The sequence below is a fragment of the Thermobia domestica genome, chromosome 3 (assembly GCF_964235325.1).
Source record: "Thermobia domestica chromosome 3, izTheDome1.hap1.1, whole genome shotgun sequence".
Lineage (NCBI taxonomy): Eukaryota > Metazoa > Arthropoda > Insecta > Zygentoma > Lepismatidae > Thermobia > Thermobia domestica.
Genome location: NC_137456.1, coordinates 186,643,000 through 186,931,357, shown reverse-complemented (window position 1 = coordinate 186,931,357; position 288,358 = coordinate 186,643,000). Strand labels below are relative to the sequence as shown.

General features: G+C 36.7%; 1 protein-coding gene across 2 annotated transcripts; it reads left to right on the top strand.

Moving 5' to 3' along the window:
* Positions 1–92,701: 92,701 nt before the first annotated feature.
* On the top strand, positions 92,702–219,165 carry mRpL23 (mitochondrial ribosomal protein L23). Of its 2 annotated transcripts, none has more exons than XM_081752060.1 (4): positions 92,702–92,858; positions 118,075–118,280; positions 185,692–185,765; positions 217,711–219,165. In XM_081752060.1, the coding sequence occupies exons 1-4, from the start codon at positions 92,845–92,847 to the stop codon at positions 217,870–217,872; spliced, it is 456 nt and encodes a 151-aa protein (XP_081608186.1). In that variant the 5' UTR covers positions 92,702–92,844; the 3' UTR covers positions 217,873–219,165. The 2 variants fall into 2 exon arrangements, with proteins under 2 accessions (XP_081608186.1, XP_081608187.1); XM_081752061.1 differs by lacking the exon at positions 92,702–92,858 and adding an exon at positions 92,859–92,964.
* The last annotated feature ends 69,193 nt before the right edge of the window (positions 219,166–288,358 follow it).

Sequence of the window (288,358 nt, the reverse complement as noted above, 5' to 3'; positions counted from 1 at the left end):
TAATACAGGAATTGGTGGAATGAAGAGTAGGAAGAATCGGGAGTACCCTGAGAAAACCCACGGATACGATCTCATCCACCTCAATGTTAATTGGTCCACCAGAGGAAGCGCTATACCAGTGAGCCACCGCGCGCAATTATTAAAGCCAGTCAATAATAATAGAGGAATTTGTGGAATGAAAAGTGGGAAGAAGTGGGAGTACCCTGAGAAAAACCACGGATATGATATTGTCCACTACAAATTTCCTTGGGTGGTGATCAAAACAATAAGGACCCCACGCAAAAGAGGAAGCGCTCTACCACTGAGCTGCCGTGTCGAATGATTAAAGCAAGTCATTGATAATAGAAGAATTGATGGAGTGAAAAGTGGCAAGAAGCGGGAGTACCCTGAGAGAAGCTACGGATACGATCTTGTCCACCGCAAACTTAATTGGCCGGGGATCGAAACAATAAGGACCCCACGCGCCAAAGTAAGCGGTCTACCATTAGCCACCGCGCTCAACAAGAACAAGAAAATTGGAAGTTACTAGGAAACATTTTAAGAAGCAATATCTTTCAATGGTAAAGACCACTGCCCGACGATCGTCTTTTAATAACTCCATGAGGAGAAAGCATTGATAAGTCTCTCTCCTATATTGTCTTTTTCAAACCACATACTTTATCCGGATACTATCCTTTATTCGTCATCCGGATGTAATCAGTTATCCGAATGTTCTATTATCCAGATATTATCCGTTATCTTAATTTTATAAATTATCCGGATAAATCCATTATCCGAAAATTACACAGGCCTACAGAAAAAAAAAATTTCTTGGTGCCTAAAATTTTAGAGCTGATTTTAACTATGTGTGGGGCGCTGAATCCAATAATGTAAGCAGTTTTTTTCTATCAGCTCTACTTTGGTAGATACAGGCTACTGTACCAGTAGTGCTATTTACGTTACAATGTATGTGGAAGAAATATTACAATCCAAAATAAATATGTAAATTATAAATGATGTAACCACTATTTCTGCATGCTTCTTGCAATAGTATACAAAATAAGCAAAAGAAATACAAATATTCTCGTAATAACAAGTTTGAATATGATCTTAAAAACTCTGCAACTCAAATAATTCCTACTGTGCTCTATAGAGATTTCTATTTGGAAGAACGGCGCTCTTTTCTCATTAGTGCTGCTATCTGTCGGTACTAAACGGAAACTAGTCATATAGTAGTTCCAGGAACGTCCACTAGATTGCATTGGTATTCTACTTGGCTAGTGGATCGTAGTTGTTGTCTTGCAGGTGGAGTGACATGTTGGAACATGTGAGTTTTGTTCTGAAATCATAACTTGTATCGCGTATACTAAGGCTTTATATTTAACATCCGTGTTAGTGGCCTGAACATAAAATGAGTTCAAGTCGAAGAAGTTGTGTTAACCATCCTGATGTGTTTTGCTACATATGTGGTGAGTACACATTTAAAGACAATAGAAAACATATCAGTGACTTTGTAAAAAAAGCATATCATGCATATTTTGGTGTACGCCTAGGGGACCAAGATAAAACGTGGGCTCCACATATTGTGTGTAAAATGTGTACTGAACACTTGCGACAGTGGACAACTGGAAAAAGAAAAAGTCTTAAGTTTGGTGTTCCAATGGTTTGGAGGGAACCCACAAACCATGTTGATGACTGTTATTTCTGCCTGGTAAATGTTACGGGTATGAATAGAAATAACCGGAACAAGTGGACATATCCTGATCTGCCTTCAGCAAGACGTCCAGTTGTTCATTCCGATGAAATACCAATCCCAACGTTTCACCACTTGCCAGAGCTTTGTGAGACTGAAAACGAACGTAGTGAACATTCTTGTGACATGGATGATGGAAGTGACAGTGATTATGAGGGAATGTCAACAATTCCTCAACAGTTTAATCAAGATGAGCTAAATGATCTAGTTAGGGACCTTAATCTTTCAAAAGAATCGTCTGAATTACTTGCTTCCAGATTGAAGGAGAAAAACGTACTAGAACAAGGAACTAAAATCACATTCTACCGAACAAGGGAAAAGGAGTTTTTACCATTTTTCACTGAAGACACAAATCTCGTATTCTGTCACGATGTTAGAGGTCTCCTAGAACACATGGATCTTCCAGAATACAATCCAGATGATTGGCGCCTGTTTATTGATAGCTCCAAGCGAAGTTTAAAATGCGTCCTTCTACACAATGGCAATAAATATGGCTCAATTCCAATCGCTCATTCAACACGACTGAAAGAAGAATATGAAGCAATTGCTTTGGTTATGGAAAAAATTAAATATCAGGACCATCAGTGGGTGATTTGTGTGGATTTAAAGATGGTGAACTTTCTTCTTGGACAGCAAAGTGGCTACACAAAATATCCTTGTTTTCTATGTTTGTGGGATAGCAGAGACAAAGCAAACCATTGGTCAAAAAAGAGTGGCCGCAGAGAGACGACATGGTTGTTGGTAAGAAAAATATTATTAACATGCCTATTGTTGAGTGTGACAAAATCATTTTGCCACCTCTACATCTCAAGCTCGGTTTGATGAAGCAGTTTGTAAAGGCGCTAAATAAGGACGGGCCGTGCTTTGCTTACATGGGAAACAAGCTACCTCAGATCAGCACAGAAAAATTAAAAGCTGGAATATTTGATGGTCCCCAAATAAGACAACTCATGAAAGATCCGGCTTTCGTGGAGTCCATGAATGAGACTGAACGTAGAGCTTGGACCTCATTTGTAGAAGTTATCAAGAATTTCCTTGTCAATAATAAAGCTGATAACTATGTTGAGCTAGTGAACCAGATGCTTAATGCATTCCAAAAACTTGGATGTAATATGAGTATCAAAATTCATTACCTGCACAGCCATTTGGACCGTTTCCCAGACAACGTAGGCAGTCTGAGTGAAGAACAAGGTGAAAGATTTCACCAAGATATTAAAACAATGGAGGACCGCTACCAAGGAAGATGGGATGCCCATATGATGGCAGATTACTGCTGGAACCTAAAAAGAGACTGTGCAAAGAAACATTCAAGGATGTCACGAAAACGAAGCTTCCGAAGTGTTGAATAGATCGTTTTGAACAAATTATTTGATTTTTTTATTCATAAAAACTATTATAAAATGTAGTTACAGAGTTATTATGTACTTGATGTTTGTGTTTATATGGTTTTCATTATTTTCAAAGTGTTCCAAATAACAGATTTAAATGTCATAGTTTTCTTTTCACTTACAGTAAAACAGCACCTATGCAATTTTCAACGTTGTAGCAGGTCAGTCTTGCAATTCCTATATCTCAAAAACTAAAGCTGTTAGGGGAAAACTAACGCCATATTTGGATTCAGCGTCCCAATTCTACTTCAAATCAGCTAAGAAACACCCGGCACCAAAACCACTGTAAGCCAGTGTTATCCGACATCCGGATAACATCCGTTATCCGGATCTTATCCGTCATCCGTTATCCATCATGCGGATAGTATCCGTTACCTCTATATTATCCGTCATTCGCTATCCGGATATTATCAGTCATCCATTATCCTCATATTATCCGTATAACGGATAATGTCAGGATAATGAATGACTGATAATATCCGTTATCCGTCATCCGTTTTGTTGTCCGTCAACCGGATATTGCAAATCCGGATAAGTTTCTATCCGATATCAGTATAAAAATTATCCAGATGTTACAATCCTTAATCACCATCGCAGGAGCTAAATATCTTCAAAGTCTGCTACACAAGAGCGGGGGCGGATCCAGTGGGCGATCATGGCGATAGCCTCCCAGAAAGGGAATATTTGTGTTTTTATATAGAAATAAAACCCATTCCAGAGTTTGGAGCTCTTAAAAGTAGCTCTAAATAGGAGTATTACCAACCACCGAGCCCCCAGAAGTCCATCGTAGATCCACCTCTGGACAAGAGAATGGGAAACACTTATTATTCACATTCAGTTTGCGCATCTCAACAAATAAACAATATTTTCTTTCACTTCTGCATTCTACTACTGCATTCTAGTGAACTGTAATGCCTTTTATGTTTAAAAATAATTATTCATTTTTTAATAATTGTCAATGTTTATAAGTTCAGTAATTCACCATGAATAGAGTCAACTAGAAGTGTTTTTGTAACGAAGAAATAACAACATGAACTGTGAAATATCTTCTTACAAACTGTCGAGAGCTGAGAGTCGACAAACTTTGCTCTTTCGTTTACCGATTACCTCGAAACCGCGGTAGCCAGAATTAGCCCAGGATAGGGGACTTATATTAAGAAAATGAAAATCTTAGGAAAATGCAGAAGTCTTTTAGTCTGAGAGAAAAAAGGAATGAAATCTTTAATTTCTAGTTCTGTTAGTCTTGTAGCTCTTAGTCCGTACCAAAGTACTGATAGAAATATGGCCAATGAATTATGACTATTTTGTAGAATATTCCACTTTAATATTACAGGAAATTCATCTTCCGGCTTGCTTGGTTGTGAAAAGTTATAGAGTGTATTGGTATTGGTATACTATGTAAAGTATGTGTACTGTCGCTGATTTGTGATAACAATCAGAAACAGAAGTAAAAGGTAAATTGCAGTAATAGTTTTCTGTTAATTTTTATATTCAAGGGGAGACGGAAAACCTACTTTTATCTTAACATTTGTTTTTCTTAAAATTTCTATTCGGGTTCACACTCTTCCCCCTCAACATTGAATAGGGAAATGGGGAACTTATTTAGAATTTGATTGTTGATTCCAGTATATTTCAAGCATCACTTCTCGGACCTGGGCCTGTGATATGTCGATAAATCGCTATCGTCGATATATATATATATATATATATATATATATATATATATATATATATATATATATATATATATATATATATATATATATATATATATTATCATATATCAACATTCGATATCGCGAATATATGGACATGAATATATCATTCGAAATTTTCGATATCGATATTCGGGGGGCGGCGAGGTATAAGGGGCCCCTAAGACTGGCGATGGATGAAGAAATTAAACTTACTTATTACAATATTGTTTTCTAATCATAATATCTTTATTACCACAAATTGCAATGTAAATACATCCACTTGCAAATTTGCAATATTATATGGTATAATTTCTTAGGCGCCAGAACTTTTCTGTTCCCTGAAAAAAGAAACAAAAAATCACGTGCAAAAGCAAGTGCTTCGAACTTTGAACTAGAATTTACCAAAAAAAACTTTTTTTTATTTCTCTCTCTTGGAGATTGATTGATTGATTTTGAGTTTTACGTCCCGTTCAGCAGCGAGGCTATATGAGACGGGGACCTACTGATTAAGGTGGAATCCGAACCACATGAACTCCCTCCGGGAATCGAACCCGGGTCTCGTTACAAATCGGAGGATAATAATGGGAAAACATACTTTATATTTTGTTTTCAGCTATGGATTTTAGATTTGCAATTGATATATTGTTCCGTCTTAGCCGAATTTGAAACAAAAGAAGTTTCCAATGAGTTATTCAAAGAAATGTTTTCCGCCTCCAAATGAAAATAGGAAGACACTTAGAGAAACTTATTATCGGGTTTTAAAACACAAACATATGATTGATAGAGTATCGACCTAAACCACTCGACCATTTTGCATGCTTTTCGAGGCTTTCTTTTAACCTTTGTGAAAGCAGTTTACTGTTCCATACTCGCTTTTGTTTATTGCGATACGACTATGAGTTCTCAGTGAATATTTAGACGTCACAGCTCTTGCAATGTATAAAAGTGTTTGTAGAATAAATCACATTCAATTTTACGTCCTAATAACATATGTAAAGCAGGTTGAATTCATGAAATGATTGAGGTTGGAGTGAACGTAAATGTTTTCACACTTACAAGGAAGGGTCACGCAGTGGCTCCGCTGAGATCGGAACGAGACCATTGTGTTTGCATTTTATATGTTATAACTAGATGGATCCCAAAGTTATACGTGCCACCGGGCGGAATATCGTGAGTTACAACATATTTTGTAATGTAAGAACTACAAAAAATTACCATGCAGAATAGTTTGAACCGTCATTTGTTCGGAAATGGTTGAGTAAGTGAAAAACTCTGCCAACACTTATCCCACCATTTTCAACGAGAAACTTTTTGTGGTAAGAAAAAAATGCCCCAGGGTCCCCCGCGGGGTCCCAGATGGGGTCCAACTCAAAATTTTCAAATGGCAAGGGGGGTTAAGTGGCATATTATTTGAAATCTGTTGTAAAATGAAAGAAAATGCAGCAAGTCTCGACTCTCTACAACAACCGTGTGCAAAAGGGCGACGGGTCAAAGTGTAAACAAAATCTTAATTGGAAAGTCCATGACTACCCCTATAAATCGGAAACGGTAAAACAAATGTGGAAACAGGAAAGAAAGCGTGGCATTATTTTCAAAGCACAACGTGAAAATGTCTTGTTCCAGGGTCCCCACATGGTCCCAGGTGGAGTCCAACTAAAAAGTTTCAAATGGCAAGAGAGGTAGGACATCGTTTGAAAGCTCTTGTTAAGTGAAAGAAGATGGAGCACGTCTCGACTTTCTCCGACAATCCTGTCAAAAATTGCGGCGGGTAAAAATATAAGCAAAAGCTTAATTGAAAATCTATGGCCACCTTGAATCCAAGAGACAGCTTAAAACCTATATCGAAAGGATAGGCATACCAAACTGCTGAAGCTAGGAAAACCAAATTTGGCATGAATGTTGATCAGTGGATGACGAAAAGATGCGAAATGTTCAAAAAACGAAACGTCTTGAGTTCAAAATGCCATAGTATGTATCGAACGCATGTCCAGCTCAAACCACTGGTGTTGGAGGTAATCCAATATGGCTGCCAGCGTGAAAAATGAGTTTGTATATAAATATGTTATTTCTTGGAATACCGTAATTAAACCAACAAAGTTTGGCGCAACTCGAAATCTGAAATGACTTACACATGGTTTGGTACTACTCGCCAATCTTGCAAATGATTTTTTTTTTTTTTTTTTTTGTATATTTGGTATTGCTTGGAGTATTGTGATCAAACCAACGAATGACATACAAATGTAACCGCCACGAATGCGCAGTTACGAATTACAATAGAGCCACCCACCTACTGGTGCAGCAAGTCCTTTATGCATGAACTACGTATGACAAAATTAGAGGAAGTCAGAGTTGTGTGTTCATCGCATATTCGTTATATTAAAGTAAATGATGGCGAGGGAACCAAACAAAACATATATGTGTTGTTACCGAATGAAATTATAGTTGAGGTGAATCGAAATTCAATTGTTCTTTAATCTTCCTATTGTTTCTAAATATATAATAGAGAAAAATAGAGATTTAAATTTGTACTGTTATGAACGACATAAGTTTTAACCGGCCATCTTGGATTCGAGGTGGCCATAGTTTATCAAATAAGCTTTTGATTACTTTTTGACCCGCCGCAATTTTGGACAGAGTTGTCGTAGAGAGTAGAGACTTGCTCCATCTACTTTCATTTAAGAAGATCTTGCAAACGATGAGCTACTTAACCCCTCTTGCCATTTGAAACTTTTTAGTTGGACCCCACCTGGGACCATGTGGGGACCCTGGGACAAGACGTTTTACCTTAAATTGTTGTACTTTGAAAATAATGCCAGACTTCCTTTCCTATTTTCACATTTTTCACCGTTTCCGATTTATAGGGGTGACCATTGACTTTTCAATTAAGTTTCTGTTTACATTTTGACCCTCCGCCATTTTGCACAGGGTTGTTGTAGAGAGTCGAGACTTGCTGCATCTTCTTTCATTTTGCAACAGCTTTCAAACGATGTGCTACTTAATCCCTCTTGTCATTTGAAAATTTTGAGTTGGACCCCATGTGGGACCCTGCGAGGATCCTGGGCAAACTTTTTTATCCGAAAAAGTGTGTTCTTGAAAATGACGGGATACATATTATCCGAGTTTTCCATTTACCCAACCGTTTCCGAACAAATGATTCGGTCAAAATATTCTGCCAGCTTTGTAGTTCTTACATTACAAAATATATTGTAACTCACGATATTCCGCTCGGTGGCACGTATAACTTTGGGATCTATCTAGTTATAATATATCAAATGAAAACACATTTGTCTCGTTCGGATCTCAGCGGAGCCACTGCGTGACCCTTCCTTGTTAGGAGTCTGGATATGTAAACCCGCTTAACGTAGGGATTTATTTCTGTGAAATTTGGGACATGGCGAATAAATACGAGTGAGCTTGGAAATGTGAAAGTTCATCTGAATTTGTTTTACAATCACTTCAAAATACAACTTTATATATACTTTTAAAAAGCCATCCCTATTTTGAAAAAAAAAAATTACTGTACTTAGGCTCGAACCGCCGCCCTCCGGTTCTAGAACTTTAACAGCGCTATTAAGCACGCTTGACCACAGAGGCAACTCACGAAAATGCGTTGTGATATAGCTAATAGAATCGCTCCAAGCGCAGGTTTACACTTGGAATTTTAAATAGCCAGTTTCTGTCTTTTTCAGTAATTCCAACTGAAGATATTGACTGATTTCCCATATTGGAACTTTGCGTGAAGTGTGAATTGTATGCTCATTTCAAAAATGCACTATTTTCTGTTCTTTCAATTTTACGTATTTGCGAGTGTTCCTAAGACCTGTTGTGTGCAGCGATTTTCACACAGTTAAGCGTTTTACTAACCCCCGGAGGCATAATATGTTAAACGTAGGCAGCATTCTGTTGTTATCATAGTAGTCACTTGTAAAGGCACACCTAGTATTAGTTTTTCATTTTTGTTCTTGTGTTGACCTTGAAGGACCAACAAATGCCTTTCGTGAAGCTACAAGTTTTCTTTAACTTTATACTTTATAGCAAGAATATTAACTGCTATATAAAACACAATTATATACTGTGGCGTGGGAGACCCTGGTTTGATTCCAACGGGAGCTCATGTGTTTCGGATTACATGTTAATCAGTAGGTCCCGTCTCATATAGCCTCGCTGCTGAAAAGGGCGCTAAACTCTAAATCAACTCAACTTAATAATTATCTATACATTGAATTTAATAATAAGGAGGGAGACCTTGAAGGAGGGAGGCCGAATAAAAAGGGAGACCTTAAAACTTAAAACGTAGGGTCAGCGTGAGTCAGAGAGGTCACGGGGGGTGGTGTGTCACAGTTAGTCACGTCCTGTTGACCCACGATCCACTGACCTACTCACAAATCTTGACCCAATTGACTCACTCCATCTCTGGACTGTACACACAGATAAAGCAGACATATATGTAATCTGACCTTACTTGGCCTTCACTAATTTAAGATAATCTACAAAAAATGAAAGAAAGCAATTTCAAACGCAAAAATATAGAAATGTATTTTCAACGGAACAAAAAAAAAAAAAAAAAAACGTAACAGCCAAGATTTGAACCCGAATTTCTGCACTCAGCAAGCAGACGTCTTACCGACTTACCCACGGCATATCTTCCGACTTCTGGTTTTGAAACTTTATTTACACTGCGTGTGTTACCTAACAACGTTACGAGATGTCCTTACTGTCGTGTTAACATGCGTTCCGTAAATTTACGAAGTCGCTCTTTTAATCCAAAATCAATTCGACACACACACAAATACACACACACACACACACACACACACACACACATATATATATATATATATATATATATATATAGATAGATAGATAGATAGATAGATACATATATAGATATGTTGGTGCACCAGTGAGCACCCAAGAGTACAGATTAATTCATTCTTGATTTTAAATTTACAGAACAAATGTTTTTTATGAAAGCAAGGGGACGGCTACCCATAGATGGAAAATTGGAAGTTACTTGGAAATATTTTAGAAGCAATATCTTTCAATGGTAAAGACCACTGCCCGATGATCCTGTTTTAATAACTCCATGAGCAGAAAGGACTGATATGTCCCTCTCCTATATGGTATTTTTCAAACCATATACTTTATCGGGAATATTATCCTTTATTCTTCAATTCATGAATTGTTTGAGGTTGAAGTGAGCGTAAATGTTTTCATACTTAGGAGTCTGGATATGCAAACCTGCTTACCGTGGGGATTTACTTCTGTGAAATTTGGTCCATGAAGTTATACAAAAATCGGTAAAATAAGGAACGTTAACATTCTTACAATGAGAACAGATTTCAATTCCCGGTGGGAGTTAGCGTACGCACGACTTTATCGTGGGAGACCCGGGTTCGATTCCTGGTGGGAGCTCATGTGTTTCGTATTCCATGTTAATCAGTAGGTCCACGTCTCCTATAGCCATGCTGCTGACCGGGCAGTTAAACTCAAAATCACAATCACCACCACACGGCGGGAGTTTACATGGTTCGGGTTTTACGTTAATCAATATGTCCACGTCATATATGGTCTTGCTGTTGAAAGAGACGTTAAACTCCAAATCAACTCAACTCATTAAGATAAGAGTTCTGAGTTTAATACCAACTTGAAACCATACGTTCAAAACAAAAATTGAAATAAAATGAAATCTTTATGTTTAACGTCCCATGGTTATGCCGGTTAGGCTAAAGGAGACGGTGATAATGAGAAAGGAGTGAAATGGTGGAATGAAGAAAGTGGGAGGAAACGGGAGAACCCCGAGAAAACCCACCAGCACGGCGTTTGTCCACCACAAAGTCCAAACGGCGCGAGCTGGGATCGAATTAGGGACCCGAAGCACCGGAGGTGAACGCTCTACCACTGAGCCACCGCACCCCCCAAAATGAAAATTATTCATGCTTCTGATACCTATATAAAAATGGAGAGAGAGAGAGAGAGAATAAATATGGTTGTATTTTTCATAGGGCCAAAGTGGCTTAGTGGTAGAGCGTTCACCTCTGGTGCATGGGGTCCTTGGTTCGATCCCAGCTTGCACAAAGTCAGATTTGTGGTGAAGAAACACCGTGTGCGTTCGTTTCTTCAGGATTCTCCTGTTTCCTCCTACCTACATCGTTGCACAATTTTCGTTCACTTCTCATCATCACCGTCTCCTTTACCTAGCCGACATAAGCATGGGACGTCAAACTTAATTTAATTTCATTTCATTGAAAAAATTACTATAATTCATAATCTGCATCTTTATAAAGCAACTTTAACAATCATATGGATGTATAATGCTTAAATTGAATTAAATCGCAATTGCAGTAATCTGCAATATTTTAGGTTTCTCATTTATTTACATCAAATGTTTAGTTATTTGATAATTTATAGCAAGAATATTAACTGCTATATAAGACACTATTATATACCTGTGGCGTGGAAGACCCTGGTTTGATTCCCAACGGGAGCTCACGTTTTTCGGTTTCTATGTTAATCAGTAGGTCCCGTCTCATATAGCCTCGCTGCTGAAAAGGGCGCTAAACTCAAAATCAACTCAACTCAATAATTATCTATACATTGAATTTAATAATAAGGAGGGAGGCCGAATAAAGAGGGAGACTTTAAAATTTAAAACGTAGGGTCAGTGTGAGTCAGAGAGGTCACGGGGGGTGGTGTGTCACAGTTAGTCACGTCCTGTTGACCCACGATCCACTGACCTACTCACAAATCTTGACCCAATTGACTCACTCCATCTCTGGACTGTACACACAGATAAAGCAGACATATATGTAATCTGACCTTACTTGGCCTTCACTAATTTAAGATAATCTACAAAAAATGAAAGAAAGCAATTTCAAACGCAAAAATATAGAAATGTATTTTCAACGGAACAAAAAAAAAAAAAAAAAAACGTAACAGCCAAGATTTGAACCCGAATTTCTGCACTCAGCAAGCAGACGTCTTACCGACTTACCCACGGCATATCTTCCGACTTCTGGTTTTGAAACTTTATTTACACTGCGTGTGTTACCTAACAACGTTACTAGATGTCCTTACTGTCGTGTTAACACGCGTTCCGTAAATTTACGAAGTCGCTCTTTTAATCCAAAATCAATTCGACACACACACACACACACACACACACACACACATACACATACACACACACACACACATATATATATATATATATATATATATATATATATATATATATATATAGATAGATAGATAGATAGATAGATAGATAGATAGATAGATATGTTGGTGCACCAGTAAGCTCCCAAGAGTACAGATTAATTTATTCTTGATTTTAATCTACAGAACAAATGTTTTTTATGAAAGCAAGGGGACTGCTACCCATAGATGGCTAAGTGAGGTAAATAAAATTTAAACTTCAAATGGAACTGGGGTGATTCACCGACAATGGCTGATTTAACACGTTTGATAACAGCGCGGGTAAGAGCTGGTTTATAGATAGAGCCTGTGTAGGTAAGTGGATACCGCGTGAGACTGTTATTCTAAGGGTGTGGGGTTCGAGTCTCGGCCTAGACTGAGTTAATTTTTTTTCAACGCTATAAATGATGTTCGCGTTTGATACTGAAAGAGATTTATCCTATGAAGGGAGAAAACCCACGATGGGGTCAGGGGGAAAGACGGACACTGTTTATCCTTAAGTGTTAAAAAATAATTTATTCCCATGTCTTTTGCTCTTTCCTTTCCCTCTTTCCTTCTTTTCTCATTTTGTTTAGCTTTCCATACTTTTTCGGTCTCTGCATGATGCGTATTATTCTTTTCGTTTCCTTTGCATTAATTCCTATCTCTTTGATCTTAAAGTGAATGGATTTTCTGCAGATTTATCTCGTGGTTGTTTCTCTAAGTGATGCTCTCAGATAGTAATACTTTTTCCTCCAAATGGAGGAATATCCTGGCATGTTATGTTTTCGGGCACGTATTTGCTGTCATGTTGGTTGTCCAACTATCAGACATCGAGTGAAACTATTCTCCTACTGGAAAAAGCTATCATTTCTTATGTATCCAACCTCCAGTTTCTACTGTCGCTGACTGTACAAGACTGACAAGTAATCGCAATTTTACAAGATTAACAAGTAATCGCAATTTTTTAATTTATTAGTTCTTGGGGAGAGGAAGATGGAAGCGAACCCTCGTAAGGACCTCTGCAAGAAAACATGAATACTATCCGCCACTGTTTGTTACATTACACAAAATAGTTATATATATACAGGGGCGGATCCAGGATATGATCAAGGGAGGGGCTAAACCATATTTTTCCGTTTTATCCTGTGTAAAGCAGGATTGAAGTCCATTTTATCCAGTTTATACCCGAGCGTCAAGGGGGGGGGGCTATAGCCCCTATAGCCTTCCTTAGATCCTCCACTGTATATATATATATATATATATATATATATATATATATATATATATATATATATATATATATATATATATATATATATATATATATATAATATTGAGTTTTAGTCAGGGTTTTCATTCTGCAGGAGAGGGGAGGATAGTAATACCTGGCGAACATTTTCTATTCTCAGAGTGTTGCAAATGATAGCATTTCCTTCATTATAGCTTGGCCAAGCTAGTTGCATTATATATAAGGATTAAGTTAGCCTAAAAAGCTTAAATTTTTATGGCAGTTTTACTCTGTAGCCATGTTTCTCATTTTCGGTCTACGGGACTCTGTGTCCGGAAATTTTCGATGACTTCCAAGTCGGAAAATAAGTGTATCAAAGGCATATATATTATATGTATGGTTATATGAGGCATGGATCTACAGTTTAAAGTGGAATACCGGTAACAACTTCATGAGCTTCCACCGTAAATCGAACCAGAGTCTCCCGCGATCAAGGTGTATGTGTTAACCATACAGCCACGAGGAAATTCACATAAGCACACACACATATATATTGTTGAGTTGATTTTGACTTTACCGTCTCTTTCAGCAGCGAGGATATATGAAGTGTAGACCTACTGATTAACGTGGAATCCGAACTACATGAGCTCGCGCCGGGAATTGAACCCGAGTCTTCCACGACAAAGAGGCGTACACTAGCCACGGAGTTCACACACACACACACAGAATCAGAGTCCTCACACACCAAGGGTGAAAGCTGTGCCACTGAGTCACAGCAGCCACGAGGCTAGGTCGAGTCCACTTTACTTCATAGTTTCTTAGTACATAAATGTTACGATTATGAAATAGATTTTCCTTAATGAGCTGCATATAAACAAAAGCTTTCGAAATGTATTAAACAATTAGCTCGATTTGAGTGTGAACTTAAAGTTATATCAGAGTGTAAATACGGATACGCACCAAAGCTCGAAAACTTAATACACTATTTCTCCTATATAGTCAGCATGTACCAAGCAATCGTTCAGCTTTCATTTGAGTGGATGGAAATCGAAGGCTCCTGAACAACTATGTTACTAATGTGCGGAATGTATTTATCTTACAGTGAACTGCTTCGATGCCAAGTGGCCTAACTCCAAAATTGAAATTTTCCAGGAGTGAAAGTTAAAGTTCAATATCTCATGAACAATTCATATTTCTTTTATGTTGGGAACCAAAACCATAACTACTGTATGTAGTTCATTGTTTTATAATTTAGTGTTTACAAAAATCCTTTAAAAAAATACCTATTCACAGAAGTGAAAGGTACTTATCTGTACTAGTTCTTGGCATCCAAGCAGTCCATTTACTGTAATACTAGCTTAATATACCCATTCTTAGCATGGGGGCTGTATTTGGAAGTCAACACCTGTGGAAGTATCACCATTCATTTCAGCGACCGCGAAAACTATGGATTTGACACTAGTATCAATCAATATGGGCTATTTATACATGTCTCGGTATTCCTCACCCGCTGACACCCGGCCCGCGTACAGTGGTAGCTGAATTTGCAAGTCATCGCTGATGGAAGTGTCACCATTGATCTCAGCGACCGTGAAAACTATGGATTTGACACTAATGTCGATCAATTTGGATTACTTTTACTACATGTCTCGGTAAACGCGCCCCTGAGACCCCCCTGGTTACAATTTTGACAAAAACGCTTTGCCTTAGACTGGGACCTGGACCAAGGTATCCGTGACCAAAATTTGGTAACTCTCGGTCAACTTGTCTGGTCCTCAGGTCGGTCCCAGTAAACGTCCCCTCCGAGACCCCCCTGGTTCGAAATTTAAAAATAAACGCTTCGTCTTGATCTGGGGCCTGGACCAAGGTACCCGTGACCAAATTTTGGGAACTCTCGGTCCACTCGTCTGGTCCCCAGGTCGCACACAAACAGACAGAAAACTCACAAACAAACTCTTTATTTTATTTATATTAGATAAGATATACTATGTAAAATAGTCTCGTATCACAATATGTGATGTACAACAAATGTTTCATTATATATTATCCGTAGCTCTTGATATGCTGCAACATATTAAAGCCTCAAAATAGTTGGGCAAGCGAATAATCCAGAAGTTACGTAACCCTATTGCGTTCATGGGAACAAAAACAATAATTATAACTATGCTAAATTACTATAGACTATCAACTGCTCATTCAGAGAATTTATGAAGTCCACTTTATCGCAATAGTTTTATACAAACTAGATTTAAACTACGGATAATAGTTTTATACAAACTAGATAATCAATTATTATTATTATCATTATATTTGCAGTACAACCAAATACAACAGCATTAACTATTAGTTCTAATTAACTGAATTGAGCTGAAAATTAAATCTTGATCTTTAAAGATTAATTATTAATTTTATGCGTTCTGTACCTTTCTGAAGGAATAAAAGCTGGAATTGGTTTCAAGGCTGTTTCTGAGTGAATACTTTCTTCAAAATAATATTAAAAATTATAGAAAAATTTTCGAGACATTCAAGTCGAGTCGAGATTTTTAAGAGCCGTCTCGACTCGACTCGTGTCTCGACTCGAAAATTCGAGTCGAGAAATACGTTTGTCTCGACTCGACTCGAATTTTACAAAGTGTGTCTCGACTCGAATCTCGACTCGAATTCGAGTCGAGTCGAGTCGAGATTCGAGACATGTCTCGACTCGAGCGCATCCCTAGTGTGAAGTGAATTATGATACCACCACGCCTCCGAAACGGAAGTTCGTATTTAATTTAACTCTAGAGAAAGAATATACTTTCATAAAAATAATAATAATAATAAAATAATAATAATAATAATAATAATAATAATAATAATAATAATAATAATAATAATAATAATAATAATAATAATAATAATAATAATCGGGTCACAAAATATAATCTGAGAATCAGGTTTACGCCCCCCCCCCTCGTCTCCAAACCCGGATTCATATGTGTCCCGTTTTTGCAAATTAAAATTCTGGTCACTTTTAGGCTATCTCATCTTCCAGAAAGCGAACCGCACCTCCAAACGATACCTCTGGATCCGCTAGTGCTTCTGTATGGCACAGTTCTATACAATATACATACTGTTATCGTTGGAAAAGAACCCGTCAAGGCACCCTTGAAAAACAACATCAAAGATAGACGGTTTTATTTATTTTTCTGTATGGCTTAGTTCTATAAAATGAATACATGCTGTTACTGTGGGTGAAGAACCCGTGAAGGGTGCAGTGCGTCCCGCGCATAGAGCACCCTGCGAAACACCACGTTAGAGGGAAGTGGTTTTAATTGTCCTTCTGTATATCAGTTCTATATAGTAAATTCATATAGTCATTGGCGCAAATCCCGAGAGGATGAGGGGGACATGTCCCCAACCTTGGAACTACGAGGGACTGTCCCCTCAATAATTCGATTTGAAATGTGTTTTTGGGGGAGAAATGTGATGATTTGTGTCCGACTGCCACAAAGGAAAGTGAGATGAAATTGATGTCTCTTGGCTTGTTTCATTTTAAAAAAAAGAATCGTATTCTTTCATATTTCAAACTGAACTTCGTATCCTGCCGTATTTACGTCACACCAATCTGTATTAATTCAGCTCCCGTTACTTGGACACAAATTGCAATAAGTGTCAGAAAAGGATATGTACCTCTCCTCATGCTGGAAAATTGTATCAGTTGTAGATAGGGCATAAATCCCGAGGAAATGGGGAGCCTGCCCCCCAATTTCAATACATTAAATTCGTCTTTAATTATTGTTAGTCTATTTATTTAATTCCTGTAACGATTCCTATAATGCTATTGAGATCATCATCATTTTTCTCAAATAATAGTATTCTTGCGTCATACATAATTTATTTTCTTTCTTCATAGTTTTGGGAAAGTCATTATTTAAGTTATTATAAAATAAGTGTCCTAAAATTTAATGCGGTCTAAGTAGAAGCATACCAATTACAAATATGCATGTATTCAGATTTCAGAATAAGTTCATGGCACTGATTTGTAATACTGATATTTACCACTATTTCATCTACATCGCCTGATATATAATATACAACATGTTCACCTCAGAAAGCAGATTCATCTGAGTCTCATCTGCCCCTTCGCCACCAAAAAAAGCTTTAAATCTGCCCGTCTCCCAATATTGAAGACAACTGTGCTCCCCCAGTTTCTTTGGGAGCCACCCTTGCACCGCCACTGCACTTTATCCGATTGTACACTAATGGAATCTATGACTAAAAATAATGGACATTCACTTTTGCCCAATTTCAATCCGACATTTTGTTCTGGAGTATGTCTGTTTTTGCATTTTTCCGAAAATTTTCGGATGGTCATCGCTCCGAGGCATTTCTACACCCAGGTTGGTCTATAATTTTCTTTTTATCTTGGAGACAGGAATTAAATCTTCCAAAAGACACAGACAGACCGACACACACACACACACACATATATATATATATATATATATATATATATATATATATATATATATATATATATAACGCAATCACGTTTGTATGAGCGCCCTCTTGGTAGACTTGTCCACCGCCCTCATTAGTAAGCCAGCACGGGCCTGGATCTTTGTGGATGTTTGTGATACTGTAGCATCCTTAGTTTGTAACAAAATTTCAGCCTTTTTTTATATTATTCTAAAAGTTACAAGAGTGTAAAGATAAATAGTCCACTAAGTGTGTTCGTGTCACGTTATTTTTTTATTTTTACTCTAAGAGTGTCAAACACGAGTGTCCTCTAAATAAATCTTATCTACCTCACTCGGGGAGGGGGCTAGAAGATTCAAATAACACCAATGTACAATCACTTACCTCTGTTTCTTTTGTGGCTCCATCTCTGGATCACCCTCGGCCTCAATAATCTCTTCCAGTGACTGCTATCTTGATGTTTCCTGTATAACACCAACGTGTCGTGATCTTAAATGGTACCACAAGCCAGTCGTTGAATTTCGATTGTGGATAATACTTCGACAGTAATTGCATTTTGAAGAAACACCATCATTTTCACGAGTGAAATGTTCCCATATATTCGACTTTCCCATTGTAAATACTTCCCGAAAATATCTCTTCTTGCAGTTATCTTATATAGTTCGAAACAAACTCTGCGTTGGTAACTGATATAATGAACTCAGTAGGGTATTCCTCATAACGAACTAATGCTTCTCCCACTAGGCCAATAAACATACCAGAAGTGTTGATATCGTAGGACACGTGTCCTTTCTCTAAACAACAATCTTTTATTGTTACCAAAATATTCAGTCACAGCGAATACGAAACCACGTACCGTATCAACAAAGGCGAGTACGAGATAGCTAGCTAAAAGCAGTCTCAAATAGCTATTACGATTAGAACACGCCGCATCAGCGAAATAAGATACTATTCAATTTCATAAAGCTTATCTGTATGTAATGATGCGTTTCTTTTCTTTTGTTTATAACTTCAATCAAACCAGGCAGGGAAGGAAATGTTGCTCTTTCGCAACTTCAAATTTCTCATCAGTTTCGTTTCGTCCCTTCGTGTTCCATCTCCTTCTGTTTCGATTTTTTTCGTTTTTCGTTTTTCGAAAAATTTTTCGTTTTTCGTTTTTCGAAAAATTTTTCGTTTTTCGTTTTCCGAAAAATTTTTCGTTTTTCGTTTTTCGAAAAAATTTTCGTTTTTCGTTTTTCGAAAAATTTTTCGTTTTTCGTTTTTCGTTTTCGAAAAATCCATTTTTCGAGAAAGTATTTTTCGAAAAAATGTGGCCATCCCTAGTCTGGAGTGAGGACTCGACTCTCCACGCATCGATGCTGTCTGTATACGTATACGAAAAAAATCGAGCTTGAATGAAAAATTGAGGGATCAGACCATTTTTTTTTCGCTAGTTGTAATTTTAAAGGCACGGAGTGTAGGGAAGAGCGGGGCAAGTTGTGACAATTTTTACTTACAACCTTGTAACTTCTTAACAAAATTTATTTCTAAAATAGTAACACTCGCTTACGAAACCTTAGACCTTCCGGTTTAGCCAAACATAAAAATCTCAGGATTGACATAATCGTTTTACAGTAAATTATTTTCATACACAACCATATCATTTGGCACAACTTGCCCCCTCTATGGGGCAAGTAGTGACACACACGGGGCAGGTAGTGACAACATTTATTAAACATTGGCATTAGTACATACCACTGTAATATACTATTTACTGAAAGAAAACAGTTTTTTCCACATAACAATGTAAACCAATGAATACTTTCCAAAGAACACCGAATAAAGTGGATCTTCCAGTGTAAACTGACTATTCTTCAAAGGTTGAATATTGATTTTTAAAAGAAAAAGTAAATCCAACCATAATTTAGTGAAAAAGTTAAAATGCAGACTTTTTAAGGATTGTGTGAATAACATAAGCTCTAAAAATAATAACTCAAGGACATTTAGTACGAAATCTTATCTTTAAAAACAATTCCGTATATACAGACTGATTTTGGGCAAACTGTCAATTTAAACATCAGACTGACAATTGAAGCAAACATGATAAGGATCATTATTTATGCAGTTCACATGAACCCGCTTTTTACAATCCAAGCATTGAAGCCAATCATTTCCATGTGCTGATTTGCTGAAGGGTTTAAAACGCACTAAGTAAAAACAATCATCTTCAGAAGACTCGGAGTAATCTAATACAGGATTTCTTCTGCGTTGTTCTTTTCCAATGCCCGTAGTTTCAAATAGCCTTTTAAACGCCTGCTTTTAATTCTTTTTCTTTATTTAATTGCTCTTGTCTAAACTTCTTAGTTCACGAGGACCAATCTCATAAAATATCTTGGAGGCTGACAGTGCATAACTGCACAACTCTCTTTCTTCGGATTCTGAGAAAATAATACATATCACATAGTGACAGCATCGTTTCGATTCTTCTTCTTCTTCATATATCTAAGCAAGGACATTCTAGTCACATGGAAGATTTCTTGTGCTTTACGTAATGGGGCGTTTACACTTAGTCGATTTGCGTTCGATTCAGTTGAATTCACGTCACTTTCAACTTAATCGACCGTGTAAACGGGACTTCAACTTAATCGCTTGTTGATCGAAGGCGACTAATCGACTGGCAACTGAATTAAAAGACGTTCTATTTTCTGTGGTTGAAATAATTGAACACATCCATCAATCTGATTCGGCCTAGTTGCTTCGATTTAGTGGCAAATGCAGCGAGTCGATTTAGTCCTGCGACTAAATCGACTAAGTGTAAACGCCCCATAAGCGGCTTGCACCTGATTAAATTTCCTTCGCAGTTTTTTCATAGTCCTCTACAGTTGATTTAGCTCTCTCTGTTTTCCGTTTATAATTGCAAACCATTTCTGAAAATGAAACAAAAATCGAACATAAGGTCACAGGTGGGGTAAGTTGTGACAATGTCACAACATGCCCCATGTCACGTGTCACAACTAGCCCCACTCTCCCTTTCTTTGTTTCATAGTGTGATGAACTAAAACAATAAGGTGACTAGTAATCGCCTGACTTGATCTCAATTTTCCGCCCCTGAAGCATGGCGCCCGCCGCCGCCGCCAAAATTTTGCGCTCCGGGCGCCCGGCGTCCATTTTGGAGTCATGTGGTGTGACGTTATAGGGTCACGTAATGTTAAGCCACGCCTCTTTGGGTCAGGTGATGTTAGGCCACGCCTTTTTGGGTTACGTGGTGTTAGGCCACGCCTTTTTGGGTTACATGGTGTTAGGCCACGCCTTTATGGGGTAGTTTTACCGAGGGGGTTGATTTTGTTCCCTTTTACGGCATAAAAGTTTGGAGATTGTTACCTTTTGATGGAATACAGGTGTAGGTATAGTTTACCATGCAGTATACAATTTCAACTTTTGCGGCCCCGGTGCCCCTAGGCCACATCCCGTCCGCCTTTATGGGGTAGTCCCACCAAAGGGATTTATTTTGTTCCCTATAAGACATAAAATTAGGAGATTGTTACCTTATGATGGAGTACAGATGTATGTACAGCTTATTTTGTTACCTTATTTTAACTTTTGCGCCCCTGGAGTATGACGCTTGCTGAAATTTTGCGCCCCCGGTCCCTCTAGTTTACATAGTTTTACGCTCCGTCTTTATGAGGTTGTTCCACTAAAGGGGTTTATTTTGCTCCCTGTCATGGGTATAAATTTGAAGAATGTCTCACCTTATAGGGTGTATTTTTGTTCCCTTTGATACGTCCCTGCGCACACCTTAGCATCGCCTTTAGGATCACGTCATGGGGTCACGTGCTGTTAGGCCATGCTCTGTCTTTATATGGTAGACCTACCGAAGGGATCGATTTTATTCTCTTTTATGGGTATAAAATTTTGGAGATTGTTATCTTCATTTCTTAGCTTATAGGGTGTATGTATAGTCCGTTTCCTTCGATGAGTATCAATGATTGAGCGTTATTATGTTATGTGATTATTTGGAGGTGTACTTAAGATTATTTCCTTATATTTGATATGTACTTCGTGATCCATTTCATTCCACCTCAGGGATGAACATGGATACCTTACATATGTTGATTATTATGTTAAAGACATTGCAATCGTCCGAGTTCGATCCTTGGTGCTAGTTTCAGGAAATGCTGAGTTTAATGTCCCTCTCGAGGCTAAGCAATACGATGATGAGAAATGGTGAAATGAGAAAACATCATACACTTACTTGGTTGTGGATTGGAGCAGAGACCTCACACATCAGAGACAAGCGCTGAGCCACCCTGCCCCATTGAGAACTTTTAATTTTCTGTGCGGTCAGTTTTGCGTATGAAAAGATGAGTAGATTTAAACATATTATGTTACATTACACATTTCGGTGCGAGCAGTTTTCACACTAGGTTATGTTTCATATAGAAAAGGAGGTCTGTGTTATCATCTTTTTTACTTCGTGTACGACTTTGACCTTGAAGGAAACCTTGCTGCCTTAGTGCTAAGTATTGGCATTAAAACGTATAAACATAACTTTATTGTTTAGTTGCCTGTATTTAGGGATGAATCAGACGTTTAGGATTGTTGGTTCGAATCTAGTTTTGTTCGCTGTAACTCAGTGCCTTAGCGATACTACAATAATAGTTGTGTGATTTTTCAGGGTTGCCAACACTATCAGAATTAGGGATAGTATCGAGACGAGACGAGACGAGACTTTATACAGTCTCGGTCTCGTCTCGATTGGTAAGTAGCGGTCTCGGTCTCGATCTCGTCTCGAGTCAAAAATCGCCGTCTCGGTCTCGGTCTCGTCTCGGTCAACAGATGCCTGTCTCGATCTCGGTCTCGGTCTCGAAGGCCAAGTCTCGGTTTCGTCTCGAAAGTCTCGAAATATATAGTGTGAAATTAAAATTGTTAAAGTATTATTATCGTACAGTCTGTCGTTTCCGTTTCTTATTTTTTGCCGTGTACGACTTTGACCTTGAAAGAAACCTTGCTGCCTTAGTGCTAAGTATTGGCATTAAAACGTATAAACATAACTTTATTGTTTAGTTGCCTGTATTTAGGGATGAATCAGACGTTTAGGATTGTTGGTTCGAATCTAGTTTTGTTCGCTGTAACTCAGTGCCTTAGCGATACTACAATAATAGTTGTGTGATTTTTCAGGGTTGCCAACACTATCAGAATTAGGGATAGAATCGAGACGAGACGAGACGAGACTTTATACAGTCTCGGTCTCGTCTCGGTTAGTAAGTAGCGGTCTCGGTCTCGATCTCGTCTCGAGTTAAAAATCGCCGTCTCGGTCTCGGTCTCGTCTCGGTCAACAGATGCCTGTCTCTATCTCGGTCTCGGTCTCTAAGGCCAAGTCTCGGTCTCGCCTCGGGTCTCGTCTCGAAAGTCTCGAAATATATAGTGTGAAATTAAAATTGTTAGAGTATTATTATCGTACAGTCTGTCGTTTCCGCTTCTTATTTTTTGCCTTCATTCTTGACTTTGAATTATGCTATGATGTACCTCTTCGTAGCTAATTTGCTAGCGCTAATGCTTTCCATGTGTGTGTTCCAGGTTCAATCATCAGTGGGTATAATATACCCGGGATAAAACTCTAATAGTAACTCATATTTCACTTTCAACAATAGACTTTGTCTCTAATAGCATCAGTACTGCCTATACAATTAAACGATATTAAATTAACCCCAGAAAATTGATCCTTCCTCTGAATCAGAATTGTTCGATACCTCCTAACGGATAACGCAACACATAGCAGCACGAATGTATTTAATCGTACCGAAATTGAAATTTTACAATTTCTTATTTATTATCCAATACATTCTGCAAACAGAATATAATGTTATTTTAAAAACAGAATATAATATTCATTATCTTAACAAATAGAGTAAATTATTACTACAATATATTTTGTTTCAAATTGACCAAATGCTTTATTACCGTTTCACATCTCACTGTTTAATTGACACTTTAAAACAGGAACTTCCTTAACCTTGTGGTGGGAGCTAAGGCACTCATCTTTGCTATCTGTGGTCTCGGGTTGGATCACCAAACAAGTTAGATTCAAAGTCCGATGTTTCGTATAGTTCGCGTCTTACTTTTAAGTACATTTTGTTTCTTATACAAGTTCATAAAGTCGTAATGTATTACATAAGCATATATCCAGTGCCGTAACATAGATTAAGCTTATTCCTGAGCTCTCAGCGGTGCATGTGATCTTTGTTCGAGAAAACTATTCGTGCGTTCATTCTATTGAAATTTTATATTGATTGAAAATTACTTGCGAAACGTAAACATACATATTATATAAGTATATAGGCAATTCGAGCTATATGTATACATTTTCTCTGTCCTGGCAATACGAGTTTCTTAACTTTCTAGTATTCTTTTCTATTAATTTTCGTAGTTTTACTGCAATATGAAGTCAAAAATATTTTTTCGCTGTACGAATTTCGTTAAATTTTGGATCCGTTTTTACCCTACCTTACCCAGTAAAAGTTATATATATATATATATATATATATATATATATATATATATATATTGTGGCGGGACGGCGGTATCCGTTTGCCTAGACCGGCACCCACACAAGAGAGTTTTGTAATTTACCAAAATACTTCTAATTAGTCAACCAAAGTTTCTGCAAAACACCAACTATAACTCGAGCGACAAAGTTATACTGGAAACAGGAACTCAGCTAACAAAACAGTCTGAAGAATCTTAGTATTACACGGTAGCATTGGCCTGGGCCAAGACTTAACTTCTAGTGGAAACAATGGAATCGTTATCCTGATTAAGGTTTGATAACCAAACAATCCTTTGGGACATCTCTTGAAACAAAACTCGACAAATATGATCCTTGCAGTAAGCCTGCAGTTTATTGGCTCTAAGCAAATTACAAGAACCAGAGCCGGGGCGATAGTGTAAGTACTGTGTATATTTATAAAAGAGTTTAACTTACGTGGCGGTGTTCCAAAAGATAGTTCTCGAAAAATAAACTCACTAAATAATTTCACTGATTAAAAAAGAGCTTAACTGTTGCACAAATAAAACAAAACTGCACTAGACTAGGAAGGCACGAATCAGTCCTAGTGGGTAGATAGGTAAGAGGTATACTATTTGATCTACCGGTCTGCAGAACAGACATCAAATAGGGTAGGCTACCAGAGGTTAGGAACAGGTTACCGTTTGATCTACCGGTCTGCGAACAGACATCAAACAGGGTAGGTGTAAAGGTTACCGTTTTATCTACCGGTCTGCTAAGCAGACATCAAACAAAGTTGGTTACCAGAAGGAATTAAGGTTACCGTTTGATCTACCGGTCTGCGAACAGACATCAAACAAGGAAAGTGTAAGGGTTTACCGTTTGATCTACCGGTCTGCGAACAGACATCAAACAGGGTGTAACTATTTGATTACCCGTGTGTTTAGCCAGCTAAGCAATAAACTTAGAGTCTGTCAAAACACACATCAAATAGGGGTGCGACAGAACTTTAGCCGTCAACTTCCTAAGCTTGCCAGCAGTTTCTGGAGCGAGTCCGGGCTGAAGCGAAACTTGCGGAAGTAGATTGCCAAGTTCGGAAGGAGGTAACTTTAGCCGTCAGTTTCCTAAGCAGACCAGCAATTATGGGAAAACCCTGGCTGAACCGTCTTGCTTTCAGAAACAGATTGCCAAGTTACCGTGAGGATTAGGTAGGGTAGTACTTTGACCGTCAGTTTCCTAAGCCGACCAGCAATTATGGGAGAACCCTGGCTGAGCCATCGAGCTTTCAGAAACAGATTTCCAAGTACTGGGTAAACCAAGAGAGTGAGGTAGGTAACCAAGAGAGTGAGTAGGCAGGCCTCCGTGGAGGCAGAGAGGTTGGAAGGCAGAGGGTTGGACAACTAGAGACTTCTTCGTGATAAGTTCCTGAACTGAGACGTACCTAACGAATTGCGTACTCCTCGTAGGCCGCACGTCTCTGAGGGGTTCAGGAGAGGGACGTTGTCCGATGAGAGAGCCCAAAACACGCGTTTTTAAGGGCCTCGATCGGGGGTGCAACCGGCACCAATTTACGGTCTGTGTGCAAAATAGTAACGTATGCAAACGTTGCACCAAGACCGTAAGGTCAGAGGTTGAGCATGCGTGGAGATCTAAAAAGTACCTAGGGCGGAGCCCGAGGGGGACCAGTATCCTGAAAAGAAAGATTATTGGCTTTGCACACGGTTTCGGGTGCATAGGAGCTCGGAAGAGTTCCACTCTGAGGGGCGGAGATACTAGCTATTGGAACAAGCCATGCCATTAACATCTAGATTGGCTAGAACAAGGTGCCTTGGGCGGAGCCAGGCAAAAGATAAGATTTTGTGTGTGCGCATGCGTGTGCGTGTGATGTGTAGTCCTTGGGTTTAGGTGTGTGAGCCCCTTTCTCTGTAAGAATGATTTTACATCTCAATTTACAGAGAATTGTACAAACAGTATCTTAAACTATAAAACAGATACTAAACATAAAAGATTTCAAGTAATAAACTTGAAAGGTTTTATACATAATGAACTCAAGACCCTTCGACAGTTTATCTACTTGTTTTCTACCAAAGACATACATATATATTTAATGTTTCGAAGAACGAAAAAGAATCTTCGTTTGGAAACAGAAAATGACATTTAAAAGATACACAAAACTATATGGGTTTTCTTAACAGTATTCTACCACTAATAATAATAATAATCTAACTTGTTAAAAGACTACATAAATATAAAAAGAGAACCAGGCTTCTGTATAGAACCAAAAGGGGAGAATGTTTATCTTAACTGCTCTTGACCTACAGGTCAGAAAGGGGGAACTCAAGTGCGAGACTTGAAGGCAGACAGAATGTCTGGCTTCCAGCTAGGAAAAATAACATCGAAACTTCCCAACAGAATTCGGAGTTTAAAAGAAGTGAATGAGACGCGAATTCTGTTGCAATAAAATGCAAAGAAAAGAAAAAAGAAAAAAATGGGGGGCAGATATTGAATGATATTTGCGGATGCTACAGTCCTTCCTGCTAGGGAAAGAATAATTTTTAACTGTAAGGCAAAAATTTTTCGTACTGGCTCAATCAAAATTTGAAAAAAAAATCCCAAAATTAAATTTTAACGATATTTCATAGACCTGGTAACTCTCTGATTGAGATGATGTGAATCATCATCTTGTGATTCCTCGTTAAAAGTTATTTCACCTGAAGCAGCTCGATAAGTAGCATTAAGAGCTGGACTATTTGATTGTACACCTGCAACAATTGTTGGCTTAATACATATGGTTCTGATACAGTCTGAATTACACCATTTATTCCTATGTCTACAACAATTAAACTTAAAGCAACAATACACACAAAGAACTATCAGAATAGTAAACATGATTATATAAGTCAAAATAGAATAAGAAAATACATGATTACTTTGTCTTATCTGCCATTCTTGTTCATTAATTAATTTTTCAACATCCTCAACACGATGGCTGGTATATTGTAAATCTGTAACTTTGTGTATGATATGATTTAACGGCAAAGTAAATTCCATATTCTTAATATTGATCTTTGAGTTTGAGAATATACAACAATCAATGCTATCATTTAGTAGTGGAAGCAAATCTTTACTTGTACTGTTACTTACATATATTTCCTGAGAACTGATTAAGGAATTTGGACCATAAGCTTTACAGTTTTTATCTAAAGTTAATTTTCCAGTTTTATGAATCAAAACAGTTTTCGACACATCATTTCCACTAACTATTGTTAATTTTTCTGGGAATGGCGAAGCAAATAGCCATTCATTATTATCTAATAAAATCCATAAAATATTTCTTAATTCTACTATACGTTTGTTACAATCTGCTGGAATTGATTTAACAAAATCAATAAGTTTTACTTCACAGTCTTCATTACTATGTGTAGGTTTTAGCGGAAATGTTTGTTTGCAAACCCTTGAAAATGAAGTTAATTCCTTACAAGTATTAAACATATGTTCATCAATCTTACCATAATATTGCTTTGATACTTCAATAATCAAATACGGATTTTGAGGCTGTATAAAGAAATACTTATTGTCTTTAAGCACAGTTGGAAATGGAATTAATTTATACATATTAAATCTTAAACCATCAGTCAAAGGTAAACTAATAGCATAACCAAGAATTTTCTGATTGATAAAAACATCTAGATCCACAATTTTTAATAATGCATAACCTATTGAAGAGCCAGGTGGAATGGGTAATGAAATGCCTTGTGGAATCACAGAGGCACTTAATTTAAAATATTCTAATATCTCTTTAGGAGTAATTACATGAGGAGATAAAATACCAGATTGAGCATTTAGAATGGACTGTAACAAAATTTCAAATGCGACATCTAATTCTTCTAACATAAGTGGAATAAAATGCAGATAATTATCCCATTCGACCTTCACTTCAAGTTCGTTTATCGAATGCATAAATGTTTGACTACGAGTATTAATTTCTCCTTTAACATCTTCCATACCTTTTTGTAAAATTTGTTCATTATGTTCAATAGACAACACAGTATTATTAATAGTTTTCAAAGTGGCTTTCACAATAGTCATTGATTCTTTAGTTAATTTCAAAAAGTTTGACTGTTCATTTTCTAATTTACTAATTTGTTCTGTATAGTAAGTAGCATCTTGAGAATCTAAAGTACAAAACAAAATTTTCGATATTTCACCAACAAAATTAAATATTCCTCTTTTGGTTTTCACCTTGGTTTTGACAATTTGATTTATGACTGAATTAGTTTGCTCAACCTTGTGTAGTTTTCGGATAAATACGTCTAATCGAGGTTCTCGACGAGAACGATCGGAATAGATAACTCTTGATTTGTATAGTTCGTTTGCTGTTCCCAAGTAGGTGGAGACACGGTGAAGAGTTTGTTCATAATCGGACAGATTAACAAAGGTCACAAGCTTCCATTGTCTGTTATATAAAACTGCTTCTCCTAAGAAGTCATAATATATACCGACAGTGTTTGTTATTGTCTGAATTTGAGAGCTAGTGACATTTGCTGTCCGGATAATCGGAAGAATTATCGCCAAGCAAGCAAGCAACGAGAGAGGATGTCTCATGATGGCTGCGAACAAAAACGGAAACTACATTACCTACTAATAAAGTCTACTAATATTATCTACTAATAATATAACTTTAACCTATTAGCATGAACTACAAATGTTTTTCTTCGATTAGCAATAGTACAATTAACACCTTTAACTTTAACTACTTTGTATGGACCGATCCACTGTGAACCCAATTTCTTGGATGGTCCTCTTCTGACAGATTCATCTTTAAGTAACCCTTGATCTCCTACTTTAAACAATTGTTCTTTATGAGAGGCGGTCTTATCATATTGTTCTTTGTTTTTAACCTTAGCTTGTTTCAGTTTTGATCTAGCTAACTAGTAACTGTTCTGAAACTTCTGCTTTAGGGTTTTGATGTAATCATCATACGCGTAATTAATGTCGGTAGTTTGTTTCTGTAATATACCAGGGATGTTAGCCATCCGGCCAAACATCAACTCGTGTGGAGTATAGTTAGTTACTGAATGTGGAGTTGTATTGTAAGCAAAAGCAGCGTATGGCAACCAGACGTCCCAGTCCAGTTGGTTTTCAGACACATAATGCCTCAGATACTCAGCAAGAGATCTATGAACTCTTTCAACGAAGTTAGTTTGAGGGTGGAATGCCCTAGTATGTAGTTTCTTAATCTGGAACATGCGACACATTTTCTTAAAGGTATCGCTCATAAAATTAGTACCTTGATCGGTTAAAATGGTTTGAGGTATACCGAAAACACAAACAAATTTCGTCACAAATGCTTCAGCTACGGTTTCTGCATCTTGTTGCTGTAGGGGAATGGTCACTAAATATTTCGATAATTCATCTTGGCATGTTAAAATGTATTTGTTTCCGAGAGAACTCTCAGGAAACGGTTCTACAAGATCTAAGGCGCATTTCTCAAATACTACATCAGGACTGGTGGTCAAAACCATGGGAAGTTGGACATTAGGTTGGGTGAGTTTGTTCTTTTGACACGACTCACATTTCTTTATGTATTCTGCGACATCGGTGTTTAGTCTTTTCCAAGATTTCGGATCGATATTGTTCAATTCTAAGTACGCTTTGATTTTAGCTATAGTTCGATGAATACCTTGGTGTCTACCGGCAGGAAGGTTGTGAAACTCTTTGAGAATCCTACTCTTTGTTTCTTCGTCAAGGGTAGAAGGTTGACCTTCTGGATCGGGGTCTAAATATGCAATGCGACTCAATGCATCAGCATTGGTATTACGGACAACTGCTTTATAAACAATCTTATAATTATATTTTTCTAGCTTAATTCTCCATCTTAAAAGTCTACTACTAGGATCTTTTACACTAAACACCCAAAGCAAAGGTTTATGATCAGTCACAAAGGTTGTTTCCTTTCCAAAGATGTATGGGCGGAATAGTTTGGCAGCCCAAACTATCGCAAGTAATTCACGTTCGGTTGTGGAGTAATTTCTTTCAGCATTATTAAGTGTACGACTAGCGTAAGCGATTGGTTTGTCTTGGCCAATTTGGCCCTGAGACAAGATAGCTCCAATTGCGACTTCTGAGGCGTCACAGGTAATAATAAAGGGACGGCGCATGTCAGGATATTCAAGGAGAGGTGGTGATGTCAATTTTTCCTTCAAAGCTTGGAACGCTAGTTCTTGTTTAGTTTCCCACTTGAATGGAACATCTTTCTTTAACAAAAGAGTGAGAGGTTTGGCTATATTGCTATAGCCTTCAATAAATCTACGGTAATAAGAACTTAATCCTAAAAATCCACGCAATTGTTTGACATTTTTCTAATGCGGAAAATGTAACACTTTCTCAATTAAGCGAGGGTCTGGCTTCAGACCTTGATCTGTTATTTGATGTCCTAAATATGTCACTTCCTTTCTAAGAAATTCACACTTATCAGGCTGAAGTTTGAGGTTGTAGGTTCGAAACCTATCAAATACAAGTTTCAATCTTGACATATGTTCCTTTAAGTCTCTACTATAGATACAACAATCGTCTAAATACGAAAAACACTTTAATCCTTGCAATCCGGATAGAACAATATTCATCATTCTCTGAAATGTTGCGGGGGCACCGCATAATCCAAAGCTCATGCGATTATACTCGTAATGACCATATGGTGTACTGAAGGCGGTCTTACTACGGTCTTCAGGTTTAATTCTAATCTGTTGGTACAAACTGGCTAAATCCAAGGTCGTAAAGTACTTCGACTGCCCTAACTGATCTAGTATTTTTGTAATATTCGGTAAAGGAAAGCTATCTCCAATAGTAATCTGATTAAGCCTACGAAAATCTAAACATATACGAATCTTAGGTTTGCCTGATGCATCCATCTTTTTCGGCACTATTAATATCGGAAAATTCCAAGGACTCTTGCTTGGGGAAATTATACCTTCATCTAACATCTTATCGATTTGATTTTTTACTTCTGCCTTATGTACCTCGGGAATACGGTACGGTTTCTGAGTCACGACTGTACCTCGTTTGTCGGGATGAATGGGGATGCTATGTTCAATCACATCAGTATAGGAGAGTTTGTCTCCCTCTAAATAAAATAAATCATGATATTCTTCACAATGCGACAGTTTTAACGCTTTCTCTTCTGGATTCAAATGGTCTAATCGCAAGTTCTGCCTAAGTAATTCTAAACGCGATTTTAACCCTTTAGTTTGACTTGCATTGTCAGATTTGCTCAATGCATAAACACTATGAGATTTTGTCATATCAAAAAGTGGTTCAAAATCTAAAGAGATTGGAGGAATTTGTACGTCTACCTCATTTTCAGTCAAATTCAAAATGCTAGTAACACATTTGTTATCGGATGCTTTAACTATAGCGTCTGGCAGGAATACACCGTCTGCCAAAGTACGTTTGGACAAAAATCCTATCCCATTATTTTCAGTCTTAACTTCAATTAGCTTTTCAGTACATGCTGGGATCTTTACTTTAGTTCCTACATCAATTTTCAATTCAGCTTGTCCGTCATACGAAATTACACAATGATGTTCAAGAAGAAAATCTCTGCCTATTATACCGGCTACATTAGGAGGTAATAAATCACTACGCATTACATGAAAAGTATGAGTCACTCTATTCTTGCCTATTTCTAATCTAAGATCTAATGTACCTAAAGTATGGGCATGAAAATTATTGAATCCATGCACTGGAGTGGAGTCACACCTATGTATCTTTCTCAACATTGACTCACGTAAATGGCTATACTTAATAAGCGATAGATCTGAGCCTGAATATAATAACATCTCGTAATTCTTATTTAAATCCATCATTCGCACTTTAATTTTATTCTTTTCATCGATTATACTCTTAGTGGAACATTCGCATAATTGGGCGTAACGTCCAATTGTATCAGACTTAACAGAATTTTGATCAGGTTTCTGAGGAGGGGACACCTTCGTACAATTATTACTCGTTTGTTCAGTGGAGCAAAGGAAAATCTTCTTAACATTATCATTCTGATTTTTATTACTATCAACACGTTTCTCTAATTTAACTTTTGAGGAGTTGTGTTTCGATAAACAACATAAAGACTTATTCTTACTACAAGATTTTGGCTTGGTGCTGTGGTCAGCACGGCATTTCTCTTTCAATTCACAATCATGCGTGTCAACGACGGGATGACAACGCGGTGAGACATTATTCGGTTTTGGTCGCGGAGAAAGTTTGCGCGGTCTACGGCGCTGGGGACACACATACACTGGGCGACGCGGCGAAGGACTATGCGCTGGGTGTTGCTGAGTGCGAGGCGGAGAATGAGCACACGATGTGCGATGACACTGAGAACGGCGCGGAGAAGGATCTCGCGCTGGACGATGACACTGAGGATGGCGCGGAGAAGGATCTCGCGCTGGGCGACGCTGAATGCGACGCGGGGTACTGCTTCGCGTTTTGCGGCAACGAGAACTACGCGGAGAAGAACTGCGCGTTTGGCGGTGATGACAACAACGCGGAGAACTATTGTTCTTTCGGGTACAAACATGATGCGTTTCTTAGCACAAGTATGGGTACGCTTTTTACGACAATGATAGGAGTGTGTACAACGTAAAGCACAACAAGAATTGGTATCCTCAATTTTGTCACTATTTTCACTACAATGTTTATCATGTGGTTCTTCATGCGAGTCTACTGAATGATCGCAATCTTCTAAACAATGAACCTTTTTCTTAAAATTTCTCCTATCCTTACGGGAATGAGAAGAGTTATGAGAATCTCTAGATTTCCTTTCAGAATACTTTTTCTGGGAAAATTTCCTATTTCCTTTCTTCTCTGACTTATGGTTATGATTTGAAGAATTTGCCCTATCTTCATTCTTAGAATCTAATGGCTTTCGTCTCTGAGACAATATGTGCGATTCTTCAACTAGAGCGAAATCTACTAATTGAGCGAAACTATCATCTTCTGTACTTTTACCACGAATTACTGTTTGAATGCGGGGATCGCTAATTCCCTGGACAAAAGGTGCTTTTGTCAAATGATCAATAAGTGAATGAGCACCAGCTCTTTCAGTTTCACTACACATTTTCGAAGCACCAGCTTTCAGATCAGCTCGAATCGTATCTAACTTGCTAGATCATGAGCTAATACCCTCATTTTTGCCTTGCCTGGCAGAAAACAATAAACAAGCATAATAATCAATAGATCTATGTGTAGCATAATTCTCTTCTAAAATTGTCTTAACTGCTTCCCAAGTATCTACGTTCAATCTAACTAAAATACGATTTCTAGGTTCTCCTAAAATCTTCGACTTAATAAACTTCAATAATACAGGCTTATCACGGGGGTTAACTAACCGTTGAGCAATTTCAAAACTATCAATAAATTGCCTCAACTTAGAACGATCTCCTGTAAATGGTTCTGCAATAACTTGAATTGCCTGAGAAACTTTAAATATATTCTGGCTGTACGTTACTTCCGTCAGCTTCTGCCATGATTAAAAATTCAAATTACGTTTCTACGTGTAAACAACAAATTAAATAAATGAATGAACGTCTTAGATTTGCGAAAACTCGAAGGTTTGAGCAATAATGCTTTCTGAGAGGAATTTCTCACCTAACCTAACTAAATCTAAATTCACGATGAGTTTATTCACCTGTGAGTTTAATCACGAGGGATTTATTCACCTATTCGGGCTTTAAAATGCCTAATTTCAACACTAAAATGCACTGCACTTATTTAAACACTAATGAACTGAAATCACTAATGTGCGTTTGGCGTCACGATACAGTGAGCAGGATGTTTTGCTGATTGATGGCCAGTCAAACAACAAAAGCGTCCTTTTCCCTTTTTCGCTTCCGCCAAGGAGGATGGAATGAAAGTTAAACAGATGGAAAAATTTTCAGCACACAATAAATATCACACATGCAAAATGCACATGCACAAAACACAGTTCACTTAAATAACTTAAACTGGTATCAAAGTTTACGATGTCACGATTATTCCTGATATCCTAAGGCTGTGCAAAAAGTTCACGATATCCAAGGTTGTTCAAGATATGTGGCGGGCCGGCGGTATGCGTTTGCGTAGACCGGCACCCACACAAGAGAGTTTTGTAATTTACCAAAATACTTCTAATTAGTCAACCAAAGTTTCTGCAAAACACCAACTATAACTCGAGCGGCAAAGTTATACTGGAAACAAGAACTCAGCTAACAAAACAGTCTGAAGAATCTTAGTATTACACGGTAGCATTGGCCTGGGCCAGGAAACAGGAACTCAGCTAACAAAACAGTCTGAAGAATCTTAGTATTACACGGTAGCATTGGCCTGGGCCAAGACTTAACTTCTAGTGGAAACAATGGAATCGTTATCCTGATTAAGGTTTGATAACCAAACAATCCTTTGGGACATCTCTTGAAACAAAACTCGACAAATATGATCCTTGCAGTAAGCCTGCAGTTTATTGGCTCTAAGCAAATTACAAGAACCAGAGCCAGGACGATAGTGTAAGTACTGTGTATATTTATGAAAGAGTTTAACTTACGTGGCGGTGTTCCAAAAGATAGTTCTCAAAAAATAAACTTACTAAATAACTTCACTGATTAAAAAAAGAGCTTAACTGTTGCACAAATAAAACAAAACTGCACTTGACTGGGAGGGCACGAATCAGTCCTAGTGGGTAGGTAGGTAAGAGTTATACTATTTGATCTACCGGTCTGCGAACAGACATCAAACAGGGTAGGTGTAAAGGTTACCGTTTGATCTACCGGTCTGCTAAGCAGACATCAAACAAAGTTGGTTACCAGAAGGAATTAAGGTTACCGTTTGATCTACCGGTCTGCGAACAGACATCAAACAAGGAAGGTGTAAGGGATTACCGTTTGATCTACCGGTCTGCGAACAGACATCAAACAGGGTGTAACTATTTGATTACCCGTGTGTTTAGCCAGCTAAGCAATAAACTTAGAGTCTGTCAAAACACACATCAAATAGGGGTGCGACAGAACTTTAGCCGTCAACTTCCTAAGCTTGCCAGCAGTTTCTGGAGCGAGTCCGGGCTGAAGCGAAACTTGCGGAAGTAGATTGCCAAGTTCGGAAGGAGGTAACTTTAGCCGTCAGTTTCCTAAGCAGACCAGCAATTATGGGAAAACCCTGGCTGAACCGTCTTGCTTTCAGAAACAGATTGCCAAGTTACCGTGAGGATTAGGTAGGGTAGTACTTTGACCGTCAGTTTCCTAAGCCGACCAGCAATTATGGGAGAACCCTGGCTGAGCCATCGAGCTTTCAGAAACAGATTTCCAAGTACTGGGTAAACCAAGAGAGTGAGGTAGGTAACCAAGAGAGTGAGTAGGCAGGCCTCCGTGGAGGCAGAGAGGTTGGAAGGCAGAGGGTTGGACAACTAGAGACTTCTTCGTGATAAGTTCCTGAACTGAGACGTACCTAACGAATTGCGTACTCCTCGTAGGCCGCACGTCTCTGAGGGGTTCAGGAGAGGGACGTTGTCCGATGAGAGAGCCCAAAACACGCGTTTTTAAGGGCCTCGATCGGGGGTGCAACCGGCACCAATTTACGGTCTGTGTGCAAAATAGTAACGTATGCAAACGTTGCACCAAGACCGTAAGGTCAGAGGTTGAGCATGCGTGGAGATCTAAAAAGTACCTAGGGCGGAGCCCGAGGGGGACCAGTATCCTGAAAAGAAAGATTATTGGCTTTGCACACGGTTTCGGGTGCATAGGAGCTCGGAAGAGTTCCACTCTGAGGGGCGGAGATACTAGCTATTGGAACAAGCCATGCCATTAACATCTAGATTGGCTAGAACAAGGTGCCTTGGGCGGAGCCAGGCAAAAGATAAGATTTTGTGTGTGCGCATGCGTGTGCGTGTGATGTGTAGTCCTTGGGTTTAGGTGTGTGAGCCCCTTTCTCTGTAAGAATGATTTTACATCTCAATTTACAGAGAATTGTACAAACAGTATCTTAAACTATAAAACAGATACTAAACATAAAAGATTTCAAGTAATAAACTTGAAAGGTTTTATACATAATGAACTCAAGACCCTTCGACAGTTTATCTACTTGTTTTCTACCAAAGACATACATATATATTTAATGTTTCGAAGAACGAAAAAGAATCTTCGTTTGGAAACAGAAAATGACATTTAAAAGATACACAAAACTATATGGGTTTTCTTAACAGTATTCTACCACTAATAATAATAATAATCTAACTTGTTAAAAGACTACATAAATATAAAAAGAGAACCAGGCTTCTGTATAGAACCAAAAGGGGAGAATGTTTATCTTAACTGCTCTTGACCTACAGGTCAGAAAGGGGGAACTCAAGTGCGAGACTTGAAGGCAGACAGGATGTCTGGCTTCCAGCTAGGAAAAATAACATCGAAACTTCCCAACAGAATTCGGAGTTTAAAAGAAGTGAATGAGACGCGAATTCTGTTGCAATAAAATGCAAAGAAAAGAAAAAAGAAAAAAATGGGGGTCAGATATTGAATGATATTTGCGGACGCTACAATATATATATATATATATATATATATATATATATATATATATATATATATATATATATATATATATATATATACAGTAAAACCTGTCAACTTGGCCACCTCTCTAAGTTGGCCACCTGCTTATCTTGGCCTGGTTCGTCTTGAACCTGCATTTTCCCATAAGGCATTCGTTACTTATTACTCTGTAAGTTGGCCACCTGTCTATCTTGGAAGTTGGCCACTCTAAAGCAATGTTAACCTATGTTGATATGATAAATTTACCTTTGTATCTTGGCCACTCAAAATACCGTTTTGTTATTTTCTTAACTCTTTCGTATTTCCATATGAGAGGCAGATGTTCTGTATTTGTGACTGGAGACAAAGAAGTATAAACTTCCACTATTTGTTCTTGGAGGTCAATGGCCAGAACGCTACCCTCATAATGGGGTGGTGAATGAAGATGTGAATAGGAAAAAGCACGTACAGGTATTCAGTAAATGGTTGTACGTATTCCGGAAAATTCTCAAGGTTAAAGCTAATCATCTCAATTGTCAACTCTTGGCACCTGACGGCTTTTCGGAAGGTAGCGGAAGTTTTGAGACATGAATTCCCCTAATTTTCTGAAAACATATTTTGCTCCGAGGGAAACACTTGTAGCTCATTAACAAGAAATAGTTAACTACAAAATTAGAATGTGCATATGTGCCAAAAAGAATAAAAGAAATACGTCTAGAATGAACCACCATGAATGCAATTGTCATTAATAAGTGATTCGCTATTTTTCGAAAGGTATCTACAGAAAATATTTGACACTGTTTAATCAGTTCAGATGAAAGTTTCTTACTCTGCAGACAGCAAAAGAGCTACTTCCGATTTCTGTGTGTGTGTATTCAGTGATCTGTGTGTTCAGTGGAAGGAGATGTGTTGAGTTCATGAATTCATAATGGATTTAAAACGTAGAAAGTTGAATGAATTAAATTGTGTGTATTAAATATACTGTATTATTTTTTTCTAGTAATGTATATTGTTATGATTATTCTATACACATTATTTAAAAGTAGCTGACGTGCCATTGCTTATTAAAATTTTACAATCAAGTAATACTAGAAATCCTATTTTAAAAATACACCGATCACACTTATTTTCTGTAAGTTGGCCACCTGTCTAAGTTGGCCACTTTTCAATGGAACCGATGATGGCCAACATAGACAGGTTTCACTGTATATATATATATATATATATATATATATATATATATATATATATATATATATATATATATATATATATATATATACATGCATTAACTTTAGAGCTAGATTATGCTAAGTCACTTTTTGGTCGAAATTGATTAACAATACTTTTTAATAGACTATATTCTTTCTAGTGGTGTAATAATATGTCTAAAAGCATCCCATTACTTAAGAAACCGGTTTTTCGCTTCTCCTGTAAAATTACAAAATTATAACTTGGTTTAGTTTATCTCTGAGGTCCAGATATAGTAAAATCATAACCATAATCATAATCAACCACTATCAATCCACTGCTGGATGAAGGTCTTTCCAAGTCTTCTCTACAACTATTTATCTTGAGCAATTCTTTCTCAGGTTACTTCCCAGTTGTTCTTGATTTCGTCAAACCTTCTTGTACAAGAACGTTTTCTAGGCTGTTTTTTTTATCTCGTGGTATCCTGTCTAGAATTGTTTTTGTTCATCGATCATAATTTCTTGCAATATGTCCAGCAATATGTACCAGTCATTAGTGGCCAAATAATTCATTTCTACTGCATATATTTGTCCTACAAATAGTTCAAATCCGGTACTTTTGGAACACAGACACGCTAGTTTTTGATCTTCGAATCTGACAGCACTGACTCAATGATTTAAATCAACACGATGTGAGGGCTCCATTTGGTCTAGTGGCTAGCACGCTTGACTTCGGTTTGCTTGGTCCCGAATTCGATTTCCGGTAGGAATACAGTTGAACGATCGAAGTAGTTCGGATTCCATTACAATCATTAGCTCCACGTCTCCTTTAGACGCTCTAGCATAATCGTGGGACATTAAACTAAAACAAACCATACCAAAAATCAACACAATGTGTACTACTAACTGTAAGTCCTTCAATAACTGCATACAGCTATCGTATGGGTCGAGTTTGAGGTGGTGGGTGGTCAAACTAAAACAAGTGAAATGTAACTAGGGTGTAATTAGCCTTGGTTTTGTGTACATCACGATTAAGGCTTAGGGGAACACTAAGGTTACTGAAAAGTTATCAATTACATTTAATTTCAGTTACAATTTGCATTTACATGTATTGCTGGAACCAAAACTTTGACATTAACATTAACATTATACAGACTACAAAAAACATCGTCTTTTGTAAACATTCTTGCACCATAAAACAAATTAGCACCATAATTTGTAGTTTAGCTACGTTATTTGCACTATATTTATAATAATATTTAGCAATTTATTTAAGTTGGCAACATTACTTAAAATAATGGTTCTGCGACGTGCCTGAAGTTGGCCCCCCACCTCTCCCAAATTACATCAAACATTGCACATCGTTAGTGCATCGTTAGTGCACGTTAGTGCACTCAGAACTAACGTTAGTGCTATCAGCGTTTACGAGATATTGAAGATTTTTGGTGGGGGGGCCAACTTCATATGAAGTTAGCCCCCCCACCCATCTTTATGCAGACAGGTTTTCACAAAACTTAGCACATCGTTAGTGCATCGTTAGTGCACTTAAACACACTAAGCACCACTGTTAGTGCTAAGATATTTTGGGATTTATTCAAGATTTTTGGTGGGGGGGCCAACTTCAGAAATATCAAAATCTATACAAATAGAGGTAGAAACATAGAGTTAACGGCAATCGTTAGTGCATCGTTAGTGCACCTAAACGCACTAAGCACTAACGTTAGTGCTACAATATTTTTGGATTTATTCAAGATTTTTGGTGGGGGGGCCAACTTCAGAAATATCAAATTCTATTCAAATAGAGGTAGAAACATAGAGTTAACGGCAATCGTTAGTGCATCGTTAGTGCACCTAAACGCACTAAGCACTAACGTTAGTGCTACAATATTTTGGGATTTATTCAAGATTTTTGGTGGGGGGGCCAACTTCAGAAATATCAATTTCTATACAAATAGAGGTAGAAACATAGCGTTAACGGCAATCGTTAGTGCATCGTTAGTGCACCTAAACGCACTAAGCACTAACGTTAGTGCTACAATATTTTGGGATTTATTCAAGATTTTTGGTGGGGGGGCCAACTTCAGAAATATCAAATTCTATACAAATAGAGGTAGAAACATGGGGTTAACGGCAATCGTTAGTGCATTGTTAGTGCACCTAAACGCACTAAGCACTAACGTTAGTGCTACAATATTTTGGGATTTATTCAAGATTTTTGGTGGGGGGCCAACTTCAGAAATATCAAATTCTATACAAATAGAGATAGCAACAGGATTAACGGTAATCGTTAGTGCATCGTTAGTGCACTTAAACGCAGTAAGCACTAATGTCAGTTCTACTGTATTTTGGGATTTATTCAAGATTTTTGGTTAGATGTGAACGTTAGAAATATAAATTTGCGTACAAATTGATGTAGAAACATGGGGTTAACAGCAATCGTTAGTGCTTCGTTTGTGCACTTAAATGCAGTAAACACTAACGTTAGCATTACCATATTCTGGGATTTATTCAAGATTTTTGTTGGGCGGGCCAACTTCAGAAATATCAAAGTCCATACAAACCTTTAGTGGTTTCTAGAAGCACTAACGATCCACTAACAAATGGCATCAATTTTTTGTTAGTGCTTGAAGTTGGGGCAAGTTCCCGTGCCCTCCGAAGATATTGTACTTGTAGCACCTACACTATTGAAGTACTAACGTTAGGGGTTGGTGCACTAAGAACCACTAACAATTGCACTAAAAGATATCATCAGTGCTTTTGACTTTGGCGGAAATTTGATGCAATTAAAAATTCCCAATAAATTTCTTATGGGAGTTTCGTGACATGTAATTGTCCATAGCTACCCTAATATTGAAGTACTAACGAAACTGTTAGTATTTTCTAGAAGCACTAACGATTGCACTAGAAGAGATCATTAGTGCTCTTGAATTTGACGGAAATTTGATGCAATGTAAAATTTCCCATAAATTTATTATGTGAGTTTCGTAACATGTAATTAGCCATAACTAAATAGTGAAGTATTAACTAAACTGTTAGTGTTTTCTAGAAGCACTAACAATCCACTAACGAATGGCACTAAGTTTTTAGTTAGTGCTTGAAGTGGGGGCGCTAAGTTCACTCTGGCCTCAAAAGGTATTTTAATTGTAGCACCTATATTAATGAAGCACTAACCTTAGGTGTAGATGCACTAAGAAGCACTAACAATGCACTAACGATTGCTCTAGAAGAGATAATTAGTGATTTTGAATTTGGCGGAAATACGATTCAATAAATAATTTGCCATAAATTTCTTGTGAGTTTCGTGATATATAATTGGCCATAACTACACTAATAGTGATGCACTAATGAAATTGTTAGTGTTTTATAGAAGCACTAACGAATGGCACTATTTTTTCCGTTAGTGCTTAAAGTGTGGGTGCGAAATTCACGCTGACTTCCCCAAAGGTTTTTTTTTTACTTGTAACACCTACACTAATGAAGCACTAACGTTAGGTGTTTGTGCTCTAAGAAGCTCTTACAATGCACTAACAATTGCACTAACAGAGGTAATTAGTGCTTTTGAATGCGATGGGAATTTGATACAATGAATAATTCCCCATGTGTTTCTTATGGGAGTTTTCTGACTTATAATTGGCCATATCCTCACTAATGGTGAAACACTAACGAAACTACTTGTATCTTCTAAAGGTACTAACAATGCACTAACGAATAAAACTATTTTTTTCGTTAGTGCTTGTAGTGGGGGCTAACTTCACGCTAATTTCGAAAGTTTTTTTACTTGTAACATTAGGGCTTCCTAGTGCACCAACACCTAAGTTGAATGCTTCATTAGTGTAGGTGCTACAAGTAAAAAAACCTTTGCGGGCAAGTGTGAACTTGGTTCCCACTTCAAGCACTAACGAAAAATAAGTCCATTCGTTAATGCATCGTTAGCGCTTCTGCAAAACACCCATAGTTCCGTTAATGCTTAACTATTGATGTAGATATGCCACAAAAATCCCATAAGAAATTCATGGGGAATTTTTCATTGCGTCAAATTTCCGCCAAAATCAAAAGCACTAATGAACTCTTCTACTGAAATCGTTAGTGCTTCATACCGCACTAACACCTATCGTTAGTTCTTCATTAATGTAGGTCCTACAAGTAAAAAAAAAAACCCTTTGGTAGCCTTCATGAACTTGGCGCCTCCACTTCAACCAATAACGAAAAATTAAAGCCGTTCTTTAGTGCATCGTTCGTGGTTCTAAAAAATACTTTCAGTTTCGTTAGTGCTTCACTATTAGTATAGTTATGACCAGTTACATCTCAGGAAACTCACATAAGAAATTTAAGGGGAGTTTTTCACTGTGTGAAATTTCTGCCAAATTTAAAAGCACTAATGATCACTTCTAGTACAATCCTCAGTGCATCGTTAGTGCTTCTTCGTGCACCAACCCCTAACATTAGTGCTTAATTAGTGTAGATGCTACTAGTAAAATATCTTTGGTGGTCAGCGTGAATTTGCGCCCACTTCAAGCACTAACAAAGTAATTGGTGCATTCGTTAGTGCTTCCTGAAAATACTGACACTTTGTATGGAACTTGATATTTCTGAAGTTGACCCCCACCAACAATTTTGAATAAATCCCAAAATGTGGCAGCACTAACGTTAGTGCTTAGTGCATTTAAGTGCACAAATCACACTCTAACGATTGCCGTTAACCCCATGTTTCTACCTCTATTTGAATAAAATTTGATATTTCTGAAGTTGCTCCCCCCAAGATCTTGAATAAATCCCAAAATATGGTAGCACCAACGTTAGTGCTTAGTGCGTTAAGTGCACTAAACATGCACTAACGATTGCCGTTAACTCTATGTTTCTACCACTATTTGTATAGAATATGATATTTCTGAACTTGGTCCCCCCACCAAAAATCTTGAATAAATCCCAAAATATGGTAATGCTAACGTTAGTGTTTACTGCATTTAAGTGCACAATCGAAGCACTAACGATTGCTGTTAACCCCATATTTCTACATCAATTTGTACGGAATTTTATATTTCTAACGTTGACACCTAACCAAAAATCTTGAATAAATCCCAAAATACAGTAGAACTGACATTAGTGCTTACTGCGTTTAAGTGCACTAACGATGCACTAACGATTACCGTTAATCCTGTTGCTATCTCTATTTGTATAGAATTTGATATTTCTAAAGTTGGCCCCCCACCAAAAATCTTGAATAAATCCCAAAATATTGTAGCACTAACGTTAGTGCTTAGTGCGTTTAGGTGCACTAACGATGCACTAACGATTGCCGTTAACTCTATGTTTCTACCTCTATTTGTATAGAATTTGATATTTCTGAAGTTGGCCCCCCACCAAAAATCTTAAATAAATCCCAAAATATTGTAGCACTAACGTTAGTGCTTAGTGCGTTTAGGTGCACTAACGATGCACTAACGATTGCCGTTAACCCCATGTTTCTACCTCTATTTGTATAGAATTTGATATTTCTGAAGTTGGCCCCCCCACCAAAAATCTTGAATAAATCCCAAAATATTGTAGCACTAACGTTAGTGCTTAGTGCGTTTAGGTGCACTAACGATGCACTAACGATTGCCGTTAACTCTATGTTTCTACCTCTATTTGTATAGAAATTGATATTTCTGAAGTTGGCCCCCCCACCAAAAATCTTGAATAAATCCCAAAATATTGTAGCACTAACGTTTGTGCTTAGTGCGTTTAGGTGCACTAACGATGCACTAACGATTGCCGTTAACTCTATGTTTCTATCTCTATTTGTATAGAATTTGATATTTCTGAAGTTGGCCCCCCCACCAAAAATCTTGAATAAATCCCAAAATATCTTAGCACTAACAGTGGTGCTTAGTGTGTTTAAGTGCACTAACGATGCACTAACGATGTGCTAAGTTTTGTGAAAACCTGTCTGCATAAAGATGGGTGGGGGGGCTAACTTCATATGAAGTTGGCCCCCCCACCAAAAATCTTCAATATCTCGTAAACGCTGATAGCACTAACGTTAGTTCTGAGTGCACTAACGTGCACTAACGATGCACTAACGTTGTGCAATGTTTGATGTAATTTGGGAGAGGTGGAGGGGGGGCAACTTCAGGCACGTGGTACTGCGACTTGTAATTAAAACCACCAAAAACTATTGTTGTAATGTTATAGAAGCAAACTAAAGCAATAATCATTACAAAAATTTAACACAAATACGTTATTTTAAGGAGTACAACAATCACTATTCACGTATTTGGTATCTCTGAAACGGTATGAAATAACAATTGTTGTAAATAACATTATGATCACTTAAGTCTTTTGGAAGTATCTACATGATGAGACGTGATATGTCAGCACGTTTTTGAAATGAAGTCTTTAGAAAAAGTTAAATTTTTCATTTCTTGTAACTTTGGTCCCTCATTCATTCGAAATACATTATACCATGATCATAGTATTTGACGCTAAGATACAAATGATGCGCATTGCACCGTCTATGCCATTTGAGTTATTAGAAATCTCCAAAATGTTGATACTGTATTGTTCTTTATTAGACTGAATAATGTATGTGATATTGTGGTTTTATTTAATATCTAAATTAGCAATAGGTAATAACTTACATCGTGCAATTTGAGAAAATACAACTTTATTTTTCGTTGACAACACTGTTTATTTATCTAGTGGTATTGCAGAGTATTTAGAAGAATTTTCCCTTCAATATTTCACACAACATGGTACAAATTTTCGGCATTTGAATTATATATATATATATATATATATATATATATATATATATATATATATATATATATATATATATATATATATATATATACTGAATAAAATTAACTTCAATCCTGCTTTCCAGTGGATAAAGAGGGAAAGTATGGTTTAGCCCCGCCCTTGATCATATCCTGGATCCGCGCATATATATATATATATATATATATATATATATATATATATATATATATATATATGAGAGAGAGAGAGAGAGAGAGAGAGAGAAGATCATATACAACAGCAGTGGATCTTCTTTCGGGAGAAGCTTGAGGAACGGGTAAGAAACATTTGTGTTGTGATTGCAATGCGAAAGAATAATCACAAATTTATTTCGGAAGGGGCTTGAGCCCGACACCTACCCCCTAAATACGCCACTGTACTCCAGTCAACCGTTCCCATATTATATCACACAGCAACGAAACAAATTTTGAGTAAGGCAAAATAGCTGTCAATATTCGAGACGAGACCGAGACTTTCGAGACTGACCAAGGTATCGTCTCGGTCTCGTCTCGATTTTTAGAGGTCTGTCTCGGTCTTGGTCTCGTCTCGGTATGTAAAAGTCTGTCTCGGTCTCGGTCTCGTCTCGGTAAATAAAATCCGTCTCGGTCTCGTCTCGAATTATCGAGACGAGACCAAGACGATACCGAGACTAGTCTCGGTCTCGGTACCATCCCTAATCAGAATGAATCGATTCATCTAGTCGAAGCAGTTTCGTGACGAAAACTGATTTTTGTTTCGTCCACAATTTTTTCTGACAGACAAAATTTTCTGAAACAGTTTGTTTTGTACACAATTTTTTCTGAAACAGAATTTTGTTTCGTACACAAAAAAAAATTCTGAAACAGAATTTTGTTTTGTACACAAAAATTTTTCTGAAATAATTTTTTCGCACACAAATTTTGTTTCTGAAACAGAATTTTATTTTGTACACAAACTTGTTATTTTCTACGTGAAAAAAGTTCTGAAACAAAAAATTTAGTAACGAAAATTAGTTTTTTCGCAAAACATTGATTTCATAAATTTTATTTTACCGGTAAACTGATTCAGAAAAAGAAATTGAAATCGCGGTGGAGAAAAAGAATTTGATTTTAGGATGTGAAATAAAATACAGAGTTACTTTTTTCTTCATGTCTGTGTGCATTTATTTTTCTTCAAGAAAAGACGTGTCCGTGACGGGTACAAATTCTGTAAAGAGAAAATAAAACATATTAATATACATGGTAATATTTATTTGTTTCCTGTGAAAGAAGAAAAACAGATTATTAACATCTAACAAGAACATAAACTAACTGCTTTTCAGAGAGAGTGAGGTGAGAAAAAGAAAAGCAAATGTGACGTACCTGAATTCCTTTTTTTCCCACTGGCTTCTGTAGGGTGATGTCAAATGAAATTTTCTCCGCTGTAGCATCAGAAGGAACTCGTGCATCGCTGAAGCATGTCTCGTGTTACGGTTGGTTCCTTGCCCGTTTTTGGGAGGTAATGTTGGTGGGATTAGGGAAAAATATGGCTGTTATTCTGTTTTTGCTTTTTTATACCCATAGGGCAATGCTTCGTATGTATCTGGTATTAATCGGCGTTATTTATAATTGAAACTGTACTTCTTTCCTTCAGGTTTGTGACAAGATGATGATCGTGAGTTCTGTAAATTTTGTGTGGCATGCTAATGGAGATTTTTTCACTGGATTGATTAATGATCATTTGCTCCAGGTTATTGAAATTTAACTTTTGACTTGCAGTATAATTGAGCGTCTCCACAAATTTTGCATACATAACTGGTTGATTTCGTGTCGGGGTCCTAGATTTTTAAAGCATACTGTTTTGGGCCACCAGACACGAATTTTTTAATGTATGCTTTTGGTCTAATTGATTCCAGTTCATTTGACATTGAACCAAGAAATATTTCTGGTTCTATTGTGGGCTCTGATGGTCGCTGCGTGAATATCACGGAATCTGTATCGAAATATAGTACTCTTTCTTGCAGCAATTCTAAATATTTGTAGAGTTCCAGACGAGCTTGACACGTCGTAAATGCTCCAAGGACAACATTAGCATTGTGATTTTGTACTGGAACATCATCTTTATTCTGCCAATAAAGATATAAGAACGAATCATTAGCAGGTAAAATTTGGTTGAATTGTATATCTGGAATAGTTAATTTCTGATACAGTTCTTTGGGGTCGTTAATGATGGTCATTTCGCTGAAATTGTTTCTTATAGCGAGTCGTCCCCAGAAGGCATTCAAAGTGTTGCAAGACTACGAAGTGCTGAATTTGTCATTATATTTGCTGCATCCGAAGTTATGCCTTCACGTTGTTGTACTATTTGAATATACTGCTGCTTTTCTTCTTCGGTGACACAATTAGCCGACCATCCAAAAGCTTCCAGCTTGGATTTCAAAAATGTGTTGATGTATTCGCTGAATAATCCACCAGTCTTGGTTTCAGGATCATATACGGTGATACCGTAATCCCAAATTTCGTAAATTTCAATTACTTGATACCCAAGTTCAATGGTTTTTTGAATTTCATAGGACACCCACGTTCCTGTTAGACTTCGTTCACTGTCGGAATGTGTACATTCAGAATCTTGTTTTAATGCTGTGGCATAAGAAGCACAAAGTGGAAACAACAACTTCTTATTTGAGCGAAATGGCAGTACTGTATGAAAGACATTTCTGCTAGGCAAAATCTTTAACTTGATTAAACCGTTGACATCTTGAATGGCGGGCATTTCAGGATCTCCCTGTAGGTAATTCGTGGGTGTTCTATTGGATACCGTCCACATTTATTGACATAAGGGTACAATGAAACAATATCTAAAAATTGAATTTCTTCGCCTTCATTTTCATTTGCGACGTGATACAATTTAATGGCATTAACACGGCCACCATAGAAGCTGTCTCTTGGATTTAACGGTGTCTTATTAGTATAAGGATGTGTGCTTAAAGAAGAGGCCAATGCTGGTTTTGATTTTAACATTTGACGAAATTCACATTCCCACATTTCATGTACTTTATATCTTTGGATCGTAATAATTTCATTTTACGCTGTGTTCTCTCGTAGCAATAGTTCATAGTTTCTTCAGAGTTCTCATAAACGGGCTGATCACGGCCTGTAGGGACACAGAGAGGACAGACATGGAACCTACAACCTTGAAATTCATACACGTGTTCCTTTTCAATGTCAGGATGTTTGTAGTAACCGTCCAGATGAAAACCAGCAACAAAAACTTCTTTTCCTCTTGCTGCATGTAGAATTGGATGTCCCTCTTTTTCTTCCATGTAGGCAAGCCACTGCTAAGCAATCCGTCACTGATTATTCCTGTGACGGTATTCTCGTGCAGGGAGAATGCTAATAATCAGGGCCTGGATCTTGTTGACAAGTCAACTTTTTTCTGTTACGCATAGGACAAGGCAAGTTCAAATAAAAACGTTATCCATCAACTCTAGGTTCTAAAAATATAGTTTTTTAAGCCACAAACGCCCAAGACCAGTTTTATTCGTTAGCAACTGCCTGAACAATACCGTGTTACATCGAAAACCTGAGAAGAAAACTGAACGAAATTCCTACAACAAGAGAACGGGTAGTGTGCCTGAAGTGGAACAAAGGGGGTTTGGCTAACTGAATGATATAGCCCATGTAACGTAGTGAAAAATAAAGTGGGTCACTGGTGGCACAAGGAGCGTTTGTGGGTTAAGGTCAACTTTTGGTCACTTTTTGCCGTTTTGAAATTTCAGGTCATTTTTTAATATTTTAAGGTAACTTTTAGGTCACTTGTGGTCTTTTTATTATTTTTTCTACATAAGGAAATCTTTAAATGAACACGGTTTACGGATGTGGAAAAGACGAAGTTGAATAATATCTTTTCTTACTTCCTGACTATTGGAGTGGAAAAACTGCATTCTTAACAAGCTAATGAAAACTAAACTGTAGCTGGTTAACGAAAGGTGGAGGTTGGTATGTGGCCAAACAGATAGTTTTGGGTTATTGACCACAAATAATGTGATCACGTGATTAACTAAAATGGATTAGAAGGCGTACAAGGGTTTTAAACAGGTTTTTATCTATTATTTTCATGTAGTCTACACTTGCTAGCTTTTATTGTTTAAGACTGCTTCCTAGTTTCAACTCGGAAGTGAATTGACGCTTTCAATATTTACAATTCCGTACAATGGACGATCAATAGAAATAAATGATCAATGGACTGCAACTAGCTGAAACAAAACTTTTTGAATATGGGTGAGAAATGTTAATTAAAACTTCAATGGATATTAAAAAGTGTCAATGTTTAACGAAATAAAAGTTTGAGAAAACGTAAGTTTTAAGGTCAATTTTTGTGATTTTTGGGGTCATTTTACAGGAATTTTAGTGTCATTTTATAGGTCACTCTTTAAAAAATTTTAGGTCAACAAGATCCGGCCCATGCTAATAATATTGGGTTTTAAAAAATTTCGTCGAAATACTAAATTGCACGCACTCGCCAAAGTGATAGCCTCCAGAAAAGAATTGACGTGGGTTTCTTGTTCAAAAGTGGTCATGCAAGATATACAAGCCATTCGAAGTACGTTGACGTCCTGGACACAATATTTCACCAATTCTTCTTGGAAAATAAACGTATCGTTCTGGTGTTCGTTGTACCATGTCACGAATTTCTCTCGTTCATCCACTTTCATTTCATCTGCACCATAATAATGGATGTCTGGTAATTTTCCCACACACGATTGATTTGCAGCAGTATTAAAAAGTGTGGAAAATATCCTTTGGTCGCTGGTAAATGAAATGCTTTGGATAATTTACTTAAAGCCATTGGCATGAAATTTAAGGAGTCAATAAACGATAAGTGATTGACTTTCATGCTTAAAATTTTGCTCCGTTGAAGATCAAAGTAGGTTTCAATGCATGTTCTTCCACTAAGGATTTAGGAATAAAATGACCATCAGACCCCTTAGAGTTATGTGCCAAAGATAAAATAAGTTTGATGTTGGGTCTTAGTTGACGTAAATACGCAAGAAAGGCACTGATCGGATCATCTTGAAAAATATGTTCCTCATGTCCACAATGTTCACACGGATGATGTATATCTTCATCTTGAACACAGTTATATCATACTTCTTGGGCCACCAGTAAATTGGACTTATGAATGAACGTGTTTTCATCAAAGAAAGTATCCTGTGTGGCTTCGATATCAAAAAACAATCTTAGCCTTCTTGGCATGTAACACTGATGGAACTCCAGGCTTTAATTGAGTTGTGTCAGGCTTCATGTAGCATTGGTGGGTAGACATAACGTGTTTACGACACACATTACAAAAATAATCTGTACATGGTGTTCTCTTTCCCCTGTATGAACAAACGAATAAATGCGTAGATTTGAAACACTGTTTTAACATCTTGCATATTGGCTGGCCCTTATGATATGGTACAGTCAGATGATTTGTATAGCATGTTTCACCATAAAATTCACGATTGCATTCTGGACACTGTTTCTTCGTATTGGTCTTACTGCACGGCGGTTTCTGCAAACATTTCTCGCACATGGCCGAACAGTTCTTGACGTGTGCAATACGATGATCATATTTTTGTGGCATGCAGCACAGTAATAGTTGGTAGAAAAAACAGACGTTAATGACGTGATGATGTCATAATGAGAATTGATGCACATTAAATTGATTAAAATTTTGTCTTCGCCACCAGGCCTTCATACAGAATATCTTCTCCGGAAAAGCTGGTGTATACGGTAAGTTTATAATTTGTCAAGTAGCGTTGCAATTGTCGCAATTCTTCCACGGATCCCCCATGATCTAAATTCACTGAGGATCTGGACAAAAGTTCAAGTACGTCTGGGATGACAACACACTTGCGCTGGTTCTGATATTGTCTGTACAGTTTCTTATGTGTACCTTTATATTTCTTTAGGCCAATAGCAATCATAATCGCATACGCTAAACATTTCTTGGCGGTGTTTTTCACTCGTAGAATGCCTTTCTTGAACTTTAATAATTCGTCGTTTGAGAAAAGACCTTGACGCACTAATCCAAAACCACGGGGCACATCCACATGATGAAAATGTACAATGAACGGTTCGTTTATGAGAAAACTATCGTTACTTTGAAGGATGCGATAGAAGGAAGCCCATAAAGTTTCCAGTGTCAAATTACTTGCACGCCGAAAAGATAATTAAAACGGCTTGTTCCTATCATGAGATAAAATCATAATCCAACCATCGATGATTCATCGACATTTTCCAATAAGTAATCCAACATATGTTGAAAGGAGGTCTGAACCCACTCAACAATATTGGTGTCACTGGTCGGAGTATTGATTTTAATTTCGAGCATTCGTCCTTCGAGATTAAAACGCCGATAATGTCTATTGATTTCTCGCAAGACAGTAAACCCAGAGGTAGCCATATTCAAACAGGAAAAGGTAAGGTAAAACAAAAAGGAATAGGCAAAGAAAACAAATATCTAAAACAAGAGAGAAAAAAGCCGAATTAAAGTTGAATTAACAAATCAAAGATCGCTAACACCTTTAACGGTATCAAAATGACTACACGAACAATCCTGAAAGAATTATCATATCTCAAATAGTTCTACTGTTAAAAATTTTTATTGTCGTCATACTGGAAATCAAGCCCAGGACCAACATCAACATGTAACTGACCTAAGTTTCTCTAGTGATAAAAAGAATAAATGAAATTGTTTTTCTAACTGTGCTGAGAGAATTATTTTAGTAAGCATTCTCCCCTTACACTGAACTTTGAAACGTATAACGAACATGAAACGGAAACAAAATCTAATGCGCTTGCTTTTTCGATCTAAGCGGTTAAACAAGGAAGACTCGAATTCGATTCTCGGCGGGAGATCAGATCCCACATTAAACTGAAAGTCTACGTCTCACTCTTAAAAGGCACGTTGTATCACGTCGTAACAATACACATTTTCCTTGTTTTTGAATTTTTATTTAGGTCAGAAATGTGTTCAACTATAAAGTGACATCACTACCATCCAATCAAAAACAAGGAAATTAATAAATGACATCACGGAGAACCAATGAAAACACAGCTTTCATCATGTATCATGAGCCGAAACGTGATGTAAGAAACAATCTGATTGGTTGTGACATTATTCACGTTTTTCTCCTTACACATCAATAGTTACGACATATTTTAATTAATCATCTAGTATCGCGATTCTGGTCATGACATCATACCGTTGACAAAAAATATGCTTTCGTTAGTTTCTTACGACATTCAAATTAACACATCTAAAATGTGATTCATTTTCCTTAAACTTGATTGAAAAATGTAACACTCATCGATAAGTTACGAAACTGTCTTTGACAAAAATGTCAAGTTGAGGTTTAAAAGTCCGTCGTTGCACTAACAGCTGAGAAAACAATGCTGATGGAGTACTCTTCGTAAAAGCAGATTCTGCAATTTCACAATAACAAACTTCTATGCGTAACAACGAGCAGAAATGTGTAATGTAACATAATCTGTTTAAATCTGCTCGTCTTTTTTTCATACGCAAAACTGATCGCACAGAAAATTAAAAGTTCTCAATGGGGCACGGTGGCTCAGCGCTTGTCTCTGATGTGTGAGGTCTCTGCTTCAATCCACAACCATGTAAGTGTATGATGTTTTCTCATTTCACTATTTCTCATCATCGTAATGCTTAGCCTCGAGAGGGACATTAAACTCAGCATTTCCTGAAACTAGCACCAAGGATCGAACTCGGACGATTGCAATGTCTTTAACATAATAATCAACATATGTAAGGTATCCATGTTCATCCCTGAGGTGGAACGAAATAGATCACGAAGTACATATCAAATATAATGAAATAATCTAAAGTACACCTCCAAATAATGATATAACGTAATAAGGCTCCAAAACCAATCATTGGTACTCATCAAAGGAAACGGACTATACACACACCCTATAAGCTAAGAATGAAGATAACAATCTCCAAAATTTTATACGAATAAAAGAATAAAATCGACCCCTTCGGTAGGTCTACCCCATAAAGACAGAGCATGACCTAACACCACGTGACCCCATGATTTGATCCTAAAGGCGATGCTAAGGTGTGCGCAGGAGCGTATCAAAGGGAACAAAAATAAGGTAGGCTATATATATATATATATATATATATATATATATATATATTTATTTATTTATATATACCCTATAAGGTAAGAAAGGGAATAACATTCTTCAAATTTATACCCATGAAAGGGAGAATAATAAACCCCTTTAGTGGGAATATCTCATAAAGACGGAGCGTAAAACTATGTAAACTAGAGGGACCGGGGGCGCAAAATTTCAGCGGGCGTCACACTCCAGAGGCGCCAAAGTTAAAATCAGGTAACACAAAATAAGCTATACATACACCTGTACTCAATTATAGGGTAACAATATCCTAATTTTATGCCTTATAGGGAACAAAATAAATCGCTTTGGTGGGAATACCCCATAAAGGCGGACGGGGTGTGGCCTAGGGGCGCCGGGGGCGCAAAAGTTGATACCGCAAGGTAAACTATACCTACGCCTGTATTCCATCAAAAGGTAACAATCTCCAAAATTTTATGTCGTAAAAGGGAACAAAATCAACCCCCTCGGTAAAACTACCCCATAAAGGGGTGGCCTAACACCACGTAACACAAAAAGGCGTGGCCTGATATCACGTGACCCTATAACGTCACACCACGTGACCCCAAAATGGACACCGGGCGCCCGGGGCGCAAAATTTGGCGGCGGTGGCGGGCGCCATGTTCCAAGGTGCGGAAAATTGAGATCAAGTCAGGCGAGTACTACTACGTATTGCTTTCAACATATCATACGAACTAATGTAGGAAACACTATCGTCTCAAGATATAATAACAATTTTTACTTATCTCATCATAAGCTTGAACTGACATTGTTCCAAACGATTCCCTAAATTTTACTTTTGTGCACTAAAAACACTAAATTTGCTGTAGTATAAACGCGCGACGATGTGTTGATTCCAACTTTACATCGATTACTCTGCACCAAACCCTGCAACTTGCAGTGTCACTCATCGTTGATACCTCACAGAAGAGAATATATCTGCTTTGTCACTACTTGCCCCTGTCACTACTAGCCCTGCCCTCCCCGAAAGCATATAAGTAAATTATGGACGTCATGAATGCATATTGGTATTTTGTGAGCCCGGTATCCTGCTATGATAATATTGTATATCCACTGCAGTGGCGTAAATTGGAACTTTTCCTGCGGCGCAAGCATTAATACTTGCACTCTCCCCCGCCCAAGAAAATTTAAAGTTGGTCCCCTAGAAAAATATAAAATTTGAGCCTACCTAGATTTTAAAAACAATAAACATTGTAATTAGTTATAAGTGCCCAAGTTAGTGTTTTACTGAAGTAGATCCAATATTACATTTATGCTTTACTTAGAAACGTATGTTGGGGCAGCAGCAGCACCCTAAATTATTTTAGTTCTTTTGGAAATAGCATGATAGGGGCATTCTATCTGTCACTAGTTAATTTGACGAAACAATATTTGACACAAATATATATTATTTCTGGGGAACTCTAATGGTAACCACTTTACTGAAATTGACCCAAAACATGTTTTTTTTTGCCTTTTTTCTTCGTTTCGAAAGATTTTTTTTTTACTTGGATGTGGTAAATGTATTCCATGCTTTATTTGCACACTCATGTTCGTGTCCTATCATATGGGGTAAGTAAGTTTGATATTGAAGTGAACCCCTCGAACGAAAGGAAGATTAAATAGGGTCAGTTAAGAGACACTCCCCACAAGTTATGACACCGTTCCACTGTATAATTTTTAATGCAAATCTCAAAACACATTATTTTCTTGTTTAGGGCTTGAATGATCGTGGACAGAGAAGTAAAGTAAGAAATATAAGAAAAATAGCTATTTCTAATCTTGAGACACTATCCCCGAAGAAGAGGAGACTTGAGAAGACAACAAATACAGAAACTTTAGTTGACGTAGAGAAAGATCTAGAAATTCAGCGTTTAAAATACAAAATTGAAATGCTACAGATGGAAAACGCAGCTAAAGAAGATGCTCTGAAGAAATGTGACATTGTGTTAAAGCAGGTCAGAGCCACAACAAATAGAATTCGTTTAAAGCATAGGACTATACCATCATGTTCCAAGAGCAAAGGCGCCGATTCTGGGGGGGCAGGGGCCCGGACTCCCCAAAGCTCATGTGGGCCCCCTCATTCTATTTGGGAATATTTAATATTTGGCATAATTTGAATGCAATTTGTCTTAAAATCCTCATATACTGTATATGCCGTCTGCATATGAATGGGGCCCCCCAAATTTACAAAGAAATCGGCGCCCTTGTCCAAGAGCATAGTTGTTAGGGAAGTTGAGAAGATTCTGTCGAAATATTTTATTCCTGGGCAGATAAAATATTTAGTAAGAGGGAAGAAGAGCATACGATGGAGCGCAGAAGATATTGCTACAGTTTTGACTTTAAGAGCTCTGTCTCAAAAAGCTTACGCTCACCTCCGGAGAAAGGAAACTCGTCTTCCATGTCGTGCTACTTCAGAAGTGGGTCAAAAGTTTTAAATGCAGTCCAGGTATTCTTGAGGAAGTTTTATGTTTATTAAAGGCCAAGGCGGTTACGTTCTCTTCCCTAAATAAATTAACAGTTTTGTCATTTGATGAAATGCATTTATATGAACGAATTTGCTATGATTCCACCGGCGATATAATTCTTGGTCCTTATAGTAATACACAAGGAGTTATGATCCATGGTTTATGGGACGCAGGCAAGGTTGGACGACGACAAGCCTGGACAACGACAAGCTTGGACACTTCTCAATTTATCCTCTTGCGCCAGACTCGAACGAATTCCTGAGGTGTCCAAGCTTGTCGTGGTCGATCCCGACAAGCCTGGAAACATCTCATTTTGGGTCGTTGACGACAAGGTTGGACGACGACAAGCCTGGACACATTCCTGGGGTGCCCAAGCTTGTCGTGGTCGATTTCGACAAGCCTGGACACATCTCATTTTGGGTCGTTGATGACAAGGTTGGACGACGACAAGCCTGGACACATTCCTGAGGTGTCCAGGCTTGTCGGGATCGATTTTGGATGCTGACGACAAGGTTGGCCAACGACAAGCCTGGACACATTCCAATGGGCCGATTTGGTGCATTCAAAGCACGTAGCAATAAGTTTGTTTAGCGCTGAAAGAGCAGCATTGCGTGAATTTTCACCAGAAAAGTTTCGTTCCGTTCCCAGGTTCGGGAGATGATAAATACCCCGGAAAGTAGCACCGCAGGCTCCATAAAGTTGCTTTGTTCTTTTTTACCAAAAATATTTCAATCCAAATATAAATTTTGTGAAAATGAATATATTTGTGGGTGTGTATGAAAAGGTACAAGTTCTCGGGTATTGAGCTATTGGTGTTTTCTTAATGTTTGTTAAAAGTAATAACCATATAAAATGCGGTTTGAATACAATTTCATCATTAAAAATTACTTTCATAAAGTTTAAAAAAAGGTATACACTTTTTATATACAGGGTTTTTATGTACATTTAATTTGATAAATCAAAATATCTTTGGAACGAAGAACAATTTTCAAATTCGGTTTACGCAAGAAGATAGATAGTGTAGGGGGCACCGTGAGACGCTATAGAGTAGTATCTGTGGATCTAGTCTTCTTCTTCTTCCCGAGTATTATCGATATGCAAAATACTGATTCCCCATTTCATCCACGGTAGTTCGCAGTGGAACAACATAAACAGTCTCTTTAATGTATCCTATCCCATACAAAGTGAGAACAGGTGATCCATTATTAGAGATCCTCATGCCAGAAATTCTAGAAAATTTCTATGCAGATTTTTCGAATATCACTTTGATACGAACATCACCCTTACTGGAAATATTATACTGATATTTCCAATAAGTATATTATAATGTATACACGGTGTCCGGTGAGGAAATGCAAAGATTTTGGGATATGATGGGGAGGGGGGATCGGGAAGGTCATGCTAAGGACAAATGCTTATGTAAACATAGGGTCTATTCCCCTTCGTTTCGGAGATAGGGGTGAGGGTAACGTTTTTCGTGGTGCACTTGCCAATTTTCGTTTGAAACATTATAGCCCACCCTGTAGTTGGTCTTACGTTACATGTAGTTTATCCCAGTATTTTCCTATTTTTTAAAGGTTAATAGCCTTAACGCCCGACTTCATACGGGGAGATCTGGTTTCTTAAAAATATATTGGAATACTATTACCTATTTCTACTACATTATACTACTACTACTACTACTACTACTACCTATTACTACTATTACTACTACAACTACAACTACCTACTACTACTACCACTACTACTACAACTATCTACTACTACTACTGCTACCACTACTACCTACTACTACAACTACCTACTACTACTACAACTAATACTACCACTACTACTACTGAAACTACCTACTGCTACTAACACTACAATTACCTAGTACTACTACAACTACCTACTGCTACTACTACTACTACTACTACTACTACTATTACTACTACACCTACTACTACTACTACTACTACTACACCTACCTGCAACTACTACTACTACTACTACTACACCTACCTGCAACTACTACTACTACTACCTACTACTACTACTACTTACTACTCCAACAACAACAACAACAACAGCAACTACTACTACCTGTTTTGAGTGTTAACATGATCTAAGTGACCTCAAAATCTATATAAACGACACTAATATTGGTCATTTTCGACAGATTTTACATTTCAGCCCCTCCACCTCCGCCTTTGGACGCGCTAGGGGTGTTCCACTCCAACATTATTATCCGCCAGACTATAAGGTATATATGTGCCAAGTTTCGTTCAAATCGGTTTAGTCGTTCTTAAGATATTTCATTAACAGCATTTATGCCATTATTTATATTTCAACCCCTCCACCTCCGCCCCTGGACGCGCGAGGGGTGTTCTACTCCAATATTATTATCTGTCAGGCTATAAGCTATGCGTGTACCAAGTTTCGTTCAAATCGGTGCAGTCGTTCTTAAGATATTTTATTAACAGCATTTATGCCATTATTTATATATATTTCACCCCCTCCATCTCCGCCCTTGGACGCACTAGGGGTGTTCTACTCCAACATTATTATTCGCCAGACTATAAGCTATATGTGAGCCAAGTTTCGTTTAAATCGGTAGAACCGTTCTTAAGATAATTCATTAAAACCATTTATGCCATTATATCGCCATTTAAAAAGCATTGGGTAGTGTTCCTCCCCCTCCCCCTCTGCATCGGGGTGAGTTTGGGATGGCTAACTCCGACAGTGTTAGTTGTCTAGTAGCAAGAAATATTTGTGCCAAGTTTGGTCAAAATCGGTTCAACCGTCTAGGAGAGATGTGGAACATACATACATACAATCATTTTTATACATATATAAGGGTAACCGATACTTGGTTAATAAGCCATTTTTCTACAAAACTGGAAATACAATACTATTCCCAAACATACGAAAGCTCTACATTTCCACGTATGAACACAAGTTACAATAAAAATTGTGACAATAATAACAGTAACAATTAAAATAAGAGAAGAAATTATAATAATAATTATTAAACAAGCAAAATTGTTTGTTTCCAGTGGAAGTCATTATTTAACAAATAAACCGCTTAGTAAGAAGTGTCTGTGGCATCTAAAGAAGATAACAACTTGACATCTGTGTATATCCCCAAATCAGAAACAGTTTCTCTACTGACAGAGTTTCTACTCAAGAACAGTGAAAAATTGTATTACAAAAGAGAATTTTAAAAAATTCCTCCGTTACTTCCCTATTGTATGCAGTATTGATACAAATTGCAGACCTCCTAAAAGCCTGTTTCATTAGCTTTAAAACAAGCTATAATATGTAATGTAAGACCAACTACAGGGTGTGCTATAATGTTTGAAACAAGAATGGGCAAGTGCAAGATGCAAAAAGTTATCTTCACCTCTATCTCCGAAACCCTATATGTTCACATAAACATTTTTGCTTAGAATGACCTACCCTATCACCTCCCAAAGCCTTGGATCCAAAGGATATGGTGGCCGAAAGCATTTGTCATAAAAATACAGAGCCTAGATGCTGAGGCTAGAGACACCAAATATGGTATAAATAATTACCAGAATGAGGAGGTTAGAAACGGAAAATACATTTGGGAAAAGTCTCCATCCTGAATCCAATATGACTCCTAAAATATAAACACAATATATGCACAGCCCGAACTACTGAACCTAAAAGTACGAAATTTGGTATAAAACCCTTTCATCAAACGTGCATTAAAAGAATAATAAAAATGTTCAAGAAGTCGCCATCTTGAATCCAACATGGTGGACGAGAATATATTTCACAGTCACTGGGGATAGAAACATCAAATATGATACAAATATTGATTATCAATATGTGATCACGTAATGAAGTATGAAAAAATCGTCATCTTGAGTCCAATATGGCCTCCTAAAATAAAAAACAAAGCTATATGTACAGTCAAAGTGCTGAAGTTATATGTACCAAATTTGGTAGAAATATATTTGAGAATGAGCAAGTCAAGGAAACAACGCCAAATTTTGAATAAGTTGCCATTGTGGATCTTATTTGGCAGCCTAAATAAAATAAGGAGTGGATATGCACAAAGCAAATGGCTGAAGCTATACAAACACAGAGTTTGGTATAAATGTGCATTATGATAAATTGGTAAATCCATTAGGTAAATTGAATAATACCAAGAATGTAATGGAGGGAATACGAGGGTATTCGGCGTATACTCACCTTACCTGCCCATTCTCATGAACATTTCTACCAAATTTAGTACCTTCGATTTTTATTTTAGGAGACCATTTTGGATTCAAGACAACGACTTTTTCACACTTTATTTATCATTTCGTGATCACATCTTGATAATCAATATGTGTATTTCATTTGGCATTTCTATCCCCAGCGATTGTGAAATACATTTTCATCCACCATATTGGATTCAAGATGGCGACTTCATGAACTTTTAAAGAAGTTATTTTCGTAATACACGTTTGGTGAAAGGTTTTTATATCAAATTTCGTATTTCTAATTCTCATTCTCATTCCCATTCATCATAATCAACATTTGTCTTTGGTGTTTCTAGCTTTAGCCACTTCACCTAGAAATATAGATGAAGGTTCTGAGGTCCAGGGACTTTACCATCCTTTAAAAATAGGACAAATTGCAAGAAAGGTTATTTTTGCGGGAATATGGAAGATTCGGTGTAGGGAAGTTCGGTGCAGGCCCTGGACATAAGATGAACGCTTCCAGACCCTGGACCTGTTGTATCAGCAATCCATCATTCCTAGCAATTCTTGTGCAGTTTAGGACATTTTACAATGATATAATGCATTGAGGAAAAATAGTTTATATATATATATATATATATATATATATATATATATATATATATATATATATATATATATATATATATATATATATATATATATAATTTCATCATCATTTTCAACCGATGTCGATCCACTGCTGGATGAAGGTCTCTCCAACTCTTCTCCATAACCATCTATCTTCTGCTTTTCTTTTCCATGCTATTCCACAGTGCTTTTTCATTTCGTCACTCGATCTTGTATTAGGACGCTTTCTTGGGCGTTTCCTGTCTCTAGGTATCCAGTCGAGAACTGCCTTTGTCCATCTGTCATAAGTTCTTCTTACGATATGTCCCGCCCACTGCCACTTCAGTCCCTTTATTTTTGCAATAATATCCGTCACTCCTGTCATCTTCCTGATCCACATATTTCTTTTCCTATCTCTTCGGGTTATTCCGAGCATACATCTCTCCATGCTCCTTTGTGTAGTCTGCAGACTGTGAATGTCTGTTTTTGTTAGTGTCCATGTCATAGCTCCGTATGTCAAAACAGGAAGAATACATTCATTGAAAACTTTCCGTTTCAGTCACATCGGCAGATCACTGGCGTGACAGACCTTGCGGCCCTGAGCCTGCCCCAATAGCATGTGCAATTATTCCCACCTGAGTGATGGCCGTGGGGTCAGCACTGCGCAAATTTGAACCAAATTATTTGAACCACAAATAAACACAACTATTTCTATTGTGCTCTTTAGGTAAGTACAAGTATGATAATTCCATTAAAAATAAAAATTGAAAGATTTATTTGAATAAAATAGAAATATATGTATTTAAAACCGGCAACCGAACGTCATCATAGCTTAACAGCATGCCAAAAGTACCAACATGTGTGTCGAATTGATCATTATGAAAACGAAGTATTACAACTACGAATTAGATACCATAAATCAATAATGTAATTCTTTCTTCATATTACAATCCTACTACTCAATATATCAATACAAAATACATAATTAATGTTCCAGTCGTTATCAGTTGTTGCAGCTAGAGCATTTACCAGCCAATCAAATGATTCGTTACAATTTGCCTTCGAAATAACTATAAACTGAAATAGTGTGACGTCACATCCTTTCCGCTGCCATGGTGATCACCATTTTATTTTCTAAACAACAAGTAGCCTGAATACCTAAAGTATCTAAATGCGAAGCGAAAACAGTGATAAAATATTTCGGAATTGCAAACACTAGAGTGAATGAAATATTTGTTTCTTTTTAAATATTTCTAATCAATGAAACTAAAAAACAGGAATATAGAAAAAGAGAAAACAAATCATTAATATAGGGTGAGTTCGCCAATAGTCGACCGCTGAAAAAAAAATCTTACTTCTATAAAGCGTGATGATTTCATAGTATTTGACAAAAGTGAATTATTTGCTTTATTTGGGTTCTTTTGTATCATGCCGTGTGTTAATTGCTCACTTTTAAAATTTTGCAGTGATATAAAAATACATTTTACGAAAACTCATCAAAGTTCCCACTTGTCGACCGTCATCGCTCAGTAGTCGACCGCATTCATGCTATTAGTCGACCGCGCGCAATTTCTATCGTTTCTATCACGTAGAAGTAATTGATTGCCTTAGGTGATATTTCGAAATTGTATTATTGGCGAGATTTGAACTTGACAAAACGATTGTATAGATTTTATTTAATTTTCATTAAGGTTTTCTCCTTAGTGATTATAAATGAAAGAATCACGCTATTAGGATTTGATACATAGCTATTTTATTTGGAATAATGGATTTGAATATTAAATAGATCTTCCACGTGAAACAAGACTTCTCTCCTGTGTTATATGCACACGTTATCTTATCACTTATATTACGGTTTTACAAATCCGAAACAAAGTACGAGTCTCTAATAATTTAGAAAATCCTAAGTGTTCACTTTTCCCTTGTGTGAATCATGTTTCTCTCCGGTGTTAGGTTTCTCTCCTGTGTCACTTGAGCACATCGAGTTATCTTCTAATATGTGATAAGGCTTCTCTCCTGTGTTACTTGAGCACAATGAGTTATCTTCTCATAATGTTAAGGTTTCTCTCCTCTGTTATTTGAGCACTTCGAGTTATCTTCTCATATATGATAAGGTTTCTCTCCTGCGTTACTTCAGCAGATCGAATTACTTTCTCATATATGATACGGTTTCTCTCCTTTGTTACTTGAGCATATCGAGTTATCTTCTCATATATGATAAGATTTCTTTCCTGTGCTCCTTGAGCACATCGAGTTATCTTCTCATGTATGATAAGGTTTATTTCCTGTGTTACTTGAGCACAATGAGTTATCTCCTCATATATGATACGGTTTCTCTCCTTTGTTACTTGAGCACATCGAGTTATCTTCTCATATATGTTAAGATTTCTCTCCTTTGTTACTTCAGCATTCGAGTTATCGTCTCACATATGATAAGGTTTCTCTCCCGTGTTAGGTTTCTCTTTTGAGTTACTTGAGCACATTGAGCTATCTTTTCATGTAATAACAGTATGTTCCTGATTGTTTATTCAAATCATTTATATGGTACAATCTGCGCACAGGAACTGCTTATCTGAAAGTTCTTCCCATGTATACCCAGATAATTCGGTACACCGAAGATGGAACCATTTATCACATTGATCGCAACCCACTGGTTTATCCTCACTTTCCAAAGCAAAATCGTTTATTACTACTACACATCCTGCGCATATAGCTCCATCGCCGTAATCAATTACATCTTCTTTATTGTGATGTTCTTCTACAACATCAGTGGTCGTCTTCTTCCAGTTTGGAGAACCTTTCTTTGGATTTTCCAGTTTGTTGCTCTTTTTTGCTGTTCTTTCATCCCTTTTGCGTTTCTTTTCCTCCTCTAGTTTCTTCTGTTCTTCTTGCTTTGCAGTCAGTGCGCGGCGATATTCTTTTGAGCTAATTGCAAACGGTATCTTCTCTACCTTCTTCTTAGGCTTTTTGACTGGACTCTTAGGCCAGAACAGATGCTTTTTAAAACTTGGCGTTATATATATATTGGTCTGATAGTTTTAGAGGTTGTTGCGATATTCTTCTGACTTGATTCATTTGGTTCAGCAACAGCATCGCTTTAAACGTCCCTTGTTTCTTGCTGTGCTTCTGGTACAGAAACCAGAGCTTCAGTAGCAGGTTCTTTGATTGAATAAGTATCTTGCTGAATATCTTTCATAGATTCAGTTTCATTCAATGTAGTTGATGTGTTTCCTTTCTTCTCAATTGATGGCATAAATTCTGGAATAGACACTTCCTTTCTCATAATAATGAAAGGCCTCTTTGATTCTGTTGTTGGAGCAGACATAACTGATTCTTTATTTGGCACAATACTGATTTGATCTTTCTCTTGTGCTGCAATGGCGTCGAATTCCTCAGGTATCGTTGATAGAATAGATGTTATATTCACTCTGTTATATCCTTTCCAACAGGGAGAGTAGCTTGAGACAAGTGTTCATTGTTGTCATCAACTACAGGGATTTCACCAACTGCAACTTCGTCATATAATGGTAAGTTGGCACTTTTATCATAAGTTTGTAGTGCTTCGTCCATCGGCTTTTCTGCTGGAAGTTTCAAGACTTCAAGAACTACGTTGAAGTCAACCGCAGCCTTTTGAAGTTCATCTTTGTACATAGTAATAACTTTTCTTGCAGTACGAAGGTCTTCTTCACTAACATTTGGCTGAGTGGAAGTATTCTCTATGTGTTTACATACACTCTTGATGCATTTTGTGTAGTCAACAGCGTCCGGATTAAAAGGATACAGTCCACATTTGCGAAACCCATTCTTTATTGTTGACGGTGTTGCTGTTGTTGCTAGGACCTCTGCAATAAGTGGTGCAAACTGAACTCTTGTAATAGAAGATAAATTATTTTCCGTTAGATAGCTGCGAACAACGAATTTCCAATTTGTTTTTAACGCCTTAAAGACGGATACATCGCATGGTTGCAAGATGTGTGTTGCATGAGGGTACAGGGCATACAATATGATCTCGTTGTTGTCACAAAATTTGCTTACTTCATAAGTTAAGTGAGTTTTGTGACCATCGATGAAAAGTATTACAGGCTTAGGTACATCGTGATCTAATAGCCATTTATTGAAACCATTGGCGACCCACTCAAAGAATGTCTCACTAATCATCCAGCCAGATTCGGATCGTCCTATCACAATTGAAGAGGGAATATTGGACACAATATCTCTGGGTACTCGCGACTTGTATGGATAAACGATCATTGGAGCAACGGTTTCTCCCGAAGCACTAAATGTTCCTAGAAAAGTAAGAGTTTCCTTTTCCTTATCTTGAACCTCATAAATATTCTTCCAGCCTTTTGGTCCCAAAATTTTTCCAGATGATGGGCACAACTGAAAAGAAGATTCATCCGCGTTAAAAATTCTACGTGGATCTTCTAGAATGGAAAGATTGTTCGTACTGGTGAGTAGGTCTTAATATCATGAAACCACGAACGTATATATTCTTCTTTTACGTAACTTCGGCAGACATTTATAGGCTCAGCTGTCCTCACTGCAATATTTGAATGTCTCTTCAAGAAAGATGCATACCATTTCTGCCCAGGTCTGTTTTTTTAAATGGTGTTTTGCGTTTGCCGTCTACAACTATTTTCTGTACTGAATTTAAGAGGTCATGCTTCTTTCTGGGGAAACCACGTTGAGAAAGTTCAATAAGCCAGTTTGCAAGGGCTTCGTAGGGATGCATTCGAGTCGAGTCGAGTCGAGATTTAAGCCTGTCTCGACTCGTCTCGAGAAAATGTTGTCTCGACTCGTGTCTCGACTCGAAAATATGTTTCTGTCTCGACTCGTGTCTCGACTCGACAGTCTCTGTCTCGACTCGACTCGAATTCGAGTCGAGACGTCTCGAAATTCGAGTCGAGACAAAATGTACGAGTTAAAATATACGCACACATCAGCCAGACCATCATGACTACCTACCTAATTGTCAGTATGTCGACTTTTGGCATGGATAAAAACGGCGACACGTCTTGGCATACACGCAATGATCCTTGATAGGTCGTTGGAGAGAGCTGGCACCACATGTGCTCACTCAGGTCACCTAATTCCCGTAAATTCCGGGAAGGGGGGCGATGTGTTCTGACGTCATGTTCAATCACATCCCACAAGGGACATCACTCAAATGTACGGCTCCAATTTCAATGAAACTTTTTTTGCTGATAGAAGGCATGTATGCATCATTACTTGTGATGACAAATTTTTGCCATGGTGCATGTTTTCTATTTTTTTAAATAAGTTTTAAGAGTTGTGATGTGGTTATTAGAGATTACTACAGAAGTTCCTTACTACCCTTTGTAAACGGAGCGTTAATGAAGAAAAGTGAAGAAAAACCATGTGGATACATATAAGTCCTGGGGGAAGTCGTATGGTAGATATGACCTTGATGGCAGCCATCTTGAAATCCGCCATTTTGAATTAAGGTCAAGTTTTCAAAATGGGAATAGGGTAATATGATACATAATTTCGGGCTAGAATTTAATTAGAAAAATAATGGTGAGGTTAGTTTTAAGATACACCCATTTGGGGGAAAGTTACAGGCATATTAATTGTTTTTACTTACTGTGTGCGTAAGTCCCTTCTTACTTTCGTCTCAAGACCTGTAAATCGATCGCAACGGCAGAGCCGGGTTTCGCACTAGTGTTTAGAAATCTTTAAACTCACTTGAGGCAATATTTGTGGATTATTGTATTGTATTTTGCCTTTAATTAAATTTGAACCCACTTCATGATCTTGTGTAAAGTATCATTAAAAGAGAATTTCTGTTTTTATGGAGAACGTAAGCATAGCAATTATAAAAGGTGAGTAAGGTGCGTGTGTATTTATAAGAAAGTTTATTTTACGAGTCTTTTGTGGTTCCGCCAACCTATTCTTTAGTTGTTTTTTTTTAAATACTCATATCTCATAAATAAAAGAGCTATTATAAAATCTCTTACCACTATTCTTTAATACTTATAAAATTTTATTTATTGTAAAAGCACTGGCGAAATATTTCTTATCGCCCACTAAAATTATGGTGGAGCTCCTTCGTGGCTAACGGTTAGTATACTTGCCTTTGGCGTGGGAAACCTGGGCTTGATTCCCGGTGGGAGTTCTTGTGGTTCGGATTCCACGTTAATCAGTAGGTCCACGTCTCACATAGCCTCGCTGCTGAACGGGACGTTACATTGACTACATTATAAAATTGTAATTTGTGACGACTAAAATATCAGAAATTAAAGATTATTCTTTGGGTTTTGGAACATTTTGAAAAACGTGAAAAACTGGTATTGCACCGATACAACACACCTTTTGGATTTGTCATTGTGTAAAGTGATACAAACTAAAGAAGAATTACAACTTTATGAAATTGTATTAGGACTTATTTAGAAATAAACACCAAATAAGTGTAATAGTTCATATCCGTATCAAATACCAAGTTAATGATGAATCAACTACACAACGTAGGATCCAAAAACGCTCATTGCAATTTGTTCCATCCTTCAGTCGAACCAGGAACTGAAACATAAAGAGTGACATTTTCTTTTTAAAGATACTTTATCCAGCTAAGTATTGTGAAGGTTTATGTCAGTAGAAGGAATTGCATTCCATTATACAAGCGCAATTTCACAACTTTATGTACACATTACTAAATATCGAACACCCTTGTCCATATGATTAGCGTACGCGTCTTTGGTGCGGGAGACCTAGGTTCGATTTCCGATGGGAACTCCTATGGTTCTGAACCCACGTTAATTTGTAAGTTCACGTCTCATATAGCCTTGATGCTGAAAGGGACACTAAACTCTAATCTAATACTAAATACAAATATTTAAAGAAAAATGATGACGAACCAAGATGACGTGAATTTGGCTATCAAATCCATTTTGTGTTTTCAGTTATTTTCTAGTAGTATTTTTTCTAGGCATCCTTTCAAAAGACAGTGATGCAAATTTCGTAACTGCGAATTCCTGTTAGAAGCCATGAAATTATCCGATTAGATGCAAAATTTCCCGTCCACTAAAATAGATACCGTAAATTTACAATATCTAACAATAAATAATTTTGAAAGATATCGCTTTCGAGGAAAAAAATGAAGTGAAATCTTTGAGTTTTACGTCCCACGATTATGCCGGTTAGGCTAAAGGAGAGGGGTGATGATGAGAAATTAGTGAAATCGTGGAATGAAGAAAGTGGGAGGAACGGAAGAACCCCGAGGAAACCCATGCACACGGTGTTTGTCCACCACAAAGTTCACTTGGTGCGAGCTGGGATCGAACCAGGGTCCCCAAGCACCAGAGGTGAACGATCTACCACTGAGCCACCGCGGCCCCGCTTTAGAGGGGCCATGACGTATAGTTGAACTCATTCTCGTAGTATGAAAGGCATTATTTATAATTATGCATGATAGGATCACAAACAAAATTTAAAAATATTATGTGCACTTTCTTTTAACAAACATTATATTGTCTTTTATGGTGTGGAAGGGAATGTTATGTTCGAAAAAAAAAAGTCCTTAACACGATTCTTGTTGCTACACACTGCATGTTCCTAGCCACAGAAAAGATGCAGCGATAGGTAGGCTATTTTTCAATTGCTTTACATTAGTTTGATGTTTCAAGTCTTTTGTGTGTTTCTGAAGTTCACTTTTACCACAAAAGAGCTCAATATTGACATGTCTTACATAGCTTTGGTTCAATTCTCAACACGGACTGCAACTACCCGTTAAATTGTGCATCCGAAAGGCACTCTTTGTTAAACCTCGCTTATCACCGCTCATCTTAATAATATATATATAACTTCACCGCGAAGCAAATGTTGCATTTCTCTCTTTCATCCTAACACAAAACAAAACTAACCACAGCTGTGATACGAAGGAGCTATTTCGAAAAGAAACAAGCTGTGCTTCATAGAGATGTGTACCAAATGATAGAAGTATAAAGTATTGTTTTCTTTCCTGTTTATTGATATCAGTTCGTGTTCTTAATGAGTTTACTCATTAGTTTAGAAATAGTATATATGGAATTTGGACATATGTTGTACGTATTTTCCTGAGAAATTGATGAGACCAGAAAAATTATAAGGACAGATGGAATAGGTTTAAGCGCATCTACGTGACTTTATCAAATATTTATTCTCCATAATGGTACCACGCGGAAAACTTGGTATACTATAATCTTTGCCTCCCTCTGTTAGCTGTTTCGTATCATATATATTGGATGGTTTTGATATTTCTTCTGATCATTAAAATATAGCAATGGTACCTGTGTGCGTGCAGAAATGCAAAAGCACAGGATAACTTCCTATTTGTTTTGGAAACAACAACACCCATTTCACGTGTGCGAGAGAAATTGAGCACAGCGAGATCGGGTGTTTATGTTTACTCACGGTCAGTTCGCAGCAGGAGTCCATGGTAAAAGATTTGGCTAACTATCTCTTCATATTGACGTGAAAACACTCGCAAAACCCTACAAATACAAAAGAATGCGCTTCAAAGAAAGTTTAGACACAGATGTTTCAATTTTCTCTTAGCATCTTTCTTCAGCAAAAGAGTCGGTTCATTGTATTCGCAAAAAGGGAAGGGAGAAAGGGTGAATTTATATTTTATGGGGGGGGTAACATTGTAAGTAGTATAAACAATACATACCGCTTCCGACTCGACCCTCATCCTACCTCAAGTTGTAAAGTAGAAACTACTAGAAAGGGACAGAAGTATTCAACATGACTGCGACTTGAGTTTCAGTTCACAATACTAAAACCAGTGAGCAAGTAAACAGTCTTTTGTAGGATCGTGTTTTACTTCTTGAATTTATTTTTGAACATTTCTGTGAATTCAACAACAGAACGCAGTAGAAATACGGACTAGTTTTTACTTCAACCATTACTTTCGCACCAACCCAGGGATGCCACATTTATGATTTCGTATAATACTAGATTTAGTGATTTTACTATTGAACTAGTGATCTAGTACGTACTTTGGGTAAATAGGCACATTCTAGTGATTTTTTTGCATTTTTTTCTGATGCAGACAAATGACAAGGAAATGGTTCTTAAAATAAAAGGAAGAAGTATATTGCACTTCAAAACAAATGTAGAAACTTTAAATTATTTTTTTTTCTCTCTGACTGAGTGAAACCCCTGCTATGTAACGACCTTAGGTAAACAACGGCTATCTTTGGTCCGCTACCTCCTTTTGTTAGCCGACATGAGATGTGTTACTTTTTTTTTTTTAAGAAAGTGAAGAAATAATTATCCAGTACATTTACGTTTTGTCAGGCACACAGGTTCAGTCTGTACTTGTTTCCTAACGAATTTTAGCAACGTAACATAAATGAAACATGTGTACCAGAAAATAGAGGCACTACAAACGGACATTTTCATCTGTGACACATTTGATGAGAAATATAGTTAGATGTCACGTGCAAGCACTCTAAACATGTCCTATCCTTTAATTCTATTCGTATGTTTATGTAGGTGAGACTGAGAAATCAAGAAACAATAATAACTGGTTTTCTTCCAGGGCAAAAATCTAAATGTGAAGGGGTGTTACACTGGGACTTTAATTGCGTCCTTTGTACAAGATTGACAAGTAATCGCAATTTTACAAGATTAACAAGTAATCGCAATTTTTTAATTTATTAGTTCTTGGGGAGAGGAAGATGGAAGCGAACCCTCGTAAGGACCTCTGCAAGAAAACATGAATACTATCCGCCACTGTTTGTTACATTACACAAAATAGTTATATATATACAGGGGCGGATCCAGGATATGATCAAGGGAGGGGCTAAACCATATTTTTCCGTTTTATCCAGTGTAAAGCAGGATTGAAGTCCATTTTATCCAGTGTATACCCGAGCGTCAAGGGGGGGGGGCTATAGCCCCTATAGCCCCCCCTTAGATCCGCCACTGTATATATATATATATATATATATATATATATATATATATATATATATATATATATATATATATGTATATATATATAATAATGAGTTTTAGTCAGGGTTTTCATTCTGCAGGAGAGGGGAGGATAGTAATACCTGGCGAACATTTTCTATTCTCAGAGTGTTGCAAATGATAGCATTTCCTTCATTATAGCTTGGCCAAGCTAGTTGCATAATATATAAGGATTAAGTTAGCCTAAAAAGCTTAAATTTTTATGGCAGTTTTACTCTGTAGCCATGTTTCTCATTTTCGGTCTACGGGACTCTGCGTCCGGAAATTTTCGATGACTTCCAAGTCGGAAAATAAGTGTATCAAAGGCATATGTATTATATGTATGGTTATATGAGGCATGGATCTACAGTTTAAAGTGGAATACCGGTAACAACTTCATGAGCTTCCACCGTAAATCGAACCAGAGTCTCCCGCGATCAAGGTGTATGTGTTAACCATACAGCCACGAGGAAATTCACATAAGCACACACACATATATATTGTTGAGTTGATTTTGACTTTACCGTCTCTTTCAGCAGCGAGGATATATGAAGTGTAGACCTACTGATTAACGTGGAATCCGAACTACATGAGCTCGCGCCGGGAATTGAACCCGAGTCTTCCACGACAAAGACGCGTACACTAGCCACGGAGTTCACACACACACAGAATCAGAGTCCTCACACACCAAGGGTGAAAGCTGTGCCACTGAGTCACAGCAGCCACGAGGCTAGGTCGAGTCCACTTTACGTTCATAGTTTCTTAGTACATAAATGTTACGATTATGAAATAGATTTTCCTTAATGAGCTGCATATAAACAAAAGCTTTCGAAATGTGTTAAACAATTATCTCGATTTGAGTGTGAACTTAAAGTTATATCAGAGTGTAAATACGGATACGCACCAAAGCTCGAAAACTTAATACACTATTTCTCCTATATAGTCAGCATGTACCAAGCAATCGTTCAGCTTTCATTTGAGAGGATGGAAATCGAAGGCTCCTGAACAACTATGTTACTAATGTGCGGAATGTATTTATCTTACAGTGAACTGCTTCGATGCCAAGTGGCCTAACTCCAAAATTGAAATTTTCCAGGAGTGAAAGTTAAAGTTCAATATCTCATGAACAATTCATATTTTTTTTATGTTGGGAACCAAAACCATAACTACTGTATGTAGTTCATTGTTTTATAGTTTAGTGTTTACAAAAATCCTTTAAAAAAATACCTATTCACAGAAGTGAAAGGTACTTATCTGTACTAGTTCTTGGCATCCAAGCAGTCCATTTACTGTAATACTAGCTTAATATACCCATTCTTAGCATGGGGGCTGTATTTGGAAGTCAACACCTGTGGAAGTATCACCATTCATTTCAGCGACCGCGAAAACTATAGATTTGACACTAGTATCAATCAATATGGGCTATTTATACATGTCTCGGTATTCCTCACCCGCTGACACCCGGCCCGCGTACAGTGGTAGCTGAATTTGCAAGTCATCGCTGATGGAAGTGTCACCATTGATCTCAGCGACCGTGAAAACTATGGACTTGACACTAATGTCGATCAATTTGGATTACTTTTACTACATGTCTCGGTAAACGCGCCCCTGAGACCCCCTGGTTACAATTTTGACAAAAACGCTTTGCCTTAGACTGGGACCTGGACCAAGGTATCCGTGACCAAAATTTGGTAACTCTCGGTCAACTTGTCTGGTCCTCAGGTCGGTCCCAGTAAACGTCCCCTCCGAGACCCCCCTGGTTCGAAATTTAAAAATAAACGCTTCGTCTTGATCTGGGGCCTGGACCAAGGTACCCGTGACCAAATTTTGGGAACTCTCGGTCCACTCGTCTGGTCCCCAGGTCGCACACAAACAGACAGACAAACTCACAAACAAACTCTTTATTTTATTTATATTAGATAAGATATACTATGTAAAATAGTCTCGTATCACAATATGTGATGTACAACAAATGTTTCATTATATATTATCCGTAGCTCTTGATATGCTGCAACATATTAAAGCCTCAAAATAGTTGGGCAAGCGAATAATCCAGAAGTTACGTAACCCTATTGCGTTCATGGGAACAAAAACAATAATTATAACTATGCTAAATTACTATAGACTATCAACTGCTCATTCAGAGAATTTATGAAGTCCATTTTATCGCAATAGTTTTATACAAACTAGATTTAAACTACGGATAATAGTTTTATACAAACTAGATAATCAATTATTATTATTATCATTATATTTGCAGTACAACCAAATACAACAACATTAACTATTAGTTCTAATTAACTGAATTGAGCTGAAAATTAAATCTTGATCTTTAAAGATTAATTATTAATTTTATGCGTTCTGTACCTTTCTGAAGGAATAAAAGCTGGAATTGGTTTCAAGGCTGTTTCTGAGTGAATACTTTCTTGAAAATAATATTAAAAATTATAGAAAAATTTTCGAGACATTCGAGTCGAGTCGAGATTTTTAAGAGCCGTCTCGACTCGACTCGTGTCTCGACTCGAAAATTCGAGTCGAGAAATACGTTTGTATCGACTCGTCTCGAATTTTACAAAGTGTGTCTCGACTCGAATCTCGACTCGAATTCGAGTCGAGTCGAGTCGAGATTCGAGACATGTCTCGACTCGAGCGCATCATTAGAAATAAGTACAGCGTCCCATCTTCCCAGTTGTTTCTGGTACCCATCCATGTAATTTGTCTAAAACTGTTGTCTTTAGCACACCAAACCTTTTACAGGCTTCACGAACTGAAAGTTGTTCTGTTCTTACAGCTTCTAAGGCGCACTGCATATCAAATTCCGAATAGCGGAAAGAATTTCTTTTAATCCCGGAGCCATGCTATGTCAAAAATACATAAAATTTAAAATGCTTCGCCATATTTCTAACAACAAAATGCATTGCTATATTATAAAGCAGAAGTAATTAAGAATATATTAACAGAAGTTGTTTTTCAATATTGATAATCTTAATATTTCAGTGTTCTTCCCGAAAGCAGGTTCTGAACTGAAAAAACCTGAGCCGAGTGAATCGATATTTTTTATTGCCATTAATCGGATGATGATGACGTCCCAAGGACGTGAGACCTAGAGTTTAACGTGAGCTCCGAACCAATTGTATTCCCATGGAAAATTGAACCCAGGACTTTATTACAAAGCAGCATACTTTAACACTTACTTGAATTTTGTTGAATTTATTTATGTCCTTTAAGCATTTGTGGCACAGGACGGGATAGGGGAGGGAGAAGGATGAGGAAAGGTGTCGCCCAGAGCCTATTATGTAGGTAACATCATGACATTCGCCTGGTATAACTGATAAAACCCCTAAGAAACCTGTCAGAAGGGCCGGTATTGGGGTTTCAACCCGCACATCTCTCCATTCCCAATTCGTAATCCAGCAGGCCAGGCACTGGACAACGTGTCTGGTACATGCCTCCAAGAAATTATTATTATTTCTCTCATTCAGGGAGACGTGGTAGACGTACAGGAAACCCTTCTTGTTCTCGTTTGTTTGCCTATTTCTTTGTTTATTATGGTTTAACGTCCCTTCTTAGCATCGAGACTTGGATTAAGATTAAGGAGCGTAAAGAGGTAGACCTACAATTTATAGTAATATTCGAACCGCTTTAATTCGTTTTATGCTCTCCCGCTTCGAATTGAACCCGGGACACAGAGCACCAAAGGCACAGGTGCTACCCATTAGACCAGCGACGAGGGCTTCCTGTTCTCGTGTAAAAGAAAAACTTGGTTTCACATTGAAATAGTAGATCATCATAAAAAGAAAGTTTTAACTAAGTTACTGAATAAATTCCAGTCAGCAAAACGCGAAACATAGTATGAAACAGTGCGGTCGACAGGTGGCAAGAAATATTCCAATAGTCGACCAACACGAGAAACAGGCGTTCGATTTTTAGAATATGTCACGAAATCAAAAATTTTATACATGCATGTTGAAAAACAGACCTTAATACCAAACAGGAAATAATTTGAAGCAATTTGGTGCCCTCTCAAATAATCCAATAATCGACCACCCTTGGTCGACAATTGGTTTGCATGGGAAAGAAAAAATGCCAAATTCCGACCACATTTTAAAATGTATTTTTTAATTTAATACTTTCCAGTTATTGACAAATTATACTGTACAGCTTCTAGAATAACTTAGTTTTGTAACAAAAACATTTCTTACCTCACGTACTATCTATATCCTCAGAAAAACGAAAAACAACAGCTGCACAAGATTCCCATTACACGCTGTCGTTAATTGTGCACCTGAGTCGTAATTCTACAGATACGTCGAAATTTATCGGTGAAAGACGACCAGCTGGCCAAGGGAGAGGGAAACAATGATTGTCATTGGTGGTATATGATGCAAACTTTATCGCGAATCACTTTCCGCTCCAAAAGACCATTAGATATATTTTATATACACAATAGTAAGCAAAAATGGTCGACTATTGGATGGCGGTCGACTATTGGCGAACTCACCCTAAGTATCATAACATTGCATACGCGAACAGGATTAATGTTTAACAGTTGTTTAGAATATCTTGAACCATTTATAATTGGATGTTTTCTTATTGTACTGTTTCTAAATGCTTTTATTTTAAAAAGTTGATAGGGAATATAAGAAAAAAAAAACTGACCTATATCCAGGAGCGGATTAAATGCGGAGCCAATGGAGCCCAGGCTCCGGGAACCCCTAGGCTCAAGGGGCCCCCAAAAATCCCTCTCTTTAATACTTAATTATAGCAATCAACTTACTATACTATAGGCTTCAGACCCATGCTATTTTTTTTCCCGCTTGCGATATCGCTAGAGTTCAAGTCTTCTTTCACCACAGCGTCTTCACGATACTTATTTTGTGAGGGAGTGAGCTATTTTGGTCCTCTATTACAAACCAAATTTTCGGCTTGTGGTGACAATTTCTTTGAAATATCTCTGTCATTACTTACAACAAATCTAGGTGATTTTTCCTTATATCCTTAACAATAAAACGTTCCTATTCAAATCAATTTGGGCTCTCTGAGACACTAAAAAATCAGTCTCCAACAACATGTCCTGGGAAAAATTACTTAATACCCGAAAAGCATGATGAAATATTCCTCCATTAATTTTGAAACGTACAATTGCTAACTTGTTTATCAAAAGAGAATTCTGAGTAATTCCTTTTATTCGTGTGTCGATATTCAATATCTTAGCATTAGGGAAGGCCAGTTTTAGACGAAAGCATTTATCGTAGCATTTCTCGTAGCAGATGTGCTGCCAAAAATCTCGTATAATATTCTATGGCATCAAAAGTATATTGTGCTCTTACACGGTAGCATTTTGATAAGCATTTTGTCGTGACGTAGCAAACAAATCACTGGAGAAGAGCGCACTTATGGCTCCAAAACTAAAAACAGATATTTCAGTCACTATTTCTTCTAAAGCCCTTTTTCGCATATGGTTATTATGATACAAAGGACTTTTAACAGTGCAGTTATACTATACAGATCCATAGATTTTAAAATTTACAGAAGAAATTTCTAATGTTTTAATAGAGTAATGTATAAGTAATGGAAATATGGTGTGCACTTACATCTGAGATGCGTATTTATGTGGAAATATAGAAATTAAAGTCGAACCTGAAATGCACGTAATTTTCAATAAGCTGCCATAAAATTTTGGCAAGTCTGTAATTTCCCCATTTTGTATCGAAAACAGAACCCAACCATCCCCTTCAGGGCTTCTAACCCATTCCCATTACTGCTGCTACTACTACTGCTACCACTACTACTCCTATTCCAACTACTACTACTACCCGTTCCTACTCCTATTCCTACTACTATTACTACCCGTTCCTACTCCTACTCCTATTCCTACTACTACTACACCTACTGCTACTGTTACTATTACTAAGTACTCCTACTGCTACTACTTCTACTACTATTACTCTTACTACTACTACTACTACTATGAATACACCTACTACTACTTACTCCTCCTCCTACTACTACTACTTATACTATGGATCCGTATAGTAAAACTACACGTTACCACCTGTTAAAGTGAACCTGCACCGGAGAATGCAAGAGCACACCTATAAATGAAACGAAAAAGTTTTTTTTTTTTTTTTTTTTTTTAAATGAAATTCTGTGTGTATCCGTATAGTGAAACTGCACGCTTTTAACTTTGTACAAACAAGGATGTTTCTCATATTTTTTAATCAACATAATAATAGTATCCCTACTCCAACTCATTTATCTTTAGTACAATTCAATTTCCCACACATCGCTTCCTTTTAACACACCACGGCGCTGCAATCGGAGCAGAAATGCTGGGGAAAATGCTACGAAATAGAGCAGGTTCTATCGACAAGAAATGCCATAGGATATGCCATGGCATGGGAAATGCTATAGCATTTGCTACTTTACACGGTAGGATATCGATGATACGATTTTTGCTACGAGAAATGCTACGATAAATGCTTCCGTCTAAAACTAGCCTAAGATCATATTTAATGGCATGGAGCACATTAAAATATTGCTGTGTACATTAAAATGTTGCATAGTTCTCGGTATTTCGATAAGCCTATGAGGGCTGTGGAAGGCAGCAAAGAAATTTTTTGCGCTGGAATTATTCGTAACATAGGACCCGCTTGAAATAGCAGTGTTGCCAATTTGGGGGAAAAGTCGCTAAATTTAGGGGATTCGACATCCAGGATAGCGACAAAAAATGATTTTTCCGATTAGCGACTTTCTTGGTGATTTTTCAACGACAATTTGGTGACTTACTTATAAATCTAGGGACTTTCGTGCTGCGAACAACTTGTCCTTTTGTAATGAAGTACTATTAGCTCGAATCAGCTCTGATATACGTATGTTTATTTTATTTTTGTTTATTCGAATCACCGCAGTTGGGGAGAGTACATAGCATTTATCTCCATATTCCCGCTTGATTGCTGTTACCTTTTGGCCTCTAACGAAGATTACCTCCAAGATTTAACGTCATTTACTTTGCAAAGCTTCTACTTAGAGACGTAAATAATACATTACCAATAACAAGCTGATTATCTGTAGAAGCGTGAGTAAAAATGAAGTGGATGTAAGATTTTTTCTTTGTAGACTTTTACTTTTGTTTGTATTTTTAAACTCATTTTCGATTTCGCTGAATTGAAATTGATCATAATGAAAAGTAAAAAATATATATTGTCCTAAAAGTGAAAATATTGTGTGTTACATATAGTTCATTCTTTCAATTGTGTTTTACGTACACATTTTTGCAACGTAGATTATATATTTTTTTTTCTGGAAATGAGTTATTGCCAGGTTTGAAACGCGTGTTCTGATATATCTTATTCTTAGAAAGCTTGTAGTTGTATTATGAATACTTTATCAAATAGCAACAATAAAATTGGATTTATGTCCGAAGGCACTTAAAGGCAAAAAGAAGTAAGTCACTGTTTTCTGTCTCTCCTGAAAATTTAATAAAAATGACTTACTCCCCTCTGCCTTTAAGGTCCATATATGAGAGAGAGAGAGAGACGAAATTCCACGAATAAATTTTTTAGTGACTTTTCACCCAAAATTGGAGTCATTTCACTTCCCATTTAGCGACATTTTGTGTCAACTTGTTGGCAACACTGTGAAATAGTCGGCTCCAGGGCCCCAAAAGCCTTAATCCGCTCCTGCCTATATCCACTGGTCCGGATTGAAAATTTCCAGTCTTGCTTTTTCTCTTTCTTTTGTAATATTGTAGGCGTTAATATTGTGCACTTTCATTATCAAGAGTGGACGTAACAAAAGAAAATGCCCCAGTATTTTTAGTTTTCCTTGTGCCGACAGTTTGTCAATCTGCACGTTAGAGAGTTTATATTGTGTATAATTGCTTCTTAAGGTGGATTACATCATAATGACGTTTACATTAATTATATTTGACTTCTTTCTTATCACTTAGGGATGTAACGCTTTTAGAAATAAGTTCCTTAGATATTAGTCTTTCTTTATGAATTTTCTTGATTTTATTCGTAGTTTCCTAAACAAATTTCCATATTCTAAAACTGTACCCTTTTCTGCCAACTTCAATAGTCGTTAAAATATTTTATAATTGTAAATAAATTTACAGCCGTTGTCTTTGTTTGTAATAGACTTTAAAAAACAACATTCGCTTCACGCGTTTGTATAGAAGAAAACATGGCGATCACCATGGTAACGGAAAGGAAATGACGACATCACTATTTCAGTCTATCTGCAACAGCACTTATCTATCAGAATGCATTGTAGGACGACCTTCGGATGAAAGTAGCTGAAAACATCCCGAAACCTTTTTCTGGCGGTTATAATCAGTAAGTTTATCAGATGATTGTAGGACTGGCCCTAAAGGTGGTATCGAAATGTGCTATCTACCAATCAGCATTGCCAACTCAACATAGGCTATATAAAAAAATAATAAAATGGCAGTATACCCTCAAATCCAATCTTTGAGTATATGTTTTGTAAGCAGTTTTAAAATATGTAATAATAGGTAGTGATGGGCGAAGGGAAAAAAATCCGACGGGAGGGAAAATATGTTTTGGTTTTAAACCCTTTTTTTTTTTTTCAAATCATATTTTCCCTCCCGAAAAATGGATTTTTATTTTTAAAATGTGAAAATATTAGTCTCAGTTCATGTTTATCGATTACAAACTCAAAATCTTGATCGGTGATTAGTGAACTAACTTAATTTTTTCTTTAAATATAATAATAATAATTACTATTTTACCATAATACATGTTAAAAGTTATTGGAGAAAGGCGCTAGTCAGAATTAGAGATGGGCACTGGATTAAAACCCAATCGTCATTATCCCTCGTCATTTTTGGGTTTTAACCCTGGTTTTTCTTTTTCAGTATAGATGTTGCATGTATTTCAATAATTTTATAGTAAATGTCTGTGCTGGTTCTTACAACAGTTTACATGATATAATAAAACATTAATGTGGTATAAATAAAACTAACACTACACTGTATATTACGAGTAGCGTTGCCCTTGTACATTGGTAACTCCACCTACACTTTGTACATTTGATAAAAACCCACCTCTGGGTTTAAACCCGGGTAAAACCCAAAAGGTAAAAACCCGAATTTTTCCCCATCACTAGTCACAATCAGTGGTGGAAAAAAACATTTAATTTTTTGGCTGCAAATCCAAAGTTTTAAACCGGGTTTAAACTCAGACGTGGAATTTTATTAAATGTACACTCGTCAAATAAATAAATAAATAAATAAATGGATATATAGTTGTGTTCGTCATATCCTTCAATATTGGACAACTAACCATCACTTGTGGTCACTTGGTGGGTGAATACGAAAGGTCTCGAAGAACCTTGGTATTAATCTACTAAGCAACCAGATGTTCGTTTTCTAAATTAAATGATCTGACAAATACAACTGTTTATTCACTTGTACGGGTGTACAAGGGCAGTTAGTGTTATCAATGTACTAGGGCAACTGTTCTCTCTGATTATACTGCAGTGTTATTTTTATACCACAGTGATATTCATAAAAAGCTTAAGAAATACCACAGACATGATTATTCAATTACAATATCATATATCAATACTGAAAAATAGAAACCCGGTTAAATTTTTTTTTAAAAAAAAAAACGAGGATTAAAACCCAAAAATGCATAGGGTTCAAACATATTCAAGCCATCAGGATTTGGGCCCGTTACGTTTCGACGACACCGTTTCAGCACCAGCTCAGTTCGGCGAAAATTTTATGTAGAAGGGCACACATCCCATTTGATTAACATAAGCGCCGAGCTGAAACGGTGGCGCCGAACTGAGCGGGTCCGTCAGGCTTTAACGCAGCACCTAGTCACAATTAACGACACATGCATTTAATACAAAAGAGAACGCTAAGACTGCGGCTATTCGCCGTGAAAAGCAATCGCAGAAACTTTAAACGTGTTCACCTCTAATGTTTGTGATTGTATTACGTGGTGAACTTTTTTGAGTTCCAATTCAAAATAGAATCAATTTCCAACTAACGTATTCACTGATTTTTCGCGTCTGAAATGTAGAATGGCGACGGTTTTCTACATGCTTTCAATTTATACTTTAAATCATGTTCACTTTCACACGCGATCACCTAAGAAAATGCAATGTTACGCATTTGATTTGCAAGATATCTTGATCAAAAGTTGTTAGTATATTCTCCTATCCTTCGACAATAAGGATATAAAACTAAACTATGATCACTCTGGCGATTTTTTATACAATTTTTGTCCCAATGCGCATCTCAGAACGTTTAGTTCCTAGACCCGGGCTTAGCAGGCCTATTGGGAAGTCCGGGCCTGCAGGAAAAGATAATGAAATCTAATTGGAAACTTTCGAAATGTGGGCATAGAGAGAAAGGTAAATTATCAGACAAAATATATAATGAAGGAGAGCAGAAGAAATTAAGTGCTGTAACAGCAACATTAAAAAGATGGAATTAAAGAGAAGTAGAATGGGTGAGACTACGCACTAACTGAAGAATGCGATAGGCCAGGAGGAGCGAGAAAGAAGCCTAGTATTAATGCAGACTCTTCAGATCAAATCTGTAATACTTGTACAAAAAGCAAGTATCAGCATTTAGCTGCCCGTCTGTCTCATTTTCCTTGGATTAGAGTCATAAAACTATCCACTCTTTCATACACTGATGTCAAGCAAGAGAGTTCCACACATAATTTTCTCTACCATTCAAGACTACATCTGTATAGCTCAAACGATTGATTCAATTCTAGCATTGCAGTTTGGAAACCCACACTTTCTTGTAACATTGTTCTCCATCGAAATGGCGTCCGTAGAATAACACACTGTGCGATATTGGAATATTCTTGGTTTATATTTCAAAATTGCTCATGTTCTCATAGTCCGAAAATAACATCAAGATTAGCACAAATACTTGTTGTCCCAGCCTAATGCTGCTATGACACTGTTAGTTTCCTTTATTGTAGTTACTGGTTTAAATAAAATAGAGTGTGCACCTATGAAAATATCCTAAATATGGTCTGCCCTCCTCAAAATATTCTAGATATGGCCTATACCCTCCTCAAACAAATCCTGGGTACGGCTGTAGCGCCCCAGAGGGCCCAATCCGTGGCAGGCTACAGATAAGTTTGATTGCTCAGTACCGGAGCACTGAGATGATAAGTGTATGGTAGGGGTCGCCACCTGTGATCAACCTATAACACAGGAGAAGAATAAAGCAAGATGCTAACACAGGAGTAAACTGCGCTAAAGCAATGCGACGTTACACGGCCCTCTTTAAGACGAAGCCCATTCTCAGCTTTTGAACATCCTACTAAGAGGCACGCAAACAAAAATGCTCTACATGATCATAGATCATGATTTTTTTTTTTAGATATTCCTTGTTCTATCAGATATACTTAATTTGCTTACGATTGCTCACCAGATGATCTCCCCAAATAACTCACTTCCATAATTGTTCATCAAAAAAGTCCAAATTTTTTTGCGAAGTGTAGGCCTACTCACGCTAATACTTGATTCACCTCCCGTAACGAAATAAGCGTTTTCACGAAAAGAATTTCATAACACTAGGCATTTAACCTGATCAAAGAAAGCATTTAACTTGATCGATGTTTAAGAACGCGCCCCTAGAGTCAGCGGTGCATGAAAACGTGGCTTTCACGGCAGAGTCGCATGGTCCGTACTTACCATGATTTTTTGGCGGAAATTTTGCAACGATTGCTAAATACTGCTTGTAATTTTTTAAGTAAAACGAAAATTTTGTAAATAATTATAATCTCTTTTAATAAAAGATTAATAAATTTGAAATAATTCGAAAATCCTCTAGTAGAGGGCAGTAGCTGACTGGCGAGAATCAGCCAATAGCAATATAGATGCGAGCCATGCAACTCTATATTGAAGGGCATGTATGTATGAGCTGGAAACGCCTTAACTGGTAGAGTTTGTTGGAACAGACATTTCAAATTGGGTCATGGACGACAAGCCTGGACACATTCCTCAAGTGTCCAGGTTTGTCGCGGTCGATCCCAACAAGCCTGGAAACATCTCATTTTGGGTCGTTGACGACAAGGTTGGACGACGACAAGCCTGGACACATTCCTGGGGTGTCCAAGCTTGTCGTGGTCGATCCCGACAAGCCTGGACACATCTCATTTTGGGTCGTTGACGACAAGGTTGGACGACGACAAGCCTGGACACAAAAAGTGTCCAGACTTGTCGTCGTCCAACCTTGGCGCGGTCCCGATTGGTTGCTATGAAAGTGACATCATACAGCACACAAAGTTTGATAGTTTCTATCCTCTTGCCTCTCTTGAGGGGGTGTGGATCTATTTCATCTGTCAGAAATGTCCACCTTTTAATTATGGAACAGCAAGGAAGAAGTGACTGTTTTAGGTGAGACAAATTCAGGTAAGTTTTCTCTTTTTTTTTTAAACATCATCCACTGTGCCTCTAGGCATGCAATCATGATGAGATGGGTGATAATGGTGAGTAAACGGGAGAACCCTGAGAAAACTCATGCATGCGGTGTTTATCCGCCACAGAGTTAACTTGGCGCGAACTGGAATCGAACCAGAGACCCATGCACTAGACGTGAACGCTATACCACCAGGCTTCTCGGTAAGGTTTTCAACACAATTAATATGTTCTAATAATATTTGTTAGGAAATTTATTGATTTCTCACTTAGGGAGAGAGGATAAGAAAAAATCTACAACGATTACTTTTGTAAGAAAACAGAGAAATTTAAAGTAAATAAGCAGTCCTGGGAGCTGGGAATGTGAAGACACCTGTATAATTCGCAAGAAGAGCAATGCAATGCACCCAAACAAGATATAAATAAATTTTAAATAAATGTATATATTTAGAACTATAGCATCAATAGTTACCTTACATTAATTAAAGTTAAATAGCTATAATTACCTCCTAGCAGTCTTAATTTGGAAACTTTTCGCTTTACTATATGATTCCAATTGAAAGCGTGTTAGTATTACATTTTAATTGTGTTTATTGCGTATACATATAACTTTATTTATTAAGAAATTGAGGGAAAAGATCTGATTTTTCTTTCACTATATTTTTTATAGGTACGAAACTAATAAAATTAGAACAATGAAAATGTGTGTACAAGAGGTCGTATTCCAGTCTCTAGCTTACTGTATCGGTATGCTGTCCAGACTAACCCTTATTCAATGTTCAGGAGAGCGCACAGCCAATCGGGGAGAAACTGGAATTGTATAATAGTTCACCGGCATTGTACGAGTAGAGGACCTGTTCGATTGCCAGACAAGTCTAGCATTTTTTTCCTCTTTAAATTCTATTGAATTCGCACCTAAAGCATAGTGGAAAAAGAGTGTCTCCGATTTCTAAATAGATAAAATTACAGTGAAACCTCTGAATAACGGACACCAATGGGACGTGAATATTTGTCCGTTACAAAGAGGTTACATAAATTTAATTTCTCACAACGGTAATTGTATGCAGTAATATATAGTAAATATAGTATGTATGAGAGTAAATATGTAAAATTCAATGTGAAAATACTCTATTTAGTACGTATTTCAATTACTCTGAGGGATGAAGGAGAAATTCATTTCTGTTTAATAATATTATTGCTGAGGGATGTGTTAATATATTCGTATACTGCAACCGGCTAAACTCTTTAGTTTACCGAAAAAGGCATGCTTTTTTTCTCTACAAGGGTAATTAAACTCATTAGGAAATATCCTATGAGAATCCAGAGTACGGTTTCGGAAGAAACATGTGCGTGGAGGGAAGGGGCTAAATTTGTTAGGGAAGGAAATATCTTTAGAATTCTTCGCCATACGACTGACCCTGCATGAGTCTTATTGCTTATTGAAGGTTATCTAGGATTCCTACCAGAAAGCAGTTTATTGCGGACAGAAAAAAATAATTTCAAGTTCAGCGTAAAGCTATTCTGTTTGATAGTTCACCAGGTCTAGACTCATGATAGATACACTTGTGGGGAAAAGACTTTTCTGTCTACTGTAATATATTGCAGAGCCGAGAATAATTCCTGTCCGTCATGATGAGGTTATTGAAACGTTTGGGGGAGGGGGTTCGCGTCCGTATCTGAGAGTGTTCGTGAAAGGGAGGGTTTTGTTCCGTAAGAGAACATATTTTTGCCAGGACAAAAAGTTTGTCCGTATTATAGAGGTGTCCGTTAAGGGAGGTTTCACTGTATATGAATATTGTACACAATAACGACATTTCAAATCTTATTAATATGACTTTCGATTAAAATAATCGGTTGAAAATAAGATAGGAAATTAGGACTACTAGAAGGGCATCATAATTGCATTTTAAATTTAATGGCAAATATTATTTATAAACTACGTCAAGGTGCTATATGGATACACTGCTAATGTTGGTAACTAAGTTATACCTATGGATCTACTGCTGATATTGGTGAATTCTTTACGCGGATGATTACACTGCTGGTGAGTAGTTACATTATCCTGCCAGAGAGAATGGATGTCCCTGCAAGCGCGACGAAATTGATACGTTTGTTTTTCCATGTAGTTACCAATCTTGCCGTTATGCTATGTGATGTGTGATCTGTGGTGACAGGGCCGACTTGACTCGATAGTCGCGAGTCTAGAAATAATTAATTACAGTACCTTTTAATTTTTAAATTAAAATTTTCTTTTGAATTGAGACGACAACAGAAGAAGTTTGGAGGAAGAAGAAGAAAAGTGTACTTAGTTTACGATACATTTTGAGTAATTAATATTTTCTGATATCGGTAAGATCTAACCAATGTTGATTTAACTGTAACATTACCCTTAAGAGATCCGGGGTTTTTGGGCTATTTTTTAGACTTTCATTCAAGCAGCTACTACATCGTCACTATTTATTCTAGGATCATGGTTCATACCTCATTCTCTTCAGAATAGAGCTGGCTTTCAAATGATACCACTTGCATGCTCACACCAAATACCAGGAGTGGGAAAAAGTTTTGTCAAAGGGAAAATTTCGGAGGGATTTTTTTTCTCGCATTTTGGGCCCCTCTGGAGCGGCCCTGTGTGAACGTAGCCATCTGAAAAAAATCTGATAAATAGTACTTGGTATACTGAATGTGTGTGCCAAATTTCAAGTTTCTATCTTGAATACTAAGGGCGGGAGAAATTTTATCAGGAATTCCCACCATGCCCCAAATTACCGTAAAACACCATGATCTCAGGTAAAAAATTTCCTGAGACATCCCTAATTACGATAGGGTCATGTTTCGCCCATCATTCTCTTCAGAATAGAACTGCCTTTCAGGCGGTATGACTCCCGTGTCTCCATCATGCATCTAAGGCGGGAAAATGAGCAAAAATGGGATTTTTTGGGTCTAAATATCCTTTTTTCAACTTTTAGCCCCCCTGGACCCCCCTGTTTTAACGCAGAGATCTGAAAAAATCTGGTAAATACTGCTCGGTGGGCTAAATGTTTATGCACAATTCCAATTTTCCAGGTGCAAAAGTAAGCCCGCCAAAAAAAAAAAAATATACCGACAATGTCCAATATTCCCGTATACAGAGGGAAATTTTTAAACATTCCCTGAGACATCCCTAATTACCCTAGGGTCATGTTTCGCCCATCATTCTCGTCAGAATAGAACTGCCTTTCAGGCGGTACCATTCACTTGCCCCCATCATGTATCTAAGACGGGAAAATCCCGTGAAAGGAATTTTTTGGTAAAAATTTCCCTTTTTCAACGTTTAGCCCCTCTGTACTACCCTTTTTTAACGCTGAAATTTGAGAAAAAAATCTGGTAAATACTACTCGGTGGACTGAATGTTTGTGCACAATTTCAATCTTCTAGGTGCAAAAATAAGCCCGCAAAAAATAATACCGAAAATGTCCAAAATTCCCCTATACAGAAGTATATTTTGATAAAAAAATTCCCTGACACTTCCCTAATTACCCTAAGGGCCATGTGTCGCACATCATTCTCTTCAGAATAGAACTGCCTTTAGGCGGTGCCATTCACTTGTCTCCATCATGTATCTAAGGCGGGAAAATGAGGAAAAACGGGATTTTTTGGTAAAAATATCCTTTTTTCAACTTTTTGACCCTCTGGATCCTCCCTGTTTTAACGCAGAAATCTGAAAAAAAAATCAGGTAAATACTACTCGGTGGACTGCATGTTTGTGCAAAATTTCAATCTTCTACGTGCAAAAGTAAGCCCGCCAAAAACAATTTACATAAACCCCCCCAAAAGGTATTACACGAAAATATAAATTTTACACTTATGACGTCATCACCTCGTATGTCTCGACGCAGGAAGGTGTGAAACCATACGTAATGTCTTCTATAATGCCTCTGGACTTGAAAAACAAAAAAAAAAAAAAATAAAAAAAAGAAAACCGGACGAAAAATCTCAAATAGGAGAGTTATAACGCAATGTACCATGAAACACCCCGTATGGTACAAATTGTACCATGGGATCCCCAAAGGGTTAATTATTAATATTGTGTTTGTTTAGTTTTTAGGTGTAGCTTTTTTCAACACATAATCTTATAAACATATCATTTCATGATCAATTGTCTCCATCCATTGGAGCCTCATACAGATGCAAATCACCCAAATAACTCAAGTCTTAAATACTAACATCATCCCTATCCCTCCAGACTCAATGGAAATATCAAACGAAATGGAAGTAATTACGAAAGAAGTTCAAAACATTAAGGGAACTGAATCATTTCCAATCATAGATAAAAATCAAAATAAGAAACAGGAATTTCAAAACTTTTCGAAACATAATGATCATGTAAATCTATATAGTGATCGTCATTCTGCCCCATTTTTTATCTTTTTAAAAGCTAACAATGGAGAAATTGGGAGAAAGCACATTATGTCTATAAGTCGGAAACTCTATCTAGCAGAAATCCCTGGCATTAACAAAATTCAAACTATTGGTAGAAACCTTTTAAAAATTCACTTTAACGCAGGAACTGAAGCTAATCAATTTATGTGTCACCCAATCCAAAAAACACAGGACTGGTCGTCCTATATTCCAAATCACGCTCTGTATTCTACGAGAGTTGTTAAAGACATTGATGTTGACATTTCAACAGATGACTTACTACAGGACTTGGATTCTGAGATACCAATTATCTTTGCGCGCCGTATTCTTAGAAATGGAAATAATAACCAGAAAGTTCCCACTAGAACAGTTATTCTAACTTAATTCGCAACAATTACCATCAGAAGTAAAATTATACTTTCTCAAACTTCTTGTAGAATCATATATTCCAGCCATTCGACAGTGCCTTGGTGGATGTTTGAAGTACGGTCACACGAACCGTACGTGTAAAGCAGGCATAAAACTATGTACAAACAGTGGTCAAAATCATTCCAAAACTGATTGTTCCAATCCTACACAGTGCTATCATTGCAAGTCTAACCATAGAGCAGATTTCTCTGTGTCCCGAACGATTGATACAAAAAAGAATTGTCCAATTAATGGCCAACCTACATCTATCTTTTAATGAAGCTAGCATGTTAACGACTAATAATAAATCAAATTCATCTAATGTCACGAATACTACGGCTCTCTACAGTGAAATTATTAGACATCCTCCTGTTGACAACGTATTCTCACAGTCAGTGAACTCACATAACAAACCACCCTCTAGTTCTATTCTCCCTGAAGTTCCTCCCAGGAAAAGAAGAAAAGGCTTGCAAGATGATCACTTTACTCCATCCCTATCATCTTTCGATAGTAGAAAAAGTTCCTCAATATCTTTTGAGGTGCCTTCTTCCTCTGTTTCTTCTTCCATGTTTCCTTCGCTAAGATTCGACACTCCGGGATCTAAACCGGATCTTAAAGGTTCAGTTCGTAATAAAGACAAATTTAGATTTCCTAACATGCAAGTATCATCTAGTAAATCAACATCAGCTTCCTCCATTGATAACAATCTCATTGGACATAATAGTGCAGAGCCTTCAACTGGACCAATCAACAATCGCCAGAACTATACTTTCCTTCCTAATAATGACAATTCTGCTAATGATCAGATTCGGGAATTATCGAGCCATAATGATATTCTCCATAATCAAATAAAAGCAATAAAACAAATATTGACTACTGCTTCTGTCACTTTTACAGCTGATTCCAATCCCAAAATTCTAGATACTTTAATTCAACAAATTACTAGTCTTCTTTCAACCAAATAACTTCATCATGGCTTCCGATACTTACGAAAATCTAGTAGTTCTTCAATGGAACATGCAGAGTGCAACTGGGAAGGGCTACGCCCTACTACACTTAATCAATATATTCCATCCACATTTGATCATGTTACAGGAGACTTGGTCAAAACCTCATTTGATGCTTCGTTTAAAAAATTACAAGTTCATCGAGGAACTGCGAGAGGATGGTTATGGTGGCATAGCAATAGGTATACGTCACGACCTTTTCTATCAAGAAATACTAGTAAAAATCCGTAATAAACCTCCTAATGTCCAAGTCCTAGGAATACAAGTGCAAAATTGTAATCTTGCGAACATTTATATTCCCTCTTCTGTTCCTGTTGATGTGTCTTTCTGGCAGGAGTTATTCCATTCTAATAATTTTGACATCATTACTGGTGATGCTAACACCCAAGGACTTTGGTGGGGTAGTGCATGTACCAATTCCGCTGGCAACAAATTAATCACTGCCTTATCTACAGGTGATTATCTTCTTCTCAATGATGGTACACCTACTTGTATTTCTCATAACTTTAAAAGCGAACCTGATATTTCATTGGTACGAACAAAACACTTTATTTATTCCTCCTGGCATGTTTTTTACGATGCCCTCGGTAGTGATCATTTTCCCATCATTACTGAGGTACCAGTTTGTAAAATACCTACTTCCACTCATGGATACTCTTTACCTTTCAAATCTTTATTGCAACATATTTCTACGGAATTACACTCGGATAAATACGGAATTCATTGCTTCAAAATTTCAAAATAACTTTTCAAATCCTACTATTACTCCTGATATGCAAGAAGCAGCACGAAGTTTTGATACTTTAATAAAAGCTGCGGTGCATCATTCAAAAGTGCAGCCGGTTCTTCCTTCGAAATCATCACGTATTGGTAGTCTTCCAGCCAAACCTCCTTGGTGGACACAAGAATGTCAACGAAGTGTTAACTTCAGACAGCGGACTTGGAAATTATTTCTTCGCACTAAAGAAAAAATCATTTTCTAGCTTATCAGAAAACAAATGCCCTCACAAAAAGAATACTCCGACAAACACAACGTCAACATTGGCAAGATTTTTGCAACAATATGTCCTTAAAAACCCCGAAAAAATTTGGAAATATCTCAAATACCAAAAAACGTATCTCTTAAAACTGAACAAAGTAATATTCAACTCAATGGATATACTTGGATCGAAGAATTTCATCAGAATCTGGCTCCACTTTTTGTAAATAATAACCGGTTAGATCTTGTAAAATATTTTTCCTCGACATCACACTCTTCTTCAGATCTTCCATTCACTTTTGAGGAATTAACCACTGTACTCCAATCACTAAAAAGAGATTCATCTCCAGGGTTCGATAGAATACATTATCAACACCTCAAGAATCTTCCGTCGGAGGGAATCTATGCATTGTTAAATTTCTATAATTCCATCTGGAAAACTTCACAGATTCCTTTACAGTGGAAGAAAGTTCTGATTACTCCAATACGGAAACCAACAAAACCCATAGGAGCAGCGACCAGCTATAGACCGATCGCTTTAATATCTTGTTATTTAAAAACATTAGAACAATTAATTCTAACCAGATTACAATGGTTTCTGGAATATCACCAGATATTTTCCCCTAATATGACAGGCTTTAGAAAACACAAGTCAACTTTAGATGCACTTGGTCCATTCCTTGTAGGCATTTGGACAACTTTTCAACATTGTAAATATCTCATGGCTATAGGCATTGATCTTAAACAGGCATATGACCTAGTTCAATTGGATTTATTGATAACTAAAATGGCAAAAATGAACATCCCTACCGTTTTCATAAGATTTGTTCATAATGTACTCATTAATAGACAAATTTATCTCAAAATAAATAACAAATATAGCACTCCTCGGCAAACATCTCTCGGTCTTATCCAAGGTAGCAAGCTTAGTCCCACACTTTTTAATATCTTCATGGTGGAATTACTGGAAATACCAAATGGTACTGTATCAGCCTCTCTCTTTGCAGATGACTTACACATTTATATTGTTACAAATGATCTGGATACTGGTCGAAAGAAATTGCAGTCATCATTGGAAATAATTGCAACCTGGTGCCGGAACAATGGTCTAGAAATTAACTGGAACAAAACAAATTACCTAGTATTTACTAAAAAGAAAATCACTAACTTCCCTCCTTTTCAACTTTCTCATACACAGCTTCACAGCACAACAAATATCAAATATCTTGGATTATACCTCGATCACAAGTTAACTTGTAAATCACATTTAACTCACATAATAAAATAATGTAAACAAGTACAGAACATTTTCCGCAGCTTAAGTTCTAAAAAATGGGGCATTCATCCGCACACATTATATACTGTTTTTCAACAATGCATTGAAGCCAAAATACTCTATGGAAGTATAATCTACTCTATCACCATGCCAAAATTCTATAAATCACTAACAGCGATTCAGTACAATACTTTAAAAATTATACTTTCCCAACCCCACTTTTGTTCTAAAAATGCCATTTCAGAGGAGACAGGCACGCTACCGTTATCTATTAAAATACTCAAACTTGCCTGTAAATATATAATATCTCGACTCGCTATCATGAATTCACAACTAACAAAACTGGGAGCCTTAGAAGTACAGAACCGTAATACCAAATTACCATATGTTACTAAGTTACCATGCTAAGATATACAAAGCATTTTTACTTTTGAAAAACCTCCAAACTCAAATAATAAAACTTCCCAACCTGCTACGCTATAGTTTCGCATATGAAACAAATACAACAATTATAAAACCTATTCTGCCTTCATATGTAGATACCAATATCAAAGATCAATCTCATCGCATAAACAAAAATAATTGGCAAAGTTTTCTCGATCAATTCCATTCTGGCATAATTTTCCTTTACACTGATGTCTCTAAGGTTGCACACAGTCCAGTTGGAGTAGCTATCTTTGTTCCCCAACTTGATATTATCCAACAACTCAAACTTCCAGTTGCTACTACAGTACTTGAGGGTGAAGCGTTTGGAATACGACAAGCCTTACTACTCATTCAACGTAACAATATCCGGCGTGCATGTATCTGCACGGATTCCTACAGTGTGTTACAAGCACTTTCTTCTGTGCATTGGACAATTAAATCAACTTGGACAGTACTAAACATAAAATCCATTTATCGAAAATTAATTGAAATGGGTCATATCATAGATTTTATCCACGTCCTAAGTCATGTTGACATAAAACCGAATGAATTTGTCGACGATTTATCCAAAAAATCTCGTAACTCTGGTATTTCAGCCAATATAAAATTATCACCTCTCAACTTTTTATTTTACATTGACCAGATAATCTCGTAGCAAACAGTCCTTTGGAAACATAAAATCAGAAGTGGACCAGGAACATACTATTGGCAAACTAACCATTTGCAATCATCCAGCTGGAATGCACTTCACACTTGGTCACGGTCAAAAATCATATTATATTATAGACTTCGTTTCAACACTGCAATTACTCCATATCTTCTGTACAAAATTCATCGGAGAGATTCACCTCTCTGTTGGTGCAACGAAGAGGTTGGAACTCTGAATCATCTCATATTTCCTTTGTTATCTAAATGTCTTTTGTTATCTAAAAATAGAACTCAAGTTATGGAAGAGCTAAATAAACGCTATGGTTATGGACCCTTCACCATCAAACCAATTTTGACGCACAATGATTTAGATATCCTGAAACATTTAATATTTTTTTTTCAAGATAACGGACTTGTCCTTTAATTTACTTTAATCATTACCCGGTTAATAATATCATTTTTACTTTTACATTTCATCTTCCGGTGGAAAAAAAAAAAGAACTTCAATAGAAAATCATAGATCTGTATTTCCCACATAGGCAACGGAATTAACATCACTCATATATTCCAACAAGAGGGAATGACTATTCCAGTTCTCATTTTTTCAATTTCCACCGGAAAAGGTCAAAGCACACCTTCTAAGCAACAAACACAATGGGCGGTATTCAGAGAGGATTCGTTACTCGAAGGTTAGTCACAGACTAGTTAGTAAGCATACTAATTCTTTACTAAGGAAGGTTCACTTTTTGGTATTCAGAGTCAACTTTGAGTGAAACTAAAATGATGATTTGGGTATGATTAACTTATATAACCCCAATGCATCGGGCGAGAAAAATAAATGTGGCAACTACGGAAAAGTAGATCAGCGCGTAAAAATGAAAATATATGAAATACGGAATGTTGTGTCGGACGCTAAACCGTGGGTAAAAGATTAGCCTCTGCTCTAGATTAATTAGTCACATGTGATTAACTTCGTCAATTAATACGTCCTAATCAGAGACTCTGAATACAATTTTGATAACCATCCGTTAGTTAAACACGTAGTATTTTTTTAAACAGGTTTCAAAACGACTCTGCATAAGGCCCAATGTTACTCCGCTTTCAATGCCAAGGATATGGGTGAAACAGACTATATCTACACCCTGATAATGCAACACCTCTCGATCGGTGAAGGTGAAGGTGAAGGTGACGGTAACAGAAGTTGGATGAATCATGTCAACAAGATGGTAAGTAATATGTTGGTATTTATACCCATTGGTATACTGCGTATGAAGTTGTAACATGTTTTGTGGAGTTTTAGTTATAACGCACCACTTATTAGAAGATTTACAGGTAAAATTTAATATTGCATGAAAAGACAAATTTAAAAGGAACCAAGAGGGTGCTGGTTTACTTTTGACGCACCACATTTTGGAAGATTTACATTTAAAATTCAGTACTTTGCATGAAAAGACATACTTGTAAAGTACAAATTTCTGCAAGCGATAAAATTAAGTACAAAGAAATACATCTGTATTTTATGTTTACAAGTGTAGGGTTGCTAGTGTAGAATCATTACAAATGCTTTATGACGGATAAAATAAGCCATTGTTAAGAACAGCTACTTCTCATCTCCCGTGCACGAGGATACATCTTACTGTTGCACTACCTAAACACCCTAAGTACAAGGGCAAGAACTCAGTCTATTACCTACTTTTTAACATCCTAGATAGTCAATGAATAATTCCTGAAAGTATGGCGTTTCTTGTCCTTCCCTAAATGGGAAGTACGGCTCCTTAACTATAACCTAAAAGATGACTGTATTAGAAACTGTTTCCGTGTAGGTGTAGTTTTGGCATACCACTATAAATAATTGTTGAAAATTTGTTATTCTTTCACTAATTTACTTCCTATTGTCTCCTAAAAGAATTGCGTTGGGCGACATGAAAATATCACTTGGCATAGATAAAATTCAAGGGGACCGCTAGATTTTATTGTTGAAAAATTACAGTTCTTTTTCGATTTGTGTATAAATACGGTTTCCAAATGTACGGCATAAGAACTACGGTGCAAAAGCACAAACCAACTTGTGCTAGGTGGCCACTAAAATGCACGAATGCTATTTGACGGAGTCAACGTAGGGCGAACATGGTGGGCCCGCACAACAGCAGTGTGGTGCGTCCGAAGGGAACAGGCGCGTCAGCGAGCGAGCGAGGTATGAGCCAGGACAGTCAAAAAGAAGTGGATTTCGGAAAGTATGCGCATTTCTATAGCATTATCATGGCTTTACACTAGTAACATTCCACTTACACTAGTAACATTCCACAGCTTCTGAATACTGTGCAGATGTACACCATCGGCGAAAAATAATACCTAATAGAGTCATTTTCCATATGCACTCACTTATTTTATCCATGGTGAAGCACTTGTAATGATTTACACTAGTAACCATGCACTTGCAAACCTGAAATACAGCTCTATTACTTTGTATAAAATTATGTCGCGTGTGGAAATATGTTCCTTATGAATATTTCTTTTCATACAAAGGATACAATTTCACCTGTAAGTCTTCCAAAATGTGGTGCGCCAAAGCTACACCAGCACCACTATTTCCCACCTGTGGTGTATTTCTGCACTTTGTGCAGAATCTGTATTGTATATGTACAAATGGAGCACTACAGTATGAAACCATGACAAGTGTTGTTGAAACTCGTATCATTGTCAAAACCCACTAGTTTCCACTACCCTCCCCACGCGTGTACCCACCTTCGCTGTCGCGCTTGCTTCCTTTGGGCGCACCCTTTCGCTAACAATTAGAGCCCCTAGCTCCACCCTACTCAGGCTCGGTTCGATAGAATTCGTGTGTTTTACTGGTCACGTAGCACAGGTTTTGTGGTTTGGACTTTGTAGGTTTTATGCATAGATCCAGAAGTTGTATTTATTCGCAAATCGTAAAAGGATTGTAATTTTTCAACAAATACTTATGATGGCTCCCTTGAATTTTATCTATGTCATGTGAAATATTTTCATGTCGCCCGGCGCAAGTCATTTATAAAACAATAAGAGGAAAATTAGAGAATTTTAATTTCTCAACAAGTGTTTCGAGTGGTGCGCCAAAAGTAAACATGCACGCTATTGTATGCTATTTTCCATCAGCTGCATATTTCTGCACAGTGCAGAGAAACTGTATTTTACGTTTATAACGAAGTGCAGCGTTCCGGTAACAGTTTAGAGATGGGGAGCCAAAACTGGCAAAAACAGTGTGATTTACAGTAGATGTGAGTTGATAGTGGTGACTGGCAAATGATGTTTGAGTAAGGTGTGATGAAAATTTTAACTGGTTTAGCGCCAGATTACCTACTTGAACTTTATAGTTACTTATGTGGGAAAAGAAAGTAAACGATTCGTAACAATAGACAGAAAATAACGTGCCGTGCGGGGCTCTAACCCGCTTTCACTGTCTAACGGTCGCTTGGCAATGCTATGTGAATTAAGTATTGGTAATCTAATTTAACATATGGAACCATAAAACGACCGAATTTGAGTAGAATATCGCAAAATATGTAGGTGAAAAAGCTGGGCTACCAGACCATGATGAGTGCAATTGAAATTTGTATAGTTTCCAAAACCCACTTTTTTCACTACCCTCGCCTACGCGCATAATCACTAGCGCTGACGCAACTGCTCTCTTGAACGCGCTATCGCGTTGGCCACCACCTTCATTCACCGTACCGTGATTTGGTTAGATAGCATTCGTGCTTTTTAGTGGTCACCCAACACAGGTTGGCTTGGGGTTTTTCCACTTCAGTTATTATGCTACACATCCAGGAGCCGTATTATAGACGAATCATAAAAGAATTGTAATTTTCCAACGATTTGTTCTTGTGGCTCTCTTGAATTGTATCTATGCCAAGTGAGATATTTTCATGTTGTCCAGTGAAAACCTTTTAGGGATATTAAGAAAGAAATAGTGTAAAAATTCTAATTTTTCAACAATTCTTTCTAGTGGTGCGCCAAAAGTAAACCTATACGCGCGTCTCATCGTGGAAGTGTTCTTTATGCATCAAAATATTGAGAGAGAAAAAAAGAGAGAACACGTCTCATCCTGTACGGTACTTCGTAGTATCTAATTTTATTGGGGCATAAGTTTGTAAAGTCTACGGAAAGAATGTTAATTGATTTTCAGAATAGGATCGTATTTTCTATCTAATCTGATATAAATAAAATAAAGAATTTGTTTGTGTCTGCCTGTGTGCGACCTGGGGTCCAGACGAGTGGACCAAGAGTTACCAAATCTTGGTCACCAGTACCTTGGTCTAGGCCCGAGTACAAGACGAAGCCTTTTTTCTTTTTCTTTTTTCAAAATTCGAACCACGGGATTCTCAGAGTATAGGTGTTCAAACTCGCGAGCCCGACGCTCGTGAGCTCGGTACTCACGCTCAACCGGGCTCGGGCTCAATAATTGAACTCGATTCCGAGCCCCAATGAAATAAGTGAGCGCAAACCCAATCGAGAGAAGTGAGTGCGAGCCCAGTTAACAGAAGTGATCGCGAGCCCAGTTGAGGGAAGTGATCGCGAGCCCAATTGAGGGAAATGAGCGCGAGCCCAATTGAGGGAAGTGAGCGGGAGCCCGAGTGAGTGCAAGCTCAGTTGACAGAAGTGAACTTGAGCCCATGCGAGCGCGAGTTAAATTCAGTGCGAGCCCGCGCTCACTTCACACTTACATGGACTAATTTGGTTTAGAGTCAAAAAAATAGGAAGTTCATTCCATGTGCAGATTTGTAAAGGAAGAATGAAACAACTTTACAAAAAGAGAAAGCACATTCTTGAGGTCTGAGCTGTCATTTTATTGTCCAGAGGACTTCAAACACCTTTCAATAGAGAACCGACTTTTTCGTGGTTATTATGAGAGGATGGTATTTGTTTGAGGCAGGTATTTGTTTTTGTTGTTTTAGTAACAATTTCCATGTCCCAGTTTTTTTTTTTTTTTTTTTTTTTTTTTTTTTGAGATCATAGAGTAAGGAAACTATTTGACCTTGCGAAGTAGAACATTTATTTACTAGCAAATAATGAAGCTGTGCGTTCATAGAAAAGTCGAGCGAAATAGTTATGTGTTATTTAATTGTAGCTTCTTTAAATCCTAATAAAGGAGAGGTCTTAAGAATGTTAATAACGTGCACCATAATGGTTATTCAGCCCATTGATTTATATGAGGAAACATTGTTTTAATTTTTTGAAATAAAAGAGTTTTAGCCTGTTAATTTTACTGACTACTTCTTCTTGAGATCTTTAAATGTATTCTATACGAAATTTAACTACTGTATTATGTAATTTTAATATATACCGGTATAAATAAAAACTAAAACAATATTACATTGAATATTTTTAAAGCAAGGAACTCTTAAATAGACCAGAAGAAGAAATTAGTAAAATTGAATGATTAAAATCTCGTCTATTTAAAAGACAAATACTTCCTCATATAAGTCAATGGGCTATTTAAAAAAAAAAAAAAAGTAGCATTTCAACATCCAAAATATAAGACACACACACCTCCTTTCATTAAAGTCTTTTTCGAAAGCTACCCTGAAACGATGGCGTGTCGTTTGTTACAACCAAAGTTAACACGGGGGACATCATCCCCCACTTCCAAAAATATCTATGGCGTCCCTCCACTTCCTAAAAAATATAGTGGGCAAAGATTAGGACGTACCTGATGAAATAGCTAAGGGTTGCCAGCACTTATTCATGTTGATTCACTGTGAATAAGTGGTAAGTATTCTCATCTTTCAGACGAGCGAGATCTCATATAACCTCACTGATGAAAAAGAATATTAAGTTCCAAACAAACAAACACAAAACATCACGATAGCTTCGTAAATTGACATAATTACATTTCCTATTTTGACGTAGTCCTTAATATTACCTCATTTTATATAAGTACTATTTTTCCGTTATGTTACGCCATTAAAGAACCGGCTTTTAATATACATAAGAAATGTAAAGATGAAAACTTCAACCACGATATGTTTACCATTTTCGAAAGTATTACGCATAACTTCTCGACTCAAACTGATGTTATGACGTAAATTTCATTGATAAACATCTTTATTGAGCTTTCATTAACTTCTAATTTTCTTTGGTGTTGTTTTAACAAAATACAGGCTATAATCAACGCATACTTTCAAATTTTCAGTTTTATTAATCAGTACTCTTAAACTTGACCTAAATTAAGAAATATTCATATTTAATGTATTTTAGCAGGACAATATGCTTTCAAATACATAACTAAAAGTAGAGGTTGCTCCTGAGGTAAGTCACAAAGTTAAAAGATTAAGGGTTTCTTGCTTCAAAGTAAGAGGAAAAAGTAATCTAATGAACTTAGAAGATGCAGGCCCGAATGGGAACACTATTGTGGGACTAAGTTCCAGAAAAACATGTAAAGAAATCGCATTAAGACTATATCATCCCGGTATTCATGGAGGTGTCATATTACTTAATAGGCCTATTTTTTCATCGGAAGTTGGAAACGTAAAGAAATAAAGAAACTACTGCAGAATTAACTTTAGAAAATATTGCTTGTTTGTTAATACAAACTATTCACTCCCTCAAATTCTAGATAGAGGCCAACAGGCTATACGCTCCCTTGTTTATGTTCATGGATATACATGTATTACAATATGTTATTGTGAGCACTTCACAAGCCAAGAGTAACAGAGCCGCCTAACAGTCTGATGATCACTTGGCCGAGTGTACCGTGAGCAGAATGTATTAATTACATGTATTACTTGAGGAATTTAGTCATAGGAGCCACACTGTTTTCCACAGGGGAACATTATGCTGCTAAGACGGCACTGGATAGTAGATTACACTGGCGCGGGACCCGACTGGGAGCAATCGGTCCAATCCGCTGAAGTCCGGCTCTGATTGTTGTATACGACAATTACTATAGTAGGAAAGTTTTCTTCTTTTAGTTTGAAGCAACAAAAAGTCTTTTAATTTTTATCCGTGTTACTTCTCTTACAAGTCCCCTCCGATTAAAAGTATATTTTTAAAAAGTTAGAAAATATTTTTCTACATTTCCTTCTCTCTATATATTAAAGTTATTGCTCTGGAGGTATACACTACCAAAATTTCTCAAAAATCGCTAATTTTTAATGTTTTGATTAGCACATCCCTGTAGGATAGGCCGGAACTCCTGCAAGTATTACTGGAGCCTATGAGACCATTGATATTGCAATACTCTCTTAAGTACTATTATTTCGTTGTGTTACATTCAAACCGATATAAAGGGATCAGAGAAATTTCCCTTTTCTTTTTGGTTTGCTTTTAGCTTCCGCAGAGGTAGATGTTCTATTATAAAATGGGTTTAACCAACACTTATAATTACTGATATCAGATCCTGTTACTTCCTTACCAAACGTTTAGCAGACTCTCGGGAAACGTTTAGCTCTTGTTATTATAAGTTCTGTAATTTCACGAATGTTGAATACCTCTAATGTCTCCTTAAATTTTTACTTCTAATTTTACTTCTAAAGCTGTCTTCTCACAAAAATATAAATAAATAAAAATTGAAACCTAAGAATCTGTGTGTTAGTTAAAAACAAGAGATATCTATGCGTAATGTGGATGTCGGACATAAGCTCACCGACAGTCTTATATTACAGGGACGGACAAAAGCTCACCGATAGCAAACATAAACTCCCTTGAGGGACTTGTAATAAAATTCACCGAATATTGAAATTAAGGTGTTAGTTACTTCCTAAGCAGAAAATGGAGCTATTATCTTATATGACTTATCTATGAGGTATAAAAAAATAATAAGGACGTTGCGGAGTTGCGTTGTATTAAACGTGGGCAGACCTTGAGGAACTTGTAGTAAAATGCCCTGGATATTAAAATCTAGCTTTTGACCACAATTACAAATAGGCCAAATAACTCGGTAGAAAGTAGAGCTAGTAATATCGTATAGCAGTTATCAGATATCAGAATAAAATAGGGATGTTGCAAGTTTAATGTGTGAAGCATAGGCAACAGTAAGCCTAATTTTGGCCCTGGAAATTTTCGAACCAAATTTTTCTTATAAGCCTGACAATTCATCAACCGCATTAAAATAATTTCATGATTAGGCATGAATGCTTACATAATAGAATTTGCTTGCTAACAGGGTTGGTGTTTTTTTTTTTTTAAAAAGGAAATCATCATACTCAGATATATTTAGGCCTTGTTTCTTAGTGCTGCCGTCGTGCTTGCAGACCAATACTCATCAAATGAATCTCTTATTTACTAATACTAAGCTTTTTGTTTGTTCGTAAGTTGTTCTGATCTTAGTAAATAAGAAAGAGATTCATTTGATGAGTATTGGTCTGCAAGTGTGATGTCAGCCATAAGACTTGAACTCTGCAACACTCTTAATTTTTTATTCTGATGTCTGATAACTCCTATATGACGTTAGTCATATAGCCTATTTTCTATTGAGGAACTAGGCCTACTAGTAGTCAAAGCCCAGATTTAAATATCAAGAGCATTTTATTTCAAGTTCCTTAAAGTCCGCTCACGTTTAATACATTAAACCCTGCAACATCCTTATTATTTTATTTTTATATCTGACAACTGATATATAGCATTAATAGCTCTATTTTCTACTAAATTAGGCCTACTGCTAGTCAAAGTCTAGATTTTAATACATCTTTAATTCCCATCATACGTTTTTCTAAAGCGAAATTAAATATATCTCAGACACTTTCAGCCATAGCGAAAATAAAAAAGAGGAAAAAGAAAAAGGAGGAGATACCTTTTCCCCAAAATCGTTTTCCGATATTTCTGTGCTGCAAAATTTCTTGCACCGAAGGTTTCAGCATAGGGGAGAGGGTTAGAATGCTTTCTTCAGTAAAGGGAAGTAGTATTCTTTTGTTTGTCCAAATCCGTTTTCAATTTATATTTGAATATTCAAAATCTACTTCATATTAATATTCAAAGTCTAGTTTTCATTTTTGTCATATTGTCCGTTTGCCATTTTTCCATTGCTTACTTGTATTTATTTTATTCAGGTTTATTTTCCTTTGCAATTAAATTAATTAACCTATAAATATAGTTAGTTATCATTATTGTATTCTTTATTACATTAATTATCTTATAACACAATTATATTATTGGTGATAATCTTGTGTCCGCTTTTGCATTAACATAGGTGAGCTTAATGCCGATGAGCTTATGTCCGCGACATTTAAAGAGAATCGCAAACGATATGCAGGGAAAATTCTTTACTCTTCCTGGCTTATTTCTTCCCTACTTGACAAATGTGCTTTACTTGGTGAATCCGTTTCCTTGAACATTCAGAAAATCAACTTAAACTATTGCTTTTGCAAAATTCCTCTTTCTTTTAATCCCCAAACGGAAACATGACGACAGAAAGTTTCGGAAAGTGTTGCTAGTTTCTCATATTAGATAGTGTATATTTACAACGAAAGCGGTGCACGTGCACCGGTTCACCCCCTTAAATCCACCCCTGTATATATATGTATGTTATATACGTCCATTTGTACATGAGATCCTGACCGCCCATATTGTTTCATACGGAAAGTACGTTCACATGGAACACTTACAGAAAGTATTATAAAACATGCGTTTTCAGTTATACGTTTGCAGTGCGTTTGTAGTACGTTTGCAGTCCAAGAACTACAGGATTTACAAATGTAACACGTACGCCAGTTTTACGTACGCCACGTACACTTTTTTCTCAGTGTATGGTTTTGAAGCATAGTCTCGGATACATAGCTATTATCTACAGAGCACGACAATGAATGAGCCTCGAGGCTTGGCAGTGCAATAAAACTTGAAGGTGAAGGTCTGCTTTTAACATACCTGGGACTTACTAATTTTGTTGTACTTACTAATTCATGCAGATCCTGAGCACAAAATTATCATCGGCCAAGGTCGATATCCGCTTCACTGACTCGGGATTGGATAGTTGGTTTCTTAACAATGGGGATGGGTCAGGGGGAGGGTAAACATTCTTCAGAGCACTAACACGTTCACTTTGAATGCCTTGGTGACAGCGGTTCAGAAGGTGTATACTGGATTGTGCACCACACAATGGTTGTGGACTGGCCGGATTTCGGATCTGGATCCGGATCTCGGATTTCGGATCTGGGTTCGAAATGCGGATTTGGAACCGGATCTCGGATCTGGGTTCGAAATTCGGATCTGCATCCGAAATCCGGATCTCAGAACTTGATTCTTATCCAAACCCACATCCCACCCAAATTGTGATAAACCTGAATATCAAAAATTCACCGAAAGTAATTTCACGAAGTCCTGACAGTGAAGAACAAAACAGAAAATTAAGACGGATATTGACAAGTCTATTTGTCTCCTTCATTCTACACTAAAGATCAAATGCTTGCCTTACTAAAAAATAATCTGATTTGACCCGGATGAGAATTCGAATGTCGAATCTAGGTCCACCCGGTTGCAGGACTGAGATGAAATACACACATATTCATATTTGAAACCGGAATATAAAACTCGAATATTTAAAATTCCTCAATACACCTATTTCATTGACAGTTAAGAAAGCAAACAGTTAAGACAAGTATTGACTAGTTTTTACGTATATTTATCTTGCTCAGTCTGCTCTAAATATCAAATGTATACCTTACAATTAGATTTAATAATTATTTAGTAAATCACAATATGAGCACCGAGAATAAACTATGAATTTTGGTGATCCTTATCTAGATTTGAAATTTCGGATTCATACATAGAATCAGGCTGAAAGATAAATATTTGAGATCTGGACACCGAAACAAGTGCTAGTACCAAGATCGTAGACGTTTTACCTAGGTAATGCGAGCGGAAGGCGAGCACTAATTCTGCATGTGCCGGTACTTTGGGGAACACGAGAAACTAAAACCAGATAAATATTCTTTTTCAGGGGCAAGTTGCGCTTTAACATGACTTTTCATGAGTGTTGTGTTCAAATACGAAAACTGTAATGGCGACTTGTTTGAAATAAATGCCTTTTCTTTTTTAGCAATAAAGTTAGGTACTTTCACATTGAATAAAAATTAGCAAAGCACATTTCACTGATTAGAGTGCTGGTTCTTATGTAAGCTTTCACACTGAACCGAAGATTTCCTCATATGGGTATCGGCTTGCTGAAAGACGTGGTTTATCAGGAGGTCGGCCAAGATTCTTTTGGACTTAGCCTGTAGACTGCTTCTGGTCTCAGTTATTCCCATATAGCAAGACTAACCATATATAAAGTGGTTCGAAATGATTTAAAATATCACTAATTGACCTTAAGGGGATAATCACGATTTAAATATTGATAAATCAGAAGAGATGTAAAAGTTAAGCGTTAAAATAAATCCGATAATTCCTAATGCAACCTAATGATAGCAATAAAACTCCTTATGTAACATTTTCAAAGCTAAAATTAACAGTTATCTTCTTGAAGAGGGTTTACGGCAACATAGAATATTATGCAGTAGAGCGTCGATTATCCGAAGTAATTGGGGGACATGGGTGTTCGGAAAACTGGTTTGTTCGGATAATCGAACTGTACATGTTTATTTGCCAAAAAGAAGTACTGTACAGGGGGGCGGCACGCTTCAACTCTAAGCTGGCGCAGCTGTTGCTGTGAACAGCTTTGATACTGCCGCTACTTCTACAGCCAGTGCCAAACCGACAGAAGTGTGCTGATTGTTGAAACACAGCGACTGCCGGCTTGGCCGGTCAGCAGCGCCTTATGAAGGCCCCATTAGAAGCAATGTTCCGCCAGCGGTGGCTCAGTGCGGCGACTACTGTGGGAAACTTGGTTTGGGAGTGTGGGGGATGATGGACGGTAGGGTGGGAGAGTAACAGGTGCGAGCGAGTACACAGTTCGATTAAGCGGTCGTTCGGTTGACCGACGTTCGGATAATCGACGCTCTACTGTAAATCCAATTATCATAAGTGGTACCTCTGACAGCCCCCCATTTCACATCACCATCGCCCTTCATCCTGACAAGTGGGCAATTCACTTATCCATAGAGATGCAAGGGCTCGAAAAAAAAAAAACGGCTTTTTTGGAAAGAAACTCGGTTTTTTCTGCTTCGCTTTTTTGCTTGGGAAATTTTGGGCTTTTTTCAAAATTCTGCTTTAAATTGATAAAGCAGACTTTGTTTTGCTTTTCTATAAGAGACAAAGTCATTTAATTAGTGGTTGATGCTGATAATAATATAAAACCTCGAAAATAAACCGTGAATTTCGAAAAAATATTTCAAATAAATATTTCAAATAATTTTACTTCAACATATTTACATTATGAATTCCAAAGGATTAACCAATGTATATAAAAAGATTTTTTTTAACCTCTTATATACAAAAGTAAGCAGGGTTGGCAAGGACCATGGTTGTTTTTGAAAACGCCAGAAACCCGTTTTTTGGTGGAAGTTTAAACCAGTTTTTTTTTTTTTTTTTTTAAACCAGGTTTGTTTGATTTAAATATTTTGCTTTATGTATTTATATTACATATTCACGGAAATAAGTTTGTTTCGCCTTGGTGTTATTATGCAACAACGTGGTTATGTTGGAAGAGGTCCCATAAGCTTAAAGAAGTGCGGTCAATAAATTTCTGAAATTAAGAAACTTCCGCCCTAGCCATCGGGAAAATCCCGTCATTATTTTAAATGTAAAACAATAACGGAAAAATCCTGTTATTGCTTTGCATGTAAAATTTAAGGTCAATGTATCATAATCAGTACGCTAAAACTGAGGTATTAAATTACAAATTTAGTATGTAGATACCATTGAAAGTCCAATCCAAGCTAATGTTGGAAGCTACGTAGGCAATCGATAAATTTTGCCAATTTCTATCAATATATTTAAGCAACTCTGGCTTCTTTATAAAACAGTCATTCAGGCAAGCAGAAATATACAATTAAATTTCAACATCCTTACATAATACCGATGTTACTAAGGAGAAGACTTTCGCTTAAAGTGACATCCGAACCGCTACTTGGTTTACGTATGAAAAAGGGTTGTGGTTCGACCGAGAATTGAACATGGAACACCGTAATTAAAAGGTGAAAAGGAAATAAAACTAATGCAGATGGTTTGATATGTGGAAACGTCACCATGAAGTTCATACGATTCGCATTTTTCGTTCTTTTTATTTTTTTGGTTTAAACCAGTTATTTAAAAAAAAAGAAAAGAAAGAAAAACAGCTGATGTAAACCAGCCAACCCTAAAAGTAAACACTTCTTTAAAAAAATACACAAATAACTAGCAAAATTGTATGTAGTATTTTTACTTCAAAATATTTCATACCCTCTTTTTGAAACAAAATAAAATTAAAATAAAACATAAGAGATACTTATATTTATATGATACACTTAAAGGCTGCACATCTAGAGTTTTTGGTTCTGTATATTCTTGAAAATCTACAGTTAAGTTTTATATAACCACCATCACGGTTTACCCCATCCTCAAGTGTTCTAAATTTTTAACAAGAGGGATTCAACATATCATTACGGAACTCCCCCCCCCCCAAAGAAAAGGACTACGAAATATATTTAAATTAAGCTAAATACAACTGCACAACAAACGTGACTGAGTGGTTAGCTTTTGCGCTTCTATTGGAAAGTCCGGGATTCAATCTAGCATTCGACCATTCTGACGAAGCTTTTCTTCATTCCATCTGTGAATGTAGAAATAGTGCGTGTACCGTGAGTTGGCCGGCTTCCTTTCTTATTGTTTATAAATCGTTATTATTACTAATTACCAGCAGTGACGGTTTTGCGAAGATTAGGGGGGGCAGTTTTTCGGACTGAAGCCTGTTCCCCAAAGTTACGGAATGTCTAAAACAAACGAAATATCTATTAGTTATGCCTTTACTCATAAACTTTAAGCTCCCGTCAAATAAAAATTACGAATGTTTAGAAAAACTAAACATTAGTAAGAAAAACCCCTCCCAAAATACTTTTCTAAATCCACCACTGATTCTCAGTATAAAATGATCTTCAAGGTTGTATCCGGAAGATTATTGCTAAACATATAAACGAAACGAAATATTAGTTATGCCTGTACTCATAAACTTCAAGCACCTGCCAAATAAAATTAGGACTTTTTAGAAAATGAAACAATCAGAGAAACCCTTCCCAAAGTACTTTTCTAAATCCGCTACTGATTATTTGTATAAATTGGTATTGAAGGGTGTATCCCGAAAATTATTGCTAAATCATTGCACAGCTACAGTATAACAGAAATGTGGAAGTATGGTTTGACGGATATATTGAAAAACGTACGCTTTGACGGATATTTAGAAAAACGTAAGTTTAACTTTTGCGCTAGAAGCTAGAGTACTAAGCTCTTAGAAATGAAACACGGATGACAAACTAAAATAATCTAGAGAAGAAAAGAAATGTCGATAACTCAAAAGTTAAAATAAAGTTAAAATAGCCTGTAAAATTGCCCTCAAATACTACATTCTTCATGTTAGCTTTAATTCGTAAAACATGTGTTCCATCCATCTTGATGGTGAATTTCAGGGCAAAATATGGTATTTAGGTCATGGAATTCTTATCTAACTATAGAATAGCTATTTAGATAGAAAATTCATGAAAATGAAAAAAGCCAAAATTTCCAAAATTCTCGTTTTTTTCCCCCAAAAAAGCCGGCTTTTTATGTGAAAAAAAAAACATCGATTCAAAATAGCCGGCTTCCAATGACTTTTCAGGCATTCCAGTGACATCAATATCTCAGTTTGGGTTTGGGATCATGCTTCGGTAAACCTTGATTATCATCATCAGCAGCTATTAGAGAATTAGAACTTATTTCTGTATTAGGAAATGTGGGTAACTATAGCTTTTCGTCTATAGAAGACAGAGAGCGTGCCTTAGGTGCCCGTGGTCATGGGTTCAATTCCCGGAGAGGCACTCAACAATTTCGATGTTGACCCAGCATCGCGAGGACAATTGGGGAGTTATCTTAAGTAAGAGGTAGCGGATTCTAGTCTAGAAAGCCGGCATTAGGGACTTCGGGTGTCGATGCGTTGACTACACATCCCCACTTTCAACGTAAGCCCGCTGGTAGGAACCAAAGGACTGTCGTGCCAAGAATTTAGTTTGTTTTAATTATCATAAATGGCTTCTTTATTATTAAATGTTATCCAATATTTTCTTTTCAACTAGTTTTGGAAACTCAGAGCTAGCTACTTGTTTTCTTTTTAATTCATGTTCATAGTTAGCACAACTAATCACTAAGGAAAAACAATCTTTTCAATAAAATTCGCCTCGCGTCTTTCGTAGCTCTGTTTAGTTATTTTTAGTTTTTTTTTTTTTTCAAGTTGAAGGGTGGTTTATCATTTTCCCCTCGCTTACCCTATTCTTTTTTCTAGTTTTACCTATGTTTCTTTGCACGGACATTGCGCCTATACGCACGTGCTTAGTGTGTTCGTTTACAAAAGCGGGCCATTTTCCTACTATAGAAAGTAAGAGTGTACTGTATCAGAGAAATATTAATTGACGTGTGTAAGTGAATATATCTGTAACGAAGTCATAATTATTCAGTTTTTGCATCGTACATAGTTTCCTCATCCTTATTAATCTCTTCACCCCCGCTTCCTGAATTCCAGTTCTAGTATTCTTTCTTAATGGGGGACTGATGTCTCATGTAGGCTTATTAACTATAACATCAGCAATAAAGAAAATACGGTTTAATTTGCACTAATTTTAAAATATTACGTTAATTAAATAATAATAACAATACGGAGCGAGCTCAGGCTACTTGTTAGGATTCTTGCTTCGCAATTGGATAATACCGGGTTCGAATTCGGAGACCAGCCATCCTGACTGAGGATTTTCCAGGGTTGTTCCTCAGTTATACTCGGCAAATGCTAGGTTAGTACCTTGATCTAAGGCTCTGGAGACCTTCTTTTCATTCCTTTTCCAATGTTTTCATCTGTTGATTACTATAGTGTAAAATGGCCTCTGAGGATGTATCTGGTAACTTATAGTAAATAAACAATAACGACGTAATGTATCTTCACGAAACGTGTAGGTTAATTTAACTACAGCCTTACAGTCCCAATAGATAGCTAAAGTTTTAATATCAGTTTCCTGACTTCTATATATTATTTAAATATTGTTTCAGCTTTCAATTATCTCATGTATGTGCCACCGAGAATTGAACCTGAGATCACATGAACAAATGCGAATATGTTAAATATTTTTGAACGCTTTAATATACAAAACACAAAACGCTTCAATGATACCATGCATGGATATGTTTTGGTTACGTCCTGCAATGTATGATTAAAGAAGCCAGGAGGGTGAAGAAAAAATAACAGAAATCTCTTTTATATTTACTCCTTCAACAAACTCCCGACCTCAGAAGGGCAAGCCATAAGTTAGGTAATAAAGTCATACAACGAACACAACCATATCGCTCTCCTGAAATTCTCGTGTGTATGTTTAAAAATCTACTGTTGTTCCACGCCAACCAGTCTATATTTTTTGTTGTATATACCTTCGAAGTGAAAGATATTCATTATTACATTTGTTGGTGGTTGGACTCGTGAGTCAGAAACTACTATTAATAAAGAGTTTGCTTTGTCTACTATCCCTGCGATTAGAAGGGCCTTATCTAAAAGATATTTCATTTGTATATGAGAAAAGAAGAAAGTTTATTTTCTAAGAATAAAATAAACATTTTCAATGTGAAGCTAACATTAAGTTTCGAAGAGGACCTAAACAGAAGAATTTGTTACCATTTACATCAGTTTTCAGACAGTTCACTATACTCTGAAATGGGAAGAAATCAAACTTGGAAACATTTTACTAAAGAGACTTCGACAGAAAGTGCAACATGTAAATATTGCAAGGTTAAAATAAAATAAAGAACAAAGGTAACACAAACGTGTTATGGAAACATTTAAAAGCACAGCAACCTACTATATCAGTGAATCCTAAAAAAAAGCTTTAACGAATTTTGGATATTCAATTTTATCATCACAATTTCAGATGTAGGTTTGGATACGAATCAAGATCTGAGATTCGAATTTCGGATCCAGATCCGAGATCCGGATCTGAGGTTCGGATCCGAGATCCGGATCTGAGATTCGGATCCGAGATCTGGATCTAGGTCCGGATCCGGCAAGATCCGGATCCGGATCCGAAAATTTTTGGCCATCCCTATTGTGGACCACACATCTACAATCAGTATATCATACTGTAATTTGGACATCTTCGTTACGCTGACTAAACGATAAAAAAAATCTCCTATAATTTATTCCTAATAAAAATCATTGGACAACAGTATTACAAGCCCTCCCACTGGTCTAGTGGCTAGCACGCGGACTTTAAGTCCATGTCTCATATAGCCTCGCTGATGAAAGGGGACGGTGAAAGATAATCAATCAACAGTATTTCAAACTTCAGCTGCATAAACAACCTATGACTTGTAGGACTAGTTCATTTTTTTTAAAAAAACAGCTGTTTTAACGAAGTTTAGTATTAATGTGTCAGGTATTTCTATGGAATAAGAAAAAAACATTATTTTGTAACTAAATGATAGCTCAATCCACGTAGATTCTGCAAATAAAAACAATGAAAATCGATATAAAAGTGACTCACATTATTTTAACAAAAATCGATTTAGATAACAGTTTGGGCTGCCGCAAAAATAGGAAAAGTTAGAAAACTCCGATTAATTGTAACAACTCCATCAGCGGTTGAAATTGGAGGGGGTATACGCCATTAATCAGCCCATTAAGGTGTACAAGCTCGCGAGCATGGCTCTTGCGCTCAACTAGGCTCGGGCTCAATGAAACAAGTCAGTGCGAGCCCAACTCAGAGAAGTGAGCTCGAGCTCCAATGAAATACGTGATCCCAATTGAGGGAACTGAGCCCAGCCCGAAAGAGTGCGAGCCCAATTGAGAGAAATGAGCCCGAACGCGAGTGCAGTCGAGAGAAGAGAGTGTGAGTCCAAGTGAGCGAGAGCCCAGTTGAGACAAGTGAGCGTGAGCCTGAGTGAGTGCAAGACCAGTGGACAGAACTGAGTGCGAGTGCAAGTGAGCGCGAGCCCAGTTGGGAGAAATGATCGCGAGTCCAGTTGAGACTCGCGAGCCCGAGTGAGTCCGAGCTCAGTTGAGAGAAGTGAGCACGAGCCGAGTGGAAAATGACCATTCTGTCTCAGAGGGGCGTTTACCGGGACATGTAAAACTAGTAGAAAATGACCTATATTAGTGTCGAATTCATAGTTTTCGTGGTCGCTGAGATTAACACTGAAACTGCGATTGCATTACCTTTCAAAATCACCCCATTTGGCCGCTGGCCGGTGGTCACCGGGGAGGAAGGGATAATCGAAGCATGTGGAAATAATCCAAAATGACCGTTATTAGTTTTAAATCCATAGTTTTCGGGGTCGCTGAGATGAATGGTGACACATCCATTAGCGATGACTTTCAAATCCAGGTGCGGGGGGAGGGGGGGGCGTACCGAGATATGTAAAGATAATTCAAAATGACCGATATTAGTGTCAGATCTATCGTTTTCGCGGTCGCTGAAATGAATGGCGATACTCCCACAGGCGTTGACTTCCAAATTCAACCCCGATGCGAAGAATGAGTATTTCAGCTAGGCTAATATAAATAAACTGAAGAGTTTGTTTGTGTGTCTGTCTGTTTGCGGTTTGAGGACCAGACGACTGGACCGAGAGTCATGAAATCACGAGTACCTTGGTCCAGGCGCCAGACTAAGACGAAGCGTTTTCTTTTTAAAAAACCGAACCAGCGGGGGTAGGGCGTTTACCGGTTCATGTAAAAGTAGTAGAAAATGACTGATACTAGTGTCGATTTCGTAGTTTTCGCGGTCGTTGAGATCAATGGTGAAACCGCTCGCATTAACTTCCAAATTCACCCCATTCGACTGCGGGGTGGGGGTCACGGGGGGAGTTATACCGAGACATGTAAAAATAACAAAAAATGATGGATATTAGTGTCAAATCTACAGTATTCGCAGTTGCAGAGATCAATGGTGACTAGTACACCATATAGAAGAACTAGTACACTGTCTATCTAAATAACCATGTTTCAGAGTTGGGTTGTACAGGCGCATACGATTTTAGAGAGAGGGAAGGAAGAGCGGAACCTATACCGCAGGTCCCTCTATAAAATACGTTGCGCCGATACGTCTCAACTCTGAAACCTGGTTATTTTGATAGACAGCGTACTAGTTTCTCTAATATGTCTTTAACCGCCGTTGATACCTCTCATAGTTTTCGAGCTAGACAGATTCAAAGTTACAACTTTCTCGATTTCGGCATCCCGTAACTTTGAAACAACGCGTTTTTCACCCTATGTTCGTATGGACTTTTTTTAGGTGTGAGGATTTCACCTGTGGGTTTTGGCTACATAATAAATTAACACTACTTTCCCCTAAGTTGCAGTGCTGAATTTGGATTTAAGCGGCATCGGAAGTGTCACTGTTCATCTGTTCATCTCAGCAACCTCGAAATCTATGGATTCGACACTAATATCGGTCATTTTCAGTATGTATCCCCCCTTCCTTCCTCCAAGTTGCACTTTCAAAGTGAAATGATAAAATCCATCCTGGGCCCGAAACCCATCTATGTTGAAAATTTTATCGAAATTGGTCTAATGGTTCAAATGTTGATTTACAAATATAGTCACTTTCATTTTTATACAAGGTGTTTCAAAACAACACCGACAACGTTTGGGAGATGATTCCTGACACGAAGATAAGAGAAAAAGTATAGATCATTCTTGGTGCACAAATGCTTCCTTTCGGAGTTACAGGCTGCCGAAAATATGAAAAATTGAACTTTAAAGGTCCATAGCTGCAAAACTATGGGACTTACCGTAGTCGAGTCAATACTTCACTTAGGAACTAATATGTGCGCTATTCAAAAATACATGTTTCAGAATCCTAAGGCACTCACGAAACAATTTTTATAGAGAGAGTTTGGCTACGGTCATATAATTTCAAGTACTCTCCAATTGCCTCTATCAAAATTATTACAGAAGTACAGGGGGAATCTGAAAGATAGATATTTGAATAGGACACATACTAGTTCCTAAGTGAAGTCTTAACCAGACTACGGTAGATCGCATAGTTTTGGAGCTATGAACCTTAAAAGTTAATTTTTTCATGTTTTCGGCAGCCTATAACTCCGAAAGGAAGCATTTGTACACCCAGGTTGGTCTATACTTTTTGTCTTATCTTGGTGTCAGGTATCATCTCTCAAACGTTGTCGGTATTCTTTTGAAACACCCTGTATAATTTGTCACATTAGGAAACGTATTTGTTTAGGCCTACATACAAAATTTTGTGTATGATGTATATATAAGTCTATATATTGGAGTATTAAATAATAGTAATATGTTTTAGTGCATGAGTATTACTGAAATTTGCGTACTGCTGTTTCTTTAAAAAAAAAAAAAAAAATTTGTTAAAATTATCAAAATTTCACCAGATCAAAGAGCACATTAAGAACGCAGTTTCATTCAAGAGCTCTCGTTTGTTGCAACAGAAACGCTTCATGATGGTAGATGCGTATGCAACTGTTAAAGTCCTGCAATTAACTCTCAACCACGAATAAACGACTAAAAAGCATATAGAGGAAATGAATGCAGACTATAAATTTTTAAGAATAATTACAACAGTTTTATTTGAAATTGCTCGTTTTTTAAAAACATTGTTTATATTGATGTTTCTTAACTTACACGTGCACGCATTCGAGAAGAGGAAAAAAAAAAGCCTTCATTTCTAGTAAAATTAACCTAATACAAAGATTTTTGTTATTTTCCCAATTTCTCCAAAATTTTAGGAAATTTTACAACATTAGTCCAGAAAGTAGTAGGACTGATTTTTTCCCGCCAAAACGTGGTGAAGAAGGGAGATGTTATCTTGCTGGTTTGTTGGTGGGAGCATCTTAGCTATCAGTCGCCAGTCGTTTACAAGCCTTTACGGAGTGTAGATCGAGTTTAAGGTGATCAAGATGCCTTGTCATCTACACAATGAGTTGTCTGTTAGAGCTGCGTTACGTGGTGAAGTTTTGCTTAGCTTTTTGAGTACAAGCCCGCGACAAAGTGCCAAAGCTCTGAATGGCACACCCCCGCTTCACCTCACCCGAAAAAAGCCCGCATGAGCAAGTCGAAAATGAAATTCATGTTGATCAACTTTTTTTGACTGCAAAGGAGTGGTCCACAGAGAGCTTCTACCGCCTGGTCAGACTGTGAATGCTGCACTACGTGGAAGTATTTGAAAGACTTAGAAAACGAGTCGCCCGCCTCCGTCCAGCAATCACAGGATTATGAAACGTTCATCACTACAATGCGCCGAGTCACACCGCCTTTGTTGTCATGGACTTTGTGACCAAACATGGCATCACACAGCTTCTCCAACCACAGACCACAAGACAGCAGTTATATCAGATTAAGGATTTCAGCCCTGGTCATGTCAGTCAGTCGTGAAGCGTGAGAGGGGCAGAGAGTCAACACAGTACAGGAAAAACAAGAAATATACTTAATACTTTGTCACCTCATTAGGCAGCATTTGACGGCATTCGAAAAGAGTGGTATCGTGAGGTTGCACGAGACGGGCTGGGCATTTCGATGTTAGTATGACCCGTTGTTGGGTCCATTCGATGCTTGAAGTCACCAGCACATGACATTAAGGTTCCGATAAACCACGACAGACCACAACACGGGAGCTTCGTCTCATTGTGCATAAAGCATTACGTAACCTTGCGACGTCTGCCTCTGCCATTAGGACAAGTATTAGATTCTGTAGAACACCATGTCATCCCGCAGCGTGTCGTGACGAATGGTATCAGCTGGATTGCGAGTACACCGTCCGCTGCGTATATTGCCATTAACACTAGTGCATTAATGATAACGTGTAAAGTGGTGTCGCATCCGGGCAGCACAGAATCCTCAGGAATGACAACGGATCGTCGTGTTCAGTGATGAGTCTCGATTCTGCATTACGACAGATGACCATCGTGCACGTGTGTAGTAGTGCCAAAGGGAGAGTTCATATCCATCGAATATTGTGGAACGTCACACCGGCGTTTCTTCTGCCATCATATGAGGAACCATCATGTATGACTCAGTCACTTCTCGTAGTAATCGCGGAACCTTGACTGCACAGCGATACGTAGGTGAGATTCTGCGTCCGTATGTGTTATCCTCCTGCTAGAGCAGGCTAGTACATTCTTCCAACAAGACAGCGCTCAGCTACACACAGCACATGTGTTTATGGACTGTCTACGCCATGTTGAGATTCGTCTCCGACCACCAAGGTCACCTGATCTTTCCCCTATTGTATATGTTTGGGACCAGCTCGGACATGACTCCCCGCCACAGCTGATCTATAAGATGCCGAGGCGTAGTTACAGCAGCTATGGGTTGAGTTGCATCAGGCAACTATAGGAGACTCTACGATTCACTTCCAATCCTCGTTAATTCATATCCGCAGCAACTTACCGATATGCAACACGTATCACGGTCGTTCAACCAAACTCGTTGTCGAATTGATCTGATATTGTTATCAAAGTTGTATGGCCTTGGAATCCGTGAAGTTTCATTTCAGTTTCTGCATTTTGTCATGTTTATTTATTTATTTGTATATGTGTGTGTGTATGCCAATGAGTGTATCGTACCGAGATTAACCCTTAGCTGCTGTAACTACGCCTCGGCATCTTACATATCAGCAGTGGAGGGGAGTTTTGTCCGAGCTGTTTTTTTTTCTTGTTTGCTATTAATAATTATTCTCAAACATGTGCTCTTTTTTATTTCATTTTCCTTAAGTGTATGTGCATTCATATTATATAACTGCGCAAAAGTAATACGTTTTCAGTGTTATTTGTTGCCAACTCCGCACTCATTACAGAGTATGCAACCTCTCTCGCTGTATCAAATTTGTTCGTAACACTGATATATCCTACTGTAACGCTAATTTGAGTCATTTCAAGTCAGTTCAACCAACACATCACATCTAGTGACACCTTTTTTTCATGATGTTTTGGAAGGAGCGCTTTATTTACTCTAAGAGCATATAGCAGAATTTTAGGTTTTTTGGCTCTGGTATTGTTAAATTATAATACGTTAAAACTTGCAGTTATTACAGTAACAACGATTAGTGATAAGTGTACAATAATAATAATAATTTAGTACTATTTTTAAAAGTCGGTATTGAAAATAAACACTATATGACTTAATTCTAGTCACTATTACTAATATCATTGGAATAAATATCATATAGTAATAATATTAATACTAATTCAACTTACAGTTATCATAAAACCAGTTGTTAAATACATAGTAATTGTAGAACCGGTTGTTCAATTATTTGAATGACACCACTGGTTATACGTCCAAGTTTTGCAGAGATTATGGGATATAGTTCGAGGGAAACAGTGCGACAAATAAGAGGAAAAGTATCTGTATCACAATTCCACACTTCCTTTATTGTGTTGGACTACTCTGAGAAAAGTGTCCCTATCATACCCCAACACCGTACCCTCAATCTCACTCTGCGTCAGATGTTGCGTGCCTCTTTATGTGATAATGGGGCTAAAGGTAACGAATTTTGCAACCATGGAAATGATTAAATGGAATGTGACGGCTTAATTCCAGGATATTCCTGAAGAAACTTTCCGCTGGTGATTGAACAATAACAGAATCAGTGGAGCAAGTATGTACGAAGTGTATCCGTAAAGTAAGGGTACAGCAAGTAATATTTTCGTGTGTAAGTTGGCTATACTGAGGTTCATTGTCAACGTCTCACTTTCCACTCTGCTACATGGAATCTAGTGCGAATAATATGTGTTTAAAATGGCTGCGCCAAGTCACATCACATGAAGTGCATATATCGTACATTTTCTTCAGATACGAGGTTAGCACCGTGCTACACTCTCGAAGCACTTGTTTCCGTGCGTGGAAACATTTTGTTGGATTTTCACGACCATAAAGAGATCAAAAACGAAATTGTAATAAGTTTCCAACAGCAAAAGTTAATATTGTGATTGTGAGGTACAGACGTTAGAAGCTCGACGTAACAAGTGTTTGGACAATGGCAGCAATTACCCCTGTATCATTAAATATGTAGTAGTAGACATTTTGTCAAATACACATTTTTTTGAATGAATATTAGCCATTTTAACCTTATTTTCCGGACTCGCCTGTTATTGTGTGTGTGTGTGTGCGCGCAGGAATTTGAATTGGTGAGATAATCGTTGCCGTATGTCCTATAGTTATAGTGATGTATACAGAACTTTTTGACTGCATTGTAAATTATTAACTGATCGACAAATCTTTGACTTTTTTTAATTCTTTTCTTTATTTTTATTAAAGTACGCCTGCTTCTATTTACATAGGTTGGATAAAAAGTAGTGGCAACACTGTTCTTACGTCAGAAGGCTGTATCTTAGCGCTACAAGAGTTCCTTAGCTGATAAGGAAATCTGAGGCGAGTGGTAATGATTGTGTTATCTAGTCAAAAGTATGAGTTCCGTAAGTAGAAGATGAAAGTGGAAATTATGTTGCGGAAAGACGAACAATGTGCGTGGATCAAGATTGAAGTGCGTCGTGAACGCAGTGCACAACAATGGTGACTTCGTGACGAACTTTTCGCCAAAATGAAGGAACAATTTTGCAAGAAGCACTATGACACAAAAGAAGCCATGATTCTTGTTGTATGGCAGTCCTTGCGGGACATCAACAAAGATTCACTCTGACGGTGTATGACACCTTCCACACATGTAGCTGAAGGTGATATAGATGAGACGCGATTACATTGAAGGAATGTATCAAGTATTTTGTGCACACAAAGTCAGGTACCGTACGAATTATAACAGTACCATTACGTTATATCCAGCCCTTGTATGTTGCCTTAAGACCTCTACAGCAGTTATGATCATATTTTGATTATCAAATTGCCAGGTGAAAGCTGAAATTTAAAATAATTCATTTATCGAGTTATTGTTGTGCAAGAAAATTAAATGTTACTAATGGTGATAAACTGTAGCATTGAAATCAGTGGAGGTCTATGGCCGATCGGATGGCAAACATTCAGTTAAGTAATTCATAATCACTGCATTTGTTCGGAAGAATTCTATTAATATTGGTTTTCTTGACCCCAAGTTCCGCTACTTCTTTGTGCGGAAAGTCCCACATTATTGGTTCAACACTGCAAGTCCTAACCATTAGCTTCAGTGAAATAATAAGGTATATTTAACAAGAAAATTACTAAGTACGGTCCTATGGTTAAAATTCATGGTCTATATTGGATGATGAACCACGCCCTTAACCTTACTAAAATTGTTGTATTACCGTCAAAATAGAAACAGGTGTTGTTATTTTGCTGGTAATGAGATACACTTAATTATATTCACAATGTGGGTTATGCAGTCTTCTTACACGCAGGGTTACGAACTATCATAGAAATGTAAAAATATACTCTTTCTCACTTCATCACCCTCGCCTTTCTCTCTCAAGAAATACAAGGTATTTTGTACAAAAATTGACTTGTTTTGTTCGAAAGTCAACTTGGCAAACTTGGTATAGCGTATGTCAATAAAACTTAAAAAAAAACTAGTGAATGTAGATTTTTTCGGAATATCTTTTATTCAGGTACCTGATCCTGGAGCGCCAACGTGGCGTACCGATTTAAAAGAATACATTTTCAAGAAAATGTTCATTCTCGAGTTTGTGGATTGTGGCACGTGCATGTGATACCCGATAACCTGTACCACTCTGAAGATAGTGACGTACAAAATATGAACCTACGTTAATTAAGGGTACTAGCAAGAACTTCTTAAGTGATTGCATATTTCAAAATGTGCAGTATATTTAGAAAAATATATCTTCGTACTTACTAATCGTAAGCCAATGAAATTGGATAGAAATATAGTCTAGCATACGTAATTTTTGGGGTAGATGTAGTGCAAATACCTAACCCTGAAGCCAGACAGGAACACCAGATTGCGAAACAAACATATTTTTTCTGAGAAATTTCCCGGATGTACCTGAATTTATGGATCAAGAAGCATACATATGTTATCATTTCAAAGCCTGATTTACTCGAAAGACAATCTCTGAATCTAAGTTGTTAGGGTCAATCAGGAGCATCCTAAATGGTAATCTTAACTTTTTTTTTCACCAATTTTACATCATATTTTTAGTGCGAATTTATATCTATATAGACACCTATTAACCGTATTTCAACAACTCAGAAAAGTCCGAAGGCAAAGGAAAGTGTCATTTTTTTGGAGGCATTTTCATGGAAGTACACCCCTGGGTCCTGCTATGATTTTTATTTTCTTAAAATTTCCCAGAGCGTGATTCATTCCAAAGACAATCGTACACAAGTCATGAATGTAAGAGAGTTATGGTAGGAGGAGAAATTTTCCCGATTGATAAATTTGTTCTCCATGTTATTATTATTATTCTTATTTACAGGTATCCTTTGTATCAGAAAGGAAATCCACAACTACGGGTGTTTCTTCCAAACTTCTGGATGAAGCTGATAAAACCTAAACAAAGTCAACCATCTAACATGGTGCAATTTATGGTGTCTAAAGAAATGACTAATTATGATGTTAAAAATTATCTTGAGAAAATATATAATGTTCCTGTTGTAGATGTCAGAACGCAGATAGTTGCAGGTATGTTAATCAGAAAATCAGTATTTTGTCATCCTAAGCTATTAAGAAGTGAAAAACTAGTAAAAAGACATACTGAAGGTAATTTTATTATGCTTTCATTATCTAAATAGGATTTTCTATTGTTACGAAATTGCTTACGTGTAATAGTACTATAATTATTAACTTTTCGTCTGTAAATCAGTGAAACATGACTGACACATACCAGTTAGAATTAGTGAGATTTACTCCATAACGTTAATATATACGAAGAGTTATAGTAAAATAACTCTATATTGAAAAATATCTACCGTATTTTAAGATTTATAGTTTCTTTCAGTATCATTAATCAGTGCAAAAACACTTCCAGATGTACTTTCATAAGAACCATTCCATGTGAAATCAACCAAATTTTCAGGAAAAAAAAAAAAGTCGCATCGGAATTTGATGAAACTTAGTGTACATGTAGGCCTCTACGAGAGATGATCATGCACCAAATTTTAGCCCTGTCCCTCTGTAGTACTTCTGTGATGGAGCTGCATCTCAGTACAAGAAGCAGAAAAACTTCATTAACATCTGTGTACATTCCCACGATTATGGTGTGGCATGTGGGTGGCATTTCTTTACAATCGTATATGACAAGGAAGTATGTGATGGTATTGGAGGTGCACTGAAAAGAAGTGCTGCAAAAGCAAGCCTTCAAAGACCGTGCACAAATCAGATCATGACTCCACGCCAATTGTACAGGTGGGCCACGAGTGATATAAAGGATTCTAAAATGGTGTATGTGTACTGCACAGAGGGGGAACTTGAAGAGGAAGCCACCTACCTAAAGGACAGATTTGATGCAGCTCGACAAATTCCTGGAACCCGTAAATTTCACTTTGGATCCTGCGTCTCAAAGAAAGGTAGCAATGAGGCACTATTATATTCTTCGAAGCCAGATTTCAAGGAAGAGTTAGTAATTGCAGCAGATGATTCCGAAGCTGGCATCACCATTGATAGAATCAGGGGCTTTGTTACTTTCACCTATGATGGCTTCTGGTGGCTTACTTGTGTTTTGCAAGTCGACGAGACACATGAAACAGCAAAGTTGTGTTTTCTGAGACCTAATGGTCAAAATCCTTCCTTTGTATATCCAGAGATACCAGACGTGCTCTCACTGCCTGCTTGTGACATCATCTCTCTTGTTGTTCCCATAACTGCAACTGGCCGTACATACACTCTAAGCAACAAAGAGAGGGAAGAAGCCACAACACGGTCACCATAACAATTGATCACTTTCAGCAAGTCAGTAATAGCTAAATATTTCTTACACCTTACTTCACCAGTATTGACAAATTGGCAAGTTACCACATTGGCACCCAAGGTGTCTCTCCCGAGATGGTCACATGAAAATCATTGTTGACTCCAAGCCTATTCTTGGCGCAAGTTGACGTTTGGCACACTTACGCCGAACATAGCCAATTTCAACGAAATCAAATGAGCTCTTTTTGAGATACCACTGATCCAAACTTTTCCCGGAAAATGATATTTAATTTTCAAATAAATGTTCCTGACATACCTTGTAGCCTATTCTTTCTTCTTCAAAATGGTATATTATTTTTCTCTCTAGTTCAATATTTACGTGAGACATGACCAATTGAAGCTAACAAGATTCTACAAAAACATCGGATTTGTCCATTTTTCACCACCTTGTACTCTGAAACTACAGGGAGTACAGGACTATAATTTGGTGCATGGTCATCTCTCATATGGGCCTACATATACACCAAGTTTAATCGAAATCGGATATCATGAGGTTTTGGCCTTGGTTGATTTCACATGGAATGACCCATAGATGTTACTTGCATCTTTTTGTTTACTTTTGTATGATACATAACAGACTTGGTACATATTCGAGCGTAGTATTATGAAGACAATAATGAAAATCCTCTTTCACCCGAGTATTATATATGTTCAAAAGACGTTATAGTAAAAGTGTATTGAAGTAAAGTTAATGTCTTATAAATCGGATAACACTCTTCTCAGTGTTTCCGCCGAACTTGAAACATGTAGGTCGTTGTTAAGCCAACTTATCCCAGGCAGATAAAACATGAACACTAAATAAAATGTAAAACTTTGGCACATTATAAGGTCGTCATTCAATACACATTCGCAATCGATCGCAGTCATGTGAAGCAAGGTTGGCTGGTTTAAACCAGCTGGTTTTTTCAAATAACCAACTGGTTTAAACCAAAAAACGAAAAATGTTCGTAAAAGTGTAAGTGTTCGTAAAATCTTGATGAACACACATTTGTGGGCCATCACGTTTCACTCTCGTATATTATTCGTATTACATTGAGACCTAAATTCCCCATTCATTACTCAAAGAGATTATACTGCAAAAGTCACTTTTGTATATATAAGTTCATGAATGTTTCTTTTGTGATTTTCGTGTAGTTTATTATTATTATGCAGCTGCAATTAAAGAAAAATTCTAAATATTGTTTCGTTTTAATAATGTTTACTATTGATAAAATACATCGAAATGACGTACGGGGGGGGGGGGGGGGGACACACAAATCCCACGAGAGCCATTTATTGAAATCAGAAGTATCTTTGGTATCTATTTATGTATAAATGGGTCAGAACCAGTGGATTCAAATAATTTGTATCTTTATTCATTTTTCTTACTGATATGCAAATTAACTCGTTTTTCTTTAACTTGGACTAATAAAAATCATAGTAAACTAACTTGGACTAAATTAGTTCTTCTGTACTCTGCAGTATTTTGAAATTGTTCATATGTAATTATGTACAATGGTTTTACTTGTGCAACTGTTTATTTTTTAGTCCTTCTGAAATGGCTCTTGACAGTTATATTAACAAGTATGTAAAGATCAGTACAATGTATTTTTATCAGGAGTCCTTCGTGAGTGTGTCGGCAGACGTATCGCCAGTTAATCCTGGTTTCGAGTTCAAATAGAGCACAATTTCTCTCGGTTGTAAGCCGAGAAGTTGTTTGGATTTCGCTTTAAGCTTATGTAATCCCTTCCAGCGTAACCCGATTGTTGTATAATAACACCAAGGGGAAAGAAACTTATTTCTGTCCATATGTGATATAAATACATAGAGAAAATTATTTAAACCAAAAAAACCTGTTTTAAACAAAAAAGAAAAAAAAAACTGAGTTTAAACCAAAAAAACTGTTTTATTGGTTTTTTTTTAAAAAAACATGGTTTTTGCCAACTCTGGTGTGAAGAATAAGAAATAATGAACCGATTTAGTCAATCCAGTCATATTATGTGTGCTAAATTTACAAAGGTATCCAAAGTCATGTAATTCCTCATTTGAACTCAACAAAAGTCCTTGCACTTGGTCTCCCACAAATTTAGAAAGTTCTGTTAATAACAGTTTTTAAAAGCAGAATGGTGAACGAAAAGAGTTTGCTCCATGAAATGTTACAACATTTTAGGCACAGAACTTAAAGATAGCATTGGAGGATTCTGCTCGCGCAACTTAACTTGCATACATAGATCAAGCTCAGGAATCCCTTATTACACGACCAGAACCAAAGATTGTGAAGAAAATAACATTCTAAATGACGTTCTTAATGTTCGAACAGCTGTAGGACCTACATAGGCTAATCATTTATCACCTAAACTGTTCCATTAATGTTAATGATGATCCGTTAAGACAGTTTGTCCCTAGAAATTGTATAGGCCTAAATTCGAGTTTGTGAGGGTTCAGATCACCCAGTCAAGATTGATTCTGAGTTTATATATTGCTGGAACCTGATCATCGAACAGTAATCAACCATAGGTTTTAGTCCAACTTCGATTGCTTCCCCTACGTCTGTAAATAAGATGTACATTGAAAATAATTCTCCAAACGAATTAAAGATTCCACCTACCTATATCCGGAACACTCACTCGACAAATTACGAAAGTTGTTTTACAATCTCACTTACTCTGCAGATACTAAATACAACAAAATTTTCAATAAGAATTTCAAATTCTGCGTGTTCCAGAAAATCATCTGTTACTTTTTCTGTTTTCCACCGAAAAGGTTACTTATTTAATAGAAAATTTAAAAATGAGGGAAAAAAAAAAAAAACTTGAAGAATGCCATTTTACTTTGGGCTATAATGCCGTAAAGAAATATGCCATACATAATAATTATTTAAAAAGATTAATTTCAGAATTCAAGTGTTAACTCTGCGTTAAAAATTGTTAGAGCATAAAATCGGACAAGAGCATTACCTTTAGCGTCATTAGTCCGAAGGAGTACAAAAATAAACTTCTCTCTAAACTAAATAGCAGAACTTATTCTTTATTCAGAAACAGTCCTCTCAACGATGTCAATGAAAAGATCAATCTTCCTTTCGTTGAGTCTTGGATAAGCGACCCGGAGACAATTAAAGTTTGGAAGTTAGCTCACCTTCTTTCCCCACCGTTTTCAGCAGTCCTGAGACTCGTTATTCAGGAATAAATTTTCCTGTATGTGTTTTGGCGAAGTGACTGAAAAACTACATCACTGATAACATTCCTAATATTAAAATTTTGATCAAAAATAGTTCGGATAGGTTTTCATATAAAACTTCGGTGGTCATGCTAACAATCTTTAATTAGTTTCTATAGATGTTGTTATGTTGAACTGCTTTCCAATCAGTTTGGCTATTCAGTGCACCCAACATTAGTTACTGAAAAACAGGCATTCGGATTTATTTGATTGTTCACGAAGTTTCAAAAATGTTCAAGATTACCTTAAAACATGTGTTTAAGGCTTAAGAACAAAATTTGTAAATAAAATAAAAGTCTGGCTATGGGAAGTCCACTTTCATCTTTTTTGTTCAACATAGTAATGAGTTTTAAAACTAAAATTTTGAAACTTGAAAAATTAAAGTGCATCCGATATGTTAACGATTGTTTGATCATATACACCGAAGAATATATTTATAATTCTAAATTTAATAGCATACATGGTAATTTAAGATTCACTATAGAAAAATAACTCAAACAGATCAACTTGAACCTTCGTATTTACAGGAAAAAAAAATAAAGAAATTCTATACTTTCATTTTTAGAATAAGTTTGTAAGACCAGAAGCTTTTAGGTCGTATAGTTCATGATGAGCAAAATGAAGAAAATTATCTCCGTGTTAAAAATGTTGACGTTGATTTTACCACATGTACTACTACCTTCAAGAAATTTAGAACAAATTTAGACATTTGAGATTTTCGCCGAAATTACAGAAAGTCTCTGGAGAAGTCACCTTTAAATCATAAATTGATCACAGGTCTTTCGTGTCTCAATCTGAATGTTTCAGCAGAATCTGATGTTGGAGTGAACCGTATGAAATCTCTTTTAGCTGAAGTAGTTAAAAACAATTGGTTAGATAGTAATAGGGTAAATCGAGTTATGAGGCAGTTCAAAGAATTTTGTTTGAAATTATATGTCATGATGAGTTACTTAGGTATTTTAATTTGAAGAAGACTTTTCGTTTGACAATTTCTAGTTTTATTTGTATCTCTCTCTCTCTCTCTGACATATATATATATATATAAAATATGTGTGTTTTTTTTTTGCTTTTTTTTCTTTTCTTTTTTTTAGCTGTAGCTGTAAAATTTTTCGTTTTGTATTTTTTCATTATCGAAATTTTTGTTCGAAATTTTTAGTTTGATTTTCTTGTTTGTTTGGTAAAAATGTTACTTTGATATTTTTCTCTAAGTATAAAAGAATAATATTTTTGCGGGATATAATGTAAGTGCTTATTTAATATGCAAAAAATTAGTAGACTATCAAAGTTTTGAACTACAAAAAGAAATTCAAACTAAAATCTTTTAGTAAATGAAATATCTTTAGAAGTTTGTCATTTTTGTATATCAATTTAATGATAAGGAAGTGTGGTAGGTTAAATTATTAACCACTCTGTTGCTACTGGTATTTATTTTTAACCTTGTACAGTTTTCTAATATAAGAGCAACAAGTACAATACCAGTAACATTTAGCAACTGATAAATAAGATCGCTAAAGATCATTTATTTTTTCTTACTGAATTTATTTTTGAAAATTATTTTGCTTCAGAAAATATATTCCAGAATTTTTTCATTCACTATTTCGTTTGTTTAAATTTTCGTTTGAAGAAAAATTTGCTTCATCATTTTATTTACTAGAAATTTTTTAATTAAAAATCTTACAGGATTATCGAAGAATAGTTTAAATCGGAACAGCCTAGAATTTATGAAATATGGCAACACTGTACAGTAGACGCTTAGTTCATTAAATCCTTGGCGGTCCCTATGACCATTTTGTCTCGTTCTAAGTGTGTGGCGAACTTGGGATTAATCAACAACGTTTGTAAAAATCAGTTAACCATTCTTACAGCCAATAGTTACAAATCTATTCATCCATTTAAAGGTATACACACATCTTTTAAAAGTTACCAAATTTTGTTTATTTATTTATTTGCACCTACTACAGGGCTTAAGCCCGGGACAGTATAGTGTACGAGGCCTGTCTAAAAAGTATCCGACCTTAATTTTTTCCACGCAAAGTAGTGATTCTCAGGCGGCGCCAGCGTGCACGGTGGAAGGAGGAACCTTAATGCGCATGCTTGAATTTTTTCACCGCGTTTGCGTGTGCCAGTCGTGAGCTGGTGGTCACGAAGTGAGGTGCTGTTGGTAGTGTTCGTCGGATTTAGTGTTTCTCGCAAGATGACTGAACGAATTGAGCAAAGATACTGCATCAAATTCTGTCAAAGGCTGGGTGATTCTCAAAGCCAAACAATTCGTAAGATTCAGCAGGTGTTTGGAGAAGATGCGATGGGTGTAACACAAATTAAACAATGGTTCAACCGATTCAAAGATGGCCGCACATCAGTCGAGAGTGAGCAGCGTAGCGGCACGCCCCAAACTGTTCGGAATGCAGCTGTTGTTGAGCGGGTGCGAAATTTGGTGATGGCAGATCGCCGTTTGACAGTGCGGGAGATTGCAGAAGATGTTGGAGTGAGTAACTTGGGTACATGCAATTTTGCGTGACGATTTGAACATGAAACAAGTGGCTGCTAAATTTGTACCCAAGTTGTTGTCTCAGGAACAAAAAGACACCCGTTTTGACATTGCACAGGACCTTCTGGACACCACCGACACTGATCCTGGGTATCTGAATTCCGTGATAACTGGAGATGAGTCATGGGTGTACGGGTACGACCCAGAAACAAAACAGCAATCGTCTCAATGGAAGCATCCCGATTCTCCAAGACCGAAGAAAACGCGGCAGGTGCGAAGCAAAATCAAGGTGTTGCTGACTGTTTTCTTCGATGCCCGTGGAATTGTGCATCACGAGTACGCACCGGAAGGACAAACAGTGACAAGGAAGTACTATCAAGATGTTCTCAGGCGACTCCGTGACCCAGTCCGGCGCAAAAGACCAGACATGTGGACAGCGAAGAACTGGCACGTCCATCATGACAACGCCCCAGCACATTCATCCCAATTGATCCACACGTTCTTAGCCAAACATGGAATTACAACCGTTCGCCAACCTCCCTACTCTCCAGACCTGGCTCCTTGTGACTTCTGGTTGTTTCCAAAATTGAAGACGCCTCTGAAGGGATCCCGTTTTGAGAGTAGAGAAGACATAATGCGGAACACGACGACGGAGCTGAACAACATTCGAAAAGAAGACTTCCAGCGGTGTTTCCAGCAGTGGAAGGATCGGTGGGATAAGTGTGTGAAAGCACAAGGGGCCTACTTTGAAGGGGATTAGGGTCCCAAATCTGTCAGGTATTCGTAACTATTTTTCTGGCCAAAGGTCGGATACTTTTTAGACAGCCCTCGTAGAATGATTTCGTAAAGAGAAAGCAAAAATTTCTAGGTACAAGGATAGTAAAAGTTACAAGAACAGAAAAAGAAAGTAAGCTATCAAAGAATAACAAATAGCAAAACATCACAAAATTACACTTTCATTTGAAATGACCTCAATTAGGATAGGATTGCATAATCCAAAACAGTAAAAATAAAAATATAAATAGATTATTTCCAAGATTAGAAAACTTGCTAAGCTATACTAAAACTAAATGAAATGACAATAACAAACTAGCAAATCATGAATATGAACGCGAAAGTTCATACAAATTTAAGACCCAAATACAATACAGTTATTGTTCATTTCTCTTGGAATAATCAGAGAGTCTCTGCTAGGACATATCACTACAAAACAATATCATTATGTATTCGAACATCACAAATTTAGTATTCTGCTTATCTAATTAAATTTGAGCAAGTTTCGTAGGTTTCCTTACTTTGTTTATGTACACAGAATGAGGCATTGCAAAATGTACATCAGTGTTCATTTTTATAAAATTATTCTCTCTTGTAGTAAAAGGGAGATCGTAAGAGTTTCTTATTGATATTAAAATACAGTAGTTTAAGAAACTCTCGATTATCTGGAATTCCATTCTCAGACTTGTTTTCCATTTATGGAAAACAAGTTCCATAGATTGCCTTCATCACATAAAGAAGTAAAATCGAAAATTTTTAGCAAGGTGAATACGGTACATTTTTCTTATACGATGATCTTTTATATGTATTATAGTGTAAGTATTACTTCCTGTCTTCATTTAAATATACACAAGCACTATAATAAATATTACCACATTCCGCACATGTGCTTTTTGGTTGATGTCTTTTCGAGGTACGACTTTTGCGCACTTACTACAAATTCCCATTTCATTGCGAATGAGCAGACAAGCTTTATATCAACTAAAAATTTAATTAAAGTGTTGATTTTTTGATTTTTGGTAGTATTCTTTTAACTGATCAGTATTTACTTTATAGAGATTAGTAATATCGTAATCATGTTGAAAATATTTATTATACACGCTCTGTATCACTGTCTTACAATTGAGAGTTCGCAATACTGATCGTATAAGAGAGTTTGTAATATTGTATACGGCTTGTTTACCTTCCAGTTAAATTCAACAAAGGTGGAGTAATAATTTAACATTTACATTTCAGTTCCTAATTTTCCCTATTACCAAAAATCGAAATTAACACTAGAATACACCAAAATATCGGGATACAAATCTGCGCATTCACATTGTGATTCTTTCTTTCTTCTTAAATTATTACTTAACACCAATATAAAGTTACAAGATACACCAGTACATATCTGTTAGACATCCTGCTTCCAAACTGAGTAATGGTATTTTTATGGATAACATTCTACAAGTAGATGATAAATATCCGAAACAAGATACGAATTCTAACAAATAAAACACTTTGAACACTAATAATCCACAAAACACGTCAATATTTGTAAATATAATCCAACCTCCAAAGAAATATGGTAATAAACTTCCTACTAATAAAAATAATAGTCTCACTCTTCCATCAAAATATACAGGGTTTTAATACACATAAACAACTCCAATTAGTAGTACAATTACATGATTTCGTACAGAGATGTTGATACTATAACAGAAGATTGGCATAGAGAAGATGAGATAGAGTATAAAGCAATTCCAAACTTTACCTAATCTGGCAAGAGGTGAATCATGTACTTTTGTTAAAAATAAAATGAAAATGTAGGTTTGAAAAACTTAATGAAGAAAAATAATTCGAATGTATTATAATAGAGATACCTTTGCTTTAAAACAAACACCTTCAGCTATAGCGAGAACAAACGGAACGCGTATAAGAACAAGGTGTTTTAATTCTAGTTACTTTACTTATTTGCTTATCCTGGATATGTGGGGTAATATTCAGGAGCTAACTGACGTAAATGGCGTATATGAGAAAATTAATGACATTGTAAAGCATAGTTTTGAAGTAGCATGTCCAATAAAAAAAAAGTAATTTTATCAAAACAAACAAAAAAAAAAAAAATAAAATAAAATGGACTACACCTGAAATCTTAAAAGCAAATATATTAAATATACAGCTAAATAAAATTAGGAAACGTTACCCTACTAAGATGAATGAATTTAGTTACAGACAATACAAAACTGGTTATAAACAATTTTGAAAATAGCGAAATAAAATTATAACAGTGGGAAGGTTTTTAAGCCACACAATAAAACAAAGGCAATGTGAAAAATAATTAAAGAGGAACTCAACCTGCAAACGAATAGCACCCATATAAGTAACGTAATTTATAAGGGCGTAAATGTGACAGATCCAAAGGAAGTAGCAACATCATTTAATAAGTATTTTACAAATGTAGGACAAACCCTTATTAAAAGCAAAGGAACTAGTAAAATTAACTTAATAGAACTAAAATTTTTTAAAAATGTGATAAATCGATATTCTTAAAATCTGTAACAGAGAGTGAAATAATCATAATAAAACATATGAATAATTCGAACTCGGTTGGGACTGATGAAATATCTAACAATTTGGTAAAAAGTTTTTACAAATATTTAGTTAAATTATTATGTTATCTATCAAATATTTAACTTTTAACAGGAACTTTTCATGATAAACTAAAAATTGCTAAAATTAAACAATTACACTGAAAAGATAAAGGCAATAAACAGAGAGCTATAGAGCAATATCATTGTTACACATAAGAGAGAAGATTCTGGAAAAGATAATGTTAAGTCAGGTAATGGATTTCATTTATAAATACTCTATTTTATCCAATACACAATGTGGTTTCTTGAAAGGTAAATCCACTGAGACAGCATTTTTTTCATTTTCTTGAAACTTCTAGAAAATTGCTAGACGGGAAAGAATTATGTATAGGAATATTTTTGGATCTAACAAAAGCCTTTAATTAAGTAAATCGTAATATATTGCTTGAAAAACTTCGTTGCTATGGTATTAGAGGCCTAGCAAATAAAGGGTTTGAATCATACCTTAAAGATCGGAGATAAGTATCTGAAATCACAAGAATAATTAATAATAAAAATAAAAAATGTGTATCAAGTGAAGAAATTATTGATCGAGGAGTACCACCGAGATCAATTCTAGGGCCACTTCTCTTTCTTCTGTATATTGTAAAACTTTGTGTAATTTTTGTCTCATATATAAGGAAGAGGTAGAGCTGTTAATAAAAAGAGCGTCCGGAATCGACTCCCACTACCAGTATTTTATTATAAAAAGTTCCTCTATAAAAGTATTTTTACAAAATACTATACAAATTGATTTCTCTATAATCAGGGTGAGTAAAGGTGGTCTTTGACCGTAAGGTCGCAGACAGGATCTCCAGCAGAGCCCCGTAGCAGGCAAAGAGGAGTGGATTTTAGGTACCCAAAACTCCGAAGCAAGCAGTGGGTAGGTTAGATGGCCAACAGAGCCCCGAAGCAGGCAAAGCGGCTGAGGTTGGGATTCCCAGACAGAGCCCCGAAGCAGGCAAAGCCAGGAGAAAGGATAGGCGTAGTCCCGTAGCAGACTAGAGGCTCTGGGGTTAGGTTACTCCTAAAGTCCCGAAGCAGACAGTAGGAGGGTCACCAGAAAACTGGTACTGAGCTGGATTCTTCTGTCCAATTTATGGCGTCCCTTGGGTGGCGGTGGCGCTGCTGCTTCAATTTCGTCTTCTGCTCCGTGGGAGGGGCTAAACGTCGTCTGCAGGTGATTGCAGGTCCCCCTGGTGGAAATTCCTCTTGATGAAGCACGAGGTAGTGTTTCTAAACACTTGATGCGTGGATTTGTTTGTAAACAACTTCACATGGGTTATCATACCCCCTGGCTTGTTTAAAAATAAGCCGAAGGGTTATTTTTGTTTATGTGATAGTTGGCAACACTGAGGAATCACACGCAAAAAAAAATCACTGAGCACTAAACACTTGTGGCACTGAAATAAATGAAAATCACTTTTTGGAGGAGTAATGTGGTAGGGGAATAGAGCACTAAACAAGTGGTCCCTATATACAGGCAGGATCCGTACATGGTGCATTATACTTCATTTCCCTCGAGATAGGTCTGTTTTTGGTTTGGCGTCAATAGATATATACTAATTCACTTATAGTAAGTGGAGTTGGAGTCTGTCTTAGCGGTTGCTCCTTAGTGGTATTATTGGTATTAAATGTTTCCAATGGAATAGGAGATGAAATTTCTATGCGGGTCGTTCGAGATTTGTTTGGTAACGAGCGAAGACGAAGATATAATATGTATAAAATAATAAGAGAATTATTAAAAAAGCTGCTATTGACACTGAGATATAAAGATAATTGATATTGGAAAGTTCTGATTCGAACGGCGTGATTTCTTGGTCATCCTGTATAAGGTGTAAAAGTTTCTAAACTATTTGCACTAAAGATATGTATTTCAATAAAATAATCCAATTTTAAATGCCAATGACGATGATAATGATAGTCCTGAATTCCCGGTCATCCTGTGTAATGTAAGTGTGGTCATAGCTTTTGGAACATCCTGTACAATATTTATGTTGCATAATGTCGGTGAAAATATGTAGTTCACAGAGGAAAAGAAAAAAATATCGATGAAAAGGTAGAATTATGTTAGCTGTCCTTGTAAAGATCAGTTGCCTTTTAAATGCGGAAATGCAGATCTCAGCATTTTTTCATTCAGTTGCAGAATAATGAATCAGCTTTTTATAAAACAAAGAGGAAATGAATGTTTGTATCGTTATTGAAAGTGCTTTTATCCATCTGAAGTCTTGTCTTCGTATTTCCTTCTTCCTAGTGGTGAGTACTGTAATTTTTTTTTTCGCTCGCGTAGAAAATAAAAAGAAGTTATTTATTCTTGTTCTATGTCTTCTCTATCTTCATAAAATTGCTTAATTCGGTCTATTGAGATTTCTTGTATTTTCTGCCGAAAAGAATGTGGAAATTCTATCTTATAAAGGTTAGGATTCAGTCTATCCAGGATTTGAACGGGTCCCACGTAGGAGGCTGAGAAGCTCTCCGGCACTCCTATTTGTCGATTAGGAAAGTAGACTAGTCCTTTTTGTCCCTTTTCAAATTGAGTTTGTCGGTCTGTTGTCGAAATACTTTTTCTGCTTAGTATATTCTGTTATTCTGTACACTCTCACGTATTTTATTCAGATGTTCTTTGTTGACACATAATGTTGAAGTTGACGCTAACGCAATATCAGAGATGATCTTTGGTTCATATTCATACATGAGGAAAAAAGCTGAATATTTAGTTTCGGCTTGTACGAATGTATTAATTGCGAATGTAATATATGGTATCAGCTTCGGCCAAAGATTTTGGTTTTCTTGCACGAAAAATTTAAATGCATTCTGTATTGTCTTGTGGAATGTTTCCACTATGCCTAGGTTTTTATGGTCGTATGCGGGGCAAAATTTAAATTCAAAGTTATAGCATTTTGCCAAATTTTGCAGCCTCTTAGCGCTATGTCTATCCAGATATAAATATGAAAAAGGTCCAAATTTGAGTATGATGTCATATATAAGAAATTGTTCAATTTCTTCCGCTGTTATGTTGTCCACAACCTTGGTCACACAATATCTTGTGGACATTTCTATGGCCACTAATATGTGTTTAAATTGTCTATTTCCCACTGTTATTTTTCCATTAGAATCATATTGCCAAGCTGTTGCGATTGGCTTAGGTGGGTGATGGAGTAATTGACCCGCTGGTTTAACTGGTAATTTCTTGAGTTTCTGGTATAAAATGCATGTCTTAATTCTGTTGGCAATGTACGCTTTCATATTAGGAAAGTAGTATTTCCTAAGCGCCGAATGATATGTTCTGGTATATCCAAAGTGTGGTGCCATGGGGTTATTGTGTAAGGCATCAAACCACTTACTTAATAAAGATTTCGGCACACAAAGTAAATATAGCAGTCCTAATTGGGGATGCTTCTGTGTTCTGTATAATATCCCATCTCTTAGAGAAAAATATTTTGCGGCCCGAAGAGTAGACAATTTATTAGGTTCCTTATTTTCCAGAACAGTAATAATGTCAGAGAATGAAGGATCTTTTCTTTGTTCTTCTGCTAAATTTGGTAGGATTATAGGTTGTTCAATTTGGAGAGTAGTGTCTAAAGAAAGGGATGCAAATACTTTAGCATCTTCTGTGTCCGAGAAGTTGTCAACTTCTTGCTTTTCTTCCTGTTTAATTTCTTGTTTGTCCTCTAAACGACTAAAGATGTCCGCTGGATGTAATTCGCTTTTAATGTGTTGTATTTCGAAATTATAGTCTGCTAAGAATATTGGGTAGCGACTAAATTTTCCAACTTTGCCCGCCTGTGTTGTGAGAGATGTCAAGCATTTGGCGTCTATAAATAATTTAAATCTTCTATTTAGTAGGAAGTATCTAAATTTTCTCAAAACACAAATTAAGGCATACAGCTCTTTTTGTCAATTGGATGCTTTCCTTTCACTTGGTGTAAAACGTCTACTAGCATAAGCAACAACACGTTCTTGTTTCCTTTTAGGGTTATAGCATGCTAATAAGCCTCCTGCGGTGATAGAGGAAGCGTCAGTATACACGCGTATTTCCAGTGAGGGATCGAAGTGAAACAAAGATGGCGCGTGTATGATGTCCGTCTTAAGTTTCTCAAATAATTCGTCATGCTGAGAGGTCCAATTAAATTTTGAATTCTTGTCTAAAAGGCACTGAAATGGTTCTATTTTTTCCGAGAAATTTTTGATATGTGCTCTTAAATAAGAGCATAATCCTAAAAAGCTTTTCAGAGTTCTTTTAGTAGTTGGTTTCTTAAAATTTCGAATCTTGTTAGCGATTTTGGGTGAAATCTTGATTTCTTTCCCACTAACTGTGAAGCCTAAAACGTCCAATTCTGTGTATAATAAGTGGGTCTTCTTTGGACTAGCACGAAAATCATGCTTTCTTAATCTTTTAAAAAGTAATTCTAAATCCGATAACTGTTGTTTCCAATTTTTACTTCCTATGACCAAATCATCAGCAAAGGCAGTTATACGGGGTGGTAGGCCCTCTAAAAGCATGTGTACAGCTATACTGAGTCCGGCGGCGGAAATAGAGTGACTCATGGTACACCTCTGGAATTTATATGCCTTTCTAGTATGGTTGACCTCAAAAGTCATGTTTTTTGGCTTTTGGGATGCAACAATAGCTGGAAATATGAGGATTTTATGTCAATGGCTTTTCCTCTTAAAACGTATAGAATATCCTCCGTATTTTGAAATGGAATACTCAAATAATGTGAGAATTTATTGTAAGCTTGGAGGTTCAAAACTAGCCGGAATTCCGAAGTCCCGGGCTTTTTCACAATGATCAATGGTGATGAAAACGAACTATCGCTAGTTTCTTGATAATATTAGCGTCTAAGAGTTGCTTAATTTGTAAGTCAATTTGAGGTCTTACCGCTAATGGAACTGGAGGAGATCTTTGATGAAAGGATGCTCCTTTGTCTATCCTTATTTTATGTATATAATCTCGGAAATATCCAATATCTGTTGGTGTGTAGGAAAAAACATCTCTGTATTTAAAAAGTAAATCTTGTACGGCTTTCTTTTTTTCTTCTGATAAATCCGGGTTTATGTCAAACAAATTAATATCAAAAAATGATTTTGTTTCTTCTAATCGATCCTGAACTTTTTTTTCTGATCTGTAAAAAGTTTCGTCGTCATGGCCACTATCTGGACAATTACCCTGTAAATCTATTTCTGGAAGGTTCTCTTCTACGTATGCTACAGGTGTGTTCTTTGCTAGTGTTACCGGCTTATTTGTAGGATTCGATATTAATAGAGTGAGATTATTTTTAGGTACTTTGGTAGGCAATGTTTGCAGACCATGCCTGTCTAATAAATTCTCTAATGGAGAAATGAAAAAATGTTTGCGTTTTTTCTGCTGATTTTTGATACTAATAGGTAAAAAGAAATGTGTCCTGGCAGGTATAGTGACTTTTCTGGTTGTCCGTCTCCTTTAGCCTAACCGGCATAACCGTGGGACGTAAAACTCAAAAATTTCATTTCATTTCATTTTCTGGTTGCATTGCCTAATTGTATTCATGGCACTAGCCGATAGTTTTTCCTGAGTATTTATCTCCCTTGGATACTGTGGAGGTCTAGGTTTTTTATACACTGACAGTGTATGATTTTGCAAATCGATCTTTGCTTGCAATCGGTTTAAAATATCCTCGCCAAATAGAGTTAGAAAGTCTCCATGTTCTAAGATTCTGAAATAATATGAGAATGTCGTTGAGCCCAATCTAAATTTAATTAAAGCTATGTATCGTAGATTTATAATAGAATTCTCAATTCCTCTCAAATTAGTGTTAAAAGGGATTAATTTTGTATTAGGAGGAATGGCTAATCTAGGCCAGAGAGACAACGAACTTCCGGTGTCAATAATTACAGGATTTTTTTCTCTATTAACCGATACATTAACTAATGATTTATGGTCTTGATTTAACATGTTAACACTTTCTCTTCTTTCCGACAAAAGAGCCACTGCATATAGCGATGTGTTTCCTATCATCTGATGTTCATTTTTATCTATGTTTTCGGCTCCCAGAACATTTTCGTGTAAGGGTCTGTCCTGGGGCCCGTTTATACGTTTCCCTGTTGTTGTGTATTTTTAAAACATACGCTGGAGGTATGTCCTCTCTTATAGCACGTCCCACATACAGTGACAGTTTCTGGTCTAGGCCTATCATTATTGGTATTATTATTGTTTTTAGGACCATTCTTTCTCCCATTTTTTTGATGGTTCTGATTATTATTTGGGTTTTTCGGTTTATGATTATTACGGCCACCTTTTCTAAATTGTGAGGCTTTCATAGCATTCTGGGCCACCAAAAGTGATAGTTCGGCCATCTGGTTTGCTAATTTAGAAAAGTCTAACGAATTAGTTTTATTAGAATTGCTAGAAGTGCTAGGCGCCGGGGGGCCGTGCGGGGGATTCTGGTTCGCGGTTTGATGGGAGGAACTTGTAGGTATTTGATTTTGTGGTGTAGAAGGTGCAGGGAACATAGGAGGAGGTTGTTGATATTGACTCCAATTATGCGCTGGATTATATAACGGATATGTGATTTGTTGTTGTCGCTGGTGAACAGGAAAGGAAGCGCCAGCGATCGGTCTCGAATGTAAATTACTGACTGGTGTATTTTGTTCGCACAGCAAGTAAATGGCCTGTTGTAGCTCAACATAATCACGTTTCTTCATCAAGTCATTCGCTTTTTCTAAATTATGTAAGTGAGTCTGTACAGCCTGAACGGTTGTAAAGGATTCTAATGCTATTTTTTGTAAAAAAAAAATTTCGCAAACCTAATGATAATTGATTTTCGTTTCCTCGGTGGCCTGAGGTAAAACTTGCCTAATTACTCTTAATTTCCTAAGAAAGTAAGCATCTATAGGTTCATTTTCCCCTTGCTGAACCTGGAAAATTTCAAATTCCGCCTTATACGCTGGAAGTTTCGGCCTGCTCAAATCTATTAATTAGTCTTTTAATTGATTATAATTTAGTGTGTCCAATTGATTTTGAGCTTTTAATTGCAAAACTAAATCCAGAGCGACATCCTGCAAATACATAGGTAACAGCTCTTTCTTCTTCTGTTCGTTCCACGAATGTAATAATGCAAGATGGTCAAAGAGCATAAAGAACCTATCGGGATCCTCCGTCACATGACCCGAGTATTTAGTAAGATGTGGTACATTAAAGGAAAGACGCGAATTCTGCTCCATATTAAAAATGTTTTCTGGAAAAGTGTTTTTACCGGTTCTAGTTTGAGGCATAAACAAATTCAGTTCACTAAAAGCACTAACACTTAAAAATTCACATACCTTCCAAAGACAAAAAGTCCACTTCCAGTTAATAAAAATATTGTCCGGTAGGGGAGTATTCAGAGCTTATTCTGAGTCAGTCAAGCCTCTACCATGCAAAACTTTGTGTAATTTTTGTCTCATATATAAGGAAGAGGTAGAGCTGTTAATAAAAAGAGCGTCCGGAATCGACTCCCACTACCAGTATTTTATTATAAAATGTTCCTCTATAAAAGTATTTTTACAAAATACTATACAAATTGATTTCTCTATAATCAGGGTGAGTAAACGTGGTCTTTGACCGTAAGGTCGCAGACAGGATCTCCAGCAGAGCCCCGTAGCAGGCAAAGAGGAGTGGATTTTAGGTTACTCCTAAAGTCCCGAAGCAGACAGTAGGAGGGTCACCAGAAAACTGGTACTGAGCTGGATTCTTCTGTCCAATTTATAGCATCCCTTGGGTGGCGGTGGCGCTGCTGCTTCAATTTCGTCTTCTGCTCCGTGGGAGGGGCTAAACGTCGTCTGCAGGGGATTGCAGGTCCCCCTGGTGGAAATTCCTCTTGATGAAGCACGAGGTAGTGTTTCTAAACACTTGATGCGTGGATTTGTTTTAAACAACTTCACATGGGATATTACAATATAAATGATCTTTCTAAAAGTATTAACAGTTCATGTATGACTTTATATGCAGATGATACAAATACAACCTCTGACAATAAAGTTCGTTGAATGAAGTCGCAGTGCTCGACCTGGCAAGACTGGTGCAACGAAACACTGCACACGAGTAGCGACAGATGCCGCCATTGTGGACCCACCGTTGTTGAGTTGTGAGTCAACTGTGGTCTGTGTGAGACGCGTTATATCAAGTGAGTGTTAGTGTATCCGGTTCCAAACTGATAACAGTAAAATGAACGAACAAAGGATCAATTTGAAGTTTTGTTTTAAGCTTGGTAATACACCGAAAGAAACCCATGATATGCTGGTATAGGTTTATGAAGATCAAGTAATATCCTGAAATGTTCAATTCCTCAGCAATCATTCACACAGTTAATCGGCGATCGTTCGTGATTAATGTCTCCTTTTCAATGTTTTCGTCTGTGCGAGAGCTTGACGGCCTTCCGCTAGGGGTTTATCAGAAACACTATCCCGCCTTTCTCGGAAACGGCCGAACCATTCGTAAACACACTTCAAGGATACTGCTTGATCTTCATAAACCTGTACCAGCATATCATGGGTTTCTTTCGGCGTCTTGCCAAGCCTAAAACAAAACTTCAAATTGATCCTTTTACAACGGTATGTTGTATATTTCATTATCATGTTGTACTATTATCTATCTGTACTGGTCTTAGGAATAAGATCAGAGGTGCAATAACGAAGCAGATTTTGTAAAGGAAGAAAAGGAAATTGTAATGAGTATTATTGTTCCTTAGTTACGGTATTGAATTAAACGAATAGACGGATGATAGATTGAAGATTAGGTAGTTCTCAGGACAATTGATGTTAAAGGAATTATAAGTTTGTATCCTGAACACTAAGTGAAGGTAAAAATAAATAGTATTTACGTTATAATGTTCTTTTATATATATTGTGGCTCAAGTGATATTTATTAAGAACCACGGGAAAGGAACAAATTATAAGATTATTGTTCCATAATTAAATGGTGCCTTCACACCGGGAATTAGTGTTTCGTTTCGAAGTATAGTAACAACGAACACAATTGAGCCCAATATTTATGTTACCGTTCTAAGAAGTGGTAAACAAATATACAGAGGTATGTCGGAAACAGAAGGTGTCCAAGACAGACTTATACAAAGGGATATTCCTGTTCCTGAAAGTATGTCAGATCTCTTAAAGCAGATATCTTGTCAAATGAATCAACTTCAGCAGAAAATGGTGACTTATCAGCAGTTTGAGGAATTCCAGCAGGTAAATCATCAGCAGTTTGAGGTATTCCAACAGAAAATGGAAACTCAACAATAATTTGAGGAATTCCAACAGAAAATGGTAACTCAACAACAATTTGAGGAATTCCAACAGAAAATGGTAACTCAACAACAATTTGAGGAATTCCAGCAGAAAATGGTAACTCACCAGCAGTTTGAGGAGTTACAGCAGAAAATGGTAACTCAACAACAGTTTAAGGAATTCCAGCAGGTAACTCATCAACAATTTGATGACTCAATAAAGCAACTGCAACTTAAAATTGAGGAACGACTTGAAGATAAAATGGACCGATTACAATGCAAAATAGAAGGTCAATTGGGGGAGCAAATTTCTATGAGATTCAAGCAGTATGATCAAAAGATGGAACGAGTGTCCCAAAATTATACTGAAATACAGGAGGTGGTTAAAGTAATGGAATCAGTGATTAATGAACACACTTTTCACATCCGAGAACTTAGAGAGGATATGAATTGTTTTCAAGAGTGGTACAATTCTACTTGAAGACATTCACTTGCATACACACAGAAAAATCAAATACAATAACATGTACAACATATACTCAGAAAGGTACTCTATTATCCTTCCATCATGTAAAAAAAGTCAAGTCCCTGTAAACAGCTTTAGAATCAAACTTAAAATGTACTTAATAGAACATTGCTTTTACTCTTTTCGAAAATATGATGAGAATTATGATGAGAAGCATGTAAGATATTTCCAATCTAAGTGGTACCATACAAGAACATTGTTAACTGGAAGGGCAGAGAGAAATCGGCGAGGGGATTAACTTCAGTTCACTTTACATTCATACGATATACTGTACATACAACAAATAACTGAAAGTTTCAGGGGCTAAGCCCCTCATAGCAGCATTCTAGCTACGGGTCTGATTTCAGCCTACCCATTTCGAAACTTCACGCTTCGTTGCTGCTTCTGAGGCCATAGGCCCAACTTCCTGGTAAAAATATAAGAATTATTCGAGACTTTTTTTTGTGATGATATGTCCCATTATCCCTGGAATTAAAATGAACATAAGACTGGCTGGCCGGAAATACATATTTAAAAAATGAAAGCCATCGCCTTCAAGTTAAATTATAGAGGTTTTTAACAAGCTGTAGGACGGAAATAGTTAAGTCGTACGTTATGAAAAAAGAACACTGAATACCATTTACATTCTTCCAAATTTCTGGCCCGCTCTTGTTCCAGTAGGAACCTGTGTTGCTATAAACACTGCCTGCAAGTAGTCGAACAGGCTTTTTTCCAGAAAATTTTTTGGGGTCGAGGGGATTGTACTGGGACACTAGTTGCTAAAGGACGTATCCTGCACAAAAGAGACGTGTAATCGCAGTTTAATTTACCGTAACTCCGACAAGTGAGGGGAGGGGGACTTCAGGTTGTGTGCCTAGAAGAAACACTGCATGTGAACAATTTCACGATTGTCTCGTTCTTTTTCATCGTCCTTTGTTTCATTTCTTCTGAAAAGGAAGAACCAATATCAGGACGATATATAGCTTACGGGATCGTTGGAACTCATCCAATATGGACCAAAATTGTTATGGTGATAGAACTTCACGAGCTTAGTACGCATATAAAATATTTTAGTGTACAAACCTGAGTTTGAGTTATTGGCCAACGAATTTGGGATTTACCATAGTGAAATGTTATTATATTATATGTAGTACGCTACCGACGATACTGATCTGATTTTGACAAAATTTGATGAGAGTTCATGTAGCTTGGTACGTACATGGAATATTATGATATACAGATCATTGATTCTCGAGTTATCGACCATTAAGTTTGGGATTGGACTTAGTGAAATTAAGAAATTTCAATAAATCATGATCGATAAATTCCATCCGATCTTAACCAAACTTGATATGGCAGTAAAGATTGACAAGATATGTAAACATTCCAGCACAGTATGGAATATTATAATGTACAGATCTTCAGTTTCCAAGTTATTTGACATCGAAGTTGGGTTTGAGCTCAGTGAAATCAAGAAATTTCACTGAGACGCGATTGATGGAACTCATCCGATCTTCACCGAATGTAGCATACGTTCATGAATTTACTATGCATATTAACTCTTAAATTGTGCACATCTTTATTTCTCGAGATATTTGCCACCGAAGCTGGGGTTGGACGTACTTGAGTCCGAACCCAAAGTTTAATAGCGAATAACTAAAGAATTAAATCCACGCATATGCCCGGTATTTCACACATATTAACTTGTTAAAGTTTACCAATATTAAAAATTTTGGTTAACTGGAGATCTTTAGTTCCCGAGTTATTGGGTACTAAACTTCGGGCGTGAACTTACAAACCACACACTGGAAGCAAGTACAGTGTGTACGAACAAGATTTGCTTAAAATCAATGAAGAGCGATTTTTTCCGCTACAGGAAGATTCAGTAGTTTATACAACAGCAGTTACGAGTGCACTAAACAAGATCCATATGAAATGCAAATAGTCTCTTTTATTCTTGAAGTTATATAAAAATAATCACTCTATTTCGTAACTTTAACTTTCGAACGTAGAAATATCCATCTACAAAATGTGTATTCGGAATATTTTTTCCTTTTAGAATACAGCTTAAGTAGGCATGTCTGTTAATAAACAATAAATTTTAAAAAATGGTTTAATGTATAAATGTCAGTTTTAAGGGATACCTGAACTTTATATATATACACACAAACACACACATTTGTTTGTGCACCCTACAAAAGGCGAGCTGGGCCATAGGAAAACCGAGTATTCATTCATATCTACTTTAGTATTGAAGCTACTTTCCTAATATGTTTCGAAAAGTTGCGTCGGCGATAGAGCTACGTTCCTAGAGGCATCAGAATGCAATATCTCGTCCATGACTTGATGCGTACAAATGAGCACCCAAACCAACTGGGCATTTGCAAAACGAGTAACTGTAAAAAACGAAGACACTAACAAACAAACAAAGATATTGTGTGTAAAATGCGAGTTCAGTGAGTAAATGCGAGCAATGGAATTAGAGCAATTGCTTTAAACACTAGTTAACTTTGTAGCAAATGAAACACATGGATTAATGCTGTTGACTTTCTTGGGTCCTCCAGTTTCTTTCCACATTTCCTTTCCACCAATTATTTCATAATCATTTACTCTCATTAATCACCCGTCTATTCTAAGCTATAAAGTATAACCAGGGATGTAAAACAAGAAATTTCATTTCATTTCAAATGGAACAGCGCACTGATTCAATCCCCGGAGAAGTTAGTTCGTGGTGGACAACATTGTTTCGATGGGTCTTCTCGGAGTGCTCCCACTTCCTTTCACATTCTCATACCACTAATTCTTCCATCGTCATTCACTTGCCTTGATCATCGCCTCTCTTAAACTAACTGACATAATCGTGGAACGTTAAACTGTAAGATTTCATTTCATTTTGTAATGGAATGGCGAGACAAAACTAGAGTTATATCTGTTTGTGTGTTCGATGAAGGTTAGTGTTTCTTTTCAGCACCGAGGCTGTATGAGACGGAGTCTTATAGTTTAAGGTGGAATCGGAACCGCTATAATAATTCAGATTTTATTAATGCTTCTATGAGACTATGTGACCAAAGAGGGACATGCTAGCTACAAGGCAAGCGGGAGAACAATATTATATGCCTACAAGAAACACGAAACAAGATACATTATTCATACCAGGTGGGAGAACCGGGTTCGATTCCCGGCGGGAGCTCATGTGGTTCGGATTCCATGTTAACGAGTAGGTCAAGTCTCATATAGCCTCGCTGCTGAAAGGGACGTTAAACTCAAAATCAACTTAACTCAATTATTCTTACCATCGAATTTGATATTTTTGTTATAACGTCGAAAATGAAGTACTAACGGCAAGAATACTGCAAAACAAAATAGAATATAAAACAATAAAACGAAAAAGGCAGTAAGTTTAAAATTGACAAGGAAGGGATTTTAAAAGGTTAAGACATTATCATGTTACTTGCGTTAACACTTAGCAACAACACACAAATATACTATTATACTATTAGTTCATATACTATGTCTAATACACTATTGAACGTCGTAATCTTTTATCACTTAAAATTTCTGTTTCTCTGGAATATTATAATATATTTGTCTAATCGAATCGATTTATCTACATATTTTACTGTTTTAGCCGTAGTAACTATGAAACAAACCATAGTTTATGCTAATATGCAATGTTGTCAATTTTAATGCGAATGCTTAGCAATAATGTGTGCCTACACTTTTTTGATAACTTTTTTATCCGTTTGTCTTGACATATTTACAGTACTCTTACATATTTTTTTCTACTTTGATCTCTCCATGAAATCCATAGATTTGCTCCCAAAGGATTCAACTGTTAATTTAATGAGAGAATAGCGAGACCATTGGAATCCAAAATTACTGACCAACAAAACTTGATCATGGCTTCTATATGTGCACCATTGTTCTCTCGGTTTTCTGTCTTACCGGCATGCTTCAAAGACACACTGACCTTACGAAGTATTGCGAAACTCAAATGCTACACAATGCTTCATATAAGCATTATATAACTACCTATAAAATTTCGTAGTTGACTTTCCCAACTTCAGGGAACAAAACCTAACTGCAACATCCTATTCAATAATAATAATAATAATAATAATAATAATAATAATAATAATAATAATAATAATAATAATAATAATAATAATGTGTAACTCTGTTACTGCTCGACTACAGATATTTGCGCTAGCCACTTCATAGACATATACTTTCAGTTAAGTTGATTTTGAGTTTAACATCCCTTTCAGCAGCGAGGCTATATTAGACGGAACCTACTGATTAACGTGGAATCCGAACCACATGAGCTCCCGTCGGGGATCGAACCCGGCCCTCCAACTCCAAAGGCGCGCACAATAACCGCTTAGCCACGAAGACGCTCACAGACATAGTTGCTTTCGGTGCAGTTTTCATTTCTCTATTGCAAAAAACTTCAATTCGGTATATTATTGTCGCACTGTACTTGTATATAAATAAATATACTACCTCAGTCTCTTGAAACATTACAGGATAAAGTTAGTGTCAATTTAGCAGTATCTAAACAAAATCCTATTTTTCAATATAATCCTTCCATTCCGCCATTACATACTTCAATATCACCACCACAAGTAGAGAAAGATGATCAGAAGTCTAACCTCAATGTCGTAGAATCTCCACACCAGCAGAAAACTCTTGTTTAAAACGATTTTTTTTTCCTGGCCAATAAAATGCCAGAGCCCTATTTAATAGTTGCACAAATCAGTTTGCATAACCAAAATAGAAAGAGGAATTAACAGAATAAGCGATGAAACAAAAATAACTATTAGAACGGGGTGAAGTATAGAGGAAACCAGGGGAAACCACAAAACTTCCAACAAAATCCACAACAGAAGGTCAAATACTGGATTTCGCAATATGCATAAAGCGTAGGTACTGCACTTCTTCCTATTTTAAACGTACAAAAAGCGGGTAGATCGACCCGTGTCGAGGAGTCAAAGATCAAGCAATTCTAATGACAGAACGAAACGTATGAATAATCACGAAATTACGCAGACGAACAGTGCTAGTGGACATCGGATCCAGCATTTCCATCTGTCCTTTCAAATATTTACTTCCTGTTGTTCAATTAATACCACATAAAACAGCGGTTAAAGGGATATGAAATAAAATTATTAACTTGAAATATGTAGCAATGGTATCATTCAAAGTTGGGAAACGACATTCTCTCGTTACTTTCGCATGAGAAAGAAATCATGTATTCCAGTTATTTTTGGTTTAGACTTGCTTAAACAATTATATGTTACAATCTATTTAACAAAGAATCTTATATCTCTGTTTAAAAATCCTAAGAAGCCAACATTACCAGAGAAAACATTTTATCAACACATGACTCATATATTTAGGCAAAGACAACAAGCTTGCCTTTTTTTTTTTTATCGACAACCGCATTAAGTTAGTTCCACTTTTCCACGCATTTATTCCGGTGATAGCAAAAAAAAAAAAAAAAAATGATTCTGCATCTTTCTTCGTATCGTTTCCCCATGACTTCCTTGACAAATACAAACAACATGACTAGTAGTTTCCAATCCAAATAGTTATCCTGTAACTTTAAGGATAAACACGCCAGTGGTGGATCTTGTGGCATGTCAGGATTAATCTTTTGCAACAGTAGAAGCGAGCTCTATAGAAGAAAATAAAAAAAAATTGTACAGGAAAATAGGAGGTTGACAATTCTTTGAAGTATAGATAAAAATTTTTCAAAATTTTTTTTGATATCCTAATTTAGACCAGTCGCAGGTCTATTCACGAGCTATTATACAAATAAAAAATGTTTTTATACACTCCAGACGGCATTGGATATTATAGGGGCTACAATCACAAAATAAGAATTCCTAAGTCGGCAATGTTCCAGAGCAAATCTCCCTGTTCTAATGCATGTTCGAGATCAGGCAGAGAAACAAATTCAAGAACTCATTAATGCTAGAATTATACGACCCACAGACGATAATAGCTTCGCCTGGCCAGAGATTATTGTCAAGAAACCAACAACGAACGCATTTAGAATTGTTTTGAATTTACAGCAGTCTAAAACATACATTAAATACCTGTGGGTGCCATTCCAGTCAACTGAGTATGTGTTAAACAATTTGAAAGTAAAAAAAATACATAACGACCCTAGATCTCTCCTCGAGCTACCACCAAATCTTGCTTCATCGCAAAATCCGCTGTAGCATGACCTTCGAGGTCAATCACAAGAAAATCTTACAAAATTGTGATATGCGTGATGGGTCAAAAAACTAGCACGCAAGCTCCCTTAATTGCAAGTAGGATGATTTTACATTGATTAATGAATAAGATCTTTTGTCGATGACGTGCTGGGAGGCTACAGTTTTCAACAATAACTATCGGAATTTTATTTTAAAAATTAAGAAAGTTTTGTGCTTCGCCTAAGACATTTATTTTACTCAGAGCTGAATGCTCTCGGATATTTAGTATCAGGCAATTCTATTAAAATCTCAGCAAGAATAGCCAGAAATGCAGAATTCAAGATTCCACCAAAAGAGAATTTTGCCAAGTTTTACGGGCTTATGTTCCTACTTACTGGCACATAACAAGGATTTTGCCATGAAAATAGAACCTTTTTAACAAATGTTTCCATAGCAATATTTGTATTTTTCAAATAATCTTGTGGATTCTGTTCCTGGTGTGGGGACTGTAAGGTTCCGTACCTCAGGTGTAAGCAACTACTATAAAGCATGCTTCATTAACAAGCTCGTGTTTTTGTTCAGAATATAATCACCAGCAGACGGTGGAAAGAGGATACCAGAAAGACGCGAAGTTGGTTCCGAAGGAAATCGAAGATGGCCAACCCTCTCGTCACGAACTTTCCCTTCAGAGGACAGCCATAAAAGAAGACCTCAAGTGGACAGAACAATAAGTTCCAGTGCTGCTCGCTAACCTTCCTAAACTATTTCTGAGATCGTTTTGTGTTACGAAGATTTCCTCAAATCCAACTTCTGAAACCGTAATAGGCGAAGGAATATTTCTATAACTACCTACCACGGAGGCTGCAATAACCAAAGAGATACAACAATACTATCTCCTGAAAGTACGATAAGTAAGAAAGATATCCTTTAAATCACCACACTAGGCCGCTGTGGGATAGGAGATTTTACCTTTTAATCTTAAGCTACTTATAACCATTGACTTCGCTAGAGGCAAAAGCATTACAGCTAAGCCGCATGGTGTTGCTACTTTCTTCGCAACCATAACACAGATCTGAGAATAAGCTAGCAATTATTTATTTCAAACTAATTTACGGCTTTAAACTTGTTTCAGAGGCATATTGAAACGTGTGTCGCATGGATATTGCTCTCAATATATTTGCGTGCACCAGAATATATTCACTTAACCCTCAGATATTTAGAGGGACAACTATCTGTCCGCAAACTTGATTCGTGTCGCAAGATGATACACTAGGCCTACCTGTGAACACCCACAATGTTCAACTTCGGTAGGGGTTGAGAAAAAGGGGGATACTTCTTGTTTATCGTTTGCAGCGAATCCATGTTCTCCACATATGCCCGAGAAACCAGAATCTTCTCGTCCATCAACCAGTAAAGAGCTCTCCATTAGTGAGCAGTTATCATCATTGCCGGAAAGTCGCAAGAGACGTTTAGCGTCACGCACCAGAACTGGGTAGAGTTCGATACCATATAAGAGGCAAATTGAAAGAAAAAGTGACTTCAGCAAACGAAGTAGCAAAGAAAGGTAACAAGAAGCTAATGAACCACCACACGGACAACGAGAGAATATTAATAGGAAAGCACCACCAAATGCATAATTCGTGGTGAAATGTTCAGTGAAGGCTGGATGTAGTGTGAATCCTGCTATGGCCGGGTTCATGAAACGGCACCTCAATTGAATCAACAGATACCATTTCACATATTACCATTGTTAGCTTCGTGGGTAGGTTTTCTTATTGTTCCTTCCAGGTATAGAATATGATGTTTTTCAATCATCTTACGTGTTCGTTAGTGCTTGCCAATATTCCAAATATGTGAAATTTAGCGGTCTGTATTGACATTTGTTTATTTCATTATTTTAACATTTATGTCGATATCTTGGGTTTGTTAATAAAGTTTACATTCCATATTTGAGGCTTATTTCGGAGCAATTTTACATCTTTTTACCAAGAGGCAGTTCAATGTGTTAAAATGTCTGAAGCTACCTTCTTTCCTCTAAAAATGTGAACTAATATTCACATGTTTATCTTACCAGGTTTACTTTCGGAAAATGCTTAGCACTCTTGAGTTAGGTACTAATTTTTGCAAAACAAAAGGATGGACACCAGTCAACTCATCTCCTGAAATTGGGGGAGGCAGTGCTCCCTTACATCACTCTTCCGTCTTGTTACGCCCTACGAGTTTTATGATTCCTGATGCAGGGACGACCATGTTTTCAAAGGTTTTGTATCCATTCAACAGAGGCTGCCAGTATAGAAGAGATAATTAGGCCCAAATGAAGATCAATAATACAGTGAGAGCAGCTAGATTCATTTTTTTACACTCTTGAATAAAATTCACAAAACGTGGTTACTTCCCTTTCCAGCAGTGCTACATGACTTGCTATATCTATGCGATGTGCATTGTTAAATCATTGTACAAAAACATTTTTTCGCTACAAGTGAATGTCGCAACAGATCAACGACAGATACAAAAATCTACCAGAGGAAACAGAGGAAAATATGGATGTTATCAATATGGTTGCTTAGGATGTGGGAAACATTTTAAATATCAATGTTCAGCTAATAGCGCACAATGTAGAAATTGCAATGAATATAATCATTTTGCACAATATTGTCCAAAAGGTATACAAATAGGTACATAAAAAGAATCAATGAGTTACCTGATAAAGATATTCAGAATGATGACAAGACCTTCATCCTTACTGAATTACAAAAGCATTAGATGACATAGAAGCAAATATGAATGTAGAAGATGACGAAACTCAGATTTTCAATGGAGATTTTATGTTAAGCTCCATTCAGGTAGCCAATACAGAGAAGAAATTATGTTCACTGGTAATTAATCGAATTTAGTTGGTAAGACGAAATTCAGAGGTAAAACACGAGAATCTTGAACCAGAAAATCGATAACAGAGGAATCAGGTCTGTAGACGACACACCAACAAACAGGTAGTAGAAACGGAATACCTTAATATGAATCAGGGAATACCCTGTAGGTCAACAATAGTAGAAGGAAAGAATACAAATAATAGAAGTCCAAAAAAAATATGGTAAACAGGTGAGAATAGAAAATAAAGTAGCGAAAGAAAGAAACAGAAGAAAACAATACAGAAATGTAGATAGTGGAATAATAGGGACATGTAAAGGTAAAAGAGAAAGTGAGGATATAGAGGAATTAGTCAAGAAAAAAGAAGTAGAGGTTGAGTTGAAAGAAAAGTTGTAAAAAGATGATGGAAGAAAGTCTGAAGAATTAAAACAAACCGCTGATTCACAGGTGGAGAAGAGTCAGAAGGAAAAAGAATGCGTACATGTTTACTTTTGGCGCACCACTAGAAACAATTGTTAAAACGTATAATTCTTTCACTAATTTCCTTTCTATTGTCCCCAAAAGCTTTCCCATGGCGAAATGAAAATGTCTCACATGGCATAGATAGAATACAAAGATGAAGTAATTAAATATGACAGTGCAAAACACAAACCAACCTGTGCTAGGTGGTCATTAAAACAAGAATGCTATCTACTTGGGCCATGGCAGAATAAAGCTGGTGGGCAGGTACACTAGCGCGGGAGTGCGCCCGAAAGAGCAAGCCTGTCAGCAATCGGGGATATGTGCGCAAGCAAGGATAGTGGAAAGGAATGGATTTCATCAATGGTACGAATTTCAATAACACTTGTCATGGTTTCGTACTAGTAACGTTGTACTTATACACATAAAATACAGGTTTTGTACATTGTGCAGAAATATGCTGCTACAGTGCTGGAAATTGGTATAAAGGCAGAGTGATATTTGAAAATAGAAGAAGGCAAGAATGCCGAGGATGGACAAAGATGATATATTTACAAAGTAACATCGTAGACTGCACAAAATCAAAGGCATATCGTTTGCTTTGCACACGTAGTTTATACAAAAATATAAATTAGACACCATTTTCGGGCGGAAATTAGTATAAAGGCACCCATTATCTTTGGCAAAAAAATAAAAATACAGTGTACGGTATAGAAAGGAAAATAGATGTTCAGTACTTGATTGACCCTCCTTTCCTCTGAATGAGTTGGAATATACGCTTCGGCATTGTGTTTATGATATGTTAGTTGTTGCAGTGGAATAGGTGACCACTCTTCTTGTATCGCGATTTTCAACTCAGCAACCGTCCCAAATTGCCGACCATTGCTATAAACGTTGCGCGCGAGGATTCCCCAGAGGTTTTCTATCGGGTTAAGATCCGGGCTTCTCGCTGGCCACTCCATAACCTTGATGCCCTTACCTTCAAACCATAGTCGGGTTGCTGCTGCCCTGTGGATAGCAGCGTTGTCCTGCTGGAAAATCAGGTTCTGATCATATAACTCCTCATACATCCGCACCAATTCTATTTCTAACATCTCTATGTACGTAGATGAATTCATTTTGGTGTTGAGCCATGCAATGTTGGATGTACCTTTAATACAAAACGCTGCTTAAATCATAACACTTCTTCCGCCAAAATTTCTGCTCATTTGCACTTGTTCCTCTTTCCTAAGGTCATGCCAATAGTATTGAAAACCATCCGTACTATCTAAATTGAACTTCTTCTCATCACCAACACAACGTGATTCCATTCCGATGTCCATGACATATGTGTTTCGGCAAACTGGAGTCGCGCCTGCTTGTGCGTCGCACTAAGGGGGGGTTTACACTTCCGTTTCTTGAATATAAGATGTGGATCTTGATTCAAAATTTGACGCACTCTTCTGGATGTGACAGGTAAGTTGCAAGCAGCAACAATTTGGGAAGATGACATATTTCCGGCCCTTGCCTTGCGCACAATTAATCTTTTCGCAGCCTCCGAAAGTTTTCGTGTTCTACCATACTTCCCGTTCTTTCCGTATTGTGAGCCCAATCGAACGTAATTATCAATTACACAACTTGAACGATTTAGCTGTTTTGCAATTTGCCGATTTGACAGGCCCATGTCCTTGTACGCACAGACACGGGCTTGTTCCTCACTCGACAACAATTTTCCACGAGGCATGGCCCACACAACAGCTCAAAGACGTTCGCACCCGCACTTCTCTTATCGCACTATGTCAGCTGATTCTCAAAGTGGCAGCAGGAGTAATGCTGAACGTGTAGAGGGCGCCAAACAAGTAACCGTGGGTGCCTTTGTACCAATTTCCACCCGACAATCGTCTCATTTCGCTTTTTGTGTAAACTATGCGTGCCAGTGACATATTAGCAAACGATATGCTTTTGATTTTGTACAGTCTACAATGTTACTTTGTAAATATATCATCTTTATCCATCCTCGGCATTCTTGCCTCCTTCTATTATCAAATGTCCCTCCGCCTTTATACCAATTTCCAGCACTGTTGTGGAAAGTAACATCAATTTCTCTCCATGTTTCAAATACACTCACTAATTACATCCGGCGTAAATCACTTGTAATCATTTTAGACTAGTAATACTACACTTGTAAACCTATAATACAGTGTAATATTTTGTATTTCATTCTGTTGCCTGCAGATATTTGTTCCTTATAAACATGCCTTTTCATGCAAAGAATTGAATTTTACCTGTAAATAGTTCAAAATGTCGTGCGCCAAAGCTACACCTGCACATAAGAATGAAATACAGGGGCAGAGGGGGTCAAGAGGGAAAGAAGCTGCAAAAAGGAGAGAAAAGGGAGACATTTTTGCATGATAGTTATTAGTAGCGATCTGACGAAGAAGAAGAAGGAAAGAAAACGGGAAAAAGTTCTGATATAAAACAGTTGAATATTTGTTGATTGTAGTTGAAAGATAAACTGCTGAATGTTCGTTGATTTCGGCTCCTATTGCCTATTCTTTCATGTGCTTGAGGGAACCCAAATGATATTTTCGAATATCGTAGCTTTTGATATGGTAATAGTGTTGAGTGAAGTCGGAAGAATTATCGCGAGGCTGTGCGGCTATATGGTCAACGGTTTCCCAATCGTGCTGGGCAGTCGAGGAAAGTATTTCGTCACTTGGCACTTGTTGTGCAGAGGACTGGGAAAGTCCTTCCCCAACACAAAAGACGTGAGCAGATCAGGCGCCGTGTTCAGGGTAAACGGTCTCCCGGCATTCCTGCTGCAGTTCATGTGGTTCCCCAAATCTCGACAACACGATTCGCCAGGAATGCTGCGATAAGCAACATGTCGGTTTGGAGGATTCTGCTCAACAACGTGCTCCATCTTGACCATGTTCATCTGAATCAGGAACTCCGAGAACAAGATTTACATATCCATCTAGAGTTTTATCAGTGGATGAATGCCAGTTGTGTTGGGAAACAGTTTTTGCAAGAAAAAAAAATGGATAAGATAATTTAACATGTGCTAAGAAAAAGAACTATTAAATTTTTTTTTTTTTTTTTTGATAAAAGAACCTTGCCTAAGGGACAAGAAAGACTTCGTAATTATTAGAAATATAATTAAGTGTGATAAAGAGAGAAGATATAAGGAGGATACAGGCTGGCAAAAAGGAAGGACGGAAGCAGCCAAAGACGAGGGGAAAATTCAGTCATGTGGGTGAGAGGACACCTAACATTCATGTAAGACCTTTTTCTCTTTGTAAAATCTTAGTTGGAGAAGAATCTGAGCCAAGTAAGGTCTCGTGTATAAAGTTTGAGATTACGAAATTTACTTTATTTCAATGTAATTTTGTTGTGTTTTTGCATTTTCATATAATCTCTCTCAGTGTTAATAAAGTTTGCTTACTTAAGTATTCCTCCCGGTTCTTTTACTTACTTCCACAGAGAAGAGATAAGAACCATTATTTTTGAATTGACAGCGGTGGATACTCAACACTGCCGATACTATAACATTCTTACATTTTTATTAATCACAGTTAACCCATGTTTTCAGCGGTACATTCTGTGGACGGATGAAGCGACCTTCAATAGCCCAGTAAATAAAGGACCAAAAAGGGTGTCGAGCTGAAATAATTTAGAAAAAGCTGAAATTTTCAGGATTTGTTTTTCATGTGATCTTAAATGAAATATCAAAAGTCCCCTAAAATCCCTTGTGCGCTTCATCCTCAAAATGGCGGCCGTCCGGAATGCGCATGTCTCCCGATTTTAGCTTGTAACTCTGAGACTATTTAAGATATTCCAATTCTGTAAAAGCACTTTTGTTCTAGAAGCTCTAATCTATGACTTTTCTTAATACTTCTTTCTCGTAAAGTTTGACACAAAGCCACCATTTTCCATTAAAGTATAAAGTGATACATTTTGAAAGTCCTGTTCTTGGATTGGTTGTAGAAAATCTCCAAAACCGTTAGGAATTCGCAACCAATGCTCGGAATAGTTTAGATTGAACATTTAATTAGCTTTGTTTTAAAAAAAGAATAATCTAAATCGGAATACAATTAGTCGAGAAATTCGATGTTTTTAATTAAAAGTAGTTGGATAAAAATTAATCGCTATTAGTGTAGCACCTTAAGTTTCGAAATTCATAGTTGTGCTGGATTTATGGCATTCCTGCCTTGGATTCCAAACTGAAATTTTAAAACTGTCATAAAACCTATGTGAATTTCATACCAAAATGGCGACCAAAGAAGACACTTGTCCGACATGTCCACCCCCCCCCCCCAAAAAAAAAAGAAACTAAGAGCTAGAAAAGGGATTATTATATTTTAATTCTGTAAAAAGCGCTTTTATTATGAAAAATGAAAGCCCTATTCTGTAAATTTTGTTAAGAGTAAAATAATTTTAAGTACATTGAAAACAGTGGCGTCTCGTTGTTATGCAACCGGTGGTGCACACGGAATAACTAAGTTTGGTTGTATATTCATAAGGATACCAAATGATCAATTTGCATTAAGTCTACTTGTAGATACACAACCCAACTTACAGTTATGTAGTGTGCCTCACTGACTACATACCAACGAGCCACTATTGTTAAAAATTAAGTATCCGTTTTTACATCTCATTTGAACTCCCTTGTACAGTATATTCTTCATTGTAAATAGTCAAAAAGGGAGTAAAAAGTTTTAAAAATATGTATTACACCTACCTTCTTTAATACATGAAAATTTCATGATCTTCAGAGTCGTCAGGAATTAACATATTTGAACAAATATTTCCCCGACAATTGAAAGAGAGTTTGGAACAAATCAGTCCTGCCTTTCTATATTCACATTTGCTGTCACAGTCTTTCTGCTTTCTTATCTTACATTGGCAAGATACAAGGTTCAGCAGATTGTCAGGAGCAGCTTTTAATTTTATTGCACTGGAAATAATTTACCTTCTATTAATTGCCACTGGAAACAGTTTACCTTCTATTAATTACCACCCCCATTTTGTTGGGTTCAAATCATTCCCCAATCATTGGTGTACTTGAAGGTAAACACATACACTGTGTTGAGAGGCAGGAGCACTTGTAAGAGGGAAATTAGCCAAATTGAATTTCGAGGATAGTTTTCTAGTCATTATCCTGTTCTAGGCTTATATCGAAGTTCGTCTAAAGAAATTTGATTGTGTTCTCCATATAACCGCGTAACCAATTTTTCTCCTGTTTTAATGACTGTTTGGGGATCTAAATTGGGTTGGTGGAAGACTGTCACCGCTTTAGATAGTTCTTGCTACTTCTGAAGAATTTTGATGGCAGCCTTTGTTAAAAAAAGATGATGATGTGTTACACCCTGTGATAGCATGAAGACACCCTGTGAAAGATGTCCTTCAGTGACTCTAGTTTCCTTTGGATGTTGCCAATGTGGAAGCATTTCTGTTCAATTTTGTTTGTTTTCGGCCTCACAAAGTATACTGTAGTGTCTGGAATTGTTCGAGCAATTAAGATGGCCAATAAGTCAGAGTCACAGTTCCTACTACTACAGCAACAAAAGTGTTTTATTTACTTAGATTAATAGCTGTGCTGACAATCAGAGCATCTGCATCTCCTTCAGCTTCGTACACTGTAATGGTTGAAGAGTTAAAGTGGGTTTTGAAGAAATCAATCAAACGTCTTTTATTTTCAGAGTTCAGTAAAAAAGGTGCTTGCTCAGTAGTTACTTTCGTATTTTCATCAAATGCGATTGTAGAGACATCTTTGACATTGTTATTCTCTGTCGTTCAACATTTTTGGTGTTATTGCCTGTTGCATAGCCATCAAAACCTGCAGCTCTGCACGGTGAAATGTGTTTCTGCATATATCGTACATATTTTTCAGAAGTATTTGCATATGTGTTAATGTCGGACAAACAACCACACGAAGCAAGAAACCACCGTCTACAACGTAACTCATTCTGATAGTTTTCATACAGGGTTCTATAGGTCCTACAATGTCCACAAGTACAGATTTTCTAGTTTTTCTAATTGAAATTTCATCAAACCAGGAGGGAGGATAAGGTGCTAGTTCATATTTAAAAAAATCATGTATCTGTTCATATGATTGCAATACCGCAGCAATTCAGCTGAACAATGAAAGTGAATTGATGCTAATAGCTTCCTTCCTAATATTAATTGTATTGCTTGTCGCAGACACACAAGCTTCTCTTTTCTTTTTAGAACTACGCTACCAAAGGTTTTACCTATCATTTGAGATAGTGATTTTGACCCTATCTCTTTCGCTCTATCACAGTTAACTTTCTTACCAGTTACTAAGCCAATTGCAATGTTGACTAGGTCTTTTTGATAGGACTGTTCAAACGGGTTGTGAAGACTAAGCCAATCAGAAAGTTTTCTGATGTCTTGATCATCTGTCTTCTGACCGAAAGGTCTAGTTTCTACATGCTGTTCAGACACTGATGACCATTTTTCATAGAAACTTTCTAAGGCTTCACTCGCTTCCATTGTAATTGGAAAAGATAAGACCGAGCCAGCCGATATCCCGCCCATAGCTCAAGGCTCCGGGAGTTTTCATTGCCCTTATCAAACTCTGTTCAATTACCATATCTGTTGCACTTCCACTCCAAAAGCAATCCTTCCTTCGCACATCAAAGTATCTTGCAAGTTCTGCTGGTTTCAGTTTACTTCCCAATTCTTCCATCTGTTGCAGATAAAACTGTGTAGATTTCGCATAGTTCAAATGTCCTGCTGCGTAAAAGTTTGGAATCATGCATTTCACCGTATAAATATGAAAGTTCCAGTCTCCAGGACGCTCCGCTCGAATATAAAGTATTATTAATCTTACTTGTTCCAAACTTTGAAGCCACAGTTCAGCTTTTACTCGGCTAGATAGGTCATAAGTATTTTAATGTCTGGATTATCCTTTAAGTCGTTTACGGTTCTTGTACCTATGATCAACACGTCGATACTGAAACATATATTACTCTCTTCAAGGTCCCTAACTAAACTGCAAATATGTTGGTGGTGTTACATAAGTCAAAAAGTGCTTAGTGCTCTCAGTGCTCTTGCATATGTAGTTCCATTTAACATGTGTACCACAGTATTTTGCGCATACAACAAGCCCCAAAGTTCTTCAATTAAAGTACGAGATAATATGTCCAACGACACCTAAGTATGACATTAGAAGGTGAAATCCCTCCAGTCTGAAAACTACTTTAGCTAAATCACTATCTTGTTGAGCAGATGTTTTATTTCCACTGCCATCCAATACAGAAGCTGTTCAAAAGTAACGATACAAGAATCCTATCTCGCCTTCTTGCTTTCGTCACAAGTAAATAGAAAGGAAGTGTAAATTGTACAGAAATTTGATGATTTCCAGTTGAGAAAAGGAACTGCAGTTATGCTGCTCATTTCAAACTGCCGGTGGTCATAGTGATAGTGTGCATGAAACCATTCTACCCTGGCTTAGGTGAATCTTTTATGAGATGCATGAGAAGTCAAACTTCATCTGTGAAAATTAGCATATCGGAGATTTTGTACTATCATATTTTCTGCCGGTATCAAACTCTTTATTTCAATATTTATAAATTCATTGTTTGTTGGTTTGTTATAAAATTTAATATTCCTTCTAGCAAGAGCGGATACCATAACTGCTGAAGGCAGTGCAGCACGTTCTATACGTAAATCTTGTCTATTTATTTTAAGTGTGCATATTTTAATCCCACCCATACTGTGGAAAGTACCGTGACCATCTAATGTTCTCGCTGCATTATCAAAAACAAACTGAATCAAATTTTGAGAATGATCGGTTTGGATTGGAATAATAGAACACATTCTAGAATATTCATATCTTCTTACTTCAGCGTAGCTGGCTGATATTTCAAAACTACCATATGCAAGTATATCTATCTATATATTGACAAAATCCATGGTATCGCAAACAGTAAACTCCAATTGCAAGATGGATTAATGATATAAACGTACGAGGCCGACACATTGAAATAATTGAATGGCAGATCATGATATGCATCCGAGATAACATATTTGAATCACCTTCTTTACTTCTAGTTACATTTTCAACAAAAAATTTTAATAATTGTGGATCCTCGGGAGTAACTTTTTCCAATGAAGGAATTGCTTCATTCTAGGTAGACGCGATACAAATGCATTGTTGATGCTTCTATTTTTAGACATGATGTGCTTTTCTTTTCTTGCGATAAAAAGGCAGGGGTTTGCTGTTTACTTTCATACCACTATGAACCAAATTAGCTTAAAATTTATGTATGTTTAGAATATAATAATATATAGACTACCAGCTGTTACGCCAATGATGTTAAGGGTGTGTCTACTGAATATATTCAGTACTTTATTTCTGCTACTAAAAAAAAGGAGATTTAAAGGAACACAGTATGGACAATTGGGTGACAAGAAAGCAGCGTGTCCACCTATATGTTTCAAAAACGTCGAATTTCTCGACTAATTGTATTCCGATTTGGATGATTCTTTTTTTAAAACAAAGCTAATTAAATGTTCAATCTAAACTATTCCGAGCATTGTTTGCGAATTCCTAACGGTTTCGGAGATTTTCTACAACCAATCCAAGAACAGGACTTTCAAAATGTATCACTTTATACTTTATTGGAAAATGGTGGCTTTGTGTCAAACTTTACGAGAAAGAAGTATTAAGAAAAGTTATAGATTAGAGCTTCTAGAACAAAAGTGCTTTTACAGAATTGGAATATCTTAAATAGTCTCAGAGTTACAAGCTAAAATCGGGAGACATGCGCATTCCGGACGGCCGCCATTTTGAGGATGAAGCGCACACGGGATTTTAGGGGACTTTTGATATTTCATTTAAGATCACATGAAAAACAAATTCCGAAAATTTCAGCTTTTTCTAAATTATTTCAGCTCGCGGTCCTTTATTTACTGGGCTACTAGAGTAATGAAGATGTCAGCATACACAACGCACAATACTGGTCCAGTTTGAATCCTTACTGGGTATGTGAAGTTCACAATCAACACATCTGGAGTATAAACGTCTGGTATGGTATAGCGGGAGGAAAAATAATTGCTCTCTATTTCTAAGGGTAGGGTAAACATTTTATATTTTTTTCAGATGTTCTTTGTGTGCTCTTGGAAAACGTCCCACTTGCAAGTCGTGAAATGAAGTGGCTGCTAAAAAGAGCAGACTATGCTAAACTGTAGAATTTAACGAAAAGCGTTTCCTGTAAAATTGGTTCCTTTTTAAATAGTATTTCCAAAGAAATCGAAATTGATACAACTTTACATTTGAAATTTTCTAGTTGATCCCCGTAGAGGTATTCCCCTACATCACTGGATATAGAAGCAACACCATTTGATTCTTTACATACGATTTGGTCATTCAGTTTTTTTGAAGTGTCTACGTGCACTACGAACAGAGAAAAATGCCTGTGCTGGGTGGACTGATAATAGCAATTCAACTTCAAATAACAGACGTGGATCCCAAACCGCAGAATTTAACGAAAAGTATTTCCCGTTAAAGTTGTTTCTATTTCAATAATACTTCCAAAAGAAATCGAAATTGATACAAATTTCCATTTAAAATTTTGGTGTTGAGTCCCGTGGATGTATCCCCGCCACACCACTTGATATAGAAGCATCACCATTTGGTTCTTCACATACGATTTGGTCATTCAGTTTTTTTTTTTTTTTTTTTTTTTTTTTTTTTTTTTTTTTTTTTTGTGAAGTGTCTGCGTGCACTACGAACAGAAAAATGAGATTACCGGGTGGTCTGATAGTAGCAATTCAACAAATAACAGACGTAGATCCGAAACCGTAGAATTTAACGAAAAGTGTTTCCCAAAGTTAATTCTTTTTTTCAATATTACTTCTAAAGGTATCGAAATTGATACCAGTTTCCATTAAAATTTTAGAGTTGACCCCGTTGGTGTATTTCCGCTACGCCACTGGATATGGAAGTATCACCATTTGATTCCTCATGTACCATTTGGACATCCATTTTTTTTTCCAGTGTCTACTTGCACTACAAGCTGAAAAAATGCCTAAGACTGGTGGTCTGATACATCCTCTCCTCCTCCCTACATTGCACCGCCAAACTAAAATGATATAAGTCATCCCAGGTCCGAACTTCATCCATGCTGAAAATTTGAATGAGATCGGTTCGGTGGTTCCAAAGTTACGAAGTTTTACTAGTATATATTTACCCGCTTAGTTGGGCGAAATGAAAATTTAAATGCACAATTCCGTATCTCGTGTTTTGTACCCGTGAAATATGCTGGTTTCGTTTTTAATGGCATCGAATTAAACGGCATCGGAAAGATCATTGATAATCTCGGCGACCCCGAATACCATATAATCGACACTAATATTAATCGTTTTCGATCATTTTATTATCTTTCCCTCTCCCAAGCTACGGGGCTGAATTTGGTTTTAAACGGGATTGGAAGTGTTATTCTTCATCTCAGCGACCCTAAAAACTACGGATCAGACATTAATTCTCGGAAAATTTTGACGATTTTTATGTGTCCCCCTCCTCCTCTTCCATGTTGCGCGGCACGGCATCCGATGTGTCAACGGTCATCTCAGCGACTCCGGAAACTATGGATTCGACACTAATATGTGTTATTTTTTATCCCTTTTATGTATTTTTCTCCCCCTCGCCCAAGATGCGCTGCTAAATTTGGATTTAAACAGCATAAGAAGTGTCATTGTTCATCTCGGTGATCCCAAAAACTATAGATTCAACACTAATATCGGTCATTTTGGATCATTATATCCCCTCCCCCATGTTGCGGCCCATGTCATCAGAAGTGTCACCGTTCATCTCAGTGACCCCAAAATATGTAGATTCAGCACTAATATCGGTCATTTTCGATCATTTTAAACCTCTTCCTCCCTTTCCCTCAAGTTGAATGTTTGAATTTGAATTTAAACAGGATCGAAAGTATCACTGTTCATCTAAGCGACCCAGAAAACTATAAATTTGACACTGATAATGGCCATTTTCGATCATTTTTTATATATCTCTTTCTCCCCCTCCTTCAACTTGTGGGGCTGATTTTGGATTTAAACCGGATAGGAAATATCATCATCTTAGTGATCCCTAAAACTATGGATTAGACACTAATATTGGTCATTTTCAATCATTATATATAGCTCCTCCTCCCCCTCAACCGTGCTGCGGCACACGGCATCAAAATTGTCACTGTTAATCTCAGCAAATCCTAAAACTATGGATTCGACACTAATATTAGTCATTTCCGATCATTTTTAATGTTTATTCTTCTGCCCTGCGTTGTACCGTCACCCTCCCCAACTATCTGGGCTGAATTTGGATTAAAACAGCATCAGAAGTGCCACTGTTTATCTCATCGTCCTCTAAAACTATGGATTCAACACTAATATTGGCCATTTTGATCATTTTTAAATTTCTCCCCCTCCCTCTACGTTGCATCATCAAAATGAGTCGCCTAAAGTAATCCCTGCCTCAAAACTCATGTATGTTGAAAATTTCATTGAGATCAGTAGGGTGGTTCAAGAGTGATAAAGTCACAAAAGCAGTCATTTTTATTTATTTTTTTTACATATATCTCCCCCCGTCATCCTCCCCTATGCTGGCTCGTCATAGTGAAACGATAAAAAAACACCCAAGGCCCGACCCTCATACATGTTGAAAATTTGATCTAGTTTGGTTGGGTGGTTCAAAATAGTTTTATTAGTTTTTGTTCATACGTCCCTTTCCCCTCCACCTCGCCTACAATCTACCGTTAAAGTGAAGTTATAAAAATGTTTCCACATCCGAACCTCATGTATGTTGAAAATTTGATTGAGATCGGTCGGGTGGTTCAAGAGTGATGAAGTCACAAAAGCAGTCATTTTTATTTTTTTTCTTACATATATCTCCCCCCTCTCCCTCCCCTATGCTGGCTCGTCATAGTGAAACGATAAAAAACACCCAAGCCCCAACCTTCATACATGTTGAAAATTTGATTTAGTTTGGTTGGGTGTTTCAAAAGTTATGTTTTATTAGTTTTTATTCATACGTTCCTCTCTCCTCCTCCTCCCCTAGGATCTACCGTTAAAGTGAAATTATAAAAATGTTTCTGCATCCAAACCTCATGTATGTTGAAAATTTGATTGAGATCGATCGGATATTTCAAGATTTATTAAGTTACAAAAATAGTCACTTTCAGTCTTATATAAATTGATTTTTATATATCTCTCCCTCCTTCTCCTCCCCTACGTTGCTCAGTCAAATTTAAATCATAGAAACGATCCCAGGCCTAAACCTCATGTATGGTGAAAAGGAGGAGTGGCGAAAAGGGCAAAATCGGTCCCCTTGATTTTTCAATTCATTTATGCTATAATAGTAGTACTAGAGCAGATATGTATGAAAAACAGAATGTTAACCAAATATATTTTGCGATTAAGGTTTTACACAGCACCATTTGTTAACAAAAAATGCACAATCGTATTATATTGTCGGTAACATGGACAAGAAACGAAACAAAATGAATATTTAAAAGACAAAACGTTTCCTTTTTTTTTATGTTGCCAAACTATTTGTGGCATCCCCTATTAGAACTTCGTGATATAGGCCTACTACAGAATGACAATATCACAATAGTCATTTTATTAGTTTGTTCTTCACAGACCACTCAGTGCCGTAACACAACATGTAAAGAGACACACGGTTCTATTTTCACTTTCCTGTCAATCTGAGTCTCCTGCTTTGTCATAATCAGCATCTTCGTCATCAGACCAGCCAACTGCAGCATCTTGTATAAAATCTTGATAATGTGTGGAGTGTCTTTCTTGTTGGTAATGAAGGTGTCTATAGTAACCAAGAAACCACAACACAGAAGCAATGTGAGCACAGCATCCAACAACACGTGCTCCAACTTTACACTGGCAATACCAAGATCTAACTGTAGCTATATTATACTGTATCCATAGAGTGTGTATATTGGACGATGTGTGTCGGCTCTGAATTAAAACTCTTATTACATCTGAACATTCCCTGTGTGAGAACAACTTGTAAAGGCCTAGTTCATCTGTATGTTCAACTGTATAAGAGGTCGCCTGTTTCAGCTGATATATGCCCAAGGTCAGTTGTTTAAGTTCTTCAAGTGTTAAACGAGAGAAGTCGGTCAAAGTGTCAGCAGTCATTTCTTGCCAAATAACCCTTTTTTTAACCGCTTTTCTGCAGTCACGCGGTGTTGCAACTCATTGGAATGGAAGTGCAATGCTAACATTCTTTCTGCAGTTATTTTTGCACTTTCATCATCTTCCATTATTCGAGGAGGCCTAAATGCATTACAGATGCTACTTACAATTTTTACATAGTCTCCTGTGTATGGCACTTGAGAATTGGGCATGACGTGGGCTAGTGCTTGAAAAGTTTTTAGTAAACCATTTAGGCTTCTACTACCCATCTCACTGATATAACTAATCTCGACTCATTAGCCTCTTGTGTAGTATGTTGACTTTGTTTCTGTAGGAAATGTGGCATCTTTACTATTAGATTCAAGTCTTCCAAAAGATTCACACTGTCTCTGAATCCTCTATCTACGATGATGACATCATCCTCATTAAGCCAACGTCTTAAACCCTCTTCTTGTTGTCGCATATGCGCTGTGATAATAGAGGCATCGTTGTTCTTCCCATCTGTAAAATATGGACCTAAGACATCCAAAATGTACCCTGTGTTGCTCACAATCAACATGGGTTTAACTAGGGATTGAATATGTCCTCCTCTGAAACTGGTAGTTCGAGCTCTTCTCTATATAAATGTAAGTTCCATCCACAACTATTACAGCTTTATCCTCTCCTTGTGTGAAGATGGTCTTCGCAAATGCTCTGGTGTGTTTCTGAATAAAATCATCTCTAGTAATATGATTGAAACTGAGATGTTTCGGAACGAATTCAGTCATGAGAGCCTTACGAACAGTGTAAACACATCGTTTTATGACATCTTTTGATAAGGCAAAAATTGTAGATAGGATATTATAGGACAAACCACAGCGAAGTTTGGTTAAAAATACCGCTAAACTAATTCGGGCACTTCTGTTGACAGTGTGTTTCACGTGACTACTTATGCTTTCAAGAAGAACATTGAACTGCTCAATTGTGGTCCCGGTTAGTCTCCAATAGTCGTCATTATTCAAAACATCAGGAGTGTCAAAATCTAATCCCTTCTTAGATGCAATTGTTACGCAGTCCTTCAATCAGATCTTTTATTTCGGTTTTGTTGAAATTGGTCTGATCACAGATTTTCGCGATCACTTCATTACTTCTGAGAAAATCACCTACTAAATGCCGTGAGCAACACCGCACTCCTTTAGGAATAATAACACCATTTTCAACAAAGAACTTGCACCGAGCTCTTGGAGGTATCAGTTTAAAGTTTTTGTCACTGTTACAAATGATGCATTTTTTAATGCGTATTAGCAGTCCGACCCAAATCAAGGCAAATGTTTTTTGGTGACTCAGGACGAGACGTAAGTATTTCCTGCGATGCGGCAGTAGGCATCTCTTGTGCTGCGGCAGATGTCGATGCGGACAGTTTGCGAGGAGCGGTCCTCCGAACGCGAACGTAATCTGCTTCGTCGTTTGTTCTTGTATCCCTCAGTGTAACACTTGCCACAAACTCTCGTATTAACCACCAAATGTTTGTTTTTCGTTTTCAAATACTCTAATATTTCCAAGTTGCGTAACAATTTTAAAGCACATAATGCCTTTCGAGATCCACAACAATCACAGTTGTACTGTTAGGCATCTTCGAACAACTGTTCTTTATACTAAACAACACGAAACATTCCCATCCGACCTTCACTCGACATACAACAGCACGACCTGGAAGCAAAGCTGTTACTGAGTAGTTACGATACAGAGTGGCCTTGTCAGCTGTGTTCTCACAAGTAAACCTTACGTTTGGGTAAATCGAGTTGCTGACTGAGACACATATGAGAAAGTAGTACTAAATGTGGTCAGTATTTCAGTAAAGTTGTAGGTGCGAAGCTCCAGGGATTTAGGAGATTAAGCTACCAGAACATCACATGGAAGTACAGAATAGTCTTCATACAGTTGCAGGTGAAAGCTCTGTAAGACCTCTTGTAACGACAAAAGGTGAATAACAAATATATGGGTACATATTAGGACTAGGGGGAAGTCATATAGTAAGGGTATACCTGACGGCGGCCATCTTGAAATCCGCCATTTTGAATTAAGGTTAAGTTTTTAAAATGGGAATAGGGTCATGTGATACATGATTTAAGGCGCAAATTTAATCAGAAGAACAATGGTGACGTTAATTTTGATTTACGCGCAATTGATAAAAAGTTACAGGGAAATTAAATATTGTTGCAGTATATGTATTAGTCCTTTACCCCACCTTGTAAATTTTGTGTTAATGATAATAATTAAATAAAAAGCAGGTGGATAAATATTAGGTCTATGGTAAGATTTGCCATGTTCAAATCCGTCATTTTGAATCAGATAAAAGTTTTAAACAAAACACATAACAGTGACATCTTATTAATAGCATATTTTACCATCACTCCAACGGTATAACCATTTTTGCTTTATTATTAACCAGCACAAAATTAAATGGATCGCTCTTACGACTATTGCTTTGACGGAATTGTTAACGAAAAATGTGTCAAGTGTAACTCGATTGCCTTTGTCAGGTGTGCTCACTGTGAGCAGAGGATTTGTGCAAGTCATGCACTCTTTTCTGAACTACATATTGATTGTACTAATTGAGGACTTTTCTGGAAGGAAGACCCAAGTTCAATTATGACTCAGTTCCACTTTGGTCATTTTTCCTTAAATTAGCAACTTGTTTATGCGATAACAAATGCTGGTTAATGATAAAGCAAAAAAGGTTATACCGTTGGATTTATGGTAAAATTCGCTATTAATAAGGTGTCAATGTTACGCGTTTTGTTTAAAACTTTTGTCTGATTCAAAATGGCGGATTTGAACATGGCCGCCATCAAGGCAACTCTTACCATAGATCTAATATTTATCTACCTGTTTTTTATTTAATTATTATCATTAACACAAAATTTACAAGGTGGGGTAAATGACTAATACATATGCTGTACAATATTTAATTTCCCTGTAACTTTTTACCAATTGCGCGTAAATCAAAATTAACGTCACCATTGTTCTTCTGATTAAATTTGCACCTTAAATCATGTATCACATGACCCTATTCCCATTTTAAAAACTTAACCTTAATTCAAATGGCGGATTTCGAGATGGCCGCCGTCAGGTATATCTTTACTATATGACTTCCCCCTAGTCCTAATATGTACCCATATATTTGTTATTCACCTTTTGTCGTTATAAGAGGTCTTACAGAGCTTTTACCTGCAACTGTATGAAGACTATTCTGTACTTCCATGTGATGTTCTGGTAGCTGTATCTCCTAAACCCCTGGAGCTTCGCACCTACAACTTCACTGAAATACTGACCACATTTAGTACTACTTTCTCATATGTGTCTCAGTCAGCAACTCGATTCACCGAAACGTAAGGTTTACTTGTCAGTGTGCTGTAGTGGTTGAGGGGTGAAGGGCATGGGTTTCATTTTCACTATGAGCGCTGTGGAGTACTGTGGCCATTTTTACAAATGTTAACGCTTATCCACTCCTACACAACATACTTAAAAATCATTTTCGTACTCCGTTGCACTATATACGTAATAACTTAGTAAATGTCGAAAAACAACCCCTTTTCAAGGATTTTCTTGCAACAAGCCTCCTTCCACAAATATTTTTCTATAAACCACTCTGCACTGTATGAAAATGCTTATTATTTTTTGACGTTTTATATCTTGTAGATTGCTCATATAGGTCAAATTCAGTCCGTACCGCTACTTTAAAAACGACCCCCCGCGGGGCCGATTTTGGCCCTTTTCGCCACCCCTGCCTTGATCAAGATCGGTTGCGTGGTTCGGGAGTTATTAAGTTTTATTTATTTTTTATACCCACTCCTCCTCCCCATCTCTCAGTTCTACCATCACAGTGAATAGCCTAAAACCAGCCTAGCCTCGAACCTCATCCATGTTACAAATTTGATCGAGATTACCAGCGGTTTAGTCACAAACATAGTGATTTTCAATTTTATATATATAGATTTTTTTTTATATATACACACACCTCTCCCTCCCCTCTTCCTCTCCTCAGTTCTAATAAAAACATTTTTGGCATAGGGTTATTTTTACTTAATATTCATATCCGAGTTCTTACTGTGAATAATTCCTCTGCTATAGCTGCTAATTTTCTTTAACGTTTCAACAAATACTTGATTGGCAACAATGGTGAACGCAGCTGCAGGGAGTTTGAATTGCTCTAGTTCCTGGTTGGAATACACACGTAGATGGCACTGCGTCGGAATACATACCGATCGAGAAACAAAATTTTTCAGTCTGAACACACACTTTACACACACAACCGGCTGTATCCGTATAAATGAGCGGAGACAAAAGAACTCGCGGGAGGACCCCTATAAGGGTCCTGAACACGTTAAAAGTAAAAAACAATTCAAGCAATCACCAAAAAATGCTCGCTTTGCAAAAATTGCTCACAGTGCTGCTGTGTAGACCGATCGACCTACAAAGATTGTCGGGTTCACCAACGCGCGCGCGCGCACACACACACACACATACAGGTATATATATATATATATATATATATGGAAAATCTCACCCGAGAATCCTTTATTAAGTATCACAAATTAGTTTATTTTTCATCATAACGAAAACTAACAAAAATATTCTACTATTTTCGTCCTCGCAAATTTACAAATTAATAAAAAATGCTATTAACGCTGACGTTATACAGTAATTTATGTAACAAGTAATAATAAGTAAAATTAACATCAAATATTATTCCCTGGATTAATTCTCCTTCAAAACTTAATACAATTTTAATTTCCTTTACTTTTTCGGTGTTTTATCAAGGGGAGGACAAAAAAAAAAAAAAAAAAAAAAAAAAAGAAAGAAAGAAAAAAAGAAAGCAAACGTAATTCAATGATTGCTAAGTTGCAATAAGCTAAAGATTCGTGACTTTTGTACTTCATTTCAAAGAAAGTCTATTTAAGTATTGCAATTTCTCTCTTCAGACGCCAAAGTTTTAATTCATAAAAAAAGGAATAACACGTAGCTGATAGATAAGGGTGGTAGGAAGCCTTCCATCGCTAAGCGAGTAACCTGTCAGACATGCGGCTGGAACACCTGCCAAGCTACTTTTACATCCCTTCCAACTCTTATCACACACAGCTAAATGGACAACGTTACCTTATAACAACTGACAGTTATTTTTATCTTTTAAAGAAATACTTCTAATACGAATTTAAACATTAATTATGAAAGGAGAATAAATACGAAACAATCTAAATATGTACTCACTGATACCACAAGTGCTTCGGAACACTCAGTCATACACAGCCTTGTAGCTTGCCTTTTTTTTTAATATATCGAACATTGAAAGAAATCAGTTTCCTTTATCCGTTGAAAGATACTTCTGTAATGATCACCTCTTAGTATACAGAATTTACTACAAATTTTAACACTTAGCAAAATTACTGGTTTCATTGTAAACTTGATATTAACTTCTTAAACTCAGCATTCATTTCCAGGCCCTTGAACGGAACGGAAGAAGACCACACAGTGTCGACTCAAGCAGGCGCGAAACCAGACCATGCCAATTCCAGTATTGCCACCTGTATAAAATAAAAGATCACCATATAAATATCACGGTACACAGAATCAATTTTGTAACATATGTTACAAGGTCCCTATCCTGGAGAAATATAAAACAAGAATTTTAATAATGATCGAAAAAATGGATGAAAAGATTGCGATCTTGGCCATGAATTTTAGGAATGATCCAAAAATACATCAAAAGATTGCGATCTTGGCCAATAATTAGTTTTTGGATCAGAGGCCACGAAAGTTTGGAACGGCAACTAAATCTAGTTTTCGTATTTTTTTACGGAATAAGCACATCATACTGAGTTAAGTGATAGTTTTTATTTGGCTACACTATATTTAATTCTCCATATATAAGGCGTACAAGAAAATGTTTGATTGAATGAAATATATTGGATTTTTTGGACCAGGGCCACAAAATTTTTGAAGGCCACTAAATCGACTTTTCGGGTTTTTTTTATTACAGAATAACAGGGTGTCTATCGGTCACGAAAGTCACGAAATCAGAAAGCGGTCATGAAAGTCACGAAAAAGTCACGAAATTTAGTTTTTGGGTCACGATTTTTTTAACTGTGCAAATGTAAGTACAGATTGAAAAATGTTCTATAAAACGTCAAAATTCACCAACAAAAATGTCTATGGTCGGCTTGAGACGCTACCAAATCGCAAGCAAAATACATTTGTATCACATGAATGAAAATTCGGCCTAATTCGCACCCAAGTCTGATCTTGAAAATGTTAGAAAATTTTATGATTTGGTAAAGAAACGGTCACGAAATAGTCATGAAATTTCATTTTGGAATTTTAATAGACACCCTGAAAACACATCATACTGAGCTAAGTGATAGTTTGGGTTTGGCTACACTATATGTAGTTCTCGAGATACGAGGCTTATTAGAAAATTTTGATAGAATAAAATATATATTGATTTTTTGGGATCAGGGACCACAAATTTTTTAAACGGCCCGTAAATCGAATTTTCATATTTTTTCGGAATAAACACATCATACTGAATAAATTGTAAGTTTTGGTTTGGCTACACTATATGTAGTTCTCAAAATATGGGGCTACAAGAAAGTGTTTGATTTTGTGTGATAAATTTAATTTTATAAATCAAGAGCCACAAAATCTTTGAACGGTCTGTAAATCGAGTTTTCGTATTTTTTATGGAATAAGCATATCATACTGAGTAAATTGTTAGTTTTGGTTTTGCTACACTATATGAGTATTGGGCAAATTTCAATTGAATTAACAATTAACAATTAATCTGTAAATTTAATTGTTAATTGCAATTAACAATTGAAGTAAGTAATGGTTAATTGTTAATTGCAGTTGGCCATTAATAAAGGAGAATCAATTACAATTAATCAATCGATTGAAAGTAATTGCAGTGGAAAGTAATTACAATTGAATTGTCATTCAATTGTAATTGAGGGGCGCGGTGGCTCAGTGGTAGAGCGTTTACCTCCGGTGCTTGGGGTCCCTGGTTCGATCCCAGCTCGAGCCGTGCTGACTTTGTGGTGGACAAACACCGTGCTCGTGGGTTTTCTCGGGGTTCTCCCGTTTCCTCCCACTTTCTTCATTTTACTCATTTCTCATTATCACCGTCTCCTTTAGCCTGACCGGCATAACCGTGGGACGTTAAACTTAAAGATTTCATTTCATTTTTTCAATTGCAATTGAAATTAGTTGGCAATTAATTCAATTGCAATTGATTTCCACAGCAATTACTTTCAATTGATTGATTAATTGCAATTGATTTTCACTGATTAATTTTCAACACTGTAGTTCAGAGATTGCGTGGGGCAATGAAAACTTTGGCCACGACCATTTGACCCACCACCCATCATGACCCGCTCTGACCCACACCCTCTATGAAATACTCTCATCCACCGTGACCCACAGACCCACCAAAACCCATTGTCATCAACTCTGACCTATGATTCACGCCTTTTTCTCTACTCACTAAAGAGTTTAAACTTGTTATAAAACAAGGCTATGAAATTATCACTGATCGGAGTTTGAATTTCTACGATCAATCGTTCAAGCACCGCTCTATTGCAATAACGGTGAATCTGACCTTTCTAATATAAATAAAATAAAGACTTTGCTTGTGTGTCTGTTTGTCTGTCTGTGTGCGGCCTGTGGACCAGACGAGTGGACCGAAAGTTTTCAAAATTTGGTCACGGGTAGCTTGGTCTAGGCCCGAGATCAAGACTAAGAGTTTTTTTCAAATTTCGAACTAGAGGGGTCTCAGGGGGACGCTTACCAGGCCCGGCCTGGGGACAAGACAGGTTGACCGAGAGTTACCAAATTTTGGTCAAAGATACCTTAGGTAGACACCTAGACCATAAGGTAGACTCCTAGACCTTCACCTAGACCAAGGTGAAGAGGTTTTGAAAAATTCAAACCGGGGGGTGAGTTTACCGGGACATGTAAAAGTAGTATATAATGGCCGATATTAGTGTCGATTTCATAGTTTTCGCGGTCGCTGAGATCAATGGTGAAACTCAGATCGCATTAACTTCCAAATTCACCCTATTCGGCTGGGGGCCGGGGGTTAACGGGGAGGGATACCGAAACGTAAAAGTAATCCAAAATGACCGATATTAGTGTCAAATCCATAGTTTTCGCGGTCGCTGAGATCAGTGGTGACAGTAGCATTTGCGATTACTTTCAAAATTCATGCACCATTGTATATGGGCCTTGGATTACCAGAGGGGGGAATTTCGAGACATGTAAAAACAATCGAAAATTACCTATATTAATGTCAGATCCATAGTTTTCGGGGTCGCTGAGCTCTATGGTGAAACTCAAGACCGCGTTTACTTTCACATTTAGCCCCCACCAGCTAAGGAACGGGGGCATTATAAAGGGGATCACGTGTAAAAATAATCTACAATGACCGATATTAGTGTCAAATCCATAGTTTTCGCTGTCGCTGAGATGAATGGTGATACTTCCATAGGCGTTGAGTTCCAAGTACAGTCCCCATCGCCTGCGGACCGGAGGCGTTGTTTTTCAAAATTGGAACCAGAGGATCATAGGGACTTTTACCGAGATATGTAAAAGTATTAGAAAATGGCAGATGTTAGTGTCACATTCATTTTTTTAATTCCTCCACTACCCCTGCCCTTGGCGTCACATTCATAGTTTTCGCGGTATCGGCTGGTGGCCAGAGGCGACTTTTTTCACAATTCGAACCAAGGGGGTCTCAGGGGGCGTTGTAAAAGTAGTAGAAAATGACCAATATTTGTGTCGAATTCATATTTATCGAGGTTGCTCAGATGTATAGTGACACTCTCGATAGCGTTTACGTTCAAATTCAGCTCCCAATGACCTTCCCAATGAAACACATGTACGTTGTTGGATAAATATATTACACAAAATATATCCAATTTTAGAAATGTTTCTTAATTGTTCTTTCGTTGTTCAGTTTGTTTAGATTGATATTTTATCTGATCCGTGCGAAGAACGGGCATAATAGCTAGTACGAAATGGTAAAGTGTTTGTCATGGACCAAATTACATTGAATTCAATTATATAGAAAATTATTATAATTATCATTGATAATTATTTCCTTGTTGAATCATAGACACTTTTCAGTGGAAAAAAGAACAAAATTTGAAAATCCCAAATCAAGATATAGTAGACCAACGTAATGGAAAAAAGTATAAAATTTTCCATGTAATTAAAAGCGTACCGTAGGAACTTAAAATTTCCATGTAATTAAGCTTACAGTACAAATTTTTTATCTCTTTTTCTCACAACTTGATTTCTTTTGTGCTCCGAACGCTAAACACAAGCTTCAGCAATTATTATAATAGAAAGCAGTGGATATATTATGCGAAGCACTGTATTTTTTGTTTCTCAATTTGTTTCTAAACTTATATCGATCGTTTTCGAAGTCCCCCTTACATAAAAGAGATTTTAAAAAATGCAAAGACACGTTCTGTTTATTTTTAGCTCCATAAATTGATGTCGAGTTTCGTGTCAAGCCGAGTTTGACAAATAGCTCCCTCGTTCAGCTCGTTTTAACATCATGATCTGATTATACTAGAAAGCGAAAGCCATGATAAATGTAAGCAGTAATGTGGAATACTTTTAGTGGTGCTCACGACAGGGTTGCATTTTGTTTCGTACTTTTAGTGCATCTCGTCTCGTTTCGATAGCGAAACGACTATAGATTTTTATAACGAGACAGCGTCAAATGCCGTGAGCACCGGCGTCATTAACTTGTTCCACCAGCAACGAATTTCGAGGTGGTTTCTTTTGCATGGTTTTGTGCCATTTTGTACGCCTATTCTCACTTTTTGTGGGTCACCGTAAGTGGGTCAAAATGGGCCTACAAATATGGCGGAACAAGTTAATGCTGTTCCGCCACCAACGAATTTCGAGGTCCTTTCGCATCGTTTAGTGCCAGTTTCTTGCCGTTTTGAGCTCGTATTTTCATGTTTTGTGCGTCACTGTAAGTGGATCAAAATGGGCCTCGAAAGTGGAGTGAAAATGACACTGCTCCATCACTACCGAATTTAGAGGTTGTTCCTTTTGCAACGACTAGTGCCTGTTTTGTGCCTTTTCGTGCCCCTATTTCCACGTTTTGTACGTTACCGAAAGTGTGTTAAAATGGGCCTCCAAAGTGTGAGGAAAATGACCCACTGTTCCGGCACTATCGAATTTCTAGGTCGTTTCTTTCGCATCGTTTAGTGCCTATTGTTTAAAAGCTTTCTGCGCCTATTTCCTCGTCTTGTGCGTCACCGGAAGTGAGTTAACCGGGCCTTCAAAGTGGGAGTTAAATGACTCACTGTTCCGCCATTATCGAATTTCGAGGTTGTTTCTTTCGTATCGTTTAGTGCCTGTTTTGTATATTTTGGGCGTCACCGGAAATGGGTCAATTGTTATCCTACAAATATGGCGAACCTAAGGAACGATTTCGAGGTCGCTTCCTCCATATCGTCTTGTGCGTGTTTTCTACCGTTTTGTAAGCCTATTTCCGCGTTTTGTGTGTCATCGGAAGCGGATCAAAATGGACCATCATGGTGAAACAATAATGACCCACTGTTCCGCTAGCAAGGAATTTCGCGGTGCATTCTTTCGCATCGGTTTGTGTGTGCTTTCTACCGTTTTGTGCTCCTATTCCCACGTTTTGTGCGTCACCGGAAGTGGGTCAAAATGGACTTCCAAGATGGGACGAAAATGACCAACAGTTCCGCCACTGTCGAATTTCAAGGTAGTTAATTTCACATCCTTTCATTTTTGTTTTGTGCCGTTTTGTGTGCCTATTTCGACGTTTTGTGAGTCACTGGAAGAGGGTCAAAATGAGCCTCCAAAGTGGGACGAAAATGACCCACTATTGCGCCACTATCGAATTTCGAGGTAGTTTCTTTTGCAACGTTTCGTGCCATTTTTGTGTCATTTTGTGCGCTTATTTCCACGTTTTGTGCGTCACGGAAATGGGTCAGTGTTATCCTACAAATATGGCGGAACAAGTTAAGTTAATGTTGTTCCGTCAGGAATGATTTCGAGGTCGTTTCTTCACATCGTCTTGTGCGTGTCTTCAAGCGCTTTGTAAGCCTATTTCAACGTTGTGAATCAATGGTAGTGGGTCAAAATAGGCATTCAATGTGGGAAGAAAAATGACCCACCGTTTAACCAGTATCGAATTTCGAGGTTGCTTCTTTCGCATTATTTAGTGCATGTTTTGTACCGTTTTGCGCATATTTTCACGTTTTGTGCGCCACCGAAAGTGGGTCAAATAGAACCTACAAACATGTCAGATAAAGACATATTCATCCCTCTTTCAAGGCCCATTTTGACCCACTTCCATTGACGCACAAAGCGACACAAATCACGCACAAAAATGTGAAGGAAACGATCTCGACATTCGATGGTGACGTTACAGCATTAACTTATTCGCTATACTTGTAGGCCATTTTGACCCATTTTCGTTGTCGCACTAAACTGGAAATAGGCGCACAAAACGGTACAAAACAGGCACTATACGATGCGAAAGAAATGACCTCCAAGTTCGATAGTGGCGGAACAAAGGCTCTTTTTCCTCACATCTTGATGATGGACCATTTTGACGCATTTCTGGTGATACTCAAAACGTGGAAGTGAGCGAACAGAACGTTATAAAATACACACTAAACGATGTGAAGGAAACGTCCTCCAAATTCGTTGGTGGTGGAATAGCATTAACTTGTTTCGTTATATTCGTAGGTCCATTTTGACCCACTTCTGGTGACGCACAAAACGTACAAAACAGGCACTAAACGATGCGAAAGAAACGACCTCGAAATTCGATAATGTGGGAACAGTGAACCATTTAACTCCCACTTTAAAGGCCCGTTTAACTCACCTCGGGTGATGCACAAGACGAGAAATAGGTGCAGAAAACTTAAAAAAAAAAAAAAAAAAAGACTAAACGATGCGAAAGAAACGACCTAGAAATTCGATAGTGCCGAAACAGTGGGTGATTTTCGTCACACCTTGGAGACCCATTTTGACACACTTCTGGTAATACACAAAACGTGGAAATAGAGGCACGAAACGGCACAAAACAGGCACTAGTCAATGCGTAAGGAACGACCTCGAAATTCGGTAGTGGCGGAGCAGTGGGTCATTTTCGTCCCACCTTCGAGGCTCATTTTGACCCTTTTGCAGTGACGCACAAAACGTCGAAATAGGCGCACAAAAGGGTACGCAATATGAAATTAACGACCTCGAAATTCGATAGTGGTGGAACTCTTGGTTATTTTCGTCCCATATTGGAAGCCCATTTTGACTCGCTTCTAGTGACGCACAAAACGTGAAAATACGTGCTCCAAACGTCAAGAAACTGGCACTAAACGATGCGAAAGAAGGACCTCAAAATTCGTTGGTGGCGGAACAGTGGGACATTTTCGTCCCACATTGAAGACTCATTTTAACCCATTCCCCCATGACGCACAAAACATGGAAGTAGACACACAAAACGGTGTGAAGGAAACGACCTCGAAATTCGTTGGTGGCGGAAGAGCAATAACTTGTTCCGCCTTATTTGTAGGCCCATTTTGACCCACTTCCGGTGACGCACAAAGTAACACAAAACATGCACAAAAGATGAAATACAAAGCACCTCAAAATTCGTTGATGGCGGAACAAGTTAATGACGCCGTAAGCACTAATATAAGTATATACTGTAGTTCTTACCATCAAGGGTGAGAACTGCACGGTCCAATTTTTTAGCCAAAGCAGAAGCCCAAACGGGATAATGATGTCAACCGGCTCGGCTGGGTTCAACTGAGCTAACAGCTTGAGCTGGTTTGGTTGGGATCGCCCATCGACTGGGCTCAATTGAGCCGATGGCTTGAGCCGGCTCGGTAGGAACGAGTCATCGACTCGGCTCGATTGGAGCCAATGGCTCGAACCGGCTCGGTTGAAACGAGCCCGTCGGCTGGGTTCGAGTTAGCTCAACTGAGCCGATGGCTCGAACCGGCTCGGTTGGGGTAAGCAATCAGCTCGGTTCGCTTCGGCTCGAGCTGGCTCGGTTGGGTGATCTGTTGGCTCGGCTCACTTCTCGGTTCAGCTCGATAAGTGAATGAGCTGTGAGCGAGCCGCTTGAGTCGTTGACAACCCTAAACCCGGGTCGAGCAGTTTTTAACATGTTTGGCTGAAGTCCTATAACTTTCAACAATTTTTGGCTCGAGTCCGAATACTTGCTCCTCCTGAACTCACACCTAGAACCTCGTGACCAATGTCCTTGGCTCCTGAAGATTTCTTGACGACCGAGATCGACAGTCAACTAATTTTTAGCATTCAGATACAAACCGCCTATATTCCATGTTTATACACGGTGTTATAATAATAATTAGTTATAGCAGTAGTAGTAGTATCATTGATAATTATACTGTCTATGTAGGTTACTTAAAGAGAGTAGTACTGGGAACTACACAAAGGATTTAGCTCGAATTGGCTCGACTCAAAACTCGATACGAATTCGAGTCGAGTTTGGGAAATTTTTCTGTCCCTAAATCGAGTTCTATTGATTATTTCAATAATCCTCAACATAAATCAATAATTAATAGTTGCCAGAGAAAAACAAATATTTGAAAAAAAAAACATGAAAAAGAGCGATGTTTTTTATTGAAAAAAACTTCACAGAAAAAAAGCCGTTTTCTTTTACAACACTAGGTATATCTATAACAACTTTTTTAACAATAGTCGTAATCGACCTAGAATATTCAGACAAGACCAGCTGATGGTATCGTCGCTTCATGTCGAAGCGCGTTATATAACGGCAACCTACAAGGCTAGACACACACCTCCATGTTTGGAGACGGAAAAACATCTCTCATTACTAATTGGTTGCCTTCTTATAATTTCCTACAAGCCGATAGCTATCATCTGTGTTCTTCACTTAAAAAAGAATTCTGAACAATCAGTTTCCTCAAGTATACCCTGTACCAGCAAGCTTTTTATTAATTCATCAAATATTTTTTGAATTCGTTTAGATATGGGAAAAGGATTTTCAGGAAAAGGCTTATTTTCTTTTAAATAGATCTTACAGGCAGATCCCTTGTAACCAACCTTATTAGTAATGATATCACCATACTCTTTTGTGATTTTTGCAATGAAGTCGAGAATGTCGGAATCGGAGTGTATCCAATCATGCGTTTCTTTACACTGACTATCTTCTTTCACTGATTTATTTCCAGCCAACCCCGGATCTAAATAAATCAGTGGTTGGCTGGAAATATATTTCCAGCCAACCCCGGTGCCACTTCTTTAGCACCAACATTATTAGGCAACTCTTTCAACTGTTCCATGTTTCTCGGTAGTGCCTCCTAAGTAGGTACTTTCTCCATCTTCTTAACAAGTTCATGAAACCTATGGGAAGAGTCCTCTTCTATATCGGAACAACCTGGAAAGCTATCATCCAATGAGAGTTCCTTCCCAATTTGAGATTTATTCACTACTCGGTTTGTATCAGTTTTTACACTTCGATTGCCATTATTACCTTTACATCAACAAGATGTTTCATTGTCTAAGTTACTAACATCTGGCTCAAACTGACACGGAAAATCCACACTTAATGTTAATAGTTGTTTTTCAAGTTCTTCCAAACTCATATTACACTGGTTAGCAAAATCCTGTTGATTGGAGTTTCTACAAGTTTTCCTACTTCCATAAGGAGACGGTGATCATGAAAAGTGAATACAATGACGGAATTAATAAAGTGGGAGGAAACTAGAGAACCCCGATAAAACTCATGAACACGGTGTACGGTGTTTGTGCACACCGTGGGATCGAACCAAAGGCCCCATGCACCAGAGGTGAACGCTCTACCACTAAACCACCGTGCCTTCCTTAGATCCTGGACTATGGATAAGACGAAAGACTGTAGCCGGATAAGGGGGGTGAAAGTGTCCTTACACGGCTTGCCGTAATATTCATTCCAAAAGTATCTCATATCCGAACTTTGACTCAGAAAGCAACTTCGAATCCTTCGAATTACGAAGTTATTGTCAAGAATTCGAAAATCAAAAATTGTTCTTAGAAAAACGACTTGAGTTACAAGGGTGAAACAAAATGAATGTTCGTCGATGGGAGAGTATTGGAGGAAGAAATAAGTCGCTTTTGTGTCAAGAAATTATGGAGCTTAGAAGAAGAGGAAGGAAAGGCTTGGTTAAACAACATATTAACTGAGCTAGAGGCTTGGGCTTTAGAAGAAGCCAAATATTTGGCAAAATTCGGAAAAATGCGCAGCAAGCTGCAAGTGGTATATGAATCAAATGAAAGGAAAATAAAGATAGTTGAGGAAGACAGCGAACAAACTATCAAAGAAATTAAATAAAAGATGTCAAAAAATTAAAGTGAGAAAAAAGTACCCTTTCTAAATTTCTTTTCGACTGAAATCTAACCTTATAAATTTCCACCTAACCTCGTAGAAATTCCATAAAGCTGAATTCCTTTTTATTAACCCAAAACCATAAATTGCAACCATTTAAACTCTCTTCTTGGTGTTTGAGTAAAGATGGTTCCGGAAAGGAAGTTCTGAAAGAACACTAGGTAAGAGGGGAAGGGAATATATATAATACCTTATTCTATACACTATATACACAATAGAATAAAAAATGCGATATAATAGATGAGATTTACTATGAGATTTACTAATTTATTACTGAAAATGCTAAAGGAAAGCAATTTACTTATCAAAAGTAAGACTAAAATGAGTATATGCTTAAAGGAATGTGAGGTAGTAGGAAAGGAATTTGTGACCTATATACACTCTAACATGAACTAGTAAAACGGTTATTGAGTGAGTCGTACATATAAATAATCCTATCATAACAGTACGCATTCGTAACGTAAACTAAAGAAAGAAAAAATAATTTAAAGTAAGAAGTAAGAGGAAAACCCATCACCTAAACTCTTTTTTTTCTTTTTTTGTAATAATAACACTGATAATAATAATACTAATAATAGTACTACTACTAATAATAATAACTAAAATGCTCTCATTTCTACATAAGAAAATATATTCATATTTCAAAAAAAAAAATACAGAAATAGACATATAATCTACACTATTTACAAGTAGAAATCTATGATTAGATAGTAAAAAATTCTTATAAGAAATGGATACAATAGCAATTAGTAACTGGCTACATTGGCCATCAATGTGCGATATTTAGTCTGAAAAACTGGGTCATGAGGTACGCCGGGAACATAGAGTTTTAGTCGTTCAAGTGCTATTTCTTGAAGTGTTCCCTCAGAATCAACGATAAACTTGTCATGAGTTCGAGCCTAGATGACATAAGGTCCATCATATTGCTCGGAGAAAATTAGAGATTGCCCACGCTTTGTGTATAATCTTTTTACTATCACTTGCGTTCCCGGAGTGTAATCAACTGGTGGGGGTTTCTTTTGCAATTTGCTCTTGAGCTGCTGAAAGATTCTGTGTTTATGAAAATTGACTAAAGAGCGGAGTTCATCTAATTGCAATAATCTGTATGGGCAACGTGGTTTGCACACCTAGGGGTTTTATCCGAGAAGCTTGTGTTAACTCAATCCCTAATTGGCTGAGTTTTTTTGAAGGGTTGTTGGGTTCAAGAGCCAAAAAAAATTGAAGTGTTTGGATTTGGTGCTGAAGGCATCCCATTATAAAATGGAAAAGGAAAACAAGGATAGAACGGAGGTGGCATATGATATTGTGTGTAAAAATGCTTAAAATTTTGCTTGGCTTTAGAAAATGCATTCTTTCGCTTATTTTGGTTCTCGTGAGAACGATGACCTACTTGATTACTGCGAAAAGTGGAGGGAGAAGAAGAATCTCTGAGCTGAGCTTAAGGTGAGCGAAACCTTGGGTGAAAATATTTTCTATTTTTCTTCTTCTTGTTTTGCTGGTTATTGGTGACACTGGCCGCTACAGTGCTAGGGCCTCAAGTTGTTTTGAAAGTTTTGATAACTGGTCGTCAACAGTAGACGGCGGAGAGGGAGAGGAAACTTCCTGAAATGACACATTCTTTTGTTCCTGTTGATTACGGTACTTCAAAAGAGTGTCTGAGCGTTGAATTATTTGAGCCTTAGCTATCAAGTGCTGAAAATTGTGAAAAGTATGCTGTGCTAATAAAGGTACGAATCTCGGTTGTAATGATAATATTGTCTGCAAGAGAAATGACTTGAACGGCATAGGTGGATCTATACGTTGTGATAAATCGTACTTTTGATAGAGAAACGGAATTAAATTCTCATCCTTACCCTGAGTCCTTTGATGAAACTGTAAGGTAGCGGAGAGGGAGGAATTGGAAGGGGAAAATTCTTGTAAGAAAGCTTTTTTGAGATATTCCCAGGATAGATTCAAGTAACTACTGTTACTGGGGAGCCAAAGGGCAGGAAAGCTAGATAAAGAGAAATATTTGTTTACGTTTTTGGTTATTTAAGTTATGCAATAATGCAAATTTCTCAAACTGTTGAATGAAAGCTTCCGCGTCTTGTCCTTGTTCATTCGAAAAGGTGTCCAGAAAGGATGGATAAGCAACCGGTGTTTGAGAGGAGGAATTAGCACTGAGGTCACTACTAGCGTTCTGCTGTCTACGTGACATAATGGCACACTTTCTTTACTTTAAATAGCTAAAAAAGACACACTTATAAATAGCAAGGAACAAACATATATGCACAAGTATAATGCAAACTACCAATACTAGACATGCATAAACATTGAAAAAGGTAGTAAGTTTGTGTTTGTGAGAAATGTATTAGTGGTCTTTTGCTTTGAAAAATATGCAAGTACCATTCATAGCGCAACGCTAATTGAGAGTGAAAGTGCCTGAAGGGCAAAGAACTGCATAACTTGAAAAGCGTTATTGATATTGTCTATAACGGTTCCCGGGCAAGAGTCATGTGATATGCTTTTAAAAGAGCCAAATTAAGATTTATTTTATAGTACTAATAGTAATAAAGTGAGTTTGAAAGTGAAAGCATACCTTTCAGTAGTAGTAGTGTTAGTATCCATTACCTTATTTGAGAACAGATTATGAAAAGAATAAAATTTTCATTGTTCATTATTTATTACGAAACAAGTTGCAGACTTCATGTAGTAAGCAAGAATATACTAAACAAAAAAAATGTAAAGTGCAATTTCCTTTAATTAGTCTACATGACTAACAATCATTTCAAAGTTTCAAAAGCAATGTTAATGCAAAAATAAGGTAAGCCTTACGAGACCACCAATTGAGTTACAATTCTCAAGAAGACAAATCAATAAAGTAAAGGTTATACCTTACAGTGTGAATATTTGTTTTCTAGTTCTCTCATGTCTGAATATTAATGTCCTGTAAAATTCTACTAATTGAGAGAGAAGCGTCCATGTATGTGTCCATTTGAGCCGTAGTTCCTCAAGACGAATCCTGAGTAATGTTTTCAACTATTTATACTATTTTGTTTTTTGTAAACCTCATGGATAAAATCCAAGAGCTTAACTACGTCAGAGTTGTTTTGTACAGTGTTTATGTCCTTGGATTTTCTGTTCACTCTTGTCAAAATATAATTTTGTTTTTTCACCTGAGTACTTACTAAAGAAAAAGTTCGGATTCACATACATATACGGTAAAAAGTTTCTTTTTAATATTTCAACAAGATAGAAAATGTGACTTTTAATTAAACAACACAGAAGGTACATATGTCATTATTTTTTATTAATACACAACAGCGTATTATGCAAAAAATAAAAACATTATTATATTTAATCAATAGGCTAGGCTATATCACAGGCTAGCTCTATATTAAAACTAGGTATGTATTTCCTATCAAAATCCTTTTTACCTTTTCAACATTAGGCTTTCTTATACCTTGATTATAAGTAATCAAAATGTGTGAAAACTGCTAAGTATCTCGGAGTTAAAATATCTGATACACTTAACTGGAATCCACATATAGAACGTGTAAGAAGTAAGCTAAGCAAGCCGTATTATGCAATTAGATGTATAGAAGATGAGATTAATTTAAAAACAGCGAAGTGTATACAACATAAGGTATCTAAAAGTACCACTTGAAATACTGAAGAAACGAAAAACGCATGGTTTGCAGTAAACACCAGTATCAAATGAGGCCTCAGGAACGAAGTGAATTTTTTGTAATGAAACAAAGACAAAAACATGAATAACATGAGAAGGCACACGCAAAGATATACAACGCACTTTGTTTCATGCTTCTACTGCACATAGTAACGAAGATATGATCATAGGACTGGTTGCAAACATGAAGATAAGTGGCCCATTTTTCCGCCAGTATTGCAATACGTATAAACTGTCAGAAGTCATGGGAAGAGACCAAAAGCACGAACATACAGTATGTCGTTCGAGAGGGAAGAAGAAAACATGAGACATCATCAGCACAATTTATTTGACAGTGTACAGCATGTAATGAAAATTAGCATGATAGTATGTCAAGAACCATAGGGACTGGTAGGTGCAAAGAGCGTAAACCTAGTCTGCCAGAGTGTATGTTCAGAATGGTGACTAGCATCGAGACGCACTCACAAAGATCGTTCCACAGAATGTAGCATCGCTTGTTGAATGGCCCTACAGTCTGCAATAATGCAATGTTGCTTATCGTCTGGTGTTGTTGGCACATCCCAGTAGACAGTGTGTTTCAGTTTCTCCAGAGAAAAAAAGGCTAACATCGGCGTGAGGAAAACGAGCCGACCATTTACAGGTCTTCCCGTTCTGTCCTCCTATTGGGAAACATATTCAAACAGCTGTAGTGTGTCTGCATTGTGAACTGGGCAGCCGTCATGCTGATACCACATTTCACTCTTTGTCTGAAGCAGTATGTCCTCTAATAATGTTGGCAGTTCATTTCATAGGAAGTATCTGTATCGGTCAACATTACGTATTCCATATGTGAAAAAAGCTCTAACAAAGTACCACCTACTATTCCAAACCGAATGTTCACCTACTATTCCAAACCGAACTTGAACACTCTATGTATTCGTTCGAAACATTAGCACATATGAAAAAATATAGTAGTGAATTTATTGTCAACAAAGATATTTACAGATACAAAACAAAAAGTATAGAAGACATGCACTTGCATACACACAGAACAAACATATATATAATAAATCAGTTACAAAGGTTCTGTATTATACAATCTCTTCCATCGTATATAAAAAAATCAGATCTCTGCAAACAGCTTTAGAATCGAACTTATAGGGTACTTGGTAGAACAATGCTTTTGTTGAAGAAAATGATTTAAAAATTCGTATTCGTAAAATTAAATGTATAATAATTAGTGAGTCTAGTATAATCCATATGTAATAATTGTATATATGTTTATAATTTCATTTAAAACTGACATGTCTAATTTTGTTGTATGACGATGAACGGATGCAATAAATTATCATTATGATTAAGTAAGGCGAGATTTTGAGAAATGCTACACCAAATGATTCGTAGAGAGACTGAAAGATTTTCCATTATTGTTACACATTTATTTGAAACACAGTACATAACTTCTAAGTCCGTACTTTGCATATTAATATTTTTTTTTAAATACAAAATATGAATATGTCATGAGAGAAGATGATTTTGCTAAGTTTCGGGTCGGGGTGACTTGCCAATTTATTGGGGAACTATGAAAGATGAGTTGCAGTTGTTGCGCCCCGGAAGAGAGCTTGTCCAGTTACAGGTAAAAAGCGAAGGTGCGCTTCAGAAGAAGACATGAGTAAACTAGGATCGCTAATCCAAAGGTTAAGGCGTACGGTATTTGAAAGAACAGACTACGAATTGACGTATTTATTACTTCCAAGTCTGTTAGCTTTACAATTCTAATTTCTACAAAGTTTCAAGTACTCTGGGAACCGGAGAAGGCTGTAAGAAGTTTCGGCGCTAGAGTAGTGTAGAGAAGTGTTTGAGAGTGAATATGCTACGTGGAATGTAATGCCTTCAGCAACTTAACACACGGGTAGAACTCCGCTACTGACCGGTAGGTAATTCGCCGGCACCGGTAACTGAAAAATGGTGTTTTTATATTTATCGTTCTGCTGCGTAATCACACTCTCTCAACTTGATTCGGTTGACAGTCACATTGATACATATTGCATGATGGGCTCATGATTTGTTCATGATTGTACATAGTCTAATTCGTGAAGAACACATTCTTCTGACGGTAGACATCATTCGATCATCACCAGATGTGTTACGAATTTACATCACCTCTGATATTTGATCTATTGCCCTTGTTTTCTAGTTGAACGCCAGTATAAATTATCTGGCAAATTATAAAATTTAGTTTGACTTATACCAATATTCTGTTGCCAATAAAATAACTTACAATTTTATGCTTTTGAAAAGTTTTCGTTTTGAGTTGAAATCAATTGCATTATATATTTTATAATATAGAACACTAATATTAAAGAAAAATGAATATACAGAGATTACAGAACAGACCACAACCAAATGAATACCAAAAAAAAAATTCACCAAAAGAATGAGGGTACATAACCTCCACCTCATAAGAAAAAACTAAGTAAAGTTAGTTTTTATTATTATTTTACTACATGCAGGCGAATGATCATCGGCTTTTCGATCATGGCAGCGTTTTCCTGGGTTTGATTTCAGCCATTGGTTCAGTTACACCCTCCATTTTGACTAAACTAGTGTCACTTTGTATTAATTGACTTACAGAAGTTACCTGTGTTTCCTTCTGATTAGAATACATGCGATTGATAAGTGTCGATTTAAAACATATTGGTTTACAACATTCGTCTTCGATGCCCCAGCTTTTTTTACAATTTTGAAACACTTGCTTCTCTTACAACAACACAGTACCGTGAATGTAATAATGAGACTTGCATCAACACATGCAAATATCGATACCTTTTTTTACGTGAATCGAGTGGTGTAATTTCCACTCCATTTCGTTTATGAGCTCTTTCTATTGCATCTGTCCTATGGAATGCCAATCGTAAATCAGTTATCTGCTACATGGTTTTGAAGGATGTCTGATTGAATGTCGTCAATACTAATTATTTCCCGTGTATTTCACAACAGTCTTTTGTTAAATTTATTTTTAGAATGATATCTTTCTTCGTGACATTAGTAAATACACGTTTTGTGTCTGTATCAAAATTTGAACATCATACCTTTATTGTTTGGATTTAAATGTAATGTTTCTGAACCTGATATCATATTACATCATAATGTTTTTGGTTTTTACATAAAATAGTTATTTTTTCTTCAGTTGGGGAAACAATCAACCATTTGTTATTATGGAGCTGTGTCCGAAGGGTTTGTTGAAGATGGACCATCCGTTTGTTACAGTTTTTTTTTTTTTTTTTTTTTTTTTTTTTTGTATAATACGCGTAAAATGTAACAATCTTGCTTCACGCCAGTATCAATTATCTGGCAAATTATAGTTTGACATTTCACACTAATTTAGAATGATACCAGTATTCGGTTGGCAATAGAATAATTTACAATTTTATGCTTTTTAAATATTTCCGTTTTGAGTTGAAATCAAATGCATTATATATATATATATATATATACAGATGGCGATCAGAAAAATGGAAACACCTGAACGAAATTGCAACTTACCAGATTAATATGGTGTCGGGCCACCTTTCGCCTTCAGAACAGTCTTGATGCGACGTGGGATGGAGGCATAGAGGTCGTGAATGGTACCAAGTGGAATTTTATACCATTCCTCGTGCAGAGCATCGGCCAGTTCTGTGAGAGAGGATGGAGGTGGAAATCGTCGCCGGAGTCGTGTTTCCAAGACGGACCACAGATGTTCAATTATGTTGAGATCTGGGGATTGGGCGGGCCAGGGGAGGTGTTGAACTTCATCCCGATGTTCCACAAACCACGCTGCAACAATGCCAGCTGTGTGAATGGGTGCATTATCATCCTGGAAGATGGCGTCATTGTCCGGGAACAACATCCGGACCATAGGATGCAAGTGGTCTCCTAAAATTGCGACATAATCGTTGGCAGTGATTCGTCCGCTAAGTGTGACCACAGGACCCAATGAAAACCATGATATGGCGGCCCACAGCATCACCGAACCGCCGCCATGTTTCACAGTTGGGCGGAGACACTGCAGATCATAAGCTTCTTTGGGCATTCTCCACACATAAACACGGCCCGTGGTTAGGAATAGGGTGAAGGATGACTCATCCGACCATATCACACGTTTCCAGTCCTCAACGGTCCAAGTTGCATGGTCGCGTCACCATTTGCGGCGTGCGAAAGCGATATCGTTCCTGATGAGCGGTTTGGCCCGTGCAACACGACCCCGTAAGTTCATGTCATGTAATTCGCATCGGACTGTGATTGTCGAAACAGGGTGGGGGAGGTGCTGATTGAGTTCCTCCGTCACTTGCTCTGCAGTGGCACGACGGTTCTGCGAGACAATGCGCTTTAATACCCGGCGTGACCTTTCACTCATGATTTTCTTCCGCCTACTGTTCCGCTTCCCCGATGTGGTTTTCCCGTGTGTTGTGTAGGCCGTCGTCACCTTCGACACTGTCCCACGCGACACACCTAACACAGTAGCCACTGCCGTCACACTCACTCCACATAACTGCGCACCAACAATTTGCCGTCTTTGAAAATCTGAGAGGTCTCCCATTTTACACTACCTCCGTCTGCTGCAGCCACTGGACACTGCTGTTCCACTACGCCTGACGTAGTATGGAGACCGACCTAACACACCACCACCAGCGGTCCGGCGCTGCGGGCGCCACGACACCACTGCCAACCCATACATCTGACGTGTTGCCAACTACAGGTGTTTCCATTTTTCTGATCACCATCTGTATATATATATATATATATATATATATTATAACCTAACATACGAATATTATAGAAAAATGAATATAGAGAGATTGCAGAAAAGACCTCAAATGAATACAAAAAAAAAAAAAAAAAAAAAGAAACTACCAAAAGAGTAGGGTACATCATAGTTTCCATAAAAACGCGATAATCTTTAATTTCAGGTGCAACGTGGTGTGCTTTGAACGAACCCATTCACGGATGTCTACGGGAAAGATCGACTTCGAAGACAGGAATATTGACTAAATATTTTGCCTAATGATTTTCATGGATTGAATTTGGAATTTGAGGAAATGATTTGATTCTGTTTTGGCGTGAATGTGCAATGAATGTATGAGGGTTCTACGTAACTAGTGAAATCAAAAATGTGTAATCAAATATTCTGAAACAGAAAAAGGTTGTTTTTCTTTGAATTTTTTTCATAAGTCTTATTCTTCCCACGCAAAGAACTTAAATTTCTGCGAGGTTGATAATATTTAATTTGTAGCTTTTTTAGTATTCTTTATCAGTTAACTTTCTCAGACCCTCCAAACTCAAGCTGGAAGTTCGACTACAGTAGCGTTGATCAAGTAATATTGTGATATACAATATTTAGTATTCAAAATGCTATATGAACTTGAAATTCAAGATAAACAACAAAAGCACTAATAGCAATCAAACATAATATATTAAATGTTTAAAGTTTAGAGTACAGTCAAAAGAAATATATGTACAAACAAAACTACTGATTTTTTTTTTCAGGTGACACTAAGAGGGAGAAGCTTAAAGGCTACGTTGTCAAAGAGGACGACTTCAAAATTGCATATGTAACCTTAGTAAGTAATACTTATGATACTGTTAACATGATAAACTATCATCAGCGGCGCAAATATGTCTTCAACATTGGAAGGGGGAGGGGGACGGTAAGACCGTTCCAATACACTTTTTTTTTTTTTTTTAAAGTGACGTTCAAAATATTTTTGAAGTTGAAGAACAATGCTACGGAGGATCAGGAGAGCAGAGTTGTCTTCAGCATTGGGAGGCGGGCAGATTTGAGGCTCATTCTGGGGGAACATCAATTTCATATCACTTTCCTTTGTGGCAATCAGACACAAATCATATTTCTCTTCACAAAACACTTTCAAATCAGACTATTGGGGGTCAGTCCCCCCAGTTTCAAGATTGGAGGGGACATGTCCCCCTCATCCCCCTGGGATTTGAGCCAGTGAATATCATATACGTCGTCTGTAAATGAAATAATGAGACTGAAGTCAAAATTGACAAATTGGCAACACTGCATTTTCCCGCCCACAGTGCGTATGTGTCAACATCTTTGGCAAAATTGCTAACTTTGTACAAGAATTTGCACCGGACGTGTTTTCAACAGATTGAGCAGTGTTATTTTGCAAAATTTATGAAAAATCTGTTTGTGCTGAGAAACTTTATTTGTGACACAACATTGAAGTACTACAAAGCACAAGACAGCAACTAACAAGAAGTGCAGTGCAGATAAGATTGCTCAACTATTACCAGTGTTTTGTGCATCCAATTCACGCCACAATCAGTTCGCGTATGATTTGTGTAGTGTGTTCATTGCGGCCGATATTCCTCTTTCCAAAGTTGAAAATCCGTCTCTGAAAAGCTTTCTAGAAACTTGCACAAAACGAGAAGTACCCTGCGAATTTACATTAAGAAAGACATACTTAGAGGCTGCATATACTGATGCCATTGGAAATATTCGAAATGAGGTTGGAGACAGCAATATTTTCATTTCCATAGACGAAACCACTGATGCTGTGGGTAGATTCATTTGTAACGTTATAGTTGGGGCCATGGACCCTGGACAACCATCAAAGAATTTTCCTCTTACAGCAGACGTTGTGGAGAAAAACAACAGCTCCACTATATTGCAAGTATTTATCAGTGCTCTTTATCTTCTTTAGCCTGACGGAATAAAACATGACCGTGTTCTTCTCTTCTTGACTGATTCAGCAAGATATATATGGAAGAAAGCAGGTGAGGTACTTAAAGTTATTTTCTCCCAAATGTTACATTTGATATGCTTGGCACACGCCTTGCATAGAGTTGTAGAAACAGTTCGTCAGTATTCCTGAACATTGACAAGCTTATTTCAAATGTAAAGAAGATCTTTATTAAAGCACTTTCTAGAGTTAGTCTTCAAAGAAATTGCACCAGATATACCACTGCCTCCAATCCCAGCTTTGACGAGGTGGGGAACAAGGTTGGATACAGCTTTTTATTATGCCGAGCATTTCGACTAAATCGAAGAGATTGTCAATATATTTGATGAAGAGGATTCTTCTTCTGTTAGAATTGCACAGGAATTACTTGGACAGGCATCTGTGAAGAATGATCTCACATTCATCTTTTCAAATTTCTCAGATACCAACGTCAATAATTTCCCTCGAAAAATAAAATCTGGAACTTGGGGCTGCTATGAGTATGTTTGATGGTGTAGTGAATGGTATGTCAAATATTCCCAATAAAAAGGTGAAATTAAAAAAAAAAAGTATGTCCGTCTTGTTAGTGAAAACCGCGACTTGCAGAAAATTAGAAATATTTCTAAAGTTTTGGGGGATGAGAGCACGGTTGATATGGGTTAGGATCTCATTGTTGTTGCGTGCTTTAAATATGCTCCTGTCACATCGGTAGATGTTGAAAGATCCTTTTCGCTTCTCAAACGAATCTTAACAGACAGGGTACATAATCTTACGGTGGAAAATTTAAATAAAAAAAAAAAAAAAAAAACTACTTGTTACTTCATGCAACAAGATGTGAACTATGTGCTGTTTAGCAGGACTGCTTTCCCAAGAGCCAAGGTAGACTTATCTCTGCTCATTTGTTAGACGTTTCGTAGGCGCACACATAAGATTATTTTGTTAAGCTTTTCCTGTGCTACAAAAACTGCTAATATTTATGCTCTGTGTACTTTTCTTTTCTTAAATTTGATATGCCCTGTTTTCTCATAATTCCAAGATCATGAATTAAATTAGTGATACTTGCAATGATTATTTTATTCATCATTATTTCGCTATTAAATGTAATAGTCTGCATAGTTATTAGAGATTAACTTTTTTTTAATACTAAGACGAAGTCTTCAAAGTAAGACGAATATGCTGATTTCTGCCACATAAAGTGCTGTTTTTGGAATTTATTTTGCCATTTTTTAGAGCAATTTTGGGAATTTATTTTGTCATTTTGCCTGCCATTTTTGGTGTTTTATTTTGCCATAATTTTCGGTCTTTAATCATCACTAATAATTAGAGATGCAAGGGCTCGGAAAAAAACCGGCTTTTTTGGAAAAAAACTCGGTTTTTTCTGCTTTGCTTTTTTGCTTGGGAAATTTTGGGCTTTTTTCAAAATTCTGCTTTAAATCGATAAAGCAGACTTTGTTTCGCTTCTCTATAACACAGAAAGTCATTTAATTGGTGGTTGATACCGATAATAATATAAAACCTCGAAAGTAAACCATGAATTTCGAAAAGATATTTTAAACAATTTTACTTCAACATTTTTACATGATGAATTCCAAAGGATTAACCAATGTATATAATAAACACATTTTAACCTCCTATATACAAAAGTAAGCAGAGTTGGCAAGAACCATGGTTGTTTTTGAAAATGCCGAAAACCCGTTTTGGGGGGGCAGTTTAAACCAGGCTTTTTTGGGGTTTAAACCAGGTTTTTTGATTTAGATATTTTGCTTTATGTATTTGTATTACATATTCACAGAAATAAGTTTCTTTCGCCTTGGTGTTATTATTCAACAACGGGGTTATGCTGGAAGAGGTCCCATAAGCTTAAAGAAGTCCGGTCAGTAAATTTCTTAAATTGAGAAACTTCCGCCCTAGCCATCGGGAAAATCCCGTCATTCTTTTAAATGTAAAACAATAACGGGAAAATCCTGTAAAATTTAATTTGCATGTAAAATTTAAAGGTCAACGCATTATAATCAGTACGCTAAAACTGAGTGACACACAATCATAGTCAACGTCTTGCGAATAAAATCAGAAAAATAAACACACTGCTGAACAAGACTGCACTTATTTAATATAAAAACACATTTACACCTGACGTTTCGATCTTCTATCCAAGATCCTCATCAGACGTGAGTGTACGTCTGATGAGGATCTTGGACAGAAGATCGAAACGTCAGGTGTAAATGTGTTTTTATATTAAATAAGTGCAGTATTGTTCAGCAGTGTGTTTATTTTTCTAAACTGAGGTATTAAATTACAAATTTAGTATGTAGGTATCATTGAAAGTCCAATCCAAGCTAATGTTGGAAGCTAAGTAGGCAATTGATAAATTTTACCAATTTTAATCAATATATTTAAGCAACCTTCGCTTCTTTATAAAACAACAGGCATGCAGAAATATATAATTTGGTTTCGTTTTGTATGTTTAGGCTTAACATCCTTACGTAATACCGAGGTTATCAAGAAGAAGACTTTCGCTTAAAGTGACATCCGAAAGAGTACTTGGTTTACACATGAAAGAAGGGTTGTGGTTCGACCGAGAATTGAACATGGGACACCTTGATTAAAAGGTGAAAAGGAAATAAGACTAATGCAGATGGTTTGACATGTGAAACGTCACTATGAAGTTTACACGATTCGCATTTTTGTTCTTTTAATTTTTTTTTAGTTTAAACCAGTTATTTTTTTTTTTAAAAAAAACAGCTGGTGTAAACGAGCCAACCCTAAGAGTAAAAACTTCTTTCAAAAAATACACAAATAACTAGCAAAATTGTATGTAGTATTTTTATTCAAAATATTCCATACCCTCTTTTTGAAACAAAATAAAATTAAAATAAAACATAAGAGAAATAGTTAGATTTGTATGATACAATTAAAGGCTGCACATGGTTCTGTATATTCTTGAAATTCTACAGTCAAGTTTTTTATAACCACCATCAAGGGCGCCCATCAGGGGGCTTAAGGGGGCGCTTGCCCCCCCCTAGAGGAAAATGTACTTCAGAATATTGAAAATCCAATAGGATTTTTACATTAGTTACAGCAAAATTTGAAACTATTTTTGAAACGTCGCTTATACTTCCCCTCCTTGGAAACCACAACATGGGCGCCCTTGACCACCATCACGGTTTACCCAGTCCTCAAGTTTTCTGAATTTTTAACAAGAGGGATTCAACATATCATTACGGAACAAAAAAAAAAAAAAAAAAAAAAAAAAAAAAGACTACGGAATATATTTAAGTTAAGCTAAATACAACTGCACAACAAACGTGACTGAGTGGTTGGCTTTTGCGCTTCTATCGGGAAGTCCGGGATTCAACCCAGCATTCGACCATTCTGACAAAGCCTTCCTTCATTTCATCTGAGAATGTAGAAATAGTGCGTGTACTGGCCGACTAGGAGTGTAGGAGTTGGCCGACTTCCTTTCTTACTGTTTTTAAATCGTTATTATTACTAATTACCAGCAGTGACAGTTTTGCGAAGGTTAGAGGATCGGTCTTTCGGACTGAAGCCTGTTCTCCAAAGTTGTGGAATGTCTAAAACGAACGAAATATCTATTAGTTATGCCTTTACTCATAAACTTTAAGCTCCCGTCAAATAAAAATTACGAATATTTAGAAAAACTAAACATTAGTAGTAAGAAAACCCCTCCCAAAACACTTTTTTAAATTCGCCACTGATGTAATGATCTTCAAGGTTGTATCCAGAAGATTATTGCTAAACATATAAATGAAACGAAATATTAGTTATGCCTGTACTCATAAACTTCAAGCACCTCCCAAATAAAATTAGGACTTTTTAGAAAACGAAACAATCAGAGAAACCCTTCCCAAAGTACTTTTCTAAATCCGCTATTGATTATTTGTATAAATTGGTATTCAAGGTTGTATCTGGAAAATTATTGCTAAATCATTGCACAACTACAGTATAACAGAAATGTGGAAATACGGTTTGACAGACATATTGAAAAACGTATGCTTTGACGGATATATAGAAAAACGTAAGTTTAACTTTCGTGCTAGAAGCTGGAGTACTAAGCTCTTAGACAGGGCCGTGCTGGGATACTAATGAGGGCGGTGGACAAGTCTACTAAAGGGCGCCCGTACAAACGGGAATATATATACAGGGTGTTTCAGATAAAACGTCCAGTGCTTATAAATCCGAAACGGCTGAGAATAAAAAGATGAAACAAAAACTGAGATAGGAAAATGTCATAGGGCGCATCACATGGTGTTGTTGTGGTGACTCCCAGGGCCCTCCTTCAATGGGACTCAGGGGCCAACTTCAAATTTTCAAACGTGAACACGTATTGAATCATACCTCATTCAATAGTACTTGAAAAACGAAACAATTTTTGTAGGAAACAATTTTCGATTTGGGCCACCGTTTTTAAATGGCCGCAAAAAGTGTGTCCTATATCAGATAAAACGTCCAGTGCTTATAAATCCGAAATGGATGAGAATAAAAAGATGAAACAAAAACTGAGATAGGAAAATGTCATAGGGAACATCACATGGTGTTGTTGTGGAGACCCCCAGGGTCCTTCAAGGGGGCCCAGGGGCCAACTTCAAATTTTCAAACGTGAACACGTATTGAATCATACTTCATTCAATAGTACTTGAAAAACGAAACAACTTTTGTAGGGAACTATTTTCGATTTGGGCCACCGTTTTCAAAATGGCCGCAAAAAGTGGATTCTGTATCAGATAAAACGTCCAGTGCTTATAGGCCTAAATCAAAAAGGCTGACAATAGAGAGATGAAACAAAAACTGAGATAGAAACGATGATAAAGCATATCAAGTTGTGTTGTTGTGGTGACCCTCAGGAAACTCAGTGAAGGGGGCCTAGGTGCCAACTTCAAACTGATACAGGACTTTTTGCGGGCATTTTGAAAACGGTGGCCCAAATCGAAAATTGTTTCCTACAAAAGTTGTTTCGTATTTCAAGTACTATTGAATGAGGTATGATTTAATACATGTTCCCATTTGAAAATTTGAAGTTGGCCCCTGGGTCCCCTTGAAGGAGGGCTTTGTGGGTCACCACAGCAACACCATGTGATGCGCCCTATGACATTTTCCTATCTAAGTTTTTGTTTCATCTTTTTATTCTCAGCCATTTCGTATTTATAAGCATTTGGACGTTTTATCTGATATAGGACCCCCTTTTTGCGGCCATTTTGAAAACGGTGGCCCAAATCGAAAATTGTTTCCTACAAAAGTTGTTTCGTTTTTCAAGTACTATTGAACGAGGTATGAATCAATACATGTTCCTATTTGAAAATTTGAAGTTGGCCCCTGGGTCCCCTTGAAGGAGGGCTTTGTGGGTCACCACAGCAACACCATGTGATGCGCCCTATGACATTTTCCTATCTCAGTTTTTGTTTCATCTTTTTATTCTCAGCTGTTTCGGATTTATAAGCACTGGACGTTTTATCTGAAACACCCTGTATATATATATATATATATATATATATATATATATATATATATATAGAGAGAGAGAGAGAGAGAGAGAGAGAGAGAGAGAGAGAGAGAGAGAGACTTTGAAAGAAAGTATGGGTGTCATTTTATATCAAAATCACCACCAAACTTGTTTTAGTATTAACGTAAATAGCTAACCCCAAATCGAAATCCTATTTACTACAGAAAAACTTTTTAGTTCCTGTAATAACATTTCTGTCAAATAAAAAGAAGCTAAATGTATCAACAACTTAATATAGCTGTATGGCCTATGGACGCAGGAGGTTCACTGCCGCGTTTATAAAAGCTCTCCATTGATTTCTGTCCTTAGTCAACTGAATCCAGTTTCTACTTTATATTTCAATCTCTGCGAGAACCATTTTAATATTGTCCTTCCATCTGCGCCTCAGTCTTCGTAATTTTCGTTTTCCTATTTGGATTTCCAATTACAACTTTGAAAGAGTTTCTAATTTCTTCCATACTGGCTACATAACTTGCCCACTTGAACCTCCTAGACTTGATGACCCTAACAATGTTTGGTAAACGGTATAAAATTATGCAGTTCCTCCTTATAAAGTTTCCGCCTTTCCCCATTCCCGTTCCTCTTGGAGTTCGAATATTGACTTAACAATCTTGTTTTCAAATACTTTCAGTCTACGATTTTCCCTCAGAGTCAGTGGCCATGTTTCGCAACCATACAGCACAACAGGCATGATTATCGTTTTATATTTTGAGCTACAAATTCCTCAACAGAATTAGCGACAACAAAAGATTTTTAACTGAATAATAACCCGAAATCCCCGCTTCCAGTTGACATTAAATTTTTTAGTGATTATGGTTTTGGTCTGTTAATAATGATCCTAGATATTTGAATGTATCCATTTTGTCGAAAGAAAATATTACTCTATTTGGTATTTTAACACATCCATGAAATGCAGTATTACGAGCCCGACAAACTTTCATTTATTTAATTTTTTCTGCATTTACTTTAATGCCTATATCCCTGCAAGCGTTAATTAAGATTTCTGCATTCCTTTCTATTCTTCTATCATTCCCTATTAAATTTACATCATCAGCATACGCCATAACCTGGCAAATACAATTCAGCTCTAGCACCTGATTGCTGTCTTTGATTTTCATTATAATGTTCTCCAGAACAAAGTTAAATAATAATGGCGACAACGCATCTTCTTGTTTCAGACCATTTTCAACATGAAAGCTCGTGAACAAGAATTTCTCTACTCGAACCTTACTTTGGGATTCATTTAAACATATCCTAATTAATCTACCTTTTTCGGGGTTGCAAATTCTGTAAGCATGTTGTACAATTAATCCCTCCTACCCGAGTCTAAAGTCAATAATTGATGTGCCAGGATATTGTATTTTCATTTCTTTTCAAGTATTAGTCGAATGGTAAATATCTGGTTGATAGTTTATCGATTTTACCTACATCCGCTCTGATATCTCCAATAATTCCATCTGCATATGGAGTCAATCTTGCTAATAGAATGTTTAAGAGAATTTATTGGATGTTGAGAGAAGAGAAATGCCTCAATAAGTATTAAATCTGTTTTGTTGCTCTTCTGAACTGGAACAATGATTGATTCTTTTCACTCTTGTGGTGATTTCTCCTTGTTCCAGATAAGGAGAATGAGTTTGTGTATCTTGCTCTACAATTCTTCCTCTCCAGCTAAAATTAAGTCAACCAGAATTTCGTCTGCACCCGGAGATGTGTGTTTCTTTAATTTTTTTAAATAGCGATTTCTATTTCTGTCTGGTTGGGTTTTGGAATATACGGTTATGCTGTATGTATTACACTTTTTCCACGCGCATTAGTTTTTGGCTATGTGTTAAGCAAATTTTCAAAGAAATCTTTCCATCTATTTAAGATGCTATCCTGGTCAGTGAGAACTGTTCCGTAGCTTTCTTTAATATATAAACACGAGGTTGATAGTCTTTCTTAAGTTCGTTGATGCATTTATACATGTCCTGAATGTTTTTGTTTTCACTATTATCTTCAAGTTAATTAATTTTAACTTTCAAACGTCGCGTTTCTTTGTTCTAAAAGTTTTGGAAGTTTTGTGCGAGATGACAATGAAATTTTATGTAGTTATTTCGTTCGGATTTTGTAGCCAACGCTGTTTCTTCTGTTTTCTCTTCTTTGCTACTTTAGGGCATTCGTGGTTGAACCATGTTTGTTCCTACGTATTTTTGCGTGCCCCAATATTTGTTTTGCTGAAATTTTAATGTTATCTCTAATTTCAACCAAGTATCCTGAACACTAGTGCACTCCGAACCTTCTAAAACTGAGAATCTACTCGACACTTCAATCTGGTTCCCCTCTCACCTGACTCTCCTCTAATTTTGAATATTTAATTTCAGATATTGAATATTTCCTTTATTCAACGATCCTCTCTCTCTTACTATCACAATCAACTCCTCTGAACATCAGTTGTGCGAGACTGTTTTCTTCTGTCTACTAAAATATGATCAGTTTGATTGTGTTTTTCCATCTGATGAAGTTCAAGTATATTTATGAATGTCGCGATGTTGGAATTTTGTAATCTTCACGATAAGGTTTCTGGATGTTACACAGTTCACGAGTCTAAAGCCGTTGTCACAACCTTCCTTATGCAAACATTTATTCCCTATAATCAGTTTGAAAATAACCTCTCGTCCGACTTTCGCATTGAAACCGACTAACAGAATTTTCATATGGTAATGCAGGAGATGTTCAAATACCCGTTCTACTCTTTCGTAAAAACTGTATTTTTTTAATCGCCATCCTTATTTTCTGTTAGGGCATGTGCATTTAAAACAACAACATTACACCAGCGACCCTTAAGAAAAGTAAAAGAAAATCTATCACTAACAAATTCAACCCATGTAATTGCTGATTTTACGTATGCGTTTGTGAACGAAAAGCCCTGTTCCTAGTTGGTAATTTTTAATTCGTTCCCCGTAAATGAACGTAAAATTTTCCGACTTGACTCCTCTATTTCTAAACTCATTCTTTACAAATTTCAACGCGCCTGCCCTATAGAGACTTCTTATATTCCATATTCCAAATCTCATGTCGATTTTACTTTGCTGAGTTCGTGTCAAGTTATCAGTTCTGATCTGGGGATTCTGCGAACTTATGTGAACAATCCTTCTTTTCTTGTACAGGATAAGGTTGTTAGCCCCACACCAAATCCCCAAAATGGAGGATCACCCCTTGTCTGTCCGCGACTTCTTATTCAGTATATTCGCAGCTAACCTCTATATCCCAGAGGCCACCTCCTCGATCCATGACGACGCGCCGTGCCGTGGTGACAGGAAGACCACATTTTACGGAAATTAATATAGCTATATTTCAGAAATACAACAGGTACTGTTTATCCGAACACTGCTTTAAAACACACAGGAACAATCAATATGCTCGGATATATGGATGCGTATTAAGACTGTGAAAGCTTCGATGCCGTAAAAATCGTAAATTAGAGACTAGTGTTAGTGCAGTATTACATAAATGCATCCTACGTTTGACTATCCGAATTATTCTTGATGTATCACATTGTTTCGTTTTATAGCTACATAACTTTATAATAAGTGATTATACAATTTACCTGTTCTCTGCCAATAACAACTAATGAATTTATAATACAAAACTGAAATACAGAAGAATAAAATTTAAAAGAAAATATGTGATATTTGGCAGGGCATCTTATGTAAAGGGCGCCTTGTATTCTTCACAGGTTCCGTACTACCAGTCAGTATTTGAATTTATTATACAAAGCTGGTATAAGGATAACTAAAACCACTTACCTATAATGTGATATTTCGTAGGGCGCCTTATGCAAAGGGCGCACTGTACCTTTCACGGGTTCGCAAGGGCGCCTAATGTAAAGGGCGCACTGCACCCCTCATGGTTTTTTTTATCAATAAAACTGTAAGAATTTATTACTAAAAACTTGTACCTTTATTTGTACTGTGATATTTCGGAGGGCGCGCCGGGACACGTCCCGGTGTCCCGGTGGGCCAGCACGGGCCTGCTCTTAGAAATGAAACACGGATGACAAACTAAAATGATCTAGAGAAGGAAAAAAATGTCGATAACTCAAAAGTTAAAATAAAGTTAAATAACCTGTAAAATTGCCCTCAAATACTACATTCTTCATGTTAGCTTTAATTCGTAAAATATGTGCTCCATCCATCTTGATGGTGAATTACAGAGCTATATATGGCATTCAGGTCGTGGAAATCTTATCTAACTATAGAATATACTATAAGAAAGCTATTTGGATAGAAAAATCATGAAAATGAAAAAAGCCAAAATTTCCAAAATTCTCGGTTTTTTTCCAAAAAAGCCGGCTTTTTATGTGAAAAAAACCATCGATTCAAAAAAGCCGGCTTTTTTGCATCTCTACTAATAATACTACCTGGGTATCGAAAACTTGCCACCTGTTCTATTCCCTCCCCTCTTACTTCTATATTTGACACCGATCCCTTCGTTCCAATCACCATGTCTTTTGTCTTTCTAACATTTATTTTCATCCTATCATCTTCACAACCCTTCCTCATATCTTATTGATTTTGCCGTCAGATTCTGCAACAAGCACCATATCATCTGCAAACCGTATACACAATCATTCTATCTCCTTCTGAAATGCCGTCTTCATTATATAGGCTCTTTTTCACTATCTCTTCTAGATAGATATTAAATAATGTAGGCAAGAGGTAGCATCCTCTCGAACTCCCCTACCAATTGCACCCTCCTCTGTCATTTCCTCCCCTATTCTTACACTTAATTGTTTGTTCATATGTAAGTTTCTTGTGAGTCTTCGATCTTTCCGTTCCAACCCAACTTTCTTTCGAACTTCCAACAACAATTCCAATTCACACGGTCAAAAGCTTTTTCTAGATCAATAAATACCACGCACACCGCTTTCCCTTTCTCAATAAACCTTTCACCGATCGCTCTTAATAATGCAGTTGCATCTCTTGTGTCCTTATCTCTCCTGAACCCAAACTGTTCCTCCTCATCTTTTTTATTTGTTCTTCCATATAAACTTCTGCTCAGAATTCAAAGTAAAATTTTTGCTTCATGAGATAAGAGGCTAATAGTTCTGTAATCCTCACATCTCTTTGGGTTCCATTTTCTAGCCATCGGTATCATGATCGTCTTCAGGAAGTCTCTTGAGCACTCTCCTGTTCCATATATTTCATTGCAGAGTCAGAACAATTCTTTCTTGCCCCTGTCTCCCTTATTCTTAATGAATTCTATTGGTATATTATCTTTCCCGGTTGCCTTTCCATTCCTAATCTCGGATATAGCTTTTACAAACACATCCCGAAGAATACTAAACCCTTTATCATCCTCGTCTACTTCATTTTCTATTCAACAACTATTCCACACTGTCTAACCCTACTCTCATATAAGTCCAACTTTCTGAAGCATTGAACAATATTATTTACTTGCTTTTCTTTTACATCAAGAATTGTAATGCATAACTAGCATTTTAAAAAAATGCACTGGTGTTATAAAAAGTGTATTGCATTGTGTACAAATATATATAATAAAAAAATGTAAAATGCATTCTGAAATCTAAAATAGTGTATTATTATAGTAAAATAAGATACAAGACTATAGTATTGACGTAACTGTAGGCAAGGGGAGAATACTTCAGAAAAGCTGAACTGAGAATCGATCCCGGGATCTTCCTACTACAAGCTTAAAGTATGTGATATTGCATTCTGTACTTGTCCATTTGCCACATTGATACTAGGGATGGGCACGAATCGAGCTGAAACTCGACTCGAATTCGAGTCGAATTTCGAGCCGAGTCAAAGGTAGTTTTCTCGAGTCGAGTTCCGAGCCGAGTTACTGTTTTTGATATCGAGTTTCGAGTCGAGTCGAGTTTGATACATGGCTCGCTCGTTTAGCTCGTTTTGAAATCATGGCCTGATTAAACTGGAAAGCGAAAGCCATGAGAAATGTAAGCCGTAATATGTAATATTCTTAGTGTTGCTCACGAGAGGGGACACTGCTTGCATCTCCTCTCGTCTCGATAACGAGACCACAATAAATTTTTATAAAGAGGCAGTATCAAATGTCGTGAGCACCAATATAAGTATGTACTGTAGTTCTTAGCATCAAGGCTGAGACCTGCACGGTAGAATTTCTGAACCTAAGCAGAAGTCCAACCCAGGTAGTGATGTCAACCGGCTCTGCTCGGTTCAACTGAGCGAACAGGAAGAGCCGGCTCTGTTGGGATGGGTCATCGGCTCAGTTCAGCTGAGCTGATGGTCTGAGCCGGCTCGGTCGGGATGAGCCACTGACTCGGTTCGGCTTGGCTCAGGTGAGGCATCGGCTTTTGCCAGCTCGGTTGGGTGAGGTGTTGGCTCGGTTCACTTCTCGGTTCGGCTCGATAGTAGATGAACTGTGAGGCGAGCCGTTGACAACCCTAAACCCGGGCCGAGCACCGCGATGATTCAGATAACTGCTACTTAGAGAACAAAAATAACAGGGTTCCCGGGGTATTCAAAGATGGATATAGGCCTATACAGGATGTGTCTCGTGTAACCCCGCTTTAATCAAATTGATGTCGCTGTCAATTTATCTCCTGGTACCTTTATACTGTAGCCGTGTTGAAGCAGCTCTCACGTTATGAATACTCGTAATTAATTAATTAATACGTAAAATTTACCATATTTTTCAATATTTTATCATATATATATATATATATATATATATATATATATATATATATATATATATATATATATATATATGGGTGATTCCACGAAAAAGGGAAATTTTCTGTCACGGGCATTTCTTCAAACTACTACTAGAAAGAATCACCTCATTTTTATTTTGTTTGGTAGTAACCGTCACAAAGTAGGTATGCCATGTATAACAGTTTGCAAATATAACACGAAACATACGTAAAAAATTAATTACTACCCAATTTCTCAACACCGTGGGCTGTCACAGACTACAGTTGACTGATTTTAATCAATAAATTACAACTGAATTCGCAAATCAAACATCATTTAATGGTAATTAAATGGAAGAGAACACTTCAATGTTTCGGTTTTGTGTAAAGTAAACCTTTATAACGATTATTTTCGAAAGCTTGACTATGCTTCGTTTCTGTCACCTCTATTTCGTCTCAACTCCATGGCAATAGAAAAAATTATCATTGCTCTCAACAGATAGCATGGTCGTCCACATTGGCAACACCCACAAGAAGGCAAGGCAGACATGTTCGACTGAAGAATAGAAAAAGTTGTGTGCATGTGTTAAAAGCTATAGGAAAAATATTTTTGTGTGTGGAAAGCAGGTGCGTATATTAATTGATTCTCAACACCATGGTATTTATTACTGAATGTATTTGTATGGTATATACCTTCTTTCCCTTGAGGAACCTACGCCTTAACTTAGAAAATTCGTACACAATTACTCACATGTACTGGTTAAAAAGTGGGCCGGTAAAAATAAATTATACTCGATTTTCTCAACTCCATGGTTCTCAACTCCATGTCCATCTGAAAACTAAGGAATCCACGGTGTTGAGACAAATACACGGAGTTGATAATCCTATAGTGTTTGTTATGCTCACGCTCTTCCAAATATTTGTTCTTTCAATATATTGATAGAAATAAAGCTCGTTTATGGTCTAGTGACTAGTATGCTCGCCTTTCGTGCGTAGTTATGGGTTTGTTTCCCGGTGGAAGCTCAAAAATTAATGGTGTTTACTTCGCACAGTAAGGCATTTGAAAAACTCATTTGAGTAGAGATGTACTGAGACCTGATCGCGCAGACCATCGCAACGGTCGTAGGAGCCGACACGCTGACCATGTGTCATTCACACTCAAAGGCCGGCTGGTGGGTCCTAGCCCATTTAAGGAGTGTTTCGCGGAAGTTCAGATTTGGGGCTGTCAGGTAGCCGAAGGTAAAACTTCAGTCAAGTCAAGATGGATGGTATCTGTTTTTAACCTATTGACGTCTGAATCTTATGATCAACTAATTGTTTTCTCTTCAGGGATTGTCGAAGAGTCTGAGGGCAATATACGGACAGTCAATTTTATGACGCGGATCGGGAGGAATTTCTCCTGACCTACTAAACCTGACGTTTAAAAAACGTTGGCAGTTGTCATTCTGTGTAGACTAGAACAGCCCTTCCCTGTTTCCTTAAGACATTTCCTTCATTGGAGTGGAAAATGAGGGCTATTTAACAAAGAACATCGAATTATCCAAAGAAAACAGAAATGATGAGTGCCTTACACTGTCATTTAGTGTGCATTATACAGGGTGTTTCAAAACAATACCGACAACGTTTGGGAGGTGATTCGTAACACCAAGATAAGATAAAAAGTATAGACCAATCTGGGTGCACAAATGCTTCCTTTCGCAGTTATAGGCTGCCGAAAACATGAAAAAAAAATGAACTTTAAAGGTCCATAGCATAAAACTATGGGACCTACCGTAGTCGGATCAGACTTCACTTAGGAATTAGTATGTACGCTATCCAAATATCCATATTTCAGAATCTTGAGGTACTTCCACAACAACTTTTATAGAAGTAGTTGGTGAGTTCTTCAGATTACACGCCCGTAGCCAAACTCCATCTATAAAAATTGCTTCGTGAGTACCTCAGGATTCTGAAACATATTTTTGGAAAGTGCACATATTAGTTCCTAAGTGAAGTCGTCACCCGACTATGGCAGGTCTCATAGTTTTGGAGCTATGAACCTTTAAAGTTCATTTTTTTTCATGTTTTCGGCAGCCTATACCTCCGAAAGGAAGCATTTGTGCACCCAGTTGTCTATACTTTTCGTCTTATCTTAGTGTCAGGAATCAGCTCCCAAACGATGTGTGTATTGTTTTGAAACACCTTGTATATATACCAAATATACGGTACAAATACACTTACCAAATGTTGAAAAAGTATTGCACTTTCCACGTGTTGACTTGATCACACAGAGAAGACAGACGGTTTACATAAGCTCAGAAAACAAATGAAGTAGACAATAGACAGGTTTAGTGACTACTTCGTCTGTTTCGTAAGCTTATGTGAAAAGTTTGTCCTCTCCATATGATAGTCAACATATTAAAAGCGCAATAATTTTTCAATATTCGATAAGTGTATGTGTATTTCTTTTTTTCTTATTTATGTCACATATTCATATATATATATATATATATATATATATATATATATATATATATACTCAATTTTGGAACCTTCATTAGATATATTTTCATATGTTTGCAGTATTTTCTGGAGTATTTTTGTATAACAAATTACGTGTCATCTAGTTTGTTAGAATTTTATTCAACATAAGGAGAATAATTCTAACTTACAAAAACTATTGAAAAATCATTTCAATTTTTATGTAAATTATAAGCTTAATCACTTATAAACCAAAAACTTATCACCCAGATGTATCACGTTCCTTAACTCCACAGCAATTTGCAACTCCGTGTTAACTAATCTCAACTCCGTGACCTATGGTCTCAACTCCGTGGGTGCTGAAAAGTTTATTATTTTTTATTTACTACACCAATAACGATTCAGCTCTGCTGAACACCTAATTAACATGTACTTAGTAGCAGTAAGTGCATGTGATATTTTTATTGAAATAGGCGACCATCGACGGAACAAAAATTTTCCAAGTGAAAATTTCCCTTTTTCGTGGAATCACCCATATATATATAATATCGAATTACTCCCTCCAACCATAATTATCAACATTAAATCTCCTTGTTTTATAGTTGTGACTGTGTATAGCTGTTTTGAAGTGGCTCCCATTATGAATGATTAATAAAAGGGATAATTCAAAATTGATCACTTTTCTGAATATCTTATCATAGGCTATTCGGAGAAATTACTAATTTTTCAGTATTAACATATTGCTTTATTAGTCTGTTTTTCTGTTAGTATCAATCATTATAAAGAATTCTAGTGACAAAAGAAATCATACTTAACTTTATCTTCATAATACTCTTTCGTAATATTCCTATATTGTCTTTAGCTGTATAATTTTCCTATGGTATTTTTTAACTCATCATATTTAGAACTTCTTGCGAGAAGAATAATTGTCATCTAGTGTCTACATATTATTATTATTATTATTATTATTATTATTATTATTATTATTATTATTATTATTATTATTATTATTATTATTATTATTATTATTATTATTATTATTATTATTATTATTTAATGGTTCTTAAGCTGGACCAATATTTTCATTATTAATAGTGAAAGGATACAAATATGTGCAAGAAGTCTATTCCGGATAACAATGTTGTTATTTGTATAATATGGGCAGCTCGTGTAAACATAATGGTATGCCACATTTTCTAACTTTCGAGTAAGTATGAAAAGAAAGTTCATCATTCCTATGCAATTCGATACAATGGCACATACCAAACAAGTTTCCCGTGTGGTTTAATACCAGTCCAGTCCACCTAATAACTTAATTTTACCAGAAGTGACAATTATCATGATGTTCGCTCAATCCTCTCATATCATCGTAAATAAAGTGCTGACTTCGCTTCTTAATATTTTGTATGGCCGGAAATTCTCTTTTATCTTATTCATTGGAGGCAAACGTTCTTACAGATTTAGACTGGACTACAACTGAACACGTGTGGTATATTGTTCAATAGCTCTGCAACTCTGCAAGTAAACAAGTTACCACCAAACGGAATCTGTAATCAGAGGTCCCTACAGAGGTTCAGACTTTTCTTTACTGAATAGTTTTAAGCTCTTTCCCTTTTTATAGGAGGCAATAAAAAAGGGGGTAAAAACAATATTACTGTTTGTCATTTATTTGAGCAAAGCTATGGTAGTCAAAATTTGCAGACACTCCTCAAATAACAGGAAGGATCCCACAGCTATTTACAAAGGCAATCGGAAAACAAGTTCATTTTTCTTTCACGAAATATTTTCATGTGTGACACTTTGCGTGCTGAAATTATTATTATTATTATTATTATTATTATTATTATTATTATTATTATTATTATTAATAATAATAATAATAATAATAATAATAATAATAATAATAATAATGAGTATCTACAATATATTATCATTATTCATACTTTATCTTATTTCTGACAACAGTGTTACATCATAATTTTTGTCTTCTTCAATCACAAGCCACTGTTGTGCTTATCCGATTCAAATCTCTCCTCCATATCGTTCTGCCTATTTACTCAGTAAAGTACTACTAGACTAATATTCATTGATAACAATTCTTTGATCCAATTTGTTTTGCATATACCCACATTCATGTCCAGTTTCATCTAAAGAAACTAGTGTAAAAACAATTTTGTTCCCGAGTGTTATAGTAGTGTATGATAGAATTCCGGATATATGAAGGCCCATAAATATACAAATTACATATGGGCCGTTAAAATTAGTGCATTATGCATTGGGCCGCGTAGAACTTTGCATTTGAATCAATTTTTACACGAATCCCGAGAGAACACTTCGCGAATGTAGCATAGATTGTGTCTTAAAGTTACTCATATACAGACCATGACAATAGTCTAGGAGACAAAGTTTGTGGCTGTCTCGTATCGAAAAAGTATCGTAAAAGTAGTGGTCTGTTAGGAAGTGTATATGTACTACTATGAACAAAATAAATGACGCGTCTCTTTATTTTGAAGTTTTTTGAAAATATCTCCGTTTTCTTTATATGTTCGAAATTTCGGAAGGTTTCCTCAGCAGGAAGCGTTAATAACAAACCCGTTTTTAATATTTGTGTTAGATATTAGCTTAAAATAAATAAATTAGAAGCAAAAAACATTAAATGTACCGAAATTACGAAAATTACCAACTCTGCTAAAGTGGAAAATTTTCAAGAACGCGAGGGAATTCTGCAGTTCAATACGAAGCAACGACATCTATATCATTGAGAGAAATGTTGATTAGATCTACAAACGAAACTTTTAACGAAACATTTCTAATATGTCTTATTACATGCATTATCTGCAAACTCCAAATATATGAATCTATGCCAAGTATTAACGTATAGATAGAGCAAATAGTTGAAATTACCTATGGAAAAGGACGAATTGGTAGCACGTTCGTAATGAAAAATCATCTTTACTGTAGAACAGGTTTAGTTGACGCAAGAAAACAAATAGCTCAGTTAGTTAAAGCAACAAGCCTGGAAACCTCAGGTAGCTGGTTCGAACCCCCATAGAAGTGCAATTGTCACTTTTGTTACTATGGTTATTTTATTTATTTTTTTTACGTGGGAAAGAATCAAATTGTAACATATGTGTAAAACTCATGACAATACCAGAAAAGAAAAAAGTGTCGTTGTCGCACTTGCATAAGTGTCCCTAATTTTTCTTTGGAAACAGTTTCGTAATTATTTTTACTGTGCTCACTGCTCACAATATGCTCGCTGGTGTATAACGAATGTTTTCCAGTAAACGTTAATTCTAATTTGGAAAATTTTATAAAGTTTCACAATGTTTTTCATTAAATAGTCTTCTATCTACTTGTTTGGATATTTTGATAACAGATTTCCCTATTAAATGTTTAATTTTCCTTACATATATTTAATTACGGAAAAGTTTTACAATGTATTTGTTTTAAATTGAAATTGTTTTGAATTTACCACATGAGGTAAGTAGCCCGAAGGAGGAGAACTAAAGTAGCTGATATTCTACGTAAAAGCAACCTATTGTAGAATGATGATGCTTCTTACCTTCAGCACATAATCTTTACGTTAGAGAGTCAGATGGTGAAAAATCCTGGTTTTTCCTCCCCTATGACCACCGATCTTAAATCTCTACATACAATGGTTTGTCTTACACAATTTCGGTGCTCCAAAGACATTCATATAATAATAATAATCCTGAATATGCCATCCTTACCTAATGTAGTAACCTTAGACATTTTAGTTTAAAATGCTTTCATTAGTAATAATTTGAGCAACCATGTGGGAGGCGGCACGACGTTTTTTGCCCCTCTCATTTCAGTACCCTCCCAACAGACAAGGTCAACGTTACTGACAAACAGGGACAACGTTACGTAATTTCTGATAAGCATTATATTTAGAGCAAATATATTTAGAGCATCCTCTCCCCCTTCATGATTGGAATATCACATAACATTTTTTATTCTACCGAAGATAGCCCTGTGGGGTTAGGGGTAGGTAACTAAAGAGATACCTAATACATAGCGCCCCTTGATTGTAATATTACCGTTTCTTTATTTGTTCGAGGGAGCTCCTACACAACCAAGGGTGACAAAAAGAATAGGAAAAGTGTCTATTGATTCTAGTGGCTGATCCAGCACGGACTCCTGGAAGGGGGGGGGGGGGGCGTGAAGTGAAGGATTCTTTTGATGATGTGAAGCTGTCACAAATTACCATTAAACTAAACTAAACATAATAGTGTGGTTAACCGGAACCCAGTCAGTTTAAATTGATGTAAAAGTTTAATTTTTTTACTTCATATTAAAGTTTTGGTTCCAAATGAGAATTTCAGTCCGAGTGGTCAATGATCAAATCTCGGGGGGCTCTTCGGTGTAGAGGCTATGGCCCCCTAATGGGAAAAGGCAAAAATATTAAAATTCTTAAAACTTTCGAAGTTTTCGTCTATTTTAAAGGAATTTTTGGCTTCATATTAAAGTGTTTGTTCCAAATGACAATTCCAGTCCGAGTAGACAATGATCAAATCTCGGGGGACTCTGCAATGTAGGAAAAACAATGACATCTATATCGTGATCCTGTTGGTGACATCACGAGTCATGACGTAAATATAGCACAAAGTAAACGCCAAATGCTGTCGGCTCTCGTAGCTGAGTGAGCTAGCGCAACATGCTAGTAAGGAAGATTGGTTTCGGCGTGGATTCAAACCCTGCCTAAGGAGAGTTATTTTTAAAAAAGGTTTATAACACTTCTTTCGTTAAAAAAGATTTAAAATAATATTTAAAAAGTGATTTAACGATTATTTTTTAAAATTTTCATTAAACTTCTTTCATTAAAATAAGTTTGCCCTTGTACTATACAGATCCATAGCAAAAGTTAGTAGTAAAAGTAGTAGCAGTAGTAATAGTAGTAGGAACGGGTTAGAATGCAGTTCAGTATTCATTTGTTTCCATGCGATGTTACCAAACGTAACTCGCTTAGAATGCCTTCTGGCTAGGCCTTAGTGTGTTTTGAAAATATGCTTGTGTTCGGGATGAAGTTCATAGGTTCAGCATTGACTAGGAGTTTTTGCTATTAATATCCCTTCTAACAATATTGGCAGTGGATAAAAGTTAGACCGTGTTGAAGCTTTTTGCTCCAAATTTAGTTATTTTACTTTATTATTTAACGAATATATTGAAAATATATTTGTTAGCAGGCACGTATGCAGGAATTTATTTCGGGAGAGGTCCAAAGCTATCTGGGGGTTCCGACTTCAATATTAGGATAAATTATAATAAAATTTTTAAAAATAACCCCCAAAATTAGGTTAAATTTACAGAAAAGTTGGGATTTCGGAGGGGGTCCGGACCCCCTGAACCCACCCCTAAATGCGCCCTTATTTGTCAGTAATGTTTCCCCATTTTGAAACCCTCAGAAACTTCGAATATATAAAGGAAAACGAGTTATTTTCGATAAAGTATCACTTCAAGGAGACGCGACATTTTTATTGCACATGGTGGTACCCCACCTTAACAAGAGCAAGAATTCCTTCCCTTTGGTTCTCTGCCATTGCACTCTATCGAAAGTTTAGGTTTGTAAAGTATACTCCTAAGAACAAACGTGTTTGCCAGAGAACCGTGGTACTGAACAGAGCTCCACAGAAATGCATGCTGAACTTTCGTTTATAGCTACCCTTTGGTGATTTGCCCTCAAGGTCAATCGAGTGGTAACTCAGTCCAGTATCTGTTCTTAAGCCATGTTCGTATTACTTAGTACAGTTTTGACGTGTGTTTTCCAACCACCACATGAACAGACAATCAGGGCAAATTATAGCATACAATACATTTAAGCAAGTATATTTGTCGCGAAATTATTATACACATTACCCAAAGACTATTAATATATGAATCTATACATTTATTTATATAGATAAAGCAAACAGTGGAAATTACCTATCGAAAGAATAAATTAACAGCACGATCATAATGAAAAGCATGCCTCGTAATATAACAGACTTCTTTCGCGTAAGAAATCGAAACTCAGTTGGTCAGAGCAACTAGTCTGTACGAATTAGGTTGTTACTTTAAGCCTAATACGAGTAAGGGTTTTTATTACTATTGTTTTTCTCTTTTTTTTATGTGAGGAAAAATCAAATTGTGACATCGCGATATCAAATGTATTTGGTTAGGTAACTTTGTCTTAGCTAAATTTTAAATATCAGTAACCGTCGAAATTATTTCACTAACCGATCAGTTACTGAACATATCAAACACGACAAAGTTGTATAACATAGTTTCAGTGGCATAACATGAAGGTTAACCTCACGTCCGCAGCCCTTAGTTATGCGTCTATACTTTCAGGGACGGACCAAAGGCCGGGCAACCCGGGCAGTCGCCAGAGTCAGAGGGGCGCCAAAACGAGCCTCAAAAAGTAAATTTTATAATGTGTTTTCTACTGATTTTTTGGTTTATATTCTTGTAAAGTAGCGGCAATTCCATAATCTTTTTCCATTTCACCATGGTAGAAGAGAGTTTCATAGCACTAAGGGGACTGTATCGACAAATGGAGAGATGGCGTGTAGAATAAAGAGTGGAGGGGGAGTAAGAATTGTTTGTTTGTTTGCTTGAGTTTAGCGTTCCACGGTTATGCCTTAATGGCCAAAGGAGATGTGGATACTGATTATAGTGAAATCCGAACCACGTTTATCGTTCAACAGTAACCCACCGGGAATTGGACCCGGGACCACAGAAGGCAGGCGTGTTAGCCACTAGACCAAGCTGGGGAACGGTGTTCGTATTGTTTATAGCAGGCCATATTCTTTGTGAAGTTTTCCTAGGTAATGAATGTCTTTTTAAAAAATGGGTTTAAACTATTAAAAACACTAGGATAAAATTTAAAATATAGGCTAGTACTAGGAAGGAGGACGCCAAAAAGTCACTTTGCCCAGATGAAAATTTGGCCTGGTCTGCCCCTGCGTACTTTCTATATAATTTTTGGCTTTGCTGCTTGTGCAGTCCCCACGCCACAGGGTTGTGGAGGCGCTATTTATGCCAATGCTTCGAACGTAATTCAATAACTGTTTCAGAATTTCTAACATCAGCGTGGAAACTGGAATATATATTTTTCTAATAGTCCCACAGAATTTTCACCCAGAACACCAGATGCAATATTTCAGAATGGGCTCTGGCTAAGTATAAGGAGGATCTGATGTTTCCTAAGTAAGTTCCTTTCAGAAAGTTTGATATTTCTTCAACGGTGTTGTAAATAAACATACTCATCGTTATTAGCCCGACACCAAACCATCCTGTGCAAATCCCTCTAGAGCAACGATCGGCAAAAGTGTATTCTGGCTAATTTTATAAGCGACTCAAGGGTGAAACACTTGTTAACGAAAGCAATGCTGTGTATACACTGCCATGCTTCTGACAAAATATAAAGTGTTTTGTAATCTTTAGACACTTTTAATATTCTTTTCGTCACCTTTGGTTGTGTAGGGCGCCCTCGAACAAATAAAGAAGCGGTAATATTATAGCCAAGGTGCGCTATAAATATATTACGTATTTCTTTTGTTACCTAACCATAACCGCCTAGAGTCATCTTCGGTAGAATAAAAAATGCTACGTGATATTCCACTCACGGAGGAAAGGATGTTCAAAATATATTTCTTATTCATTTTGTCTGCCCTGCTTGTCAGAAATTAAATACCTTCTTTTGGGAGGGTGCTGAAAATAGAGGGACAAAATAAAACGTCATGCCCCTCCTACATTTTAAATTTTGTTACGTGATTGCTCAAATTATTCTAGAGAAAGCACTTTAAGATGTCTAAGGCTACTACATTATTTAAGGGTGGCATATTCAGGAATAATAATAATAATAATAAAAATTATTATTATTATTATTATTATTAAATATGAATGTCTTTGGAGAGCCGAAATTATGTGACACGAATCGTTACATGTAGAGCTTTAAGATGAGTGGAAAAAACAGGACTTTTCTGTTTGACTCTCTAACGTAAAGATTATGTGCTGAAGGTAAGAAGCATCAACAATCTATAATTGGTTGCTTTTACGTAGCATATCAGCTACTTCAGTTCTCCTCCTTCGGGCTACTTACCTCATGTGGTAAATTCAAAACAATTTCAATTTAAAACAAATACATTGTAAAACTTTTCCGTAATTAAATATATATAAGGAAAATTAAACATTTAATAGGGAAATCTGTTATCAAAGTGTCCAAAAAAGTAGATAGAAGACTATCTAGTGATAAACATTGTGAAACTTTATAAAATTCTCCAAATTAGAATTAACATTTACTGGAAAATATTCGTTATGCAACAGAGAGCATGTAGTGAGCAGTGAGCACAGGGGAAATAATTACGTAACTATTTGCAAACAAAAATTAGGGACATTAATGCAAGTGCGACAACGACACTTTTTTCTTTTCTGTTATCGTCATGAGTTTTACACATATGTTACAATTTGATTCTTTCCCACATAAAAAAAAATAAATAAAATAACCATAGTAATAAAAATGACAACTGCACTTCTATGGGATTCGAACCAACTAACTCCGGCATACAGACTTGTTGCTTTAACTAACTGAGCTATTTGTTTTCTTGCGTCAACTAAACCTGTTCTACAGTAAAGATGATTTTTCATTACGATCGTGCTACCAATTCGTCCTTTTCCATAGGTAATTTCAACTATTTGCTCTATCTATACGTTAATACTTGGCATAGATTCATATATTTGGAGTTTGCAGATAATGCATGTAATAAGACATATTAGAAATATTTCCTTAAAATTTTCGTTTGTAGATTTAATCCACATTTCTCTCAATGACATAGATGTCGTTGCTTCGTGTTGAACTGCAAAATTCCCTCGCGTTCTTGAAAATTTCCGACTTTAGCAGAGTTGGTAATTCTCGTAATTTCGGTCGATTTAATGTTTTTTGCTTCTAATTTATTTATTTTAAGCTAATATCTAACACAAATTATTAAAAACGGGTTTGTTATTAACGCTTCCTGCTGAGGAAACCTTCCGAAACTTCGAACATATAAAGAAAACGGAGATATTTTCAAAAAATTTCAAAATAAAGAGACGCGTCATTTATTTTGCTCACAGTTGTACCTGGAAACGTATGACTTCATGTCCACCATTACCCATCCTTTGCAGAATTAAGTGAACGAGAGATATATTTATTTATTTATTACTAAGCTACCAGATACAATCTCAGAGGCCATTTTACACTGCAGCAATCAACAAATCAACAATAATAACAACATTGGGAAAGGAAATGGAAAAATGGCGGCCACGGTCTGTATTTTAAGGTACCATTTCAACATTGACCTGGTGTAACAGAAAAACCCTGGCAAACCTCAGTCAGGATACTGAACTCTGGATTCGAGCATGGAACCTCCCGATTGCGAAGCAAAAACGCTGTGATAATAATAAATTTTTGAGTTTTACGTCCCACGATCATGCCGGCTAAACTAAAAGAGACGGGGATGATGACAAATGAATGAAATCGTGGAATGAAGAAAGTGGGAGGAGACGGGAGAACCCCGAGGAAACCCATGCACACGGTGTTCGTCCACCACAAGGTTCACTTAGCGGGAGCAATGAAACCCGGGACCTCATGCACCAGAGGTGAACGCTCCATTGAGCTCTACCCCTATAATATTATTAATAATAATAAGTTGTAGTTAGTAGTGTCATGGATAATAATTGTATTGTGTATGTAAGATACTTGAAGAGAGTACTTGAACTACACACACGATTTGGCTCGACTCGACTCGAAACTCGAACCAAATTCGAGTCGAGGAAATTTTCCGAGCCGAATTCTCGAGTCGAGTTCAAAGATATCTGTTTCGAGTCAAGTCGAGTTTCAAACAAAACTCGCTCGTGCCCATCTCTAATTGATACACTGCACCTTATGAACCTTCGGAACGCCCTTGCGATAGAGATAAAATTAGAAGTAGAAATGAAATGAGAAGATGGGTGTCTTCCAATGTGGGGATGAAGTTGGCAAACACTTCCCTAAACTACGAATATAAGGCAGTATGACACCTTTTAGCAAGACCATAACTAGCAACGTACAATACAGATTTGCTTGAAACTTCTGCAGTGAATGGGACATATATATATATATATATATAGATCAACGTGGGGGATGAAGGGGCAAACACCTCTCTTAACTGCAAACATAGGGCAATATGATACCTTTTAGTAAAGCCATAATTAGCAACGCACAATGCAGATTTGCTTGAAACTTCTGCATTGAATAAAGGAATTAAAAGTACGACATACGACATAAAAAAACGCATGTCCTATTTTTACTTACTTTATTCTCTGCAGAAGTTTCAAGCAAACCTACATTTTGCATTCCTAGTTATGGTCTTGCTAAAGGGTGTCATATTTATTTATTTATTTATTGTATGTTGAACAACACCGGTGTATACCCATTGACAGTGTTCAGCAGTATACATAAATAGTTACATTACATAATATTTGTTCTGTATATTGCCCTGTGTTCGCCTTTTAGGATTGTGTTTGCCTCCTTCATCCCCCACGTTGACCGATATAAAAAAACACGTGTGTTCTACTTTTGATTCCTTTATTCACTGCAACGGTTTAAATCCGCATTGTGCGTTGCTAGTTATGGCCTTGCTAAAAGATGTCATATTGCCATGTATTCGCAGTTGAGGGAGGGTGTTGGCCCCTTCATCCCCCACGTTGGAGGATATAAAAAAAAAATGTGTGTCTTACTTTTGATTCCTTTATTCACTGTAGAAGTTTCAAGCAAATCGGAGTGTACACTTGTTAAACCTTTCTTATGAGTTGCTTTTCTTTCTGCTAAACGTATCTCCAAAGCAGTGAAAAGAACATCAAAGAAATGACCTCATACCATTCCCACTCAGGACACCACACAATCTTCTTGCTGAGAGTGTGAACGAATGGCAACAAATAGTTTTGGTTTTTTTGTTTTTTATTTTCTTACAAAGCAGATGGTTGAGAAAAAAAAAGTAAAAATTCAGAACCGTGACAAAGAAATAAATTAGTTGATCATGAGGAATCCAAGAAGTTTATAAACACAGAACAATCTTACCCATGGCCAACCCTCACCCCCTATTTTAGACACATGCCCTGTTGTAAAATGTGGGAGTTGGAGGGGTTAGAAACGGATGACAAGAAAGGTTCTTTTCTTTTTCTTGCAAAACAAATGGGTTTAAAAATTCAACATTCAGAGCCATCTATTGACGGGAAAATCCAAGTTTTCTCTGGTAGACAGGCTCGTAATGTGCAGATAAAAATCAAGTTGCACCAAGTAGCATAGTTCTTCCTCACTCTTCAACATAATTTCAAAGGCGACACAGGCATTTAGTTCTATTGTTGCACGAGTGTTTGAAACCCTTCTGCAAAAAATTCGCGGTTCAGAGAACGAAGAACACTGTTCACAACTGTCTGAACGTCCAAATCATTTTGAAAATATTGAACCTGCATCTGGGACTTCAGTTGAAGAAACAAGTGAAAGTCACTTACGCTAAGTCAGAGCTGTAGATAGGTGGTGGCCTTTCCCAGTTAATTTCTCGAAGTTTAGCTTGTATTAGTGCTGCAGAATGAAGTCCAGGACGTTTTTCACTTTATCGAGTGTTTGGCATCAACGTGTAGCATTTACTGTTTCCCCTTCAAAAACTGTCAGCACTATTTCTTTGGAATCCCAAGAGACAGTCATTAGAGCAAGAGACCTGCAGATGGTTGAACCTTGAACATTTTCCTCATAAGAGACAAGCGATGTTTCCATTCCTTCGACGTCTGCTCAATTCTGGAGTGTAATGATGAACGAAGCTCTCATCCTGAGTCATAATACGACAGAGAGAATTTTTTCTTCATTGTGGCACCATATCAGAGAATCCAGGCAGCAGGCCTCGCATGTTGCGATGTTGTTCCATGAGTTGTTGTGTTACCCAATACGATGAAACCCTCGTGTATCCCAAAGTTTTGTGGATGATTTTGAGTGCAGTCAGTGGCTACTTTACGAACTTTGATTCTTCGGTTGGATAAGACCAGTGCATTCACTTCGTCAACCAATGTTGTGTCACTGACTACGAACTGGGCACCGGTCCGATCTTCATCGAATATATTTGTTCATTCTTCAGAAAATAATTTCCACCACGTTCGCACCATTTGCCTGGGCTTTAGTCTCTCCATAAACAACAACCAGCTTCCTGTGGATGTCGATAGGAGCAAGGCCATTTATCCACTCATACCGGATCACAGAACGAACCTCTTCCTGACTCCACACCGCTAACACATTCTTCTGCCATGACTGGCTACTCATTATGGCCAGGGCACGTTTCTTACTTCATGATTCATGCTAATCACGCACTAGCCAGCCAGACATACGCGGTAACCAGCACGAACATTGTATTGTATGGTAAATGTAGGGAAAAGACGAACGAACACATTGCTACTTTCATGTCAATTATTGGGCTCGTGCTTTCTATTAAAAAAAAAAAAAAAAAAAAAAATCTTTCTTGAACGACCCACGTACATTGTTCAAAGTTTGAGCACACTAATGATTCTGTAGAATTTTCCAAGAAAAGACACAATGTCCATAGAAAACCATGTTCATTGGACTAATTTTTGAAAATAACCAATGTTGTTCGTATAAAGATACGAAAATTCATTGTCTTGTTGGCATCGAAACAAATTCATTGAGGAGAGCTCCTTGGCAATAAACAGGTATTAATGAACAGACAACTAACGTCACACTCTGTTTGATGATGTTTGTTTTAATGACAACTTTTGGTGTGTGTATGAACCCTCGTGAATAGTTGTGTATGCGCTGTTGAGTCCTGTCGTAATATGGGCAAAATTTGATGCAAATCTGTGACATGCTATCTTATTGTTTCCATTCGCATGAACCACTTGAATAGTGTAAGGAACATGCAGATACTATAAAATTAGGAAGAGGAACTAAAAGTCGAAGCATGTGTTCAAGTTATTTTGAGAGAATAGAGTCATTCTGATCGTAACCGTGTAGCAATACGTCGGACTCTTGAATGATAGTCACAAAGTGGTGTAAATATTACACGAAAACTCACTGATCGTCCAAAAATAACTTCTCTTAAGGACAATTTCACTGGAAAAACAAGCAAACGAAATAGACTCTAACCGCCCTGGAAGAGCCATTGTCAATCGGTATCAAATAAGGCAGTTGGCCAGCGCCTTCAAATCTAAGGTCTTGGGGGTAGAAGTGTGGTAAAGAAACCATTCCTTCAAGCAGGAAACATTTAAAAGGATACTCCTGGGTAAAAAAATTAAATAAAGATGGGAACGATGAACAATGGAAGAGGGCTTCTGTACCGACGAATCTAAATTCCAACTTTTCGCCATCCAATGCCAGAAGTTGGTGCGTCGTCGTCCCGAGAAGCGCTTTCATCCTGAACGTGTAATACCTACAGCAAGGCACGGAGAATGTAGCGTGACTGTTTGGGGATACTTTACAGATTACCAAATTGATAATTTACTTCGAATTAATGAAAGAATAGACAAGAACGTGTTTCACAACGTTTAAGTGATGCATGGAGTTCCACCATGAACGCGGATTTGGGGCAGTAACTTTGTACTACAACAGGATTACCATCCCAAACATTCTTCCAATCAATGCAGTAATTATCTGCAATGCAAAGAAGACGCTTACATCATCAACAAATGGAATAGTCGCCACAGTCACCCATCGAGCTCTTGTAAGATGAAGTCACTACAATCCGTAAATACATGCCAACGAATGCTGAAGGTCTTTTAAAGGTTCTTCAGAGCTACTGAAGTCACATAGCTTCGCAAAAGTTGGATAAATTAATCAAACAAATGCCTGGAAATTGTAAAATTCTTATTAAGGCTAAGGGTCTGCATTTTATTAAACACAAACATATTCAATAAATTTGTCTCAGTGAAAACACGACCATATGTTCTAATTTTTTCATATGAGCAATTATGCTGATTTACAGTACAAGTCCAACAAACTAAGTTTTGTATAGACACATGTCTTTTTTTTTTTCTTAATCTGAAAAATCATTAGTATGCTCAGACTTTTGACAATGAAAGTATAATTATTTTTAAAAGTAATTACGACTCCACTTTCTCATTGTACCTTTGAAATTGTATTTTATTCTATTCATTATAAAATTACTAGCTATATTATTGTTTTTGAAATAAGTTACGTTAGCTTTTTGTAGGATGATAATTATTGAGAATTCAATGCTAATAATTGCATCAGAATAAATATTGTGACATTTGTCCATAGGAATTGTAATACGAGTATTTCTTGATTCGTTGCTTATTACAATTTCTTTGCAGTAATTTTTACTGTATACCTTGATTATTTTATAAGTTTCTCTTACACATTTCACTTTTTCGTTTCCCGATTGTCAGAAAAGAAAGAAGTAATGCAATAATTGTGATAGAAAATTGGAATCACGTGTATGTGTTATGATGGGGACACCACCTTCACTTTGTGCTGAAACAATCTCTGTTCTCCGTCTAAGGTAACGAACAAGGTAATGAAAAATATCTTACAGTTTTGGACGTCCTTTTAATGAAGCGCTCACAGAGCGGAAACGAAGTGACCTGCGCGCCGGAAAAGCGATGGGGATTAGTGTGATTTGTTGATTTGCACCAATACAAGAATGTTGTGCACACAGAGCAAGCATAGCTCGTCCAGTGTCAAAGGAAAATGAAGTTATCCAGGCAGCTCTTTCGCGATTGTTTTTTGTATGTCTTTAAGGTGAGCCTCTCAGCAACATCATCAACTATTTAGATATGTCAGCCATTTGGAGACGATATCGTGAACGAATTCATCGCCAGGCATTACGAGCTCCTACTATCAGGCCACATCTCACTTCAGACATGTATTTGCAACAGTTGCAGCGGGTATCACATGCATTGAGCTGAAGGAGTCAGTGTTGGTTAATCGCGTTAACGACAATGTTGTGTTTAGTTTCCAAATTAGAAACAGAAATCCTTCACTAAATTCAAATAAGTGTGAGTTTTGTATATATATATATATATATATATATATATATATATATATATATATATATATATATATATATATATATATATATATGTGTGTGTGTGTGTGTGTATGTATGAATGTGTGAGAGAGAGAACTTTTGGTCTAATTTCATGGATCATACTCTGTGTTGAATACTAGTAGATGTGACGATTCAATATGCATTTATAGTTGTGATTTATTTTGCCTTATGCCGGAACGTAATTGGTGTTGTATAACAAAATTTCGAAATTGAGATATATTACTATTATAATACTTTCCGTGGTATATGTTAAAATTGCAAATCTTTAATATCCTTAAAATTTAAATAAATTTGGTTCATATATTAAGCAACTTTTCCTATGTTCTTTCCTTTTACTGTAAAATACCTGTTCTCTTACAACATTAATTCCTGCATTTTTGTTACTTCTAGATTCCTATCCTTTCTGTTTGTATAGATTTAATTTCTCTTGGGATTCAAGTAAAATTGATTCAAATGCAAAGTTCTCCGCTGCCCAATGTATATTGTACTAATTTCAGCGGCCCATACAGGTAATTTGCATATGTATGGGCCTTCATATATATCCGGAATTCAATCATACACTACTATAATGCTCGGACATAAAATTACTTTTAGTTTCTTTAGATGTAACTGGATAAGAATGTGGTCATATGCAAAACAAATTGGATCACGTGCTGCTTCTGTGACACATGTTACCCAATCCGGCCGCCATATTGGATTCAATTTTCGTTTTTTCAAATGTGAATAGGTGCGAGTCCGGTGTGGGTAACGTGTCAGAGAAGCAATACTTAATCCAATTTGTTTTGCATATGCCCATATTCATGTCCAGTTACATCTAAAGAAATTAAAAGCAATTTTGTGTCCGAGCGTTACAGAAGTGTACGATTGAATTCCGGGTATTTGAAGGCCCATAAATATGCAAATTACCGGTATGGGCCACTAAAATTAGTACAATACACATTGGACCGCGGAGAACTTTGCATTTGAATCAATCATACAAGAATCCTGAGGGGACATTTCGCGAATGTACCTTGTTAGTAAACATCATTATGATGATTCGAATAAATGATAATTATTGTTTTCTTTTTTTATCAGCCCAGGAATCACAACTTTGAGTTCCCCAATTTGTTTCCTGAGGAAAAGAAGAAGGAAATGGAAAAAGAACAAAAGCTACTAGACGTAGCTAAGGAAGAATATAAGAAATCTCTTCATAAAAACCGTTACAGAATTGGACTTCCAAATTGGTTCCAATTGTAGTTTGTTTTCAAGAAGTGAGGTGTCTAAATGTTATTCATTGGAGTAGTTAATAATATTCATGCTACACAGAACTCTATAGATTCAGTGTAAGGTGCTGGAATGGTGATAGTAACTCATGTCGAAGGTTTTCTGTTTGTGGTTCGATAGCTTATAGTATGAATATATATCTTTGTTCATTGCAAGAATGATGGGTAGATTTTTGTGACATACATCAAATATTAATATTGACTTCTAGTAGTAATTGTTAAGAAGAAAAGGTGGATGAAGATCAAATGGTGTACAAAAAGGTTGTTCAACGAAATATTTATATTTACTGTAATAGTTTTATAATATGAATATAATGGAAAGATTGTACCTATCAGTTCGTGGGTCAAATGATGCGGAAGAAATCAGCTATGGTAATTTGAAGATATTGAAATTTTCACTAGAGAAGAAAACAAGGAAAGATTGTGAGATTTTAGAGACACGAATCTTATAAGTGTTAAGCTTTAGGACAAACTAGGTGTCAAATTAACGTGTTCCCAGTTTGAAGAATCGCAACCAATACATAACTTAAAAACTTCGAGTGATAAAAGTAACAAAAATACGGAACCTCTTATACTTGGATAAATTACTTGAATTTTGACTATGTTGTCACGAGAAATAATTTAGATATTTTAAGATCTAGCTGTAGAAAAAATTATGGAATACAATGAAAAAACACAAAAAAATCTTGTGGTGAACAACTTTAGAGTTTCAAGCTATTATGTAATTACAACTATGCAGAACGGTTTCTATTTTTGTATATATGAGGGTAATACTGAAATATTCGCTGTGAAAGTTGAAATAGGAATACATATTTACTTTACGGAGTCTATATGGATTTGTAGGTTATGATTCCTATTCGAATGCTTTTTTTTATTTGTTTTTATTTTTATTTATTGATGCTTCCATGGACAAATTCAGGATTGCCTAGCCGAACTATCTCGGAAGTAAGACATTTTGACAGATCACTCATATTAGGATTATCAGCATTAAATTTCGTAGACTAATTATTTTGTTGTATTTCTGTGATTTCAAGAATATTTTCATTGGTGGAATAACACAGAAAATAATACATTTCCATGTTTGTAGGACTTCCAGAAGCTTTAAGAGTAAAATAATAATATTATTCAAGGTACTGAAAATCATGGTACAGAATACAGGGGATGAACGTCTAATTCAAAAGAAAAGACATTTCTCGACCATTATTGTGATGTTAATTCTATGTTAGACTCAACTTAATGCTAATAATATATTAAATTTAGACATCTAGCTTTCTTTGTGATTTGTAATAAGTAATTTCTGTTATTTTTTCAGCATGAATATACTGGCTTGTTCGATGTAGTTTTATCAGACAGAATTTCATTTTATGTGTACTCTTTTGAGGACGCTTGTAATTAAGTGACCAACGGGTGTGATTATGGATGCTGTTCACGGTGAAAGTGGTTGGCTCGAATAACAAATTCAAATTGGAGCTTGACATTTTAAACAGTAATTACAATTTATCCAGTTACTAAAGTTACGAGTAGAGGAACAAACGGAGCACTTATATCCGGTCAATTGAACAGCCATTTATTTTTCATCATATGGTAAAGAGACGGCATCGGCTCTTGTTTGGCTGTATGTTAGCTATGCTGCAAATCGAGATATTAAGAATTCTTGTTAGTATCCACTCTAAACACTATTGTTATAGACAATATTAATAATAGTTTAGGAAAGGGGGCGTTTAAGAAGCGAAATATATTTTGACCTGGTCCTGAGGGTAGCCTGTAGTTGGTTATTTGGCGATGGCACGGGGTATACGTCCTACACTCCTGCAGGGTCATTACCAGACCTGAGATTTCCCGTGGTCCTAGATTCACTTCTTCATCTAACCTTATTGTATCCACAATAACATCTTCTCCGACCTACTCAAAGTGTCGAGTTAAAATACCATTTCTCTTTTAAACCATCTTAGAGAAAGTTTTATTACTTAACTTTTCGAAGGTACTCTTGGCTCACTTTCTCAGAGGCTAAGATACCTATCCCAAAAATTTGTAGTGATACGAGGCAGGTTTATTTGAATACTCTGATGTGAATGCCCCATAGACCAGGGAACAATATTTGGCCCTGGTCATTAAAGATCTTTGTGATTTGGTTACCTAAATAGAAATAAGAGCTGTATATTTACCTTGAACATGAGTCATAGACTTCGATGGCATTACTTTGAATGAAGTATTACACTACATTCACTTCATGTTTGGATTGTAATAGAAATATTTTTTTTTTTTTTTTTTTACCCACTTCCCGCTGACTTGACCAAATTCTTTTGGTCTTAGGACAGACACAACTGCCTCTTTAAAATTATCTCTCTCAGTTACTTCTGTTGTTTGCTTTATTCTTTTTTATTTTATTTATTTATTTATTTATTTATTTTTGGATTTAACTCCAACAGGATGAGGAGAGACAAAGTTCTCATTTTGTCATGATACACTAGAGAAGAGTATCAAAACGTAGAAATCGGCTTTGGCTCAAAAAGAATTTTTTTAAAGAAGAAACAATCTGAAAAAGAATTTGAATTCTAAGTTTGTAATTAAGAATTTGCAGGTATAATTGAATTCTTTATCTCATCTTGTCTGCTTTTTGTACAGTAGTTTTATCAATTTCTTTCCTCTGTAGTTTTTGTTGTTTGTAACTATTGTTTCTACCTGTATCTCCCCGTGTATATACTTCTCACTATTCAAATATTTTGTATTTATTTGTGTTTTACTTGCTTCTTTCACCATTAATACACCTAACAAACACTGAACAGTACACCAGTATTTCATCTGTTTTGCTTTTCAGTGCTGGAATGTTCATTTTCTGATTGTTAATTAGAGTTTTGATTTAAATTTATTTCGTAATAAATAAAAACAGAAAATACAAAAACTATTAATAAAATCAATATATATAATAAAAGTAAGTGGTTTGTCCGTGCGTGCTACAAAGGCTCCGAAACCAAGACTCTCAGCCCCATGGAAGTTATATGGTATTGTAGCCCTGTATCTCCCATCCATAAAGAAGGTTTGGGTTTGGACCAGCAGGGGTTCTAGAGGGAGAAAACGCCCTAGCAACAGTGTTACTGTGTTAAAAATGGGTTAAATTTTAACGACAATGCTTGCATTTCTTTATCTTCAATTTCAATGTTGCTTTTCTTTCTACACAAGTCATTATTGAAGAAGGTTTCGGTTTGAACCAGTAGGGATCCTAGAGAAAGAAAACGCCCTAGCAAAGGTGTTACTGTGCTAAAAAAGAAAATGGGTTAAATTTTAACAATGTATGCATTTCTTTATTCTCAGTTTCAATGTTGCTTTTCTTTCCACACAAATTATTATTGATAGAATATTCCAGAATGTTCTAGAATTATCAACAATCTTGGAAAATGTTACAGACTGTTATAGAAGTTTCTCAAATGTTCGAGAATGTTCTAGAATTTCCAGGATGCTCTAGAACCTTCTAGAATGATCCAGGAATGTTCGAAATTGTTGTAGAATGTGCCAACATGTTATATTATTTTCCTATAGGTTCAAAAATGTTCTAGAATGTGGACTACTAGGAAGGTACACATTAAGAATACGGGGTTATTTTTTATTAAAGTTTACAGGTATCATTATCATTATGCTCAGGTTCTTCTCAACCTATGTAATGTTTTGAAAGGAAAATGGTGGGGTTATGTGTAGATGATGGGAGCCAGACAACAGAACCTACCTAACCTAATCCGAGCTACTACTATTTGTACTACTACTAGCACTACTTACTACTACTATCAACTGCCACTACTACTGTTCGTACTACTGCTATTTGCACTAGTACTACTACTACTACTACTATGACAGTTGCGGGATTCGAACCTTGTATATCCCCATTTGGCATAAACTATGTCATGATCCTGGGTTCGTTCTTAACTTCCGATAAGGAATGTTAAGGAATAATGAGATCGAACACCAATAATTACAAGAAAGAATCCACACTCACGGTAATACTATAATTAAATTGCCTTAACAATTTTTTTAATTCATCTACACTGTTCTTTGTTGTTACGTCAAAATCAAGAGTTTAGAACACCACCTATGACTATCTTAAAATTTCTAAAACTAGGCCTACTCAATGAGTTTAGCAGTTCCTCGAGCCTATCCAGAAAGACTATTGAATTACCGTTTGGGGATCTGTATAGTGATACGAAAACCAACTTAAGACAATTAATAACGATACCTGTGGCTTCGAAATCGATTTCAGTACATAGAAAGTCAAGGTCTAATTTCTTACACTTAAGTGAGAGCTTGTCTCTTACAAAAATAGCTACTTCACCGTGAGAACGGTGATTCCTACAGAAACTATAAATAAGTACATAGTCATCTAATTTATTAAACACAATTTCATCCTCTTTGCACTAATGTTCACTTAAACCTAAGACATCTAAATTATCATTCCCAAAGTCATTTAAAACTACATGTTTATTGTTGATCCCTTGAACATCTAAGTACCCCACTTTAAAATCAATAGCGTGGCTTTGTTTTACGTTAACCTGTTGTGCTATAACCGGTTGCAGATTTTTGGCTAAGTCTGCATCATTAAACTCTTTTGATCTAAAAAAATTAGCATGAGCTAAAGGTATTGCATCACCTGAGGTAGTAGACTGTGAGATTATGAGCTGAACAAATTTATTACACATAAGGTGCTTCCCATTGCTGTGTAGCCCATGTCTTGTGAAATGTGACCTATCTAGCAACTGCAAATCAACGTAGTTTACATTTGGGAAAAAACTTACATACCTTTACTATTTTACGATTGGCACAATTCAGTAGTATATTTACACATGAACTCTCTACCAGATCATGTCTGTATGGAATTCCCACAACAAACACATTAGTATTTGTTAACGTACTCAGCACCTTGTACAAGTTTCGCACTGCCCCCTGGCCCTCATTCCTTGCCACGTCATTTCCTCCCGTAATCACAATTAATGTGTCTTTCATGGTCATGTTTTTGGATAGCGATACACAATCTTCCAACACTTCGCTGGTTCTGGTCCCAGGCTTCGTAATGCAGCTCACATCATAACTTGACTGTAGTTTTTCTTGTAGTAGGTTAGCAATATTTCTAACATGACTATCTCCAAGAATCAAAACGCATCGTTTGTTACTTAGTTGCAATTTACTCGGAGTTTTTTTTTTTTTTTTTGTTGTTTTTTTTCTTCCTCGGAGTCTTGTTTCACTTCCTGGGCAACGTTCTTTCACTTTTCTTCCCTATGTGCAAACGATGATGCTTTTGAGATGAAAATTTCCCTTGCATATTGACCGTTGTTTTTCTTGAATGTGCAAGGGCACAGTTCTTCCTCGCACTTGAATTTTCTACTACTTCACTGTATAGAACATCAAACTTATTGTTCACTGGTAAGAATATAACGTTGTAGATAAATCTCCTTCATTCAGCGTATTATCTTTTTCAAATACCATGTTTTCTGTCCCCCTTTTGTTATGTCGTACCTGTGTCTTATCGTGTCCAGCAGTATCCTGTACTACAGAGTCAATTTATATACGTACTTCGTTAAGTTTCTTTTTTAACTCCGTGTTTTCAACTTTCAGAGACTCCACATCACACTTTAAAGCACATAGTTCTTCATATAATACACTTAGTATTTCAGGTGTTACATTTGCATTCAACAATTTCCAATATACATTGATTATCATTTGTCACTGTTGAATTGGAATTTAGCATTTTTCTTGATGTTGCTCTCGTGATAATTGTATTTTTGTTTCTAATTTTAATTTCACATGGTTTACATACCTTTTGAGCACTATTTGTTTCAGTTTTGTCACAAATATCACACTTAATTTTATTCTCTACACGGGGAGTCTCAAAACTCTTACCTGCCAGTGCCGTCATCTTGTAACAGTTCACATGTTCACTCGGACACACGAGATCACGAAAATCCGAACAATAACGAACGCGTAGGCTATTTGCGGTAACGCGTGGGTCATTTCATAAATGTCTTTGATCCTTTTTATTATTATTATTAATTCATATTTTCTTTTTATTTTAATCATCTCCTAGGATGTGTATGCAAACACAATTTCAATGTTCTAATGGAAGTCAATAGTTACCTATGACTTAACAGATTATTCAACGTACATAAAAATTTAATGTAAACATTGTATTCAATATCATGTTTCAAAACTTAAGCTAAGTTACACAAGTACATTAGCATATTCAAAGGAAATATTATATTCAATAAAATACTACATTCAATAAAATGTTATATTCAATGGGAATCTGAGATTCGATGGAAATATTATATTCAATGCCATTTCTAACAATACACAATAAAATATAAGTAACACAAACCAAATATATTGCGGTAAGTTTAAAAACAATAATAATTAATTCAACATCATATACTGAAATAATATTTATTTATTCTAAAATAAGACATGCGACACTATTTAGTAACAACGAATCTATCAATAAATGATTTAAAATTACTATCACTTCGCTTTTCATGATAGCGAGGATGCTCCTTGCTATTGAATACACAAAGGAATATTTATTACACTTGACAGAAACAAAATATTTAACACATTGACACTATTCATAAAAATTCAAAGTTATATGTTCTTTTACATTCTAACATGAGATATTTATCAAAAATGTTATAAGTAGTTCAATACAACTAAAATATAACACAATAAGAAATAATACTTCATTTATTTGAAACTAAATATGACTTAGCAGATGCGAGCTCTTCACTCGAAATATACATAAATATACCGCTTGCATTAAATGTACAAGACGCTACCCCAATTATTTATTTATATATTTCTATCCCCGAAGCAAAGCGGAAAGGATAGAAAATAAGGTTATAAAATCAAAATAGCAGAGGGGGACAAATAAGAAAATTGCGTTGCAAACGCGTTAAATAATATGATTAATCCACAATCTGGGAGGGACCTTTGCATCCATGATTTCAAGTTTGGCTTGAAGTGTTTTTCGTATTAAACGAGAAGATTAACACAAAATAAGTGCAATAACAATTGCTCAAAGTTAACGCATGAGCTTTACCTTTAATAAACTCACTTCAACATTTATTACTTATTTCTTAATATCATGTCTCACCTTTCTCATTCATTCATTTTTATTATTATTATTCCTCCGTTTGTGACTCAGTGGTACACCACGTAGGCATGTTTAGATGGAAAACAAGGCTGCGGTAGCCCACCACATAAGTAGGAGTCAATCGCCCTAAGTTGATCACTGTGATCTTACCACAGTGCTAATTACACAAAACGAGAGGATTAATAAAATTCACTTTTGACTTCGAAAAGGCACTATATTTCTCGTAATATGAAAATAAAAATTTTACTGTGGATACGTCAATGAGAAAAATGCTATTACAACCAATTACGTAAACACACGCTTGAAATAACAAAATTTAAAAATGGTATCTAATCCTGCATTTTAAATATATTATTATTAAGTGCAATAATACGTGAAGCTGAAAAAATAATAATCAAAATTTTTCCTGAATTTATAGGTTATAAACATCAGCATGACACACACGGTGAAAATACTGTTTATTTTTCACTAAAATTCATATTATTTTGATACTCAAAATTATCTAAAATACTAACAGTATTATATAATATTTATAGTATGAAAAATAATTACTAACACCAAATGAAAGATTTTATACAATAAATTTCTGCAGTATGTGCAAAGCATTTTATTTGTCATTGCCAAGTCAAAAATATGTAAAATGGGTAAACCGGCTATATAATAATATCGTTCACCCAATTCCTGTTCGTATTGAATTTATTACAACACCGTAAACCAAAATTTTCATGTGATCGTGAACTTTACATTTCACTTCCACACCTGGTGTCTGTTGATTTTTGTTGACGCAAAATTGCAATAAATTTATGAGTACTTGTTTTTCGTGTTGCATTAATATGAAAATCAGCAAGTACCTTGCAGTTGGTTCGTGTACTTGAAACATTTGTCATTGCAGTCATTAGCAGCGAAAAACCTATAAATTCTGCGTAGGTATGATACCTTACCTGTCTTGCGCAGTACTTTACGGATTTTCAACCTAATTCTCATTTTCAGACGGTGTAAAAATTTACTCTTACCGTTTTGAGTTACCATACTGAAATTGCTACCTCTAAATTTCTTATTGTCATCGTCGGGAGAATGCGAAATAATGGGCCGTGCATTGTCAATCTGAACATTCTGATTTACTTTACCATCAATTTTCTTACCTTTAATAGGTTTAAATTTTATTGATTTGCATTTTACATGATGTGTAAGGGTCGTGCGTGAAATGACTTTATTGTTATTAAAGCACACAGTTGAAGGCGTATAAATTGTACATTCTAACCACACTAATAGTACCTTACTATTGGAAAAAATTCATAACTTGTCAACCTGAACATGTTGTGTGACGAATTTTACTCTAGGATGAATTTTAACATGCCGCGTACACACCATAAAAAATACAGGACTTATTGACAAGTAGCCTTGAGCCGGAGGGGGGAAACAGTTGTTCCACCCACTTCCTTTTACATAAGGGACAAGTGCAGACTCTTAATTTGTCTGAAAGTACCACAACGACATCACTTTTGATTTCCCCAACGTTGGTTGCATTAACCAAACTCGTACTACTAATGAAGGTAACCCCTGTAAAATCAACCTGTACGGTGTTTACATCTGCACTGGCAGTTTTACTATTTACTTCATTACCCTGAAAAGAGACATAACTATTCTCTAAAACAGACGTATTTTCCAATTTGGTTATGATACTTTGTAATTGCAAAAAAAAAAAAAAAAAAAAAAAAAAAAAAAAAAAAAAAAAAAAAAAAAATGAAATGAAATCTTTGAGTTTTACGTCCCACGGTTATGCCGGTTAGGCTAAAGGAGACGGTGATGATGAGTAATGAATGAAATGGTGGAATGAAGAAAGTGGGAGGAAACGGGAGAACCCCGAGAAAACCGACGCACACGGTGTTTGTCCACCACAAAATTCACACTTTGTAATTGCGTGCTGCTGTTGTCTAACAATTGAAATAAATCATTCCGCAAAGTGTTTTTACTTTCATCATTACCAACGGAATGCAAGTTGTGAATGTCAGATAACCTACCTTTTTAAATAGGATTTTGATAAACATCTGTGTTGTCCGCAATACTTTCCCATTTCCTTTTACAATTCTTGCTTTAAGACTTGGGAGAACAATTATGACGAACACATGCTAACGGGACCACATTGAACTCATCAGTAAATTTAATCTTTTTCGGAATTTTATTTTCCTTTTCGGCCTCACCCACATTTAATAGCATAGTATGTGTACTAACATCCTTATTACATTTTTTAAGAATGGATTCATTACCACTAGAGGCAATTTTGGAAGAATTTTCAACGCCATTTAAAGATAATTGTTTTTCATTACCACTACGCCTAATTCCATGGTGACTAGAACAGATAATGTCATTGGAATACTTCTTTCGTAATCTCTCGCTTATTATTTCAATGACTATATTTTTGACGTTAACATCATCACACTGTATTTTCAACTTTTTGCCTACATAACTAAAATCCAAAATTTTGCCACGAGCATATTTTTCTTTTAATTTATCGTACTCCGTGGTTTTTCTTATACCATGTACACGGAGACTGGCCTCCTTTTCAACATTTTTCCTGTACTCACAATTGAAATTAAACACAAATTCGCAAGGCTTGTTTAGCAACTTTTTTGAGATTATTAGCTTCTACATTGAAATCTAAAACATTTTGAAGTTTTTCTAAAGAAAATGGAATGGTACTATATTTGTACTTGTCTATGACGTTAGCATTATCTAACTCTATCTCTTTTCTAACATTCATTAAATTTAACGCTAGCATTTTGTATGTGGATTTATAAAATGAAAACAAGATTTTAAAACTAACACAAGAATATAGAAATCTACGTAACACTACATGTAAAATAATACAAAAAAAAAAAAATTTTCTTTACCAAAACATCAATTTCTAAATTCGTGTTTTAAATTGTCAATACTTGTTTTGCATTCTTGCTTAAGTGAACTAAAATCTGCCTGCACTTGTTCGATATTATTCAGGGTTTCTTCGGAAAATTTTTCCGATTTATTGCGGAATTCCGTTAATTCATTTTTCACCATAGTTAACTGATTTGAAAGTTCCACGAAATTCCGTTCAACATTTTCATGTGTTTCGTGCAATTCAACAGATACCTGATTAATTGCATCAAGCAGTGTTTCTAATTCGTTATTAGACGCAATAATGAAACCTAAATACCAAACTATGAAAACACACAATATATTTTAAAGTAATAAAATGGCATTGAATATATACAAAGTAGCACAGTCCAAAGAATTATTTTTCCCCTACTGAAACATCCGTCGGTGTTCGGACAGCCAATTTATGACAGTTGCGGGATTTGAACCTTGTATATCCCCGTTTGGGATAAACTACATGTCATGATCCTAGGGTCGTTCCTAACTTCCGATAAGGAATGGTTAAGGAATAATGAGATCGAACACCAATAATTAGAAGAAAGAATCGACACTCACGGTCGTCAGATTCGGGTGCACTCAATAACCACAAAAAGGCTGAGTCGTCTGCCCACCATCACTGGCGAGTCTCGCATATTACGGCTGCATCGGTAACTTCAAAAGAACACTTGAGCTGGGAGCAACTAGCATTGCTGACACCGGATGGTTGCAGAGAAACACAAAAAAATATACTTTTTCACTACGCTACTTTCAATATACTTTACCTGTAACCTAATAAAATGTTAAGTTATGCATACAGTACGGTATGATATTTATCTTTCACATACTAAAAGAACAACATTAGAAACTATGCACAATAGCACTATTACGTATTATCTCATGATTAATAAAAATAACATACGCACCAAATATTTTTAGTGTGTATATATATTTCGACTTTTAAGAAACTAGGAACATACTGATACAACACTAACACAATATATATTGATCAAATAAGATTTAACGATGATAGCCTTTAGAAATCGATTCGGACGCGCGCGAAACGATAACGACGGAAATGCACGGATTTCACGATCACAGAACTTCAATGGATTTCATGAGGGTTCTGAAGAGAATACTAAAGGCATGTATATTCTTCTTTTTGCATCACTTAAATATATATATATATATTTCTTACATTTTACAGCATGAGAGTCCTCCTATGTACAAGTTCCATCTGTAATTTGATACTCCATATTCGGCTTCGTTTTCGTGAGTTTATTAAATTATTATAACTTAGAAGACTGTTGGGTTAAAATCTTCATTTTTAACTTACTGACGCACCAAACACAAAATTATATTAAAAAGTTTTGTTACTTGCATTATTCACTAAAGATGAGAGTTACTTATCGAGTGCTACATTCTCTTTCGATGTTGAAATTACACTCCCCGCGTCAAGTCCTGGCTGCTCTTGGTTCATTTCAGAGCGTATTAATATACTAGTAGAATAAAAAATAGATCGCATCAAACATTTAGTTTTTATATAAGTGCTTCGATAATAAGAAATAATTGATTAATTATCACTTGATTGGGAACACATTAATTATATTAACGCACAAAATAGTATAAATAATTGACGACTATTGAGAAAAATGCACATTATGATGTATGATCCACTGCTGTTGCTTTGGAATCAACTTTGCGTGGGTGTGGGTGAGGGAACGAACAAATACCTTTCCAAATACGGTCCGGCAAGAGGTGCTGAAATGTCTTGAAGGAAGAGGCACTATTTGCTCTTTTGCGAATTCCGACTAGCTAAACATTAGTTCGAAGAACTGGCATAGGAAATATGAGGGTTGGTTAAAAAGTATATATAACGATATCGTCATACTACTACTATTTGTTCTACTCTTACTACCAGTGGCGCCCCTGAAGTTTATCTGTTCCAGATTGAGTATCGCCATGCGCCAACACAAGAAGAGTCTATACAGAGTAGTGACACTATTTCCACAAAGAAACGTGTTTCAGAGTTATGGTAAGAATTACTTATTTGAAGCATAATTAACTAAAATGATAGATTACTGAGAAACATCTTTTCTGGGAGATACACTCATGTACAAAATGATTGTCGCATATCTATAACTGTCTTGTTGTAGAAATATAATTTGATAGTGATTTTGTGTGGTACTTCTAATACTATTACTATGTGTATAAACGGGAAATGTATATTTGTGGTAAATTTCATACGAAAAGAATTATAAATACGAAAATTAGAATGAGTACAGCAAAATGTTGCTAAATGGATAAGTAAGGATATTTTTCATTATGATTTTCTTATATACTGCTCTTTTGACAAAAAATGTACCACATACATGTCTTTGCCGATTATACACATACTAACATTACAAAGGTTGTTCAGCCTACGCTATGCCAATTTCGTTCCCTCCCCCTCTCGGGCAAAATGGACTCACCCGACCTGGCTCGTGGCGTCCTGCAGTGTTGTGCAGTGGCTTCCTGGGAATGGAGTAGTATTTCCACGCGGACGACAATAACACACTAAACAGGACCATTGTTGTGAGTGTTGTGTTAAATTTGTTTCGAAGTGTGTGGGTTTCCGTTCTGTGACCAAAATGCCGCCCAAACTAAGCCGGTTTTGGGAAGGCTATGTTGCGGCTCTTTATGACGCCCACTTTAGTGTTTCTGTCATTAGAAAACAGTACAAGAAGAATGGTTGCAACATCAGTTTAAGTGGAATAAAAATATTAAAAAGTACAAGGGCAACGAAGCTCCACCATTTGGATCACCAACGAAGTTGCCTAGGAAGTGGGAATGCACCAAGGCCACCTCCACCATGCAGAGGAAACTTCGCAAAATGGCAATGCAAGAAAATCCGCCAACACAAAGTTGTATGGCTAATCGTCTGGACGTGTCTTTGGGGACTGAGCCGAACGTTACACCATCAACTCAAGCTGGAAAAAGTCATGAAAGCTCGCGGCCATCTTCTCACGGATGCCCACCAAAAGGAACGAAAGTGTAACGCCCAGAAGCTGTACGAACGGCATCTGTCAAAAAAGGTGGATGTACGTCGTAACGTTCGATGAAGCATGGATTTACCTTTCCGACTGCGGCAAACCGAGAGCCATCATGTACCGAGAGAAAGGCGCCAAGAACTCCAGAAGGTGGATCCGTGTGTGTAAAGAATCCTTCCCAAAAGGGTTCATGGTCGTTACTGGCTACTGTTAACTAGAGTGGCGAAGAACTGCAAAATAAATTCGCAGTATTTTCAGGAGCACATTATGCGGCCGATCTACGAGCACGAGATTCCAACAATGTACGGAAATGACGCATTCACATGGACAAGGCCTCATCAAATACCTCACGATCGTCCATCGCATTCTACTGGGAGATGGAGGAGGCAAATGGTATACAGGTGATACCTTTCAATGAGGTACCTGTTAAATCTCCAGATGCAAGTCCTATGGACTATTGTGGATTTGGATTGCTGAAGTGGGCTTTGGAAAAACGGCGTGTGACATTGTGGAAGGACTTTGGAAAGCTGTGCAAAGGGAATGGGACAAGATTCCCCTCCCAGTTCTTCCGAGAAGCCTATTACGCTCTCGGGCCATTGTTAGGAACCAAGGGAAACACATCGAGCACTTACGGACCTGGCGCCATGGATTCTTCTAAATTTTTAGGTAAGTCGAAATTGGCCAAATGTAGACTGAACGACCTCTGTATAAGAAATACCGGATGAAATCATTATCAAATTATATTACTACAACAGAATATTTATAGATATGCGACCATCATTTTGGACATGAGTTCACATTGACAGAAAGTTAAATACATGCCAGTTTCATCGTCAGATTATTTAATGTTTTTTGGCACCAGGGTGCTCAAATAGCACTAAAGAAAGTTAACAGGTAACGAGTCTGAGCCATTACATTTATTTACAGTTTTGTTTAAAAGAATATGATCCTAATGTCTACAGACATCGCCGAAAAAACAATGATGGTTTCAGAATTATCACAAAGTACCTAAAATGCCCGTTCTTCGCACAAGGAAAATAGAATAGGGAAGATTATTATTATCAAACATATTTCATCCGTGTGAAGAACGGGCATTTCAGCTAGTATTTAATAAAGAATAAAATACATTTAAGTTAAAGAAAATAAAATAGATATTAATAGAATAAATATTGAAACACACAACCTAATTTGATGTGGAAAGTTGTTCTAGTTCTGTAATTTCTCTCACAGAACTTCTAGTGATTGATTGTTCAGAATTCATATGTTGATTTGAATTTTCTTCTATTGTGTGTTATTCATTTGATTTAATTCTGTAGATTTAATAGGCAGAACACTTCCGCCAATGGACAAATCAAATTAGGAAATGGACAAACCACTCAACTATCATTTTGGGCAAATTACCCAGTGAACAAATCAAAATGCGAAAATAGACAAATCCCCCAACTATCATTTTGAACAAATAACTCAGTGGGCAAATGACCCAAACGTGAAAACGGGCAAATCCCTCAACCAATTTTAGACAAACCACTCAACGAAGAAATCACTGAAAGGAGAAATCTCCTAGCCAAAAAGGAGTACAACTATTTACTCCTAAATTGTGTAGCTTTTAACTTTTACCGTACCTGATAATAGATGCCAATATGGTTGCATTTTAAACAGTGAATAGAAGTTACACGACAATAATATAGCAGACATTTTGGGAACAACTAGAACTTATTTCGGAATCTTCATTAACCCTTAGATACCTTATAGGGGTCAAATTGACCCCCTGCTTCCTTTCTTCTTGAGCTATTTGATAATGTTTTATTCTTTCATAATGGCTTTTTGTGTCATCTTATAAACGTATTTTGTCAATTATTTCCCACACTCAGTTTTTGATTATTTTAAAATAGGGGGAGGCTTGTTTTCTCCGTTTATCTCGAGTTTACACTTTGGGGGTCAAGTTGACCCCTAACTTGTATGACATATCAGAAGTTGTACTCTTGCAAGATTTGTGCGTATAGGCACAATATGTCGGGTGGTATACGATGATATTACGACAGTAAAATATAGAAGGAAAAAGAAGAAAAGTCTGCTTTCGAGGGTGTGCTGTGGTCAATCGTCGAATAATGCTGATCGTTTCTCATATATCACTCATAATTCTTAGAACACGTATCTTGTGCAGTGTTTATCTTAAAAAAAAAAAAAAGTGGACTTACGGAGAAGGAAATAGTGGACGAACTGTTACTTAGCGATAGTGAGGATGACTGTAGTGAGACCAAGGACGTGATTGATTCAGATTCTTGGAACGGAAGTGATTATTGTGTAGAAGAATCAAGTACTGGAACTGATACAGATGACGATACGCCACTTGCCTTTCGGATTGAAATGAAGAATGCAGTTACACAAGATAGAAATTTCATATTCAAAGATGGTACAGTTTGGAACAAAAATGCGCGAAAGACTTCACAAACGCGTAAATGTAATGTGATAAAGAGCGTCCCAGGACCAGCTAGAAATGTTACCGCTTCATCGCCGAAATCTGCATTGGATATATTGATTATCCCTGACCTGTTCGACGAGATAATCTTGTGTGCAAACTTAGAGGGTAAACGTATTGCAAGAGAAAAAAGAATTAGCTGGAAAGAAATTGATGCTATTGAACTAACTGCTTTTATATGTTTCCTTTTGCTTGCCGGTCTTGAGAAAAATTGGGACGTACCTCTAAAAGAAATATTTCTTGATCGACATTCAAACCCAACGTACAGAGCAACAATGTCTGCGAACCGTTTCTTGAATATACTTCGTGTTTTACGGTTTGATGAGAAACGTACTAGGACAGCAAGATTACAGACAGATCGCCTTGCACCAGTCAGTTTTGTGTGGGACATATTTACAAGAAACTGTGCAAGGGCTATAGTACCAGAGGTGTATCTTACAATTGATGAGCAATTGGTATCATATAGGGGTAGATGTCAATTTATTCAATACATGCCATAAAAGCCTGGAAAGTACGGCATTAAAATATTTTGGGTAAGTGCTTCTAATTCAGGATATGCTTACAAGAGAATTGTGTACGCAGGCAGAAAACCTGGCTTACCGCCACAAACTAATTTGTCCAATAGTGTTATCATGGAACTGACTAGTAGCATTCTGAAATCTCATTCAGGTCGAAATGTAACAACAGATAATTACTTTACAAGTTTGGCTCTGGCTCAGCAGTTGCTAGTCAGTAACATTTCTCTAGTGGGTACAATGAGGAAACACAGAAAGGAGGTGCCTCCCATCGTGTTACCAAGTAAATCACGTGCAAAACATTCCTCTCAATTTGCGTTTATTCATGATGTGACAATGGTTAGTTATGCCCCCCCCCCCCAAAAAAAAAAAAGAAGAGTGGTTATTTTGTCATCAATGCATCATAGTCCTACGATTGATCAGAAAGTGAGAAACAAAAGCCCGAAATCATTACATTGTACAATAAAACGAAAGGAGGTGTTGATAGAATGGATAAATTTGTAAGAACGTATACAACAAAGCGTCAGACTAAGCGATGGCCGATGGTATTGTTTTTCAATATGTTATACGTAGCAGCATTGAATGCATTTATTTCACATACAAGCATAAACCCTGGTTACAATGTAAACGTTACTCATCGTCGCAGACTTTTCTTGAAAGATCTTGTAGACCAAATGGTGAAACCTTTCATGGAAATGCGCGCCAGTAGTTCTAGTTTGAGGAAAAGCGTTTCTGATGCCTTAGAAAGATGTGATGTGACAGTGTCTTCGCAGCAAAATGACCAATCAAGAAAAAGAAAAAGTTGTTCGATGTGTCCACATTTAAAAGATAAGAAAACCTCGACGGTGTGCTTCGATTGCCAAAAGTACGTTTGCCCAACTCACACTCGCTCATTGTGTGAAAATTGTCTGTAACTTCAAACAAAACTCCAAGCAAACATTCATATTGTTGGTTTTCTGAGCAAACTTATGTATAATATTTAAGAGATTTCGTAGTTTGAAATATATGACCTTGTACAAAATAATTATTAATAGTATATTTATAAGAAATAATTCGGAGTACGTTTGTCTAATTCACTCTTGCTCATTGTATGAAAACTGTGTGTAACCTGAAACAAATGTCCAAGTAGCATTCAAATTGTTGCATTCCTGAGCAAACTGATGCATAATATTTAAGAGATTTCGTAGTTTGAAAATTATACCCTTGTACAAAACAGTATTTTTTACTGTCTTTAAAAGCAATTTTGGAGTTATTTGTTATGTTTTGTAGTAACAAAATTCATAACTAATATGCACATTTTATCTAAAATAAGAAATGTAAAATGTACTAAGATAAATAAATTGCCTTCATAAAAGTTATCGTTTCAGTTTTAAATAATTATTACAGTAAAGTAAAGTGTATGTAATCCCTTGTACAAAAATGAAAACTATTTAGCAGAATTAGAAAAGCAATCTAAAGTCTCATATGTAAGTAGGCCCGCCATCTTTCGAGTTTATTCTATAAAAATAATAGGGGGTCAAATTGACCCCCAAGGTGTAAATACGAGGGAAGGTTGGAGGTGTATCGAAAGGTTAATTAATAATTCAGTATTCGCTATTTCTTGTTCCAGCGTGCTCTCAAAAGATCAAATATATATTTCAGGCAAAAATTTCCTTGTTAGGCCTTATATCTGGAGAACTACATATAGTGTAACGAAACCAAAACAATAACTTAACTCAGTATGATGTGCTTATTCCGTAAAAATTACGAGAACTCGATTTAGGGGCTGTTCAAAAATTTTGTGGCCTCTGATCCAAAAACTAACTTCTAGCAATCTTTTGATGCATTTGTTTTTTAATCATTCCTAAAATTCTTATTAGACCCACATACATGATTTCATTATTTATGCAGTTCTTCAATCAGGTATGCATTCCTAGTCTTTTCTCCTATTGGAGAAGAGTTACATTGCTCGGTGCGCTTGCTGCAGATTTACTTTCGTAGGACTTAATCGATTGGTATAAACATGAAGTCCGGATATGTGCCATAAAAACTATAGTTCAAAGAACACAAACTAGCCTCTTCTAACTTGCCACTAAAAAGCACTAATGCTATCTACTCGAGTCTAGGCAGGGGCAGAGCAAGTGGACCCTGACATAAAATGATATATTTTTGTTGGTAACTATCATACATTAAACCGTACGTCTTATCTAATAGCTTCATTACTGAAGAAGAAATCCTTCAACCAACTCAGTCTCATGCGGTAGTGTTGTCGGTAAAATGCTAAATATTCTAGTACATTTTCTCTTTCTTTTAAATCAAGATGAAATAATAGACTGAAACAGTGTTATATTACGTCCTTTCGTTGCCATTGTGATCACCTTTTATTTTCTAAACAACAAGTAACTTAAATACCTAAAGGACCTAAATGCAAAGCGAAAACGGCGATGAAATATTTCGGAATTGCAAGCATTAGAGTAAATGAAATAGTATAACAACATTGCATACGTGTACAGGATTAATGTTTAACAGTTGTTTAGAATATATGCTGAACCATTCGTAACTGGATATTTTCTTATTGTACTGTTTCTTAATGCTGTTGTTTGCAGTCAATATTGTATTTTTTTTAATGATAGGAAATATAAGAAAAGATCTGACCTATATCCACTGATGGCCCGGATTGAAAATTTCCAAAGGCTTGCTTTTTTCCTCTTTCTTTTGTAATATTCTTGACATTAATATTGTGCATCTTTATTAGTAAGAGTGGACATAAGAAAAGTAAGTGTCGCAATAGTTAACACTGTTCTAAAAGATTTATTCTTTTAAAAAATTGTATATATACAGTTTTCCTTGTGCCGATAGTTTGTCAATCTTGTAGCGTAATATACCCGCATGCATAGGGACCTCGGTTCGTTTAATTGAGACTCCATGAATACCTTCTATTAGACTTTATTATTTCTATTTTTTTTCCAAAAATGCCAATTGAACAATAACTATAAATACGTATATATTTTTATATATAAATTTCTAATGTAAAACCAAATAACTAACAAGCAACAAGAAATGATAAAGCTCAATAGAACTGACTACATAAGAGCAAACAATTTTTATATCATATGACGAGAAAATGAATTGTAAAATTCCAGTAATTGCACGTTTTGATTATTATGATTATATCGAAGAACTGAATAGAATTTAACAAATAAACACAAAGACCGAAAATATATTGTAAAAAAAAAAAAATGAATTGTTTAAATGTCATCCACCATGTCGTACTAGTAAATTTTTAATTGAAGTCGCTAAAAATATTTGTGTTTATTCCAAGATTTAAGCACAAAATCACGAATTTCCACTAATCATAGGAGAAAATAATAGGTTATAATTTAGTAAACTTTGGCCTAAACAAAAGCCTCCTTCGATAGTGAATATCCCTAATTTTACATTACTCCATTTTTAAACTTTTCAATTTAACTCAATTTAAACATAATCTAAAGGGAGTAAAGGAAGGCACGTCTTCCTCAGTTCTTACCTGTACCAATAACTAACTAGTAAACGCCCAGTCGACCAGGTTCACAATTCAGCCAGTAGATGTCAGGTCAAACAGTGACATCTCAGTCAAGGCTTAGACTCAGCTCACCCTAGCGTTAAAAACGCGAACCATATAACCAAAGCGAGCATTTACTGTCACAAAAAGAAGGAATATAATTTCTTTCCAAAAAGCATTTACATTTTTTTTGGGGGACTAACGAAAATTCACGTTACATATTAATGTGCCTCCCGCATTGAATAAAATTTTATAAAGTTCTTCAGATAGTGAATTTGAGTTTTTTTTTTTTTTTTTTGTAAAGTTCATGTTTTCAATGTAACTCGATTAAGAGAGAATAGAAACTCTTACTTGGTTCTTTCCCAGGCCTGGACTAGTTTTACACATACTTATTCTTCTCAGTCGAGACATTTCACAGTAGAGGAAAGGGGGGCAAGAGTACGCAAGTTTTAATTAAACTTATATATTTTTGTAAAAAAATAGTTACAACGGAAAACTTTTACATGGAACACAAAACTTGAACTCTCCTTTACGAAATGTGAAATCAACTTTTATATACCTCTGTCCTTAGAGGAACTATAATTCGTAAAATGAAAACATTCAAATTCGTACTCTTGCCCCAATATGTGGGTCAAGAGTACGCACCCAAAAGAACATTAACAATTATCACAGATGAAGGTGCCTACTCCTTTATATGATGTGCATTATTCATGCCACCATTCATGGCATCTTGCGCACTTGTTCCAGTCTTCTTTTGGTGGATCACTGTAGATGATATTGCATAATGGACACTCGTACACTACTTCCTTACTGAGGAGTTGTACCTACAACTTCAGTTGTAGTTTTCTTGGTGCAAGATGATGTTTGCCTTCGCTCTTTGGAGGGCGCCGTTTCGCAAGTAAGTTCTGCTTGAAACGAGAGGGTGTCAGAATCTCTGATTGACCTCGAGAAGATCAAGATTTTTTGCTTGAGTCGGAGGAGGACTGACAACCACCAAAGGAGTGCATGATATGGACGGTCCACATGGGCCTCTGCTTACCTCCAGTGAAGATCCAGCTTTACTGGTTGGAGGTTTGGTAACCGATGAACGAGCAGCCGGCAGAGAAGTGTTTGATGTGGACAATCTGCATGAGCTCCTGCTTGCTTCTAGTGAGAATTCAGCGTTACTGGTTGAAGGTTAGGTAACAGATGAATGAGAACGAGCAACCGGCAGAAGAGTGATTGAAGTGGACAGTCCGCATGAGCTCTTGCTTGCTTCTAGTGAGGATGTGGCGTTTGTTTAAAGGTTTGCTAAGAGATGGAGGAGGACGAGCAACTGGCAAAGGAGTGTTTGATCTGGATGCGCCGCATGGGTCCCTTTTTACTTCTAGTGAATCATCCGATGAACGATATTGGGCTCTATCCAGGTCTGATGCTTGATTTGTTGCTTCAAGAATGCTTTCGTCTTCAGACCTGGCTTCTACATTTAAGTCTACCACATCCACAATAGAAGGAAGAAAATCTTCAGTGGACACATCTAGATTCAGTAGGACAACTCCAGATTCTTGAAGGCTGGATACCAACGGTTTCAGCTTTGTAGTAAACCTCAGTAAACAAACTCGCAACTTGGAATTAGGCGGGATGGATGATTCCTCATCCATTTATCACACACTGTTGAATACCAGGACTTCAGCGGGTCAAAAAAGGAGCGATCTAATGGTTTCAAATTATGACTGGGATTTGGTGGTAAACTCAAAATCACTATCCCATTTTGCCTGCAGAAATCAATTGCTTCGATTGAAATGTGAGAGGTCTGATTGTCAACAAGTAAAAATACCTTTTTCGTAACCGAATTTGATCGCACATGTTGGTGTAAATAATATAACCATTCTACGAAAAGTTGTGAGTTGATGAACTAGAATTAGATATTCCCACATAACCCGGCGGCGAGCCATCGAATAATTCTTGTTTCATTTGTTTTCTGGGAAATATCTGGGGAATAAAGGAACCAGATGCACTCACCAGGAAACTGCTGTTATGTTAACTCAAAAATCACTAGATACAGTTTTATTAACAACTGATTTTTAGTCAATTCTTGGAACTTTATAAGGAATCGTATTTATGCCAGTTTCGTACATGTTGTAGATATCCCGTGGAGGAAAGCCGTGTTGTCTTACAAGATCTTTTAGACAATTAAAAAGCATTCAACTTGTGGCTTGCTAAAACCACGAGCTCTCCCCAGACCAGTCTTTGAAGGCTGTCGCAAAACAAGTCATATGTCTACGACGGAAAGACTTTGTCCAATCTCTTCCGGCCATTCGATTCACATGGCTAAAGGATATGGGGCAACTAGTTACGTTCAGCAAAATTGTATGCCATTCTTCTTAGATCTTTTAAAGTTAAGTCATAGAAGAATTGATCCAGTAATGCGATATATTCCACTAATTCGTTCTCCATTTCTTAGGTAAATAGGCCTACTGGCTTTATTGTACCTAAAGACGTTGCAGATTCTCATTTACAAAAAAGAAAAGAAAAATCCTTAATTCTCCTTATATCAGTAATGGGAATGCATAGGATACAAAAAATGAGATAATATTTAGACCCTTTATAAAAATATATTTCCAAATTCAGCTTATTCCATCAGTTACAGAATGCTTGTCACATACGAGGATAACTTGAAAACTTCTCGAACTATCCTTGATGAAGCTACATATTGTCAAATGTTAGGTTAGGTTAGCTTCATATATCTTTATAGGATCCCATACTAATCATTGGACTGATACCGCGTTATGCAGTCATTTTAACGTATGATTACTAAAGGACTGACTACAGCAAACATATGGGTAGTCGAACTTTTTAGTATGGCACTAGTCACGCATCAGAACGACTCTGCATAGGGCCTATTGAAATTTATTACTGAAAACTACTGACATTTAAGATAAAAGAGGACAAAGCATAGCATTTCTGAAACTTGAATAAAATAAGCAAGCGTAATATTATTCAATAACTGCAGATTTAACTATCTCACACGATTATCTGTTTCGAAAACTCAAACACAACCTTAGATACTGTTATGTAAGGAGTGGTATTTAGAATAGAAATGTATCCCTCGTACATAAGAAAATATCAGGATTCTTCAGAATTCTTAGCGTTAGAGGCTAGGCTACATATAGGAACCAGTATTCGTAAAGTTTGCCGTCACTCTCTATTACAACGGAATCTACATTTCTCTTTGATTGTTAGATCTAAATCAAATTGGATTCTTTTTATAGAACAGAAGGGGCAAGAGTACGCACGCGTACCCTTGCCCCGTAGGTATCTGCGTACCCTTGCCCCCTCACTACACAATTGACTTTCCCGTGATGTCGTACAGCCAATTGTTGGAAGAAAGGCAATTTAGTCAATCCTGTCAAACCATGGATATGTTAGAAACTAACGCTTTATAGTACTTTGAAATCGTTATAAAATTCTGTAAGTTATTCATTAACTACTTATGTCCCAATATTATATCAAACTATTAGAAAAACACAAATAATTACCTAGATAGCTTGTAGTTTGCCGCAGCACACTGAAACTTATTTAGGTTCTAGACGCCATTAACCGTTTAGGTACCATTGTTCCCTTTTGGGAACAGCAACTTTTCAGCGTTCTAGCGTTGTATATTTTCTATATTTCTACCTGACATTAAGTAGTATTATAGATGAATGAATTGTTAATTGTTTTATTTGCCTTAATTTCACAACAATGTATTTTAAATAGTTTCTTTCGATTGTTTTGCAATTGAAGTTTTCATGTTTTTCACATAAGGATGCAAGACTGCGTGCTTACGACGTAATATAAAAGTTGGCGAGACTGATTGTGGACAGTTGAGGGCTCAATGTGTGAACTTTTTTGTAGTGTGAATGAACATGCGTTTGTGACCATTGTTTGTTATTGAGAAACTGATATATTTTAGTGTTCCCATTTGGGAACATTGGTACGTAGCGTGTTCGTGTGAATATTTGTTCTCTAAAATAGCGAAATGGCAAAGAAATTTCTTACGCTGGATGAAATAGTAGACACATTGGACATTGTGTGTTTCTAATGAGTGAACGGATGTTTGCATTCTCTCTTCAGATGAAGCAGGTGATATAACAGATGAGGAGCGCATAAATGAAGACGAATGCAAACATGTATGTGATCGTTCTCTTATGCCTAAAGATGTATGTGGTCTGAGTTGATAGTGGCAGTGAATAATCTCATCGATGACACAAAATGAGCTTGAAAATATATCATCAACTTCATCATCTAAAAGGAAAGGGAAACAGTGTATGCCTAAGTGGAAAAATGTTGCGAAAACTTGCCTCAGTCCCATTTCCAGTTCACCAGAAAAACTTGTGGTTTCTCATCCTCATCTTGACGGTAGTTCTCCGATAGATATTTTCTTCAAGATTTTGCCCCCATCATACATTGAACACCTTGTTTAAATATCTAATTTGTACGCACAGCAGAAGGGAGCTCCACATACAAATACATCATATGAACAGCTACTAATTATTATTATTATTATTATTATTATTATTATTATTATTATTTTGTTTATTTCTTCTCAGCGGGTATCCTGTTCTTTCTTCTGAAAAGTCCTACTGGAGTATAGCAGACGACTTGTGTATACCGATTGTGTCATCCGTGATGCCCAGAGCCCGTTTCGAACAAACAAACAGAAATATTTCCATATTGTTGACAATTCTAACTTACCAAAAGGTGACAAATGTGGGAAAATAAGACCTATATGCGATGAGCTACAGAAGAACTTGCAGTAGTTTGGTATCTTTCACCAATATCTGAGCATTGATGAAAGCATGCTTCCGTACTATGGGCATCGCACCTGCAACATGTTTATTAGAGGAAAACCAATCTGTTTTGGTTACAAAATATGTTTTTTATGTTCTTCTGACGGTTATCCCTATGCAATGGACCCCTATGGTGGAAAAGACAATAGTGCTGATAACGTTAGTGGGAATATTCCATTAGGAACGAGAATTATTCGTAGTCTCACATCGTAGAAAATAATGACCAGCACGAAGTCTTTTTCGATAATTTCTTTACGTCTTATGCTGTTCTTTTAGAATTAGGAGGAAAATGTGTTCGAGCAACTGGGACAGTAAGAGATAATTGTGTTCAACAGTGTCCCGTGACTCCACAGAAAGAACTTGCTAGGAAGGAAAGAGGAAAGTTTGACGTCAAAAGTGATGGTAATATGTGCTTTGTAAGGTCGAATGACAGTGCAGTTGTAACTGTTGGTTCAAACTGCCTTACACACTTGCCAGTAGGATCAGTGAGGAGATACTCTCGTGCACATAAAAAAACGTTCGAATTATTGGTCTACCATTCGTTATTCATAAGTACAATGAAGAAATGGGAGGTGTTGGTGTTATGGATCGTCTTCTTGCATCATACAGACCCAAACTCAGATCCAAGAAATGGTGGTGGAATCTTTTCAATAATGCACTCAATTTAGCGATTGTTGCTTCCTGGAAATTGCATTGCAAATTGAATGCAAACAATGAACTCACACATCTACAGTTTTTGAGGGAAGATACCACGTATCATTCGCATCGGAAACATGACATCAATTAGGCCAGGTCCAAGATCGCATGTTCCTCTCAAAGCTCGAAACTCTGACACGCATTACATTGTGGATGCATCAGAAGGACGCTGTATAGTGTGCAAATCTAATACAAGAAATATTTGTTTTCTTTGTCAAAAGAGATTATACCAGAAGTGATTTCCAAAGTACCATGGGTTATAAGAATTTTTTCAAAGACCTGAAAAAAGACTGTTAGCTTATGCTCAGCAAAATTCATATGTGTAGTATTCGAATTGGAAAAACTTTTTTTGTGCAAATATAAGTTCTTACATTCCAAACAAATACTAGCTATATACTTGTAGAATTTACAAAAATACTACTAAATACATGTATATATATAAAGAGCAAGTGAATAGAAAGATTAGTAAATAGATATCTAAAATAAAAGCTCGTAGGTATTCAATTGTACTCATACGTAAAAACTCGAGCCATCCAATATCTATTTACCCTCATATCTAATACAAATATAACAAGAGAAGAAATGTTCGAAATATTTGAATTTGTTCAGTGTAAAAACAATGTGTTATTCTAATTCTAAGTATTATTATAAGTAATGTGAAGGGAAGAAATGCAATTCGCGTATATATATATATATATATATATATATATGCGTGTGTGTTTGTAACAAAGTCATAGAAACGTAGTCTATATGAAATTGATTAACGTAATTACTTAATTACTTAAAGAAAGTACTGTAAAAGTAAAACTAAGACGACGAGAATTCTGCACACACGAGATACCAATGTTCCCAAAAGGGAACATCACGTCACAGGATGTTGGCAAGTGGTACTCGACAAATCAAAACGGAAATTTAATTATGGGTGGAAAAAGGACAGAAATTGAAAATTTTGAGGAATTTGCATCAGTGGATCCATGTCCGGTCCTTAAACGGTTAATATCAAACTCCACATGACGCATTATTGCCATACGCGAAAATATTCACCTGATTTTAGGGAATCGTATCCTTGCCCCCCTCTACTCTACTCATTTTCACGAGATCTTCAAGGTTGATCTCTTCATTTGCTCCTTGAACCGACTATTAGCCAACAATGACAACACAAGTGGTTACAACATGACAATCGATGTGGACATGATATATCTCGAACACACGACATTCCTTTTTCCTCATTCTCCATCTGAACCGGTGAAGAAGAAGTTGGTTGGAAACTCCCCAAAGCTTGGCTAGACGTAGATGGAACACCTTGCTGACCTACACCACTGGGACCAACTTCCGCACATAAAACGGCCGACGATTCTGGATTAGCTCCATTTCCTCCAACATCAGCATCCGCATCTCTCATGGCAGACTCTCTTCCTCGACGAAAGACATTTTGATATTCAGGATTGTGACTTCCATGAAGACCACTGCCGATTGAGCATGTTGACAAGAGACGTTCCTGGGCAACCATGAAATTGAAAACTGGGGCACAGAAGTTGTTCTCACAAGATCTCTCGGAGTTATATGTTAAACTTACCGTAATACTTTCTTGAGGAAAATGAACTAATTTCTTTGCATAATCCACTTTTAGTTTGGTGTCCGTGAAGGAAAGGTGTACCGATTAATAGGATGCATTCGGTTTGCTCCACTACTGCAAACCAATCCACAAATTTCTTACGTTTAACAAAAAATATTATTTGCACTAATTCCTTAATTGTCTTACTTCCAGGAATTCCAGAAATTGAAATGTTCACAGACTTCGATTTTGGATTACATTTTTCCTTAAGTTTATTCAAAAATGTTCGGCTAACCAAATTGATTAAGGATCCACTATCTATCACGCAAGACATTTTCATGACATACTGAAACCACTATATTTGCAACATTTTGATGAACATTTAAGTTTTCAGAGGATAAAGTTCCACTCGCATTCTTTTCACAGTTTTCAATTCGTTTAGAATTATAATTACACGTAACAGAACGATGAGTAGATTGTCCACAAGCATTACACCCACTAAATATCTTTGCTTTAGAAAATGAAGGTTTTTGACTAAAAAATTTAGGTTGCGGACGAGAAACAGTATTACTCCCATAAGCAATACGCCCTGCTTGGTTATAGGAAACTGTACGAATATCCTTAGAATACTTTGTTTGAATCGTACGAACGAGCAAAATCTAACAAAAGTTGTTTACTGGTAGGAATTTGCGTCGTCAAAACTAAAACATTTCTTACTTCAGGTGTAACTAAATTGCACACGAGTGTACAAAATTCTTCCTTACACATAGGAATACTCAAAATGTTCAAAATGCAAACCTTTTCTTGAACGAAGTCATAAAATGGTTCAGAAATTCTCATAATACGGTACACATGTTCCTGGGTGAATTTCATACGCACTATAGTAGACACAAATTACTGAAGTAACCTTTCTGATATATGGCGCAATTCTAAGGTTTCATTTAACAGTACTTCAACTCCCTATACGCATCACCGTTTAGCTTACCCAAAACCGAAACCAAAATCACTTCATTCGGTGCAATTCCACGAGATATCAAAAGTTCCACCTTTAATAAGAACTGACAGAAAAGCAAACTATCGCTTCCGTCTACATACGGAACATCATGCAGTTGATTTTGAACAGATTTATACACAGTTTCTGATAGATACTTATCAAACTTAAAGCCGTATCCCAAAGATTGGTTTCGTTTAGGCTGTACACTTATGGGTCCACATTGTAAAGTTCTACCCACCATGTTACTCTTACTCTGTTCACAATTTGGTTTATTAATAATATTTAGACCATAAAATGTGTTAACATAAGTTGTTTGATCACTTTCAGCCGAAAAAGAATGAAAATTTTGCATAGATTTTTATCGAACGTCACACTTGTGCTATTGGGTCCTGTTTCTTCACTTACATTTGCATTTAAATTAACATATCCTATGGGTTCCATGGTTACATTTTCAACATTTCTATGACAAGGGCCTTTATTTCTACAAACGTAAGTATAATTTGGGCTCTCTACACGCGAAATTACATTCTCATCCATTGTAATATCGCCTAAAGTGTGGCCACTCCATGTTAAATCAGTTCCAAATGAGGTATAACTTTCTCTACCAATATCACTCAAATTACCAAACGGATTCATAAGATTATAACTTAGAATGTTTAACGCTTCCAACTAGGTTTTTTTTTTTTTTTTTTTTTTTTTTTTTTTTTTACTTTTAATAATTTTGAAAAGCAAAAAATACCCGCCTAATAGTTTCCTCACATAAAGGCATTACAATATACTCTACTTTCATGGAGCTTTCTCGGCCTATAGAGAACCGAGTTATTGGTACAGGTAATATAATTATTTCTATGTAGCGTAATTTACCCTCATACATAGAGACCTCGGTTCGTTTAATTGAGGCTCCATGAATACCTTCTATTAGACTTTATTATTTCTATTTTTTTTTCAAAAATGCCAATTGAAGAATAACTATAAACAAAAGCCTCCTTCGATAGTGAATATCCCTAATTTTACATTACTCCATTTTTTAACTTTTTAATTTAACTCTATTTAAACATATCTAAAGGGAGTAAAGGAAGGCACGTCTTCCTCAGTTCTTACCTGTACCAATAACTAACTAGTAAACGCCCAGTCGACCAGGTTTACAATTCAGCCAGTAGATGTCAGGTCAAACAGTGACATCTCAGTCAAGGCTTAGACTTAGCTCACCCTAGCGTTAAAAACGCGAATCACATAAGCAAAGCGAGCATTTACTGTCACAAAAGAAGGAATACAATTTCTTTCCGAAACATATTTACATTTTTTTTGAGACTAACGAAAATTCACGTTACAATCTGCAAGTTACGGAGATTATATTGTGTATAACTGCTTCTTAAGGTGAATTACGTTCTTAAGGTGATAATGACGTTCATATTAATTATTTGATTTCTACCTTATCACTTAGAGATGTGGCGCTTTTAGAAATAAGTTCCTTAGATATTAGTCTTTCTTCGTGAATATTCTTGATTTCATTCGTAGTTTCCTAAACGCATTTCCATATTCTAAATCTGTACCAACTTTATTAGTAGTGAAAACATTTTATAATTATAAATTTACAGCCGTTCTCCTTGTTTGCACTAGACTTTAAATTATACCATTCGCTTCACGTGTTTGTATAAAAAAAACATGGTGATCACCATGGCGGAGAGGAAAGGATGACATCACTATTTCAGTCTATTGTGCATCTTATGTTTTACACTTTTTTCTCATCCCCACACTTTTCTGTGATAAAAGAATAAAATAAATAAAAAGTTCAAAGGATTTGAGTTACCTAGTTTCCAACTGTTTGTGTAAAGGATAAATCCTGCAGTTGTTCCTTTGATAGTTTAAATTGTGCGGTGAATTAAGAACAGAAATATCCACAATCCAAATGTGTCTTTATTACAATACATTTTGGTTACGCTGTACCGGCCTTGTGTCACGTAGACGGAAAAGACGTATTTGTGTTTCGTAACGAATGGAATGAGAAAAGGAACCTTTGAAGGGATCAGTCGTTCCCTCAACCCTCCTCGTAAACCTACGACTTCTGTGCTCTGACACACAGTATGTTTGTTTAAAATTTACTCACTTCAACCGTATGCAACCACGTGAATTATTTTTCTTGTACCTTATGTTTGCTAGAGGTATCAAATTTTAAAACAATATAAACAGTTGTATATGAAGTATTTCATCATAATCATTATTTATTGCATTCGTTCATCGTCATATATACCAGCATATATATATATACCAGCATACATAAAAAAACATGCTATTACTACATATGGATTCTTATAGATTCACTAATTTAGTTACTATACATTCTTATATATGATATGGAGTATTTTGCCTTATTCTAACACCAAGAGATTATTGAAAAATGAAGTTTTGATTGCCGGAATTAAGAGAATATTTGTGCTGGAAAGAGAGATTGTATAGCAACTTCTTTTCTGAGGATCAGGCGTAACAGGTTTTTAGAATAGAAAAAGAACTATCATATAATAAAGTGTTAGTTTGTAATAAGAATACATTGTTATAGAATTACCTATAACAATTTCTGTACGATAGTAAGATATTCTACGACAAACATCGGAATCAAGTGCGTAAGCAATGGTTGATAAACACAGAATTCAAGAGTAAAATGTTCACGTACGACTCGATCTTGCTGGTACGGTCCTGTTCAAAATAATTTCATTACTTACCTCGTTTTCACAACTGTACCTAGAAATATTGGTGATTTTCTTTCAAATAAAAGCTTAAACAATAGAAGGATATACATATTTGTTTCATTTGCTTCCGTTTATGGGTTGATAAAGATATATGTGATAAAGATATATGGGTTGATAAAGAAACATGTATATGTTAGCAAACCCTCATATTCGGCACTTTTTAAATAAAGAAATGGGAATCTGAATAATACAAGAAGGACTCTCTTTTCCACTTGTACGAGCGCTAGTTTATAAACGCTAAAACAATTATTATTATTATTATTATTATTATTATTATTATTATTATTATTATTATTATTATTATTATTATTATTATTATTATTATTAGTGTCCGTTATTTGTAATTATGGGTTTATAAACAAAATTTAATATCTTCAGCTTAAGCAAATCCTGACATTGAGCTTTTTCTAAATAAAGAAAGGAAAATTCGAGTATTATAGAAATGTTCATTTCTGTCACTTATAAGGAGACTTACGGAAGTGTCACTCACCGATTTGAATGAAACTTTTCATGCTTGTAGAACATCGAAAAATAATCGACACGTATTTTTTTTATTTCGGCAATGGTGCGGGTTTAAGGGTAGAAACCACCCTTTGAATGGTAGGGGTGGTGTCCAAGCATAGACAGTAAACAATCATCTAATGTAGAAGAAAGCATAATACCAGGATGCACAATCTGATGAAAATTGCACATCTAACAAGGAGACTTGCGGAAGTGTCACTCACCGATTTGAATGAAACTTTGCATATTTGTAGAACATCAAAAAAATAAACGAGACGTATTTTTTTATTTCGGCAATGGTGCGGGTTTAAGGGTAGAAACCACCCTTTGAACGGTAGGGGTGGTGTCCAAACAAACAGAGAAAACAATCATTTAATGTAGAAGAAAACACTGCCAGGGGGTAGAAAGCTGGTGCAGAATCTGTCGTCAAAATTACCAAATTCAAAATGGCGGATCCAATATGGTGATTACAATTACAAAATGTCTTCTGGTTTGAAATGCTCTGTAGTTAGGCAAGAATAATCATAGTTGGCAGAAGTTACTGCGAGGTTTCTGACAAATATGAAATCCCTTTCTGTACGTATTTTAACGGGATGCTTGATTAAAGAGCGTCTCTGCGTCTCTCACTATTAGGGGTGCTTATTTAAAGTGAGTTCTCTCCCCTCTCACTATTCGGAGTGCTTATTGAAGATGAGTTCTTTCGCCTCTCAGTAGTCGGTGTGTTTATTCAGAGTGAGTCCCGTCTCCTCTCACTACGTGAGAGCTTCATATATCCTCAATTATTATAATTATGAATTTATCTAGAAAACGTTTCACAGTAATGATATTCCGCAAAAGTGTGACGTTTAAACATCATTTACACCACGCACGCTTATTACGGAAACAACTAAACAAATCGCAAAATGCTGCAGTCTTTGAAACAAAATGTTATGGGATTTTCAAACATAAGTGTTTTTCTTCCAAATAACCGCTTTTGTACCACGCATACCTAATAAGATTTGAAATGAAATAAAATGGAATCTTTGAGTTTTACGTCCCATGGCTATGCCGGTTAGGCTAAAGGAGACGGTGAGGATGAGAAATGAATGTGCAAGAAACCCGAGATTAAGAAGGAACGTTTTTTTTTGAAGTTCAGTAGAAAACGACCCAAGTTGAGCCAGACAATAATTATATTTTATGAGTGGCACAGATGGTGAAGCGATGGAATGCCAAACAATAAATTCATCCAATATGTTGGAAATTTTGAAGGAAATGTCCCGACAACAAACAGAACAATTTGAAAAATTGAATCAGCGGTTAGAAAAGCAAGCACAACATGTTGATGAGCGCCTAGAACAATTACAACAGCGCAATGACGGTTTGCAACAGCAGTTGCAACAAATTAACCAACAGATCAAAACTAAGTTGGAACATCATGAATATGAAATGGGCAAGATAGTACAAAGGTGTACTGACATTCAAGATTCTGTGAATGTTATTGAGACCGTCGTAGAACATGACAACCGAATTAAACAACTGCAAGATGAATTGAATTTTATAAAAGAAAATCGTATATCAGAAGGCGCGGTGCAAGATGGTGGGCACATGAATCCTGCACATCCCACATCCAATGATTGGGAATCTGCATGCCATCACCGAACAACGCTTGAAGATAACCAATCTTCGAGTAATGAAGATAGTACAGAAGGAGAAAGAAGAGTTAGGCGATCAACTCTGCAGAAGCGGGTCCATCACAGGTATTTAAGAGTTAAAACCAATAAATCTTTGCGTGTTAGTGAAGTGAAGTCAATCACAAAATTTAGTGGGTTACCAGAAGATATAACTGCGTGGGGATTTCTCGAAAAATTTGAAGATGAGTGTGAATTGATGGACATAGATGAATCTCAATATTTGTAATTACTGCCTCATGTATTGTTGCCACCATGTCTAACGTGGTTTAAGGCCATTAGGAATAATCTCCATACGTATGCCGACTTTAAAAATGCATTGCTTTCCAATTATGAAAACGACTTCATGATAGCAAATAGAGACGCGTTGTTAAGATCGAAACCCTTCAATCGAAAGCTGCATAGGAATATTACATAATTTGTAACTTCTACATTTAATGAGTTGAGAGCGTTAAATCCAGGTCATCCAGAATCAAGAATTATCGCTTCTATCCGGATACTATTGCCTTTCAGATTACAACAGCTTTTAATGTCTGCGCAATGTGTTAACTTTAATCATCTAATAATAATGCTTGTTCAGAGTTATAAAAGTCAAATTGTAGCACAAAACTGTAATAGAGGACAGGACAAAGGTCAAAGCAATTCTGGTAGGGGTCATATACAATATGCCCCAGTGCGCAATTTAAGTATACAATCCGAAAACACATTTGATGGCAGAACAAATAATGCTACCGGTAACCAGGTGCAAACGAATCGTGGAAACGTAAACAGGAATTATAGAAATAGCAACCGTAATTTTAACAGGAACAACAACTGTCGCTCTTTTGTGCAAAATAGAAGTTCAAATGGTAGAAATTACTTTGATAGAAGATATACAAATGGCTGTAATTATTCACATAAGAAATCCGAGTGTTGTAACCATACATAATCGTCGAGAAAACACCCAGGATTGTGGAATACAGTGTAACTTAACCGAAGTTATGATTCATTGTGATTTGGGTTAAATGGTGTTGATGGAAAATGGATTGAATTCGCATTGAGAAGAAATGCAAATATTTGACGGATATGAGAGTTTATATTATTTAATCTTGATTTTATGTCTATGATCGCAGTTTCTCAAATTATGTCTACAAATGTCTTAATGTTATGTGTATTACTTAATATTTGTGTTCCATACTATTTATGTGTTTTTCTTATGATTGCCAACATATAACATCAATCTCATTATTCATCTCAAGATGTTAATAAGACGTTAATTATTATGCTATGTCCTGATTATTATCGATAATGCTATCTTAATTTATATTTTGTTTAATTATATCTTATATTCGATCATATTGTGTCCAAAGAACAGTTATGTGAATATCACATACATCTTTTTCAAAACTTTCTTCATGATGCCCAAGTAAATAATTATTAAATTGTAACAAAGCATGTAATGGCCCCGAAAAGGAACCAAACAACTTGTAAAAGCATTTAATGGACCTGAAAAAGGACTTAAATAACTTATTAATTTAATTTCGAATGTGCCCTCATCGTTGTTGAAATGTATAAATGAATGAAGATGATAAAGTTTAAAATGAATATGATAATGAAGATGATAATAATAGTATTATAAAATTAAATATGATATATATGTATGTATAATTATATGAATTGTAATTTTTAAATATACGAGGTACAATCGAAAACTCAAATAATTCCCATATGTATATAGACGGTCCAGAATTCTTTTTCCTTTTTTTTAAAGAAAGTTAACGAATAAAAAGGAAAATTCCATGGGGCGCCATAATATACAACGGTACGTTTGTATATTTTCTTGTATGGGCAATAAGTTATTCGAAATATGTACTAGGCTCGCTACGCTCAGTAATAAAGAATAAAGAACCAGTGTTTGATTCATCGTTGCAAATGAAATGGTGGAATGAAGTGGGAGGAAACGGGAGAACCCCGAGAAAACCCACGCACACGGTGTTTGTCCACCACAAAGTTTACTTGGCGGGGGGCTGGGATCGAACCCAGTATCCCCAAGCACGAGAGGTGAACGCTCTACCACTGAGCCACCGCGGCCCCCAATAATAAGATTTGTAAATGTGATAGAAAAAAATGGTTATAAATCAGTGATTGAATCTTTATTATATTATTACAAGATGTAAATTAATGTTATAGTTGTACAGAAGGACAATGTCAGAAAAATGTCTCAAGAAGTTTTTCTACGGCCTGAAGAACAACAAATCAAGAGGCTGATTCCTACCAGTTGTTCCTGCAGGAAGGGTTTCTATTTTGAGCAGGGCCGGCGCTAGCAGTTTTGCCGCCCTGGGCGGTACTTTCACATGCCGCCCCTTTAACCCGCAACCTTATTTTGACAGAAAACGTTCAAGTGTCACGAAAAAGTAGGATGCCCCGTTTAAAAACGTATGAAATGGAAAAGTAAACAAAAAATTGAACTACCTCTCTCGAATGATTACGTAATATTTAAATGACTCCATATATAACACTATATTCAGTATGCTTGATTTCGCTGTATACCTGTGATATACAGAAGCGCATACAGAAAATAAAATTTAAAAAACAAAAGTTCATTTAGTCACAACAAAGAATTTTAATTTTTAAACTTATTTTATATCAAAAGATGTTCCCAATAGAGTTGATTGATTGAATTTATTTTTAGTTTAGCGTCCCTTTCGCCAGCGAGGCTATATGAGACGTTGACCTACTGATTAAAGTGGAATCCGAACCACTTGAGCTCCCGCCGGGAATCGAACCCAGGTCTCCCACGCCAAAGGTGTTTGCAATAGAGTATGGAGCGTGAAAATAATAGTGAATCAGGTGTTACGGCAAAACTAAGTGATTGGCCTAAGCCTTATGATGTACTAGAACACAATAGTGATACATGAATTTAATCTTAATTGAAATAAACTTTTCTTGCTTTGATATGAGCAAATTTCTGTATAACATTCGCGTTGTCTAATGTTTCAGCCAATTCGTGTTGTATTGATATCATCGCTAGTCCACTCAAGCGTGTTTCAGACATATAAGACGTAGATAGTTTTTAATAAGCTTAAGTTTCGAAAACCTTTCTCCACTTGCCACGGTTACCGGTAAGGTGAACAAAATCCTAAGTGCAACACTAACATTGGGAGTAAAGTCATGTCCCCTAATTAATTTTAAAGTTTCTTTTCTTGAATTTTTACGCTTAACTATAGCGGATAACACTTTTAGTTCGTCTTTAAAATCACTGGGGTTAATATCTTTCGATTCTTCGTGTGTTAAAATGCCGGCAAATTAGTATCTTTTCAGACAAAAGTTCAGGTGACATATCTCTAAGATTACCGTAATTGCGGGCTACTTGGACCCTTAAGGGGCTACTTGGACCCATACCAAAAACTCGTTTAAAATCCTATATGCAATGCAATAATGAGTGAGTTCAGAGTTAGATCCGTTAGATGGGATCATAATGCAGGCGTACACACATTGAAACTAGTTCTGTGGTAGGCTAGGATTGAGCAGCATCGGTGAGAAAGGTCGTTGACGAAAAGAGTGTATTTATTGACCGCCAAACTTTTATGTGTGGACACTATTTGCAAGGAAGTGGAACCAATGCTAAGTAAACACATAAGTAGTTACATATAGGTTAATGAAACTGACATGGTAAACTTTCTCATATACAATAAGATGTGTGCGTAATTGCATTATACAGTATATGAAGTGTGTACATATGACCTGGAAAACATGGATATTTTGTCCCACATCTTTTGTTATCTTTATCCCACCCCATCCTTTGTTATCTTTATCAATGAAAAATAAAGGTCTGTTGTCACGTGTCACACAAGTAAGGACTTTTTATTGTTTCCTTAATTATACCCGTACAAAATGGTACATCAATATAAAATATTGCTTGCAGGGCGAAAATATGCTGATTTTTCATAACAGCTTGAAGAATGTTTACCAGCAATTCAGTCGGGGAAAATGTCGCGAAAAGAAACAGAAGCTCACTTCAAGATAAGTCGTTCCACCATAGAAAGAAGATTAACGAATAGGTCAAGGCAGAATCCGGGCCATCTGAAAGTGTTCACTGAAGAAGAAGAATTAGCCTTCCTAGTCATCTTGATAAAGTTTGTGATTTCGGATTCCTCGTTAATTAACTTGATTTCAGATTTATTGTGAAGTCCTATTTTGCCATGCATGGAAGAACTGTCATTGCTTTCTAAGAAAATCTTCCCAGTCGAGATTGAGTGAAGTTATTTTAGAAAATGCACCTCCAGTCAACGACTAGATTCGCTGCTAATATAGATAGGACTCGTGCAGCTGCAGAAGAAAACGTAATCAGCTATTACAATCATTATATTTGATAGTACCTCTTAACATGTTCTCTTTGTGGTTTGCAGTAAATAAAAAGTGTTGTTCTTGGAACACCTACGTCCTACTTAGTCTCAGAGCAAATTTCAATGGTTTTCTGTAGGAAAATATAGGGGTGGGTTCAAGTAGCCCGAACGCGAGTCTTACTTGGACCCATTTTTTACAATAATCGCCTGTGCTTTGTTTTCAATATATGTAACTAAAACTGTCCTCGATATGTGCAATAAAGCCTGTAGTTCCACTTAATATGGGTTATGACAATAACTTTCGAGTTTTCGTGGATGAAAATAGGCCGAAAGAACGAATTTGTTGCAAAATTGGGTCCAAGTAGCCCGCATCTACGGTACTTATATCGTAATGAAAATCGAAATACTCGATGTGATGTTAAGTTGCTCAAACTCTTCTCTTAAAGCTAACACAATCACGTCTAGAACTTTGTAATAAAATTCGCTCTTGTATCTTGTTCATGGATCTTCAATTGCTTCATCCTCTGCCTCGTACTGAAATTGTCTCTTCCTCTTTCTACTTCGAGCTTGCACTGTATTACCTATCCATGGGTCATCCATGTCTAATGCTGATGATAACTCATCATATCAACTAAGTAAGATTGAAACTTTGCATCATTTCTGCTCCTCTCAAAGTATTCAGATATATTGTCAAGAAACCCCAACTGCATCCAACACACGAGAATCAATGCTTTGGAGACTTAATTACTATGTTTATGTGGAGTAAAAAATCATATCAAATAACTAGTGAGTAAAGGAAAGGAAAGTTATGAACTGGTTTGCTATACACAGAGCATCGACGGTGACCATTCTATCTGTTCTATTGCCATTACTTATTAGAAGTAAGGCATCATAAACTTTCCCTGTTTGATACGAGGGACTCGCATCTGAATGGAGTCAGAGCATCAATTCGGCTCTCGCATCTTGTGGTGCTCAATGGTTTTAAAGTGAGACTGCTAATATGTTCCTTTGGTATGGTCCAATGTTGAACCGATGCAGAAAAAAATCTATTTTTTTTTTTTTTAGCTATACAAAAAATGGAACGGCGTATTGAAATGTTGTGGCTGCATCATTAACGACAAGGTTTAGTGAATGACTACTGCAAAGAACATAGAAGACTCGGGAATTTATTTCTAGAATTATCTTCTGAATACCTGAATGTTTGCTTTTCGTATTGGAAACATTGTCATATCCTTAGCCCTTATGTCTTCGATAGGAATGTTAATTTCCATTATATGTTTAATTATTACTTCTGTTAGTCCTAGATTAGTGGTGTCTGTTACCGCTACGAAAGAAGAGTGTTCTCAAATTTTTACAGGGCATTCTCTATTACTGTATGTAATTTGTACATGACCGATTATTGTCATTTGCTCGGTACCAGAAATATCTGGCGTACAGTCTAGTATTATACTATAATATTTTGGAACTCTCAACAAAGACAGCATTTTACTTTTTATTTGTTCACTAAGAATCTGAATGATTCCAGTTTGGACACCTTTTCCTAAGTAATGGTGGTATTTATTTGGTGCTCCAATGGCTCTCAAGTGGGAGTGTACCTTTTGCACTTGGAGTGGAGCGTTAGAACATTGTTGAATAGAAAAAACATAAAATATATCTTGATAATCTTATCCACCCTAGCTGAAAATCTTATCTATTTCGCTGCAAGGGAAATATTGAACGATACCTGTTTGATAATTAAAAATGAGGAAATATGCTCTGAATTTCCTGAGTGAGTATTTTCCTAAATGTGAGTGAAGTAACTTCAATTATATTCTCAGATGAACACAATTTTATTTTTCCATGTGGGCCCATTACGAAGTATTATATTTTGATAGTATTCTTTTTCTTTTCAAATTTTGCCGCCCATTAGACTTGCCGCCCTGGGCGGTGGCACGGTTCGAACCCCCTCGCGCCGGCTCTGATTTTGAGGTACTCTTTTGTTCTTAAAATAGGTTCAAAAGTTGATGAATTGTGATCACTAAACGAATCATTAACAAAATGGACTTTACATTAGACGCTAGGACAAGACCTCTTGAAAGCATGATGTTACAAGTCTTGTTAATTTTCCCTAATTTAAAGCTTTCACTAGGACATTTTCAGATTTAAAGAGGTTGTTTTGGGCTATAGTGAGATGCGAAAGGACTCACTTTGTAATGTACCATTACAGTTAAGAGTAAAGGCAACTTTTTTTCTCACCCTGTACCTAGTGATTTTTTTTAAAAATTTGATTTAGGTTTAATTACACGATGTGTGTATCCTCTTTACTTCAAATTAATGTAATGAATCGATAGGTCTCATTAGGAATCATATTTTCACAGAATAAAATATTTATTTATATTTTGATTAATTGTAAATCCCATTTTCGAATATACAAGTTGAATAGTTACAAGTTTTACCATTCTGACGTCATACCGAAACATAGTTCCGCCATTGGATATAAATTTTCTTAATTTCAGGCCAATGTAGAATTTGGCCAGGTAACTAAACCTTCCCTCACCCCCTCTCACTAGTCCATAGTCACTTTCAGATCCGGTTATATCTGGATTTCACCAATTTCTATTTGCTTTGGAATTTCCGCGGCTGAAAGATTTCGCCCTGATTGGAGGAATCCTCCTATCCCTGTCGTTTTCGGCGCAATGTTATCATTCTTAACAAGGACGATTCTACAAGCACAGCTCACGATGTGTACTGTCACATTTCGACTGGACAGGACCGATATTTAATGGAATTAAGGTAAAGTCCAATCTAATTTAATTGTTAAACACTGACAACGGCGTAGGAGCCCAAAATTCTACATTTTTATTAAAGAAACAGTTAATACTTCAACGAAAGATCAGGATTTCGGTTTGCAGGACACCATGCCGCTGCCAAGATAGGATGGACAGAAAGGAGAATGATTTTTAATCCTTTCACATTCAGTTAGGGATTAGGGACAAGACTACCTGTTTTGTGCATTTTGTTAGTGTATCTGGTAGATGCGATTTTTTTATTATTTAGTAAGTGCATGTACACAGTAGGTTTCATAGTTGTAATGTAACTATTAGAATGGCAGCTTAATCTAACAAAAAAGGGCTCCTATTCATTTTCCGAATTGAACGATTTCTAGCGGGGGATGGGTTAGTTATTGTTTGTTTTAGGGCCTTTTCCCCTCTCAGGGGAAAGGTCCCTCAATAAACCTTGTTAAGGTGTCCCCCGGGGCTTCAAACTCTAGTAAACATGTTTTAAATAATTGGCCAGATCAATTGGACCTAGGGTTACTCTTCTCATTTTGTCCCCCTAAAGTTCAATAGAGCCAACTTTATATACCGACAAGGAGTAATGTGTTTGAAGGTACTTGTCTTTAACATGCCTATAATAAATGGTGCTTGTTTAGTTAGTATTTATGTGTAGTATTTATAATGGTGTATGTAGTTAGTAGTTCTGAGTGAGTGCATGATTTTACTGTAAAGACAGTCTATTAAACATGCGTTAATTTAGTACTATTTGTCTAACTCGAAGTACACTAAACAAGAGTAAATATTAGAGTTCTGATTAATAAGTGTAAGGTATATTTTAGTACACAGTAAATTATTTCTCTACTATAGCGCCATCGTGTCCGTTTTCGCTAATCAATTGTTTGTTGACATTACGTCATTGCATGAGTTAGTGATCTAGATTGTTTGATTTTGGCCCCTTATTCTTAAATTACATCCCGTGGACATGGTTTTCGGTTCATATGAGTATACATTCATATGAAATAGCATGAGATCTTACTGTTCTGAAATTACAGCTTGCTATGTCAATTAGAAACCGAAATATCCACTGAAATCAAGAATGGCTATTTTCTTAATAGAAGTAAGCCTACATGATGTTACTGTTTGTTTCAAAATGCAATACTAAATTCTCTTTTCCCGTTGCTGTTGAGATATTCCATTGTTGCTTTAGTTCTATCAGCAAATGAGAAATAAAATACTCGTTGACAATTTAACTTTCGGTGAATGCACGTATGAATTTTTTCAAAACTGCGAAGTAAATATAATTTGGTGTTTGGGAACAAAGAGTCCGTGGTTCGATGAATGTTACCGTGTAGCAGTCTAAGCGTGACGGATTGTGATAATTATAGATTTATTAGTGCATAATGTAATATGGGTATGGCCTTCGTATAAATGTATGTAACAGGGTGTCTGTAAAATATTACTTCGCGTGAAAATGAGTAAATAATGAATAAATGTAATGATATAATAATAATACGATTATAATATGAAATGAATGAGATGATAGGACACGTGTACTTAAATGGAAAGGCCCAATGCGTATTATATATTGAGGATATGAATATGTTTACTGAAAATCTCTCGAGTTTTGACTTCTACACCAATGCATTCATTTAACCGAGTTTGCTATTAGATGGTAATGTGTAGTTGGGAATTATGTGTTACTTCAAAGTTAAATATCTCATATTAACAGCTACGGTTCTTAAGAATTTCATCAGATAGGGTAGCACCATGTAGGAATTACTTTTGAAGGTTTACAGAAATGATAATTAAGAAGAATAACTGCTAAATTCTGGGATCATCGTAAAGTACAGGTTTGGTCATTTGTACCTTTAACATTCATTGACTCCGAGATTTTTTTCCTACGTTGCTTACATTATTTACCATACAATGTTTGCGTACCCGGACGTCGAACCCTAGTCCTCTTAAGTATTTTCGTTTCTTTTCTTAGTTTAATTAGATGATGGAAATTAACGACGTCCCAGACAAGATTTGACATGTCTGCGCAGGGTAGCCATCGGTGATGTTTGGTCACTGAAATCACCGATCCAAAATTCAATTTATTTATTTTTTTTATTTTGGCAAATTACTAGTTAGGGATATCTTAGTTATTACTCTAGTTTCATTACTATTCTGGACTTTTTAGTTTCTGAGAGGTCAGATGATTTTTTTCTTTTTTGAAATTCCAATTTAAGATTCTGCATCAACCTTCCGGTATGGCCAGGGTCTTGAATGGCGTTGACCGGATTAGGTGAGTGGTGGGATTTCCCTAAAGCCTTTGTCTTTCCGAAAATCCCATTGAGGGCACAGACTCGTATCGTTGTTGAAGATATTTGTTTTTCGGCTACTTATTTGGTAAGCCGAACCTTTTTTGGTATAAAAGAAAATATTTGGTTGTAGTATGTTGTATACGTAAATTCGACCACTTATCTTTCGTAGTTGTAGTGTTCTGTCTCCTTTCTTTTTACCTATTCTTTCTTCTACTCCTTCTCTAAAGTTTTTTTTTATTTTTCAACCTTCTCCCCCGGTTCTGAAACTCATGAAAGTATACAATGTTCATATCACCTATTTCCATCGTATGTACTAACTGAGACATCGAGGGATACAATTCGAGGAGGTATTTCCAGGTATTTCCGAACAACTTACTACCGTTTTTTCACGATACTCAACCCACCATGGGAGGGACTGACGAGAAGGTACACTACGATTTCAGATTCCCAGAAACTTGATTATTGTTCATCGATCGTACAAACTATACCCATTGATTACTGACTTCTGGTTTCTTTCTATTGAATGGTTATATGGTGTGTATGTATTAGTAGTTTGGGCCCACTAATTTCAAATAATCTTGATTTTTTCTTTCTTTCTCTGTATATACATTTATATATGTATGCTTACATAGTTTGAAAAGTTACGTGCCTGTTCTACTTGCTGTATTTCCACTTCTTGTGTCGACTTATTAAATAATAGTATTACCGCGTGACTTGTAATAAATAACATCTTACGGATTTGTTATTAATGTTCGTAAGTATTAAATTTTTTAATACTACTTTAAATGTTGCATGTAAGTAGAACAAGTAACAGGTCGTAAAAAATAACCCTAATCCGTATATAAAGTTATTTTGTGAAACCACAACGAAATCAGTGAATTACGAAACAGTGTGCCCCTAATCCTCCCACTATGACTAGAACATAACTATTTATCAGTCGCCAGTTCAGTGACTCGAATCTCTTGACTCCACGAGATAAAACAGAAATAAAATTCAGTGATCTTAATTGGAACTGAATTTGATTAATAATTTCGTAATGTAAATACAGGACCTAGGATAGGTCCAGAGACAAGCTCCATTGAGATATCGTGTAGTAGAATGGAAATATGTTCCCAATGTTTGGGGACTGGATTAGATATCCTTAAATCTCAAGAAATGTTGAATTTTCATACCAAGTGCGTCAAGTGACGAAATGAAATATATATATATATATATATATATATATATATATATATGTGAAGCAACTGTCTCTGTCTGTAGTTAAGACAAATGACTAACTACTCTCATGGACGCCAATCGTAGTGCATAAAGAGAGTTGATAAAGGAGTTATTATCGACGTGAGAAAAGAACTCATAAAATTGTCAAAATTTTCCCTCTTGGGATAGAGACTCAATAAGAAGCTACTAAAGTTTTTTTTCAAATAATTAACCAATTATTTTTTTCCCTTTTCGTTTCTTCTTTCACATTGATATGTATTCTTTGTACTGAATCTTAAATATGTTCAATGTTGACCTTTGATTTTTTCCTCGTCTTTCATTCTGTTGATTTTTTTGTTTTGTAACATAGTCCAACTCTTAATGTATCTGCAAAGAGAAATGTGTTATTCGATATTGTTGAAAAGTAACAGATTTCTATGCATGTCTATAAATCATATTATTATTACTATTATTATTTTCTTTTCATGTATCGAAATTTTTCCCTGTTCTGTCAAATTACGTTTTCTTGGAATGTAATAAATGTCTATAGAAATGTAGTTAGGTTAGTTTAATTCAACTAAATGCAACCCTGAAGTATACATTTTCCTGTATGAATGTGTGTGTGAGTGAAATGTAGGTTTAGTATTAAGTTCACCAATTCTTTTAACATATATGTGTGACTTACTGTAATTAATGATAGTTGATAATTAAAGTCGTTCAAAAGTTAATACTAACTCAACTTAAGTTGGCTCTATAAAGGAAGCAAAAAGGACAGAAATAGCCTGAACGAATGATCATCATGGGAGAACTTTGAAAGTCAAAATCTTCTACAAATATGTGTGTTGCTTTAATTTTTTTCTCTTGCTGTGGTCAATTCTAGCATGGCGTTAACTTCATCATTTTTACTTTAAATACTGGATACTAGTCAAGAACTTTCGGAAATATTAAATAAACCGTTAAATTAAACTTTCTCATGTATCTCAGAGCTAGATTGGAATAATTCGGTAGTTGGGGTTAAATGGATCTAGGTCTTGGGGGTATGGGTTAACATGTGTCTACCTTTGATCACCTTAATACCAAATACTCACCCAATAGCTATTGCAAATAATCCCAATTCGATAATTGTTCACTTTCCTTTACCATATTTCTCAAAAATATCCAGTAACAGTTTCCCTATTTCCTCACCTTCTTACCTTCTCTCTTTTCTCTCCTCCTATCCCATCTTCCTCTTCTTTTCTTTACTTCTTCTATTTTTAATAAAACTGAAAAGGGGGTCGTGACTGGGAATTCTATATGTAATAAACACGGTCATCTATTTATTTTATTTTATTTTATTTTATTTTCTTCAGAAGTCCGATATAAAAGTTTCTCATTTTGATTGAATCTTGTATGTTCAAAGTAAGACATGGCTTATACATATATTCCTATTAAATTAGATATAAGCTGATAGCTTCATGAATATTCCCACACAAGGGGTGAAGGGTTCCCACTCACGACTTACTCCATGCATCTCATTTGCACAATACAGGGTTTCCCCCTCTTTTGTTTGTTTCTCTTTTTTTCTTTTTCCCTTTTTCAGTTTTAGAATGGCGACCATAAACAGGACTGGTTACCATGGCAACCATGTTTGCTGTGGTAACAGATCTGAAAATGCTTATTGAACAATATTAGTTATGACGCCCAACAGTGTTAGGTTGGCATACCGCGACAAGGACGATTGTCATGGCAACGTTTTTTCCCATGGCAACGGATCGCAGTTTAAATGGCGACCGGTAGATTTGAAATTTTTTTAAGAATGTCAAAGAGTGAGGTTGAAGGCATGTTGAATTGATTACAACATTGAAATTAATAAGAGAAATTTTATAGTCAAGTGGGACAACTAGAGTCGTTGGCTATTCTGTCGTTTTGTTTCCTTTTCTAAGGGGAAAAATGGAAGGAGTGTCAAATTTTTTTCTAAATTAGAACTAAACGCTAAAAGGGTTTTAAGGAAGGAAAGAGAATGGGAGTCCTTTAATTCATGAATAATATCTGTCTTGATAGTGAATAAGTATTTCATAGTATATGTGTATTGTGTATGTGTATTTGTGATATATATATATATATATATATATATATATATATATATATATATATATATATATATATATATATATATATTGTCTTTTGTATAGTGTTTCAAAGCTATGGCAACAAATAAGGTTATTGTGTCACAGGACGAATGTGAAGTCACGTGCATTCAATGCACGTTAGATGATAACGCTAAAAAATCTCGCGCCTCGCGAAGATTAATAAAATGCACCGGTTGCGGGCTAAAATGGATCCACTTTGCTTGCACCAATCTGGATGATACTGCTGAAAATGCAAAAAAAAGTTCAAACCGGGGAAATAGTAAAATATTGTGATGATTGTGAAAAAGACCGAGGCCAAATATCTCCAGTGGAGATATCCGACCTCGATAAGGAAAAGAATGGAGATCACAGCGATTCTCAGAATTGGACGGTAAACCCGAAGGAAGGAATGTCATCTGGAGGATCTGACACGTCTGCATTAATTCGCCAGATGATGCAAATGATGAATGAAAAAATTTCTAACATGGAACAAGATAATATGGAAATGAGACGTGAGAATACGGAAGTGAGGCGTGGGATAAATGAAAAGTTAGATCAGAATAGTGAAGACTTAAGGTGTGAGATAAATGAAAAGTTTGATACCTCGAAACGAGAGACCGACTCGATTCGAGGTACTAAACAACAAATTTGATCAGATCTGTTTAGACTGCTTCTTCAATTAGCAAATTGAAGGAGCAAACGTCCACTGAACTAGACCAGGTTAGATATCAGGCCCAACATTCTACTGAGCAGCTCAGAGAGGAAACAAATGCAAAATTACATGAAGTAGATGTAAGGTTTGAGAACAAAAACACAAAATTCTGTGACATTGAACAAAAGGTTGAAATAAATAAATTAAATGTTACAATATCTAATCTGTAAATAGAAACCTAACTAGAATCAGTCAACCAGAAAATTAGCAATATCCAAAATGAAGTGACAAACCTCAAGGAGAATGCCGGAAAATTGAATCAAGTAAAACTGGACCTGTCCTATCCTTTTCCTGGTAGCGATTCCCCAGGGAAAATTTTCCCAGAATCGAGTAGCATTCAACCGCTAAAGAGTAAAGTGTTGCCTAATGCACGGGACACAGCAATGTATTGTCCCCCGCACCAGCCAACCTCGAAATCATGGTTGAGCAATTTCAATGTACCGATGCACTCAAGTATTGTGACTACAAGTCACTAGCGTAAATGCTCACTCTACTTTTGGAACGGTACAATCTTACAGCGTGCTGCCAGGAAAGGGAGAGATGTGCCGGACCGTCGATTACGGCCGTGGTGGGTCCTAAGTTCGAACCCCAGATGGTCGACACTAATTATAAAACCTCTTTTGGTCATATGGGAGCGTTCAGTTCGGTGAGCACTCCGTCGGTGGCAAATCCGGTGACAACCCCAACCGCTCAGGATAACGCGTTGATTCCACTAGATTCTTTTCCTGCCCCATATAGTATGAGCTCTAAAGTTTCCCTCCGGGATATTGAACATTTTCCCACTTTTGATGGGAACATTGCTAACGGGTTACCTCGAGTTTTCTTGCGAAGATTGCAGCAATATCTCGACATGTATAAACTCACTGATGGGGAGTCTGCAAATAGTCGAAAAGTGTTTAATCGCCGCTTCAGGTGCATGGTTTGCCTCCGTCAAATATCAATTTCAAACATTTAGTGATTTTTATGCTTTTTGAGGAAGAGTATTGTAATGAGCACATCAGCGGCTCCAAAAGAGAAACTTGCGATCACTCCGATATGATCGCTCCAAGTATGGGTCCCTCCTGGACTATGCTTGGAAGATAATTGAATTATACTATCAGATAGCTGAACACCCCTCTCAGGCCGAACTGGTAGACATTATAGTTAACGCCCTTCCACCCAATGAGTCCCGGGCCATAGCGACCCACTTGTGCCAAACGGTGCGAGAAGTCACCTCACGTCTGGCTGCCTTGTGCGGAAAGGAAGTTGGTGGTCCACCAAAACGGTACTTCGCCCGACAGGCAAAGATTCTAAAACCAACTAAAACGAGGGTAACGGCAAGTTGCCAGACATATTTCCTGAGAGATACCCAAGCTGGATCTCCTTATCCTAGTGGGTATGGCTCAGAAAACAACAATAATGGCCGGCGACTATTCAGGAATCGGCCTATGTTCAACAATCGCCGGCGTTATCGTCCCTATGACCGTACTGACATGGAATCGAACCTGGATAGGGGCGATAACGCCCGGAGGAATTTTAACAGGACGTACTTAAGAAGGGAGAACGGTAATAGTCAGGGTAATAATAATAATAGTAATAGTAACATTAATGTAAATCGACCCCAGAATTCAATCTCTTCGCAAGTGCGTGGTAACGGTGAGCCTAGAGTAATATTAAATGGGAGTGATAGTCAAGAAACTACATCCTAATGTCATCGGATATGCTAGTCGACGGGTGAAGCCTTACGAGTTGTCTCTGTCGATTTCTCAGTTAGAACTTCTGTCCGTTCTATTCCTATGTGAACACCACTGAAAAAATTGCTAAAAAAACTGCGCGGTTTTGCATAATCTAAAAAGTGAAAGTATCGGAACTCATAATTTTAGAAATTTAAAAATTTTTGACTGTACAAAAGATAAACGTAGCGAATTACTCGCGCAATACCCCAAGTAGATGTAATATACTGTCCTAGTGTGACTGGTAACGTTTGAATGGGATGAATGAGTGTGTTAACTTAACAAGCATCAGTAGCTAGTATTCCCAATTAGCAAAAATTTTGTTATTCTAACAAAATTTTGTTAATGGTCCGGGGAAAACTGTAATGTACCATTACAGTTGAGAGTAATGGCAATTTTTTTCTCACCCTGTACCTAGTGAATTCTTTTTTTAAAGTTCGGTTTCGGTTTAATTACACGATGTATGTATCCTCTTTACTTCAAATTAATGTAATGAATCGAAAGGTTTCATTAGGAATCATATTTTCACCGAATAAAATATTTATTTATATTTTGATTAATTGCAAATTGGACCTAGGGTTACTCTTCTCATTTTGTCCCCCTAAAGTTCAATAGAGCCACCTTATATACCGACAAGGAGTAATGTGTTTGAAGGTACTTGTCTTTAACATGCCTATAATAAATGGTGCTTTTTTAGTTAGTATTTATGTGTAGTATTTATAATGGTGTATGTAGTTAGTAGTTCTGAGTGAGTGCATGATTTTACTGTAAAGACAGTCTATTAAACATGCGTTAATTTAGTACTATTTGTCTAACTCGAAGTACACTAAACAAGAGTAAATATTAGAGTTCTGATTAATAAGTGTAAGGGTATATTTTAGTACACAGTAAATTATTTCTCTACTACAGCGCCATCGTGTCCGTTTTCGCTAATCAATTGTTTGTTGACATTACGTCATTGCATGAGTTAGTGATCTAGATTGTTTGATTTTGGCCCCTTATTCTTAAATTACATCCCATGGACATGGTTTTCGTTTCATATGAGTATACATTCATATGAAATAGCATGAGATCTTACTGTTCTGAAAATTACAGCTTGCTATGTCAATTAGAAACCGAAATATCCACTGAAATCAAGAATGGCTATTTTCTTAATAGAAGTAAGCCTACATGATGTTACTGTTTGTTTCAAAATGCAATATTAAATTCTCTTTTCCCGTTGCTGTAGAGATATTCCATTGTTGCTTTAGTTCTATCAGCAAATGAGAAATAAAATATTCGTTAACAATTTAACTTTCAGTGAATCCACGTATGAAGTTTTTTTCAAAACTGCGAAGTAAATATAATTTGGTGTTTCGGAACAGAGTCCGTGGTTCGATGAATGTTACTATGTAGCAGTCTAAGCGTGACGGATTGTGATAATTACAGATTTATTAGTGCATAATGTAATATGGGTATGGCCTGCGTGTAAATGTATGTAATAGGGTATCTGTAAAATATTACTTCGCGTGCAAATGAGTAAATAATGAATAAAAGTAATGTTATAATAATAATACGATTATAATATGAAATGAATGAGATGATAGGACACCTGTACTTAAGTGGACAGGCCCAATGTATATTATATATTGAGGATATGAATATGTTTACTGAAAATCTCTCGCGTTTTGACTTCTACACCAATGCATTCAATTAACCGAGTTTGCAAGTTATTTTGTGAAACCACAACGAAATCAGTGAATTACGAAACAATGTGCCCCTAATCCTCCCACTATGACTAGAACATAACTATTTGTCAGTCGCCAGTTCAGTGACTCGAATCTCTTGACTCCACGATATAAACCAGAAATAAAATTCAGTGATCTTAATTGGAACTGAATTTAATTAATAATTTCGTAATGTAAATACAGGAACTAGGATTGGTGCAGAGACAAGCTCCATTGAGATATCGTATAGTAGAATGGAAATATGTTCCCAATGTTTGGGGACTGGATTCGATATTCTTAAATCTCAAGAAATGTTTAATCTTCATACCAAGTGCGTCAAGTGACGAAATGAAATATATATATATATATATATATATATATATATATATATATATATATATATATATATATATATATATATATATATATATATATATATATATTATGTGAAGCAACTATCTCTGTCTGTAGTTAAGACAAACGACTAACTACTCTCGTGGACGCCAATCGTAGTGCATAAAGAGAGTTGATAAAGTAGTTATTATCGACGTGAGAAAAGGACTCATAAAATTGTCGAAATTTTCCCTCTTGGGATACAGACTCAATAAAAAGCTACTAAAGTTTTTTTTCAAAGAATTAACCAATTATATTTTTTCCTTTCTTTTTCTTCTTTCACATTGATATATATTCTTTGTACTGAATCTTAAATATGTTCAATGTTGACCTTTGATTTTTTTCTTCGTCTCTCGTTCTGTTGATTTTTTGTTTTGTAACATAGTCCAACTCTTAATGTATCTGCAAAGAGAAGTGTGTTATTCGATATTGTTGAAAAGTAACAAATTTCTATCCATGTCTATAAATCATATTATTATTACTATTATTATTTTCTTTTCATGTATCGAAATTTTTCCCTGTTCTGTCAAATTACGTTTTCTTGGAATGTAATAAATGTCTATAGAAATGTAGTTAGGTTAGTTTAATTCAATTAAATGTAACCTGAAGTATACATTGTCCTGTATGAATGTGTGTGTGTGAGCGAAATGTAGGTTTAGTATTAAGTTCACCAATTCCTTTAACATATATGTGTGACTTACTGTAATTAATGGCAGTTGATAATTAAAGTCGTTCAAAAGTTAATACTAACTCAACTTAAGTTGGCTCTATAAAGGAAGCAAAAAGGACAGAAATAGCCTGAACGAATAATCATCATGGGAGAACTTTGAAAGTCAAAATCTTCTACAAATATGTGTGTTGCTTTGATTTTTTTCTCTTGCTGTGGTCAATTCTAGCATGGCGTTAACTTCATCATTTTTACTTTAAATACTGGATACTAGTCAAGAACTTTCGGAAATATTAAATAAACCGTTAAATTAAACTTTCTCATGTATCTCAGAGCTAGATTGGAATAATTCGGTAGTTGGGGTTAAATGGATCTAGGTCTTGGGGGTATGGGTTAACATGTGTCTACCTTTGATCACCTTAATACCAAATACTCACCCAATAGCTATTGCAAATAATCCCAATTCGATAATTGTTCACTTTCCTTTACCATATTTCTCAAAAATATCCAGTAACAGTTTCCCTATTTCCTCACCTTCTTACCTTCCCTCTTTTCTCTCTTCCTATCCCATCTTCCTCTTCTTTTCTTTACTTCTTCTATTTTTAATAAAACTGAAAAGGGGGTCGTGACTGGGAATTCTATATATAATAAACACGGTCACCTATTTATTTTATTTTATTTTATTTTCTTCAGAAGTCCGATATAAAAGTTTTCTCATTTTGACTGAATCTTGTATGTTCAAAAGTAAGACATGGATTATATATTCCCATTAAATTAGATATAAGCTGATAGCTTCATGAATATTCCCCCACCAGGATGAAGGGTTCCCACTCACGGTTTACTCCATGCATCTCATTTGCACAATACAGGGTTCCTTTTCTTTTTTTTGTTTGTTTCTCTCTTTTCTTTTTCCCTTTTCAACTTTAGATAAGCACCCCTAATAGTGAGAAGCGCAGAGACGCACTTTAATCAAGCATCCTGTTATAATACGTACAGAAAGGGGTTTCAAATCGGTCAGAAGCCTTCTCGCAGTAACTCCAGCCAACTATGATCCTTCTTGCCTATGTACAGAGATTTCAAAACAGAAGTCTTTTTGTAATTGTAATCACCAATTGGGATTCGGGAGATACTGAATTCTTGGCAGAAAATATACCGTTCCTTTTACCCCATTTAGGATTCATGTTTCAAAAAAATCCTTTGCTATCTTTTGCTGCCGCGATGGCCACGCGTAACGCTCTCGCCTGTGGTGTGGGCGATTTCGGATTTGATTCCTGATAGGAACATTTGGTCTCCAGCTTTTCCAGCTCAGCCATCCTTAGTGAGGTTCTTCCTGGATTTTCCTCATTCACGCCAGCCAAATGCTGGAATAGCACTTAACAAATAGGTCCCAGACCACTTCCTTTCTTCTCCGTTCACCGAATAGTGTGCTCACCGGGAAACCTTATCCCTCAGATGTGACAGGCTTACGCCATAATGCCGGTAATGTCTGGAAATATACGTATATATGAATAAATATGAATAACTTTTGTTTTCGTGACAAAAGGAGTATTCTGCCTTTTCTAACTATAGTAGTAATCACTGAGCAAGAGTCAGTTGCGTCAGTAAAGTTTATATATATGAAAAGAAATTTATAAGGTATTTCAAAATAAAATCTAAATCGTTTGGGGGTGATTTCTGACAATAAGACAAGACAAAAAGTGTAGACCTCGGTACACAAATACTTCCTTTCGGCGCTATGACCGGAAAAATGTAAAAATAACCATAGCTCGAGAACAAACTATCGAATCGAAGTCGGGTAAAAAAGAAGTCATAGATTCTATTAATATACAATTCGATGTGGTTCAAGAGCTTCGCGAGGAAACTGAAGAATTCTTGGGGTATTTTACCATAACTTGACTGAGGAAAATTGACTAGAATCAGGTACATTGCGTCAACGAACAAAACTCGTACCACATCATTCAACTTAGAAGAACACAGAATTCATAAATACAACACACACACATATATTCCATATTTGGTTTACATACTTTGTCTCAGTACAAAATTGGCTAATAGAGAACTGAAATAATATGAAATTCATAAGGTTTAATTTTTTATGTCTTCTAGGCTAATGAAAATAGAGCTCACTCATGGCTATGTGAGTACCATACGCAACTTTGGCATAGAAGGCCTGGTTTCTGTTCCCGGTGGGAGCGCATCACACGTTAAGCCGTAGCTCCACGTCTCATATAGCCTCGCTACCGAGGAGATGCTAAACTGAAACCTGAGTCAATAATGGAGACAGACTAATAAATGAAAGCTAATTATTGCGAAAAAATACGTGAATTGGGAATGCAGGAGAAAGTAGGATAATTGAGAAAACGCACGGGTATGATTTTGTGCACCGCTACCTTTTATGGTCTGGATCGGACAAGGTTTCCCCCGCACCAGTAAGCGTTGTATCAATAAGCCACCGTGGCCCCACTTTGGAGAAGAAATATGATTCTGATAGATGTACCGGTCTAATAAATATTGTGTGTGATAAACCAACGTACTAAATGTTCAGAAGGTCAGAATGTGGAATTCGTAGTTTCCTGCGTCCAGAAACAGTAAGTACGTTTCTCTAAGTGAATTATTCTTAACAGATGAGTTGAGTCTCTCCGGAGTTGGCGCAGGGAACGGTGGTTCAGTAGTACGTGAGGTCTCTTTTTCGATCCCCGGCCAAATAAGTTTCTGGTGGACACTATCGTGTCTGTGGGATTTCTCGGGGTACTTCTTTTCTTCCCATTTTCTCATCCGTCAATTCTTATATCGTGATCACTTATCTTAATCATCGCCTCCCTTAGCCTAAAGGGCATAATCATGGGACGTTAAACGGACATATTTCATTTTTCAAAGTTGCTGACAGTTTGTCGATGGGTCACCACAGGCCCGTAGACAGCCCAAAAATGTAGGAGGAGCCCGATCCGACCATAATATTGTGAAGATATGTGTATTTGACCATATGGAAAAGTATCTTCACTGTAAAAACTGTATAGTTGGAATAACCCAGAATTCTGGGTTGAAAAAGTGACAACCACGCCGTATTGTCTTAGAAATCAGAAAATATGGTTATAATAACAATACGAGAAGTCAAAACTAGTAAAAAATAAAAACCTCTGGCATGACCTGGATTCGAACTCACACCGCGCGGCTGTTAAGCGCGTGCGTTATCCACCAGACCAACCGGAATCTTAGTTTAGGCTGTGTGATAACAAGAATTACAGCATACTTTGGAAGCAATTGTTTAGTCACTTTGAATTTAAAACAAGTCAATTAAAAACACTAAACCAAACCAAACATCACCCGGAATATTGAATCAATGCCATTAAATGCTAGTTTAGTACAGCAGCTATTTATCAATGTTAACGTATGTTTTGAGAGAAATTGTCTTCACTCTTGGCGAAGTGTACTGAGTGAACTGCAGTGCACTTCGCCAAGAGTGAAGAAAATTTCTCTAGCTGCTGTACTAAACTAGCTTTTAATGGCATTGATTCAATATTCCGGGTGATGTTTGGTTTGGTTTAGTTTTTTTAATTGACTTGTTTTAAATTCAAAGTGACTAAACAATTGCTTCCAAAGTATGCTGTAATTCTTGTTATCACACAGCCTAAACTAAGATTCCGGTTGGTCTGGTGGATAACGCACGCGCTTAACAGCCGCGCGGTGTGAGTTCGAATCCAGGTCATGCCAGAGGTTTTTCTTTTTACTAGTTTTGACTTCTCGTATTGTTATTATAACCATATTTTCTGATTTCTAAGACAATACGGCGTGGTTGTCACTTTTTCAACCCAGAATTCTGGGTTATTCCAACTATACAGTTTTTACAGTGTTATTTTGAACTTTGGGACATTTTATTTTAAAAGAGCATTTCAGTCAAAAGAATCATCATTCGTTTCAAGTTAAATCACCTTTCGACTTTTTTTTTCTAAGTTCATTTGCCTTTGCTGTCTATCATTTACTTCTTACGTTTGTATTTTCTTAATTAATAAAATAACAGATTGCTTACCCGTCTGCATTCCTATCATCACCTTACCTTGGTTAATCTACAAGCATGCACTTTCTTCATCGAGACGCGAATCAGAGTGAATAACCCAGGACATGAACCCGGAAAGAAAGCCATACAAAATCAATGGAGAGACTTTTGAGAGGGACAGTCGACATGGAGCGAGGAACGAGTTAGAATGTAGACCGCTAGCTTCATTTGAAATTTACGATTGACAGCCTTGCTCTGTCTAAGAGAGCACCTTTGATTCAACGACGATGTGTTGCTTTTTAAGAAGAAGTTTTAAGTTTATCTAAAATTGCGGTCTTCGCAAAGTTGGTTACTCAGTCCGGGTTTCGCAGACTCTTAACCTTGGTTACTTGAGCAACCAGCCAGCCAAACAGAAGGATGGACGGACGTCGGCCTGTTGGAGGAATCGTCGAGAGGACAACGATCAGACCTGCAAGTAAGTGCGAGTAGATTAACCTATCCCGAAAGTTACTCCCTTCTTGCCCCTTTTCACCCCCTTTAACATCACAGTCTGTTTCTTTTGTATCTCTTGGATTTTATTTAAATGCAACCCAGGTTGGATCCCGTACCTCAAATTTATTTAAGTTCAACGTATACAAAATCCTGGGCGCAACTTGTCGGTTCTAACATCCCCTATTACGTTATTTATGAGTGTTTTATCTGAGCCTTCAGACCGACAAGGGGCGACTGCACAATATAGTTCAATTGCAAGCCTACCGTGAAAATTTTTTTGGGGGTAGCAAAAATTTAGGGGGTGCCCGGCCCCATAGACTTCCCTGGATACGGGCCTGGGTCACCATTAAGACTATTTGTAACGAAGAAGGGTCCGCGAAGTGGGGATCATAGTCTTCAGAAAACTGAGAATTACTGTTGTAGGATGATTGTTAAAAATGTTAAAGTACGAACTAGATTCGACTCGTGAGTCTTTTAACATTATTAGTCGTATTATGGACAAATGGTTCAGACAAATTTGTATTTATTAGTGCGGCAGTTTAGCTAGGATATTTCAACTTATTGTGCACTTTTTGATTAAAGCACCAAATTTGACACAGAGCTATACAGATGTAAGATGAACAAATTTGGATGTGGAGCCATTGGCCAACTGACCCCTGGCGGCCGTGGTGGCCATTTTCCAAAATGGTCGCCATTGGACATCCGAAAGACAACAGATGTTAGATAAAGTTTGTTGCTGAAGGTTTTAATAGATGCTTTGAAGAAAAGTATGCCAGATAACTTGTAAGTTATATATATATAGTTCATAATTTTACATTTCAGAGCATTACCCGTCGCAAGCACACAGTGGTGTGCATTCCAGACTGGCCTTCTTGCACTTGCACTTTTTCATGCAGTCTTTGCACGTGCAAGAGACGAGCTCACAGCAGATTTTGGATGCTTCGGGTAGCGTTGTCCATAGAGGTTCATACACGCCGCTGGTCGTGATCCAACCCCAGTCGGTTGGTGATGGCAGTGTTGGTGCAGGAACCATGGCCTGACCCTAGACATGTCCGCCCTGATACACTGCTCTTCGGACGTGCTACTCTTGTCGGTGGGATCAGCTGGACGTTGTTTTTCTTTGCAAACAGTTTGCGACATGCCTTGTCAATGTCCGTTTCTGTGCTTGTTCTGTCATAAAGCAGTATGATGAACCTTTCAATTATATGCATGGCGTCTTCATTAATACGATCTGGTGAAATGGAGAGAAGATTGAGCGTCTGCGTGAGCTCAGGTAGCACTGTCCACACTGCCCATGCTGCCCTCTTTCCACGTCCGGCGAAGCAGGAGACCGTGTCGCAGCCCGCCCAAGCACGAAACATCGATAGTGCCTGAGTTTTCTCAGGACCCAGAGCCCGAGCAATTTCATGGGCTGCCAAACAGCGGAACGTCTTCCCCGAGCCGAAGGATACCCACACTTCAGTCTCCTCATTCAAGGTGCGTGCCAGAGCCACCGCCAGGACAACAATATCAGTGTCTACTGTGCAGATGAGGATCTTCTTGTGACCATTGTGAGCAGCGTGGGCGGCATGCAACATAATACGGGTATCGGCCTCCTCGTGGTTGCAAGGTACCAGGGCTGAAGTATCCAAAAGCGCTGGCTTTCTCAAGACATCATCTCCTTTAGTGATGAGCAGCTCCTTATCTTCAAGCTGGAATGAATATCTTACGTCCCACGGTTATGCCGGTTAGGCTAAAGGAGACGGTGATTATGAGAAATGAGTGAAATTGTGGAATGAAGAAAGTGGGAGGAAACGGGAGAACCTCGAGAAAACCCATGAGCACAGTGTTTGTCCACCACAAACTCCACACGGCGCGAGCTGGGATCGAACCAGGGACCCCGAGCACCGGAGGTGAACGCTCTACCACTGAGCCACCGCGCCCCTTCAAGCTGGAATGAGTCGTAGAGGATGTCAGAGAGGAAAATGAACAGCTCTGTCTTGTTTTCGTAGACTCTGAGGGAGCTGGCCCAGTCCCCGGGTATAGTTGAATTACCCACCACTCGTTTTCTCACCCCTTTTCCCCGATTGGCTCTTGATGCACCTTTCAACGAGTCTCTTATGTAGCGGTCCCACACCAGGTCCAGTCGCGTGGCTTGATGAAATTTTGAGAGTATGTGAGACACAAAAAACTTGTTGGGCATATTCTTTGAAGGTTTTTGCTGTAGCAGGCTTCAGCAACTGGATGATGACTGCTCCATCTAGGACAATGCAGCTTGTTGGAGGAATCTCAGACCTAGGCTGACTGAAGTCTTCTAGACAACTGAGAAGATCACTCTTTACACCAAACCGGATGCCACCGCCGTCCGATAGTGCAGGAGGGAAAGCTTGGTTTACATGTTTGAAGAATTCGTCTAGATTTCCATCCCGGTTCTGGCGTCCGATATACAGACGAGAGAAGAGGTTCACGTCGTTTCTGAGGGATTTCATTTGCTGCTTGCTCTTTGCTTGAGGTTTTGTTGTAGGCTGACCAAATATTTTGATATTGTTTCTTTTGATAGGATCATGTATGGGTTTCGTTCTCTCCACCAGGCGTTCTCTGACAAATTTGTCAAGCTGCACATGTCCAACTTTATATGCACGACGGAGATCGTCTACAGCTCGACATGGCGCGATCTTTTTGGCGTCAAGTATTACAGCTCTTGACGATCCTCTTCAAATGGATTCACAAAGTCTTCCATCACTTTGATCATTGACTGTACATCTTTTTGGAAAGCAGTTTGCACACTCGATGTCTGGTCATGATGCTTTGTGTCTTTTGATAGTTCTTGAGTCCTGGAACTCTTCGATGAGCCTGGCAACCTCTGGTCCTGCCACCATCCACCGTCGCATTGCGCTGGAATTGTCAGTCAGACCAGTGCACCTCCGTCTCCTTTTATGGCTGCAATGTTCTGTTCGTCGGCCTGATCGATAGGGATGGCGGAGAACGGCCTAGTCGTTTTGTGGACTGTCAAATTCCCTCCGAAGAAATCATCGGCGATTTCAGGGTGTTTAGTCGGCAGTTCCTCCATGTCTCACAGATGCACAGGAATCCAGCGTGCGTAGTTGATGTGATCCAAGGCATGAAACCACACTGCTAGTTCTTTGAGGGTACCGAAGTACATAGCAAACTATGCTTGGCGCAGAGAGCGCACGTACACTAAGATCGTCAGTTCCAATTCCAGTACAGTTGCCCAGTAGTGGAACTGGGGGCAAGTCGTCGGTCGCCTTTTTGCTAGCACCACTCTGCGAACTCAAGCTGCTTGGTGCGGGCGTCACGCAATTGGTCAATGTAGTGGTTGTATGCGTTTTGCTGCAGGGTGAAGAGGGCTGCTCGTGTTACTTGATGCGCTATCCTGGTTCGAGTGACATGTGATGGCCACAGGAAGGAATCCGCAGTCCCGGCACTGGTGATCTCTGCCTCAACCAGTGCTTGCACCCATCCGCTCCCTCGCAACAAGTCACCAATGGTCTTCAGGGCTGCCATCTCGATATGAAGACCTCCGAAGAGGATGACGAACTTCTCTTCACCGTACACCTGTGGCCACTTCCATTGGATTTGCTTTGCCAGTGCAAAAAGCGGTTGGTCGAATGTGAGCACTCTAATCTGGCCATGGTTAAGATATTACACTGCGTTCCTGACATCCATGGAGTGCTTGATCATAGCGACAGTATGGGCACTCTTCAGGAAAAGTGGGAGTAGTGAGGTGGGGCAGATAGCCCGACTTGTGTTACTGGACTGTAGACTTGCGTGGTATGCAGCCCATGAAGTATTTTCTAATGGAAAACTTTCTTTTACGGCTAACTGGGTGTGTTGTAGCCGAAGATACTCTGTTTCAATATGTTGCTTGAAGCCGCTGCAGCCTCTCAGGGATGTCACGTTGGTAACCGGTGCCTGCGTGTTCTTGATGCTGCTGTTGACGGATGGAACGTCTGTATAGTATTGTGGTAAACGGTCAACTGATTTGAGGCCTCTTTCGTTCGACCCTCCGAGGATACTGATGCAGCGGTCAACACCGGCTCCATGGAAGGCAGGATGTTGCACCAGCGAAAGAGCATGACTGTTGACTGTTTTGAGGTCGTAGAACTTGGATTATGGTCGATGTTTCTACTGCGGCTGTGGTGAAGACTTGCCTCTCATCTTGGGAGGGCAGACTATTTGCTTCTGATGGCAAGCCCTGTTCCGCAACTGTGCGAAGAGGGACAGGACTCGGTCGTAGGAAATAGAAATTCCCATATGTGACAGCTTGTCGATTAGCTTCCTTTTACGAGTGTGTGCATGTAGCATGAGTCCGATATAAATGGGAAGTGGCATCTCCTGCATGGTAGCGTGCCGGACTGGTCGAGATGTACTGACTATGTCGGTTCTTCGTTGCTCCACACAACTGAATTTGAGGAGTTGGCTGACAGACAGTGCCTCTTGTGTAGTGCTTTCTGTAAGATCTTTGATACTTGATCCTTCCAAGATCGTAGTGACTAGGGCAAGCAACACGGATGGCACGGAATCCTGTTGACATTCTGGAGGAAATTCGTTGAATATATTGTCATCTCCGAAGATGTGGCGTCGCACAATTTAGGCAGCGCGCGCCAGATGTACAGCATCAGTATCTGTATCCAGTTCACAAGCCTTTGCCAAGGCATCGCCGAGGTCTTCATTAAATGCAAGCAGGACATCGCGCCCCTGATGCTGTACACATGTTAGGAAAGTAAGCAAGCAGTCTCTGTTTAAGACGGGTCGTGTGCACTCTGCCTTCATACTTGATTCCCAACATTTGTTCCATCCGCGAAACATATAACTCGGCTAAGTCTGCAAGTTTGAAAACCGGAGCCGTCTCGCCTTTCGCTAAAACTTCTTCAATAAACACGACCAGTTTTGCAAAGGCAAGCCCTTCTATTGCTTGTTCATCATTTGAACTTTTACGAGACATTTCCTTAAGCATCCGAACGCGGTTGTACAAATTCACGAGACAATTGCGGTGGTACTTCGCATCCTGTGCAATCATGTCCCCAGCGTTGAATTTCGTCTGTAGGTTCATATCGCCGAGAATCATTGCACACGACCTGACACGCGAGTCCAGTTGGAATGTCGCAGCTTCATGAAGAGGGTCACAACCAGCAGTTTATCCTCAAAAGAACATTTCGCTTCTCGTTGTTTAGGCTCAGTACGTGATTGTCGTGACAGACTGCATTTTCACTTGTGGTCAGCAGCTTTCTGTACTTCTTCATCTTCGCTTATTTTCAGCTGCCTCTTTTCAGCTCTCTCTAACTTCGTTTTGTTATACCTCAGCATGCAGGTTTTATGGTATCGTGCATTGTTTGCAAACAATGCTGCTTCAACGCCACTTCCTTCATCTAGTCGCCTAAAAAGAAATGCTTTGGGGAGAAGCTCAAGGTCATTGAACCTTTTCAGATATCCTGCAAGAATGCTGTAGCTGCTCCCCTTGTCTTTACGTGTATTCTTGGATGGACATGTTAGCGACTCTCGCGTCACTTCTTGACATATGAAGCATAATGACCAGTCTGTCTCTGTTCTTGCTGTACTGGACGGAGGTAGACAATACTGTTTCTGCTTCTTCACCACGAGGCTTCACGAGTTTGAAGACCTTCGACATTTTTCTCGAAACAGAGAAGGAAGAACGAGTAAATATGTAAATTAGTATTAAAAAGCAGCATCTTTCGAAATTTCAAAGCTAGCACAAATTAGTGATTGTTTATAATAGTCCGGAAGTTTAGTTGTATATTTCAACATATTATGCACTTTCTGATAAAAGCACCAAAATTTACACTCCAGTAATATCGTATCTTAAGTGACACTCCAGGAAAGTTTTTTTTTATATATAATTTTTCCAAAATTGTGGTTCTGTCTGTAGTTATGCAATGGGAATGAAAGGGTGAAGTATTACTGTTGTAGATGTTGCGCCTATATATATATATCTTACAAAACGGCATGTTTTTATTCAAAACATTCAATAAACATTCACTAAAACATTCAGCAACAAACTTTATCTAATTTCTGTTATCTTTCGGGTGTCCACTGGCGGCCATTTTGGAAAATGGCTACCACGGCCTCCAGGGGTCAGTTGGCCAATGGCTCCACATCCAAATTTGTTCATATTATATCTGTCTACCTCTGTGCCAAATTTGGTGCTTTTATCAAAAAGTGCACAGTAGGTTAGCTAATCCGCAGTACTATATGGAGAGAGGGGGAAAATAACACTACAATGACCAACAAGGGACGTATGCGAACCTTGACAGATAGATATTTATGAAAATTGGTACCCTGATTAATTGTGTATCTCTAATAATCGTAGTGATAGCCACTCGGTGCGGAAATGTTTTACTTACCCGCTACGTATAATGCATATACTAAGTAGTGACTGGGTGAGACTGTGGAGTTATACCCCAAAACTCCGGAAAAAGGTAGAAAATGAAAAATATATGCAGGTAACTTGATACCTACGGAGGGGGACATGTGACCAAGAACACGGCAGTAGTGTCACACAAGCAGTGTTGCCATCCCAATACAAACTTATAGTTTTTCAAGTAGAAAGGATACTATTTTATGGCATAAAACGGGAAAGAAAATAAGCAAAAATTGTTTATCTGTGTTGCCAAATAAGGGAGATATGAGGCTGTAAAGCTGAGAAATTATGGAGGCTGCACAGAGAAACGAAAAAAATGTACAAGAGCAAGACTGCAGAAGAAACAAGTATACTGTAGGGAGTAAACTACAGCATGCACAACATCCAGCGCCCGGGGAGATCGCCCCGGTCACCCCTCCCACGCGACGGCCATGAGCTGACATCTAAAAGTACCGCCCGAAAAGCATTTTGTATCTTGCAATACTTCGTGTATTAAAATCCGACATCATTTGTTTCATTATCTAACAAGAAATTGCATATATTTGGCAACTGGAAGCTGAGGTATGAAGAATTACATTGTGTATTATCTTTTTAGTGAATATACAACTAAACCCTGTAAACCACTGAATGTGTAAACAGCATTCGTTAAACCCAAGTTGTGGTATTCACACTTACATATGCGTCTACATGATAGGGTTAGTAAAGGAATACGGACAAAGTTAATATATCACGATTACAACGTAAGACAGTTCTTCTTCTCTCCTGTAAAATTGTGATGTATGACATACGATCTATTCCAGGATACAGAACGAAATATCAATTTTACCAAAGTCGTTGTATTGCTACACATCTTTTTCCGCCTTTATCAATTACGGTCGACCTCGTTGACGCGGCATGTTTGCTTTCTATACCCCTATCTTTGTTTAGTGAACTAGACAGCAACTATTCTGAATTATGTTGCTGTGCATGCCTCGTATTGTATTGTATTGTATTTATTTCTTTTGTATGAACTTACAAGTACGAGGAATGTCCTCAAGTAAGTGTAGCATGCGTCATATGTACAAAAAATTTACATGAGTAAAATAAGGTAATATTACCTTGTCATATTTACGTACTCCTCAATCGTATAACAAGAATTTTCTAATAGAAATAATTTTAACTTTTGTCTGAACCTTTTCATATTTTCTTCATACTTTATATCAATAGGCAACATGTTGTACAACTTAACACCACCATAACTTACACTTTTTTGATACATTGCTGACCGGTGATTACACAAATGAAAATCATTCTTATTTCGCGTACTATGATTATGTACATCCTTATTTGTTACGAATACCGATGAGTGTTCTTTCAAATACAAAAAGAGACGATACAAATATAAACTATCCAGAGGAAGTATATTGATCTCCTTAAACAAATGTCTACAAGAAAAATTCGGCTTCTTATCACAAAGTATTCTTATGGCTTTCTTCTGAATTTTGAAAACATTAAATCTCTGACTTGAATTTCCGCAGAACATGATACCATATTGCAAGATAGAGTTAAAATACGAATGGTACAAGGTTTTAGCTAATTTTAAATTTACCTTCTTTCTAATAATCCTTAGTGCAAAACATATTCTATTTAATTTATTAATAACTGACTCTATATGAAATTCCCATATCAGGTTATTATCTATAGTAAGACCTAAAAACGAACAGTGTGTTGTATAGTTAATTTTATTTTGGTTCAGATATAGGTTTGGGTATATTGGTTTACTGCACTTGTTATGAAAATTTATAGCAATGGATTTTTCAACATTAACAAAGAGATTATTGTTCTTCATCCAAAGGGATACTTCACTTAGTGTTTGCCTAGCATTCTGTTCCAATAATTTTTCATTTTTTCCACTCACTAGCAGAGTGGTATCGTCAGCGAAAAGGGAGACATCTGCCGAAGATGTTTTTTTCAAAATCATTAATATATAAAAGGAAAAGCAATGGCCCTAGAATAGATCCTTGTGGAATTCCGTGCTTTATATATAATTCATCTGATAAATAGCTTTCTACAATGTTATTATTCTTATGCGTTATTTCTACGACCTGCCTACGATTTTTTAAGTACGAACTAAACCAGTTCTCTGTGTTAGGGGAAAGCGCATTTAACATACTATTCTTTCTAATAAAACGTTTCACAAGTTACTTCACTTTCAATGTGTAACTTCACACCATCACTAACAATCGTCGTTCAAATAGGAAAACATTCCCCTCCCAAAACCCGAGCCTGGCCTAGCAAAAGGGCGTGAACCTTCTTTAGGTGACTAATCGGGTCCAATATTTCAATAAAAGAGGATAAGTTCCTTCACAAAAATATTTCAATAAAAGAGGAAAAGTCACTCAAACATTGTGAATTCCCATTTATGGGCTAAATTTGGTTCCTTTGGAAGAGTTTGAACGGCACCATTTTGAATATTTTCATCTGATTATTCTGGCTAACGAACTCATCGAAGATATTTGAACAATTAATGTTTGTGCCGTGAACAATTAATATACATACATACATACATATATATATATATATATATATATATATATATATATATATATATATATATATATATATATATATATATATATATTGATATATATAGATAGATAGATACATAGACAGAAAGAGAGATAATTTCGATCTGGGTGTGGTTTTCATCTCAGAGGGTGATGATCAGCAAAAGTGCATAGAAATTTTGCGGCAGTTTTGACAAGATGGTCTGCAATAGGCACATTTCTGAAGAAATTTGCCTATTGTAGAGACTCAGATGTGCGAAACTCGGGAAAATTTCGTTTTTCTGATCACCGCCCTCTGATACATACTCCTGATTAGATATACCTGCTTCCTCGTTTTCGTTTTTTCACTTTTCTAATAAATGTTACTGTAATTTTATCTCGTTTTCACTTAACATATTAAACGGGTAATACGCTCTCTTTTACCACCTCTCATGTGCTGTGTGCATTAACAAAGATAAAAAAAATAATTCTTGTGGTGGAATGGAGCTTACGTCCTTCAGATTTGTAATCTAGCGCCTTAAGGCGTTGGTACTTCTTTGCTGAGTCGAGGTTTTCCCTATCTAATAACATTGGAACTTTTTTGTGTTTTTCTCAGCAAGCAATGAACAAATCCTTACAAAAATTTGCATGGAGTCAGGTCAATAATAAAGGATTCATTATACGAACTTATAATTTTACTATAAGCCTCCAATAAAGTCATTTATTTCCCCCTTTTTATGTGAAGATTTGCAACAACGCATTGACGACACTGCGTTCTCTCTTCTAGTAGGCTGCGGTATCTAGGGTTACTTTGAAGTTTGAACATTGTCCACAGCTGTGAGGGACCCTTTTCAAGAATGAAATATTTATGGCATTTCAGTGAGGAGGCGTTGGAGTAAGTTTTCTTTGCTGAAAGCAGACAAAAATAAAAACAGCGAGAACAAATCCATTCTTCTTTTACATTGGCTTTTCCCTTCGTCAAGTATATACAGTTGTAAGCAATTAGTAGCAAACTGTCTCTATTGAAGAAAGTTATTTAACAAATAAAACACTGTTCTGACCAGAGCAGAATGAAATATATTAAAAACTATACTTACAATGTGTTACAGTTTCAAGGACCTAATGTCCTCTTCATCAAACACAAACACTGAGAAAAGACAGGTGACAGCAGATCTTATATATACGAGAAAGTGAAAGGCCACGCCCTTTCTTCTTTCTCATTGGTCGGAGGGAACCAATGAGGATAAAGTCAATTCCGCGCAAACAGAAAAATATAATGAGCCCTTTCACTTTTTCTAACAGTTCTTTAAGAAAGTAAATAACAAATAGAAAATATTAAATAAGAAAAAAATAACTAAATATATATATATATAAATTTAAATAAATAAATATTAATAGCCTATATGCACTTTTCTTGTTCCTTTTCTATCACATCCAACAATTTATCACATTGCTCGTGTATATTCATACCGCTTGTCCAATTCATTAGGTTCTCCTCTTGTTCTCTCTTTATTCTTCTAGCCTCTTTCCACTTTCTAATAATCTTCCTCTTCTCTCTCTCTAAACCCCTAGCCCCCTCACAGTCTATTTTGTCCTGTTTCCTTCACATGTTTGTATATAGCGTTATTATCTCTTTTCAGTCTAACATCATCCTTATGTTGTTTTAATCTGTCCATAAGCCTTTTCCCGGTCATCCCTATGTATTTCATGTCACACTCACTACACTTCACTTCATATATCACTCCTTCTTCCTGCTCCTCTATATGATTTTCCTTCCTTTTCCTTTTCTTTCTTATGCACTTCAACAAAGTTTCTCCTCCTTTTCTATAAGTCTTCACACCACCTTTTGTTAATAACTTCTTCAGCACTTCGGTCTTTTCGCCTATGCTCTGAATGCCATACCACTTCTGGTCTTCCTCTTTTTTCCTATCCATATTATCTTCTTTTCTCTTTCTCCTAAACTGCTCTATCCTATATCCATTATTGTTCAATTAATTGTAGATATTTTCCAAATCTTTTTTCTTTCCCCCTTCCTCGTTGTTGATGTTTTCTATCTTCCTTTCCATGTTCCAAATGAAATTTTTTTATTCAATGTTATTAGATAGGGGAAAACTCGACTCAGTGAAGAGGTAGCACCGCCTTAACCACTACACCAAGATCGTTGCGTGGTAAGCATTTAGTTGTCGGCGTATTTGTTCGCATATGTATTTTATGTCTCCACTTCGACAATTTTTACTCTTTTTTCTCCGTTTACCAGCTGTTTCTCTTTCGGTGTCCTTTATTTACACCATGCACTATTCGTATTCTCAGCTTGTGCTCCTCTTCAACATCTTATTTAGATTGGGCTTTTCTCCTTATCCTTCACTACATATTTGATTGATTTATTTCTCATATCCTCCATGGATGGAGCGTAGGAGTTCCAGACTCAATAAAGATATGTACACTCATGTCCAAAATGATTGTCGCATATCTATAACTGTCTTCTTGTAAGAATATATTTTGATAATGATTTTGCAGGGCACTTTTAATACTATGTGTATAATCGGGAAATGTATATTTGTGGTAAACTTCATGGAAAAAGAATTATAAATACGAAAATTAGAGTGAGTAAAATAAAATATTGCTAAATGGACGCGAAAGTTTAATTTTTGTTTTATTATTCTTATTTACTGCTCTTTTGACATGAAATTTCCCACATAGGGTACATGTCTTTGCCGATTATACACATACTAACATTATAAGAAATACCGAGCGAATTCGTCATCAAATTATATTCCTACAACATATTTACAGACATGCGACAATAATTTTGGACATGAGTGTACATTTACTTTCCTGACAGAGAGTACATAATATTTATGGAGAAAAAGAAAAAAGCTAAAAAAACAGTTTTTTTAGTTTTCCGGACGGAAACAAAAATTTTCCGGTTTATTTCAGCCCCCAAAATCACTACCTGTAACACACACACACACACACACACACATATATATATATATATATATATATATATATATATATATATATATATATATAGATTTGGCTTTGTATGTTATAGCTGGCTCCCATCACAAACGACGGGTCCCTCCTAGGTAAACCTGCTGGCTACACCCCTGACTCTACTTTAAGGCGTGAGCTAAACTTTAGTGATATTGCAAGGAGGATATATTTTCAAGCAGGAAAGCAAAAAAGGCTGTTTTGTAATGTAATAAGTAGAGTGCGGATCAATATGCACTAAAAATGTTGAAAATATCGCCCCTTTGTTTGCAAAGTGTCGTATCTAAAATAATCGATGTTTGAGTTAAGGCCATCCCCGAATTCTCCTTTAGAAGCTCTGTATTTCTCTTTAATAGGCGTATCTAAATTCCTAAATATAACTGTGGGATTATTACAGTATTAAGGTTTCTGTCCCTGTGAAGGGCTTGGCCATATATTACAGTATTAGGTTCGAGTCCTGGTACGCTCCCGTGATGGAAAGCCATATATAATAATACTGGGCTCGATCCAGGTACGTCTCACATAGGGATTAACCATATACTAGAGTATTGAGTTCAATTCTACTCACTCCCTATCGGGACGAACCCTTTTATTACTGTATGCGGTTCGTGTCCTACGGTCCCAAAGTTAGCTTGCGCTTTTACCATGGTCTGGGTTCGATTCTCCACCATTCGAATGTCTCCTTTAGCATTTACTAGCGGGTTGGATTGACCATTAAAACTGACCATATAGCCGTTGGACAACAGGTTCAGAGTTCGGTCAGAACGTTTCGGGAAACCAGCACAAAGCTAACTCCAATTGTATTCTTTAGCGCTAATGCAATTTATTAATATATGAATTACTAAGTTGCATATGCGCTAATCACTCGTGCTGTAAAGAAAAATGAATTAGGTTGTTTCTTAAAATTAACATATATAAATTTAGACCATGATTATTATTTTGAAAGGATACTCAAAATTTGAATTTTGATTTAATTAACACTTGAACTTCACGAACAAATATTACATTAGCTGTAGCACTTCACTTTAGATAACCAATAATAATAATTATATTTTAATTTAGGCCCATTTAACATGAAAGGCGCGGTTGACGCGGTTGCCACGAATTATTCGTTATATTTCGTCACATGGTTGATTTTTGTTATTCACTAGCACTGTTTACTCACTGTGACCATTGAAGTGAAACTGTTTTTTGGGGGTTCCAAGGGGGTCTGTCCAGAAAGTTGCGGGTTAGTTTCCTCTCATCTTCTTTCGATGAACAGGTGGTCTTTGCTGCTCGCTTACTCCATGTCGCTGCAATGACTTTTAGATTTACACTTGTAAATGAACATCTTAAAATGGTTGCTTATCTTCATTATCACGGCATTGGTTCAATATTACGATGTTTAAAGTTACTATGTTTCGCACTAACAAAATTAAACATTATTTCAAATTGCTTGTTCGTTTCAGTTGTGCGCACCAAAATCCTCGTGGTAACTTCAGCAAGTGTTATCGTCAGACTAAAGCACCTTTTCTCTCCGTCTCGTCGCGTTGATAGGCGACAACTCGCTTTGCTATGCAGTTTGCTGATGTCAGAAGTTAAAAATAGCTATGACAGCTTATGGATAGGAATGTTTTGAGACGACGATTGTTCTTTGTGCTGAATTTTAGCTCCTTATTTGGGAAGGAGAGAGGAACTCTACGATTTCCGTCGCAGACGAGACGCACATACATATATGCACATTCGTTTGTTGGCTGAGAGAAAAATTCTTGAGAGCACTATTATGCGAGGTTCATTTAAAAAGTTAAAAATTTTCTTCATTAATAATCGATCAACTAGATCGTACAGTTACATTGGCGCTCGACAGGACGTTTGTTTTGAGGGAGAGAGAAAAACAAACAGAACCCTGCAACACTGATTACTTTACTATGGTCACCAAATTCCATCCTCTGGTCTTCAAAGGGTTAACATCACTTAAGTCTTCTTGAGATAATATAACGAAAAATTTTCAAAGTCCATTCGGAAGTACGGTAACGAACACGTGGGCCATACGGAACGAATTTCGAATTACGGTTGGGCCATAATTTTAATAAAGTTTATCAATGTCTTTCATTATATTAATATTTGTTGTTTTAAAACACTAAAGTGCCACAATTTCAAACATATCAAAATATAAACAAAGTTATTATTACTATCTTTTAAAATATCACATTTAATAATTGAACAACTAATTACTGGCATTGTTTACCATTGAACACAAAAATATTACAAGTATATTAAGTAATCATTGTAACCTAAAATATTTATTAATGTAGTGCCTTGTACTCTTAAATGTAACATGAATTAATTGTCTTACTGTTGTCAAAAAGCATTCATTTTCAATATTTACTTACATTAAAAACAACTTCAAACACGTTGAAAAACTAACACAATAACTGTATATCTGTTTTCATTTATTGTTATTATAATCATTAGTATTATTTCAATTACCATTACTACTATAAATCAAATATAGAGCACACAAATTACATTCAAGTACGAGCACACATAAATATTTTCAAAATATTGGTTACGGTATGAAAATTATGACTTAAATCTACAACAACGCTCAATATCATAATATTTACAATTATTACATTCCGGTTAAAAATTAACCAAGAATGGACTGAGCAGTGGATGGTTTGTCAAACCATTACACTTTTCAAAGTGCCTGCCCTCCGAAATTTTGAAGATACCTACCCACATTAAAATGTAATTTATTTCCATCCCCGAAGCAAAGTGAAAAGATAGGATATTTGGGTAAAATTTAAAAATAATATAGAGGGGACTAATAAGAAAATTGCCTACTCCGGGCATTACATAATATGAATAACCCATAATATTGGAGGGACCTTTGCTTCCATGTTTTCAAGTTAAGACTCGAAATGTTTTCGTATTCAACGAAAAGATTAATACAAAGTGAATGCAATAATAGTTGCTAATAATTATCACATACACAACTTACTTGATACTCATTTATAATAGGATGTCTCATTATATATTCTTTTCAACTGAACAACGCGCCATGAAGGTGGGTACAGGTAACTACCATAACTTACCACACCAAACTTCAAGTATCCTCAGCTGATTAGTAATCCCAGAGGCATACTGATTAGGTAAAACGAAATAACTTGACATAACACATCGTAAGTATACATTACTATTAATGGACGCATGTTTATTATTTAGTAATTGAGAAATTTAACAAATTAATTTAAAATGTGCTTATTTAGGTTTATTACCGAATGATTTCTCACCAAAATATTTAAATTTGTGATTCAAAACATTTTTAATTTTGTAAAATTGCAACATTGTGATGGAATATTCTATATAGATTTTCCACATCTTCACAATTTAAATTTATTTCATTTCACTATATTTGAAAATTTTCACTGCGCAAATTCACTCTTGCACTTCGAAAAGAAACACTATATTTTCTGATTCGAAAAATTAAATTTCGTTGTGAATGCATTAACGAAAAAATATACTATTACAAGTGATTTCATATTATGTATATTTGAAATATCAAGATTTTAAAAATGGTATCTTTAATCCAACCTTTTCTTCCTCTTTTTTTTTTGAAATATCAAAACCATTGCAAGTGTCGGTTTCATACAGTACAAGCAGTCCAGCTTAACGAAGTTTTTGTT

Bases quoted from the DNA above. Each gene is read 5' to 3' on its own strand.
- mRpL23 (XM_081752060.1), top strand. The intron at 118,281-185,691 runs GTATGTTAATCA...TTTTTTTTTCAG, and splicing joins CAGAACGCAGATAGTTGCAG to GTGACACTAAGAGGGAGAAG. The intron at 185,766-217,710 runs GTAAGTAATACT...TTTTTTTATCAG, and splicing joins AAATTGCATATGTAACCTTA to CCCAGGAATCACAACTTTGA.